This window comes from Argiope bruennichi, chromosome 1 (genome assembly GCF_947563725.1).
Source record: "Argiope bruennichi chromosome 1, qqArgBrue1.1, whole genome shotgun sequence".
Classification (NCBI taxonomy): domain Eukaryota; kingdom Metazoa; phylum Arthropoda; class Arachnida; order Araneae; family Araneidae; genus Argiope; species Argiope bruennichi.
Genome location: NC_079151.1, coordinates 10,505,592 through 10,793,949, shown reverse-complemented (window position 1 = coordinate 10,793,949; position 288,358 = coordinate 10,505,592). Strand labels below are relative to the sequence as shown.

General features: G+C 30.5%; 3 protein-coding genes across 3 annotated transcripts; 2 read left to right on the top strand and 1 right to left on the bottom strand.

Moving 5' to 3' along the window:
* Positions 1 to 4,876: 4,876 nt before the first annotated feature.
* Positions 4,877 to 30,219, top strand: LOC129962318 (protein Wnt-8a-like). Its single transcript, XM_056076067.1, has 6 exons — positions 4,877 to 4,956; positions 12,606 to 12,639; positions 23,901 to 24,039; positions 27,109 to 27,234; positions 28,718 to 28,860; positions 29,692 to 30,219. Exons 1-6 carry the CDS (start codon positions 4,937 to 4,939, stop codon positions 30,217 to 30,219), a joined length of 990 nt encoding a protein of 329 aa, XP_055932042.1. The 5' UTR covers positions 4,877 to 4,936.
* An 86,332-nt stretch (positions 30,220 to 116,551) lies between these two features.
* On the bottom strand, positions 116,552 to 245,632 carry LOC129962542 (uncharacterized). Its single transcript, XM_056076337.1, has 56 exons — positions 244,732 to 245,632; positions 222,911 to 223,052; positions 219,247 to 219,381; positions 217,774 to 217,894; positions 216,137 to 216,291; positions 212,020 to 212,133; positions 210,926 to 211,060; positions 209,935 to 210,000; positions 209,105 to 209,185; positions 204,091 to 204,254; positions 200,109 to 200,188; positions 198,203 to 198,333; positions 196,976 to 197,179; positions 196,268 to 196,341; positions 192,168 to 192,269; positions 189,670 to 189,840; positions 187,630 to 187,770; positions 187,457 to 187,538; positions 184,672 to 185,198; positions 183,172 to 183,313; positions 179,986 to 180,117; positions 177,918 to 178,038; positions 175,679 to 175,830; positions 171,707 to 171,820; positions 170,137 to 170,265; positions 167,861 to 167,923; positions 166,115 to 166,192; positions 164,816 to 164,982; positions 163,669 to 163,751; positions 162,677 to 162,801; positions 161,780 to 161,986; positions 159,464 to 159,543; positions 157,455 to 157,556; positions 156,189 to 156,359; positions 154,671 to 154,808; positions 152,879 to 152,957; positions 151,324 to 151,850; positions 148,796 to 148,937; positions 146,942 to 147,070; positions 146,440 to 146,560; positions 144,759 to 144,913; positions 142,881 to 142,997; positions 140,818 to 140,943; positions 140,323 to 140,385; positions 138,316 to 138,393; positions 136,947 to 137,119; positions 133,943 to 134,022; positions 133,726 to 133,856; positions 131,947 to 132,153; positions 128,332 to 128,402; positions 128,199 to 128,255; positions 127,012 to 127,113; positions 124,472 to 124,642; positions 120,956 to 121,096; positions 117,503 to 117,581; positions 116,552 to 116,796 (listed from the first exon to the last, which is right to left on the bottom strand). The coding sequence occupies exons 1-56, from the start codon at positions 245,340 to 245,342 to the stop codon at positions 116,653 to 116,655; spliced, it is 8,133 nt and encodes a 2,710-aa protein (XP_055932312.1). The 5' UTR covers positions 245,343 to 245,632; the 3' UTR covers positions 116,552 to 116,652.
* Positions 245,633 to 266,246: 20,614 nt separating this feature from the next.
* LOC129981446 (probable cardiolipin synthase (CMP-forming)) lies at positions 266,247 to 283,089 on the top strand. Its single transcript, XM_056092289.1, has 7 exons — positions 266,247 to 266,755; positions 270,281 to 270,418; positions 273,423 to 273,552; positions 276,294 to 276,379; positions 278,409 to 278,477; positions 280,343 to 280,434; positions 282,838 to 283,089. The coding sequence occupies exons 1-7, from the start codon at positions 266,366 to 266,368 to the stop codon at positions 282,938 to 282,940; spliced, it is 1,008 nt and encodes a 335-aa protein (XP_055948264.1). The 5' UTR covers positions 266,247 to 266,365; the 3' UTR covers positions 282,941 to 283,089.
* Positions 283,090 to 288,358: the final 5,269 nt, after the last annotated feature.

Sequence of the window (288,358 nt, the reverse complement as noted above, 5' to 3'; positions counted from 1 at the left end):
CAATGGAAATAATTCAAAAACTAAATTTTCTAGATGCATGAAATAAAGCATTTATATTTACTATTAGAATATTATATTTATTATTATATTATTATTAGAATATATAGATTTTGAATTCGAAAGATCAAAGACACCTGCCAGTCTGTTTATTTCCAAGTGTATGCCAAAATATAGAGACAAATGAAATTCGGCATTGTATTTTTTTTTAAAAATAAAGATAAAAAAAATTTTTTATTGAAAGTTATCATACTTTTATAAAAATTGAATATATCAACTGTAACATTTTCTTGAAATTGTATTCTTTTTATAGCTGCGTTTCTTCTTATTGATTTCTTATTATAAAATCTACATTACCATCTTCATCGCTTACTTCACATTCGTATTCACAAATCACTTCATGACAGATCACAATATTTTGTTACGTGTCTTCTTCATAGGACTATTTAGCTATCACAATGTCTTCATCAATGTGGGGAGAATATTAGACAACTCTTAATTTCTTCAATTCCATTCAAATTCTCTCATTTTTCGAGGAGCCGATTTGATTGATTTTATCGGAACGTCGATAAATGAGAAATCAAGAAGCATTGGAAGTAAAATCTTAGTCGAGAAAAAATTTTCAGTATAGAAATGATCTTCTTAGCATGGAAGTATAACAGTATGCAAATATTCATTATCTAGGCTCTAAAATATCGGTAGGCAGAAGTTCGTTGAATAAAGATTATATTGTATTTCCAAAATGAATAGGACCAAACTAAAATATTTAAATACACAGAGCCCCCTCAAATTTTATTATTTCGAATTTTTATGAAATTTATATTGTACTAGAGATTCATTTCCTTGTGTGACTGTAGAGAAGTTCGGTTAGTTACCAAATGACAAATATTGTGCAGTAATTAAATCATTATTGCTTCAGAGTTCAAAGTGAAATAGTATAACACAGTTGTAACCCAAATGAAGAATTCACTTTCAAGCTCAACATTGATATTATTGGGAAGGGAAAGGGGTCAAAGTTTCTTTCTAGTTGCTGTGATATCCACCTATAATGGAATAAATTCATTCCAACCTCAGAATGTGGGAAAATATCGGATGAATCGTTCATTATTCTATGCACGCCATCTTCCATCCCATTCATTTTTCTTCGCATGGCACTTTTATTTCTCCGTTTTTGTCATTCAGTCTAGTTCATAGCAACAATTTGTTATCTATTTCAAAGCACTTTGTTGGCGGATAGAGATTGAATCTTCCGAATCTAAATTCGATTCTATGTTGAATTCATTTTTATCACATACTGCAGCATGTTTTATATTATGGTGATATATCGACCTTTGATTATTAATGAAAAATATTTTCAAACGTTCAGGACTCTATTGTCTGTGTCGAATATGATGTTTGCTTACAGAAACTGAAATAGTGGTTTGAATCTGAGAATTTTTGAGATAACAATATATCGAGATATTACATTAAAAAATAGGAAACTTCATTTTTGCTTTAAAAATTTTTTAAATTCATTCTGACGATTAAGAGTTGAAAAAAAGTATCTATTATTCTTAAATGCAACTCATTTATTCCACAATTTTGCGCGCCTTCTGGTAATGGTACCTAAGATACATGCCCCTCCCTAATAACGCCACTTTCTCTGTAAATTGTTAAATAGCTCTTTTTGCTCTGTACTATTCCAATGGAAGGTATCATTATTGTTCAGTTCTCGAAATCCAAATTTTTGTAGATATTCATGCTTTTAATCCTTCAAAAAAAAAGTCACATTTTTTCTAAGAAGACGTTATCTCAACATCGGAACAACGTAGATGCATGAAATTTGGTACGCAGTCTTTGTTCAAATATTATAGGAGAAATGCCTTCGAAGATTCTCTGCACTTTAATAGGACGATTCAAATCAGCGCGAGTCCCGAAACTTTCTGCCTTATCCTCTCATAAATGTTCTTGTATATTATTCACCGCATGTCAATAGGGTTACGAAAGAACCTAATAGAGGACGATATTTGGTGATATTTTTGAGCAATCAGTCGCTGGGATGCGGTTAATACAAATGTACAGGAAAATTAAATATATTCTAGGGACGCCTTTTATTACGACCGATTAAAACAAAAATTTGAAGCAGAACTACAGTTTTAATCACAAAATCATATACCAAATTTCATATACCTAAATCATTGCATTTTTGAGTCATTGTGTTTGCATGCTTGTGAAAATGAAACAGATAGATGATCAATCTCTTGACTTCAAAATTTCACACATATTTACATTTAAATATTAAATCAGAATACAAATTTTTTCCATCTATGTTTCTGCATTTTATAGTAATCGTGTTAATATATCAGGACAGCCAGACAGATGGACTTCCTCAGAATTACTGTCAAAATTTGACAGAAATCTACAAGATTGATGTAGATATCGTATACCAAACTTCAAATGCGTCGCTCAAAGAGTTTTTTTTAGTTATTGTGTGCCTAGATATACATACATAGTACTGAAAATGTGTTTTTTCGACCAAGGAAGGCTTGAAACGTAGAGATCGGATCGGCGGATTATTATAGATATGTAGTCAATTTGAAGTCAAATTTGTCATATGACTGATTCTCAGTCTATTAATGCGTCTATGAATTCAACATCTCAGATCAAATCAAATTTGCCATATGAATATTTCTATGTCTATTAATGCATCTATGAATTCAAAAACTCAGAAGAGCAACATGAAATCAAATTTGTCATATGACGGTTTCTATGTCTATTAATGCGTCTATGAATTCAACATCTCAGAAAAGCAACATGAAATCAAATTTGTTATATGACTGATTCTCAGTCCAATAATCCGTCTATGAATTCAAAAACTCAGAAAAGAAACATGAAATCAAATTTGTCATATGACTGATTCTCAGTCCATTAATGCGTCTATGAATTCAACATCTCAGATCAAATCAAATTTGTTATATGACTGATTCTCAGTCCATTAATGCGTCTATGAATTCAACATCTCAGATCAAATCAAATTTGTTATATGACTGATTCTCAGTCCATTAATGCGTCTATGAATTCAACATCTCAGATCAAATCAAATTTGTTATATGACTGATTCTCAGTCCATTAATGCATCTATGAATTCAAAAACTCAGAAAAGCAACATGAAATCTAATTTGTCATATGACTGATTCTATGTCTATTAAGGGGTCCATGAATTCAACAACTCAGAAAAGCAACATAGTAAGGTGGCTGAATTTTAACATGTGAGTTTCACATCAGAATTGCTGATCTGAGCCTAATTTCGGGTTAAATCCTCCAAATGATAGATAATCTATTTGTTCTATATGAACACATAAGATAGATAAAACAAAATCGATTATTGCCTGGTGTTTGGCAACATCAGTGTATCATTTTTAGTAGAGAGTTCAAAATCCGTAAAATGTTCATTTCTTCCTAATTTTAGTCTGCGTCTAATTACTCTTACACATTAAATAAAAGGAAATGTCAAGATTTTTTGAAATAGAATGAATCTGAAATATGTTAACTTTGACCCAGCTAATGAAAGTCCATATTTAGACAATTTCTGTTTTTTACATTTATCTATCGAAAATTTTCCAGGTGCCAGAAAAGTCTCCGTCCACCCTCTGTTGTAATTAAATAATTTATAACAAAGTTTAAAAAAAGGATACATTCAACCATTTATTGTTTTAAAAAATTTACTCTGATAACGCGGTTTCTTTCATAATTTATAATAGTGTAATGATAATCCAAAGGAATATTAATTTATTAGTTCATGGTTTTTTTAGATCGAATTGCGGAAGGAATAGAGAATTAATTTTAATTTAATTAAAAATTAGCATCTGAAAAATTTTCTTCCACATTTTTATCAAGTTTAGATATAATCATGATTTTTCAGTGAATTGCAAATTTCCGTATTGAAATTCCTTTGTAAGTTTTTAAATTCCGCGGCTTGTCTTACACAACCATTAATGAAAATAGTAATGGTACTAGACGCTCTGAATTAGCTGGAGGGTTCTATTATCCATTTGCTGCCACTTCAAAGTATCTCCCCCCCCCGCCCTCAAGTTCCATAAAAATTTCCCACATGTATCATTCTAAAAAAATTTCTGGAATTCAACCTGCAAATATTGATAGTATTTATTCATTCTTTGAGCAGAATTCCCTTTTCTTCCCTCCCCCCTTTCAACTTACGCCCCCTTCGAAATTTGTTCCTGCTCTGGTAGCTCTCACCGACTTCATTTAGATATAGGAAGTGCTATTCCCGAGTGTGAAGGGGGCGGGCCGCCGCCGTTCATTCGCGGCAAGGCAGCGAATTGGGAGGTCTCAAGGTTGAATGACGTTACCCCCGGTAGGAGTGGTCACAGACGGTTCCAAAAGGAAACCAAGGTGTTGTAAAAGCCCTGAATACCTGACAAAATCTCCTAAACAGTGTGAATCTGTCATTAACAGAGCACTTACCGAACCCTTCAGTAGAGCCGCTCCAGAAGCCCTCATCGCTCGGATCGCTTTTTTAGAAGGGATCTTATCTCATTTCTACAGAGAAATTTTGCTTTCTTTTCTTTTGATTATTTCAATCTATATTTTTTTTAATGATTTTTCGAAAGAAATGATACTTTTTATTCTTTTAAATCAATCATTTGAATACTTTTGCCAGTTGGGAAAAATGGTTTTAATTTTAATAAAATAACCACAAGAATTGTTAAATTTATTTTGTTAAAAAGAAGAAATCGTTTTAAGAATTTGGAAAAAGAATTTCGTCTACTCTTTCATCAGGATATATTAATACAGGATTTTGTGTGCGCATATTATTCAAAGGCAGTTTAATTGTATAAATCAGGATTTTAAATTGTGTTTCGGCAGTAACTAGCAACAATTTTGTACTGAAAAAATGTGGACGAAGGTGCTTCTTGTTTTGAGCTTTTCTCTGTGCGCTATGGTGGATTCTTCAGCTTGGTAAGCATTTTTTTTCTCTTTTTCTTCTTCGTTTTTTAATTTAATTATTTTAACTTGAAACTGATTCGTGGGATATATCCTTTAATTGTGAAGCATTAAAGCGTGATCAATTATGATTTTACCAGAATAACAGCATACATTTATGATTCTAATTCATATTAATTAATTAATTTATAATTTGGGTTTTCCTAAGCTTTTCCTATTTGAGATCCCATTTCATTCTTGAACGAATCATTTCGCCCTTATTAACTTCAGCTTAAAGAAAACCCTTAAAAAAACCATTAAAGGTGAGAATTAAATATCAGTTAAGCAAACAATAATAATAATAAAAATTCATGAGATAAAAGCATTTCAATAAAGTATTTTAAACCGATAAATTAAAAAAAAAAAAATTGCAGATAAATACTAAAGAACTCCACAGAAAATCTCAATGTATGTGGGCCCCATTTAAGATAATTTTTTTCAGGAGCTTTGAATTAATTGCTATTTTCTAATTCTTTTGAAATTTACATATATTTTTTAAAAATTCTTCCTTGGTTACACTATGAAGGAAATTATGTGTTTGCTTTAAATAATTTAAATTATTTTGCAACAAAAAAGTTCTTTCTTTTCAATACAACATTGAATATTTAATTAGTTTCATCAATTGAGAAATTTGGAATTTCTATAATTCTTAAAAATGTTGGGAATCAACATTTTATAATATTTTAATCTAAAAAAAAGGCCTCTAAACGTGCATTAAATTTTTAATACGAATTTATAAATTATTAAAATGAAACCTATAGAAATTTCATGCTTGATAACTTTAACATGTTTATACAGTAATAAGTGATTTTCGGTTTATGAATGGCATAAAAATTTTCCGAATCTTTAATAAGATTGAAGATGTCAAAGATACGGATACAAGGGAATTTATTTTTCTTCTTCCAAAGTCAGAGATCGTCTTTTATTATTATTATTATTATTATTAATTAATTAATATCCTCCTGAACTATTCCTTCACATGATGTTTATTCTATTGAGGAGAAAGGTAATTTTCTCGACCGTCACTGAAGGTAAATGATAATCAGGTGCTGCATTAATATATAAGAAGCAATTGAATTATCAGCAATCTTAAATCATAATCCTAAATTATTCACAGGTGAACCAGTTAGGCTTCCTACGCACTGTCAACTTCATTTGCTACTGACCTGTGATATATTTAACTTTAATACATGAATGTTCTGGGAAGTAAGTTCATATTGGTGTCAGATGAACCGTAAACATTTTTCAATGCGATTGTCAGCTTCATTCGCCTCTCTCTTGTCTTCGGACTTCATGAAATCTGAATGAGCTTGATATTTGTATTTTTAAATAAAACTAAGTATTATTCATACAAAAAAGTTTTTAAGCCAAAACAACAATGTTCAAAACTAAATTAATTATATATTTTACGTATGTTTCAGAACTAGTACAGCGTTGGATTAATTTTGCCGCTCAGTGTTTTTTTTTAATTATTATTGAACTTCCAACGTATTCATACTTAGAAAAAAAAATATTTCCGCGAGATTTTACTCATTTTTTAAAAAAATGTGTTATGAATATCAGATACTTATTTTATGACAGCATCAATACAACAACACGTGCCTTCCGATAGCAACAACAAAATCGCATAAAGCTAGCTTATGATGTTTTTTCAACTGGTAGAATGATCTAATGATAACAAGTTTTCCAGAAATGTTAGACTATTAGCGTAGTCCTTGAAGTGATTTGAAAAATTCAAACTGCTTTAATGTGAATTTTAATTTACTAGTTCAGGAGATACTATTCCGGAAAATTTCCTTCTTTCCATTGACGGAAAACTATCAGTGTCGAGCAAAGTGATTCGAATTCTCAATAACTGATGAGGAAGCATATTCTCCCTTTGTATTTTCCACTTCAGGAAAATTTCTCACGCCTTATCAGGGTGAAGACGGTGACCGCTGCATTGTTCCGTTAAATCTTCTGAAGCATAACCGTCTGCAGAATACGAAATTTCCCTCCTGCCGATGAGTAGTCATTTAACGATTGCTTTGATTAAAATCGTAATTGCCATTGAAGGATTTAATTGTTAAAGGAACTGGTGCAGACCATTTTTAATTTGACGATCAAGATTTTCGAAAGATCGCAGAAAAGTTCAGAGAAAGATCCAATGACTTTAAAGACAGCCTTCTTTTTTGAAGTGGATATAAAGTTTCTTAAGATATTTTTAAAACTTGTATCCCCTGACTCATTTTCTATATCAAAATTAAAAATTCATAAACTAGAGAATGGGTAGTCTCAATAGGAAAAGTTATAATCTTTTGGTTATTTTGAAAAAAAGAAATCTCGATTTTTAACTTTCGGTTCAAATTATTTAATTTTATATTAAGGTTATTCTGGAAAATGAGAATTTTATTATTCTTTTATTTGAAAACATTATTTCAGGAGCTTTTACGCGGAGATCACGTCATCGTATAGAGTTTCAGTGCCATGCGCTTCGTATTTGTCATTTTTTCTTTCTGTGTATGCCTGGTGCGACAATTATAGTTTAATGTAAAGGCTGCTTTAAAAGTGAAAAATATCGGAATTTCCAATGGAAATGAATGCTTCCTATTAGAGATTTCTTTTTATGAATTCTATTTATATAGAAACAATCAAAAGGGTGAAAGCAACAATATTTCATTAAAACAATTTTACATTATTTTTCTTGGCATCGAGAGGAATTCAGTAAAATTCAGACATAGCAATTTTTGAATTTTAAAACAAAGGATATAAGATTTTTTTTGTCGCAATGAAAATTAAAAATAAATAAATAAATAATAAAAAAACGTAAAGGAAGTACAATTTAATTTTTGTGAATTGAAGATTAACTCACTGCAAACATTATTAACTAATCATTTCTTGTCAACGTAAGCTTACCTTACAAAAATACTGAGTAGCTACTTGATGCTTACTGTTCTTATATGTTTGATTTGCATCCTTTTCATAATTAAAAAAAGTTTATCCTCGCCTCTAAATTTTACTTCATGTTATTTTACTCACCAACCAACCTTGGACAGTGGCAAATTAAGTGTAAAAAATCGGAGCATTGATAATTCTTGTGACTAACACCAAAGCAGCAGCGGACTCACATAGTAATCCTTTAACAGAAACGCGTTGGAAATCCTTTCATGATTAGATACAAGCTGTAATCCCCAACAGGACAAGACACGCAAAAAAGACAGGTGGTCGACTAACTGAAAAGCCTCAAATCTCTACCCTTCCTTGGGATGACACGAGAAACTGGTTCTTGGATTTTTTCTAATTTTTCATGGAAGATTTTCTCAGTTGGCGGATTTTTTTTTTTTTTTTAATTCTTCAAAACGAGCTTTCTTTAAAATTTGTTCTCCATTTGGAACCCCTTTTCGGAATAAAATATGTGGCGGTTCCATTTCTCGATCGGATTGCGATTCGATATCGCGGCTCGATTTCTGATTTTTTTTTCTCGGTCTGTAATTGAAAAACAGTGAGAAAAATGTGAAAAAAAAATAGCAATGAATGAAACTATTTTTAAACTAATTTTTCAGTCAAAAGTCTTTAAGATATATAAAGACTTTTTTTTCCTTCAGATGAATCATTGTTGAAAAAACTAAGCGTGAAATCTTCCCAATTTTTGTGTCTGATAGTCTCTTATTTACATTTAAAAAGCTCTTCATAACCAAATTGTTCTCACCCAATGACACAAGATTCTTCATGTCAGCTTCAAAAATAAAAGAAAACTAATTTTTTTTTTTTTTTTTTTTTTTTTTTTTTTTTTTTAGTCAGGATGCATGAAATAGCGATTTTCATATTAGATAGTTCTTGAAATAAAAAGGCTTAAATTTTCAAGAGGTTTCAAGTCCGTTTTTCTTTTCCTTATTATTTTTGAATAGCAGATTTAAGAATGCGATAAGCTATCAAAATCCCCACAAACTAAGTCCCGTAATCCTTTTGTGAGAAGGGTGGGGGGGGGGGAGGTTAAATCCTTTTAACATTATTCTGGATCAGCATGGTGGAGATTAGAAGTACAGAGAAAGAAATACCAGACCAAGTACGGAATTTCCTGCTGACCAAGATTCTATAAAAGGACATTTGTAAAATAACCAATCTTAAATTCAGTACAGAATGTTGAATGAAACTAAGCGGACCTTTTTACGATGTTCAGAAAAGTATGTACTTAATTAATTTTAAAATTCAAGTTAAATGTATTTTTGATTAATTGTGAAAACGTGACGTCATTTTTTGTATTTATATGACCTTTTTATACTTATTGATAAAATACATAATATTATACCTTTGTAGGTGCAGTGCATCATGCAGTGCCGCAAAAACTAATGATTTTTTTTAGTTTTTTTTTTAGGAATCTTAATTTTACGAAAGACTTTCAACTCTGTCATCCGCTCAAATTTCATAGATTAATATTTTTGATAATAACAACCACACTATTGCTCTGAATAAACTTTAAAAAAAAAAATACTCTGTGAAGGAAAATAGTCTGGTCACTAACAGGCATCAAAATCATGAATTAAATTAAATGAAAATAGATCGAAACTAGTAAAAAAATTAAATTAGGGTATTAAGTGATTTGAAATTAAAATTTATTAAGGAAAAAAAAGAGCTAGTTATTACAACAGAAATAGCATTTTTCGGGGCGAGAGAAACTTGTCGATTCCAGCATAAGACAAATGTTCTCATTGACATGAATATCGTGTTCCGATATCTTTAACATTTTACAAATTTATTTGCCATTCTTTATCTTAAAATTTTACTTTATTTCATTTCATATTACTTTCTTTAAAAAAAAAATGTAGTTTCATAGTTGCAGCAGAAATAAGATTCGTGTCAAAATGAAACCAAATTCGATTATTTTACGATTTAAAACTGTAGATAAGAAGTTTGATTTTATACGTAAAAAGCAAAATCACTTACAAGTATACAAAAATTATCATTTTTTCAGGTTTCTGTTCATTTTGTGATTGCGCACCAGTCAATCTCTAAAAAACGTACAAAAATGTCCCTCAAGATCTTAGTATACAGAAATGTCATCATTTTTCTATCTTTCAGTTTCATTGAACAAATTATTTTAACTATTATTAAGTTTATACAAATTATATTAACTATTATTTTAACTATTTATTAAGAAATCATTAAATAATTTCTCTTTCAAAATTATTTATTCGCAAAAGCTTTCATCCCCCCCCCCCATTTTTCCTTTTAACTGTGAAAGAGTGCGGAAGAATGATCTCACCACTTCGGTCCTTTTAGGACCAATAAATTCGTTAAGGAAACAAAAATAGTTGTATTTGTTCGTATGAAATGAAATAGTTTTGTTTTTAATGATATTCTTTTCTTCTAATGTTCGTTCTTCTAAATTAATATCTCCTTTAACAGCATTCAGATTAAAATTCGCTAAATTCTTTATTTGATTCCATTGAAAGAAATAAAGAAGAGTTAAAGAAGTAATGATTGAGCAGAAATTTTATATATTTCAGTCACAATTATTTTTTAACCATAAAAATAATTTTGGATCCAGAGTCAGATTAAAGAATTCTAAAGGTCCTTAAACATTGCACATCTCGGAAACCTTTAACTCTGCAAACTTTTAGAGCCAAAAATGAGTATCTTAATTTAATCTTTATATAAGAAGTTTTCGGTAGGAAAAGAGTTAGTAAACATTGAGTAGCAAAACATTTAATTGAAGTTCACTTTCTGAAAAGTTGATTTGATTATATTGCTGATTTTTTTAAAAAATTGCACTTCTGAAATTAAAAGGTAATTTAAAGCAAAATAGAAAAAAAAAAAAAAGTGGATAACTTTTCTTATAATCTGAATGATGTTTAATGATAGGATCATGCATTTTTTAAAAAAGACTATAAAAAACTATCATTTGTTAAAATTATAAAATAGCATAACGTGCAGCTTGCGAACGGAAATTGATTAGGAATGTTACTAGAATATTGCTCGAAAATTAATTTAAACAATACTTGATTAAGCAATCGAACTTAATTATTTTTGTTTGATTAAGTTCGATTGCATGATCTTTATAATTAAATGGAAATACAAAAATAAATAACTTTCAAAATATCGCAAAACAAAACAAAACAAAAAAATTAAAGCTACCTAAAATTGTGGAACTTCTCGGCAATTACTTATTTAATAAAGCTTCCTTACACATATGGTACAGTATAGTCAGATTTGGCTCTTCTGTAAAATGCATGTATATATATAATCTCCCATCGGTTGAATAAACCAATCTATCTTTAATCTTTTGACAAATGAATTTACTTCCCTTCCTTATTTGATGGCACATTCTATTCAGGACATTCATTATTATTTTAATTCCTGCAATAATATAAAGGCATTTGAGATAAATCTCTCACTTAATTTCAGGTTTAAAATTAAAAATTCAATAATTCGAAGCACGAGTCCGACTCGTCATCATATGCGAAGGGGTTAAAAGTTAAAGTTAGTTGCTAAGACGCAACTGAGCTGTTAGACTTTCATGACTCACATCGAACAGAATATCTCTGCATCTGTCCTCCTGACACCCTAACATCTATCTTCCTTTAGCACATGGGAACATTCTGACAAAGGGAAAGGAAGATTGGCTTATTAGCAGTAATCAGACACGTGCTATTACATGCCATAAACAACCCCTTTACTGGTCACGATCTTCGAGAAAGTCGGTGAGCTCAGGTGACATGGCGCCGTTATGGCAATTCCGACGGATGTCGCAAGCATTTACGCCCCTCTCGAATGTCTGGTTGCTTAGGGAGGACATTGCACAAGGCACTTCCGTGACAAAGGGCGCTCTAAGTAAACCACTTTTATGTAAACGGAAACAGACAATGACTCAAAGTAAATGCGGTGAAATAATATCTTGTCCACACATGTGTTTTTTCCAGCACCTTCAGACGAATTTGCATGTTTTTCTTCATTTTAAAGAAAGATGCGTGAATTTCCCAAATGACGAATTGCAACAGTTGTCTTCGAGATTGCTTAGAAAAATTGTTAGTATTATTGAATGCAGTCAAATGACTTAATGATCACAAACATAGTGGTGGGTTTTATCTAACATATTAATAGCATGTTGCCTTACACTTTCCTTTTGTAAAATGCACAAAAAGAAGTACCTAGACGCATTTGAAGTATGTGAACATTCATCCACTCTATTGCAGAACAATGGGACAGATAGTTTGAAGAATAGGCTGCTTCAGCAAATACTGGGTTCGAGCGTTGTAATCTATTGGTAGAATGCAACACTAAGAAATACTTTCCAGAAGTGAAAAATAGTGACGAAAACTTTAAAAAGAATAGATTTTGCTACCTACTGGCTTAACTAAAACTAGTTGGTCAAGCAATATTGGTTAAAATTAATATTTAATCTTGTTTTTTTTTTTTTTTTTTTTTTTTTTTTTTTTTGTTATCCACTATAAAAAAAAAAGAAGGGAATTCCCCCCCCCCCCTTTTTTATGTATGCATTTTCATTCAGTACTAATTTCCCCTTACGTTAAGAAATGTAATGTTTGCTCAGGAATATCAAAACTTATAGATTCTTGCTTTATGCATGAAAGTGCCTTTTTTTTTTTTTTTGCATTAGCCTAAATTATTTTATTAATTGTTTGTTACAGGTCGCTGAGTAACATCATGCTATCTGGCTCGAAAGTAAGTTTCTTAACACATTACTATTTCTTAATCTATTACTATTTTGTTTAAAATATTTAATAGGTATTTAACAGGCGCATGTTTTGCGTTATCTCATGTTTTTCGGAATTTAGTTTTTAATATTATGAAAATGCAATTTCAAGGCATATTAAACGCTTATTTCAGTGAAAGCGCCGATTAATGTCTTCGCGGAAAAATATCTTCCGAAGTTACTTTACAACATATGCAGAAACTGACTAAACACTTCAAGGAGGCAGAAGAGCTCTAAAACAAAAGAGTTATGAGCTCAAAGGAATTATTATTAATTATTTAGTAGTAAATTTCTAAATAACTATATCAAATGCACAGAATGCCATTAAGCGATAATTTTCATTTGGAATCTCTAAGCGCTTAAAAATTGAAATAATTTCAGTTAATTTCTTTATAAAAGGAATGTATTAGTATTTCGGTTTGATTACTAACATACAAAAATATTCTTTTACAAAGTTGAAAATAATCGAGGTATGAATTTTTGTTTCAAATAAAAGTATCATGAATCCTTACAAAAAAAAGTTCAGCTTCACCCTACTGGCTCAATAATATTGACGTTAACATTGTCAATGTTTTTATTTATTTATTAATTATTATTAGTAGTAAGGGTTTTTAACTTATTGTCTAATTGATTTCAATTGATCATGGTATCTCCCAAAGAAAAATTTGTAATATATCTAAAAAAAATTTGAACTTAGAGTGCCGAAAGGATAATTTCGAGAAGATTAAATTTAAAACAATCAGTTCTGATAAGCCTGCTGTATGAATTTTTTTAAAGTAATCTATTTGCCTAATTTCACAAAGAAATATGAAAGTGAATGAGAAAATTTACTACCAATTAAAATTTTTGAAGACATCATTTCTATTCAAATGTGAATTCGAGAGGCACTTGTTGCTCAAGCATTTTTTTTAAGCATTTCAAATTTTCAAGAATTTCTTTTATAAAAGACAAAGTTAGAAATAAATTTCCACTTTAATGTAAAGAATAGATCACTAAATAACCAAACAGGTTCTCTTGGTTTTTGATTTAAAAGAGGAATGTATTTGTGAATTATGAAATTTTGCTGACTTGAAGGATTTTTGCCTAAGTATATAGGCAAAAATAAGGTAAAGTAGGTTTTTATTATAAAAGAAAGAAAATTCTATTACTATTTCATTTAAAAGAAGACCAATTCTAAAAGATATGCAAAATGAGAGTCGCATACTGGCCGTTATACTGTCATTTGAATACTGCATGCATATTATTATTATTTTCATTTTCTTAAAATGACAAAAGAAAATTAAGAAATAATGTTTTTGTTTGAAACTGCTGTTTTACCTAATAAATCGAAGAAATGATGAATATTCACTTTCATAGTCAGCACAAAGCTTTTAGAATAATCTTACTGCTTGCCCTTTAGGCCTATACTTGAGTTTTTTTCTAACTTTCTAAAACATTATTCGTGCTTTAGAAATTATTTAAATGTCTTAAGATATGTAAGATGTTTTCAGAACAAAGCCTGTAACTTAATCGATGACAGCTGTAAAGTAGTGCTGTCATTTAAAAGAATCGTTGAAAAGAAGGAAATTTAGGATGTGTTCTTAGGAGAAAGTTTGCACCAGTTACCACTTCAGAAAATCATACTTATGCTATGTTATTTCCAAGGTCGAAGTGGAAGAATTCTTTTTTCTCTGTAACCTTTATTGCTTTTTCTCAATATCTGCCAGATGTAACCCAGAATGCAGCTGAACTACTTTAGTGACTTATAAATCATTCAAATGAACAATGAACTAAGTCATTGGAATAAAGGTATGATCGATGTAAAACGTACCCTTGAATTTTCTCTGCATTGACTGCGACCGCAATTGGCCGGAAGCTTTAACTGTGGTATTGCACATGGCCGTAGGACAATCGCCTGAGAGAACTGTTTGTTCTCTCGCAGGCGAGGCAGATTTCGAGAAATCTTTATGGTTAACTAACTAAATAAATAAATGCATCGTCTGGAGTCTTCGGTATTCTTTGGTGGAGTTCAAAGAAGAAGGTTTTACAAGCCTGTGAAAAGCGAGTTGCGCAAAGTGTTTCAAGTAGTAAATGTCAATATCCTGCCCTTGCCATTGATTTAAGATATTTTTTTTCTCTATTTTAGTATGTTTAATAGTTTGGTATAGTAAGTATACTAGGTCAAAGTTTTTCGCTTCTCATATATAAAGCAATCAATATGAAATAGCTCAAAAGTTCTTTTTGGGGAATAAAATATTATTAACCCATATAAAGTGAATAAATTGATTGACAAAGTCAATCGTTTACAAACATAATGAGACTTCTTTTATTTTCTCTTTTCGTAGGCATGTTGGCTTTAATAGCATTCATTTAAATTAACTATATGCTTATTTAACAAAACTGGGACTTTCTCGATCAAGATTTCAGTTGCATATAAAGTGGATATTTTTGCAAGTGAATTCTATATTCGTTAGAAAAATTAAGACGTATAGAACGGATAATTTATTTTAATTATAAAACAATAGAAAAATGTTTGTTTTTTGAAGTAGTTGTTTTTAATAGCAAGTCGAATATGTGTTGTGAAGAGATAATTTTTAAAATCATTACAGCAAATCGGTAATCACGGAAAAATATAATCTTGAGTAAAATCCCTTCAAGATTAGCATAATATACGAGCAAATGCTTAATATTTACAGTGAATTTATTTTCATTTAAATTTACTAATAACAAAAATTAAAAAAAAAGATGAATGTCATGAAATCTAAAAATATGCATGATGTTTTGCGTGATAAATAGCCTTCTTAAGATACTATCATGTATAAATAAATAAATAAACAAATAAATAAAGATAGGTTTAACAGATGCGTACCTAATGATTGTAAATAGTATTGCATAAGGATTCATGTGATTATAATGGATAGAATATGTTTTACGTGAGTCGAAATTTGAAGAAAACATGTTCCGAGAAAGACTTCTTACTTTACTTCGAGACTTCTTACTTTTCATAATAGAAACTTACGTTAATTTCATTGTTATTAGGTAATTTTAAATTTTTGTCATTTTAAAACTGCAAGTCATACGTTTTTGTAGTCCACTATTTTATTAGACTAAATTTGAAAATTAAAATTTTTTGTAGTACAAATGCTCTCAGTTTCCTTAACAGCTTTTCAAGAAAGAGAAAGAAAACATACATTTGGAAATAAAGCGCTGGATTGGGAGGGCTCAGCGGTAATAAATTAATGCATCGAAGGTTACATCATCGCCATTTTTACAACATCGAATGTTACATCATTTTTTTTATTTAATAACTTTCATTAATTAATTAAACTTTTTTTTAATTATTTATAAAATATTTATTCCTCAGAGATAGTATTTATTACATTAAAGATATACGTATTGTTCTTCAGATTTAATGCAAAATCTTTTGAAAGCCAAAATGCTGACTTTTCAATTTTTAAAAAAATGTTGTATAACAATTATCTGATTAAATGTAAAAACTATTATCTGATTTAATGTTCATTTAAAAATTCAATGAAATTTTTATTTTAATTTGTAATGGAAAATACAAAAATGGCAGAATGATACATTTAAGTACAAGTTGATAAAATGTTTTAACTGAGCTATTAGGGCTTTCTTGAGATCCAATGAATTTTTTAGCATCCTATTGACTCTTTTAAATATTCGAGAGAGAAAACATGCTTATATTTCTTATCTCATTAAATGGTAACTATTTAAAGAAAAAAAACATTCTCACAGTTTAAAATGTTCTAACTAACAATTTTTTAAAAGCCTAAAAGGCCAATTTTAATAAGACTCTAGTATAGGCTTCACTGTCTTTTTGAAATTAGTTTAGCTAAAATACCTCCCAAGTGATTCTCATCCTGTTCAAAGAACGCTATCAATTTGTTCGTTTTCTTTGCAGAATAGATTCGAATTCGCCCGAGAGTGATAAATCGATCCATTCATACCACCTAAACCTGTTGACAGACGAAATTACAATGAACAGTCGTTTCATTCAACTGAGTAAAGGAAAAAACGAAGTGAAAGAATTTGGGGATAGTTCCCTCGCTCTTCCCAAAGAATGTAGTGTCTCGAATTTAGACGATTTTCAGTATAATCCCATACTACATCTTTTCAAAATCTAACGCCCTGGTGCACTGCTAAAGATTCACGAGGGGCTACTTGAAGTGTCCACAATGCGCCGAACCATCGTGTGAGTCCTGGAGCTTCTAACTCGCCAAATAATCCAAATAGCTGAAAAATACTCCTTTTCAATCCATAGAGTTTTCGAGTAATGTGATGCTCAATTAGAGAAATACATGCGGAATGGAATTCTGTGGAACTTCTGTAACTTCTTTGTTGGCTAAGTCTGTTAGGGCGATTTGTGACAGATTAAGTCGAACCACATTAAATGAATACAAAAGCAAATATGGCGGCAAAAATCGTGCGATACTGTAACCCACCCAGACAGAATAGTCCGTTAATGGAGTGGTTCCCCCTTTCCTGCTGGTCTGGTACGAATGCAAAGGGAGCAGATTAACAGGCAAGCCTCTTCCACGGTGGTCAGCGGACAATGGGGCTCTTCGGAATAAAATGGAAGTTTAGAGAGATCCACTTACAATGCTGTTATTAGTGTTATCGAAAAGTACAAAAGCAACGCTCTGTTCGGTAGGGTCCTGTCGGAAATTCTTCAAAAACTGCTGCGAAGAACCGCACAAGTGGTTCTGGGAAATTCAATTTGCCGAGTAAACAATCGATCTGTTGCATCTTAATTCTTACAGAAAGGTGCGAAAATAAGGAATCTATTTGATTCACTTCTGTAGCTGTCTTGCAATGCTTTGTAACGGATTGACTGTGTATAGTGAAATGAACACCTGTTGAAGAAGAGAGTTAGATAAGAGAAAAAGGATTTTAGATAAAATATCCTAAAGATTTTACCTAATTTTATAGCCGACATTGAGAGATGAAATTACTTTTTAATTTCATTTTTATTTTGAACAATGAGTGAAAGTTTTTATTAGGTATCAATAAGAGTAAAAAAAAATCAATAAATGAATAACAATAATGGTAATTAAATTAAATGATCATCAATGTGCTCGACAGAGCCTCATTTCTGGCGCTCTTATCATTTTTTACTTTCTCGCATATGAAGTACAGAGAAAGTATTGCAATCGCCAAAAAGATTCGAAACCAAGATTTTGACTCCAAGCTTTAGACAACCATTCATTTGGAAAATACATTTTTTTTTTATTACTATTATGCCTACCTGTATGGGAGACAGATGACAGGAATTTTTTTTTTGTTAGATAGATGAAGTTTGGTATATAGTCTTTAAACCAAATTTATAGATTTCTATCCATTTTTGAGCAAACTCCATTCCTAGGAAGCTATTTGTTGGGCTGTTCGTAAATAAGTTGGTACGATAAGTTCTACAAAATGAAGGGTGCCAGAAGGATAAAATTCGGTACACAGATCTAACATTTATCAAACTTTGAGTCAAATTCAGCAAAGGGTTGCTCGTCTGTACTTTCAAAACCATGAAATTTCATGAACGTAGAATTCAGAATTCGAAATAATTCAAGAACGTAGTGACTTACATATTTCAAATTGGTATGTTACTTTATGACTACGGAACAGTCGCCGTCTCATACCCCTGTATCAGTAACCATTTTGGTCACTGGACAGTTTGATGGACATGTTACGAAAATATTACTAAATACCAAAATTTAAATACTAGAATTTACAAACATATAAGAAATGATAATAAAATGAAAACGTTTACAAAGATTTTCTATTTTAAAAAATTATTTGGAATAATAATATGCATAAAGATATATATGAAAAAAAAAACATATGAATGCTGTATTCCCTTGTTATCATGACAAAGTATACGAGGATGTAATTATAAAAAAAAACAATTTGGTTAATGGTAACAAAGAAAATCTCTGTTTGAAATGCATGCAGTTGTATTTGTATTCATTTTCTCTATTTATGAATGCAAATGTATGTGAACCCCCCCCCCCCCCCAGTCTTTGTGTGTATGACATTTGCTGTTGAAAGCTAGGAAAGAAAAAAAGATCTCTATTTATGATTTCAACTGCAATTCCTTATCAATGGATGGCAGAAACACGATAGTCATTAAAAATGTTAAATTCAAGCCGAAGTTTAATATTTCGAAATTATTCTACAGTAATGTCATACATGCAAGGTGTTAATACACCAAGACGTAGAAGAAAGAAGACACTGAAGCAAGTGGTCTGTACTATAAATTTTATTGATCAAAAATCACTATTTATATTAAACATTCAAACAGAAGCGCCATCTGGCTCTGACTCAACAAGGTAGAAATAGGGGCGCAAACACAAGGTATTCTATGCCTTACCTGAGGTCCAAATTTTTTGAGGAAGTGGCGAATAACACCTTTATTAGAGAGAATGTGAGAAGATATCTGGTAGACCTCTTCCCCTGCTTACTTCCGATTTTAACAGGCCAAATCTTTAGCAGCAAAATGACGGAGAAGTGATTTGCTGTTTGAAACGCGTTGAAAGCTATTTCTCCATTGCGAGATTAGATGATTTATGCGATACTCTTGCTCAACATTTCATCAAAAGTAGAACAGAAATTGGAAATATACGAGCTCTACTCAATTGCAATCAAAATACTTAAGGCCATTAATCGCTTCGAAGACATTTTGCTCCTAAACGTGCATCCAAAAAAAAGGAATTAAAAGTCGGGCTTGTGTATCTATTAAATTAATACTAACGGAATGTGCATGAGGAATTTAGTCGGTATGAAATATACTTTCATTTCTTAAAATGCTCGCTGTCATCAGTGAACCTTGCGATTCGGACCATTTATCTAATTAGATAATTCTTTCTTTGCTATCTGTTCGATGTAATTAATATCTAATTAGATCATAGGTATTTGAGCTAATTGGATAATAAGTGTGAATGACATGAGAACCACGCCACAGCTAACATGTTAAAAATATATTCACGGTATAAAGGTATAAAAGAAAAAAAATAATAATTGGAATATTTGCGTCTTCTGCTTAATGATAAACTTATCATTATTTGTCCCCCAATTTGCAATATTGTTACATACTTCGTTAACCTGCGGCAAAGGCGTTAAGTTTGGGTTGTTTTAGTTAGTACTATTTTATCCTTTTTTCTCCATCTAATATTCTATCAATTTTAAATAACTTGATAAATGGACTCAATAAACTTCTCCTGCAATTTTCCCAAAACACTGCTATGCTTTTCATTTTGCAGGATGTTTCTAATAATTCTGCTCGCTGTTAATAATCAAATTTTATATCGGTGCATTTGCTAAATGGTAATGAAACAAATGTTAAAAGAATTTTCCATAAATAGCTTACGAAGAACAAATATTTAGACTCTTTTAGAGTGAAAATAACCTCCCCCCCCCTCCCCTCCCTTTGCGTCCCTCCTTACATACATATAAGAAATATTTCTTGTAATAAAAGACAATTTTTTAAAATAAAAATCATTTGACTCATTTGGATGTAAGCCACTAAATGTTTGGTTTTAACTTCATAATACAGTATATTTAAATGAATTATAAATTAATAGAATACTTGAAATCATTTTAGTCAAAATAAGAGTCATCTAACAGAATAATAATAAATGAAATGGATTTTATGCTGTGTATTTATTTATTCCTGCCTGCATTTCATTTGTTTCAAAGGACAAACATATCTTACTAAATACGTTTTTAGGAAGTTATTTAATTGTAAACAGTCCTCAGTAAGTTTTTAGCTGTTAAAATCAAAAATTTTAAAACTCGGCCTTATTTGTATTTCTTTCTCTGACAGTTCTTAGAAAATGAGTTATCAATTTTTAAAAAATAATTTCTTCTGTTTTTTGGTGATTTGTAATTTGAGAATATAAAAGAAACATTAATAGACATTTCGCATTGAGCACTACACTTGTTTTCCTCTTTTTCACTCTAACTGTTTGATATTCATAAATAAAAATACGTCGTTGCATTTTATTGCTGAATCTAACATATCTTAAAATTGCATGTCAACATCTTTGAATACGCTCCACATGAAATATGAAAAGTTTGACAAATCATTTTTAAATATTATGCATTATTTTATTAAAATATTTATTTTTCAAATTTGATACAATTCTAGGGCATTATCACTTACTTATTATATATCTAAAACTCATATCTTTCAAATTAAAGTTCGCCATTGTATTACGAAATCACAATTAAATTTTCAAAGCAGTTTGGAATATAAATATTTTTAATGGCAAAAGAAAATTGCTGATCTCATCATTTTACAAGTAAATGAAAAACATCCTCCGTATAACAGTGAAAAGAAGTTTTGATTTTAGAAGCCTTCAAGGAACTTTCCCACAACGAAATCAAATCTGTAGAACATTACGATTTCAATTAAATTTTCTCTACAATAATTTTTGCGTAAAGAGGTGTTAGGATGCAGCGCCATTTCTTTCTTTCTTTTTCAAATTGAAATTTCAATTTTTAACGCAATCCATTCCCATTGGTAGATTGAAAATCTCATTTTCGTTCTCAGAAAATAAGATTATGAATAAAGCATGTAGGAGAAGTGCGTGTGAAAATTCGAATCGAATCCGCGCTACACCAGCTTCCTCACCCTCGTCAAAGAAAACCACGAGTTTTGAAGAGGTGGGAAAAAGAAAAAACGCAACCCCAAAATACAGCCTTTTAGAATGTCCGACACCTTTTTCCTACACCTTGAAGAGGCCGCCATCGCTGCCAGAACCACAATATTAAAAAAAAAGCAAAGAAAAGGAAAGGAAGAAAAAAAAAGATCCGCGGGTTCTTCTACCGCTAATAGAGATAATTTGATTCCATAAACGCCAATAGTGCTGTCCTATAATGAATAACACACGTGAGGTCTCTAATTTCCTAGCTAGGCTTTTATTTTCTACGTCTGTCTGTCTTAGCCATCCAGCTCCTTGAGATCTGTTCTCCCCAAACCTGTTGCTGCCTCGACGTTGGAGGTCTTTATAAGCCCCTGCATCCTGTTTTTTTCCTGGTACATAGTTAATTAAAAAAAGAGAAGTTTTTCCGTGATAGCAATGTCTGGTCTATGGACACTCACACTATATATTTATGTACTTTCGGTGGTGATCCCCCCCCCCTCCCTTTCGGTTTGCTGGGAGGAAGGAAAGGGGGTCGGTACCAAGTGATCTCCTCCCCGGTAATTGCGTCAATGCGAAGCATTATATTTTTCAAATGATGTTCTACTGTCGGCGTTCCAAAATGTGATGTCTTAATTCAATCAAACACTTCTAATGATGGCGATTTGTTGTGGTGGCGCGTTTTCGGAAGAAATGATTGATTGTTTCACGGGCGAGATATTTTGTCAGTTTGTAGTGACTCAATTTGGAAATGGAAAATATGCTGGAGCGAAATATTTTTTAGAATTTTTCGGTAAAATATAATAACACCTCTGCAAAAATGTTTTTAATTTTATTTGAGAATTCTCATTTTAAAGAAAGGGGAAAAGATTGCCTTCTGTCTTAAAATATGGTTTGCACTTTAAAAGGAACCATTCAAACGATGTATTATTTTAATGTTTTATTTATTTTATAATTTTTTGTAAAAATTTTAATTATTAAACGTACTTTTAGTGTCATAAAAAGATGTAAATTAATTTTTTGGGGAAATTCAACTTAAAACAATGATACATTTATTTTTTAGAGCCTTAAAAAGTCCTTTTATTTTATGAATAATTATGCCTCGAATTTCTTTTCCGAGCGCAGAGGGTTAGTTATGCATCCTTTTTGTATCTTTTATGATTGTTTTCACAATCATAGAAAATCAGACGACAGTAAAAAAAAAATGGTTTCATTACATTAAATAAAATATTTTGAAAAAGAAAAAATTATAACATTTTATAGAAAATGAAATGAAGTCCGATATGAAGTGAGAGATTTTACCGAAGCCAGCATTCGTTTACAAAATAAGAATAATTATTCGAATTATTAACTGAAATTCATAGAAGATATATCATACTATTGTTAGCATAAAACTTCGTTTCGAAGAACGGTTGCTGGCGTATTTGGCACCTTCTCAAACAGCTTTAGACAAGTTCAAACAAGACTTCGTGTGAAATCAGATTGTTTTATATGACGCTTCTAGATACCGTTTTGTAAATTTCACTTGATTTAACCTAAAAATGCCATTATTTGTAAATTCATTTAATACATGCCATATTTTCGGAATTAGAGAATATTTGATATAGTGACGAGACATTAGTGATGATGTAAACTGTATTTATTGTGTAAAATTATATTGTAATGATTTTAAAATTCGCAAATAATTGGAAATTCTTAATTTATATTAATAATTCAGTTATAAGAAATGATAATAATTCTTAATAATTGGAATATTCTTAATATTTCTTATATCTTAAGTGTAATAAATATTAGGTAGAATAAATTTAGAAATTTCTTTAAGGCTTATTTTGAAATTTTAATTTCCATTAGTTAACTGGTTCTCTAGAAACAAAAATATGGGCGAATTATAAAAACTTATTTCATCGTAAAAAGATATGAATAAGAAATTTCATTGCATTTATGAATAAAAGAAATAATTTTAAAATTTGGAGAATTACAAAGAGAAAACATTTTTAAATATCCATTTAATTAAAAAAGAAAGGAAAAAAAAAAAGGGAAGAAAGGGGGGGGGGGGAAGAAAGAAGGACTGGAATTTTTCTGAAGTTGATATTATGGTTATGAAATAAGAAATTCATATTGGGATTGCTGCAACTTCCTCAAATAACAATAATTAATCTGAAATAGAACTCACTTAAGTAAATGTGGGAATTTGATGTTAGCTTTGGAGATGCCAAATTTTTAAAAATTAATTTTATCAAGAGTTTTCCTTTATAATGGTGTATCAAGAAGAAAGCATGTAGAGCAGCAGACATAAAACCGGTGTCAGAGTTCTAGTGCTATGTTATTCTTTCCAGAAATTGAAACTGTTGAAAATGAAAGTTGTTATAAATATTTTCTTATGGAGAAAAGGCGATATATGTTGCCATATAAGCTTGTATATGCGAATCGACATTCGCAATAAGTAATAAATATCGATGTAGATGTGTTATGGATAAGTAATAAATACTGATATACGATTTATTGATAACTAACAAATAAATCGTCGATGAAGTAGGAGTAATAAATGATAAATGATAAAATGATAAATGATAAATGATAAAATGTTTTATTTCCAGGCCAACGATGTCTTCACCGAAAGTGTGCTAATCGGCGCCGAGCGAGGCATGGAGGAGTGCAAGCATCAATTCCAGTGGGACCGCTGGGGATGTCCTCGGTCGAGTTTCAATATGTTTTCGAAATCAAGCAAGCAGCCAGGTACGATAACTCGTTTAAAAATTACAAATAGATAATTAAAATTTTATGCATCCTCTTGCAATTACCAATAAATACTCGAAGCGGCTATCGCTCATTATGCAATTCAAATAATAAGATATTATCTTGAATATCTATAGACAGCTACTACCCATTAAGCGATTCAAATATTAAGATATTGTCTTGAATAACCATAGACAGCTACTCCGACTCCCCCGAAAGCACAAGCTTTAATGATCGGACATCGTAATAGTATTTGCTGGAACTAAGTTTGAGTTCTGAGGGCCATCACCGGCCAAGGGGCAACCCCTCCCGTAGGGGGGTCCCGTTATGGTAAGAGGAGCTCACTCCATTCTATTTCCACCAGGGTGGTATGAATCAACCACCATATCGGAAGTTTTCCATCCCCATATCTGAGGTACTCTGAGGGAGAGACTGTCTTGAATAAAGATTCATTCAAAAATTTCACTCTGAAATTTTTGAAAACTGAAATGAGTTTTTTCATATTCTTAATGATCTACCATTATAAACAAAAATGTTTTTTAAGATTCAGAGGTATCGACAAGAATCACTGATAGTTTATTTTTTTTTCTGCTCATTAAAATTAAATAAAAAAAGCAAAGTATATGCATTATATTTTTATTCTAGAATGTACAATTTCGTGTCCGAACAACATTACTATGCAATACGTTGAATAGATGGAAGGCAGATAATCCTGCTCAATTCTTGCATTTCACTTTTAGACATTCGAACAAAAAGTGAACGCGTTCGAGAGAGAAATTATACCGATACGAATGCGTCAGTCAGAAATACATTACGTGCGCATCAAACATTAACTGATGAATCAAGTCTCTTGTTATGTTTAAGTGAAATAACAGTAAGAAATTTTATAATAGAAGAAAAAATAACACATGCCATATCAGTAAATTCATAATAAATAAAAGTTTACTTTTCGTTTTGGATTCTTTCCTATGAAAAATGCCAGACGAATCATTTTTTTAATCCAACCGTTTATTCGCAATTTTATTTTTGATGTATGGAATTATCTGAAAGAAGTTTTGATTTGTATTTAGGCAGAAATACTATCAATATTATTTTTGTAAGTTAAGGCATAAATCCTGTTATCAATATCATTATTTAAATATGAAATTATTAGTTTAAAATTTTATTTCTGGCCCTGAATATAAAATAAAAAGAACAAGTGTACAGAATTTTCCACTTTTTTTTTTTTTTTTCCCCTGTTGCGAGACCAAATGATTTTCTAGTAAACATATTATGTTGGAGTCTTATACAATGAGCTTGGGTGGAGAAGCTATCGGCGGAATAACACGCTTTTAATGACGGTGAAAACATTTTAAAGTTCAGGTGACAAAAGCTCTCAAATGCCCTTCATACCTTTCTTGACCTATTTTACCTCCAGTTTTCTACAATTCCACCCTTGCTAGAAAGTTGTCATTAAATCCATTGTGCGAATTAGCACGTTGTACTGGCAACATGGCGAACAAAGAGGCCCTCACAGAGAAAGAATGGGGCATAAATGTGTAATCATCTGATTCTGGGATGGGACATTTGAAAAAGTGAGAAGCTTGCAGCACATTTTGGCAAAGAAAAAGATTTTATGAATTGCCTTTCCTAGCGAAGCTTCTGACATCATCAGAGTAAATAATGATAAATTTCAAGGACCACGGCCATGTAATCATCTTTTTATGCATGAAACGATAAAACAGATGGTACAGAAATCGCTCTTACACTGTCGAATGTTAAATATAAATAAATCGGTACACCCAAGTTTCAGATTTCTTCAATGAACGTTTCAACAGCTGCACTTCATTCAATATTTTGCTAATTAGCGTAGCTGAACAATATTTTTAAGATGTGGTGTGGATAAAACTTAACAGAAGCGCTTCACTCAGAGGAAAGAAGATGCAAAAGAAATCAAGAAATAAGCTTGAACCAAATAGGAAATCCCTAGTGACTCAAAGTATTCAAATGCGGATTTGCCAATGTTAAGATTTAAAAAAAATAATAACTTTCTTTGTATTCTAATTGCAAAGTAGGATTTTCACTTTTGCTGTTATCTAGCAATATATACATTTTTTTATGGTGCATGCCTTATAATTTATTTAAACTTATTCTATTAAATTCGTATTTTTCGTTTTTTGGTCATATCTAATTACAAGGTGAAATTTTTTTAAAAAAATGCATTCTACATTAATATTTAACAGCCCCAAAAGTCAGTAATCAGGGCGAATACACTCGTCTCAAAAAAGGCGGCTGGTTGGATAATACATAACTAAATAAAAAATTGCAGCGGAAAAATCTTAAAATTTATTTTTAAAGAATTTAAAAGTCTTTATTTCTTAGCAATGGAATATCACGAATAATACTGCTAAAGAAGAAATTCTACAATAAGCGAGAAAGTTTCGTCATACTAATTTAATAATAGAGGAAAACTTGTCTTTGAAATGCTCTGAATGATATACCGGAAGGGTAAATTGGATGATTTCATGCTAGTGTTACCATCAAATAATACATCCAGGAGCCTGGAAAACAGTACTAGATGTATTCATATTAGAGGTGTTATGTTGTAGAAAGGTTGTAAACGATTCACAAAATGATTCATCTAAAAGATTCATTGCGTTTCACGATGATTTTATCCCATTGACGTGTTGATAATTATATAGCTAAAAAATATGGAATATATTCTTGTGATGTCGCAATTTAAAATATTTTAGATTAAAAAAATGGTTTTGTACATAATACCTTCATCAGAAATGGCAGCTAAATTGTAAATTCTTTGATTATCAATATTATTTCTGTTATCAATGTTATATCTTGGAACATTTGGTATTAAAATGTTTGAATGATGAAAGTACTTACTTCTTAGCTGTAGAAGATGTGATGCAATTTCATCTTTCTTTGCATCAGCTGTGAATGCTAGCATGTATTAGATTTAATGTATTTATTTTTTGAATTATTAAACTATGTGGGTTTCAAATTAAAACATTTTTTTTTAGAATTAATTGATATTCTTACAAAAACGTTTAGCAACCATGTCTTCTTTCTTTTCAGCTACGAAAGAGATGGCTTTTCTGCACGCCATGATCAGTTCCTCCATTGTTATCACCGTGACCAAGAACTGCAGCTTGGGCCATTTCAAATCTTGTGGATGCGACGAATCCAAAAAGGGTGGGTTCGGTAAGTGTTTAAAAATGAGTTACAATAAGAGAACCGACAACGAAATTGCCTATTTATATAAAACGTTAACGCACGTTGGCACAAAAATCTCTCTTATTTCTTATTGCCGAATTGCAATGTAAGCAAACCATGATACGAATTTCAGATGGCTTCTTTAAATGTTTTTATGTAGGATTGTTTTGAAGAGACTTCGCTGTGTCAAAAAAACATTCAATCAGAAAAAAGAAAATATAAATGAAATCTAGACAATTCAGCAGAAAGTTTCCTCGTTCTTGAAAATACGATTAACCGTCACCAGACGAGTAATCGCTTTAAGATGACAATGTGGGTTGATGACCGTATAATCCAAAACAATTATGTTACAAAAATTGTATTAAATTAAGAATCAAAAATTACTTTCATAATATCTATTGTATTTTAGGATAATTTTTTGTCTTAATTTCAGAATTTTTAGTTTAATTTGATATAATATTTTTTGAAATGCGATGATGGAATTCACATCCATCAAAACATTTAATTACGTACTTCCTCCAATTATTAGTTCCATGGTAGGAATTTAACTTACGCTTTAATTTCTTAATATCTGCTCTTTTTAAATTTTCATTAACTTGATTTCATGTTTTTTTAGTTGTATAAAATGCCAAAGTGAAGTTTTTTAAAAAAATTCATTCCGTATTAATAATTTAAACCTAAAACGCCATTAATCTAGGCGAGCAAGCAAACTAGTCGTTAAAGGCGATTAGTTTATAGAAAGTATTCAAAAGTGTACAACAGTTTTAATGAGAGACGTTAATTGCATTTTCCCAAGAAATTTAAAATAATTATATAAAGTCACAAAATTGATGTTTTTAAATGTACATTAATGTAATCATTTAAGAGCCTTCAAAGTCAATAATCTAAGCGAATAAGAAAACTGACGTAAAAAATCACATTTTTTGTTGATTCAAACATTAAATGTAATTCTGAAAAAAACTACAAAATCTAAATGTTACATAGTATTCCTGTTTTATAAGTCATTCAGTAAAATATTTTTTGTAAATTCGCTTTTATGCGACTAAAACCGACCGACTTACGAACTTTAAATTTTATTATTTTATTAAGGGTCACCTCCAGTAAGGGGATTGAATGGTTTTCCTTCAAAGGTGGTTATTTTAAAACGGTCTAATGTCACCTAAAGCAAAGAAATTTTTCATAGATCAATTCCGGCCGTAGAAAAATGAAATTTAAAAATAAATAGTAAAGCGTCAAAAATAGTTTACTGAGTATGATTAATAAGAATGAAAAGACTGTACAAAAATTTAAACTTCTTAATTTTTTAGAAGTACATTTATTGATTGTAGTAATTAGAAATATAATTCCTTACTTCTAATTAGTTGTTAGATTAGTTGATCATTAGAGGGGAATGATTTATGAAACTGTAGAATTAATCATTAATCAAGGTAACAAACTATTGTAGTTGTGCTAAAATAGTTCCACATTTCAGATTACAAAGGCTGGCACTGGGGTGGTTGTAGCGACCATGTGAAGATGGGAAACAAAATGGCTAAACTGTATTTGGACAACAAAGAGAACGGGAGGGACTTAAAAGCTCTCATTAACTTGCATAATTACAGAGTTGGTAGATTGGTAAGTATTTTACTTTAGTTTAGAAAATTTGAGGATAGATAATAAAACTATAAGATAGATACGAAGAAGCTTTTTGTCTCCACTGAAAATGCTGTTTCTTTTTTATGCGCTTTTGAAATCACTAATTGTCGTAACATCCTTATTTATTACATCTAGTATAATAATTAGAGTTTAAAATGGAACACTTTACTTTTATATTATTATTTTAGATGTAACAACAGTAACGGAATATTCTTTCCTTGACAATATTAAATAAACTTATCACCTCAATTTTGATTTCCAAGAAATAATAAATACATTTACTCCTTCTAGCTAGTCTTCAAACATAAGTGTAACGAAACACTTGCAATTATGGAATACTTGCCACATTACTTCATAATAACAATTTTTGTGCTATATTGTATAAGAATGCTTACTTACATATTGTGAAATAACCTTCAAGGCTCCATTTCTATAGCATGTATAAAATAGAATAAGGAAAGCCATTTCTTTGAATAGTTTAGGTTTTGATCCATAATATTGCTTTGTTTGGCATGTCATACATGTTGCCTTGTTTAATACAGCATATGAAACGGGTAGTTTCAGTTTGCTTTTAAAGGATAATGGTCGCCCGTTTTTATGCACGAATATAACAGCATCTTTTAATTGCATTCAATTAAATTGAATATTTAAAATGTTTAATTCATAATTGTTATGAAAAAGGATGTAGAAATCCAAATCGCTCAAAAGTACTATTTTAATAGTCCATTTAGAAACAGTAGTAATCGGACTTATTCTTACTGTAATACTTTATTAAAAACTAAATATTTTTGTTTTGCTCGAATATTTCAGGCAGTGAAAAGATCAATGACAAAGACGTGCAAATGCCACGGCGTCTCAGGCAGCTGCGAAATACAGACGTGCTGGATGAGGACTCGAGGAATCCGCGAGGTGGGAGACATTCTGAAAGATGCCTATCACAAAGCGCAGTTGTTTTCGACTAACATCAATGGCTTCAACTTGCCACTGAAGATCCAGAAGCGCAAAATGGACAATAGAATCCCTCACCAACAGGTGCACGAGAGATTGAAGATACCCAAACAGCAATTGGCTTACCTAGAGCATTCCCCAAATTACTGCGTCGCCAATGCATCTTTAGGAGTGCCGGGAACGAGGGGCCGAATGTGCTCCAGGATGGTTGGTAAAAATGTCACAAAAGCTGAGAGACAGAGCTGCAGGAATTTGTGTCGAGTATGCGGCTACAAAGTTCAGATGAAGACTGAAACTCGCACTGAAAGATGCTCGTGCAAGTTCACTTTCTGTTGCCAAGTAAGCTGCAAGACATGTGATATTCAGCACATACACCACATGTGTGATTGAACAGAAATCTAAGTAAAGAAACTCAAGTAATATTATCGATAGGATGAAAATCTTAATTTGATTTTTTCGACTCTTTCGGTTCTGCACTTCTTCAATGGTGCATTTCTAGATCAGATCTTCTTTTTATTGCACCATCGAAAAAGATTGGAAAATGACATCGATTTGTCAATACTAGTCAGCAAAAGTAATTTCAAAACAATCTTGCTATTTCTATGATGTTACGTTCAGAAAATGATAGTTTTGAACTCGATTTGCAAGCGGATGCCATTCCCCCCTATTTCTTTGAATACGAAGCAGATAATATCATTTATCATACATGTTTACGATGCAACTGATATTAGCCTACTATTTTTAATTAGTTTGTTAGATATTTTTACATTTCCTAGAAAGGGAAAACACTTGCCAAATCAAACTGATAGCTCTTATAAGTGAGGGAGACTTATTGATAAATATTGCCACCAACGGAATGATTTGGCGTCTTGTTCTCTGACAGGCTGTGATCCAAGTGTCCTGTCTGCGAAATGGCAATATTATTTTGACCTACTTACAAAACTGTGAACATCGAAAAAAATATTTTCTGCTTAAAAGAAATCACTAAAAAAAATCTTAAGAAGTTCTGATCTGAAAGAAAATGATGCAATTGTGTTGTGCAGTGGTATAAATGTTCCATATTTTGATAAGAAAAGACTGTATTTTTTTTTATGAAGGTCTATTTTTTATTCGAAGTGTTTCAGAAACAGCTCATTAGTGACTCTGTTACGAAACATGGTTTCTATAACGTCATTAATTCAAAGAGAACACTCGTTTACGAGATTAACTTCAATGAACTTCTTAAACGAGCAAAACTGTCTGCGATGAGAATTCAAGCGGTGTGAAATTCAACAGGGGAGAAGATAAAAGCATAAAACAATGGATTGAAATTAGTTTTTTAACATAATTTTAAGCGTTAGCTGTAGCAGTTACTCAACAATGACTTTATATTACTTAAAAACTTTACCATTAGTTGTTGAAGTGACTATTTTTAATTTTTCTTATTTAAGAAAATGATACAAAATTCTAAAGGATGAACTGAAATTGTCTTGATTTCTATTTATTGCCATTTTTATTTTTTTCCTCCCAAGAAAGTGTAGATGTTAAGAAAGAAATATGTTGAAATAGTTTGGATTTAAAATTTTAATGATTGACATTTTTTAATCAAGAAGTTAAAAACATAATTGCTCTTTTCTCAAAAACGTGCAAAAGCAATTAAACAATTATTTAACTTGGCATATTTTTGTGTGCTTAGCTTTGAATTTTGGAATCAAAAACAATATATTGAAACTGCTTGGGTTTTTAGCTTTCATTATGCAAAGTTTTCTATTAATTTGTTTTTTAAAGAAATGCTTTGATATTAATAACAATATTGCTGAAACAAAGAGATGAAAAACTACTTTTGGTTTTTAACTATACAAGGTTTCCAAAGAAAATTTCTATAATATCATTTTGCGTATGGCAAAATTAAAAAAAAATATATTTTATAATTGATATGACTTTTGTTTTATTTAGCAATATCCAATGTTCAGTTTGTAAAACACATTTCTCCAAATTTCTGATGCAAATATATATATTTTTAATTTTAAAGATATTTTTCGCTGTGTGATCAGGAAGTAAAGTAGAAAGCGAAGTCGTGATTGAGGAATTGGTGTATCGCTGGTTCGAGACCCGATTCATAGAAGTTCAAAGGCTTGAGTTATGTAGAATACATTTTCTTGACGAGTTAAATATTGTCCCCCCAGTATAATGTTTCAAGAATGTGATCTCTCTTTAGAATTAAAAATGTTTCCTCCTTTAGAATTAAAAAATAATAATTATTGTATTATTTCACAATTTTTTGTTCCTTTAACAATTTCTTTTAATATTTTCCCTTCAGAATACCTCCTTAATGCATTTGGTAATGGGAAATCAATTTTTTAAAAAATAAAACTTTAATTCCAATAGAATCGCTACACAATCCATTTTATAACCATTTACTTCAGTCGTCGCTCTGAAATAAGCTCTGGATATGATATTTTTTCTTTCCAAAATTCATATAACTTATTCTTTAACGCGTCAAGTGCAAATTTAATATTTAGCAATGATGAGGTCAGTTTTGCAGTGCTCACAAAAGACTAAGTGAAGAAACTTCACTTGATTATTCTTTATTGATTTCACATTATGCCTATTTTCTCGCTCTGCACCCAATAATCTCTGACCTACATTCGCAAACGTTTTTAATGGAAAATTGCAACACCCAAAGAATAAATCGTCATTTTCTTGAAAGGAATCCTTTAACGCATTACATCACAAGTTCAAATTTGATATTTGGTATTGATGAGATCAGTTTTGAAGTGCTTACAAACGACTCATTGGACAAATGTCACTTGATTCTCTCATACGATTGTATTTTTTTTCGTGTTAGGATTGTCTATCTCAATTGAACTACACATTGTGCCTATTCTGTAACTCTGCACGCAGCCCTACATTCTCAAAATTCTTTAAAGGAAAATTACAAACCTCAAGAATGAATCATTCTTGAATTGAAAGGAAGCCTTCACTTGCAACGAAAATTCAAATGTGGCTCATTTAATCAAGAAATTTAACTCATTATTTGGTGTTGAAAATGAAGGTATACAGCAGCGGAGAATCAAAGACCTTACAGAAGTTTCATTTTATTAAATTCCTATTTAATAGCTGTCTAAAGATATTTTTAGCTGCTTTTAGTTCTTATAGCTTCATTAAACATGTTGTATTATTGCGAAGGATATCAATTGTTGCTGTTTGTTAATGTTCGTATGTGTATAAAGTTGTTTTAAAGCTAGATTTATTTGTTTAAACTATTAATTTATTTTTGTAAGCAAAAGTCACTGTTTGCTTTTTTTAGTCACTCAGTATACGTAAAAAAACAACAACGCGAGACTGGTCTTGCTTTGTAAATAATTCATTTGAGATTTTAATTCTTTTAAATCTTGTATTGAAAAATGTTTTAGTAATCAAAATGTATGTGAAGCATTCCTTTGTTTTAATTATTTATTTCGTTCATTGTACATTATGTAGCTATAAGTGAGAATTTAATAAATTTTATTTATTTAAAAAATGGCGCATTTTTATCATGAAATAACTTCTCCTCCACATTAAAGAAACACACGAGAATAAATTGCAAACTTTTGATGCCAAACCTGTAAGTATCCCATCCACTTTTGATTGAAACTTTTGACAACGCGAACCATTTTTCTGTTTTAAATACCTGATAATTTCTAGTGCAGTAAAATTATTTATCATCAGGATGATCCATATAGATATATAAGTTCTAAACTTATTAAAAGTTATATAAGTCATGTAATTTTCATTTCTAATAAAAAAAAATAAAACACAATTTAGTAAAGCATAACATTATTGTTAAATTGATAAATAACTATTATATGACACAAAGAGCAATGATATAATGATGCGAAACTATTTTTATTATTCGTTGAAATATCAATACAAATTTTACCAAAAACGAAAAGCTATATTTTTGGCGAAATATACATAAAGCAATTCCCTTTGCTTAAATCATTATAAAGATAGTGGCGACATATTTGCATCATTTCGCCAATATCATTTCTCAGAATTTATCTGCAAATCAGAAATCTGGTATCTTTTCTGATTATCCGTTTAGCTTCATATAGATAATTTGTTTTTCTCTCCATTTGCTTATTAAATATGCGCCAGAAAACTTTAAAAAACTAAAAAGAAAATAAATATTTTGTACTTTTGCTTACAGAGAGTAGATAATATTACGGTTATGGTAAGGCTTGTAATTCATTGTTACCAACATTTCAACAACAACATTCTTCACAAATAGCAAATTAGCCACATTATTATTATTAAAGCCTAAGTTAACTAGTAATTTTAAAATTTTTATGTATATCTAAACTAATTCAATATTAAAACTCAAACATATAGAAAGAGCTTTGTTACAATTTTTTTTATATATATCAAGAATATTTGTCTTTTTAGCAATCGATAGAAAAGAACGTTCTAACTTTTTCCCCTTAACTAATTTCATTAATGGTTTGATAATTTTTGTTAGTAGTAATTTAAATAAATTATCAAAAGTGAAGATAATTTAGAAGCAGAATTAATTATAAAAGTTAGGAAATTTAAGAAATAGTTTAAATTACAAAATGAGCCTCATTATTCTTTTAAAGTCATTTGCATTTTAGTTAAATCTAAAGTCCGGTTCTTTAATAATTGCATAACAACTGAATAATAAATCACATGCTATTTAATCAATTTCCTATTAGTGGTTATGCGGTTTTTGTATGCGGAACATTCGTCATGCAAAATTATAAACTAGTGTTTCATTTTTAATTCTTAATTAGCGGCAATGCTTAAAATATTGATGTGTTTGTTAATTTTTTTAATAATTTTACCTCATATCCTTTTCCCTTTCAGATAGAAATATCAACCTACTCTAGAAAATTAAAACATAATATGATTTAAAATTAAATTACACAGAAGATGGCAGCACGTGCAACTGATTGGAAGCTAATATGAAAGGGGGATGACAAAGCTGAATTTTTCTACCTCTTTTTGCATTTCATTATTTTAATATCTTTAATTTAGATGGTTTAACGGGGTGAATTTTTAAAAAGATTTAATTACGCCACAATTTCATGAAATTTTGCAAAGGCACACTATAGTTGTTTAAACATTGCAGCAGATGGCAGCACATGTAAATGTTTGAAATGCAATGTAAATAAAATTCTTTAGAACTAGAGATTGTTGTTCTAGACTCTCAAAATTAGAGGCTTTTTACTATTTCCATGCCATGCGGGTGTCATGAAATTTATATAGAAATTTGTAACCACCCGCTGCATTTCTGTCTTTAGAAAGCCATAAGACAGGTCTTTCTTGGATTAAAATTTCATTGTCGATTTTAACTCACTCATGTTCATAGTAGATGAAAACCTATTGATGCTAAAAGAAAAATTGTGTTTCACGCAGTACGGTAAAACTCACTGTGAAAAAACAACTCTAGACATTAAAAAACGCCGTGTGTAAGCATGCATTTGATTATGTGCGCCAGTACTTCGAATGCGATAATCAAAGTACCTTTGACTCTAGTGACATCTGGCGTCTGCACAGCATCTGCCAACGACAAAGTGACCGTGCTTTTATTTTTCCGCCAAATGTGTAATCTCTAATATAATTCAATACACTGCTGTTGTTATGGCGGCGGCGATGAATTAATCGCATAGGAAAAATCCGCTGTGTGAGTTAACCAGTTAATTGTTATAGTAATAAACTCATTTTTTCCGAATGAGTAGGTAGTACTATTGCTTTGAAAGTATTTTTAATACTGAATAATTTTTAATTAGTCTTTACTTCGATTTTATTGTCTTTTTTTTAGTAATTTTAATTAAAGAATAACCTTTATTTTACACATTTATTTACATTTTTTTAAACCTTTATTACATTATAATAACCTTTATTTACATTTTTTCTTAAGGCTATTATGATTACTTTTTGTCTTCAATTTAGATAATAATTTATAGTTTGTGTTTGAAATTGAAAAACATTTGATATCTGTCAGGAAATTTTGGGAACTCTGACTCATAAAAGGGAAAACGAAGCAAAAGTATTTATGGTTCCAAATGCAAACTAAACACAAACCAGCTGTCGACGGGCAAACGAAAATTTTTATCCTTCTTTTATGATGCGAAATTTCAGCTGCTCGCAGTAACATGTTATTCTTAACTTTTTTTATACATTTACTTTTATTTGGAAAGATTTATACTTCATTTGAGTGAATGTTTTGAAATTAAAAAGGCTCCTTTGCGTCCGCTGTTTTGTTATTAATATTTGCGCTATGTGGGAGAAAATGGGGTGTTTCTGCTTACAACTGTTTGCGTTAGTAAAAGGCGTGGCAAATGGTTTTTTTGACCATCTGCCTAGTTGATCGAAGATTGTATGTTTGTATAGCATCTTCACTTCGTCATTTTTCATTAGAACATTATAGGCTATTTAAAAAAAATCGAAGCATTGTTTGTAATTTCGAGCCTCCAATTTTATAAAGCAATGAAAACAACTTGCAACAATAAATGTTGTCAGTCCCCACATTTTTCATTAAGATATATCAATTTTTCAATCAATCTTTTCCATCCATCTTTAACCTTTTATAGGGCATAATTCAGGCACATTGAAAAATAACATTTTTTGGGGGATTATATCATGATAAACTGACGATTCAAATACTAAAATATTAAAAGTTTTTCAATTTGCCATTTAATTTATTAAATAAGGGGTGGTAAATATACTTACCAGAGGTCGTTCGGGAAAAACTGAAAGTGGTAAGCATACTTACCACTGAGCGTTAAGAGTAAAAATATCATGGAATATTCATTGGTAAGTATATTTACCACTCAATTTTATTTAATTTAAAAAACATTTATACGGTTTTTATAGTTAGAAATCATGGAATTCAAATTCAGCAATGCCTTAAATATTAACCCTTTCGCGCCGACTGTCACTTATATGTGCCACAAGAAAAGCACTCATTTCCCTGCCCACCCGCTGGCTTTCCAGAGCGGTTTCTAGTTCACCCCTAGACGTCACACATTTGTGCCAGTATCCTGGAACGTTTCAAAAAATGTCCTGGAACGTCCAAACTTTCTGCTAAAAATGAGAGTAGCATGACTCGCATATCGCGGTTTTTGATTATATAAGGGAAAATAAATGTTACCGAATGGCATGCTTCATGACTCAATTTCAAATTATGAAATATAAAAGGTCTCGATACCATTTTTTTTTTAAATCTATTCAATTTATGAATCAGTTATTTCATTTTAATTCGTAGAAATCATTAAAGGACAAACAAACAACATGACACCTTCATAATTTTTATTTACACATTACAAAATAACAGATAAAATACATATGTCAATTATTTGAAAAAATATGATGAAATGGACTTTTCAATATACTCACCTATTAAAAAAAACTCAAACATTTTACCAATATTTATTTTTCTAGATACAATGAATATAAACATAGTATGAAAGGAATGTGAAAGTAAATGATGAAATCAGTTTTATTCAACAATACATCCTAGATACTAAACAACAGTTCTTTTTATCACCAATAAAAACATAACGTTGAACAATATACTTTTAAAACAGAACATTTCTGAAATGTATTTTAAAATGGTAAAATTACATTGAATGAATATCGTAAAATAAAACAAAAACATACAACAGTGTCAATTTAATAAACTAGAATTACGTCATGATATATAAGTTAAATAGGATATAAAGAGGAGTTGGAAAAACACTTATGCGTTTACAGAATTTTATGATTCAAAATCGATATATTAAAGAAAAAGAAAAAAAGGCAAAACATTCATGTAGCAATGAAGTTGGAAATAAATATATAATAAATGGAAATAATAAAATATATAAAAAATGGAAAATAAATAAATATATAAAAAAATGGAAATTGATTTTCAATGAAAAGACCTTTATTATAACAGAAATCACTGAGGTGCACAATGGTATAACATGATATTACGATAACAATCAATTTCAGTTTAAATACAATAAACTATCGACATTTCATTTTTAACAATAGAAAAGTTGTTTGATATAAATTTACTTTGAATCCATCACAAATTTGCAAATGCAATTAGAAATAATGCTTTCTGGAACCATCCATTTTGCTCTTTTGTTATTAGACATGATTACCCAGCAGTAACTGAATAACATCTTTTAGTGATCTAAAAGATAAAGAAAACTTTAAGGTTCATAATAAAAAAAGGAAAACCTCATAATGCATTTCATTATAATGCAAAAAACTGTTAACTTTTCATAAAAAAACTGTTACAGAATTAAAATACCTTTAAACTGTAGAATCTGAAATTTCAAACGAAACAGATAAAAATTCATTTGAAATTCCAGTCCTTAATTTTACAAAGAACACAATATATAATTCAATTGGATGCTTCGACAAATTTAATTTTTGAAGATCTGCTTCAGAATTAAAAAAAAAAACATATATAGAGAAAAACCTTTCTTCAGTGAAATCTGTCAATGCCCTCATTTTCATATCATTAGCAATATTTTCTGGAATGAATAGCAATAATTTCTGGAATTTCTTTCTTGCAGAATCCTGAAGTTCTTGTAGCTCGTTTTGCAAATTGCTGGGTTCATTGATTATTTCATAAAAAGTAATAGTCTGGGAAGAAGCAGAGTTCATTCCACTGAAATCAGAATTCATATAATTTTGTTTAGCAATCAATTCTGTTGCTAAACAAAATACATGACAAAAGTATATGACAAAACATGTCATATACTTAACTAAATGACATGTTTTTTCAAAACATATATATATTTCTTATAGTATTCAATTTATCAATTAAGGAGCACTTTTAATAAAATAAATCAATTATATATATATTATAACAGTCAGTAAGAAAATTGGATTTTCAATAGTTAGTAAAAGATTTACTAATTAAAAAAATCTTCAAGAAATTTATTCACTTCCTTTTAAGTTTACCATTATAGCAGTTATTTTTGCAGAGGGAGTTTGTTTACTTACATTAATTAAATTTGCAAAAAACTGATTGCAGAAGATGCAATGTAATATTCATATAAACATTTTAAAACCTTCTAAGCGTATTCAAAATTATTAGAAATTTCATCAAATGTGAATAAAGTAAATTGGAAATGCACTTACGTTTGTTTTGTTTGATTGTTGTTGTTGGCAAATCTCTTACTGAATTCTTTTCTTGCGAAGAATTTTTCTAAAAAATTACTGGACCAGCTATATTTAATAAATGGACACACACTGAATGAATTCTTCAAAATGAGCGGAGCATAGCACTTCGAAGGCTTGAAAAAATCTATACCAAAGCTATCAACCCAAGTCAGGATTGTTGAAAGGAAAATAAGAAAACATTTTATCATGATAGTCATTCTTGTGTTTCGCATTAAAGCATCCATCAGCACACCAGTATTTCCTCTTTTAACACATAATAAGAGGAAAGAAAATGACTCAAAAATTATAAGTTCAAATGTAAACAAAAAAATCCGCTTCATACTTAGCGGAGAACGTTAATGGCAGACTAATCGATGCGGATGAAACTTAAATGTCATGCGCAGAAGTTCATGACCTGCGACTTTTACGTCACATAAATTGACCCCATTGAGGATTTTACCACTAACCTATAGTACACAAGTAATTTCTTTTTATTGGTACCACATTTGTTAGGAATCCATAAAATAGTTTAGATACCACATGTCATAGTAATGACCCACTCCAGTTTCCAACTTGAGATTCTACTACTAACCTATGGTTCGTAACTAATTTTATTAAGTGTTGGTGCCTCTATTACCAGGCATCCATAAAAATAGTTTAGGTGCCATAATGGCACGGTAGGGGGACAGGGGGTCTCCGTTTCCCAGCAGAAAAATACGAGAGATGCAAAAGAATATTCGAGTTCAATTCTCCGTTAAGATACACTCTATCAATAAATAATTGGACACTTGTGATAAAAACCATTTTATTCATATTCAATTGTTGGTATAGCCTCCATCTGAAGCAATTATAGATCAACACTTTAGGATATGCTTTCCACAAATATTTGGATAGTAAGCAGGGGTATTCTTTCACTCGGATCGGAGGAGATATGCGAGCCCATTCACCGATTTTGGACGGCTTCTGCACTCCTTAATTCGGCGACCCAACTCTTCCGAGAGAATTTCTATAGGATTCAACTCTGATCTGGCTAGTCCAATTGGTTCACCTCATTATCATACCAATCCATGGTGGACCCCTCAACATAACGCCGACGTTCTAGCATAGGAGTAGCGCGACTTTCCCGTGATCTGGAGGTCCCGTTTCTGTGTTCTATCGGTGATGTGTGTGAATGTGCCTCCTTGTAAAAAAGGGGTTGTGCAAGCGAATGTGACGCATGAAGTAGCCAAGTCGTACTCTTGGAGCTACTGAAAAAACGAGACGCTCACTCTGCTTAAATCGCTTATAGATCTTTTAATGTGCCATAAGTCACAACAATATGACAAGTGACATTGTCATCCTAGAAAAAACAATGATCCCACTCTTAAAATTGCGAGGGAGCACATTGTCGTTCAGAATAGTGAAGTCGGCGCTGAGCTTACCATGAAATGGGATCAAAGGTCCTAGTTTATACCACGAGTAGTATCCCGAGATTATAATTCCCCTCCAATCTTTACTGTAAGCCCAATATTTTCTGTTGAAAGCGTTCTCCATACATATTCCAAACCCATACTGTCATTCGACTGAACTTTGGTCCATTATTCCAGAGAAACCATTTACACTAATCTAGGATACAATTCTCACTTGCCTTGCACCAGAGCTGGTTGGATTTTGTATTCGAAAGCTTATGGACAGCAACAAGCCATGGAAACCAAGCAAGTGGGCTTCCTCGCGTTTGTTGTTTATTAAATAAATAGTCGCAGATACTTATTGGAATTCATCGAGGCTGTACGCCATCGGTTTAGTACAGCCTACCTCTTCGTTGCGTGGTCTGCTGGGTTGAAGTGCATTCAGACAACCACCACTCGCCTTCCACTTCCTAACCACAAAAATTATTGACGATTTTGGAATATTTAACTCACTATATATTCCTTTCAAGGATCGACCATTTCAATGACATCCCACAATTACACCTTTCTCGAAGTCAGACAAGAGCTAAATTTCGTGGCAAATGCCATTTCTGGATTCTATACGATATTTAAGTACAGAAGATGTGACGTCGTCATGACCGCAGATAATCTCATTTACATGGGTGACCAAATACTTTTTGGTACATAGTGTATAATCTCAAGTTCTGTTGTTTGAAATTGCCTTCTGGATTGCGATTTGTGTTATTAAGTATTTGGTATTTATTTATTATTACAATTTAGTATTTAACTCATCTTTTTGTTGCTGTTATTGTTGATTTCAAAATTCTTTCTTAAATTCCAAAAAGTCACGAAGATAATAATAGAATATTATTCTATCCTGGAGTTCTTTACCAGGGCTTCAAATACTTTTTACAAATGTAGCCTCATTTGAATTCATATTATTGGCGTTCTTAAGTGTATTCATAATCAAGGAAATTGAAAACAAAAACAAATAACTAATCTGCAATAAAAGAATTTAAAAAGAAATATAGTTTATTGTGCTTATTTGTAAAACTGGAATGAAATTCTTAGAATTAAATGGAGTTATTTATCGTAACTTAATAAATAAAAAAAAATTCATATTGCTGACGAAATTGCCATAGGCTGATGAAATTTTAATAGCATAAAAAGTTTTCAAACAATCATGATTAGAACCTGTACCCATAGCTTAAGGAGTTATGCTCTAGTCTATTGATTTGAAGTGAAGTAGATTATAATTTGCAAAGATTTTTGGTATAGTGATATCTCACTTCATCTGAATCGGAGAAGGGCGCACTCGACTGCCTTAGGATTGAGACAGACTCCTGTTAATCTGAATAAGGTAATTTTTCTCGTGCTTCTATTGCAAGTTGTTTATTATATTCGGTAAACATAAATATCATTACAATGCGGATGTTTTCTGGTACTTTGCTTTAGGCTATAAATTGATAATTATAGACCACTGCCGTTCTGAATTTTTTTGCAACCTAATTTTTCTGAGAAGTCAATTTTTTCATAACCCTGTAAGTATTTTGCTTCAAATGAAAGTGAATAATGTTTGACTCTAGTTTTTAATGTTTCTGTAATTAGTTATCTATGGAATATTCATTCTCAGCCAGCGTATAATATGTATCCTCGTTTGTAAAGTTTTGTTTGTAATTTTATTGAATGCCAAGTTGGTAATTGTGAACCATTGTTCTGAAAATTAATTAAATCTCATTTTCGACACTTTTTGGACGTCTTTTGAGCATTTACTCTTCTACTCTTCTTACTTAAGCGAAATATGTTGACTAAGCTCCAATTATAACAATTGCTTTATTGTTGAAGAATTTTTAATTGAAGTTCGAATAAGAAATTTATAAATTAAAAGTTTCAACGGCCTATCCCGACAAACAACTTGCTTGTCCATTTGGGGCACAACCTTTAAGTTCAAAACCTGTATGGCTAGATCAGTGTGTGCAATATTTAGCTCGCAAATGCAAAACTGTAACTTTCTAACTGCATTTTATCCCTACGCTATGAATTCTGCAACTATAGAATTTGAAAAATTGAATTCAAACATATTCCGCCCAATTTTTTAATGAAACTTCTAATCTCACAAGTATATTTAAATTCTGTTTATTTGTTACTTTTTTTTTTTTTTTTATCTCGGCTGGTTTTCTCTTGAACTGTGAAATCTATACTTAAAAAGGAAGTGCATATATTTGTGCCGGAAGTTTACAGGACAGCCATTAAAACTATCAAATTCGGCACAGGTATACTTTATAAGATGAAAATGTTTATTTCTAAGCGATTTTATGAAACTTTAATTGCATACAAAATGAAACTTGAATTTTCTTTAATAATTTCCTGAAACATCGAAGCAAGAATTTAGTTTATGCGTCTTTTTAAAATTTAAAAAATCGTCTAAAGAAATCTTATTACCATACAATTTTTCTGAATTTTGACAATTTTTAAAATAACTTAGTTTTTCTTACATTATTGTCGTGATACTCAAACCATTTGTATTGTTTCATCAAATAGCAATCGCATGACTTCTTTCCATTTCTGAAAGCTTCAGGAAAAAATGCTTCTGCTAATCCTGGAACAAACTGTAATTGCATTACTTTAAAAGATAACTTGAAATTTGATATAGAATACTCGGAAACTTAATTTTGAGAAACTTAATAAACATTTAAACGATGTCATGGAATTATGCTTCATTAAGAGCATGCTTCAGCTGAGGAGAGAATCATGAGCGTTAATTTGTATTTACGAGATTCAACATAAAACAAAAGCAATTTTCCCAGCAAATCAATTAGTGGTTAGTCTGCAATACTCTCCAACCTGAAAGCGCATGTATTCGTCATTGAGAATTACAAGTCGCGATCCTTTGGGCATCTGAAGCTGGAATGTTGCAGATATTGTTTTAACTTTAAAAATTCGCCTAAAACTATAATGTGATCTTAGTAGCTTCTCTAATGCAAAGATTTTATATGGAAGCATAGTGTTAATCTTTGAAGATAAACGGACCAAAACAAGCCACTCTGATGTCGAAAATGAAACGTATGGTTACAAGGGAAAAATGCCGCTAACTTTGTTGATTAGTCAATTATTTATGTAGAAATTTTTTGTGGAGTTCACATTTCAAAATTATAGACGTTGCAATTATCCATTGCATTTTGTTCCTGAAAAATTTCAATCTTAAATGAAATTTCATCTAGGGAGTTGAATGGTTGGATTATGTCGCATCTAATTAGTTATGCTTTGCGTTTTGATAGGTTTTAATTTATCACGCCATTTCTCATAGCTTATTATAATCGCTAAAATTCGAACTCGAGTTTTTGATGAATTGTCGTGTTTCAGTCCTCCACGAGTTCGGAAACTGTCTTTAGAGATGTCTGTATTTGGCAGAGAACATCTATCTGAGTGCAACACAATTGCTATGAAATATAAAAAGGTAGACGCTTGATATTTGGTGCAATTTTAACATCTAAATTATCTGTGCTAAATCTTGAAACTAATCGGTCAATAGGTTGACTGTCAGTAAGTATATCTGCCTCCATGCATGTGATAGAAACTCAACATTTTAGTAAGATGAAATCTGGCATATGATTTTCGTACAAAAATTGAGTTTCTAACAATTTTAATTTCGAACGACAAAAAATCCTTACATTCTCGGTTCACTATAATATTGAAGTACAAAACGGTCATATGCGGACCTCAAATAAAAAAATTCATGGTGGTCATGGCCTTAACAATGGTTCACAATTTTAATGCTAGGGCAGGAGGATAACATCTGTATTAGGGAATTTCTTGAAGACGCTTCAGCATGTTTTGTCAAGCATTTGTTCCACATAAAAAAAAAAAAAAACTCAACTGATTATCTAGCATCAGCTCAACACCAGTATGTCTTTTAATTCTTTATTAAATGTTTCGCAAACGAAGATGAGTAACTCGTGCATCGAATTATGAATTTTGAATCGAATTATGATATGCATCGAATTATGAAATGAATATTTCATAATTGTACACCAATGCCATGAAACATGTTTTAGAGTGAGTTTTGGTGACCACTTCAACTGGTTCTTATTTGTACGGTTAAGAATATATTTTATTCTTCAGTGTTGAAATAAGTTATAAATTGTAAAGTAAGATACTTAAATTTACCGCTATTCCCAATAATTTTACTCAACTAAAGCAGTCTAGCCAATTAGCAACAGGCTGTTTCAGTCATAAACTCTACTTTAAATCGTCCTTTCAGCATTTTTCAATTTGTTCATAAAATTAAAGTTAAATGTTTCAAAACTATTAATTAAAATCCGAAATGTGTTCAAAATGGTTAATGGATCTGTTGCCATCTAGAATGTTTTTAACTGATTGAATTCAGGAGTAAATTTACGCCATCCAAGTCATTGCCGATGAAACTGCTCATGCACTCCACTACTTCAATTGCACGCAGTGACGTGCTCTTTCATTCATAGTTTTAAAATGGGTGCGGCTTATTTAATATTGGCCGCCTTTGTTGACCAGTTGGGTCGCCAGGTGTAAAACTCCCAAAATTCAGTAGACTATTAATCTGCCTTGGTCTTTTAATAGCTTAATAAAAATATTAAGCTTCAAATTTACATTTCCATAGCTCACAATATAGAAGTCTTACGACATTTTGTTCATTGTAATATCTAATTTGCTGTCATCTCCAATTTGTCGTACGATTTAAATTTGAATTTGAAATGAAAGATAACTTCAATAAATGCGAACTTTTTTACTGAAACCAGTCATTTTTAATTACAGAAAATCGAATCTTTCAGTATTGTAAGTTTACATGAATTGCAGAATATTTTATAATTCAGTATTTGGAAGAATTCAGTGAACTTCTGATTCGTCAAATTCAGTTTTGTCTTCAAAAAGATTTCAATGCGGCACGTGTTATTTCAATCAATAAATGTACTTCAGAAAATTACGAATTCTACGTTATACAGTTCTTCGATCCTGTAAATCATGGTCGGTAAAATTATCTTGCGTCTAACGGTTGTCTTCCGAGATCAAGCCTGATCTAGTTATAATGCTTTGAATATTTTAAGATTATCAACAATTGCATTATTTGAGACAATCGGCCTTGGAAAATCCGAGCCCTGAGTAGCGCATTTTCATTAAGACGATGCTTTTTTATAGAATAGGCTTTCAAATTTTCATAACTTAATACATTTTAATTGCAAAAGAGTGGAACTTTTAATAAAATAGGCTTGAGATATTAATATTTAATGACTTGTAGAATATAGGATCCGTATAAAAAATTTTTTAATGTATAAAATATCTCATTTAGACTAATTCGCGTATGTATCTAATGAAGTTGTAAAAATCAGCTGTTGGTCCCTGATTAGTCGGTTATCTCGTATTGCTTTTTTACAAAATATCGCATTTCATAGTCTATTTCATACAGACAGCAATACCTAAAAATGCTAAATCGCATTTTTAGATTAAAATTTCAGAAAGAGTTAACTCGGTCTTTTAACACTTTCGCTGCCACGACTCACACCCAATATTCGGGTCCTCTATCTAGTTAGATGACCCCTTCTTTACCATCTCTTGACTGTAGTAGAAAAGGGTTCATCTAATAACATAGATGGTTTGGTACAATTTCATATCTGTAACGCACTGGCGCGTCATGCGGCAGTTAATGTGTTAACTGGAGTTTTTGCCAGCGTAATTGCAACATAATTAGAACTTTTTTCTACGTACTTCATTTCTTTGTAAAATAAATTGTTTGAAAATAGTTAATGAATTTTAAGAAAATATTTTAAGTAGAAACTTAATTTATAAATTAACATTGGTATAATTTAAGATTTTTTTGAACTTTAAAATGATGCAAAAACCACTTGTGCTTTATTTTCGGAAGTCATAGAGGAAAGATACCGATATTTCAGTTAATTGAATTGAGATAATTCAGTTAATTGAAATTCCCACCCTCTAAAATACGTTTCTGACTAGTTTACTTGTTCTAGGTCAAACGGTTTTGTATGCAGAGCACAGATATATTAAATTAGCATGAATAGAATGACAGGGCGAGAATAAAACAGGGCGAGAAAAATCTCGCGCTATTTCATTTTCTGACGGAAGCCATGATAATTTTCAAGCCACAACCATTACGCCAATTTCATCACTTTACTTTCTCATACAAAATATTGCAATTTGCAAAAAACTCAATTAGTGATTTTTCACGAATGTTTTCTGATATCTTTAAATCCAAATCGCATTTTTGGCATATATTCCCGTTTTTCTGTGAAAATAAATTCAAAAGCTTCGAGCTAAACAGATGAATTTGGTGAGACTTAATATAAAATTAATAGTTCTGTCAAATTTCGAAAAAAAAAATCTAATCTGAGAAAGTTAGTCGAAGCTATCAGAGTAAAACGAACGCAGTAAATACAAAACTTATAGAACCAACGCATAGTTAAGTGCATAAGTTTAGCAACTAAAATGTGGATTCGGTTCAAATTTGGAATCAAATTCGTCTCCAAATTTGGCTTTTATCGATCTGTACTTTTACACGCATATAAACGCAATTTAAGATGGTATACAAAATTCATTTCAGATTACATTTATATTTGACCAATTTTTGTTTTAATCAGTGGGAGTAGTTTCACGAAGTTTTCTCGCCTGCTCTCCAATAAGTGTTATTCCAGAAAACGACAAATGTAACATGTGTAATTGTATTTTAAGCATTAAGCATGTGTTATGTATATGCAAAAACTTTACTTAGACAAGCCATTTTGAAGCACATATCGTTATGTCAATTGACACCCTTGGGGCCGGCAATGCTTTACTTGGTGAAATTCGAATTAAAATGATTTGCTTTTAACAATGTTTATTAAACATAACCTGAAAAATAACGTACGACAAATCGGTCTTTGTACCACTGAACCAAACTAATCCTAGTCAAGCTCGGAGAACGCCTTGTAAGGCATTAGTCTACTACAGATAAGAAATGCCAACTTTGACATCAGTTTGCCATTTTTATTGAATCTGTCTTTTGTTCTTTGGCGAGTTTTTTGCCGATTAATCCTTGGTTTGAGGCAAAGAGTATTTGAAAATCGAATTTGTTTATGCAATTTTTTCTACCGTTTGAAAGAAAGTCTACCCTTGTAGTCGCAATCACATGCCAAATTTGTAACACTTAAGTCAAGTTTACACGTTTCTGAAAGTATAAATCGACCAATTGTCAACCAAGTTGGATTTGGCTCAAAATTTCATAGATGTTAAATCTGTGTACCGAAGTTAATCCATTTAGATCCCTTCTCCGCGTTAACTTAAATTCGAAGACATCCACTGAACAGGTTTTGTTCAAAATTTGACTGAAATCTACAAATCTCGTGTGAAAACTGAGTTTGTTGGACATTTGAAAAAGATCCATACAGAAATTTATTTCGGATCCGAATTTTTATGGTGTCTTTGTGTTTTTCCGATTCCACGCCATAGTATCAAGTAAACTAAACGATTCGAACCCGACCTTTTTGCAAGTTTCGTTATTTGTGGTTGGCAGCAACTTCAATGTAAATTTGGCTACTGTTTAAACTCTCCTCATGTAAGTACTTTAGACGGAATATGCGAAGTGGTTTAAGCTCCTCGGTCGAGGCGGAAGTAAGTTAACTGTGAGCAACTGGTTTGTTGCTTCACCATTTTAAAACGGTTTCTTTCAGTTCGTTTAAATGTTAGACAGAAAGGATGAATGTTTCGAATCTGTTGACCAAGATCTGGTTATGTTAATTTGAACTTTGATTTTAACATTTATCGTATTTTGATTGCACAAGTAATGAGCACATTGACTTTATACTTTATAATCAATAAGTTATTTTAAGGAAATTGCTTTCAACTTTGCCTCCTCGGCATAAAATTTCACCGTCAACTTTGCTAAAATTTGGGTTAGTTTACTCAGATGAATAAGTTTTCATACGTCTAGCTTAAAGCTTTTTCAATTCTGCCATATAGATTAGAGGCTGGAAGAACACGGACGATATAATTACAAAAATGTTTAATTCGATTTCTAAAATGTGGAGACTCGTCAATATAGAGTTTGAATTTTTTGACGATTACAATACTTTATCTATACATCGTATACAAGAAAATGCCAGTTACGCCAAAGATTAATATTTAGTAAATATTTATCACCAATGCCATGCAAAATATTGGCATATTTTGCCCAAGGTTCAGTTTTATGCGAAAGTATAACGTTTATTAAATGAGTTTGGAGAAAGCCATTCCAATTTTTGTTGGATGGGAAAAAATGGGTGGTTTTTATATAGTCCAAGTGTCACCTGCTCCATGCCGCGCTTCAATTTTTAGAGCTCACAAAATATAAAATTTCGATATAGCCCCAGAATGATCCTCTGGAGTCATCTCGTCGTTTTTCTCCAATTTACGTACACATCTAACCAATAAAAATGTTGTCGGCTTAATGTTAAATGGCGTTTTCATTTAGTATAAGATTTATTTTATCGAGTTCGAAGAACTGGTCACCTAGGGTGGCTAGAGATTTCCAAAATTGCAAGCCTATTGACATGACATTTGCAATTCGAAATAACTTGAACTGTTTGGTATCTAACTCTGCATACTGTTTACAGATAAGAATCAACTGGGCGGATTCTTGCAGAAATTTTCGCGCATACTTTCTACTTAATTGTCACTTACCTTCCTTCACATATAATTGTTGAACTTGGACGAGATTGAACTCCACGGGTGCTCAACTTTATTTTCAACCCCTGTATGAGTCTTGCTCTTGATGTAGAGAATTTTTTCGATGAACCAGATATTCAGAAATATAGAATCTTTGTTCGACTGAGGCCACAATTTAGCAAAATTGTAATTTTAGTAAGATTACATAGACAAATAACATTTGATATAAATGCGACGTTTACGGCGCTACGTTTTTGAGTTATCACTTTTATATCCATAGGAAAGTATAGAACTGATAAAAACTCAATGGATTTATTTCGAAATTTTCCTTTTGTATTCTACACCTTAAATGCTAATTCTATATACCAAATTTTATCTATCTAGCCCCTTAAGTTTTGTAGTTATCCTATTCATTCGTTTTCGTATCAAATTTTGTAGAAATCTAGCGATATTTACAAGATATGTAAAGACCACATACCAAATTTCGTCCACCGAATTCAGTTTGCAAGTGTTCAAGTAAGATATAATTCCAAAAATGTTTTTCGAATGCGGAATGGCTTAAAGCGTAGATTCGTTAAAATCTAGTGTTCGAATCTTTTGACGTTCACAATATTTTCTTATAGTTCAGACATGATTAAGTAATGTTTAGTAGATTAAATTTTATCTCGTTAAACTTTATAATACTTTAATTTTTATCTCAATCCTACATGTATAGAGGTTTAAAAATGCTATTTCTTTTTAGGATTGTTGATTCTTTCATTACTGAGTGCTTATATGGATTTACTGCAATCTGCTCTCTGAAGGAGGAACCTGGCCACATACTAGCTACTTTGGGTTTTCAGGAACAACAGATCTTCAGCTTGTGTGCTCTTTCTAAACAGTTTAGAAAGTTTCTTCAGAAAATCCAGTCCCGAAGATCCCAAGTAATAGAATTTAACAAGGTAATATTTTTTGACTTAAATTATAATTAGAAATCTTTGAAGATTTTCTGGATTATTTAAGAAATCTTTATGGTATGTTATCCCAAATGAGACGTTTCTAAAGATATTAAATTTGCTTAAAATGAGCATGGGCAATTAATACTTGAAGAGCTTGACTGACCATAAATCCCAATTGTAGACTGTCTTAGCAAGTGCTCTCTAATATTTGATCAGACTTCTGTGGCAGCAGATTTTTCCGGGTCTCAACGAAATTTCAAAAATCTCACCTTGTTAGCCAAAAAAATTGTAATTTTCTTTCGCAATTGCATGCGAAAGATCTTGATACAGAAGTTCAAATGACCAATTCTCTTTTGTCCATTAGATGTTTAATTTTCAGTGTTGATCCTAAGTGGTATATGTGTAGTTCACTGCGAAGTAGTGTAGGAATATTTTCCAGTTCTGAAGGCCCATAGATATTTTTCCAGTTCAGTCTCTTGTCAAGCGGCTCCTTTTTAGAGTAAGTCGCTGGAAAGACTTTTGTGCAAAGAGACATATTTTGGAAATATTAAAGGAAGGCGGAGCATTACTTTTGTGCATCAGTTCCTGAAAAAATGAGCTATCATAGGCATTTTTAGGGTATTGAATGAATTCCTGACAAATGAACTTGGGTGTTTCAGAATTCAACTTCAGAATTCTTAAGATTGTAGGAATCGATTATTTATAGTGTTTCTGTAATAGGAAGTTGTCCCAAAAATCCTCAACATTACAATAAGAACAGTAGTAAATAGTTTTTAAGCATGAATTTCTAAATGAAGGTTGTAGTTAGAATATAAGCCATTTAATGCTTTGACATTGAGGACTTGTATTGTAACAAAATTCTGATTCTGGTGTCTCTACCAATTTCTTATCGAAACAATTCTTATGGTGTATTTGAAAGAAATATAAAAATTACGATTATGGGTACAAAATCGAACTCTGATCTATTTTCTCTGATCAAAATCGAACTCTGATCTATTTTCTCTGATCAAAATCGAACTCTGATCTATTTTCTCTGATCAAAATCGAACTCTGATCTATTTTCTCTGATCAAAATCGAACTCTGATCTATTTTCTCTGATCAAAATCGAACTCTGATCTATTTTCTCTGATCAAAATCGAACTCTGATCTATTTTCTCTGATCAAAATCGAACTCTGATCTATTTTCTCTGATCAAAATCGAACTCTGATCTATTTTCTCTGATCAAAATCGAACTCTGATCTATTTTCTCTGATCAAAATCGAACTCTGATCTATTTTCTCTGATCAAAATCGAACTCTGATCTATTTTCTCTGATCAAAATCGAACTCTGATCTATTTTCTCTGATCAAAATCGAACTCTGATCTATTTGGTGGTACATGCTTCAATGAGTCCTTTAGCCTTTATGTTGGAGAAGCTGTGCATAATTTCTATAACTGAATCTTCTAATATTAAGTCCTCATGGCTATTCAGATTCCAATCATTTGAAGCGAGAAACATCGGGAAATTAGATCTGGTACCTCACTTCATAACACTCGCTTAAAAGAAACTCTTTATATTAATCAATATAAAAAAAAATCTTTAGAAGTAATGCTCTCAATGGATTTCTCCATTTTCTATCTGGAATTCAAACATATTTAAATATTCTAGGAAACAAATTTACATTCGTCTCCCCCCCCCCCCAAGGTCTTCATTCCATTAAGGTTAGAATTCGAAACTAATCCTTCCATACGTGGCTGCTCCGAACAACAGTATCAATAAATCGCATCAATAAAACTCTATTGTCTGTGAAGAATACGATATCTTGTCTTGTGTTTTGATAGACCATGTAAATATAAAAACATAAATTTGAAACCGTTTTCAATTTTAGTTAAGTACCCACAACATACCGTTGAATAAAAGAAATTTAATCCAAGAAACTCAATACTTTGAGCACCGAACAATATTCAATATTAATTCGTCCGATTGAAAAAATTTATTTCAATACTTATGAAATTGAGAATAAAATTGGCTTCATCAAGTCATCTGACTTTTTGCCATTAAAGACTTAAGTTGTGACTCTTCAAGCAATAATTTTTAATTTCGGAGCCGAGAATGTAAATATGATGTATGTTAAAAGTTTATGCAAGTTTACACACGGTTAAACTGAATAAATGGCGACATTAATTTTGGAATTAATATTCTGAAATTTATTAACTTGAAAGCGAATATTAATAGTATTAGTAAAAATTCATAGATTGTATAATTTTCCCCTCTCGATTTCATTTTTCCCCTAGGAAAATTTGGCCTCAGAATAGGAAATGCTAAGCGTTTGTTATTAATTTTAAATTGTGAGAAAGTATCGCTGAATTACGATTCTGAAATTGGAGTTCAAAAATTAATATGGAGCCTACCACAATAATACAGAAGTAAGGACATGGAATTAAGATGGAAATATAAATTTTCCGACCACTTAACTATGTGCCTAATGCTCATCTTTCTCGATATCGAAACCTTTGAAACTTCAAACAACCAGTAATAATTCATTTAAAGAACTGAATGTAAAATGGCAGGAACACAACTCTCAATCCACTCTTGCAAAATCCTACATCAGTAGCATTATATGTGGGAAGAATGTTTCATTTACATAAAACTGCAAATACTTCAATGAAGAAATTTTCACCATTATATTTAATTCACGACCAGAATCTAATAAATTGCGCTTCATTCTATCAATGTTGTCTGCTTTCTGGATTTTTCTTCCTGTACCAGAGATTGAAATGAAAATGAATCGATTTTGTACTAACCAAACCCGTTTCCCTAACTTTTTAGTAATCGGTGTTCATAAACCCACGTCGATTCACTTAATTTTTTATCCGAAGGTCTCGATTTTAATCGCCAATCATTCTTACGCTCTCGTATATAAAGTAAAACTAAAAAAATTCGCTAAAAATTCGAACTCGAGATTGACTCCCGTTTCAGACTTACATGAATTCGAAAAACATTTTCGGGAAACTTTCATCTGTCTGTGACAACTCAAAACGTCTTTGAGCTAGGCGGTTGAAATTTGGTATGTCCTTATACGGATATATAGATTTCTATCGAAGTTTAAGAGAAATCCATTTAAAGGAAGTCTGTCCGAGCATGTTAAAACTAAAACTAAAATGAACTAGATGAGTAAAATTCAGTACAGAGATTTAACCTCTATGAAGTAGAAACCTTCCAAATGTTGAGCGAAATTGAACAATGGCTTGACCGTCTGTCTGTGCTTGTAAGTGCGATAACTCAAACGCGACGATTTAAATATCATTTGGTTTAAGATTTTAAGACTACAAGTGTGTCAAATTTTCTTTTCAATCGGCTGGAAAAATGCGCCTAAACACAAATTAGACTTTCGAATACTATTAACCTCAGGCCAGGAATGAATCACTCGCCAAGGATGACACGATAAATTCAGTAAATACTAAATTCATGCCAAAGTTAATATTCGTATCTATTGTACACAATGCCATACAAGGCGTTCTCTGGGATATCCCCTTTATTAGAGAATTTTGAGGAGGCCACTTCCGCTGGTTTCGTAAGCGGACTCAATTCGTATCGATTTGGTGAAGGTAACGTCCCCATTCGAAAATTTATCTTAAACACTATCGATCGTAACAGTTTAAGTATAGCGAATTTCATATTCATTTTACTTTGTTGAATACAAAAATTAATACTACATTGACCTTTCATTAATATTGCATTTAGAACTCCACACCATGATTGGCACAGTTTGGCCATATTTGGCTCTTGAATGAAACCATAACTTGTCGGCATACATTTCCAGTGGTGTATCTTGGCACAGATCTGAGCCTTGTCATGAAATCGAAACTCGATAACTTCTCAGCAGGTACTTGGACACCATTTCAGTTGTAGAAAGTGAAGGAGAAATTTCATTTCTTTCCCTTGTTCCAACTCTGAAGTATAAAGATGGGCTTCTTATTTTAGAAAGATTCAGATAAAAATAACGAAAGTGCACACGCACTGTTAGGGTTAGGTATTTAATAGAAAGGCTTAATTTATTTAAAATTAAATTGGGGATAAAAGGTTTAGGATAGCACCCTCCCCCCCTTTTTTCTTAAAAAAAATATAGGACGGGCTAGCTACCAGCCGGCTGGTGGGAGGGTGGGAAAATATTCTTAACTGTAAATTCAATTTCTCCCATTACCACCAAAAGAAGCTTAATTTATATTTTCAGTTTTGGTAGTGTAGTGGAAAAAAATTGAAATTTCCCGTAACGATATCGAACGATAATGTCAATCTTGCTGATGCTTAACTATAAAAGCAAGTTATCTATAACTACAAAAGCATTATAAGGACTATAAAAGAAGTTACAATAATATATAAAGCATTATAAATTAACTATAAAAGCATTGAGTTAGGATGAGGCTCATTGAGTTAGGATGAGGCTCATTGAGTTAGGATGAGGCTCATTGAGTTAGGATGAGGCTCATTGAGTTAGGATGAGGCTCATTGAGTTAGGATGAGGCTCATTGAGTTAGGATGAGGCTCATTGAGTTAGGATGAGGCTCATTGAGTTAGGATGAGGCTCATTGAGTTAGGATGAGGCTCATTGAGTTAGGATGAGGCTCATTGAGTTAGGATGAGGCTCATTGAGTTAGGATGAGGCTCATTGAGTTAGGATGAGGCTCATTGAGTTAGGATGAGGCTCATTGAGTTAGGATGAGGCTCATTGAGTTAGGATGAGGCTCATTGAGTTAGGATGAGGCTCATTGAGTTAGGATGAGGCTCATTGAGTTAGGATGAGGCTCATTGAGTTAGGATGAGGCTCATTGAGTTAGGATGAGGCTCATTGAGTTAGGATGAGGCTCATTGAGTTAGGATGAGGCTCATTGAGTTAGGATGAGGCTCATTGAGTTAGGATGAGGCTCATTGAGTTAGGATGAGGCTCATTGAGTTAGGATGAGGCTCATTGAGTTAGGATGAGGCTCATTGAGTTAGGATGAGGCTCATTGAGTTAGGATGAGGCTCATTGAGTTAGGATGAGGCTCATTGAGTTAGGATGAGGCTCATTGAGTTAGGATGAGGCTCATTGAGTTAGGATGAGGCTCATTGAGTTAGGATGAGGCTCATTGCGTTAGGATGAGGCTCATTGCGTTAGGATGAGGCTCATTGCGTTAGGATGAGGCTCATTGCGTTAGGATGAGGCTCATTGCGTTAGGATGAGGCTCATTGCGTTAGGATGAGGCTCATTGCGTTAGGATGAGGCTCATTGCGTTAGGATGAGGCTCATTGCGTTAGGATGAGGCTCATTGCGTTGTTAGGAATACACATAAAATAAAACGTCATGTTCTTCAAAGCTGAATGCGAAATGCGGAATCAAATTCCACAAATTAGTCATATAACTCCAAAAATATCAATTGAATACTTATTTGTGCAGTAAAGTCGGGTATCACTGCTCGGCTACTCTTGATAAGTCATCCAGTTATACAGTTTCTGATCAGTTCTCTAGATGGAAATAATTCATAATCCAATAGAATTTTAAATTTTGCCCAGAACCATTTCTAATTCGTTAAATATTTAACAGCGGTTCACTATTATATTCATTGTCGAAGAATGTATAGAATTCCAAAAATTGAGCCAGTCCTATTATAGATACGTTTAACTGCATATTTAACTTCTATTCAAATTTGCTCTACTCTTATTCTTGGAGGATATTGACATGCGCTTATGTTCTGTGGTATTTTAAGTCTTGAAATAAAATTTACTTCGATAGCAAACTTAATTTTTCCATTTAAAAATATTTGCACTAAAAGCGCTCTTCTAAAGAATTTAGAAAATTTTATGTATTTTAATGGATTGCGTAAAATTCCCAAATCCAGTTTGGCCCTCTGTTTGATATAAAATTTTTCCATCTTATTTTATGGATTATCTGTTAGAAATCACACATTATTAAGTACTTGTAGGTGCTCAGTTATTGAATTATTAGGAAGCTTAACTAATAAAAAAAAACCCAAGTTATTGAGGAAACACGAATTAAGAAACGCTTTCAAAATTAAAGTCGAAAAGTAAAAACATGCCGTAAGTCAATTTTAAAGATGAAAACACATAAGCTTTAAAATTCTAGCATTCGTTCGAGACGAGTGCGGCAACATTAACCATCCCAGTGCCTATGCAGCAATTCGTACAAATCGGAAGCTCTTGGCTGCAGCCTTTCATTTTTGAGGGAAACATTTCTTTTAAAATTGCAGCATGGAATTATATTGCGAAATTAGACATCGTATAACAATTTTCTTGATGTAAAAAAAAGATAGCAAATTTTACAATTTGCTTAAATCGGCAGGAAGAGTTTACTCAAATGCTAACATAGTCTCTAGTAGACTTTGGAAGTCTATATTTTATCAGGCTAAAGTAGCCTTAGTTCAACTTTTCCAATATTTTGGATCTGTGCTATTGATTGCCTACTTATTGGTGCAATAGTTGTGGTATTGGATAGCTTGAAATAATTTTTTTATAAATCAATCTTCAGTTGTACTTAAATGCATTGAAATTTCTTTCTTCATAACTATTTCCGAACAATACTACTCGTCAGAGGATATAGAACTGCAAAGAACAGAGCACTTGCTTTGGGTCATTATTTTTTAATTCTTAAATCTATAAATTGACTTGTAAAGTTCATATTGGGAATCAAAATTTTTGCCATTGATTTTGTATTCAAATATCTCGTAAAATGAATAAATATAACGATAATTTACAGATGAATGTTGGTGAAATTATCATTTTTACCCTATTTCATTCAATTTTATGTGCTTTCAACTTATGTTTATACTTTTTCATTAATACTGCATAAGCAAATATTAAGAATATATTTATATATTGTGCAATTTGAGATATGGGATAACTTTCTCGGAATTTTTAAAGTAATGCTTTTAAATGTTACTACAATACATTAATGTTACGTTTTTACTTCTTAGATAAAAACTCCTTATTATTGAATAATTAGTTGGTATGTTTAGCACAGCGAATTCGTTTAATCTTTTCTATTGAGAGATTTTTTCCAAATATTGAAGATTAAATGCTTTGATATGTATTGAAATTCTGAGGAATCTTATTATATATCTAATTTTCAATTATGCTTCTTGTATATCTAATTCTTGAGCCTTCAAATTCTTGTTCGTTTATTAATTCTTGCACCCCCCCCCCCCTTTGCATAACTTTTCTGCTGATATTGATACTGTAAAGAAATGAATCTTGCAAAGATTTTCCAATTTCTCTATTGAGTTGACCTGTAGAAATAACACATGGATTGGATTTCCACATTTGCTTGGCCATTCTGAAATGGACGAAATGAATCAAGCCATTGTAATGCTTACTGCCTGGTTTTAAATAAATCTTAAAAGTATTCTGATAGTACAGGCTGTTAATCTGCGCTCCTTGAATAGGAAATAATGAATGGAGTTGTAAGATTTAGCATATTTTTATCAAGATTTCAAGATCCTAAAATCTAGAACGAAATCTATTGCATTACATTTTCGTATACGAAGTGTTAAGAAAGAATAGTTATAGTCAAATTTCGAACTCGAAACTTTGGCGAATCTCCTCGTTTTAAACTTCCCTGAGTTTGAACCCATTTTCGGAAAATGTCAGTCTGTGACAACAAACTCTTTGAGCTAGATGGTTGAAATTTGACATAAAGTAAGGCGCACCAAATTTGCAGTCTATGAAATCATGAGCAAAATTCTTTCAAAGCCGTCTGCCTTTCTGTTCGAGTTAACATTTAAAAGAGCTAAATAGATAAAACTCGTTAAAAAAAATTTAATCTCTAAGGTACACATCTGCGGAATTTTGAGCTAAATCCAACAAAGGGATAACTGCCTGTCTGTACTTTCAGAAAAACATGCAATTGCTATAATTCAAAAACCATGATTTAAGTATATCAAATCAGTTTTAGGATTGATTACAAATGCAGTTTTGTTTCAATCGGTTGAGAAAAGTGTCTAAAGCACTAATCCAATTTTTGGAGACTATTAACACTTGCCGACGATTCATTGCCAAATAACTCGCCAAGGATGACACGATCGATTCAGTAAAGGCCAAATTCAAGCCAAAGGTTAATTTTTCGTTTCTATTGTGCATTATGTAATGCAAGGCCTTTTCTGGCATAAGTTTATTAGAGTATGTGGAAGTTTTGGAAAGACCACTCCTGCTGGTTTTATAAGCGTAATGCAAAGTTGAAATTAACTTGAAATCTTCATTCCAGTTCTGGAATATAAGGTAATTTGTCTAATCCTGAGTCTTATTTACAAAATTGCAATGTTTGTGGAAATTGGATATCCAAAATTCAAAGAATCTTAAGAAATGGAATTCATACTTTTAATCGAGTTTCTAACAATACTCTAAATGTTATTGAAGTGCAACATGTATATTCAAGCTTAAAATGACTGCGAGTCTATCATTTTTTTAATAATTATGTAATTTGACGCATCCTGAGATCCTAACAATGTATGCCTATCTAGCTTAATGATGGTAGCTGCCTTGTGTTTTATTTTGGATTGGAGTCTGAGTTTTAAAATCCAGTGTTCTTTATTTCATTAAAGGTTTTCTGGAAATTCCAATATTTAAATAATTCCCAACTTAAAATTTCGTTACAGTATTGGGAAAATCATTGTGGTTATTCAGTTGTGTGAAGATTTAGTGCTCCTCATGCTTGTCTTTTTTTTTTCTTTTTTTTTGTCCAAGTCATGGAGGCAACTTTCAACATGGAACTTTTATCTCCAATTTGGAATTTTACTATTTCACTGTTATGATGCAGTATCCTATATATTGTCTCCATTCTGTAATCTATAGTGTAGGAAACCTATATTGTCTACTTTATCGGTAGTGATGCGACTGATTTCTAGAGGTTTTGGCATGTTTAACCGTCCACTTCTTTTAGGTGAATTTCGTATTTAATACTATTGCAGAAATAGACCAGTGGATAAGTAGTATAAGTTTAGTATGCTGAGAAATAGAAGATACTTTATTCTATGAATATTTCAGGGGAACTCTGAATACAGCTAACATAGCCGAGTTGAACGCATAAGTGATACTTGTAACTAACGCTTTAGCAGAAGGCATCTCGTTCTGTAAGGAACACAACAGCACAACAATGTTCGGAGTAAAACTGAAGAGCGCGATCTGCGTTTAACTTTAAAATTAGCTTCTAAAGTTTGTATAAATTTTCTTACAAAGCTTGCAATTACCAAGGGAACACTTTTTGGATCTCCGTTCTTGAAAATTATACATCTCTATAAATTGACCTATCCCCGTTTTTTCAATCGTATAAAGCATTTCGCTGGAGTTCAGCTATTCAAAATGATCCATTTTAAAATTGACCATCGGTTAGATTTAAAAAGAGCTTCTTGGTTATATACAAATTGGAACAGTTTCAGTTTATTAAAACGCGAGTCGATTCTTTCAATAGATTTCTATAACAGAAAATTCAAGGGTAGTCTCTGAAATAAATACATTGTTCCGTTGGTAAAAGAATCGAATTACTCCCAATATACTTCAGGATCTTCGAAAATTATACCGAAATACATTACTTTACTTCAGTTAAGTAAAATCTTTATTAAATTAAATATTAGTCCAGCCCTTTAAATTTCTTTAGATTTAAGAACGAAGGATCTTAATCTGGTGAGGAATTTATAATAAGAACGCAATATGTAGAAATAACTAGGTGTCATGTTTCTTCTCCTTTCAATCGTCAAATTCTAGTGCTAAAGAATCGAAAACGTAATGAATAGTAAGGTATAAGAGGGTCGGGAAAGGGAAGGTTTAAGAGGACTTGTCGTCATCTGGCATGGATGAAAGATTAATAGGTCCGTCTTTCAATATCTCTTACGTAACATGAAAACGAGACGAATTTCACCTATCCCAGCAAGGTCTAGGATAAATTCAATGTTTAATTTCAGTTCTTTGCGATTCCTCTACGTGCATTTTTATGTTTAGGAATTGCTGAGGGTTGCAAAGAAGGAAAGATTACATTAATTTTCACTTCTGTGACATTCTCAGGATAATCTGATGTAAAAATCATATTTTTGAAAAATTAGGATATGGTAAAACAATTAAGGTTATTTAATTTTTGATTTCGTGAGATCAATATCTGTGATCAAGATATTTTGACTACACGTTTTATGTCAATACCTTCAAAATTCAAAGTGTACATCGATAGAATTGAAAATCGTATGGAGATATTGATAGCTTTTATAAGGAAAGCTATATTTAGCAGCAATGCAAATCAAAGCGAACTTTGTAGGGATGCAGTTAAATCTGATGTAGATCCCGAGAGAGAGTTTGCGGCCAATTTCCGAAACAGAAGAACCTACACAAGACAGGCTGTCATGCAGTGGTGCTCCACCAGTCTGCTCACTTCATGCTTTATAACCGTGAATTACCCGAGTGGCTGTCATCGTCACCAATAATCAAGATGCGCGATGATTCCCTGTAGTGCTTCTTATAGCATACAGTGCAGCAACGAATTTGGGCAAGGCTCTCTGCATTGCAAGACCGAGCAAGGCATCTCCTCTAAATTCTAATCTCATTTTTTCAAATTGATTGTAGGAAGATCATGAACAGTTTGGCAACTTTTGTAATAACAATTTCTCAAATATGGGCTAGAAATTGCATTTTTCATAACCTGAAATAAAACTGAATTGTTTACTTCTGTAAATTTTATTCGTTGTCAATACAATCAGAAACTCATTAGCATAACATTTCCTATTGCAACGTTACCATGTAGACTATCTTATACGATTTCTATATTTCACATCAAGGCAAGGGATAGCTAACAAAGGAAATAGCGATGCTTCTTTGCTTAACGCAATTCTCCTTTCTCTACAAAATGCTTAATTGTATTTATTCAACACAATTCAACCGGGAATTATCCACAATATCAAAGGTCTCTTGGGGAGGAGATTCCTTCTGTTAAACTAACTTAAGCGTATTACTTTGTGGTGTTAACGATTCCTAATTTCAGAACTCGTTCGAATCCTTCTCTAACTGTGAATAACCTCTTTATTGAAAGTAAAATTCTAAGTCTTTCCCCCCGAGTGTGTCTGTGTTTTCCCCCCGAGTGTGTCTGTGTTTTCCCCCCGAGTGTGTCTGTGTTTTCCCCCCGAGTGTGTCTGTGTTTTCCCCCCGAGTGTGTCTGTGTTTTCCCCCCGAGTGTGTCTGTGTTTTCCCCCCGAGTGTGTCTGTGTTTTCCCCCCGAGTGTGTCTGTGTTTTCCCCCCGAGTGTGTCTGTGTTTTCCCCCCGAGTGTGTCTGTGTTTTCCCCCCGAGTGTGTCTGTGTTTTCCCCCCGAGTGTGTCTGTGTTTTCCCCCCGAGTGTGTCTGTGTTTTCCCCCCGAGTGTCTGTGTTTTCCCCCCGAGTGTCTGTGTTTTCCCCCCGAGTGTCTGTGTTTTCCCCCCCGAGTGTCTGTGTTTTCCCCCCCGAGTGTCTGTGTTTTCCCCCCCGAGTGTCTGTGTTTTCCCCCCCCGAGTGTCTGTGTTTTCCCCCCCCGAGTGTCTGTGTTTTCCCCCCCCGAGTGTCTGTGTTTTCCCCCCCGAGTGTCTGTGTTTTCCCCCCGAGTGTCTGTGTTTTCCCCCCCCGAGTGTCTGTGTTTCCCCCCCCCGAGTGTCTGTGTTTTCCCCCCCGAGTGTCTGTGTTTTCCCCCCGAGTGTCTGTGTTTTCCCCCCCGAGTGTCTGTGTTTTCCCCCCCGAGTGTCTGTGTTTTCCCCCCCGAGTGTCTGTGTTTTCCCCCCCGAGTGTCTGTGTTTTCCCCCCCGAGTGTCTGTGTTTTCCCCCCCGAGTGTCTGTGTTTTCCCCCCCGAGTGTCTGTGTTTTCCCCCCCGAGTGTCTGTGTTTTCCCCCCCGAGTGTCTGTGTTTTCCCCCCCCGAGTGTCTGTGTTTTCCCCCCCCGAGTGTCTGGGTATTCCCCCCCCCCGAGTGTCTGGGTATTCCCCCCCCCGAGTGTCTGGGTATTCCCCCCCCCGAGTGTCTGGGTATTCCCCCCCCCGAGTGTCTGGGTATTCCCCCCCCCGAGTGTCTGGGTATTCCCCCCCCCGAGTGTCTGGGTATTCCCCCCCCCCCCGAGTGTCTGGGTATTCCCCCCCCCCCCCGAGTGTCTGGGTATTCCCCCCCCCGAGTGTCTGGGTATTCCCCCCCCCCCCCCCGAGTGTCTGGGTATTCCCCCCCCCCGAGTGTGTCTGGGTATTCCCCCCGATAAGAGCTTTCTACAGCAAGACCCGTTATTGAATAGAGCATAAGTTCGAGGTCGGTTCATGGGTTCGTTTAAGGGATTTATGAACGCATGGAGAATTAAGCATCTTGCAGAGAAAGGAAAGTTGCATTAAGCAGAAAAGTATCGTCTTCATTTTATGTTGCCATCTCTTCCATGTCTTGATATGGAATGCATAGTTTTTAAAGGTTATCTACATAGTAGCGTTGTGTTTGGAAAAGCTATATTAATGAATTTAGTGTTGTTGAAATCGATTAACAGAAATTCTGATCTTGAGGCATTTTGGTGAGCACGTTGAGGAATTGCCCGAAATGGTAATCTAGGATAACTTCTATGTTTTAGACGCTAATCTTCTTGGGATCGACAAAATTAGTCTTGCTTTTATTTTGTAGAAGAGAGTTTGGAAAACAACGTAGTAATCGTCATCTGGCCACGATGCCAGACACGTCCCTCTTAAGCTGACCTTTATTCGCAAATGTTCATAAATAGGAAACGCTACTCATCTGTAATCCATGCTATCCATCTGTAATCCCTTTTTTTGAACCTACCAAACTCAATTAAGTTCGAGCAAAAACAATTATTCTAAAATCTTTTTAAATTTTGTGCAGTCTAGTTAAAAATCGTAAACAATTCTGAAAATTAAATGTATAATAGAAAATGCAATTTGAAAATATGAACGAAGATTATAGGTAAGATAGTAAATAAAACTTTCAGATATATTTAGTTTCTATTAGATCAAACTAGACGTCAAACGGTTAATATAACCACCTTCCACCTAATGTATTCCAAAATTCCCCATTAGAAATTAAATATGCGACTGCATGATAGGTTAATTTTTCTTTGCGATATCTAAGACATTGATTTTTGTGCTTTGCTTCTTTAATTCGATATCTTTGTTTTCCTAATGGCTTCTTATTCTTACACCTTAATTTTAAGCATAAGTCTTCAAAAGCAAATTTTGAGTTTTCGGCGAGGGAAAATTCTCGTATATAATAGTTCGAAAATGCAACGAACATTTGAAGTAAAATTTTCTGTTGTGCTTAGAGTAAAATTTAATTCGTGTATCAGTTTTTATTTAATCCGATAAAGGAAATTCTCCTATTTACTGCAAAACTTAAAAATAAACAATCCGTGCTAGTTAGATGCGTGCATTCTTCAGAGAAAAAATTGGGCACTCCCTTCAGCTTATAGGAAACTGCATATCATAAAATATGAATTATAGTATTTCATGTATTTCAAAATTGATTGAAATGAGAGCAAAAAGCATTACTTGACCCATTACTCGATTGGGAATCTTGGATAACGACTTTTCTGAAAAGTGGGTTGTCGGCTATATGCTTAACACAATGCCTCCATATTCATTTCTAACTTTGTCATAGATATGACTGTCGACACATATTTAATAACAAAATGCAATTTTGAACTCAAACACAGCTGCAGTTGATTTTCAGTTGGCTGCAATATACAAAAGGGCTCTCTAAAGGGACAAATGCATGAAAATTATTCTCATTCTCAATCGCGGTTCGTAATTTGATTCTTGGTCTATGAAATGGTTCTCCTGTGCTTTTCAGACTTTCATCATTAGGTTCCGAAGATTCTCTTTGTGCAGCTATAGTTTTGTACTTTAATAGTGTATCTATCTTGGTTGTTTGTTTAAAAGCTTGTCAGCTATTTTGTTCAATCTTTATTCGATATGATTTTGTCCGTATTACCTTCATGCTGGAATGCTTCAGAAACATTGTTGTCCTAAAAGTTGCCAATTATCCTCGAAAATCCACGTTGATATGGGAAATATCTGCTCTCGGATGCAATACATAACACAAACTACAAGTTAGGTCCTGGAGTCATCTGTGTATACATGTCAATGTAAAACTGCAAAATGCCAGTCTAAAAGTGAGGTTTGTTCTTGGCCGAGGTATCTTAAGGAGTTTTCTGTCCAATTTGCGGCTTTTTATTATATAGACTTAATGTCAACAGTCTGAATCTGCAGAGGCTGGTCATTCTATTTCTCATTTCTTGATTAGTCAACCTATAAATGAAATGGCGCTATCTGTAATCTAATCGCGGATGTTTTACAAGCGCTTGAATTGCTGAATTTTCTGTATCTCTCTGCTAGGTTCAATATTATACGTGTAAGCCAAGGGGAAACCATCCGGTTTTATTTCGCCTGCCTTATGGAGACGACCCACTTGATAATCTTGTAAAAATGACTGGTTGGTTGTAGATAATGTCTCAATTGAATATTTTCCATCTATATGGACACTCGGGTGATTGATTGCTTTACATCCTGCTACTTGTAAATACATTGTTTTCTGACTGATAAAATCGAGTTTACTAAAGGATTTTATGTAGAAACTGTTTACTCATTTTCAGTAATATAGTTGGATTGAACGACTATTGGATTTTCCTTTTCAAAACGGGTTTGGTCTTGCCGAGTCGTTTACATAAGTTTGTATTGTGATCTTGACTCCAATAACCATGACTTAATCATTGCATTATGCTGCTTTGAGATAATGGTTGACTCTTTCCTTGTGTTGAAAATATGGCATATGAAGTTGGTTATTTCTGGATGGAAATGGAAAGAAATGTTAAGGGATTCTTCGTTTAATTCATTTTTGTAATTCTGTCTGGATAAAGCTTCTCCGATTGAGTATGGAATCGGTAAGTAACCAGTAATTTAAAATGGCTTCATCCGATTAACTAGGCAGTGCCGAAGGTTAAAATAAAAGATTAGCATTGAAAGTATTTCAGTTGGCTTGCATCTGAATTTTTGTTTGTTTTTCAATATCCAAGGCAGCTACTTTCCAATTGTCTGTACTATCGCAATTTTTTTTAATGTTGGATACCATATTGTCATTTGTTGTGGGAAAGTGGGAGGGAATTGCATCATTTAAAAAATATATATTCTTTCAGTACTTGCTTTTGAGTTTCTAGTTTAATATTTCAACTTTAAAAGTATACTATACTTAAATATCAAATGAAAATTCTAGAAGCCAATGGCTTGTTTGACTTCAGCAATAACAGCCATGGTTATGGGCATATATTGATCAATTCTTTGAACATATTCTGTCCTAAATATTTAGGAATTCAATTTGACTGAGCGAAAAGGACTGCGTAGTAAACTTTTACTGTCTTCTGGTAATCTACTTAATTTTGACTGATCTTCAGAAATTTATCTCGAGACTGATAAATCCCAGGCAGACAAAACAATGTTTTACTTCCTGTTAAAAAAAAAAACCCAATTTTCTAGGGAAATCTCTTAACCGATGCATCCAAGGTGCCTTTTGCGTTTTTAATAATCGTATTTAGCATCTAAATAAAAAAATTTAAATGCCATTTTGATTCAAAAATTGCCTGAAATCCAAGTCGCACGTATTCTATGGAAGTGTTTCGTCTCCAGAATTAAATTGTCTCATTGGATAGACTCAAACAGTCTGTCTCTTAGGAATCTGATTTATTCCATTTCGTAATGGAGATAAATATTGTATATTTGAAGTTCGGCAAATCCTTATAAATTATCCTTCTAAATACTTAAAGAACCCAATCTTCGATTCTTCTGACTTTCATAAGACTACAGGTGAAGAAACTGGCTTTCTCAGTCTCCATTTGCTCTCGTCCATAAGAATCTCTCGGTGAATTAGATGCCATTTCTAAGGCTCTTTATACAGATTTGTATATCGGATTAGATTTGTCCATAAGCAATTTTATAAGCCAGTTTTAAACTTGAATCTTTGCCATCTAAATACTATTTTAAATGACTTGTAATTCTTTTCTGTCTTAACCAAGTAAAAAGTTCCTTAAAAGACAATGCAACTACTGATTAACAACCAATATTAGTTGATCTCATCAAGTCTTTCTATATTTGAATAAATTGTATTTAGGCCTAAAGCATGCACGGGATTCAATGTCCTCGTAACAATACCAGTGGAATGCTAAAGATTAAATTTTTCCGCACATTTTCTCTGCGTACGCTTGTGCTGACTAGATTGTCAGATTCTCGACCACTGGAGTCCTACAATAAATTTTTGCAAATTCTGGTCAGTCTCCAATTGCGGCAAAGGTTCACTAACTTCAGTTCTATATACCATGCTTTTGTCTTGATATCTATTTGTAGCTTATCTGGTCTTCTCTGTTCGTAGAAAGCTTTTCCGATTTCTCTTTGCATTCATGCATGGAAAGCATAGTATATCGCGGTTACTTTAAACTCTTCTAAGAGTAACAGCTGAATACATAGAGGCCGGTTATCCACTACTTTAGTCTATTTCGTCATAGGTAGAATGGTGATCGCTTAAATTTCAATCTATTTTGTTTAGATTGTTTCAAATTTCAAACTTATTAGCTTTTCACATAGTCAAAGTGTAATACTGTATTTGAATTGTATATGCATATCTAAAGAAAAAGACGAATCAAATAATGTATTCAATTAGGAAATGCCCTAATCAGCCTTAAAGTAAAAAAATATCTGAACTCTCATTTCGAATTTGTATTATTCTTATGGTATGTTTCATGTGCATGTAAAGTGTCTTCAGTTCTAGTGCGTGTAAAGTGTCTTCAGTTCTAGTGCGTGTAAAGTGTCTTCAGTTCTAGTGCGTGTAAAGTGTCTTCAGTTCTAGTGCGTGTAAAGTGTCTTCAGTTCTAGTGCGTGTAAAGTGTCTTCAGTTCTAGTGCGTGTAAAGTGTCTTCAGTTCTAGTGCGTGTAAAGTGTCTTCAGTTCTAGTGCGTGTAAAGTGTCTTCAGTTCTAGTGCGTGTAAAGTGTCTTCAGTTCTAGTGCGTGTAAAGTGTCTTCAGTTCTAGTGCGTGTAAAGTGTCTTCAGTTCTAGTGCGTGTAAAGTGTCTTCAGTTCTAGTGCGTGTAAAGTGTCTTCAGTTCTAGTGCGTGTAAAGTGTCTTCAGTTCTAGTGCGTGTAAAGTGTCTTCAGTTCTAGTGCGTGTAAAGTGTCTTCAGTTCTAGTGCGTGTAAAGTGTCTTCAGTTCTAGTGCGTGTAAAGTGTCTTCAGTTCTAGTGCGTGTAAAGTGTCTTCAGTTCTAGTGCGTGTAAAGTGTTGTAAATGGCGCCATTTAAAACGAGATATCTATTAAATGTTATGAAATTGAAATTATTTTCTTGCGCATATAATGTATAAATGTAAGTGTGTGCAATCTCAGTTTTATGTATTACAATTGGCTGTATGCAATTTCTAATTATCCTTTATACTTGTATACTCCGTAAGTTTTCTAAGATAATTCTAGTGTATAGAAGACCGACTGTAAATGCATTCGACTGTGTGTAATAAAGTTGTTTTGTTCAATCAAATTTGTCATTTGTTAATTTATATTAATCGTCAGATCTCTATTCTTTGCCGGCTAAGGAAAGTCATTACGGAAACAAAGTTCGAACTAAAGATTTTAACGTGTTGACTATATATTTTAATTGCATCCTAATCTGAAATTAGTTTGTGAACCAAATTTCGCGTGTAAATTTATTTATATTCAAAATATTTAGAGGTTTTGAAGACCTATTCTTAAACTAAAAAGGTTTTGTACATAAGTATTTCGAACGAATGCAATACCCTCTACTAATCTGAACTAAAATATTTTGCAAAGACAATTACTTGGTTGATTTTTTATTCGGTCATAAATATCTCTAACCAGCAAGAGCATCAAGTTTTGAAATTATCCAATCTCCAGATACTTCTGACAATTTAACAAAATACTGATAAGTATAATCATATTCTAGGTAATAAAACTGTCAATCTCGGAAATCCCCAATTACTCAAGTGTTAAATTTAATGTGTGCACAGTTCTCAAAAAAATTATCAAAAGATTATAATTGCAAAAAAATCATTGTAAATTTGTTGCTATCGCATCTACTGAAAATTGATATCGATGGAAATGACTCAAGACAAGTTTATGGAGTTTCGGTTTTTATCATCTCCGTATTCAATGTAGGCATTAGCTTCTTAAAAAATGTCCAATTCATTACAAGCAATTAACTAGTTTTAGAAAGCATGTTTTAATTGCGTTTCCCATCGTCTTAACTATAAATCAATTGTCGAAAAACACGGTACGTAAGAAAATACAAGTGAAGCTGGAGAAGTAAAACGTTCTATATTAATCGGTTAAGTTGATGTTTAAGCGTAAACTTCACATTTAACAATACAAATGTCTTAAAATAAAAAATAACACTAACGATTCTTCAATTTTGTTGCTGCCAGTCCGCTCCAAGTTTATTTAGATCGAGAAATTCTTTCCGAGTTGATTAGAATTTCGGAATTTTTCCATTCCGAAAATCCGGCTTTTTGATCATTCGATCCAGTGTTTTTTATGTGCATCAAATTTCATTCCAAAATTCGTATTGTGAGATATAATCAATTTCGGATCTTTTCGGGTAGTTTTAAGCGATCCATTACGAGCCAAATATTAAATAAATCTGAGTGCTAAAAGCAAAATAAATGCATTAATTTTTAATTTCACTTGGATTCCAAAGAATTAACTAAACTAGAATCTGATTGATCTTTAGATCAAAACTAGTTTCCAAATTCCATTTAATATATTTTTAAAAATTTCAGGACTTCCTTACCTCAATTTTTTCAGAATCCGACAGTGGTTTATCCCTCCCAAGCTAATTTTGTCATGAAATTTTTATTGTGATTTAAATTCGATTCTAATACTTCTAAGTAAAATTTTACTTTATGAAGGAACTAATTAGTTGAATGACATTTTCAGCCAATGACTTTATTAGCGTTTAAATAAAAGTGGATTTAGAGATGCATAATCCGATTTTTTTAATAAATAATTTTACTATTATTATTTTTAAATATTTGTTCCAAATATCTGTTATTTCAATCATATTATAAATTAAAAGTTATTACTTAATATTAAATATAAAATTTATTTATTTTAATTAATAAACTTTAATTACTATTACTATAATATATTACTTAATTTACTTACGACTTCACACTTTCCAGTTAAGTCACCGCTCCGGTAAATTTCAGTGATATAGTATCGATTTTTACTTTCTATCGTGATCCAAAATCTGTAATCGAAATATCACAAGATCGTATCAAGGATTTGAATCGCACCCCTCTTTGAAAAGTATTGATCACTGGTATTTGTGACTTTTTGATATTGGTTACGTAATAACAGCTTGTAAAATATTCGTCATCCCTAGGTGGATGCCTTTAAACGCAGCCAATCATAAATTTCAGTAAGTCGCACATCAGCAGAAATTAGATTGCTATTGTCTGTTCTTTCAGCTTATAAACAAGATCTTGTTCTCGACAAGTACGTACTTGCTACTGTACAGTAGGGTGGAACAAAAAAACGAACTTTTGATTTTTAATAGCACGGAAAAGTTGCCTTTTGGTGTAGATAAAATAAATTATAAATATGAACAATATTAGAGTACGTCTTGAGGTGCCGCAAGATCGTTAAAGTGTCTAAATATAGCAAAAATTTCAATTTTATAAGTTCTTTTACGAAATAATCGGCTTTTGATTTTTAATTTGTAATAGAGTGAAAAAGATGTCTTTTGGTATAGATAAGATAAATAAAAATTATTGGTGCACATTTTGTGGTGCCACAAGGACGTTAAATTTTCATAAAAGCACACTTTTTGCAACTTTTTAAAGATTTTTGCGACTCTCGATTAGGAAATAAAAAGCTCTAAATAGGCGTTTTAATATGAATGGAAAAATAAAAACAATTTTACTCTTGCATTGATATGGCATCCAGGAAGCTGAGTCATCACTGAAGTAGATGTTATTGAGGGGAGACTGAGTTATGTCTGCGTTTGGTGATGAGATCAGAGCTGGTTGCGAGTTCAGTTGAGTTTAGGGATGACGAATATTTAATCAGCGGTTATTACGTAACCAATATCAAAAAGTCACAAATACCAATTATCAATACTTTTCAAAGAGGGGTGTGATTCAAATCCGTGGTACGATCTTACTGGCGATATTCCGATTACAGGTCTTGGATCACGATAGAAAATAACATCGATACGATCTGTCAAATGGAAGCTGTTGAACAAGAGTTCAATCATGCATAGAGAAAGTCCGTTACCCACTGAAGTGAACGGACCAATTATCATTGAATTGCATATCACTGAAACTTATCGGAGCGGTGACTTCACTGGAAAGTGTGAGGCTTCACTGCAAAGTACGAAGTCACCGCTCCACTTCATGGGAGTGATCTTGACTTTCCGATATTCGCATTTGACGATGCACTGTTCCAAAAAGATCATAAGGTTGCATATATTCTGTTTACTGCTGGCACCATCTATTCCTAGAATAGAGAACTAAAGTAAACATTTTAAAGAAATAATATATAGGGTGTTCATTAATTGTTGTCAGGGTTTCCGTACCTCATAACTTTCGAATAAAAAATATTACGCAAAAACCGATTCCGTATTCGTAAATTACAACTCAAAGAATTTTATTAATGATATTAAAGTGTAAAGCTTGCACAATTTGCACTTTGTAGGCATTCAGTTGAAGGCGATTATGTATTCGTAAATTCGTTGAACAAATTTTGACTTTTGATAATCGTGCGGGTTCTCCGAGCCCCATATTCTACAGTTATGTTTATTCAATTTTTCTGACACATGAAAAGTGGACTCGTCACTGAAGAACCATTTCCGAAGGTAATTTTTATCATCCTCAATTCGAGTCAAAATTTGTTCAACGAATTTACGAATACATAATCGCCTTCAACTGAATGCCTACAAAGTGCAAATTGTGCAAGCTTTACACTTTAATATCATTAATAAAATTCTTTGAGTTGTAATTTACGAATACGTAATCGGTTTTTGCGTAATATTTTTTATTCGAAAGTTATGAGGTACGGAAACCCCGACAACAATTAATGAACACCCTATATATATATGTAGTTCAAATTTTTCAGAAAGTGGTTTACTCTAAAAAACAAAAATTAAATAGTTTAGAAAAAATGCAAATTTAAGAAGCAAGCTGAAATAGATAAATTAATTCAATCACACTTTACTTAAATTAGTAAATTAAGTATTAATTACAATTTATAAATTTTATTTTTAATATTAATTAATAATTTTTAATTAATATGATTTGAAATAAGATATTTGGAGCTAATATTTAAAAATAACAATAGCAAAATTATTTGTTTTTCAAAAAACCGTGGAAAATGCATCTCTAAATGCATGGTTGCTTTTAGGTGGTCTAATATGGCCCAAATCAAGCATACACTGAAATTCTGCTTTTAACCGATCAGGAGCTAATCGTCTAGGCTTGGCAAAAACAGGTGGACCAGAATTTTCAATATATTGCTTTACTTTGTGTTTGTTCGAAAAGGAAGGAGGTTTAATAATTTCGGGATTGATTTTGTGATGCAATGAATAAGAAATTTGATAGGATTATCGAGGCTTATTATGGAGTTGCGACACAGACGTAAAACAGTGAAAATCTAATTGTGTACATTTTTCCCTACAATGCTTTCAAATTTAAACTAGATATTTGTCTTAAAAGAAAGGAAATTGTACGTCTTATGCTCTAAATAGTGTTCATTTTTTCTGAAATAATTTCCTAGTCAAAATTAACTTTTTATTTTGAATATAAAGACAAATTGAATATTTAGCCTCAAATGATGCAATTCGTTAATAGTTGCAAAAATATTAAATGCACACACTTTCTACTTTGTTTTTTTTTATCCAGCAGGTATGAAATTTTTAATAACTTTTCCAAAATTTGTTTTAATATTTGCTTTCAGCGTGACGTATTCAGTTTTTCTATCATTTTAAAATTTAAGCAGCTAATACAATGCGTGAGGAAAGTCTGTTTAATCATTTTTTCCACAATTCCAAATGAAAATGGCAATTGTATTTAATTCTTTCAAGCTATTACATATATATGAAAGTAATAATTAATAACGATTACCTTCAGAACAATTGCAAGTTGTGTCATTCGAATCAAACAGAACATACTTCAGAAGTCGCGAAACTATCTAAAGCAAATTCATTGCTGCTTTTTATTATTCTTTTTTCATGATATTGTTTCACTTTTGTACATTGCATTGTTATTAATATCATTTTTTTTTCACGTGCTGAGAGGCGGATACTCTTCTCCCAGCACGTTACAGGACGGATGAGAATACCTGCTTTTTCAACATGTACGCCTTGTTCATGCTACCGCTTCATAAAACTTTAAAGAAGGAAACTGATATTCTGCGATGGACTGACTGGCCTGGCCTTTGCTGTCATCGAGAATTTTAGCAAAAATTTGTAAGGATAAACTGCATCGTTTATTACTCCGCAATGAACAAACTTCGTGCTTTTTCTACACTTCTCTTGTGGATATTTTGTGAAGAATTCGTACTTTATGCACTCAATCATCTGAATTCGACACACTTGGGACTTCTAGAATATTCGCTACTCTTTTTAAAGTCCTTGTACCTATTTTTTTTCTTTGTTATCAAAACCAGATTGATTTTAATTGCATTTAAATTTTGAAAGAAAAAAAAACATTTCAATATTTTCCTGCAAAAGAAATAGGAGACATTTTGGTGGCTAATCAAAGGCTCCCGTGACCCCACATCTCTCGCATCCGGACGCCGTTTTTATGAGCCGGCATGCGACTGCTGTGCGGTTGCAATGCGAGCGCGTTCTGTGTTTGTGTTCTTTTATTCCCCATTACATACGAAAACATTCGAGTTCGCTGTTCTTTACTAGTGTGTGATGCAAGCATTTGCCGCTTTCAATTGCTCTTGCACAGCGCATCGAATATTTTTCTCCATTCAAAGGATCTCTTCCTATCAAATTCCCTTATAAAAATATTACATTTTTTTTAGCAAAGATAATTTAGAAGAAGGTTTATAAATTTAACCAAACATCTATAAATCCTTTTTTTATTGCCAGTTTAAAAGTATTTTAAGTTATTAATTTTAATATTTACCCTTTCTAGGGCCATGGGAGGTATGCTTTCCACCAAATTCATCAATCTATATAGAAAGGTATGTAGTTTGGCATAAGTTCTGATAAATTTTTCGATAAGGCAGCAACTCGGATGCTTATCTCCTTATCTCACGCAAAATTTTGTGTCTAGATTTTTTACTTCGTTATTAAATAACTAATTTAATTAATCAATCAAATTAAATTTATCTAATAAACTAAATCATTTACTTTTCATAAGCCAATCTCAAGCTTCAAAATATCTTAACATAACATGGCCTAGAAAAAAAATGTCCTATTAAACGGTTGTAAACCCTACTATTGCAAGATCAAATTTAATTGCATTTCGCATTAATGTGCAAGTTTAGTTGCCATTTATACCGTTTATAATGTACCGTGTAGCGTCGGATGCATTCATTTAAAAGGGGACTTATGATCTGAACCTCAAATTTCTTTTCCCCTTAATTGCAATCCACATTTGTGATGGGTCGAACTATAACGATCTCCTAAGTTTTTAATTCAGTTGCATTGCTGATGCTGTTAAGATTTGTCCCCTTTTAAATTATTTACATCTTTTCATTGTTTGATTTAATTGTTTAATGTCGGGATTAAATAAATTTCAAGTGTTTAATTTTTATAGGTAAACGAAAGAAGCGATTTTATTCTTAAATATAAGAATTCGAATTTAACGTATCGCGCGCATGTTTTCGACTTCACTCCCGTCGCATACAATGACGAGTCTGTCTCGTTCATGGAATCGCTGAATTTAAAAATCTTCAATGAAATGGACAGGGTAAAATAATTTAAAATGCAAAAAAAAAAAAAAAAAAAAAAAAAAAAATCACTTGTAACGCAACATATTTCAGATGTCCTTATATCGTTATACGAGTTTAAGTAAGTGTACAATTAGGATGCCGCATACGATGTGTCTGGGTCTTTTGATTATAAGGTTAAATAAGAAGCTGTTGCAAATGCATCAATCATTTAGAATTATTAGAACCTACCCTGACTGATAAAGCGTAGTATATTTTACAAACGGTTATATTTTAAATTTTTTCTTAAATTTAGAATTTGAATCACGTACATTATTTCTTGAATCCGTCAAAATACCTTTTTGCGTTCGTTCACGAACAACCGTTTGTTGAACTGCGTTACAAAACATGAAGCGTCTACCGTTTACATAACAGATCAATTTCAATGCAATATGATTGTGTTACTGTCTTTGTAGATAAAAATTCCTTAAGCAACAATGGATAATTGCCTTCCAATGAATTATTATTTGATTCGTTAGCAATCTAATAACAGATTTAAGATAAAGTATCCAATTCCTAAAAGTAACAACAAAGAATATAACAATTATTACTGATGTACGAATTTCACTCGCAGATGGAATTTGGTTTTTAAGAGATAACATAGTATGAAGAATAGTATAAGTGAATTATATGACTATCAAAATTTGAAGCTTAAAGATATTTTGCTGAAACACCTATTATAAGACCAAATGACATAAAGTATTAATTGAACATTTTTGTGAGCATTATTATTGGCGAACTGGCTGGTCGCCAAAGGCGGCTAGTATAATTATAAAATTGGGTTCAGATAATTTAAAAATTATTAAGAAATAAAAATTCCTTCAGTTATTTACTGACAAACAGCTTCTTTCGTCAAACATTTGCGTTGACATTAAGGAATATATTCTCTCTTCATTTACACCGTGCGCTGCAATGGCAACAGAATGAATAGATTTATTAGTCATAACTTTTGAACTCTAGCCATTTCTCTTCTGTGTTATTCTTCTATAAATATTCTTTTAAATATACAAACTGGTTGAATAAAATCTTATTGTTATCAATCGATGTAATATCGTAAGAAAGCAACAATATGTTCAATTTCTTATCATTTAAGAACTCGGTTGAAAAGCTTTTCTATCCCTTGATAAATTCTAGAAATATTTCCAGCAACTTAGATACTAACTCAATATACTTTTTTTCCATTGCTGATATTATCTATATACAGTAACAAGTAAAACAATTTTCTTATAAGAAATTTTCATTCCAAGTAGATTAAATACACAAATAAATATTGTGATAAATTTAAGCTTTTTAATTGTGCGATATGCAAATAAAAAATAGAATAAATCATTCAAAGCTTTTTCAAGAACATATTCTAAGCAAGTTTTTTAGCATTCGGTTGATATTTTATATTTTCTGTGAGGTTATGCTTTATTTTGGGGGAAAACTTGAAGCCCCTTAGATGGATGGCCACATGCTTGTTGTTTGTTGCCTCTTGTTAGCAGGTCTTCAGGCAATGAATGTAGGTTACACTCTTATAGCTACTCCAGCCTTTCAAGAATTTATAATTTTGCCCTGTAGATGGCGACTCTTAACCATAAATATGATATTTATTTCATTCTTTTTTTTGAATTTCGTTTGTTAATTTAAAAACAGCGTGCTAAAAGCGCCCTCTACTGAAATGAAATAATTTGTTTGAAATTTCTAATTTTGTTCTGTACATGGCGACACCCAACCATAAATGCTTTATTAATTTTATTTTTAATTATATTTCGTTTAATAGTTATAAAAAATTTTGAAAAAAACTCTCTTCTGAAATAAAATGAAGTGATTTTTTTAATTGATAATTTTTTCCTGTAGATGGCGACATCTAACCATAAATGCGTTTTTAATTTCATTCTTAATCTTATTTCGATGATTAGTTTAAAAACTGCTTGAGAAAAGCATCCTCCACTGAAATGAAATGAAATGAAATATTTTTTGTATATATAATTTTGTCCTGTAGATGGCGACACCCAACCCATAATACGTTTTTGATTTTAGTCTTTATGTTAATTCGTTTATTAGTTTAAAAGCAGCTTGTGAAAAAGACCCTCTATTCAAATAAAATGAAATAATATGCTTAAATTTATAATTTTGTCCTGTAAATGTCGACCCCCAACCATAAATACGTTGTTGATTTCATTCTCTTTGTTATTTCGTTTTTTAATTTAAAAATAGCTTGGGAAGATCCACTTCTACTGAAATGAAATGAAATAATTACTTTTAAATTTATTATTTTGTCCTGTAGATGGCGAAACCTAACCATAAATGCGTTATTGATTTTATTCTTTATGTTATTTCGTTTATTAATTTTAAAAAATCTTGCGAAAAGCGTCCTCTGCTGAAAAAAAAATTAAGTAATTTGTTTTCAATTTATGATTTTGTCCTGTAGATGGCGACACTAACGATAACTTAGTAGAAATATAGTGGAAAGGAAGTACTAGAAAAGAGAAGAATTTTAAGTTAATTTATGATGACACTTCCAGCAGTAATTTTTTTTTTGGATATTGTAACGTTTATATTACTTATTTTCTGCATCTACAAAAAGATGGGAAATTCTACAAAAGCTTTGAAACATTACTCTTAAACCATTATACGACACTCATTAGGAAGCCAAAATAGATACGGTTAAAACAGTGTATATACAGTTCGAACAAACTTGTAATGCGTTAGAAAAATTTATTAATGCAAATAATAATAGCGCGGTATTCGAAGCTAAAAGTCTATTGGATTCAATATTAGAAATGACATTTATTGTATGTTTAATAGTATGATTTATACAATGTCTTTAAAACTAGGCGATATTCAATTAATCGCTAACTCCCTTAAATATGCAAAAACTAATTCAGTAAAATTGCTTAACTCTGTGTTAGGTTACAGTAATTTTGACCATTCTTCTCGAAAAAGAATGAGAAATTTTGAAAGATTTGAAAATTTAGATGTAGAAAAACATAAACAAGTATTGCTGAAGAATTTTTCTTTATCTGATTTTATCTCTGTTTCTGATTTATTACATTTAGAAGTAAACGAAAGTAACAAAGATGATTTGTGTGAAAATATTCTTAAAGCCCTAACAAATTTAAATGAATTTCAGAACTCGCTAGATACTAGTTTTTTTATCGGAAACAGAAGAAAAACCTTTGTCTCCTCAAAAGGTTTCTGAAACCGAAAGTTCATCTAGTAATAACAGCTCTATGAGTAATACGGGTAATAATTCTTCCTTCCCCATCCCCGTAACTTCAGACGAAACATTAAAAAATAACAGTCAGACATTAATTACTGGCGCCAAAAGGGAATCACTCGAAAATGATCCCTCGAATAAACAAACGATGAATGAAATAAACCTTCAGTTTTGTTTTTTATTACGCGATCTGTGTGGTAGTTGTAGAAACTTCAGAGGAAATGATTCCTATTCGATTAAAAGTTTTTTTTGCGATGCTTGCTTCTTTAAGCGAACAACAAAAATTAATCTTTGTAAAGAGGTTAGTTTCCGGCGTAGCTAAATCTTTTTTATTCTCTCAAAGAAATCTAAATTCCTATCATGCTTTTAAAAGTGCATTAATTAATGAATTTTCCGATAAAGTAACTTCTATTGAAATACATAAACAACTAGAAAGACGTAAAATGCGCTCGAATGAAACTTTTATGCAGTATTTTATTGCCATGCGTGAAATTGCGAATCAGTCTGAACCCTTATTGATGAATGTTCTGTTATTCAATACACAATACATGGGATACAGGGTTTCCTTTCTGATAAAATTATTCTTTACGGTGCAAAATGTTATTCTGAGTTTAAAGAAAAATTACGAATTTTCGAAACTATCGTAAGTGAAATGAACGCAAATAATTCAAAGATGTCGTATTCTAGATATGCTAATGACGGCCAAAGACGTGATACAATACATAAAATCCCTGTCCAACAAAGAGAATCAAAATGGAATCTTAGTAATCCGACTAACAGTAAGATGCGTTGTTTTAATTGTAACGATTTTGGACATATCTCAAAGTTTTGTCCTAATCGTAATCGTGGTCCTAAATGTCTTTCTTGTAATCTTTTCGGACATAAATCTTCCGATTGTCACCGTACTACTCGGAATGACAGTTCTACCCCACGTGATAATGTCAACACTTTACATTTATTGCATTCTCCGTCGAATATGCATAAAGAGGTTGTTATTCTTAATAATACACTTTCCGGATTAGTCGATACTGGTAGTTTTTCGACACTTCTCAAACATTCTACATAGATTAAACTAGGATCGCCGCCGTTGACGAATAACAAGATAACACTAACTGGATTCGTTTTTTCCCAAACTAAAATAATAGGTTCCTTCGAATCTGAAATTATTATTGACGAACAAAGTTTTCCTGTTTTTATTTCTGTAGTACCTAATAATTGTACTACTTATGACCTAATAATAGGTTGCGACGTAATAAATCAGGCAAATTTGACAATTAAACCTGACGGTGTTGTATTTTCCAAAATTTCTAAATCTGATGATCCTGTTGAAACTGACAGTTTTATAATGGCTATTTCTGCCGAAACTCCCACGTTTGATATAGGTCCGGATATTTCTAAACAAACTCGCAATGAGGTTGAACAGATTTTGTTAGCCTATAAACCTAACAAAACTAAAACCACGAACATCGCACTTGATATAACGCTTACTGACGATGAGCCAATTTTCCACACTCCTCGACGTTTACCCTTTGCCGAACGTGATATAGTAAATGCGCAGATAGACGAGTGGTTAAAAAATGGAATTATAGAACCATATTCTTCACCCTATGCTAGTCAAGTTGTCGTAGTTCGTAAGAAAGATGGAAAACATAGAGTCTGTATAGATTATAGAAAATTAAATCTTAAATTAATTAAAGACCATTATCCACTACCATTAAGGGATGACATTTTAGATCGTCTTCAAAATGCTAAAATTTTCAGTACTCTCGATTTGCGTAACGGATTTTTTCATGTGCCGGTAAAAGAAAAAAGTCGTTATTACACCAGTTTCGTCACAAATACAGGTCAATTTCAATTCCGTTATATGCCATTCGGTTTAAGTTCATGTCCTCCTGTCTTTATGCGATACATAAATGCCGTTTTTCGTGATCTTATTGCAAAAGGCATTGCACTCCCATATATGGATGACATCGTCATTCCCGCAAATAATGAATCTGAGGCTCTCGAACGCCTTAACACTGTTCTAAAAGTAGCTCGCGATTATGGACTAGATATAAATTTTAAAAAATGTCAATTTTTGTATAGTCAGATTGAATTTTTGGGTCACGTAATAGAACACGGCAAATTGCTCCCTTCATCCTCCAAAACTAAAACCGTTCTTAATTATCCTGAGTTAAAAAATGCAAAAGACGTACAACGTTTTCTAGGTCTTACGGGATACTTTAGAAAATTTATCCCCTCATACTCTACTATAGCAAAACCACTTAGTGATCTTCTTCGTAAGGACAGCCAGCCCCTTTCTATTTCAAGCTCAGCAAAAAACTGCGTTTTTAAGCTTAAAACAGTTACTTTCTGATAAACCCGTTTTAACTATTTTTAATCAAGGCAGTCCCATTGAAATTCATACAGACGCGTCAATTGATGGCTTGGGGGCAGTCCTACTACAAAAATCCAAAGATGATAACAAATTCCATCCAGTGTATTATATGTCCAAGAAAACGTCTGACAGCGAAAGAAAATACACCAGCTATGAACTGGACGTACTCGCCATTGTAGAAGCTCTTAAAAAATTCCGAATTTACATCCTCGGATCACACTTTAAAATTATCACTGACTGTAATGCATTCGTCAAAACGTTAAATAAAAAAGAAATGAATTCCCGCATTTCGCGATGGGCATTATACCTTCAGGATTTTGACTACGAAATAGAGCATCGAACCGGTTCAAAGATGACTCATGTCGACGCTCTTAGCCGAAGCCCATGCTGCATGATCATTCAAGACTGTGTCAATCTTCAAATTTTCAAAGCTTAACAGACAGATGAGCATATTACAGCTATAAAAGCATTACTTCAAAATGCACCTTACGAGAACTACATAGTCAAGAACAACATTTTATATAAGAACTTAGACGGAATCGATTTATTTGTCGTACCTGATGATATGCAGGCCAATATTATTAAATCCTGTCATGAGCGAGGCCATTTTGCAGTAAAACGCACGCAGGAAATGTTAAACAAAGAATTCTTTATTCCGAACTTGAAAGAGAAAATTGAACGATGTATACGCAACTGTGTAATATGCATTCTACATAACAGAAAACGTGGCAAATTAGATGGCACTTTGCATCCACTTGACAAAGACGATACTCCCTTTCATACATACCATATTGATCATCTGGGTCCTCTTCCCAGCACTTCAAAGAAATATAAGCATATTCTGGCAATCATCGATTCCTTTACGAAGTTTGTGTGGCTTTACCCTACCAAGTCCACCGACACCGCTGAAGTTCTCAATAAGCTCGAATGCCAAAGATCAGTTTTCGGTAATCCTTCAAGGATTATTACGGACAGAGGTACCGCTTTCACATCTACATCATTCAAAGAATATTGTGAACATCAGCATATCACCCATATTGCTATTACAGCTGGACTTCCTAGATCAAACGGTCAGGTAGAAAGACTTAATTCTACTATCATATCTGTACTCTCCAAGCTATCCATAGAAAACCCTGAGAAATGGTATAGCCATGTTGCTTCCGTTCAGCAAATTATTAATTCTACATTTCAACGAAATATCAATTCTACTCCATTCGAAATTCTGTTTGGAACTAAAATGAAATCTGAGCATGATATAAAAATCCTCGAAATTGTCAACGAAGAGATCCAGTCTGCATTTCTCCAACAGCGTGATGAACTCCGTAAAGATGCAAAACAACAAATCCTCAAAATCCAAGAAGAAAATCGCCGTACCTACAATCTGCGTAGGAAACATGCTCAAAAATTTCAATTGAATGATCTCGTCGCAATCAAGTGCACTTAATTTGGCCCTGGTCTGAAATTGAAACAAAAATTTCTCGGACCATATAAAGTGATCAAAATTAAAGCAAACGACACATACGATGTTGAAAAGTGTGATTTCTTCGATGGGCCATCAAAAACTTCAACTTGTGCAGAATATATGAAACCACGGTCCAGCAATATAGAACATATCACTTGAATTGTGTTTCAAAAGAAAACAATGAATACTACTTAAAGAGAAAGATAACTATTTTCCTTCTTTTTGTGTGTGTATATTTGGACAATAAAGACTTTGATTTTTATTCTATTTATTTTGTGTTATTGTATTTTTATATGCTGAACACTAATATTATTTTTATTTTTAGTTAGTTATTCGATATTTCCAGTGCATGCTATTATATTGCTATATACTTATGCTGTCACGGATGGTATGACTATTTTGTTTGTTTTATCTTGTGAATATTTCAATTTTACATATTATTTTCCTGTATTTGCAGTTTGTTTTATATATTTACTTCAATGTACTGTATACCATAAGGCGAGGTCGCCTATCCTGTCAGGATGGCCGATGTGGGAAGCGCTGTCAGATCCCGTATCCTGTATGGCGCCATGCTGGGCATGTTGCATCACGTCATTAATCACGTGATGCTTTCCCGCCATTATTGGCAGACGAGAGTTGGGCAGTGAGACTGCAAGACGTGCAGCTCACGCTCACGTATCTTTTATGTTCTATGTAGTAATGTTTTATTTTTTCTCCTTTAATCTTAATAAATATATTTCACATATTAATGCTGGTCGTTGCCTTCCTCCACAAGATTATTAAAAAAAAAACTTAGAAAAAAGGGTTTTAAAAACTATTAATGCAACGCCTATAAATCTCTTATAAAATTCGGAGAAATTTTTTCGTTCTGTTAAATTTTTATGAAAGTATGTTTACCCTACCCTTAACAAAAATAAATTAACCAGAAAATTGCGAAATAAGTAAAGTAATTAGCTTTATTATTTATCTATTTTCGCTACATTCCTCACCTTGTCATGGAATTGACTTAATTAATTTTCTGGTACTTTTTTGGAAGAATATACTTTTGTTGCTTATTTGTTAGTTTCAGATTTTATTTCGGAAAACTCTTTCAATCAGAAATCTCTCTGCATTTCAAAAACTTACAGGTTTGTTTTTGTATATTCCAACCTACTTTTGCGTCTCAGTCTTGCACGAAATTACTTACAAATGAAGTGTACCGCTTTAAAGCGGCCCTGATCTATTTAAGTTTTTTTTTGTAAGAAAATGTTTTCATTTATTGATTAAAAGACCGTAAATTTAAATGAAAAAACCTTCAAAATATCCATACTATTTAAGCAATACGAAGCTTGTTTTTGGAGATTCACTGAACTTTTATAACACCATGCAACGGAAATCGTTCAAATCCAGTGTTTAAAAAAAAACTTGTGTTTGTTAATAATAATTACATAAAAATAAAAATATTTCATAATATTTAATTTTAAATAATTAATTTTATATCTTAAGAAAAAAATTTAAAATACTCTTAGCACCAATTTCTGGTCCAAAAAAAAATCAGCAACAGATTTAATCAAACTATTATTTGTAAACAATCCTGTAAAAAGGTCATATTTAATACTTCTTTTTATTGGTACAAAAACTTTAGCAATATGGAGAAAATGTTAATGATACTGATTAGTATTTTTTTTTTTTTTTTTTTTTACTATCATAAAAATACACAATCAAAAGATAAAAAAAGTGTTACTTGTTTCTGCTGATTTTATGAAAATTTCTCCCATGCATCTGAGTATTTCAACCTAATTTCTAAAAAGAAACACACAAAAATATCATTATAATGAACAAAGGAAGCATAAAGATTACTTAGATATAACTGGAACAGGGATAATGTAAGCACATACCGAAACTTGAATTGAAAAGGAAGAGAAAATATTAATTGTTACAAAAAATAAGTTTTAAAATAATGCAGGAAATAATTGTTCAATACAGCTTCAGGAATAGAACGCGACTAAATTAGCGATACTAAATATTTAAAATATAACTAAAAAAATTATATTAAAAAATAATATATATTTGAATAAAATAATTATTACTATAGGGAGTAATTTATTTTTTAAAAAAGAAGTTTAATTATATAAGTAATTAATTTACTAATTAGCATATAACATTAACACATAGCATTTATGGTTTGAGAATCCAAGCTTATTTGATGTAAACATCTAGTAGCTAAAAATGAAGCGGATGAAGTTCCATATGTTACAGTAGAAAGTTTGTATTCCTTAATAGTGGAATCAAGTGAATTTCTCCACTATTTTTTGCAAATTTTGATCTTCTCGATCAATTAAAATTTGTTTATACATTGGCTTTATATCGGAAGTGAAAGCAGTCTTATTTAGTCTGAATCTGACAAGAATAGTAAAAATATCTGGTTGCAATATTTGCCCTGCCCCTGAAACTGAATTCAATGAATGACAGTTAGGCGGTTTGCAGGATCCATGAAACATAACTCGAAGTTTGGTTGTAATACTGTTTTTCTTTTTGCACAGCATGATGGAGGAGAGAGTATTCGGATTTAGAAGAATCGAAATCTTTATTAGGTGATATATGTTCCAGTTCTTCATACTTACTCATAAAATCCTTGTGTTATATTTCAAATTATGAATCAAATTTAAATGACAAAAGAAACTTTTTATCCGGCAACTCTTCCATTTGCCAAAATTTTTTGCAAAACAGAATCAATGTTGCAATCATTTTCGACGGAAATCAGATGCGATACGATGAAATGGTAGAATCCCTTCGACCTGCGGACCTGAGACAACCGAACCAAATATTGTGATTTGTGCAATGGGTTGTCCTTCAGACCCGCTCATTTTTCCATTACAAAGGATTGAGAAAAAGCAATCAGGGCCTAAAATTATATCACATTCTGATGGCCTCGAAAAATCTTCATCTGACATATGGATCTCCTTCAAATAATCTAACTCTTTAATGTTAGTATTCACAAATGGGATTTGAGAAGTAACTTTATTTATAATAAAATCCTTAACTGTCAAACATTCTTCACTCCAATTTTTAAATTAACTGAGTCACGTGTGGTTCCTGCTTGAACCCCACTTATTCCACTTAAAGACACTCTAGCATTTTTTTTCTCTTTAATCCTAAAGTGCTTATTACATTTTCATTTACAAAACTGGAATCTGAACCGCTTTCTAGAGAAGCTCTGAATAAAAAAGAATCACCCTCACTATTACACAGTAAAACCTTTGCCGTGGGGAGGATTGAAATAAAATTTGGAGTTGTTGAGGTGCTAGAACTAACGGGTGCCGCTGATTTATTGCATTGCGTTTCTCACCCTTGACAGATATCGCCTTCAGATGTGTGATTTGCGGTTTCTTTATCATTAAGTTTGGGATCTGAAACACGTGTACTATTACTGTTAACATCTTCATGCAACAGTGAATTATGTTTTCCTTGACATATGGCACATTAGCATTCTTTATATTTATGCGAATTCAAACATAAGAAGCAAAGACAGTTTCGTTTTACAAAATTTTTCCGAGCATTCTAATCCATATTTCTAAATTTAATACACTTAAACAATTTATGCATTCCCGAACATTTCAGACAATTTTTATCAGTCTTATTCCTTTGGTTATTTTCACATGCGACAAAATTAGACTTAGTAAGAATTTTAGCATCAGATTCATTATAAACCATTAATTCAAGAGATGAACATCTGGTATTTAAAAATTCCAAGAATTTTCTTGGAATTTTTTTTTCTTACAATAAATAAAAAAAAAAAATGAAAGAAACTTATCGGTTTCTCTGGCATCTCGTCAGCGCCCCCCAAGCGGAAAGCGACGTACAATTAGAACATGAAAAAAAAATAAATAAATAAAAGGGTTAAATTATGCTGCCAAAAGAAATTAATTTTCGAAATATATGTTTTTTAAAATTCTTTCGAAGACATGGCATGACAATCTCTTTGAAATTAGTCTATAGGACTTTTACACAGGCATTCGTTTTAACAATGTACGAATAACATAGAAGAAAATGTATAAAAACAAGAATAATATGTCATGAACAACAAAAAAGAAAATAAAACTGGCAGAGCTAATAACGCCTCCTATGGTTTAGCGAGGTTATAGGGTTGCTGCGAAATCGACTCGTGATTTCACACTTCAGACTCCGATTGCTTTAAACATCTGCTTTTTTTATTTTTGTTATTTTGATGCGTTATTAGTTTCGCGCAGCATAGTCAAAGCAATGGTTCTTGCGCCAGAAAAATCCAAACAAATCCAAATTGATGTGATATGCTATAGTTTATTATAAGGTGTGTATCAGATAAAAACTAATTGAATTTATGAACCAAGGTATTCATTATTTATGATCATTTTTAATTCACTTCCCTTGAAATGTTGCGGCATTCGTTTAAAAATTAAGTATTTAAGTAATTGTATTGGCGCCATTCAAGGAAATTAACTACAGTTATATTAAGAAAAACATCTGCGTGATGGATTGCTTGAGCTTAATGAATTTCTGTAAACTCCCTTTTGTTATTTTAGATTTTTTCCAGATGTCTGTTTGCGGATTCCAAACGATCTAAAAATGAGGGACTGGGAAATCGCTAGAGTTGCAATAAGGGGTGGGAAAGTAATCGTTTGCGTTGTAACAGCTTGGTCTACTCGAAAGGACTAAGACCTTGATAAATGCCGGGAAACAGCTTTGCTGTGTCTAATTGTAATCGTAGCGTATAGTTTATGTCATTATTGTCGACTGCATTTTTGAATCATTTTTAGTTGGACTTTGTGCTGAATTATAATTTCATCAAAAGAGATTCTCTAGACTGTTTTTTTGCTACTAATTTTATTTTTGCTTTAATTTGATGTTAATTATTATGTGTATTTTTCCCTCGCCATGATGACTTAGACTTTTATTGCTTTTAGATAATTATCTTTACTAATTTATAATTTTTAAATTGGGGGGAAATTTAAGTACATAGAATTGTTTCGCGCCGAGATATACAATAAAAGTATTTTATAACTCATATTGTATTTTTAATATTTAAATGAATCCAAAACATAGTTCTTGTTAAGAAAACAATTTTAAAATGTTTTAAAATTTAAAAAAAATATGTAGTATATATATGATTGCGAGTTTTCTTCTTCTTTTTTTGAATTGATGACAAAAAGTGATGAAATATCAAAGATTAGCAGTGAAAATGTTTTATACAAAAATAATTCAATTTATGATTTTTTTTAAAAAATGAAATGCTTTAGTTTTAAATATTAAACAAATTAGGCAGATCGGATTACGAATTCTTTTCTAAATCACATATTTTTTGCTATGCCTCATATATTTAAGAGCAAAACTGCAAAAAGAAATAAAAAAAAAAAGAAATATTAAAAAAATTGAAAAAATACAAAAGAAAAAAAAATTAACGCACTCCCTTCAAGTGATATGAAATTTTTTGCAAATATTTTGATGTGCTTTATCAACTTTGATTTTTAAATTGTATAGTTCAGATGTGTTATATTAGAAAAAAGTGTATGCATATATATATATATATATATATATATATATATATATACATTTATTAACTTGTTAACTGGGTATAACGAAATATTTCAATGCAAAGCGAATTCAGCATAAGTTAATTACCCGGTTAACAGGTTAAAGAAAAAAAAATTGCCTGCCATAAAAATTTTCAAAATGCCCGAATATACAACATAATAAGTATTAAGTTAACTTAATTTCTAGTCAAGCAAGTTAAATAATGGCTAAAATGAAAAAAAGAGAACCGCATTTCTAACCTTGTTAAAAATTACGAATACATTGCTATAGTTGGGTAATATTTTTGTGCTGCATGTTAAAAATGTGGCTCAAATTATATTTATCAATATTATTTCATGATTATACGTTCATATGATGTTTATAGTGTTTTTAGTTTTCCTATTTTAAACTTAATTTTTTCCATTTCAAGATATAGTGATAGTACATATCAGTATATCTTGAAGGAATTAATAATTTTCAAATGTCACCACCCTTAGATTTTAGTATAATGGCAGACAATTTTTTTTTCTTTTGAAAAAAAATTTTGGAATCTTTATTTACTAATTTTTAAATATATTTATTTAAAAGTTCATTACTAAGAGAATAACGATAAATTTTAAATAAACATTCTTATTTGTTTGCATTTAAAAATTTTAAACATTTTCCCTAAACAACAAAATGGGAACAAGGTTTTCAAAGCTACTTTATATCGATAAAGATGTAATTACTTGTTACATGAAGTTGAATGAAATGGAATTTATAGGATTTCTGAGGAAAAAAATATGAAATGATTGAATTGAAAAATGATTTCTTTTATTATGAATATTATATTTAAGTGGATAAAAGAATTATTTTGTAACACTAAACTATTATTAATTTTTTTAAAATACTTATTTACTTCATAATTATAACCTATAGTTTTAAAAGTCAGAACTGACTACTTGAGCAACCTTATTCTTTTTCCAAATTAGTTTTTAATTTTTGTATATGCTCTTCATCTAATAATTGTAAACAAGGCTCATTTCCTGGAATCATGTTTTCAAAAATGCTGTAATCACAACTTTGTTTGTACTAAGATGATGGTGAGAAGTGATAATGACAGAAACCTTTCTAAAATTTGAACGATGTTTCTCATCTTTTAATTTTTTTTAAATTAACTTTGACAGTTTTTTTTTTAATGTAGAAGTATCAGGTATCCTATGCTTGTGAATTAAGATTTACAAATCATAAATATTCTCCCAATTCCTTTCGATTCCTTGCCATTTCAAATACAGTTCACTGCATGATTGATATTGTCTAAATATTTGTTCACTGCAAATCGTAAAATTGAATATTGTCTAAATATTTGTTCACTGCAAATCGTAAAATTGAATATTGTCTAAATTAAAGTATCAGCGAAAAATCGTGGAATTACAAGAAAATTTTAAAGAAATCTCATCCGATATTTTTCAGTGTTAAATGCGACGTAAAGGAAAGACAATTAGATCTAAAAGGTCTTCGCCTTTTTGTATTTTTCATATTCTATTTTTCAACATAGAAGTAATTTCATTCAAACACACCAAACTAAATTTATGTTAAAAAGTGTTAAATTTGTTTAATGAGTTTTTGCTCATTCCATTTTAAACTGTACTGTAGTAAAATTACTTATCGGTTATCGAAAAGGAGGGAGAGGAATGCCTTTCGTTGTTTTTAATTAAATATGAATCTGTTTTCGAAGAACTGGCTAGTGTCCCATTCCATACAATGATGAAATGAGCTGTGGAGTTTTCGTTTGAAAGCTCATCGGTTGCAAATTCGACATTTTGCTTTATCTATTTATAGCGCTGTATGTATTTTCTCATTCACATGGCGCACACAAAAAGAAGTGCTCTTTTGTAATTTCATCCATTTTTATATGGCGTGGGGAATTATTAACACAGCACTCCGCATAAAATATTAGTTTAATGATGGTGAATGTTGTCTTTGTATTATAAGTTTTGAAATTTATTATATGTGTTGATATTTTTTTTAGATTCCAATCCTTTGTCAGTTATCTTTAGTACATTTATAATCTCTAATTTTCATTTTATTCTTTCAATATAAAGCTTGTTCAGAGTAATTGTAGTTAACAGTTTCATGAAAGGAACTTCTGTTTATATTAATGAAAAGTATTAATTAATAAAAAATTATATTAACAATTCCATGATTCATTGGCAGATGATTCCAGATTATGGTCTTAGGTTTGAAATTTTGATTTGTTCTTATGTAAAATTTTCAGTCTGTTTCTAATTGAATTATTTATGGATATTTTTTCTTTTAAACAAATAAAATTTCATATTAAGAATTTTGTGTCTATGTTGACCAGTGATGAAATGAGACAGTCTGACAGAAAATGCTGAGTACCCTCAAATATCAATTATATTTGTGTACAGTCATTTTGACTAAGGGATAATTTTTTATAATGTGAAATTAAATTTATTTCTTTTGCATAAAGAGCGGGTTGTATACGATAGCTTTGACGCTATCATTAGGTTTCAGAAAAACTCTTGGTTTCTTCTAATGCGCTTTAAAGCTGCCTGAAATTCTTACAAAGGAATTTGAAACATCTGAGCATATCTTCTGTATGTTCTGGTCAGTGTGAACATTTATTTTAATATTCTATAACAATAATAAGATAAAATTGAGAATATATTTGAATCAGATTTAAAGATATTCCAAGTTCTTTTTCTCTTACTCTAGAATAGAACTTCCCTATTATTTTTAGAATAAGTGAGTGAATTTTACTTTAGACATATATGCAATTAAGACTACAAATGCGTTAAGGAAATTTTTTCTACTCTTAATCCTGTGTACCATGCACATTAAAAAGTATTGTTTTATCATATATAAAATGTGCAAGTTTTCATGCAGTTTTTTTTAAGGTTATTATTATTATTTTTTGCAAAGTAACGCATCGCCAAATTATTCATGTGATCGAATTTTTGAAAGATATATTTTTTTTTAATTCTACGCAACACATATGGAAGCAGCGATGAGAATAACCTTAATAATCAATCTTAAGAATAACCTTTGTAATATCCAAAAATAAAAAAGAGATGGGTGTGGCGCAATCATAAACGCATGATTTAACAGAGTAATTATTCATAATCAAAGTGTCTGATGTGGTGGTTTTGATTAAAGCGCTGCCTATTTATTTTGTCTAAATCGTGCTGTAATTATGAAAATTATTATTATATGCATTTTTGAAAGGATTGCAGATTTCTTGAATAAGAAATATAGATATCTATTTTATAGATGAGCCTTACATTATAGAGATAAAAAAATATATATTTTTTTTCTATTGAGAAAGGGTTGTATTTCTGAAACTATTGAAATAGTAAATGTTTGTTTCTCTGTAACAGAATTAGTAATGATCTGTCGGATCGCGCGCATCCGGCAACACTTCATACCATCTCCTTGTTTGCCTCAAGATTAAAATGAGAATGAAAGATTTCATTAAGTTTGAATGTTTACTACCCAATATTTTTAGGCGACTCAATTGATTTTCCAAAATGAATGAAGATTCCTAGTTAGTAAAAGACTGCATTCTTCCGCAGTTTGGCTCACAATGCAATGTAATTCATTAAGGTTGTGATAATAAAAGAAAAAGCATAATAACTTTTAGAAAAGATAAAGGCATGTCACATGGCAGTTTTATTCGCTTTGCCACAGCAAACCTAACTTTTGAGTTTTAACAAAGAAGCAACCATCTCTTCCATAATTAAGAATGAGATAAAAATAAAACTGAATTTTTATTTTATTTTAGTGGTCATAGAAATATAGAAACCTTTCCTCAAAAACCAAAATGAATGTTAATAGATACGAGATTTAAGAAAATTCCACTGCTCGAGAAGAACTGCCCATTTTTATTTCAATCCCGGGAACAGAAAGACGAGTTGCTTTGAAGCTAAATAAGTTTTGACTGCAGGATTTTATCCAACCGTTACATTTGTAACGTGAATATTTTCTGAGCTCATAAACTGTTTTACTCTTGTCCTAGAAATGAAATGGCACTCGAATAATTGGTTAAAACATAAATTCTGAAGGCGGGACTTGGTAGTTTTTGCAGCAAGAGCTCCATGAATTGGAGTAAGGCGAATTCGCTTTCAGTTTCGAAAGTGTACCGTTAGTATTTTTTTTTTTCTTTATTTCTTCTTCCCCTTCTTCATTCTTGGATATTTTTAAAAAAATGCACAAAATGTGACCAAGGAAAATATTTTGGAAGAATTTCTTATTCTCGAAGTACAATTCGCATGCATTTTGAAGCTTTAAATTTTTCCAGTGGACTAAAAATGAATGTAATAAAATCGTAAACTAATCTGAATCCATGGATGCGAACTCTTTTCAGATAATTTCCTTTTGCAAAATAACTCGCATTTATCACATCGGTTGCTGATTTTTCAATAGCTTCATTTAACGTTTCTACAAATTATACCTTTATATGCAATATTTCTAGAGCATCTTATTATTTTAAAATTAAAAGCGGAACACAGTTGCAGTTTCAATTATTTTCTCTTGTTGTTTGGCGAAAAGAACAATGGACTTCTTATTACTATTCTATTTGTTATTCATTATTATTCTATTCGGGATAAAATGGCATTTTATTGATCATATCATATTCAGACGAAAATTGTTCACTTATTTTTAGTTTTCGTTGTGTGGATTTTCTTAAACGCAAACTCCGATTAGAGTACTCCTTGGCCCAAATTTAAAGAATTCAAAAGTTGTCAACTTTAAGTCATTAGAGCATTAAAAAGGAAAAAGACATTTCAAGGAAATATTTAAACTATCAATCTCTAGAAAATGGTTTCATAAAATTCTTGTGAAAAAATGTTAGGTAAATTTAACTTTTCATTTGTAGATAGGCTGCTACTTCTGAGAGTTATGATCAATTCCTCAAAGAAATGGTTGAAAAAAACGTTTTAGAAAATTGTTTTATATATTTACTTTCATGTAAACTTGCAGCGAAGCGAGGAGGAACGATTCTGAGGCTTTCCATTCGGTGCTATTCTTTGAAATAAGCTCCATTTATCTCTACGAGTTCAGATATTATAAAGAATATTATTCATTTGGTGGAGTATAGGAGCTGATAAGATCTTTTGCAGGAACAGGTACGAAGGCTAAGTTCGGAGTTGTTAAGTTCCATACGTAGGAGGGCGTTTATGCAGATTCACTTCAATATAATCATTATCTGTCTAGTTTGATGTAGTCTCGTCATTTTACAGAAAAATTTCTTATAAAGGATACTTGCTTAGTAGAAGAATAAAAAACGAGAAAAAAAAAGACTAAAATTTATCTTTTATAAATTACTTTAATACCTATTATATATTATGAAGAAAAAATGCTATCTTTATTTGAATAATCTACTTAAAAGAAAACTTGCTTTTCATAATAATATATATATCGCACAATTGGAAAGATTGGATTGGAAAGATTGCATTTATAGCATTTTATTGAAATTGTAATCCTCCCTCATATTGTATTACTAGCCGTCTTTGGCGACCAGCCGGTTCGCCAATCTTAATGCTCGTTAAAATTTTAATAATTAAATATTTTAAGTAATTCCTACTTTAATAGCTTCTTTATTAATATATTTCAAAACTTCAAATTTTGATAGTCATATAATTCACTCATAATATTATAAAGGCCTTCAGTCATAACTTAATATGTTTCTCACTCATTTTCTATTAGCTCCCCTAGAATTTATGCTTTAAATTAAAGTGGAAATGATTAATCTGCAGTTAATATAATAATATTTTTTACTGAAACAAAGCATTTTTTTAAATAATATAATTATTGAAAACAGAGTCACTGAGCATTTAAACCTTATGGACACTAAAGAATAAATTTCTTAATATAATATCTCAAGAATTTGTCAACAGAATTTTCTCAGATCATTATGAGCAGATCGATTCATTAACAATGTTTGATTTTAAATGCATCAAACAGAATCGTTTAAATAATCGGTCAAAAACGGATTAAAAAAAACTATTTAAAAAACGATGTACTTAAAAATATAAGCATATACAAAAAATATATATAACTAACATAAATACAATTTAATTACAAAAGCATAAAACTGAGAATATTCCATTGATTAAAAAACTTTATGGAATGATATTTTGTGGAATAGAGAGCATTGGTGTACACTTTTGAGCTCCAGATACATGGTTCTTAGTTTTCTGCAGTGATATTGAAATTGGAACATATAATATAGAATTTACCACCTTCTCGAGTTTCTTTTTTCAGTTTTTAGTTTATGATTGTACATTGACTTTTATGGAGGTTTGAGAAAATCTGCAGAATCTATCTTATTTTGAAATTCAGGTGCTTTTGTTTCTATGTATCATTTATGTTCAGTTCCAAAAAATTATAAAACACTTGTAATAAATATTTCTTGCAACAGAAAGTAATTAGTGATTTAAATATGTAGATTTCTGAATGGGAGAATTTTTACCTAATCGGTTGAAATACCATTTCATGTCGCCAAGGATGCCAAAAATATCAAATACCGAAAGTAGTTGAAGTGCGACTCAACATTTGTAAAGAAATCAGCAACCAGTTTGCTAGAAAAACTAGTCTGCCTGTGTGTTCCAAGTTTCCATATTGGCATTCTCGTATTCCCGAACTCGGCATATTAAACCAGATTTCAACAATTCCATCATAAATGGTACTTTTTCTTTTAATGTATTGAATAAACTTTCCAAATCGAAAAGATTAAAATTTTCTTGGTCTATGCATAATATATCTGTCATATTTACATTTTTTAAAAAAAATTTAATTGCTTTTCGAGGAAATTAAATACTTGAAACACTTTATTGTATTCATTAAATGCGAACTGTTAAAAGATTCAAAATCAATCTTTATCCACGGATGTAAAACAAAATATTGCTAATATATTACATTTGTTTCTGAAACTCTTCTTCTGATTGATATGCAATTGCATGTCTGATTCCTTTACCTCTTAGCATTGAAAGGGTTTTCCAATTCCTATGCTCAGAAACAAACTCGTTTGAAAGTGAACCGGAAATGTTCCCTCGCACACTCGCAAAATAAATTACGCGATCGGATTTCTGTTTCTGTCACGAAGGAAATATTAATATCTCCTTTTGTAAAACAATGAAACGTTAGAAATAGGAAAAAACTCCCGAAGAGATGTATCGATTTCCTCATTAACTTGGTTCTGTATTTCTTTTATTGAAATGAATAATTTTTCATATTTATTCAGAATTATTCTTCTAGCATGAAAATAAAATAAAAAATTTGTGGGAAAAAAAAAACGTTTATCACAAAACTTGGTTTATGAAAGAAAAATCTTTTCCTGGTTTCTTCGTTTATTTTGTCGGGGCAATGTAGATTTCACTAATGGGATGTACTCTGCAGAAAGTCAGCATGTGTTCGTACAGTCTTTACTCATAACAGATGCTGTTCATTTCAGTGCATGCCGTTTTATTTGGACGCTTGGGTAAGTAATATACTTTAGAAGCACGCAGGTATTTTTTTTAAAATACTGATTGCATTATTTGATTGACGGTATCATTCTCCAACAATTCTTGCTCTTGCGATCTTCAGTTTCGTTTCATTTCTAAATGTATCATAATTTTGATATCTGTATGGGGAATGGGACAAAAGTTTAAAACTGCATCGCAGTTAGTTAGGATTCATCCACTAGATGACCAAGAAAAATGAGTGTGCAGTCTTATCGAGCCAAATGGCTCATTTCTAAATCATTAGGTGATCATTTACTTCCAATGAGTATAAAAAGTATAAAATAATATACATAATATACATAAATGGCATAAAAAGTATTTTTATAGTGTTCGAATCAGATGTTCGGCTAAAGAAAATTTTTTTTTTTTTTTTTTTTTTTTAGTCTCAGTTCGATTCGTCATATTTTGTAAAATAATCTTGTTACATAAAAACTGTTAAAAAAGAATATGTTCTTCAACCTATTTTGTGACACTCTAATATTTTAAAGAAAACGATTTCATTCACATGGTAGCCAAAGTGCTCAATTTAAGCCAAAGGTTAATATTTAGTAATTATTGTGCGGCAGTGAAAGTCGTTTTCTGGGATGATTTTATTATGAAGTAAGCGAGAGGAGACCCGTTTCTCAGGTTTAGAAAATTTCGCTCTCAATTAATTATAAAAGAAAAATGGAGTTTCTAATTTAATAGTACTTTTAACTTAATTTAACTTGAAAGATTTAATTTAAGGGGTTTATAATATTAAAAAAAGGCAACTTAAACGCCCTTTTACTCGGGTACTTCATAGCTTCTTTAAAATAAATGTACCGACTGGAATCCTTATAAAAAAGTATCCTCTAATTCCAAAAAATCAAAACTAATATAGCACATCAAAAATCCTCAATAATCATAGAAGAATTTTTCAGATACACTTGGTTTCTTCTCTAATGAATAAATGGCAGCCGGAGCAAATTAATATTGCTTTTTTAGTATTAATTTTGTTAAAAATGCTTGCTTTTTTTGCATGAAATGTAGGAACCTTTTTAAGAAATGAAATTTCATCAAAATCAGTCACCCATTTTCCTACAATATCCATGAGATTTTAAATTATATTTCTTTTGAATCTTCTAATCAATTTAAGAATAGGCCAAAGTGGTTTATTTCTCATTTGTGGGCACCGCTCCTCTAAGCGCTTCAATTTCTTCGTTCGCTTATCTTCTGGTTTGCCGCTTCTCGTACCCATGGGAAAGGTATAACTTGATGATATTTTTCAGAGAAGGGTGCGATGCAGATTTTGTGTTTGCAGGGGCGGGGAGCAGGTTATTGTATTTCAAGAAAAACCACCCATATTTGAAACTAGAAAACATGTCACATTTCAGATTTGTCTTTCGTTCCATACGATTTCTTATTTTTAATGCTCATGCTTTGCTTAAATTTTTGCAATTTTTTTTCTTGCAAATATTTACATTTATATAGCCTTATATTTATTTAAATTTTTTTGGAATTATTACTATTGTATATTGCCGTCAGCAATGATAACATTGCGTGCGCAAAATGGAAAGCTCGGAGGTGCGCCCACGTCCTTTTCAAAGAAAGGAAAATGATGGGTCAAAAAAAGAAATTTCTTTCTCGTAGTCTGTTGTAGAATTTAATAAAAATATGAAGCGTATAGATCATTTTGATCATCTTAAAAGTCTGTACAAAATAGATCTAAAAGTCGGACGTCATGGCACAGGTCCCCCCCCCTTTTTTAGATGTATATGTTATCAATGCATTTATTTTACATACGCAGCTGCCAAATTCCAGTAGAAACCTAGAAGTGAAAACATTGAAGGAGTTTATAATACAATTAATTTCAGATTTGATGTTGGTTGGGGCAGGAAACGTTAGTTTCGAAAAGGCGCAGCACCTCTTCGCTGTCAATAACAAGAAACAAACCGTCTGTGCCAGAAGAAACTAGATTCATAAATGTTCATCACGCACCCATCAAGTGTTCCCCTCGAAGATATGCTTTTTGCAGTTCAAAAAAAAAAAAAAAAAAAAGTGCACAAAACACGAACAATGCGCAAAACAAGCAATGTGCAATTGTGTGTTAGACAAAAGACGCTCCTACATATTTCTAAAGATTTCGTGCCACATAGAGTTATTCTTAATTTTTTTGCTTCCTATTTGATATTTATCAATTTAAATTTATAGCATTTAAATTTTCATATATCATATCATTATCAATTTATATATATTTAGCATTTTAGTTAGATAGTTCTTAATTCTTAATTGATATTTTGTATTAAATTGTAATGGTTACTATTTTTTATTATTTATATATATAAAAGATATAATCTAGAAATTTGTTATAAATATGTTATAAATTGCATTTTTAATATTTTAAATATAGTTGTTGTATATAAATGTTGTTCATATAATATTTTTAAATGAATTAACGTGCTCACGTGAATTGACAAGCGTATTACAATCTTTTGATAAATTGAGTTTATAATTATTTGTTATTGATACTGCTGTTACACGACATTTCTGCAATAATATGAATTTGCTTAGTAAAGAAAATTGAGGGTAAAACTATGTGGTTAGCCGTAGATGGATTAGAAAGTCCAATAGAAAGTATAGGTACTGTTAAATTTTATATAAAGTTAAATAGAAAGCATTCTATTACTTTAAAAAACGTTATGTTTTCAATTAAATTGAGACGTAATCTATTATCAGCGCCTTTATTAGAAAAAGCAAATTGTACCTTTAAATGTGCAAATGGTATGTTATGGTTTTTTTTTGCACCCAAAGGCGAAAAGTTATTCTTTGCTAAAATGTTCAATGACTTGTATTTCTTAAAATCTAGATATGATGTTAAAGATGTGTATCAGAATGTAGAAAGTTCTAATGTAAAAGAGGGAAATATGCATTATTCTGTTAATATTGTGTTGTGGCGTAATCGATTTTGTCATATGAATATTGATTTAATCCAAACTAGCAAAGTTTTGGCAGTAAATGGTTTACCTCAATTTAAAAATGAGAAATGAAAGTAAATTAGCTAAAACGAAACGTATCTCTTTTAAACCTATTGGTAGAATAAAAAGTACCAGACCCTTACAGTTGGTACACATGGACGCATGTGGTCCTTTACCAGTTGTGCATCAGTGGGTAAGGGACTTTCCCTATGCATGACTGAACTCTTGTTCGAGAGCTTCCATTGGACAGATCGAATCGATTCTTACTTTCTATCGTGATCCAAGACCTGTAATCGAAATATCACCAGTAAGATCGTATCAAGGATTTGAATCACAAATCACACCCTAATTTGAAAAGTATTGATCACTGATATTTGTGACATTTTGATATTGGTTACTTAATAACCATTCGTACAATATTCATCATCCCTATAATAATTTGGGCAGAACGGCACAGATAATAGTTTTTAAGAAATATTTTTTTAGTCTGTGAATTTTGTCGACTAACCGGCCACACTGCGGATTCATTTCAAAAGAAAAATAATGCACCAAACTTCAGATGAAAATTGGAAACGGAAAGCATGTATTATTCTTGACATAATTATCAAAATGATTATTTATTAAATATGTGCAATCACTTTTCAAATATTTTTCGTTTGCACAATGAACATCAGATCATATTATAATTGAATAAAATAGCAATTTAAAAGGAACAATTTTTTCATGTATCACACTGACCAGGGACCATAGAAAAAAAAATTATTACGGAGCAAAATTTCACAAAAATAATTTACCATTTAAAAACCTCAGAACAATGCATTCTTTAATAGCGTTTACGAGAGATAAACAGAAAATATCAGGTAAATGTATTGAAAATGATTTTTATAAAAAATAATATATATTCAATAACAGATATCAAAATCATATGCTGCTTAGAGATGCATAATCCATGATTTTTTGAATAACAAATAATTTTGCTATTATTATTTTTAAATATTCGTTCCAAATATATGTTATTCCAATCATATTATTAATTAAAAAATATCAATTATTATTAAATATAAAATTCAATAATTGTAATTAATACTTAATTTACTTCTATTTCAGCTTACTTTTTAATTTTAATTTTTTTTCAAAACTATTAATTTAATTTATTTATTGGAGTAAATCATTTTCTGAAAAATTGAATTTAAAAAAATCATTTCTTTAAAAATGTTCACTTTAGTTCCGTATTCCGCCAATAGATGGCGCCTGTAGAGTGAAAGGAATGTGTATCATTAGAGAGTCATGTCACAGGCAATTAGAAATGATTTTCATGGGATAACGCATTGTCAAATGCGAATATCGGAAAGTCAAGCGGAGCGGTGACTTCACAATTATGAGCACTTTCCTGTGCGATTTAATGATACGATAATTCTAAGAATAACCGGTCCGTTCACTTTTCAACCCATTCACAGATTGCATGATTTGAGAGCTTCCCTTGCATAGATCATATCGATTGTTACTTTCTATCATAATCCAAGACCTTTAATCAAAATATCACCAGTAAGATCATGTCAAGGATTTGAATCACACCCCTTTGTAAAAAGTATTGATCACTGGTATTTGTGACTTTTTGTTATTGGTTACGTCAGCGTTTCTCAACCTTTCAGTATTTGTGGCAAAGTTTTCAATCATAATTTTCATCGCCCCCCCCCCCCTTGCTTAAAATGAAATGTATACAACAATAATGCATATTGAGTATATTTTATTCTGATTTTTAAATTATTTTTAACTTAATGCCAAAACAAGAGTAAAAGCGAGTCAACGGTGGCGAGAAACCACATTTGGCATTTTGCCAAGCGGATGGTGCACAGAATGAAAGAGGGGAAAATTTAAATATTATATTTGATATGAAAGCCAAACAGGGAGATAACGTTAAAAGAATATAAAAGTAGACAAACTCGTTAATGATAGTTACTTTAGACGGGGTGAGGTAAATTTAGAAAACGGGAATACATTTTTTCGAATAAGAAAAGAAATAAAACAGAAGCATGACTAAACAAAAGTGAAAAAATAAGCAATGTTTGTGGAAGGGAATCCACACGACCGATTCCGTCTCGAGCAGGCGCAGAGCAAATGTTTTCACATAGAAAGAAGGAAAATGTTCGATAACGCAAGTTTCCATTCCTGCCAGTCTCATTCGAGTCGATCATTCTATCGCTATCGAATCTATCGTGAATGTGTATGTTATATGTTTTCGTTGTTCGTTGTTATTTTCATTATTAAGTATTCACTGCAGTAGATTTATGCAGACTCGTGGATAAATTTTTATGCTGAAGTAAGCGAGAATTAGACGACAGTCAAGCAGCAACAAATACACAGACGAGCGGGGTTCCGAAAATAAAACCAAGAGAATATTCTCAAGAATACTTAAATTTTGGGTTTATCAGTACTGAAGCAAATGAAGAAGAAAGGCCCATATGTATAATTTACTCAAAAATGTTGGCCGCAGACAGCATGAAACCTAATAAACTTAAACGACGACATTTGGAAACGCTTCATAGTGAGTACAACAAACCCAGATAATTCTTCGAATTAAAATTAAAATCATATAAAAAGCAAAAATTACTTTTTAAAGAAACTTTGTGAATAAAAGAGCTTTAATTGCATCTTACAAAATTTCATATAAAATAGCCAGATGTAAAAACCCTCACACCATCGGTGAAGAGCTTATTTTGCCAGCAGCAATTGAGATTGCAGAAACTATATTTGGCGATAATTTTTCAAAACAATTGCAAGTCCATACCTCTTTCAAATGATACTGTTGCTCGTCGAATTGGTGATATAACTGAAGATGAACAGTGTCAGCTTTCCTCGAAGTTGCGTGACAAATTGTTTTCAGTACAGCTTGATAAAGCAACAGATAGTAATAAAGATGCTCATTTAATTGCCTATGTTCGATTTTGTGATAATATTTCAGTAGTAGAACTACTTTTCTGTAAACCAATAGAATTCAAAAGAACAGCGCTCGCATTATTTGTTATTTTAAATGATTTTATGAATGAGGCAAAAATATAATGGAAAAATTGCGTCGGAATATGCACCGATGGTGCTCGTTCAATGTCCGGAAGATTCCAAGGTATAGAAGCACTTGTAAAACAAAAATCGAATCAGTGGGTCTGGATACATTGTATGATCCGCAGAGAACCTTTGGTTTCGAAAGAAATAAGTCCTGGTCTGAATATTGTGTTAAGTACGGTTGTAACCGTAGTAAATTATATAAAAATGAGACCCCTGAAATCGATAATCTTTTCCGCACTTTGTAAAGACATGGGTTCAGTACATTCAGCCTTACTATTTAATTGCGAGGCAAGATGGTTATCGCGTGGGAAATTTTTGCAACGTGTTTATGAATTAAGAGAGAAATTCGCCATTTTCCTAGAAAAAGAAAACAGACCGGAGGTCTAGAATTTCCGCGATGGTTTATTTGTGATGAAATTGAGCTACTTGATCGACATATTCGAGAAATTAAATAACTTGAATCTTCAACTCTAAGGAGCAGATAGACATATGTTGGATACGAGTGATAAAGTTAATGATTTTTGTAGAAAATTGGAATTGTGAAGCAGAAATTTAAAGCAAAAAAAAACCTAACAATGTTTGCAAATGTGGATGATTGTACTAAAACTTACAAGGCTGAAGAAGAACATGTAAGAGTTGTTTTTGTAACCATTGAAAATCATTTAGCCATGCTGGCAAAGAATTTTAAAAGGTATTTTCTTGTTGGCTACAAACTTGTAGCAAGTTACGAGTGGGTTAGGGATTCATTTCATAAGACTCCCGAAGGACTCTCAATTGATGAGGAAGAAAAATTCATAGACTTCACTACAAGTGTCGAAATTAAAAGACAAGTTAGTAATAAATCACTATTTGAATTTTGGGCAGGAGTAGAGGATGATTTTTCTGCACTAAAAACAAAGGCATTTCGCATTCTATTACCATTTTCAACATCCTACCTTTGTGAAACTGGATTTTATGCTGTGGCTTCTTTGAAGACAAAATACAGATATCGAAACTAAACTGAGAATATAGAAAATATCTAAATATAGAAAATATATAGAAAATATCTAAATCTAACTGAGAATATCTAAATATAGAAACAGAACTGAGATTGGCTATTTCTAATATTAAGCCTTCCTTCGAAAAGTTTTGCTCTGAAAGACAGGCCCAAGGAAGTTACTAATAATTATTAAATTTGTTTTTAATTTAGTGCGTTTTAATTAAGTAAATTTTGATTTAGTAAGTTGCTTTACTTTAACAAGTTATTAAATATGTCGAAATGTATTTTGTTTTCTATGTGTATGTGTGCTTTCCTTTCTGTCAATTGATCAATTTTTTTAAATAATATTTTATCTTGGATATTCTCACGACCCCCCTCTAGTGTGCTCGCGCCCCCTTAGGGGGGCGCGCCCCACAGGTTGAGAATCGCTGGGTTACGTGATCGCTCTTAAAATATTCGTCATCCCTACATAAAATCGTTTGGATTTTTTTCTGCGCTCATTTTTATCAAATGACATGGATATTTATTATAAGATAATTAACATTTTACGCGGGGTGATCCCCCCAAAAAAAGTTTACAAGCAGCAGTATTTGGAAAGTAGAAATTATTTATGGGAACATTGTTACCCAGAGTGGAGACAGGAGTTGTCTTAGACCGGTCGTTCGAGCAGATAGTGTTAGTACTGAGACCTGAAACAGCGACAGTAATGGCAAGACGTCTAGAGAAGTGGTCTCGCACGAAGGTGTGAACCGTGATGCAATTTCTATGGGCCAAGAATGTGTCCCCATCGGACATTCACAGACAAATCGCTGAAGTGTACGGGGGCGAAACCATGAGTAGACAACAGGTAGTGAAATGGCGTCGTTCTTTTGAAGCGGACAGAGATAGCTGGAAAGGTCTGGAACCACCTTCCATACAGCCCCGATTTGGCTCCTTGAATATTTCCTTTTCCCGGCATTGAAGAAACACTTATCCGAAACAAGGTTCATATTAGACGGTGATGTTCAAAAAGGTGCCGAGAACTGGCTCCTTAGCCAGGACCTGATTATTACCAAGATGGGTTAAATAAATTGGTCCAGCGGTGTTATAAATGCCTCAACAGGTTTGGAGATTATTTAGAGAAGGGACCGCCACATATGTCTCTTAATTACCATTTGTATCCTGAGTCTTTTGTTAATAAAGCATATTTCCTTTGCCTTGTAAACTTTTTTTAGATCACCCCTCGTAAATGCGATTTATATTTAAAAGCTGTGTTGTTCAAATTCTAAAATGAGAATATTTTACGAGAAATGTTAATTGAAATTCTAATGGAAGTTTATTGAATTTCAATGCAATTTCTCAATATGTTTTGTATTTCTTTAATAGTATAAACATCAGTACATTTAAAAATATTTTGCAGCTATTTTAATGCATAAGAGAAAAAAATGTAAAATTAATTATTTATTAAACGGATATCCAGTATGTAAGGATCGGATACAATTAGAGTTCTTAGTTCGAAACTATATAAAGTATTCAAATTATCTGGAAGACTTTGAGCAAATTATCTGATAGTCTACTAAAATAAAAATTTTTTCCCTTACATCCTTTTTAGGAAAGAATTCTTCCAAATTCTAAAGCCATTTTGGATTTTGTCGATATTTTTGTACTATAGGCGTTTTCTTCAATCTATTTTATCCAAAAATTTTAAAAATTCGTCGCGAAAATCATAATTAGGTACCTTAATTTAGTTCATCCATACGATATTTATATAGATTAGATGTAAGGATTGCTAAACACCCAATGAATAAGAAATGAAGAGCAACAACAAATATTTTTTTTAAGTCATTCATTTAGAAATTTTTCTTTCTAGAACACCAAATTATATATCCCAACACATGCAAAAATAGCCAATTCTTCTGTATTGGTTTACTGATTTATAATGAGATTTAACTGGATTCTTCCTAATATTATTCTTAATTTAACAACGTGAATTAGTCTCAACATTTCTTAGCACAGATATGTTCGGAAATTTGATATTTCTTTCCTACCTGTGTCCAATAAAACCTGCGATGCAACGTCTCTTCCCCGATTCAGTCAGATCAGATGCTTCGCCTGACCGATTCCCAAATCCTCGATAAGGGCATTAATCTGGAAGAGAGAAACAGACTCAATAAGCAAACATCTAAACAACCGGATAAGATGATTTAGCTAGTTCAGTTTCAAAAAGGACACCTTGTACAAAAAAAATTGAAAAATATAGCTATTTTAGAAAATTTTTACAAAAACAATCCCGAACATAATCGGATAATGATAATTCGATCGCATTGTTTAATGATAAAAAGTCTTTTTCTCATCGGACAAATATGAAAAATGTGAATTGAATGGAATCTGTGCACTACATATCACTCACGTATAAATTAAGAAATAGGTATTAATATAAACCAATTATTAATTATAAGCCAAAGCTATTAATAACGGACCCATGTGGTAAATCGATTACACATTTCTGCTATTTATTAAAACCGATCGATCAATAAATTAACATATGCGTATATGCTACGGAGTATATTTATATGCTACGGAACACATGCGAACATATATGCTACGGAATAAATGCGAAAGTAAAAATTTTATTCCATATAAAATCTACAAAAGTAATTTTTTAATATAGCAAAAATTCGCCTCTGAATAGCTTAATGAAATTTGAATTCGATCCTAGTAAAACACTTTGTTGGACAATATTAAATTTTAAAAATAGAATCAAAAACATTCTAAGTAAGTAAAAGTGGTAAAGTTAACCATTCGTTGCCATGAATGATGCCTATGATTCGAACCACTAATAATACGATTACTACTTTTCTATCTGTTAATAGCAGTGGCGAAGAGAATACCTAATTAAATTGTATGTGTGAATCACAGGTGAATCATACATTGAACAGCAGAATAAAACAAGGAAATAAACAGCGTATTCTACACGCATCAAATTCTTCAATGAATGAGAACTTTTGCAGCCATCTAATGTAATCACAGAAATATATAATGATGCATTAAATTATCACAGGAATTTATCGCATCCAAACTTCAAGCTTACCTACGGATTGGTGTGAGTGTGTGTCTGGGGGGGGGGATTAAAAGTAGAATCTTTTTTATCCAAAAACAACAATTACTAAAAATCCAAAATTATTTCAATCATCAATTGTTGCAGAAATTGAAATTTAGTTTCATTCAACATGAATGCTGGCTAAATTATTTTTTATTTACAATATTATCAACATTACATATAGCACGTAATTATTTATTGGTGTCATCTAACATGCGTTTTCCACACAGGTGTTTTAAGAAACTTTGTATCCTAATAATCTCGATTAGAATTTTCAAAATTAAGAACCGATTATTAATATTTTCATCTGATAAATATTTTATCTTCATTCATTTTTTCAACCAAGAATGTATTCAAGCGTTGAATCCATTCTTGTTATTTAAATGTATAGCTTTTTATAACATTGATCTCACGTGTTATTCCTTTCGTTTTTGTTTCTGAACATCTCAGATTCGGCTAATGTTATTTTCAATTAAAAATTTCTTTATTTTTCAAACCACTGGAGACTGTTCAGAGGAGAAGCATGATTTTTATGTATAGATTCCTGCAGAAGATTAAAAATGCTTATGAAATTACTTAACAGTGTTTAAAGATATTAAATTCAAATAATACAAGGTTATATTTTTTTAGACTAGTCATTAGCTTAAAACCGTTAAGTAGAGAATGAGTGCGAAATAAAAACTATTTCATTTATACTTCTGCCGATAGCATTGATGAATGCCAGCAAAATGACAAACAAAATTATCTTCAATTTGTGTAATGTTTTCGTGGCTCAGGACGGATATCCTTTCTGAGCCTCGCCTCTTCTCGATTTCATTCTTTTATGTAACTGAAATTCCTGCTGAAGTTGAGGCTCATTGTACCACAAGCCGCAAGAAATAATTTAACGTGAAAATGGTCTTTCAAGATGAGTTTTTTTTTTTCATTTATCCCATTCAGGTTTAAGAATGATTGCTTTGTTTTATTTCAACATCATATTCAAAATTATCCGAAAGTTTGTTTTAAATAGATTTAGTGTAGGAATACTATTTATTACAATAGTTCTCATGGTGTATGAATTAAATTAAAAATATTAAAATATCGTCACGAATACACAAGTGTACATAATTTCAGAACTCTTGGACACAAGGAAATGAGCGATAAAATAATTAGCAATTTTATCAATGCAATCGTATGAAAAATGATAAGGGATATTTTAATAATGTGTAATAATTCGTGTTAGTGGATTTATTAAATTGTTATTATATTTTTTTCATTATATTTTATAGTAATCTATTTCGTTACTTTTTTTATTCCAACTCATATGAGTATTTGTACTTGCTCTGGTAAACTATGAAATTTAAATCTTTAGAAAAATTATAAAGCCAAATGTTTTTATTAGATAATGTTTTTTTAATCATTATGAGTATTATATATGAACGTTTATGAGATATCACAGAAAATAATTTGCCAAATTCAACTGAAATATAAAGTCTAATGCTTTTTTTAATTTAAATTACGCGCTATTATCCTATTATCAAATCGAAATTTCTATCATTTCATAACGTAAAAGATAGCTGCTGGTAAGGAGCAACAAGGCATTCAGACATATTTTCTCAAACAACTCAAAAATTATTGTTTATTTGTTTTCGCCTACTTTAGCAAAATACTGATGTTTAAAAATACAACTTACTACAAGAACAATTTCAATTGTTAAATCAAAATTAAATGAGGGTTTATGAATAGTTCTCGCATTATTAAACAAGAAAAGAGAGAAAGCGAGTAATTATAAGTTTTCGTTTCACTCTTCACGTCACTTTAATGCAGCCATATTCAGTCCCGACAATTCAACGCATTTTGTGAATGCGAAACTGAATATATCTCAAACAACGGCGTGGTGTGTTATGGAGACGTGACATGTTAGCTGACATGCAAAGCCGGCCTTCTCTATAAACGGGCCTGGGTGCAAGAAACCATTTGGGGACCTAAATATTTGGTTAAAAAAATTACCAACACGAAAATATATATTACTATTGCATGTTTATTTAATGCATGAGTTTGTTTATGCTATTAATTACTTCAGAAAAATTATAATTTTTTACTATTTCTTTTTCGATGCTTAATATCACAAGTGCATTTAAGCATTCTGCACACATGTTTCACCGAAGACAATTCTTTATTAATTTTAATTTGTTGAAAGAGCGCTTAGCATTCTTTATTGTAACTGGAAACTAAAAAATTTTTTAACACATTTAGAAATAATTCATTCTAATTATAATTTAGTATGTATTGCAATATGTCTTGTGCGTTATTTACATTCCTTTTATTCGAAATCAAAATCCGTAGCAAACCAATTTCCTAGATTAAGTTATTATCTCCATCTTTATTATAAAACTTTACAAAGTTTTTGGAACATTTTTCTAATTTCTTTTTTTTAACGTTTTTATATCAGTGATTAATTAGAAATATTTTTAAATCTATCTTCTGTCTGCACAATAATAATATCAATAACAGTATTAAAAAAAATAACATCTAAATTCCTACCGGGTTTCCTGTAATTTCATCTTCTATTTCAGAATATTATCCTTTTTTTTTTTCTTTTTTTTTTGCTTCCATTTTACTGGAAAATATTCTGAACTATTCAAATTACTTGCTATCACTTTTGCTTCTAAAAATGTGTTAAGTTTTGTTCTTAGCTTTTGGATTTAATTTTATAGACTAAATTAACTTAAATCAATCAAGAACGATAGTTTTTGCTTGAAATAGTTTATTGATAGGGTTAATTTTAGACAAAATTGCAAACCATAGTATTAACATAAAATAAATGCATTTCTTGCATTAAATCCAATAGACTTTTAGCTTCGGATACCGCTGTACTATAGTTATTTGCATCAATAAATTCTTCTGGGGCATTAGAAGTTGTTCAAAATGTGCATATTCTGCTTTCTATTTCCAACGAGTGACAGCTTTCTCTAGTTATTATAGCCACCTATGAATCATGTAAATTGTTCCTTTCCTCTTCTTTTAGAAAAAAACTATACAACAAAAACAAAATACCGAATCTAACATTTTTGAATAAATTAATCAGCTGCGAAGCTGCGTTTCATCATTTGGCATTTTTTTTTTTGAAGTACAACGTAGTGAAAAATGGCCCATCTTCAGCATTCTTCGCAACAACTGCATTGTGTTGTACAGAACATACATTTGTTAACACAAGGCATTCTAAACTTATCAATTATAATAATCGGCAATAAACCTTGATCACTTGTACTTATTTGATCATATTTGTTATTGTCATTTTTATGGTTATTTTCTGATTGGGTCAAATTTGTATAAATATACGATTCTTCAACGAACTGAATTTCACAGTTTCTACAGTTTATTGCAAGATTGCTTAATTTGGGTAGAAGTTTCTTTTCCATTTGATCATTTCCAGAATGACTTCGCAAACAAGAAAACAGATCTACTCATGGGCTTTTGAAATTTAGTTTTTCTTCTTTTTTCTTTGCTACAAAATTTCTTTTTTGATAACCAGGGAGATATTACCTTTCCAGGGATGAGATATAACAATATTAAACATTTTATAGTATGAACTGTCAAAATACTACTTGTAATTTAACTTAGTAAGTGAGGTAAATGACCGCAAATCTTTTTACCTTATGCTTATAATATGTTACACACTTTCATTAGACTGTAATGTATCTGTAAGCTTCATATTTTTCCAAAATTGTGGATTTTTCCAGTTAAATTTCTGCCCCTCTTCCTTCCTTTCCACTATTATTATTCAGAATATTAATTTTTGATCATGCTGGGACCCCTCAATCGCGGGGCCCCGGTGCATAGCATCCGCTCCAGATGGCCGGCCCTGCTGACATGTTGACATTCTTCCACCAGTGTGGAAGAAATTGGAATATCGCGCAGAGTTTTGCCATGGTACCAGAGAGGCATTACAGAATAATTATAGAAATTTCTATAAATACAGTTTCATGGTAAATTTGATTTATTAAAATAAATTAATTACAGCGTTCAAAGGAGTGTTTTATTTTTGTCCCTTTCAATATGAGCCATCCTGTATTTTTTTAACCATAGTTGAAACACTTACAATATTAAGCTGTTTCTATGTTAGAAACATAATCATGAGGAAGTTTGAATTTTAACCTCAGATTTCACATACATAACAGCACAATGGCTTACAAAACCTTGAAAAGTTTGCTTCGTGCATCGAAACCTTTCGCGGGGGGGGGACTTCAACCTTTATGTTAATTAAATGTTAAGAAACGGCGAATTTGTCGCATTAAATAGAAGAGAAATGATTCAAATCAATTTTTCACTTCTGGCATCTCGTTAAAATCTGTCTGTGCAGTCTCCACCTTGGTTGCAAAATCACCGCTAATCAGCGGCACATTCAGGATTCGAAATGGATTTTTGATATTTCAGTGTTTTGAACCCCGAATGATTTACACTGGTAAAGCCATTGAAACTATTTTTATTGAGAGTAATGTAACTGCTCAACTCGTCCTGTCGATCGTTTTAATTATGTTTTTGTTTGGTTGTTGTGAACAATTCTGTCGATCAAATGTCTTCTTGAGCTATAAACTCTATTGTTAAAATAATATCAGGCTTATTCATTTTGAAAACTGAAATTCTTCGACGTGAAATACCGTCAGTAAATTTAATCATGACCAACGTAGGCGAAGAAATGTGTAAAAAAAAAAAAAAAAGCTTATTACTTTGAACATTTAAATCGTATCGTTATGAAATCTGTTTAGAACTTTTCAGAGGAAAAAAAAAGTATTCGGAGCTCTGGCCATTTGGAAAAAATAATACATGACTTCAATTTTTTTTGAAAGAATTCGGATTCAAATACCAAAAAGTTGCAAGAAAATTGGATGTTCTACGAGATATACTGGTGAATGAGAAAACTTTAAAATTTGAGTTTTATAATGTGCTTGCTGGTGAACAATGATCAGATCTGCAGTCTGAAGAAATGGAAGAAGAACTAGATGACATCAAGGTAAATTTACAGATTTTTCTATTAAATTGTGAAGTGATTATTAATGTCTAGCCAAAAATTTTGAGAATTTTAGAAATTTTTCATTTTAAATTACATATATAAACTTACAAAAAAACAATGGTTACACTGACACCTGGAGTTAGTTTAAAAAATAATTTAACAGTTTAACAACGAACAATCTTTTTTTAAATAATAAGCAAAATATTATTTACATTTAGATTAAAAGGTGAAGCAAAATAAATAGAAAATATTAAGTCCAAAAAGTTCAAATGACTTTTTAATGCCATTCTGATCAAAAAATTTGAGAAACTTTGGGTTTAAGCAAAAGTAAAAATTCTTAAATTTCATTGAGAATCTATGCAAATTGTGTAAAAAAAATCCCACTCGTTTATACTGTATCCTTTTTCTAAAAGCTGACTCTTATCGAGGAATGCAATATTCTTAAAAGACAATTTTGCATCAATTGGTTAGATAAGGAAAAGACTTGTCTTATAATATAAAGGATTCCTTTAATGAAAGAGACTTCGCCAAAGCAGGAAGTCTTCCCTCCACAGATCTTGAGCACGCAGCACCCACCCCCCCCCCAAACACATTTAAAATTTGAATAAACTAGCGTACGTGGTGTCCCTAAAATACTCTCTAATAAAGGTGTTATCCTAGAGAACGCTTTACATAGCGTTCGCGAACAATAGTTACGAAATATTAACCATGTGTGAATTTAACACTTTTACTGAATCTATCTTGCAATTCTTGGCGAGTTTTCTCGTGATTAATCCTTCGCATACGATTAATAGTATCCAACAGTCGAATTTGTGTTTTAGGACGTTTTGCCCAAATGATTTAAATAAAATTTTGGCACGAAACTACGTTTGCAATTTCAAAATCAATTATCAAATTCGATATATTTAAATCATTGCGTTTATATATTTCTGAAAATACGACATACTTCACCCCCTTATTCGATTGACTAAAAATTTGATGGTGTCTATTCTATAGATGTTAGATCAATGTACCAAATTTTATTTCACTAGCTCTCTTCGTTTAGTAGTTATCGTGCTAACTTATATTCGAACGGCCATACTTCTTTTCCAACAGATTTTGCACAAAATTTGATAGAAATCTACAAATTGAGGGTAGAAGCCGCATACCAAATGACATCCGCCTAGCTCAAAGACAGACATTTCCCAAAAATGAGTTTTTAGAACTCAGAAAGGCCCAAAACATGAAGATTCGTCAGTATTTCGGATTCGAATTTTTCTGGCGATTGCACTATTTTCTCTATACTACCTATGAGAGAAAGTAAAAATAACTCTTGCGATACGCCAGACAACTCATATATGTTCTTTTCGATAAACAAGGGCCGCGGTGACCTGGTGATAAGGTCCCGGCCTCGGAATCGGACGGTCTCAGGTTCGAGACTCGAAACCACCGAAGAACCGTCTTGTAAGCGGGTGTAATGCACGTCAGTTCCGTCGGGGCCAAACGACCTCCCGCTTGTGTGATGTGGAAGTTTGGATGCCAACTCAGTTGTCAGCTTTGTCATTTGACCGTGGTTCAAAATGACAAATTCCGTCCCAAAATAGCCCTAGTGTTGCTTTAAAACGGGACGTAAATATAACTAAACTTCGATAAAGAAACAAACAAACATCCAAATAGAATCGTTTTGCTTTATACAACTAGGATTAATATATATTCGTCTATTTTGAATGGATACTATTTCGAAGTGCTAGTTATAATAAATAATCGTACAGGATCCGCAGTCCACAGGTGTTTTTATTTACTGAACCCTGATCGCAGATGTAACACTTCTTGGAGTTGTATTTCTTGTCTCTTTTGAGAAATATTTAAAGCTAGATGCCTCAGTGAAGTGAGATGAAGAGATTCCGAAGTGAAATAAAATATCACTTATTTACAATATTTCAAAGATTTACGAACTTATATACATTGTAAGACACAAAACTAAATTTGTTATAAAATTTGATTAAAGCAAAAATAGTTTTTTTTTTTTGGAAATTTTTATTTTAAAGAACTCCGAAATATCTTATTTTATTATAATAAATTTTTTAAAGCATTTTTACTGCCAAAGTTGACATTTTTTAAAAAAAACTTCGCATTGTTGTTTTAGACAGTCCAGGGATTGTAGGCCATTCCTCGAAATTTGAATATTCTTAAATAAATTTCAAATTAAAATGTAATTTCCTTTAGTAAGGAATACAAATATTATATTTTTCTGTAAGATAATACACTATTAGCAATGAATTATAACCGATGTTTAAGTGATCGTTTTACGAAAAAAAAAAAATGTTTTGCTCAAAATTAATATTATTAGAAGCCTTCACATTCAGTTTTGAAGATGTAAACAAATGTGAAAAAAGCATTGTTTTGTATATGAGTAGAAAATATGATGGTGTTATTATTATTTCTTTTACTGTTTTTACGTGCTTTACTGTAGTATGCGCCTTTATATTTTTAGAACTGTATAATTTTTCTATTTTTAAATCTTTAAAAAAGTGCTGTTTTTAAATTTCATTCATTTTTGATAAGAATATTTTATTTTGTACTTAAGTTCATTTTTAATGGGAGAACGGTTCATTTCTTAACTATGTAACTTTTTGACCAACGGCAACAACCCTGATAATATTTTATGATTGCATTTCATGGCCATTGTTTTGTGTCCGAAAAGCATATTTTATTTTTTTAATTGGCTTGCATTTCTACAGTACGTGATTTTATTTTTCTTAAAATGTATAATTTTTTTAATTTCGTAATCTTTAAAAAAATATTCTTTTCCACTTTCACAATATATTTTGTATTTAAAATAAACATTTATCCATTAAAAATAATCTTTATTACACTTATTTATTTCATTTGAAATATATGGTGCGTTTTCTTAACTCCAACGCAATTTTAAAATGTTTTTTCTTTCTTTTTAATTCATATGCTTTTTTTCTTATTTTCAAATATGCTGTATTTTGAATTACTTAAAAAAATCCCGCATTTCATGGCCTTACGAAATTTTTTGTGGAATTATTATTTTTTATGTTAGTAGTAATTTTTCCATCTATAGATGTTTTTCATACAATCCCGTTTTATTCCATTTTCGTCCTTCATTTTAATTTTCCATATTTTTTTTCTGAATTTTCATTTTTTTTTTCTTTTTCATATAGCATTTAAGAATGTACCAAAATATTGATGGAATATCTGGCAATGTTTTTAATATTCAGAAATATAGCGTATTTATTTGAGTTTTGGTTATTTTTTTCGTTCAGTTTATATTAACGATAACATATAATGACGTTTTTATTTTAGGCTGTTGTCTTATAACTGAAAGAATATTGAAGGACCTTTTCCATTTTCTAAAATTTTTAATGCATTGCTCCGTAAATAAATTTATACTTCTTAATATTTGTTATTCATGTTTTACTCATTTCTGAATCACTATTTTTCGTCTCTTTTTTGAAATGTGAAATAAAATTGCATGAAAGCGTTTTTAATTTAAACTGCCAATAATACTTTTAAAAGAAGAATAGAAAATTATGTTATTCATATACATTTTTTTAAAGAAAGTTGAAATAAATTATTAACTTTTTTTTCCTTGCTCAATGTCAGATAAATTTTTTAAAAAAGATTCAATCAAACTTGAAATTATATAAAATTATACTCAAACTGATTAAAAATAGATGGTCCGAGATTTTCTGTCCACTGTACGTTTATGAGAGCTGAGACTTCGCTTTTAATGATTCAACTTCGCAAAGAGCTTATAAGCTGAGATGGACACTTTAAAAAGATAAATTTCAAGCGCTCATATTTCGCAGTCTAAAAGAAAAGAATGGCTCTCGTAATGCTCTCATAGGAATCTATTGGGAGAGTGAAGGAACAACTTCTGTAATGGTGCCCTTTGTCTGCGAACATTGACCCAAAGGTACCTTTTCAGAGACAGTAAAGAATTTTTTATTCTTTTATAGTACAGTACACTCCCGATTATCCGCGGAATTTGGTGGCGCGGCTGCCGCGGATAACAAAAATCGCGGATAATCCGAAAAAAGCTAAAAACGGGTATAGCAAAAGAGAAAACAGTCATTCCAACTTTGAAAAATCGTTTTATGTACAATGAAACGTAAAAGAAACAGCAGGAAATGTTTAACTAACGCTTAATATTTTAGTATATCACTCAAAACTAACCTAAAATGCATTTTGTTAATGAAAACAGAAAAGTGCTTTGTACTTACGAGAGGCGTCAAGGATACACAGAAAAATTAATACATCTGTACTGTTTTAATACTGTAATGTATTATGTAATTACAAAAGCATAACTGTAAAACTACACCTTTTTGAAGAAATCAGTCATTTGTGTTTGCTTCTTGCTTTGGAAGCATTTTCTCTTTGCTTGGAAGCAAAAAAAAAAAAAAAAAAAAAAAACTTAGTGCGGCAGGCGCGGATAATCGGGAGTCTACTGTAAATAAGTTTAGATGCCACCTCTTTTTCCTTCATGCTTAAATTGTTTTTCTCGTAAAGAGAATTTTCAAAAAAAAAAAAAAATTAGAATACCTCTGAAATATTTATAACAGTACTGTTCTTGAATTAAAAAATTATCCCGAAATATTAAAATTTCGAGAAAAAAAATTTGGACATCCTCATGTTTCTTTTCATCCCCCTGAGTCCCCACCCCATTAATTAAATATGTGGATTACGCAGGAAATATTTATTTTTGAAAACTGAAATAATTTGAGGTAATTTTAACCACGATGAAATTTCATTTGACTGTTTAGAATTAAAAAAATTGGCCGATATGGTATAGTGTTTTGTGTATAGCTTTGCAGTGATTCCGTTGTATTTCTAGATAAGGCTTAGATATTTAAAGCAGTAAGAAATATCATAAGAAAGAGACTAAAATGTAGAAAATAATAATTATAAAAACCTTTTGTAAAAGACGCTATTTTTAGTGCATTAAAAAGAAAAATAATTTTATCCAAATGGTAAAATTTGGGGGGGGGGAAGTAGAAGCCTGTAAGTCCACAAAGAATATTATAAGAAAAAAAAATCATTTTTTTATATTGAACTAAATATATTATAAATGTGACTATAATTTTAATTGAATTAAAATTAGTCTTCATAATTTTATAAATTTTAATTTGATTTCCGGATTTTTGATAAAATTATTTTTTTAATGCACTGCCAAAATGTGTTTAAAAAATTTTATATTTACTATTTAATTGCTACAGCTTCAAAAGATTAAAATTTTTCCTTTTTAAATCCAAAATCTATATTCAAATATTGGTGTATCAATGAAATTTTAAAAAGAATATTTTTTTTTATCTGCTTTATGCTTTGATGAGAGACATAATTTTCTTCAATAACGTATGTTCATTTTGGCGGTGAAGTGACAATTGTAAGTAAATCAAACTGCAGCTAGCATAACAACCAAGAAAAATCGAGCTAATTAGTTTTAGAACTTCATTAGGGTAGGACGAAAAAAACACTTTTTAGAAATTTCATTTTCAGTTCAGTACCGAAAAAGCCACTTGAAATTTTCCCTTTAAATAAAAAATGTTAATCAATGAGACTATTAGACAAAAAGTTATGAAATATAGGGACATAAAAGAACCTCCTCTATTTGGAGGCTCCCTTGCAGTTAAAAAATGAACAGAATATAACTTAATTTCGTATAAGACTATAAAAGACATGGAAAAATGAATTTTGAATATATATAATATTTAAAAGCCATGAGTTAGATAGGCCTTGGTGTCATCGGAAGGAAAATATGCGAGAATGAATACAAATATATATATTATCCAAAATTTTATTAATGTTCAAACAATAAAAATAATTCACATATAGAAATGAATGGCATGCAGTATGAAACTAACAGAAAATGACAAATTATTAATTAACATTAGAATCCATACACAACAATTTCATGTGCGAGTTAGATATTGATAACTTCGTGATTTTTGATACTTTCTTGGCGCAGTTCTTTCCTGTGTCTTCCATAGTCTTCATACGGAATCTGGTTCCATTCCGCTCAAAAGTTTTAGCTGAAAAGCTTCCAAACTCGGAAAGTTATTAATCCTACCCCCTTTCAGCCCCCGGTGTAAAACAAAGATGTGAAGCTTTCTCAGATTGTTTTATTGCTTTTAAATGATTTAGGTTCCGTACTGATGAAAATGATCAATAGCAAACATAATATACAATGCCTAGACAGAACGCATAAAATGGAAGTGGTTTGCAACATCCAGAGAAATGGCAGCCAAAAGTTTCAGGAAACGTGCAGTCATTTCAGGGCACTCAATTAGATAGAGAACTAACATCTCTGAAGAGACTTTTCTGTTTAGAACAAAATAAATAACATTTGAATTGAAAGAAATTTGATTCAATAATTCACTTTGTTACTGAGCATTTTCTCCTAGAAAAGAAATTCATTTTCTGAGAAAACATTAGAATGATTGAATCCTGCCCAACAGATTGTATCAGACAACATTTTGCAGAAAAATTGGAATGAATGCAACTTGCTTTAATAACTCCAATGCAATGAATTTATTAACATGCTTCCAATTTTGGCAAGTTAATTAAAAAGTCAACTCAAAAAAAAATATTCGATTTTAAAATTTTTCTCATTTAAAGTTGTTTGGATTCATTATTCTATATATATATATATATATATATATATATATATATATATATATATATATGCAACATACTTTTATATTAGTGGATTCTTAATTTTTTTAAATGAAATATTTTTACTTTGAATATCGCTACCAAGTGATAAATAAGAATTTCTTTTAGCGCACTTTTTTTTTTTTGGATCTGAATGAAATGCCATCTATTTCCTTGAGTTTCCTAATTTTTTTTTTTTTTTTTAATTTATGTTTGGAGTCAACTATTTGTATGCTTTAACTTTTAGAAAGGCAAATTAATTTTAGAAAAGCTGCCCAAGAGGTTCGGTATGGAATGCTGTCTGCTGCCTACAATGGTTGCTAATGCCTGCTAAATCTCCTATCAACTACTAAATAGTATTAAAATTCTTTTCTTTTAGGGCATATTTTTTAATTAACACCCTTTTGTAAATTGGACTTGTTTATTATTATTATTCCGCATCTCGTTTGCTGTTCTCTCGTCACAACGAGAAAACTTGTTTACTACCTTTTCAAGGTATTCAAACTACCTTTTGCAGCTTCTTAAACATTTGATCAATAAAACTTAGATAAAATATTGTGAATTATTAGTAAATTTCTGATACATTTTGAGCAGAAATGGATTCAAATTTCGGGAAGGGGGGGGGCGTTCTTTAGCCCACCCTCTCCCTACTTAAGGTTTTAAAATTTAAATGATCAGACATTTTAAGTAAATGAATACGTCAATGACTGGAAGGCTCAATAACTCTGAAAAATTTATTTTAAGGGAATTTTTTCTGTTATTAAAAAACGGTTGAGTAGTTAACAATATTCATTCCAAACTGAGCAACAGAAAATAAGCTTTAAAATCAGCAAGAAATGGTTTCTCAACAGATTTTATTAAAAAAACAACCAATGCATTAAAATTATTCTCATGAAGATATTTACTACGACATACTAATCACTGGTACTATTGTCTAACATTCCACACAAGCCACGTGTTTATTGTCTCTTCATATTTTTCCGACCACTCGACTGCATCCCGAATGTCCTGATTGCAGCCTCTCACTATGTACTCACTCACATGAGGGACTTGCTGCAGGAACAGGCTGAACTGAAAAACAGATAACAGAACACATTCAATGAATGAAATATTTATAATTGGAATGGCATAATAAGAAAGCAAAAGGTTTAATTTGCAAAATATTCAATATGGATCAAGTTAAAGATATGCAGTGGTAATTAGCATTCCGACCAGATGTAACGTCACCCGTTATCCCACACATAGTTAAGTGCATACGGACCGTCAGATGTGGATCTTTTTCAGTAGGAGAGTCATCGTGTCTGGTCATTTGTTGCTGTCCAGGTATAGGAACACAAATGCGTGTCCCGTCGTTCAAACAGATCCATCATGTTTTGAGGGAGACGAACGTTAAAACATCCAGAAGCTAAACTTTTTCCCCTTATGAACAGACTCCGCAAGTCATCAAAAAAAAAAAAACCACCGATCACCAGCCACCGCTGTCATTAAGTGTCAAAAATTTTCAATTATCAAATGAAATATTTTACTGCGTTTACTATAATTACTATAATTAATTATATTCCTGTCAAAATCAAATTTTTATAGCTTTTAAGGGATAACATTAAAATTTATTTCATTACTTAAAGACGAACTGAGAATATTAATCTGAAATTAAAAATACTGCACTAACTAATGTTTTTTTTTTTTTTTTCCTCAACAGATAAACATGCAAATAGTCAGTAATGAGAATGTCAGCGTTTTAATACTCGATTCGTAACATTTCAAATATGATACTTACGTCTTCCAGCTGTTCTTTTGTTCTGAATTTCTGACAAAATGTAGAAACCCAAAACGATGCATTATCTGTAGCGTTTAATCTGAAATATTATAACATAATTAAAGTTTGTACATGGTGAATTACTATTGTAATAAAATATTGCATGTAAAAGTTGCCAAAATATTTTATTGATGCAATACTGAATGGTTACATCTTGTCTTTAACAATTATAAGTGATTGTTGTTTCCCATAAAATGTAGTCGCCGCTATATGAAAATGTCGTATAATTGCAGTTAGAAATTTCGATATGACCTTTTGATACAATAGCAACGATGTACTTTCCCCAATGGAGTCAATCCTTTAATGGATGGCGAACGTGCCACACCAATTAAATTTAGGAAACCAAAACGCATCTTCGAGATGGAATGCAACTAAAACTAAAATGGAATGCTGTCAGGAGAACACTTATTAGTTTTATACGCAGAAGGCTTCTAGATAAATTTTTCATTTATCCAGAAAGAAGAAAAACCCAATTCAGGAAGATTTCTTATGGCTGCTTTCTAACCATTTTAAAAAAATGGAATTTCATAAAATGATTAATGAAAATATAAATAAAGTAAAAACTTATTGAATTCAGAGAAGAGTTTATTGCCTGATGCAACTGATAATTTCTATTTCCAGAATAGGTTTTGAAGATACATGCACAGATCTTAAATTCATTTTAATGCCATCATATTGCTGCGCATTAGAATAAATATTTACAAAGTTATAGTTTTTAAAAATATAATTTTATAGGAGAAAAGAGAAATATCTATCTTTTACTTTTTGGTCTATAATTTATAATTTGGTCCTATAAATATTATGTATTCTTGTAATCAAATTAAAATCAAAATTCGATAAAAATCGATTGATTCATCCTTTAGCGAGTTACATTTTTTTTTAGTAAAGTATATTCATATATTTTTTGAGTTCGAATAAAGGAAAATAATTTGGTTTATTAAGTAGCTAGTTATTGATAAACAAATAAAAACATTTCATTCTGGTAAAAAAAGCTGAAAATCTAGGTTTTATTGAAAAATTTGCCGGAAGTCGTCGTGTTAATTGTATATTACTGTCACAAAATAATAATAGTAAATTTACTAACAATTCATTTTTATTTTTACAACCACACTATGTGGACAAAGTATTTATTAATGTTGTTTATACACTTGTACCAATAAGTATTTGGACAGCTTTGCTAATGAGGACATTAAGTCACGCCTTCTGTGCTTGAATATTATATAGGAAACAGCATTAAAATGAGTCGCATGCAAGATATCACGAAATGCACAGTTGTTTGACTTTGAGAAAGCCACAATTGTCTGGCATCAGAGAAATGGCCGATTTTTAAGGACATATTTAGAGAGTTAAACATTCCAAAATCGACAGTGGGATTTGGGATTAAGAAGTGGAAGGTGAGTGATGATTGTCGGAATGTGCTTCGACCCAGCAGACTTACGAACCGAAGACAGAGAGACCGACAAGTGCTGCCAAAGAAATTCTGAAAAACCGCGAAATTGATGGTCCACATACTCGTGAAGTTCCAATAAGCACCCAAGACTGCTGTTTCGATAAATACAATTCGCAAGGAAATACATTTGCTAGGATTCCATGATAGTGCTACAGTCCATAAGCCTTTGATTAAAAATCCAGTCGCGCTGCTCGGTTGAGGTGGTGTAAGGCACGTCAAAATTAGACCGTAGATGAGAAGAAACCGGTTCTCTGGAATGATGAATTCAAGGTTCAATCTCTACCAGTCGGATGGCAGAATCTGGGTTCGGAGTATGCATGAAGAACGCCTTTTGCCAGAATACATTGCGCCTACAATAAAGTTTGGCGGAGGTGGAATTATGGTCTGGGGTTGTTTCTCGTGGTATGGATAAGATTGATCCCAATTCATGGCAAGCTCAACGCTTGTACCAAATCCACTACTTTAGATTACAATGTGCTTCCTACGCTGTGGCTATTTTACGGGTTGGATCATTGTTATTTCCAGGATTTATTTAACCCCACTTGTTATGTTGCGAGGTCCACCATGGATCGGTATGATGACAATTGGGTAAGCTGACTGGACTGTCCTCCAGAGTCCAGGAATCCTATAGAAACCTCTGGTACGAGTTGGATCGTCGAATTTAAGGGTACAGCAATCGCCCAAAGGTGGTGAAAGAACTTACATGTCTTCTCCAAGCCGAGTGGAAAAAAATACCATTGTCCATGATCCAAACACTGGTGGAAAGTATGGCCCGGAGGGCTATGGTTCTAATTGCCTCAGGTGGAGCTCTACCAACTATTGAATATGAATAAATTGTGTTTATCTTCTTTATCACAGGTGTTCAATTACTTATTGGTAAATAATGTAGTTTCCGAAAAGTATTAAGAAATAGTAACTCTAATCAAAAGCATCAAAACAACTCGAGCCTGAAAATTAAAATTTTTTTAAAAATTTATTCGTAAGTATACTTTTTGTGGCCTTTGAAATAGGTGAATGAAAACTAATTTTTGAAAATATATAAACAGTGTACTCTCCAGCAAATGTCCGAAATGTCAGAATTCAAGTATTTCAGTTCAGATAAATTGTTGTTTTGTTCTCTCCACAACACTTTGGTTCAAGTCTCTTAAGTTAAATTTTGTAAAGTATGTGGTAATGGATAGAATCTTGCGAAAAAGAGTGTTGCTTCTTCTCTGTTCCTTTGTGTAGTGAATTTTTAGGAATCTTCTGGCTGTTTCAATTGTGTCTCATTTCTCTTGCAACGTTTCAAATTGTGAATAAGTAATTTTATGTGTCGCATGCCATATCCTAATCTATTCGTTAATTACCTAAGTGGTCAGCATGTGTTTTTATTCTCTTTAAATGAATATACTTTGTTTGGTGCAGCTGCTTTTGGATTTTTTGGGTTATGAATAACTTGAAGAACGGAATAGAGCTGTCTGTCCAGTTGTTAAATGTGATAGTGATGGATTGCTTCATTAAATGCTTAGTCCTATTTGGGAATTACTTTCTGTGGACAATTAGCCCATCCATTCTTTTTATATTTTGATGTTTTTCATTTATAAAGAAAAATTCTGTTTCGCTTTCCACGTTTTTTTTAAATCTTTCAATTATCATGCCAATGAATCATATTGGAATGGATTATCGCTTCTCAAAACAAGTTAAATATTTTAAAATGTTAAAATTATATTAAAAAATCCCACATAGTCCACTAACAACTCACATATTCTAATAGGTTCTTAATTGAATTAATACGATAGTACATTTCCAGAAATGGAAAGCGACATCTAGCTAGATAATGAGAATAGAAAAAAATAATTAAGCGATTAGAGTTCAATTTAAGCTATAACAAAATGCAGTAACTTTCCTTAAATTTTTAACACAAAAGGTACTGTTTTTACCATAAAAGTTCAGTCTTATTGTTAGAGAAGAATAGACTTCAATACCTGCTCATTACAAATTCCCAATTGTTCTTTGTGTAGTTCCAAAGATGGGGCATAGCTTCAATGTTGTCGATGAGCTTCTGGAACATATACTTCGCCAATTTGGTGTCAATTTCTGGATCATTTAACATTATGTCAGTTGTCCTTAAAAACATAAGAAAATGATTACTTCTAAAATTATCACGTAATATTGGCAGCCACTGAGATTATATTAACAAATAATGAAATGATTATTTTCGAAATAAAAGATTAAAATGACTTTAACCCGTTAACTGCTTTCGACGTATATATACGTCAATCCAAATCTTCATTTGGGTGCTGTAAATTTATATACACGTCGAGTAAAATAAAAAATTACTATTCGATATAAAAACTCAAACTTTAAGTAAGATGCACCACAAATGCTACTTAGGGATACGTTTTCTTTATAATATTAGTAAACATGCTATACAGGTGTTTATACATATAAATATGCTAATTTTGCAAGTCTATAAAAGAAAATAAACGAATTACACCCTTTTTTGTTCATCTGAAATCCAAAATAACAGCTGGAAAGTTAAATCCAACATAGTTATAAATCTTCAATAAGAATCTCTAAAGAAATCAGAAGGATATCAAAGCTGTGCGCTAACTCATTCCACCAGTTTTATTTATTTATTTTTGTATGCATGGTGTAAAGTTTAGAAACGATGCAAATATGCGTGTATGGAAATTTTGATTTTTAATCTGGGGTACAATAAACAGCAAGTGTCTTTTCTCCCCCTCTTCCAATTATCTACAAAACTTACAACTGACGTCAATAAACTTAAGACATGCCTATCTGCAAGCTTTCAAAACATCACATTAGAGATGTTTAAAAAGTACGGGATGAGTTATCGTATCGTCTTCATATCTTGCAAAAGCTTAAAATTTTGTTAAATGGCTTGATGCAGAAGTTATTTGCTGCACAACAAACTGCATTTTACAAAATGAATTAATTATTTTCTGCAGTGAATCAGATATTTCCTGTACTTATAATGTGTATGGAGACTCCCCCGAATTTTATTTGTATATCGAGTATTCTTCGATAACAATGGCAATTAGATAATAAGACACGTGCACTATGAAGGTCTTTAGTAATTTTTAGTTTGGGGAATAATGCAATATTTATAAGTTTATACAAAACACATGTTTCTTAGGAAAATATTTCAACTTTATACTAGCTACACCATCAATATTTATATTATTGTCTTTGGAAATTTTTAAATTTTTAATAGTAATATCTTTTTCAAGCAATATCTTCAACAATTAATTATTTTTTTTCTACTAAAAATGAAATATTATTCGTTTTGCTATGATTTTTTTGGATAATTTATTATACAGCCATTTGTATTGTGTTCGATGTGTATACGACATCGCTTGTTTTTGAAAATATAATGAGCGAGGGACTTTAAAAAATAATTTCAGCCATTAGATGGCTACAGATAATCTTTTATTATTAAGATAATTCTAATATAAATGATCGAATTGGAACAATCAACCCACATGTCGGAGATCTAAAGTACATGATGAAACAATCGAGTATTTAAGACAAAATTCTACGTCAGAATTCGTAGAAATAGGTTCATTTCCAAATGTGGTTGGTAAAGATCTGAGAGAATATCTCATAAATATGTGAGTGCTTTCACTTCAATAATGTTCCATACAATCTTCGATGATTTGCAGCACTATCCTCTTTCTAACTAATACAGAAATGTTTGCATCATAACCCAAGACTAAACTTATTTTAATGCAAAAGTGATATTGCTATAATTGTACCCTCCTAAAAAATGTTGAATACGATTTTGAAGAACATTCTTCAGCAAATCATACAAATATATAAAATTAGAAGGGAAAATTAGAAAGGACTTTAGATATTTAGGCAGTCCGTAACTAGGTTGTGATGCAGTGCAGTTACGAGATTAGAGAAAAACTGTAAAATGTCACTAGGTTGGATGCTAATTGTTCGGCGTTAAGCTTTCTTTGGCGAATACCCTTTTCAAAGCTGCTTTTATTCACAATTTATAAAACAGCAGATCATGCATAAAAGTAATGCTTTCCAGGATTAAAATCTTCGAATGTTGAAAAAGAGTGATTCAACAAATACTTATTGGATGTACTTCAAGCTGTTATTAAAAAATGACAGAAAAACACAGAATGCACCAAAATCTATAATTTAAAAGAATAAATAAATTCCTTTCATTTAAATGACCCCCCCCCCACCCTTCAAATTCCTTTTGATCCACAGGCAAAAACAATGAACTACTACATTTTGAAACGACTATAGATAAATGATTTATTGATATCGCATCATTCAGCATTTATTGTAAAAATTATTAACTATGATATATTTTGACACATTAAAATAAATAAATTATAATTAAATGCATTCAAAGGAACCAAAGAAACGCTGCTTCTGAAATTTTCTAAAGCGTACCATTTTTACATAATGTTGCCATTAAAATTTTGCGGTCCTTTATTTTTATTTATCTAGCTTTTGAAGCTGTAAAATTTTAGAAGACTTGTATTTAAATAATTTCAAATTTAGGGGGGGGGGAAAGCATAGAAATTGTTATGTATTTAAATGTAGTAATGCAGATCATTAAAAATAGTTGGTGCTAGGATTATACATAAATTGCTTTTCAGCCCCTCATTTCTAAACACCTGCAGCTATCGAAAAAATTTAAATACAAAATTTGTAGTCTTAATGAGACATTTATCCACTAAATTTGATTTATTTTTCTATCTTCAATCGTATAGAAGTTATGAGGGAATAAAAATGTCACCCCCCCCCAAAAAAAAAAATTCTCATGCCCTTTGCGCTAAATGACCCATTTACGAACTCATTCGAAAATTTTATTCTCCTTACAACATATCCAAAGGAGGTTAAAATTCAATCAAGCTAACTAGCAGCGAACATAGAAAGATCCAAAACACCTAAATTTGCTTTGAATGATAATATTCAGATAATTATTTGATTAAAACAAAGAAAGAAGTGAAGGCGTTTTCCTTTAGCAAAATCAGTCGGTAATAAACGGCATACTAGGCTTGTATCGTTTGCAACTCCTGTCACCTGGCCCTGCATTTAGTCATCAGTACAAAAATGACTACTACTTTCGGAAAACTGCAATTCATGGAGAGCGCTCAATCCTGTACTGTACTCGCAATCCTGTATTGTACTCGCAGTCCTCTGTACTGCGAGTACATTGGACTGTTTCAGCACGCGCACCTGCGAATTTGTCATCGCATTAGTGGTTAACGACACACCGCCAGAAATCGCTTTGCTTTTTCTACTGAAATACAGTGAAACAATTTCATGTACAGTATGAAAACTTCAAAATCATGCCATGTGAGAGAGTCATTTCTAGAACCACAGTCCCATTTTCCTTTGTTTGCGATGAAAATACGTCCAAAAGTTTCAAATTTTAATCAAATATTGTAATGTTTGTAATAATATCATTCTGGAAAACGTAATTTCAAGACTCAGTTCAGAGGACTCACCTCTCGATGTAAAGCGTTGCACGAAAGCTTGTGAGCCCCTCTGCCATCAGATTCCGACGATTATGATCCGTTCCGCTCTCCTTCATCTGCGTATAGAGGAATTCCCAGAGAGACCCGTCTCCAAATCGTGGAACAGCCAGTTCGAAAATTAAATGGATATCCGACGTGATGCTATAAAGAAGAAAATTCATTACAATGATTTCATATCTTATAAATAATTTCTGTTTATCCACGTGCTTTTTTTTCTCAACTTATACAAAACCTGAAACGCTGAATAAGGCATGCATACCTCGTATTGCACGAGACAATAACAATCACTCCTCTAATTCTGCTTGGGAAATATTCTAAGGTGAAAATACTCTAATTGGGGAAAAGCATTATTTTGATTATGATATTTCTTATAATTTTTTTTTAAAGCGAAGATAAATGTTGTGTTCTCTCTTTCGAATGATAACTGCTACAAACATGAACAAAACGATGCTACGTCACAAGATTTAGTCCACAGTATAATAGGAGGAGAATCTTATAAACTCCAAAGTTAGCCATTCATTTTGGCTAAATCAAATGATTTGTTTCAAAATTTGAACTAAGAGAAAATTAAAATCTTCCGATTAATTTAATTAAATTTAGGTGAGATGCGCTGGAATCTCAAGAAAAATATGCATTTGCTCAGCAGAAATTCGTGCAAATTTTAAAAATTCATAATAAAAGAAATAATATTCGGAAAAACTTTCGGTTTGCGCGCATATAATCAGAGATATTGGGAATTTTTTTTTTGTATAAAAGAATTTCCAAAAATAGCTTGTCTCAGTATGACCGCTCACATATCGTGTTCAGACATCTTATGTATATCACGCGAATACAAACAATGGAACAAATCGCAATAACATGGCATTGGCATCCACTTTACAGTGAAAAATGTTCAACATGACCACCAGCACAAAGTATTAGACAAATGAGGTGAGTCACTACGCCTATCACTAGCCATTGATATCTTGGACGGTCCGTCAAAAACCATCTTTCAATAGTGGCTGCCGAGCCCCTTTCACACGAGACTTCCACAACCAAAACATTACCGAAGTCAGATATGGGATAGTGAGGGCCCTTTAAATGAACAACTTCGACTTATCATTCTATCTTCACCGAAAGTGCCTCGCAAGAATGTTTTAACTTCAGCAAATTGGGAGCGGGATACCATCTTGCAAGAAGAGAGCGACAGATAACTCATGTTTTTCCTACAATGTAAGCATAACATAATCCTGCATGTTCTCTGCAGTGAATGTGCAGATTTTCCACATATTCACAATAATATATATTAAAAGATAATTACATTCTGATGCTAAATATTGCATATAAAGAGATACTGTAAATATATTCAAAATCCGTCTTCCTTGTTTAGGTGAATTCGCTAAGAGTTTAAATTCAACAGCCGATCAAAAGATTAAAATCAATTTTTATAGGTTTTATTATTATTATTATTATTATTATTGAAATGGTCGGAGATTATTGAAAAGCTTTTTTTTTTTTGCCGATTATTTTATATTTTCTCATAAATATAAAGATTTTTTTTTTTAATTTGTCATTTTTCTATGTTGCATTATTTTATACTGTGTAACTTACATTACTATATGTCGAATTTTGTGCAATGTTTTACTACATTATTGGATTACAGCATAGGTCATTACGTATTATTTTATGGAACCCGGTATATAATGTTGTGTCTTATAGTTTATTTTGAGATACATCATGTCGAAGAACTACACAACATTGATATACTTTTTATGTTACGTAACTTCTCATTTGTATCAAACTGCGTTGAGTGATGCGTTACACAGAACGTACCTTTTAGGTTTCAATAATTTTACATATTGTGTAAGTTACATTATTTAAATTTGTGCTTCTGTTGATGATCATAAAATATAGAATTGTTGCTGTACATATTGTAATTGATTTCTTTTCAAACTGAATTGAAATTAATTTTATTAAAATATTTCTAAAGTATTTAGAATCCATTTTAATGAATCAGTTTTACTATAAAAAAACCCAAGTTATTCGCTATAATAATGGGCCGCTTTTTTTAAACAAATAAAGTTATTTTTTTCGTCAGACTTCCATCTCTCATAAGAAATTTTGAATTGCAATATGTTAAAATTTAATTATGTTATTAAACATGTTTATTAATTATGGAATTTATTAATTATGCAAGAATTTTTTCTTAGCAAAACTTGTTTCTTCTTATGAAGCCTGTAAATTTTTTCTTTATGCTGAAATTCATTTCCTTTATGTCAAGCATTTTAAGCTTGAAAATTGGAATGGATAATAATTGTTTTATTGTTCAACCATCATTTGTACTCTATATATTTTAGACGCTTTCTTTGATCTCCACTTTGTCAAGCACTTAACACTTTATGAAATTATCAAAAAATTATTATTGTTTATATAATATGACCTAAATATATTCAAAATATGAATTTTTTTCTTCTTTTTAATTAGGTTGTACACGAAAAATAATCATGAAGGAAATAATTTCTTATGCTTACTTTTGACCCGCCATCCACAAACGAAGTTCGTTTTGCAAAACTTGCAGGCATTTTTCATTTAAGGTGCGGCATGCCAAGTCGATGATGATAGATAAAAAGTCTCTGCGGAAATGATAAAGAAACAAACGGTAAAGTAGATGTTTGTAACAAAACTTTTTATATTCAATGCAACTTCCGAAAATATTTTCAGCATTCAAAATCAAATCCGTATGTATAAAATGCTGACGTACGCAACTGAGAAATCACTTTTATTACATATCGTCGAATGGTGAAAAGTAAACAAATTATTACAAGAAAGTTTCCGACTTCTTCATTCAACGTTTTTATAGCTACACTTCATTCAACGCTTCACTCGTTAAAGAAAACTGAAACATTTTAGAAATAAGCTCGGTAAGGATCACTAAAAACCCTATTCAGTCAGAGTAAAGAAGATATAAAAGAAATCAAGAAACAGAAATCAAACAAAAAGTTGAATCCACCGCTAAAATATTAACCATTACCAGATGACTCATCCCTGTGGCTTATCTATAAAAATGGATGGCCATACCGTCCAAAACTATTTTCCCACAAAAATTGTTTTTACATTATTTTGAAATTAAAAGATACCTTTTTAATAATATCAATTTCATTTCTGTGCAGTGTTTTCTTCAATTTTTAAATTTAACACTCACTTTACAACAGTTATTTTTTTTTTAATGAAATTCAAATTCATTCATCCAAGCATTCAACCGCGTGCTTTCTCCAATGTTGAAATTAAGATTAAAATAATGTTTAGTCTGGACGGTAATTCCGAAGAATTTTCGCTTTTATTTCGGATTATATAATTTGAACATATTGTAATTAGTTCTAATTTATTCAATTAAATGCATATTTTTCGATCTTGTCAAATAACAAAGGAATGAAAATTTTAAAAATCATATTTATTTCACGTTAATATTTAACAAACAAAAAAGTAAATTTTGGCGGAGAAACTAGTTGCCAAAGGAGGCTAGTATTGCAAAACTTCATTGCTAAGAATTAAAATGATTAATTGAAGAAAAGAACGATCAATGCGAAACTGTAAAAGAAAACCTTCAGTAGGAATAAAATGTGTCGCTTATTGATACCGCGTTTCCTATTTACTTCTACGAATTGGGGGTAATTATTTACTCGTGCAATGTATCTGAGGAAAATTTTATAAAACTTACAAATCAGGTACGGTGTAGGAACAGCTGATGATATTACTCTTCCACTTCTTGAAGGAACTGCAAAATTTTTTAAGAAATTACTAATGAGAAGTTCCGATTTATATGTAGAAATAAAATTTCGTACATGACATACCTTTTTAGTTGCTCCGTACGAGGTACTATATGTTCATCATATAACGCTGATGTTAAATCAGCAACGTAAAGCTACGAGTAAAGAAAACAATAATAAATGATTTGCAGCTTCTCATCTAGGAATTTTATAAGATATAAAGTCAAAATCTTATTATAATTCATACAAATGATATTAGCATTGTCTATTTTAACATACTAATGTTAATGAAGCTTAAGCTGTATATTGTATGCTATCAAAAACATAACTTGTAAAAAAAACCAAGTCTCGCAACTCAATTCTTCTATCGTAAAAAGTTGTGAGATCCATGTAATACCAAGTCGGTCCATTTATTGAGTCCCTACTTAAAGGTCCTTCTGTCTTAAGTTATTACGTAATTAGCTAACCTAACAACATCTTATAGTGACCATATCAATATTAAAAATCTTTTATGGTTTAAATAAATAGATTGACTTGGCCATCGCATGAAAACACAATGTATCTTTACATTAAATTAGATTACATTAACATATTATATTAGATTGTCTAGTGCGATGGCCAAGTCATTCTATTTATTTAAACCATAAAAGATTTTTAATATTTATATGGTCACTATAAGATGTTGTTAGGTTAGCTAATTACGTAATAACTTAAGACAAAAGGACCCTTAAGTAGGGACTGAATAAATGGACCGACTTGGTATTACATGGATCTCACAACTTTTTACGATAGAAGAATTGAGTTGCGAGACTTGGTTTTTTTTTACAAGTTATGTTTTTGATGACATCTCATTTCTTTTTGTAGACAGTCCTTTTCTTATTTTTGTATGTAGTCTTCCTCTTTTTCTTTTCCGGTACTACTTCTTGAGCTTCAGCTTCAGTTTTTCTCATCGACACTTCGTCTATGATAAATAACACTACTTCTTTCAAATCTGATCTCAGAATTTGGAGCACTTCATCAGAAAGTGGCTTGTACTTCGGTGTTTGCTTGTGTTCTACAGGCAGCTGCAATAGTCTATGTATAGTCAATTTATTCACATTGAATGCAGCTATTCCTGTTGGAGCACTAACTGCCACTTTTTTTGTTTCGTCTTAACCCAAACTTTCAAAGTTTTTATTAAATAGCTCTATCCAGTGTCACCAGTTCCACTCACAAAACAGCGTAAAACGTCAGCGTTATTATCAGTTGTGTCCATTTTATGTGTGATCACATAAAAGACTCTTTTTTTTATCGGTATTAAATTTTGCGATCATACTTTGAAGATCAGTTTGCTCTTCTTCTACCAGATTGATTCTCTGAAAGTCAACCATTGCATTTGCAGCTTCCACAGCTTCAAATTGAATTATTTCAAATTAGATATTGTTACAAACCAGTAATTTTGCTTCCCAGCGCGAATAGTGTCATCATAAGAAAGATCGTTTTACAGTAATCTGTATTGGATGCTGTCGGATGCCGAGCCAGTGATCCCAGAGCTTCGTGATAAACTTGGCGACGAATTTGCCGACAAAATGGATAATGCTCGAAACTTCGAGAAATTTATCGATCCGTCCATTATTACACGCATATTTTAATTTTTCCTTCATTTATACTCTAAAAACTAATTGCATGCTAAATTTGAAGCTTCTATGTCTGCTAGAAGTGCCTTAGAATTTTGATGATCGGTCGGTCAGTCAGTCAGTGACAAAATTCACAAACTTTGACTAGTTATAATTCTTAAACTACTGGTTCAAATTTAATGAAATTTGAAATATACCGTGTTTATATCATGCCTGCTTGGTTACTGAAAATTCAGGCTTCTAGTTTTATTCACAATGAAGTTATAGGGGGTCGAAAATGGCCTGAACTGCTTCGAGAAAAGGATGGTACGGCTGTGCCGCTTGTTTTTGCTCGACTTGGCACTTGGCTCGTGGGGGCACGACTGCCGTGCCCCCACATAACGAGTCATACAAATATAATTCAAAATGCTCTACAAGGCAGATATTTATAGACAGAGTTACAAAATTCGGCAGGTAACTACTTCTTGATTAATAGATAGTTTCATGGAACTTTTCTTCAAAATTTTAATAATATTTTTAATGAATTAAAAATTAATTGAAACTGTAGCTTTTTATCACAAACATTTCAAAGCCTATTATTGTACACAAAAATAATTTTTACAGCATTTTAAACAATTATTGATCTCTTGTTAAAAAGAAGAAAAATTTCTTAACAACTAACTCGATGATAGCGGCCGATATGCTTTGTTAAAAGGAAAGTGTATTCTACCCACAATTTTTTTTCCTACGTTCCTTATAGTTGTGACACATGAGAAGATTGGGAAGAATCAGACTCCAAGACAGACAGGATGTCTCTGCTTTGAAAAAATTACATTCAAAGCACAGGAAAGTTTTCCGTTTCATTACACAGTAAGAAAAAGAATCCCCTCTCTTTCGTTTTTTCAAAAGAATAGAATGATCGGCGTATCATTTATGGAAAAAAAAAGAGCTTGTTTAAGGTTGCGACAGAGCTGAACGCGAATCCAGCTCAGATAAGTGCCATACATGTCGGGAAATGGGGAGATGAACAATTCCAGACAAAAAGAAAGGTATACTTATTATTTTGATTTTTGGTCAGAAACATTGCATCAAATGAGATTCATATCACGAAGATGGCAAAAGGAGAATAGCGGAATATTTTAAATGTCGAAGTCACGATGAAAGAATCGTAAAATTTGGGTTTAAAAACGCTTGAATAAACAAATATATTTTGTTAAAAAATATTTATGTGTTCTAAACATTTAATGTTAAGTGAAATAATTATTATTATATTTTCAAAAACTCATAATGCCTTTGGAAAAAATGATTTTTAACACATAAATTAATAATCTAACTTTTGAATCGTTAATTTTAAATTGTCTTTGAACTGTTTCTAGGTTTACCATCATGATCCTTTACTTTTCTCTTAAATATTTTCATTTTAAAGAAACCATAAGAAAAATGCCATAAAAAAAGTTTCGGTAATTGTCACACAGTGGATCATTTACTCAAATAAAGTACATTGATTCATAATTACTTCGAATTTAATTTTCCCACAGAGGTATAATCCGACAGATTTATTAATTTATTTTTGCTAAGTAGAATAGGAAGGATGTCGTCATCCAAAATGAAAATCTTTTGTAAACAAAATATATTTTTAAAAAGCCTCCTTTCCTTCTTTCTGTGTATGCTATTATTTATATAAATACTATACAAATGTCCTTTTTTTATTTTATATTTGAATGCAAGTAATTTTTATAAAGTGTTAGAAAACATTTTCTGTATATTTGGTTAATTTATACGACGATAATTTTTGAAATAAAAAAATCATTACATTTGTAATAGCACTCAAGAATAACAGAAATAATTGGGGGAGGCAGTTGCACCTGTTTGCTACTATTCTCCATTCCTCTAGGAGGATTCATTGCGTGAGTTTCATAAATTCTGCTCGCAATATTCAAATATAAGTCTTGTAACCAAGAATTAGAATAATATTTCACATACATAATCATACTTTCTTTTGCAAATAGAAGTAAAATCCTTCACGCATCCTTCAGAAGAATTTTTCACCTTGAAAGTTATAAAGAGTGTTGTAACATAAAAAGAAATGTGAATTTTGCCTCACCTTCAGTAAATTAGCAGTTTCGGAGTGTGGATCCAGATGGCTCATAAAATACAAGAACTGATCTCGGAACAGATTCCAGGGCATCGCCTCTTTCTCTTGCTTCAGATATTTGGTGAATTCGAAAGGAATGTCATAAATTAGGCGATCCGTTTCGGCCAATAAAAATGCGTCATGCAGCAGACTGTAGCGGTCAGTTGCAGTGAAATCCTGTCCAGTTATATTAAAATTATAACGATTTAAAATAATTATATTGATGGGAAAAGTACAGATAATGGCTTATTTAATGCATGAGCATGTAAGAAATCGCGTTTACAGAACAGCTGTTTGTTACAGTTAAGAACAACAGTTTATAGGAAATAATACATCAAATATCAATCCGTATTTTTTTATTTTTGTTTATCATTTGTGGAACGCTATTAAATGAATAAATAATCAACACACCTGGAACTATCATGATTCAGAGTAATTTAAAAATATTTACATTTATTATATTGAGATATACATCCCCACATGATACCAGGCAAAAAGTAATTTTAACTTAAAATTCAAGAGATATTTTTGAGGTGCCTTTTCAATATATTAGTTTAAATCAGAAATTAATCGAGATCACTGTACTGTCGCGGCTGTCGTCAGTTAACAAAAAAAATTACTGGATAAAAGTCTGGATTGTAAAGAGGAGATAGAAGACATCTCTCGTAAACTGGCAATTTGCGAGTGATTTGATGAAAAGAGATATCTATACTCAATTTCCGATTTACTTCAATTTGATCGTTCATGGCAATAAAAATAAGGTTTTTCTTTTCCTTCTCTGCTTCTAATATAAGAATTGACACTCATTTTAATGTTCCAAACTGGGAATAATAACTCTTTTGAATAGTTAATTTTCTCCTACTTGCTGTCAGGCATTCTGTTCGAATGTGATGTTTTTCCTGAAGAATTAAATTCATCTTTTCACACTACATTAGCAATGGCAATTTATATGCAACTTTTTGATCGTTATTGAATGACGTATAAATTAATTAAATATAAAAAGTGGAATTTGTTTAAATGAAATCCTAAGAGGTGCGTGCATTTTTGAAAAAATCACGTATATTAATGATATTTTTGCAAAGACATTCCACCTACAAAAAGGTTGAAATATTACAAAACGCTTTCGGCCAAAAGAATTTTAAAATATTAAGCGTTTGTGAAAAATACAAATAGTTTAAAAAATAAATATAGTGAGAAGTGAATATTTCTTTGACTGACTCGATATCGTAAATCGTTAAAATTATTAATTAGATACATTAGTGCATGGGATTGCATGGAATTCGTGAATATTTACCTGAATTAAGACGGAGGTTCAAGATTTTGAAAAATATCTTTTCACGCTGTCTTTTTTTTTTCTCGTCAAGTTTGTAACTTTTTTTAATACTGAGTTTAAAATTGCCACAGTTTTTAATTTCGTAAAAATAATAATAAAAAAAATATTTAGAAAATCATGGAAAAAAATATTAAAACTCAAAACCCATTTTGAATTTTAGTATAAAAGCAATGTTGTCAGAATAGGATTGCAGCTCTACTTCTAACCCTAAAAGTGTAATAAACTTTTAGGTATATATTCAAATTTAATATTTGATAGATTCATTCTTATTATATAACAAGACGTAAATTTTTATGCATAATTATTTCCAATACAGGCATTTGTATTTTCATACAATATTAATTTCCTTAATAAATGGTATCAAAAATTAGTAACTGCTATATCAATCAGATCATGTTATCAGAGACATATTTTACCGTATGGTTGTTCAGTACTCTTTTTCCAAGCCTTGCCCAATCGTGCAAATCGTACTTGACGATGTAAAATCCAACGAATCCTGGATTGAAATGGATGACGTCATCTTTGGCGGCGTCTATCTTGAAGGTAGCTGCAAGAAATTGAATTAGTTCTTTATCTATACGAAATATGTGTACATTATCCAGAAAATATTAAATATCCAATTCTAATCCTCACCATTTTTCTCCTTCAACCACAAGGTATGTTCTTCTCCTGTCCGCAGATTTTTATAAATTAGAGGTATTTGCCAGACGAACCTGTTAAAAAAATTTATTTTCATATACTCTCTCAGATAAAATTTTTTTTGCATATTCTCTGTCGGTGAAAAAAAAAATAAATTACTATCCACTAAATAAAATAACTGGCCAGCTGACACCACTTCGTTTTAGTCAAAAGCGGTGGTACATAACGAGAAAGAAAAGCGCACCGGCATTATAATAGATAAATGAAATACGACGTGTTTCTTGGATTTTGAAGTACCCTTCGAAAAAAGAAGCTGTGTTAGCCTAGTAACCAGATGATCGAGGGTTCGAGATCCAAAACCAATGAAAATCTGCTGTAAGCAAATCCATCGATGTTCAGATGTTTCCCTGAAAGGTATCCCCTTCATTCGACCACGGCCAAAATGACAAGTTCCTACCGAAAATAACCCTCATGTAGCCTGAAAGTATAACGTTAATGTTATTTCAAGAATGTCTAAAAGAAAAAAACAAATCTCTAAACTCGAACTTTTGTTTTAAATTTAAAATTGAATTTCGCAGAACATCGGCTTTTAAAAATTCATTTCCATCCATTCAACAGTAGAATTTTAAGTTAAATTCACCAAATGTCGCAACTTGATGCTTTAAGCATGCTACTTTGCATCAATTTCATAGAAAAGTATTGCTGCAATAAATGGCACATTTACACGTCACTATTAATGCTTTGTAACGAACTAACAGAAAAGTAACACGCTGTCAAAATTATTTTAATTCATAAAAATTTAAAACAGCCGCAATGATGCAACGCCATCTTTTCTCTTACAACGAGTTACCTTTGATTATAGTTGACCAAATACGAGGTTATTCAAAAAGTATATTGGACAGATTTTTATGTATTTGATTTTTATGTATGGATCATAACGCAGGAAAGTGTAAAGCAGTCATTAGATAGTGGGGAAAAGGTATGTTAATTAAGCAGTATAGTTCCTTCTTAATGTGGTACAGTTTTCACCATGTGAATTAATGATGAAAATTAAGAAGTCTCTATGGCAATCGCTCCCATTCTTCCCTACGGCAGTACCGTTTTTCAGGTTATAGGTGTTCCGGAAATAAGAAAGCGAGTTTCAGTTGCTCTTTCAAGAACACCCTTGAGTATGGAGTTGGGTTGAAAAAATCTTACTTGTGCTGAATATCCTCCTTTTTCAAATATTCAGACGATCGCTCTGTGTTATTTTATATAAGAAGGAAATGTACCCCTGGATACGCAAACATCTTATTTTCATATTTGAAAGTAGGTACAGAGAATCGCATTCACTTCTACTCATAAAACAGATCATTTAAGTCGGCGCAAACAGCACAGAAGATGGAGCAAGATTTAGTGGAAAACTTTATTTCAGGATGAATCCAAATCAAACTTAACGTTTTTCTAAGTTGTTGCTGCTTAAGGCGTCATAGTCAAGCCCGCTGACGAAGTCAGCGATTTTAAGCCGAGTTTTAGCGTCTCTTGTTTCAGTAGCACCATCTAGGGTCAAGAGTATGTCTTAACTATTCATGTATCACAGCTCTTTTCACGGGGCGGACTTCATTCATACATTTCATTCTCAGATCGTAATTTAGACCTGAATGAGAGAACGATGACCTCTGATCCAGTACCCTCAGTGGTATTGTCTTGACTTGGTGGACTTTGCGGCTACGACAGATTTAACGTGTACCAGCCACCAACTCACAAAGAGTTTTCATCCGGAGGGGTTCGAACTCACAACCTAAGCAATGCGAATCCAACGTCCTACCAACCAGCTATCACCGCCTGTTTTTCTATGTACATTCATTTAGAGGAAGCAAAGACTTTCGAATTGTCCAAGAATATACTAGGAAAAAAAGAGATAGGGCAGCGACGGTTTATGGGTTTGTGCAGACATCATAAGCAGCGTTTCCGACGACATGTGACTTACGAATTCCTCGCCTATAGACGTCGGTTCGGAACAGAACAAATTGTCGGTACACTGAACGGACAGACGCCAAAGAACCCCAGAAAACCACAAGAGAGGGAAAGTGTACTTGTCTCCAAACGAGCCACAGGTCGCTGGAACTGAGCTATATTTGGATAAATACGCAAACTTTCATATCGCTGATAAGACATTCGTTAATGAGATGAATCCAATGTAAGCTAATTTTCATCCATAAAATAAAATGTTAGAGATATGAGTTTGGAGACCATTGTTTTCCTTTTCAGAATTGCAAATAACCCAGGTTTTATTTATTATTATTTTGAATAATAAAGTCTACACATAGGGCTTATCTGGTTGATGAACTTCTGAAAAGTCAAAATTTTAGGTTCATAGACTATGGAGTTATATCTCTAAATCTGAATCCCGTGTTGATTGATTTGAACTTTCTTGAAAGAGAAATTGCACTTCATATTCTTATTTCACAATCCTCAAAGCCTGAAAACAATATTGGAAGGGTGAGAACGACTGCCACTCAACTCTAAAACGACGATAGAGGACGGGTTTAGAGTACGTCTGTACTCTAAAACTGTCCAACATGAATTGATTTTGTGAAAGCTATAAAATAGTAAGACGAGAACAACGCAGTCCAATTAATATGTTTTTTCACCGAGGATGCCTGTTATACACGTTCTTGCGTTGATGATTTATATACAGGATTATTGAGTGAAGAATAATCGTCGAAGTGCATTTTTACATAATTTATGTATATACGAAATTTCATTAAAATCTGTCCAATACTTTTGGAGATAATCGACTTAATATAAAAATTCTTTTAATTAGGAACACCAGTATATTCAAATCTATTTTGATGTATTATTGATTTTATTTTACATCTTGAAGGATTGATAAAGATGATATAAATTGATAAAGATATAAGTTTACCATGAGCTTATAATGATAACTATTTAAAATAGCTATATGTAGTTATGAGTGCACTAAAATTCATGAACTCAAGAAGAAACAATGTCTCACCCAAATGGACTATAGTTTGGTTTGGCAGCAATGAGTTCGGCCACTGTATCGTTCACATCTCTGACGAACCAGCGCTGGGTGGCCGCCAGCGAGTCTCCATCTCTCTTGAGCTCAATGTAAGGAAAGCCCATCTGGTCGATCCAGGTGCTCATGATTTCGGACACATTTATTTTCTGAAAAAAAAGGAGGAAAAATTCAAACATAACGTGTTTAGGCATGTTTTCTTCCTTAAAAATCTCTCATACGGAGATTATATATAATCTTTTCGATTTTTTTTCCATCCGCCTGTAGTCTATAACTTCCTAAAGAAGAACAAATTCATATAAAAATGATTTATTGTTTTCAGCATTTTGGTTATAGACGCTACTTCTCAGAATGCAAATGCATTTTTCATTCCAAATCTACTAGAAATCTTCATATTAATGATACTGAGAAAATGTATTTGTATTAATGTTTTTCCAAACAGCTGAACCTACCTGCATATAGCATAGAAGCTAACACTGAATTCGCATTCAGTACTGACAATGCCACAAACATGCGCACTTTTAGGTAAGAATCTTTTCTTGTCCAGCACATTTTGTTTTCACTTTTTTCTTTTCGCCAAAATACTTGCGATTGCCTCAAAAGTCAAAATCAGAAATCGTTTTCACCAAGTTTTGTAATCAATTACGAATTCTAAACCTTTAGAGAACGATCGATTATTTGCAAAAATTTGCTAGAATAATGAAGATTGTTTCGGAAACTTTTTATGGGGCGAGCTATCAACATCTAAGCTGACATTCCTTGTCAAAACTCCACATCATCAAGCATGGCAGATCAACAAATGAAATAAGTTTCAAGCCATGAATTTGCATTCTAAAACTACAATGCTAGCAGAATCAATTTAAGACGGAACATTATTTTCATGGCAACATTATTGAAGAACAACTATTGCCATCTACAAAAGACGAACAGTTGTTCGGCAGAACGAATTTCTTTATGGGAAACAAGTATAGAGACCTAAACGAATTTCTAAGAAAAAGGAGAATACAAGTTAGTGTATTGGCATTGTACAGAACAAACCATAATAATAATAAAAAAAGATAATGCTTCATAAAACCTAGTCGGAAACTTTTAGCTACTTCGGAATCTTCTAAACGTTATAAAAATCTTCTACACCACCCACACCCTGTGTATATTATATATATATATATGTGAGAGAGATTTATATTATCATAAAGAGAAAGAATGTTTGATTATTTTATCATTTATTAATTTTTTGTGTGTGTTACAATGAAGAAAATTGTAAAAAAAGACTTTTAGCTCCATACACATATATGCATATATAAAATAACGGATGAGAAATGGTGGTATATTCTGCAATACATACTTCGGTTGATGCTTCAGAAAGTTCTCGCCAGAGGTCTTCAGTTTCTGCATTCCTATAGGCATACCTCTTCAGGTAGTTCTGGAGAATAAGTATATATACAATATATAAATTATTTACTATTAATGCCTCATTTAGTTTTTATTAATTTTATATGCATTGAATTCTTATTTTGCCCTAACTGATTATCCAGCGGTACTAGAGATGATTTTTTTTTCAAATTATTACTAATAAAAAAAACCTCTTTAAATAATTGGCCACCAAAGTTTCATTAAAACCTATGAATTCAATGAGCAAAATTCGATGTATAATAAACATTTATAGCACAAGTTAAAATTCTCAAAATTTCTAATATACAGTGGACGAAAAAGAGGTCATCCAGCTTTTTTTAGGTGTTATTCATCGTATAATCTTTAAAAGGTATCCTTCGAAAATTATTAACGTATTCTTAAAGATTTTTGAATTAAAATTTCATAAGGAACCGTCTACATATAAAAATAGGAACAAATTTAGAAATTTCCCGTAATAAAATCCATTTTCCTGAACAAATGACAGTTTTCATAAAAAAAAATGTTAATGTTTTATTTTGGATATTTTTTAAAGGCCAACTGCTATGGTGCAACTGTTATGGTGCAGTTGTTTGAAATCCAAATTTTGCAGAAAATAAAATTGAAATATATAAGGTTGCATTTACTTTTATAAAAAATAAACAATTCTAATACAATGCACCATAAATTGATGTCTATTATTTATGTATCTCACAAGTTTGGCGTTTATTAACTTGATGAACTCAGTGACATGGGAATTTTAGATGTAACTGAATACAAATTTTGGTTAAAATTCGGCATAAAATTCAATCTGTTTCTAAGGTGGTTTTAAGATACGCACATACAGTATGCTTTTTCAAACAATGCTTGTCAATGATTTTATTGTAAACAGCAGGCACAAATAAATTATTCTTATACTGCTGTGTGAAATTGTGTGACTGCAAATTATTTCTATGCAATAGATGAATCAGTGTGTAATATCATTGCTTTTGAAAAAATTAAAATGGCTCCCATGTATATTAAAAAGGCATCTATATTGCGGTTTTATAGGGTCACTTTTAGTAATAAATGGGTCAGCATATGCATCCTCACTATCACCAAGGATTCAGAGGATCACACAATCCTATTTACAGCTAATTTTGTATTCGCAATTGAATGAAAAAAAAAGGTTTTTAAAAATAAATATCACTAGGTGAAAATTTAATTTAGAAAGTTTGATTTAAAATTAACAAAAGCAAATTCACCAACACAGTTGCATAACTCTTTTTCGGGGATGGACTAAACAAGTTTTAATAATTGGCAAAAAAATGTATAACTATTCAATATTCAGAAATAATTTGGCTGATCAACAGTTGAATCTATCTATTTATTGATGCTACAGAGTATATCGATTCCTCGATGCAGCAATAGGTAACATATTCACCAAAATGGATGCATAGTACACTGCAATGTATAAAGAATAGATTATATCCTTATATAATATTAAACTAATAGTAGTAGTAATAATAATAATAAAACTTTTTAAGCAAGTGAAGATAACACAATAAAATAAGAGGGAAATTTTTTAGAGGATTGTATGCCTGTATACCTTTTTTTTATACGACATATTTATTCCTTGATTTATTGAAATGAAATATTTCAAGGCACGAATAAAAGAAAAGTTTCTGAAAAAACTAATAAAAAGAAATTTTCGAATCTCTGAAATATTAAATATTTATAGATCTCTGAAGCTATGATAAAAGCGATTTTTAAACTGCAGAGGCATTTCGTTAGACCAAAATATCATATTAAAATGAAATGAAATTCATGAAAACTGTATTTATTGAAGTATTGATGAAAAAATAAAACATTTTATAAGCATAAGAAGAATTATGAAATTTTATGGATAGCACATATATATATTAGCGAGGCACTTTTTCCATAAATGATTTCTTTTTCTTTCTTTACGAAAACTTATACATACTGAAAGCCCTTTTCGGAAATCATCTTTTAGTGTGTACTGAAGCATTTTTAAAACTGCACTGCCCTGAAAAATAAAAGAATTATTTTTAAAAACTGATAATTCAAATTAAACGTGTTTAAAAAAAGCATTTAAGTATCTTTATTTCAGTTTTCAAGAAAGTAATTAAAATGCTTTATTAATAATTGTGTGAGCACATTGCTCCCTCGTTATCAAAGAAACATTATGTAAAAAACAGATATCCATTTCAAATTAAAATTTTACATTCTTTCACGAAATGTTATTTATTTTTCTTAATAAATTAACGAAAGCTTACTAATTTATAGCTTTACTTTCAAGATTTAATTTAATTACATTTTTATGTTATTCAGTTTTGATCGTTTTTAAAGCATAGTAATTTTTAATAAACAAAACTAACAATGAAATTTATTAACATCATTTCCATACTATTTATTGAATTTTATCTGATAAAATTTGCAGAAATACTTTATACTTTACTTTCTCGTAAGAGATGGCATCGAAGGCATTAGCTATTTCATCTGGAGTGGTGACTCTACGCACCACCGGATGAGAATCCGTATTCGAATCCACACACATTACTCTAGAGATCTTCCTGACGTCCACCTGTGAAAGAAAAATATTTATTCATAAAAAGGAAAATCAAAATTGAACACATGAGAGAACTAAAAGGAGAATAAATACAGAGTTAAATTCCTCCTCTCCTCTAAAAAATGGACGAGCGTTCATTTCTTTAAATTTTTCTCTTAGAGAGGGACATCTTGCTATAAAGTTTCATTAAATAATATAAGCAGTTCTATGAGTACTGCTTAAATTCAGTAAAAATTAATAAAAATTTCAAAAGCTAAATTTCTTTTACTGAAATGCCAACTTAGAATAAAAATGCAAATTAATAAAATATTTCTTATGCATTTATGAAAATATATACATTTTCATGCAAATCTATAAAATTTACAGAAATATTAAAGTCATAATCACTTTGACCACTTTTTCAAACATCTGGTTGATGTTTGAAAGTTGAAGTGTTCAGTCGATACAATGTCTGAAATAATTTGAAAACTTGTGAAAAAAAATAATTTTGTGGCCTAGAAGTTGCATTCATTTAACAATACAGAGAAGACACGACAAATTAATTATAGTTACATGCAATATAAATAATCAATAATACCCTTAAAACGTTTCTACTACAGAAATATGTTATTTTTTTTTTAGGAATGCTTACTATCATTCAATTAATTGAGATTTATGAACTTTTTTCTTTTTCAGAGTTGCAGTAACTCTCAGATATACTTTAAACATTCGATTTCTTTAGTTTCTCTTTACTTTTTAAATAAGAAGCAATGATAACTGACTAGTAATTAAAGTAAACCAGAGAACACGCGAGTAACAAATTTCTTTCAAGCCAAAATGATTGAATGATGTATTACTAAACAAGTAGTTACTAGTAGATATAAATTCGCATTTCTCAAAAAATATCTCCACACATTTTGCAGATAAAAGCGGTGAAATTTTCTACATGCTTAAGAGAAAGATTTTACTTACTGACATTTTTAACGATGATTCATACATTTGCCCACCTCATTAAATTTTAGAGAAATAAGTATTTATTTCACTCTTTTGGGACATACACACGCATATACATAATATAAAAAAAGCATAACTCTCATAAAAAAGAATGAATGCAGAGCAAAAAACTAGTATTTGGAATATAGTACTAAATAATTTAAAGAATTAAATAAAAAAAAGTAAATTCCGAGGAATAAAAAAAAACCTAATAATTATAAAGCACGTAAAGATAATAAAAAAATTACTATTCAAAATAAAATAAATCAACTGAAATGTTTTATGTGACACAGTAAAATTACTCTAAACAAACAAGCAATATATTTAATACTCCGTAACTCCTAAAAAAGTATGTACTAAAAAGAAGAGTTCAGAAAGGGAAAATTTGAGACCAAATAATAGTAAACCATAGCAATATCTTAAATAAAATAAAATTTACTCCGAGTTAATTGGAATTCCATTCACTCTTAGAACACATATTTCTTTTAATGAATGTTTAGAAATTTTTTTTCTAATATTCAACATGATTTTATTTCCTTATCGAATTTTTTTCAGAGCCTCATGTTTGTAAGGTTTTAGTTTTGACTTCCAGCTTAGCTTGAATTAGGTCACTTTTTAGTACACTGATTACAGCGTGTTTTTATTTTTCTCATTTTATTAAAAATCATTTCTAACATTTTCATCTTTAATGAATTTTTATTATAATTACTAGGAAAGCTTATAATCTTTAAAGCATTTACCAGAATGTTCTTCTCGGGGGAAAGCAAAATTTAATTCAAATTAATCTACTGATCAATAATTAATTCTTTAAATAATGAATTTTCTTCAAATATCAGAAACACATTACTGTAAAATATTTCGGAATTCTAGTATCAAAAATAAATAATTATAATTATTTTCACTAAAGAAAAAGAATAAATGTACGCAAAAAAATCTTATCAAAAAATAATGAATTAATATTTCTGCTTGAATTGTCTCACCCCGTCGATGGCTGCAGCGTAGTACTGTTTGAGAGGAATGTACATGATGAGAGTGGACAAGCCTTCGTTCAACCAGAGATCGTTCCACCAGTTCATCGTCACCAAATTTCCGAACCACTGAAGGAAAAAAAAGGGAATAATTTCAAGAGACTGGGAAGATACATGGATTAAAATAAAATTCAAAATAAAATAATCAATAAGACATTAAATAAACTTTAAAAAATCAAGAATATTAATATTTGTTTTCATACTGGAAATCCTGTGACGGTATCATAGGTTTGATCATGAAAAAGATTACGCTTATAAATATGAATGGGTAATTTATATGAACTGAAGAATTCTTTAAATATAGTCTCTTTATTCAGAAAGGGAATCCCATGATTATACTTGCTTCTTTTGCCTATAGTATTTATCATTGGATAAGAAAAAAAAATGATTTATTAGAGACATTAAATTTGCTTTAGCAAAAACTATCTTTCGTGAAATCTTATTCAGACGAGGTAGAATCATTTTGCTTCTTCTCAACATATCCTTTCTCACTTGACAAGACATTTCATGGACATCTTTTTGTTGTTTTTAAAGACCATCAAATTGTATCCCCTTATTTAAATTCCTATTTGCATTTTCCCTTTTACATTACGCATTTTTAACTGATTTACGTTGACAGGATTTTACTTCTCGCTTGGAGCAGTAAACGTCAATACGATGGCTCTTGCGCCAGAAAAATCCAATCCAATCCTCTGTACATAGAGAAAGGGTTAATGAGAACATTTCATGAAAATTCTTGATTACAATAGTATTTACTTTGCACAAACAGGACAAAAAAGTACCTAAAATAATTTTAAAATGCTAATATTGGAATTCTTTATGGTAGCCAAGTCACAAAACTCATAAATAATCTCCATTTTATGGATTCTAGGACAGAAAGCATTGGCCTCGCTTATTTTTACTTTCTAGATACGATAAAATTGAAAACTTTTTTTATTTAGTTCACAATTTCAGAAATTATGGATGTACTTATGAGCATATTCATAATACTCATAATTATTTAAATAATTTTCCTGAAAGTCTTATTGTTAGTAGTGAATGATTATGAATGTATAAAGATAATGATAAAAGACATAAAGACACATTATCAGAACAAATAAGATATACATATGATGGCAATTTACCATTGGGATCTAAAAATTCTCACTCAAAATGGGAAGAACTCCTCATTTCAATTTTGAAAGAATTGAATAATTTGAATTTATCAACTGTACATATACAGAAGCGTAGTTTTATTTCTTTTCACCAGTTCAACTGTTTTATATAATGTATTAAGGAAAAGAATTTTCAACTGAACGTCTATACTCTAAGCATCATTTAATACGTTCGCTTTAAAAAAAGCCACTTCCATATTTTTCAAACACGTGCTGATGAGGAAAAAAAAAGCAAAAATCAATTTGCTTCATACATATCAAATATAAACAAAATGTTAAAAAATTCTCATCATCAAAATGTATGCTAATCAGTTAAGCGTATCTGAAATTGACTGTACCCTTTCATTTTTGTGTAATTATTTTTTAATATTATTATGTATTAAATATCAATCAGAAGCGTAATGAGATAAAATAGGCAATTTAAAAACTTCATTTTGAAAAGAGTTTAAGAAAGCTTACAAAAAGTTTTTGCATGTTTTAACAAAATATTTATATTTGAGCTAAATCAATTAGAAACAAAAAATGGTTCTCCCTGGAATCTTTGCTTTATTGCTCAAGCATTTTTACAGGTGCCACTAACTCGAAAAAATATCATATCAACACATAATAATAGATGTTTTCCTTCGTATTCATTTTTGAAGGTTTTAGTTTTAAGTTCTTAATTTCAGAAACATACCTGGTGAACGAGTTCATGGGCAATCACACGATCTATTTCAACAATTCTCCGGTATTCGCTCAGGTTTTCATCGACGAGGAATCTCTTGTCATTGTACGAAATGACACCCCAGTGTTCCATGGCCGGCACTGAATAATTGACAATTACAACAGAATCTGAAAACAGAAAGTTGTATATAACGTAATTTTTGTCAACATACTGGAAAACAAAAGGGCATTCCCCCCCCCCCCTGTAGACAAAAGCACTTTTGTGCCATTTTTAAACATAATTCTCTTTCATCAAGATATTCTTACACTGGATGCAATATCTACCCATTAAAATTGCAGAAAATTAATATTTAATAATTTTTGGTATTTGAATAAGCTCTGAAAGGATTAAGGATATTCTGTCATTAGTTATGAACAGGCATACCGATTTTGATATCGCAGAAACTTAAGATTTTTGTCGTCGGTTATTCTGCCTGTTGTGATTCAAGGGAGAAAAACATTGAATTGATTGAAAATATCTCAAAAGCATCTAAATTATTTCATCAAAACACGAAGAGACTAAGAAGTTTATTTGACACATTATTATATCGTCGTCGTTATTATTCTTTCTACACACCAATCAACACTTACGAACTGACATTAAGTTTCTTGCTCTTGCAACTGGCTTATATTTAAATACAGTACACTCCCAAGTATGCAACCAAATTTAGCGAACGGGTAGGCCGGAACTCTAGGAATTCATTGCTTTTCTCACAGTACCAATAGAATATGAAGTTTTTTATACCAAAACTCACTGTTATAATACTTACTTTTTCACTTCTTATTGAGTAATAAGCCCTTCATTCATCTCAAGCCACGTAGAATGTAAACGCGGCTGTTGCCGGTAGCGTGTCGAATTAAAATAGAAGGCTCTGTACTGGTAGTTTATATACTGCACTGCACGTTTTAAGAGTTGATTGGTGAAAAAGTTAGTTAAAGGATGTATATTGTTCACATCTTAACATAAATTCTGCAGTGTCTAACTTAAATGCAGGAAACATAAACAAAAATAAACGCAAATTGTATTCCGAATTCTTAAGAAAATTGACTCGAACTGATTTTATTTTTCACTGATAAAAAGGTAACCCTAAGATGGAAATCAAAACTTAATGTTTTTGGTTTTTGAAAAATTCTTAACAGAAGGATTGCTTTTGAATTTTAGAACGCTTCCGATGCCTTGGCAATATAACGCCTTGCCTTCATCATTTAATTATGATAAAAACTAGGCTGAATAGTACGGAAGCCGGACAATCGCGAACCGGATACTCGTAAATGTACTGTAATAATATTGACAAAATTTCGATTTTGAGACGTACAGGTGCAAGGAAATATAGTACTTTGAGTTTTGCCAATAATCTAACGACAAATCTGTTTTGCATCCCTAGTGAGGAGGAATAGGGCTGTAAGGTGAAAGCAGCGGCAAAAATTTTAGACTTATGAAATTTAAAATCCGCTGAGAAAGGTGAAAACACATAAGTACAGGAAGTTCTTATAGATTGCAACACCGATGAGGAAATAAAGAATCTAATTATGGAAATTTAAAATAATCGAGTATTGCTTTCCCTGGTTAAATATTATGATGGAAACTCAAAATCTACGATCACGTTATTCTAAGATAATTCTGTATAAATATGATAATTAAAATCGGCACTTACCGAGCTTAGGAAGAGAGTAAGGAACATCGAAGTATTCTTCGAAGTTTTTCAAAAGATTCATCGTCAGATTCAATCCATGGTAGGTTTCATGTAAGCGATCAGCAGGAGCAAACACTCTAACCTGCAAAATATTGAAGAAAGAAATTATGTCCACTATTGCCTTACCTACAGTTTTGAAAATAATGATGAAAAATCCATTTCCTATCGAGCGACAATAATGTTATTTATAAGCTGAAACAAACCTGTTATTACCCGTCTGTCCGAGGGATGAAACTGTAATAGATTGTAATAAAGCAAATGGAACAAGGAAATATGAGCATTAAATGTATTGGAGTGAGTATCAGAAAAATAAATGTAATTGATATCCAACATTTGTGAACAACAACGTCATAAATTATTAATTTATCACTGATTAACAAATTATTAAACAATTGCTGATATGCAATGAAAAAATTTGAAAATTTATAGATCATCATAAAATGAAAAAATAAAGGGATCTTACTAATGTCTGCTTGTGAAACGCCTCGGTTGATTCAAGATCGGACACAGCGAAGAAAAGAATGTACGTAGACATGGTAGCAGATTCCATAAATACTGTTTTGACTAAGTTACTTTCTACTGGCTCCCGCTTCTGAAAAGGGCAAAAAAGAAAGTGTAAATGAATCGTGGTTTGCACAACTGCATTATGGAGTCAATTTATGTCTCGTTATATCCACGTAATTCTGCATGTTAACTAACGGCTCGTTGTGCTGTGTTTCGTTTATGCTGTGCTTCGTTTATCCTCCAATAAGGGTAACATTTGAACATATCCCAAACAGTCATTTGATTCTTTTATTGTAAAACTGCATTTTCGCGTCTTCATGGGGAGAATGAAAATAAGTTTATAAGCCAATTATCAATGTGTGAACAGTATCATTTTTTCAGTTATTTAACTACTTAACTGTTTTATTTTCTTTACTACCTAATAAGATGACACCTATTTTGGGAATACTTTCTTATTTTGATTCAAATGGAAATTTATTGAATACTTGATTTATCTATTTATACGAAATAATTTTAATATTGAATTATAATCGTTATGAATGGTTTATTTTTTGATTACAACTATCAAAATTCGATAAATCGATGCACGTATGGCACTCGGGCGAAACAGTTAAGCGGTTAAAGAAAGCCGTTTTCTGCGACCAGCTTAGTCGCATACAGCTTATATTGAGTTTCAAAATTCTATTAAATTTGTCAGTTAATGGAAAGAATGTTCTTAATTTTTTTTCTTCGAATGGCAAGCAGGTGAAAGTTTGTCTTGAAAAAGAGGAAGTATATTTGGTGGTTGTGCCACCCTGCTCATTTCAGCATATTCCCACATAAAACGGTGTCAAACATAATAAAATCGTAAACCTAGATAAACAAGATTTTAATAAAATTCCATAAATCTTCAGAAGCATTAGAAGACAACGATAATAAAAAGATTTTAAAGACTTTGAAATTCTTAAAGAATTTATTTAAATAATCTAACATATACTAGGTTTAAAATTTCTCACATAATATGCAATCCGCAGTGATCTCTGAAGTGAAAATAAATTTAAAATATCAATTTGGAAACTTAAAATATAACAGGATTAAATATTAATCAAACGAACTGTAGATGGATACGAGATCCATTAGTATAAACAATAACAAAAAATCCGAAACCGGATCTGCGTTGATAATTTTGATAAATAATATCTGCTGTGCCTGATTTGTTGAATTTTCATAGATATTAAAATAATGAAAGTCATGGACATTCCAGGAAAGAATCTGTTAGGTGGATTTGATTATAATTTCAGATTATAAATGTTCTTTTATCTTTTGAACTTATTTTAAGTTTTTAATAGAATATTTTTCATTCTCAGTAATAAAGTATCAATACAACCAGCCATCTTGCAATTTATAGAATAAAATAACTTATATTCTATATATATTTAATTATTGTATTAAAAAAATTTTGATATGTTCCTCTTAATATTTAAAAAGTGACATAAACTTATTAACGTTTTATCTCTAAACCATCCCTCCTGCTGCCCCCTCTCAGCACTTCCTTCTCGTTACACCACTACCCGTTTTCCTGAAGATGACTGCACATATGTGACTAGATGCACCGTATTCCTTTTCCTGCTGTTCAAATATTTTCTCATTGATGTAAATTCGAAGAACAGTTTGTTGCCTCAACTGCATTGTCTGTCCGCGCTTAGGAATTACAAGATTCGAAATTTCCTAAATAGTCTTCACATGTCAAAGCAGAATATTGATTTAACAGATCCAATCAAGCAAGCAGTAAAATGATAAAATTCTACACATATGTATCATAATCTATGCGTACCTCTTCTGGCATATTCGATACTGCACTTTGAGCGAGATCGTGGATGATACTAAGTCTGAATTTCGCTTTCATCGCAGGTTCATCAAAGCAGGGGAACACTTTTCTCGCGTATGTCGCTTCGAATTGAGTGGCCAAGAGATACCTGTAATATATATTTACTAAATATAGATGAAAAATTATACCATGAATGAATAACTCAGGTGATAACTTGCAGTTAAATAAACTGGAGAAATGGAACCATGTTGATATCATTATTATTGCCTTTCTCCGCTTACTTGGCTTTAAAAAGTGAAATAAATACACTAACCGGAATTACACCATATATTAGTGTAATAATGAAAAAAATCTAAATAAGTAGCAATCGAAAGAGCAAAATAAAACATGTTTTTCTGACGCATAAATTATTTACCCTCGTTTCTTCGTTATTTAGATATAAATTCTTAAAGTTTTCTCATTTATTTATTCACTTGCTTTAAGCAATAAAAATTAAAAAAAAACGTGATTCTAATTTAGAAATTTTAATAATAAGATAAATATTAAAAAAAATCATAGATATAGCAATACAAAAATGAAATAAACCTGCCAAAAATATATGCTACTGACAAATATGACAGTGAACAAAACAATGATTGTTGAATGAACAATGAAAATTGTGGCACAAAGAACATTTCATGAACTTATATCTAGTTCAAAAACTGCAATAGTTAACTTCCTGTGAAGAACAAAATTGCGAAGGTATTTCAAATGGAGGTAGCCGAATTTGCAATAACCCAGACTTGTACCAAGTATAGGAAATCATGTTGGAATATTGCTGTGCGTTAAACTGGAAATGAACAAGTGACTGAAGTTTGATTATGTTATTGCTTTGAAAAACATCAACACCTCCTTCCATTACTGCTCTGTCGGATATACGCCAGGATTGAAATAATTCAACATCCAAAAGTTGAACTTTGGTAGTACCACCTTGGTGGAATTTTCTTTAAATGAAAAATCGCAGCTTCAGAGACCCTTCATTTACTCTGATGTCGTCGCAGTATTGCGCTTGGATATCCGGTGGAACCGCTAATTTACCCAAAGGACTTCTAACATATAAGAAGGGAAGCTAATACTGCTTTACAAACTAAACTTCGATCTAATCAAAAGGCACCAAACTTGGAGATTTTTACGATGTCGTCAAACTGTAAGATCTTGATAACGAAGAGACGAGGGCAAACGGTTTATGTATTAAAAATGTTTCACTATGCTATTTCTATTGTTATTTATTTAAATTTTTTCATTATTACGCTATTCATGTAGCTCCCTGGTGAGATTTCTTTAGAGTGCCACTTAAGATTGTTGTTCGGGTCATTTATAACCTCGACTGCCTCTTCTTTAGAGTACAATAATATATATATTCTAATATATATACTATTGCACAACACAATCTTAAATAGGTCATGGAGATATCTGTAGTTTTATATTTACGAACATTTTCTATCAATGTATTAGAAGCAGCATCAATGAAAATTTAATTAATAAAAGATTAAATAAAATCTAAGGTCTAAAAATTCCAGTCATTTTCCTTCCACTGCAGGTATTTTAGCATTAAAAATCTTTTAGTGAAATTATGTGTGAATGTTAAAAACATTTTGCTAATCTCGAAAGCATTATAATACCGATCCTCCTCGAATTGTGATAGAGTAGAGTACATCAAGTTTATCAAATTTCAGCGCTGCTTTCATTCAAGCAGATCTGAAATATTGCATATAAAGCACAAAGATACTATCTATGTACTTATAGCTACTCCACATAATGTGAAAAGAGATACTATGCTCTAAGAATTTTAAACAAAAGTAAAATTCCTTGAAAAGTAACCATATGTATATACTTCAAGCAAATATAAAACTTTCACTTTTGAAATTTGAGTGCGTGTTCCTATGGTAACATAATTTTTAAAAAATATATTCCGAACTTAATTATCGATAAAAAAAACAATTCAATTTATTTCTGAATTAATAGAACAGGTATATTCTGGCAGAGAATTTCAGAAAAACTTACTATACACTTATTATAATAATGAATAGTAAAAAATGATTAAAAAGCAGAAATTAATAAAAATAAAGTTTTTAAAAAGTACATTTTTATATAAGTTCTGAATGCAAATTAATTTTATTATCTGAAGTCTGGAGGTTATATACCAAAGATTTTAAAAGCGTAAAGCTCTGAAAACAATACGATAAATAATTAAACCTGAATGAATGTGAAGAGAAGAAAAATAGGACATTATTAACTATTTAAGCGCATGATAGACAGTAGAATTTATTCTGAACTCAGTTCTAGTTCACTTGTGATTGTTCACCGGTTGAGACTTTCACGATTTTGTTTTTCTTTTTAGCTCCAGTGCAACTTACTCAGAATTTTTATCTACAATTTATTTTTGCATCTAATAAAAGTTAAAATGATTTTAAAACATTCTCTTTTTAAAATTTTTCAGGTAAAAGTTCACAGTTAAATATCTGTTCCGTGTGATGTAAAATGAAAAGAATTACCTTATCTCCTTTGTTTCTCGGTGAATATATTGGTATCTTCCAACACCTTTCCCATCGGAAGAAAATTTACCGGAAAATACCAACTTCAATGAATAAGATCCTTTTGGTATCGTGTTTTTAAACCGAATGACAAAAACTTCGTTTCTTTTGTATGGGAATACTTCATCAATGGACAAGTCTTTGCCCTTATCCAGACTTTTCACAACTGCTTCAGTGACATTCAGTCCACTTTCGTGCACAACTATGTAATCGGTGTCTTCAGTCAGATTGAACTCGATGGTTTCCTCACCGACAAATGTTAGCTTGGTCAAGTTTGGATGCAATGTTATATCGTATCTGATGGGAAATGTGAAATTTGGCAATCTGACATTCCTCCAGGGCATGTAGACGTTGTCATCGAACCATTTTTTGACGTAGTCTCGATTGTTCTTTATCCACTTGATGTTGCTGTTAATCTGCTCGATTGCTAAGATTCGGGACTTGGAACCTTCTTTACTTCTATCATTTTTTTGATAAAATGACCGCACCTGAAAGAAAGTATTAAATAAATTCACAGTTATCCTCTTTCATTTTCAATTCATAAAATTGCTATAAATAAGCTTGTGACATTATTAAAATATTGCCTCAAAGCTTTTTTTTGTTTTGTGCACCATCCTTGAATGTCTTGAAAAATTTAAAATGAATTATCAGACGTTTAAATCATGATGTCAGAGTTATTACTTTTTTTGAAGACTTTTGCTATTTATTCATTCCCCATCATATTGGTCATAATCATTCAGACAAAAATGGAAATTTGCAATTATTGTATTATTATATTTTCCATTTATTTTATGGTAAAGTTATGTTATAAAATAAATCAAATAAATATTATTGAAATTTAAAAAAAAAAGAAAGATTTAAACCAATGACTCAATAAAAGGACTTTTCAGATGCACCACTAACTTTAAAAGAAAAGCCAAACGCATTGAACTTGAAAATGAATAATGGAAATTTAACACATCCATCAATCAACAAAAATAAACGAAATTTTCAACTACTGATTCTTCAATTCGTATTATGATATGAGTCGGTTGCTAACTTATATCTTATGTTGACTGAGCTACCACTGTTTGCAATGATCCAATGTCACTTATCAAATAGTAAATTTGAAACTCCTAGAAAATTGCCGGAAAACTTTTTAAATAACATTAATAATAAACATTAATTTACATTTTCCCTGCTATTTAATGCGTATTTTTATTAGAATAACAATAATGTGTATCTCAGAGCCTCGTTGGAATATTTTAAATTTTAAACACTTAAAAGATATCAAATTCATATATTCTGATTTTCTATTCACTGCGATGTTTATGAGAAATTTAATGAAAGCACATTCCCGCATAAGACAGAAACAGACAGAAAAATGTCAGCTCATGATGGTTTAATTAGCTCTTGACATGATAAAAGACTTTGTGTACAAATTTTTATACTCACATATTACCAGTTCCATTATTACTTGTTGATGGAAAGAAAGGGGCAAATTGCTAATTCTAAATTAAGACTAATTCTTACAAACCTGTTCCAAATGCCTGACGCTTGTATACTTGGAGAAAACGTTACTTGCGAAAAACGAAGCATCAAGAGCACCGTAGGTCCTGAGATCAAAAATATAATTTCATATTATTCCACAAATTAAAATACCAAGAATATACTTTTCTGTGATAATTAAAGGATAAGAAATAAATGAATGAATCTATAACTCAGCTTTAAAATGCATAAGATCAGAAGCTAAAATAGAAGGAGTCTGTTACAAATAGGTTAGTACTGGAAAGTGAATATATTTAAAAAAATATTCACACTTATTACATGTTTCCAACTATTAAAATATTTATTATTTAAGTTATTTGTTTACTAGTTATAGCTTCACTTAAAGGGAATTTCGCATTGCAAGCTACTGAAAGAAAATGAAAAAAAATAAAAATAATTAATCTTATTTCAATTCCTGCGATTATTTAAGTTTGAATGGCAAGTTCGTGAAATAGGCATTTAAATTCAACAATTGTTTTTTTTTTCATGCATCATTTCATAACTTTGCTAAGACAATTTATAAAGTCCTTTTTCTCTCTCCTCTTTTAGTTTGGGTTTGGAAGAGACAAACATTGACCTCTTCATGAGACAGTAAAAGTGACAATTTACTCAAAAATAGCAAATATAAGACATTTGAAAAAATCAGTGATTTAAGCAGTACAAATTTTCATAGATTAATTACTTACTCTAAAAAACTCTTTAAAAGTTTTTAAAATCTATCGAATTTATTTATATCGGCACTTACTTGATTAAAACTGTTTTATTATGAAACTTGAGAACACCATGCATTTGTTTTTATTGCTTAAGAAATGAATGGATAAAATGAAAATTAATACAGCATATCATTGAAGCTCTCATGTTGGATTGCATTATATATTTGCTTTCTACTTTTCAAAAATATTACAGAAATTTTACTGAATAGACCATTATATTCTGAATATTTCTGCCATACGTTTCGCCTATCTTTGTACAACTTTTTGCTCATTGATTCATTTTTAGACATCTTCTAATGAATTCATTCATACTTTTTCAAATAGGAGTCAATCCATGTTATATCAGATTCACATCTCACACGTAACCTCGTATGCCCTCTAACATCCCACTGTAGTTTGTTTGGCGGCAAAGAATACAAACTCCCGGCCAAAGGCCTTTTCAACCCAATAGACATAACAGTAAGTGACAAAATTTATAATAAAAATTGCGTAACTTGATTTTAAAATTTCCTAATTAAATATAATTATTAAAAGCATTCACCAATTTCACCAATGATTGATTATTAATCGCGTTATTCATCGGGGTATTTTCTCCAACAATAGGGAGCAAAAATTTAGGAGCCGATAGTAAAGTAATACCCACCTCACCATTAATATTTTGTTGTTGGTGTAGAATGTGTCCATGTTTAGTAAACAATTTTTCACATCTGGTAAAGAAGTAAGTCACTTATAAGATCCGGAATGACTGACACTCCTATCGAATCAGTAATGAAAGTAATCACTGCAATCTATATATCCCTCGAAGTAGGAAACATAGTAGTAAAAAAATACTATCAATAAAAAAAAGGCAAAGTTACGACTGTCCTGCTGGTATCATCATTCGAAACTGGCAACCTTGTTTTCTGCTGCTGTGAGGCGTCTTATTATTCTCCCCCCCCCCTATTGAAAGTCGTGCTAAATTCTACATACATATAGTTTCGGCGCACTTAACTGATCACATGAGTTGAGATCTTTTTTTCAATCAATAATAGCCGGAAAGAGTTTTATTGAAAAAAAAGGGACGCTTACGTGACGAGATGAGTCCAGTTATTATATATAAGGCGAGTGATCAACGCAAAACCTTTCGGATTCTGGGCAATTGATTCCATCACAGATAAGTAATCATGTTTTCGGACTTGGCTTTCATTCTTAGCTTCGTTCATCAATCTAAAAATATTCAGAGAAAGTCAATGACTTAATACAACATAATGATTTATATTACAGGTTTTTCGTGAATACATAACAAACGAATGATTAAATACAAATTTTTACGAATAGATTTATTTTTAAAAAAATCATTACATTTCTATGATTTCGCATCATTGCCAACTCAAGTTAAAATAAGTCACTCACCACGAAGTAATCTAAACATTTATTCATTTGTTACACAATATAGTGACATTTTATTTTACTGCATTGTAAATTTGGTTTCTGCACTTTTGTAATGTAATGTTGAAACCTCTCTGTCTAAAGCTGAAGAATAAAGTGTGTTAAGAAAAGTTACTGAAAATAAATTTACATATTTTTGAGTGAATAATACACCTAAAAAATGTAATTAATTTGTATAATCAAAGTCGTGTTCAAAATTTGAATTTCAAATTTTGTAGAAGCATCTGCTTAATTTGATTTTCAGAGTTGGAGTTTAGAAAGAATAATATAAAAGTAATATATAAAATTTAGCAATTATTTTTAGATTAAAAAATAAAATCTAATTTAATAAAATAAGTAATTACATTGTGTGAAATCAATTAATCAAAAATAAATCAAAGAAGTTTCTTAAATACATATGAGCATTTAAAGTATTTGGTATTATATAGGACTATGGAGTAAATCGCCGGAGTTTTCTGCATTTTCGAAACGAGATTGTAATAATCCAGGAATGCCTAAAGAAATATACCGTTTAAAAATAATACTAAAATTAAATATAAATATAAATGAATATCAAAATCGAGATAAATGTGACTGTATAAAATATGTAAAAGAAAAATGCAGAAAAAAAAAAAAAGAATCTGAGCTACAGAAATTGAAAATACTCAATAGATTTCCTAAAATTTTTCTCATAAATGTCCTGAAGCATCATGAAGGTCTTAGCGATGACTTTTTGCAGAAATTTTCAGTTTCTAATTGCTCGAGAAGCTTTAGGAGTTAAAATTATTTTGTGATACTTTTATTTAAAAGTACACGGTAAGCGGATTTTATGTAGTATAGTATTTTACGCAAAACAATCCAATATATAAATAATATCATATAATATTCAAAAATTATTTTTAGCAAATGCATTTTTACTTCCTTACGTCACCTGCATTACATAACTATTAATGGCCGAATGATAAAATAATTTTGTTATGCTATAAATGCTTGAATATTGTAAAAAACTAAATTCAATTGTTAATTTTTATTAATAATATATATAAATATATTTTAATTCCTAATAATACAAAATATATAAGCTGGTAATAAATAAAATAAAGATATTAAAGACAAGAAATATTTTAAATAAATTATGATAAAATTGTGTTGATATTTTAAACTATTAAAATTCTATACCTTTCCAAATGAGTCGTGTTTGCTGTAGTTGTCAGAGCGTACAAAATACATTTTTTCTCATAGAGATCGCTTTCTCCCAAGTATCTCTGCCACATAAATTTCCAAGCTTCCTCATTATTACGGACACGAAATCCAAATACAAAAACCATTTCTTTAATTTCAGAACTAAGACTAGAAAAATATAAATATAGCTTATATATATATACATATACATTGTAAAATCAGCATTGCAGCATAAACAATATTCAAAAAGTCGTTAATATATTTAGATTTTTTTAAAAGTTTGATAATAATTTATTGAAGCGTATCCTCACCTCAATGACTATGAAAATAAAATATTCATTTTTAATGTATAATTTTAAAAGATCTTGGTGTAGACCAGGGTGGGCATTAAGTCGATCGCGATCGGCTGGTGGACCGCCAAGATATTTTGATTAAGACACGCATACCTTTAATAAGACCTAAGATACGCATACTAAAAGAAACTGTTACATTCATGTATTTATCTATTTGGCAATGTTAATGAGGAAGAAATAATTAAAAATATAAATTATATATAGCTTTATCTCTTAAGAAAAACAAAGTTTTTCTTCAAAATTACAATTTTAAAAGAACGTAGTTCAGAAACCAAGAATAACTTTTGGAATTGAATGGACGAAGTAAAATACCTAATTTGAAAAAAGTTGCACATCTTTTAACATCTTTCTTTGTCTCTACTTACCTGTGTGAATCTGCATTTTCAACGATGTATATAATTAAGGCAACGTATCGTTCCCGTCTCACAAACGACCATTTAGAATCCAGTGTAAGACCAGCAGTTAATGATTATATACCGAGATATTCAAAATTGGCTGACAGTATACAAATCTTCTAATAACTATAACGACTAGAATTAATTTTAGATGAAAACGATTTATTTTTTAAAAGGATTTTGAATGTTTGATATTAAATGAATCATTTGATATTATTATTATATTTGTGGCTATTATTACTATGTTATGTAGCTAAGTACATATTTCTTAGTTATTATCAAGTTGTAATAAACATTGTAGATCATTTTTTTAACTCACCATTGGATGAACCGCACATATTGAAAAAATTAGAAGTAGCCCGTACCCTAGAAAAATCTGCCCACCCCTGGATTAGACAGTAGCGGACATAAAAATGCTATTTTCGAATCACATCAAAAAATGAAATATTTTATGAGATGCATTTAAAAATATTTTATAGTAACAACATATAAATAATTAAAAAGACTTGACTTACTTGGCTCCTTTCATCCACTCGCCAAACAGTCGATTTGCAGTTTGCAAGCAGTCTTGATTTTCACTTGCACAAGCAGCCTTGATCAAAATTTTCCTCAGTTTCCTGCAAAAATCCTCATAATCAACGGACTACAGTGACAACAGCAGTGATGAAAGATAAAACGTTAGCCAAGATTCAATATTTGCTAGAAAAAAATTGCTGGAAATTCGAAAATAATGCGAAGAAAATTCACATTGACCATTCCTGTAAACGATGGCGGTGAATTACCGAATTCGTAACCAAAAAGAGGTTATAATTTGAGTTCTATTAAGTATTTAGACCGAAAAAGTGAATTATGTTGAAATTGTATTCATATTACGGTAAATGTAATAAACCAATGCTAATGTATAATTACCAGTGATTATTTATAATCACCTCTAAACTTATTAGTGATTATGAATAATCACTGGTAATTACACATAATCCCTAGAATAATCACATTTACCATAACAAATATATGATACATGAAATCACTTTTAAGATAAAGAGTGGCACAGTCACAGCGAGAGAGCGATTGTATTTAAGTGTCGTTCATATAAATATTTTGACAATCGACTAATAATAGCCTTTCAAATGAGCGTAAAAATATCTTATTATAAGGTAAGAAAAGAAATTCCTTCGGCTGCAATTTTCTGTAATAATTTTATAAAATAATTGAAAATTAAGACCTGAAGATATTATTTTGGTCTAAAATTAAGATGAGGAAATATTATGTTGGCTTAAAATTTATTTAGAATGGACAACAAATTATTACTATCATATTCCTTATCAATTTAATTTGTCGAATATTTTCTAACTTATTTAAATCTGAGGGGAGCAGAGGGAGGCATTTTAAAACTAGAATATTTCGAAAACCAAATGAATTATGTACTTATAACCATATTATTCTATTTAAAAATTAAAGAAATATTTATAGCCATATCGATATACTTTAAAAAATTCGACAAAATACAGCTTCAAATCTTGTTTGTGTATAGCACAGGCAAATAAATTTAGGACGTTTGTTCACCGTTTAAAATGACAATATCGTTTAAATGGTAAAAGATATCATTAATCATTTGGGAGGGGGGTAATTACTCGTATTTCGAGCGCGGGGGGGGAGGGGGAGTACTTTTTCCAAACAGATAAAACTTAGATACCCGTGGGAATAATTGTTCCCCTTCTCAAGACACCACGATACAAATGAAGACGTGATAGATTTCGTCGTCTTGCCCTTCTTTATGATAAAAACGATGGAAACTTTTAGTCCAATTACATTGAAATCTCTTCTATCGGTTAAAATTTTTTTCTTCTTTCAGAAGCTCAATACTTATTCTTTTGCAAAGAGAAACCTCTGAATCATATGATGACGCTTGAGAAGCTGTTTGAGTCTTAATTTCAATCGTTTTACATTTTTTTAATTAACTTTTTTTAAAATTTGAAACTCAAACTAATTTTTTAGCATTTTTTGGAGATGGTAGATACATGCTAAATAATCAAACCTTTATCAATTATAGCTAAAGCAATTCTTTCTTTATCATATTGATTCAAAAGCTTGCTAATAGCTTAACAGTTAAAATTTTGTTTTCAATCTTTAATTAAAAAAACTTTCAGTTATAAAAATTTTCTCTTACTAAATTTCTTCTTTGCTAAAATTTTTTTCTCCATTTTTCGAAAGAATTAAGCGGATTTAATTTTAATTTTATTCAATTATAATCATAAGCAATTAGATAAAAAATTTCTACTTCATAATTCTAACTTTACAAAATTCAATCTTGTGAAGGATCCGTGGGACATGATATTTATTACAATCATTTTAAGAAATCAAAGAATAATTTATTTATACATTCTGAAAAAAAAATGTATTATAAAAAGGTAATAAGAATTCGAAATTCATTTTTAGGAAAAATAATCATAATTCGGCCTATTTCATACTTTATTACAGATGAGGTTATTCAATAGACTGTATTTTTACGAATAGTTACCAATACCTGTCTGAATAGTCATCAGAATCTTTTTCATTCCAGGTATATTTTTTGTAAAGATCTTTGCTTAGTGTTCTCACATATTCCTGGGAAAAAAATAAGAACACTTTATCAATAAAATATCTTTTAAATTTGTTAAAAAGAAACTGTTATTAATTAGAATACAGTTTTAAAGTGCGAAGAACATTTTCTGCACAAACTAAGGAAAAGAAAGTTGTAGTTGTTGTGCCCTTTGACAAGATGACATTTTCTTCAAAAAGAATGCAAACAATTTTAGCTGATTTTACCCATGAATATATTCACTTACAATATCCAGTCAAGCGTGGGATTATTGTCTGTCATCCAAACAGCAAGAATTCATTGAACAAGTTTGCGAGTTTTCAACAAAATATTTTTCTCTCTTTTCCTCCTACAACTGAAACGCTAGAGAAGGAATTGTTGGTGATAAGTGGACCACTGATATTTCACTTTTGATCAAAGTTCACAATTTTATATCAGGAATCGGATGTTTTCTTTGCTGTTACGTTAAAATACTTGAGCATGGTTCTAATTATATTTTATAGATATGCCATTTTCTGTTAAAAAACAATATTGTTTATTTAAATGTAAGAATAATAGATAGAACACTTTCGCAACGCGTTGGAGCAAAATCGTTTCAATGCTTCCTTTGTTCATCGGCAGCTTTTATTATTTTGAAATAAAAATCCATCTATGTAAATTTCTTTTTTCAATATGTTGAAATTGTGAAGAATTTGATTTCATTTATTTCACTGTCATGCTCCAAAATATTCATTTATTCTTTCAATATATCAATATTCAATCCATTTCAATCAAGTTTACAGTATTAAGCAGTTTAAGAACAAAATTCTCGAAAGCATATTTTTTATAAGAGAGGTTAGTACTTCCTTACTTCCCTTTTACTAAAATATAAATTCTAAATAGAATTGTTTTAATTTGAAATCTCTTAAAATGGTTCCAATTTCAGCGACGTGAATTTTCTAACAACAGTGCAAATTATCTGTTAATGTGAGAGCTAGATCGAAAGAAAAATGAAAAAAACTATAACTAAAGTCAATAAAATATAGAAATTCTGGAAATGAAGAAACTTTTTTGATCTTCGTCATTAAAATATAAATGTGTCATTATTTTACAATTTTATTTGTTCTGTTTTATTTTATTTATATTGCTATGCCATTTATTAGTGACACAATTATATCTTCGAGACGAACTTCGTCATTTTGAACCATGGCCAGATGAGGAGGGTGGCACCAGTTCCGGCACACACTCTTCAAACTTTCCTGCTATATCATATGAGGGCATACAGTCAGTATGTGGGAGATTCAATTGACTTGGCGGAACTTAAGGAGAATCGTGTTTCGAACCTGACAGCATCTGATTTCGAAGCCAAAACTTTAACACAAGTCATTTCAGTCAGTTTAGTTTCTGTCCTGAGATTATTTGGAAAATTAATACTGGAAGTTCGATTCAGAATTGTTGGTATATTACTAGACAAATAACTTTACATAAAAATAATTTTCGTATCAAATGAGGGAAGACAAAAAATTTAATTTTTTATCAATATTTTACTAAACAGTCATTGCAAGAAGCTGTCATTCGAATCACAAGTTTAAATATAGTTTTTTAAAAACACGCTTTAAATACTAATTTTTTCCCGCAGATCCGTGGGAAAAAGGAGAACTGTAAAAGTATAAGGAGCTGACAGGAATGTTTTAAACAAGTCAAAATTTTAATGACATTTATGATGTATGCCAATTTCTAAAGAAAAGTTAGCAATTGTATTTCTTTTGATACTCATTGAACTTGAATTCCCTTATCTTATTTTTTTCAGTACTTAAAGCTTTTATGATTGTTTTAACCTTCATCTTTTTTATATTAAAAGAAAGATGAACACATGTATTAACGCATGAAAATGTATTTTAATTTTTCCTTTATTTCTTTTAGATTTAAAGTATCAAACACAATTCCATATCATAAATATTATGGAACCTTGAAATAAATTTTTTTACCAAATATATCAACCTATTGATATAGAATGAGCATTGATTTTAATAAGTCCATTGATTTGTAATGAAATACTAAAATATTATATTGCCATCACAAACATCCAAGTGAAGAAAAGGGTCTGAATTCAAGTGCATTAAAAGTAAATAAAAAAATCAGATCTAACATTTTATCTTAACAAATACGATATAAATCGAAAATGAATGCAAATGACATTTTAAAAGACACAAAGAAATAGATTGTTACGAAAATAAAGAATATTTCCTCATGTTTCTCGTTTTCAATTTGTAACAAACTAACTAGCAATATTTTCTCAGTTTCCTTGTCTCCCCTGAAAAGCCACTTGATGTGCCTGAGTTCCTCCAGTGCTGTTTTCCAAACGGCGTGATAATTTTCCTTCTTCAAGTAGCGACTCATGTTCAGCGGCATTTCATACCCCAGGTATCCGGCAGACGCCAGTGTGAAGGCGTCGAACAACAGATTAAGCCGGTCGGATGGACTGAAAACCTTAAGAGCAAGAGAAAATTTTGATAAATTGATATACGTGTTATATTCATTAATGTAATACATTTGCTAAACCTTTTTTTTATTTATTTCTAGACAAGAGTGTATATTTTTAGATGCTGTTTATAACCAAAATATATTATTATTATTTTTAATTTTCTAATTATGTTATACTTAATACTCTTATTTTACGCTTATTAAAAAGAAAATATTATTCACTGAAATTATTAAATCTTTACTGAAATATATGGTAATTTCGGTTGATTTCATATTAGTTATTTTCTTTCTTAGTAATTCTAGTAAAAGATATTTTTAGTATATATTTTTTTATTAGTTTAGTAGATCATGAATTTGAAGATTCTAGTATCACAAACTGTTAAAAACAAATCCTTTAAGAAATAATTTTTTTTACACTATTTCATAACAAAAGTTACTCATTACTTCTATATACACTAAATTTTCCATCAAGCATAAAATTTTACTTTTGAAAATCCCATTTACATATCATTTCAGATTACCCGATTTTTTTCCTAAAAGTCCCCCAAAACATACTTTTTTTTCCCATTAGGAAGATTTAACAACAAAATAGTTTATTCTTAATGATTTGTTGCTTTATAATATCTAAAATTCTGTGAGATACCCTCAAATCTTTTAGAAATGGGATTGATAATCACACAAATTTTAGCACATTACCCTGTGATTATTTCTCAGTTCATCAATGAAGATCTGCCAGCCTTTCTTGTCATAATCGACTAAATAGTATCCAGTGAAATTGGTGTTGAATTTTATCCACTTTGCTGGTGGAGCACTGAAAGTAACTACAAAAAACGAAATATAAATAATTTTTTAAATAATATATATAACAAATATTCATCTTTCACATAATAAGGCGAAACAATTGGGAATTTTAGAATATAACTCGAGTGTGAAAATCCTAGTATAAACTGGATGGTATATCAAATCAAAATTCAGAAACTGTAAATTTTAAATGCAGATAAATAATTTCTAGTTTCTGTCCTATTACTCGAATATCATGATTCCAAAAGCGGCATTTTATTTCGGATATTTGAAAAGTGCAAATTTATCACAATATTATAAAATTGGTATAATTATATTGGCATTGGTATAAAAAGTATTGGGATAATCAAGATGAAATTCCTTGATCATCCCAATACTTTTTCTTTGTAGAATTCGCATAAAATAAGAGAAATTAAAAGTGAATTTTCAAAAAATTTCGCTTGCAGTTGGGAGACAATGATAATTTTATTAAATTGGGCTTTATTATTGTAGTAAGTACTTATAAATAGAAATTGAGCATTTGGAAGTCAGCTTTTATTTGAGCTATAAATTAAAGCTTTTTATATAATGTTGTTGCGGTAACTTATTTTAATTAAACACAAATATTACATTATATTTTGCTAATGTAATGGCAATCTCAGACAGCTTAAAATAATAATATTTTCATAAGCGTGAGCATATTTCATAAAATCTCAATATTTGGTTGATATCTTAGAAAAAGTTTGAATTTCAACTGTGAAAATTACTTTTAATAATGAAAACTACTTTTAAAACGCCAATAAGAGTAAACATTATTAATGCAGTAATTAAGTGTCACGCAATATTCAGTTAAGGAGTTTATTTCCAATATTATTCAGAATATTTATAACAAATGGCCAATGTTTTACCTTTATCAGATGAATTCAGAAACATGTGAGAAATTTCATGGCTTTCAGAAGTATGGTACGTTAGAGGGATCTGCCAAACATAACTGAAAGGTAAAATATGCTAAAATTATTAGAGCACTTTAAGGTTTTCATAACAAATTCAAATATGTGTTTAATTATCTGTGAATTTTTTTACATTTTTTCAATGCATTTTTTAGAAATCTGAAATAAAATTTATTTATAAATCAAAGGTATTTTAACTATAATTATCCAAATTATGTGACTTCTGCATCTTTCCTCATTTATCTAAGTAAATTTGTAGTAATAAAACATATTTTTACTTCGAAATGTATTTAATGTAAGTGAAGAATACCATACAGCAGGGAAATAAATCCGGTATAATTTGTTTATTGCTTTCCCAGAGAAAAATGATTTTCTAATCTCCAGAGAAATGTTATTCGTAAATTTTCAATTAGTAGAAGAGTGACAAAAATCCTTGCATCAGTGGAGCAAAAAGCCAAGTACAAAAACTGATAAAAAATGAAATCATTATATAAACGACTCATAAGGTCTTTCCTGAGATGTCCCCGTATGAAAGATGTCAGATGAGAGACTTAAGATGAGGAATGTCTTTCTTCCGATTTGTCATAAAAGCACCTGTAAATTTATAATGACTGCTAGTTTTTATTGAATTTCAACTGAACTAGACCAAATTAATACATTCAGCTTAAAGGAGGGTCAAGTCAATGGTAGAGCATGTTTGTTTCTTTCGTGCGAATGGAAAAGTTCCTTTTTCATCACATTAAATGAACAGACACCTAATGTGACTGCTTGCATAGCAAGTTGAAGCAATCTGTTGCGACCTTTTTTCAAAATGACATCACAACCTATTTTTTAATGTACCAAGGTTTTCAATGCCTAGATGCAACCTTTTTTTTCTTTTTTTTTTTTCTTTTTTCTTTTTTTTCCAGACTGAAATTTAGAATATACTATAAACTATATGTATGAACGCGTGCGTCTGTGCAGAAGTTTATGCACTATTTATTATATTCGAAATTATAAACTTGTGATGAAATTTTTTTTCTAACTTTCATTCTATAATGGTTAATATTATTTTTATGATAAAAAATTCACTAATAAATGAAATATTATGTTTTAAGGCACACACTTAAATGGTGAATCTGTCTTCGCAAACACCTCAGTCGTAGGGTTGATGAGAAACCGACGCTGTTGGATAGTGAATTGGTTACTGCTGTTGTCTTTCCTTTCGAATGTCAGAAAAGGATGATTCATCTGCTTTGTCCATGTGTCCATTAATGCGGCAACATTCAAGTTCTGAAAAATATAAATTGCAGAAAACCCACATCAAAATTTGCCCATGTAAATATTAAATCAATACACCGACAGACATTTAGTTGCAGTGTCATTATTTAAGCAATCATTAACAAAAGAACTTCCTCTCGAAACAAAATATGCGAATTTTTTAAAAATGTTTGTAAAAATAATTAATATAAAGAGATATACTGCTTCATATTTCCTTTTTTTTAGGTTAAACTTTTGTATATGTAATAATAGTAGTATATGTAATAATGAGAAATTTAATCCTTTTTAAATTTTCTTTTTATCTGACAGATGACAGATTTTCCTTTTTAAATTTAGGCGAAAGGATAAAACATGGAAATATATACTTATTAATATTTTATAAAAATAAGATTTAAAAGGCGTCTATTTAAAATGTGCTGCATGACTACGTCTACCGACATTAACACAACAGTTACAAGAAATCTGTAGTTGTGCATGCCATCATTACTGTCTTAAGCTGTGCAAAATGACATGACAACATATCTATCATGGGATGGTGATTCAAACCTTGTTTGGCCTATCTTTTACCTAATCAATCCAAGACTCTCTGTTGGTCGAAGCAAACCAGAGTGACTCAGACAAGAGTTCAGAATTTTGTTCTAATATATAAAAGTGAGTTAAGATAAAACTGCTCAACGTCGGTGGTTAGATTGGAGAAAGGTCCCCAGCAAACTAGTCAAACCCCAAAAAGCAATTCCTTGCTAAAACGCATTCCGGTCTATCAGTTTTTAAATAACAATTGCTAGTAGATGAAACCAGAAAACAGAACCCATTACGTTTTTCAATTATTGCTTACTTTAACACGTTTATTGCGACAATTACTGCCTGATAATCAGACCATCTATCTAATTAAATGACCCCTTCTTTATTATCTCTTAATTTTAGTAAAGAAAGAGTCATCTAATTAAATAGATAGTTCGATACTATTAAATACGCGAGTGTCACAGGTGATTCACGCGGCAGTCAACGTGTTATATATTAGGCCACACATGAGCACATCTCATGCACATTATGCTAAATTAGAAATGAAAAAAAGACAACACTATAGCCGTAATTATAGATGTGTATGAACGGTGCTGGGGAATTTGAAGGCGAACACAACTACCTGTTTCGATGCTGCTGATAGTTCGTCCCATAAATCTTTTGTTACAGTATTCTTGAACGAATACTTCTTCAAGTATGTCTGAAATAAAATAAATTACTTTAAGATAGAAAAATATTTTTAAATGAATTTTCTTTTAATTAATATATTTATTTCAAAATACACAATATATTTGTACAATCGCATTAGATAAAAAAGTACAATATCATAACAAAATATTGAACGTAAGATTAGTGCTAAATGTGCAAGTTCTGTTCTAAATGAATGGATAGAAAAACCGAAAATAACACAGTAAAAGCATCTGAGATTCAAATTTCGAAAACTACGTCGTAGAATTTTAAACTATATTCTCTACAAGATTGCAGTGAACCTCAATGCTATTTTATGTAGACAATTTTTGTCAAATGCAAAAAACGGAAAGTTTATGTGGTAAGAGTTTGAATATGCAGTCTGTACTTTTTTTTTTGATAAAACTTTTTGCAAATAAATATTTACAGAATTTATATTACAGGGAAGCAATATTATTAAGAATATAAATTCTACTAAGAACAGAGTTAGTTTTTAAAAGTTCGTTTTCGCAGCTCAGTTTTTATAATGAATACATTTTGAATAACATTTCAAAGGAGTTGCTGTGTTTAACTGCAGGGAGTTTATGAATGTAGTTTAAATTTATATAAGAATTAAGAAAACATTTCGTTTTTTGTCATAAAAAATATGGTAATAATTAAATAATTTTCACAGAAAAATCCAAAGTAAATGAACTACAGATTGAAAAGATGTGTGTTTATAATAAATATTTAAAAAAATCTAAGGTTATATTTGAACAAAATATTTGGGCTTTAATGTGTAAAGTAATTCTTGTTGAAAACTGTTATATTTTTGTTTTATTTAATGGCTTCCTTATACTTAAAGCCATTTTCTAACTTGTATTCTATCCAACAGTGGAAAAACTCTTTTCGGAAAGTAGCGTTAATAGGAAAAGTGCACGTTTATATGCTTGATATTTTAAGTCATCAGAATCAAAAAATGAATTTGTGGAAGTGTTTAGAAATTTTTCTCTAATTTTGCTATTAAAATCTGTAATAGTTATGAAAGTTTAAATTTTCTTCTAATACTTATTTTTTAAAAGATGCTTCATTAAAGAACTTTGTCTTAAAACACTTGAATAGATTAGCTGACTTAGGAGATCTCATTACTGATAATATGAATTGGGATGTTATTTATTTCGAGTGTTATTGTTTTCTATAATTTGTGAAATTATCATGTGTACAAACGGTTATCTTTATTTTCCCCTTAATTCCTTTTGGAGATACAGTTGCAGGATAGATGTTTTCCAACTGTCACTGTAATTGTATATCGCAATTTTTTCAAAGACAAATGTCACAATCAAATCGCGGAACAATATTCAGCTAAATAAGAATGTATTCTATTAATTAAGAAAAATAACTGATGTTTCAATGAAGGTACCCATAAACAGTTACTCTGACAAGCCCAAAGGTATACGCATCAATCTGAATAATCGGCAACGGGAACTAAGATTGAATCCTGAAGCCGTCAATGGGCAAACCCCTCCCACAGAAGGCACATCCCCTCACCTCTATGGGGATGTTACTCCACACCATTTCTGTATTCAACAAGATGAAGAGTTCAGAACTATATCAGAATCTTCTCATTTCCAGGGTCTCCGGTGGGATGAATTAAAACAATAAATGCATTTAAAAAGAAAAAGAATGTGGTAAGTAAACTTACAGAAACGCCTTCTCTGAAATCTTCACCCATGTAACCTTCTAGCATTCTCAATACGGTAGCTCCCTTAAAAATGGAAGAAAAAAACATTTTTAATGCTTTAAATACGTACAAAAAGGTTGTTGATTAGTAAATATTGAATGGTAGTTTCTTTTAATGTATATTTTTCTACTACTGAAAGATATACACAAAGCGGAAAGTTAATAATTTTCCATTTCATTAGATATGTTGATATTTCAGCATTCGTATGTATCAAGACTTCCGTGATAGTTCAAAAATATGTGGACATATACATATAAACAGGAGTGTTTGCGATTCTTTTTCAAATATCTCGAAAACTAATATGAACTAAATATCCTACATAATTTCGAAAAATTCAGAACATTAATAATCACACAGATAAAAAGGCGTGGACACACACTTTCAAAGATTATACTAATCAAATGAAAAACATATTAAAAATCAATTTGCAGTCGTTTATTAATATAATGGAAGCACCGCAAACGAATACAAGAAAAAAGACGGAGAGCTACTTTAATATGTAATACAGCTTGGATTCGCCTGAGAATCGAATCTTACAAGTGCTGAATAGTGCTTTGAGGAAGAATGTAGCATTCTTCATGGAGATGTTGTGCAAGTTCCAAGAGAGATGACAGTGGAGAATGTTGATTCCGGAATGAACGCTGTAACATAGATCATAGCTGTACGATTATATTTTGTGAGGGCCAAGGTAGATATTTCACTTCATTCTCGTATTCATCAAACCCCAATTGGACAAATCCCGCTGCATGAATAAAAAGTATTATCATCCTGGAAAATTTCAATTCCTGCAGGAAACAATATTTGCATCATAGGATGGACCTGGCCAGCTAAAAGTTTTCTATACTTCTCCCCAGCGGTCCTTCCTTTCAGGATTACGCTTGAGCCAGCAGAAAACCACGATACGGTTGTCCATACCATGACAAACCCATCTCCATGCCGGACATTTGGAAGGAGACAATCACGTTTGTGCAGGTGTCCTTTTAAAATATACCCGTCTTGTTGTGAGGGAAAACGTGAAAAATGATTTTCCTGGCCGTATAACTCTCTCTCACTTTTCAATCGACCAGGTTTAGAGCTTATGGCACCACTTTAGATGACATTATCTTTTGTGAGGATGGTTTGGGAATTGCTGTTTCGCCTTAAATATACTGTTTATAAAGATGCCTCCTAACTGAAATTACTGACGCTGGAGAACTCAGGTGCTGATTAAGATTTGAAATCAGTTTAGCTGCTGTTGTTTTCTTTTTAAATATTACAATGCGCTTCAATATCCGTCGGTCCCGTTCACTCAGTTTCTCCTTCCGTCCACTATTGTGCTTTCTTGAGTTTGTATATATATTATTATTTTAGATACCGTGTCTCTAGAAACGTCTAAAAGTTGGGATATTTCGGTTAGAGTTGCTTCAGATAGTCTGGCTCTTTGAAATCGGGCTTCTTTGAAAGTCTCCGAGATATGTGACATTTTACACTTTCGACAAAAATCCAAGGCATTTACAGCTTCACTATATACTATCAGGATATATACTTTTAAATTTAAAAAAAAAACTAATAGCTAGGGATATAATTTAATGTCAAAGAAGCGCATTCTTAAATATCACTTTTATTCACTGGTGCTTCCATTATTTTGATAAAACGCTATATCTATAATTTTTCTAAAAAAAAGTCGCTTTTTTTTGGGGGGGGGGGGAGTTGTTTTCGAAATTTTTAAATATCACCTTTCAACTGCCTGAATTTTTAAGATTGTTTTTTTTTAATTCAGTAGGAAGTTTTAGGAATGCAAATTTTGGATATTTTCGTAGTTTACCGTCGAAGGATCATTGCGATAAGTGTAATAATTTTATGTAAACTAAAGCTTTTTATTCAAATTCTTAGGTATTAGATAAACCACATCTTAATAAGTACTGGAGAAAAGAAATAATTAACATGAAAAATATTTCCTTAAATTGTAACAATTGGATTATTTCTCTAAATAATTGACAATTTATCCTAAAATATTTGATTATAAAGATTTTCTTATTCATGAAGCTCGTTTATTAATATTCAATGCATTAACATTATTTCATAGTATGTGTAGCATACATTTATCTCAATCCGAATAGTGAATAAAATTCCCACAGAAAAACTTTTTATCTTTCAATAAAAGGTCAGTGTTGTACTTTCATTACTAATATAAATAGTTGGTAATGTAGAAATTATCTGAAGACTTATGAATGAATACAAGAATTGAAAATGCTCACCTTGTCGTAAGTGACGGAATCGAATATTTCTGAATTAGGTTGTATGACCATCTGGACGATGGGGTGAGAGTTGATGGTTTGGTCTTGTTTCATGGCTGACAACAGGAATGAAGCGGGGATCTCGCCTTCCTGTATGAATTGTAGTGATTAGTGCATGTTTAACTGAATATAAAACATATTGAACGTGAATGATATTTACTGTTTATTAATACTGAAACCAGTGTAATTCGTTTCCCCAAAACTTTCTCGTATATTCTCTAATAAAGTTATCTACTTCAATCCGCATAAAATTTTGGTCATTGAATAAGCTTGCGAATACTTTGTATCATTGTAGAACAAATATTTATCTTTGAGGAGAAAGCATTTGTGCTCAATCTTTGTGATTCTTGAAGATTAAGTTTTGGCATGTGATTAACAATACCGAAAAATCGAATTTGTGCTTTGGATCCATTTTTCTTTAGTGACTGAAAGAAAAATTTGACCCAGAACTACATTTGTAGCCAAAAGTTATACCAAATTTAATAATTTAAGTCATTGCACTTTTAAGTTATTGTTTTTACATGCTTCTGTAAGATGATATAGAAAGACGATCACCCCTAGTTTTATCTGGCTCAAAATTAAATAAACGTCTACACTATAGAAGTCAAATCTGTGCACCTAATTTTATATATCCAGCTCTCTTTGTTTTGTAGTTGTTGTAATATCTTCCATTTATATCAGTCATATATGAGAGCAACAATTTCACATTCGACTGATGTTTAGTGGAATTAGATTTCGAATTCGGAGTCCACCGGCTCCAGAGCCGAGAGCTTAACCCATAGACCCCCATGACCTCCATTTGAAACATCAACAAAAAATGAAATTTGGAACATAAAGAACTAGATAGATGAAATTTGATATATGATTAACTATAAACAGTGAAATTTAATAGATATAGATTAAAACGAAAAGTAAATACTTTTTATTTTATCTACAGGCAGTGCAGAGAAAGTACGGTAATCATCAAAAATTTGAACTCCAGATTTTGAAGAAACTCACGTTTTAGACTTGACTGAGTTCGGAAAACACATTTTTGGCTTGATGTCAGTGACAAAGATTACTCAAAACCGCTTTGAGCTAGATGGATGAAATTTTTAAGTGGTCTTTACACCAATTTTTTTTAATTGAGCAATAATCTATTCAGAGGAAATTACGGGGGAATAAAGGGAGCTAGATAAAATTCAGCACATAGATTTAGCATCTATCATGTAAACATCAATCATATTTTGAACCAAATCCAACAAGTGGGTTGACTATCTGTGGATATTTACTTTCAGAAACATGTAAAACGCAGTGCCTTAAATATATCAATTTGGTATGTGATTTTATGACTGTAACTGTAGTTCTCTGTCAAATTTTGGTTTCAATCGGTTGGGAAAAAACGTTTCTGAAACGCCACTTCACCGAGAAAGTTTTGGGAACCCTCGTTTTATACGACATGCCTTAACGAACACTTTAAGGAATTATCATCATCATATCCTACATTACGAAGTGCAAATAATTTCTGTTTGCTTATGTAATCAATGCGTACCTTATCACGTTCAGAATCTACGTATTTCATTCCCTTTGTGGACATGTAGGTAGCGAACCCTTCATTCAGCCAGAGATCGCTCCACCACTTCATGGTGACGAGGTCGCCAAACCACTGAAAAGGAACAAAACCCTATGCAGTCATTTGAAAGAATCCACTCGAACCAGTTTCTCTCAAATATTCAAGGGGCAGTAACAAAGGAGCGATTATGTAAACAAATTATAAAATGAAATGCCAATTTGCATCTTTGACAAAACGCAAAAGTGAAAACAAAATTTACCTACTTATTTTAAACTAAAAAAAAAAAGGATTTTTTTGCAATAATAATATTAAACATTTTTAGAAAAAAATAACCATTTTAAGGACGTTTTTATTACTATATTAAAATGTAAAATTTAGCTTGCTACATACGTGACTTCAATTTATATAACTCACGCTTACAAGAGACTTAATAATTTGCCCTTCATTTGATAAGTTTTCGTAATTTGTTTTTTATTATAAGCCTTTGGCCGCCAGAAATATTGGTATATTTAAATTGAGTTGAATCCTTTAGACATAACTTCGTGCCCACGATCTGTAAAATTATGAGATATTAAAACGAATTAGTTAAGTATTTTCAATAATATCCCGCTAATAACTTATTAGTATTAAATATAAAATAATTTTAAAACATGGCTACTTTATGGAAGACTGGTTGTCTTTCACCTCGCTAGAAATATTCGTTGGGCTTCATTAAATCTCTTATGCCTAAATAGACGTTCAGGATCTTTCAACAATGTATCTTAAAACATCAAATTCTAATAGCCATGTTATTTTAGTAACATTACACTCATTCTATCGACTGTGTAAATAAACTTTACAAATGCAGGCAAGTCTACAGACACAATAATATCCTTAAAAATATAACTATTCGTCTTCTAATTGCGCGTTTTCTATCGCGGTACTGCAACTAACCAAATGCGGCGACTTGCTAAAAAAATGTGAATGCACTATTCCTCGATTATGCAAAGAAAATATATTTGTACTGTCACTTTACAACAAAATGCGGTGACAAGGGTATACATGGTAACAATCAGAAACTGAGAAAGAATTCTAATTTTAATTATATGTTGTACATCAACTTAAACAATGTTGCAATTTTAATACTTATGGAAAGGATCTGAATAATGTAATATTATTTAGACATCACCAAAATAATAATTTACTTAAATTTAAATCATGTACTTAATTATAAATATGCGCAGTCATTTAGCAACTTTTTCACTTTCATTTTACAGCTTCAATTTAAACACATTCGAAAAATATTATTCAAAGTATCTGTTCAAGATCGAAGCTTTAGCAATTTGGAAAATCCTTCATCATCAATTTTTTTAAAAGGCAATTAAAATTCAACTCACTGCAAAGCTGAGTTATTATATTTACTGAACTGAATCTTAAAGGAAAATGTTAGTACATTAACCTACCGTTAATTTACTATCATTTGATATTTTTGAAATTATTTTGATATCATCTGCTCTGTACTTCAAAATCAACCGTTTAATCAACCTTTCAGCCCCCCCCCACCCACCCATCGGAAAACCGCAACAGACTGCGCACAGCAAACAAATTCTTTGATGCGAATTGCAAATCATCATCAGCTTTCTGTGAAACGCTAAGAGACAAAACAATTATCTTCCTCAACTTCTAGTCGTCTTCTAAATGCCCTTGAGATCAGAACTTCAATATAAAATGTGAGTTCAAGCATGATCTACGCATAATCAAAGTTCAAGGGCAGTTTATTCCTTCTTTGGAAGACAGGTAAAAAAACGAATAAATCCGAAATCATTCGGATTTGTAATTTAGAGCATTTTTAAATGTCAAATTTTGACAAGCATTCGTCCGTATTATTTTAGAAGCTGTTCTCTGTTCATTGAGTCATACATCTATCCAGTTCTCTTTTTCTATTTTTATCAGAAACGGGAAATAATCAAACTTCACTTAAACCAGTAGCTTTCTTGTTGAATTGAAACCCTCTCATAAAATATATAAGCCTTCATGGTTTATATATAAGCATAAAATATATAATATACAATAATATCTATAATATACATAAAATGTATAATATACAATAAAATATATAATTTATAAAAAATAAAATAATATACAAGCAAATATATAAGCATAAAATATATAAAATTCATAAGTATATATAGATCTTTCAGCTGTAGATAGTAGTTTTTTTTTATCAATACAAATATTAAGAAAAAATCGTCATTATTCCTTTCAAGAATTTCTGATTTACCTAAAAAATTATTGTGTAAGAAAAAGAAGGTGTAGTATCAAATTTGAAGAAAAAAATATGATTATATATTTTTTAAATCTATTTATAGGAATTATCAGAAGTGTTTAAGAATATGCAAATGGAAAACATTTAGAAAATTGTGGGAATTACCGACAAAAACTTCAAAACTAAAAAGTAGTATAAGTTTAAGGCCTACCTTCAAAGGAAATTATACAATATGCTTAAAGAATTTTTTTATATTGGTATCAATAAAGGAAGAAAACCCAGAATAAAATATCTGTCATAACAATGAAAACAATTTAAATTTTACAATAATATGGAATCAATCATAAATCGACATATGGAGCTAACCATTTCATTTTCATTTTCAATTTCATTTGAAATTCAAGATGATAAAAGTGGGTACTTACTCTACAAAGTATTTAGTAATCATTAACCGAAGCAAAATAACTTTGGGAAAAGAACTGATAAGAATGTACAATTAAAATAAAATCCAGAAATCAATAAAATACTAATACTATTTTGGCTAACAGCAATTTTTTTTGTTTTATTTAATCTTATTTTAAATAATGTGTGGCTATTTTAGAGCGGCTAACGAAACTGTGAATAATAAAGCACCCCCACTCTCCATGTTCCAAAGCAGCATCAGCAAAGCACTTAATTTAACATTTGAAATTTCCTGTACAATTATTTGTATATGTGTATCTTGATTTGTGATCTTGATATATTTCCTGTAGGAAATATTTGTATATGTATCTTGAATTTGTGATCAAAATAAACTTTATCTTCCGCTTTATAATGGGAGAACGTTCGTTTCTTAAATATGGGACATGTTATACATATTTGTACAATCAATATTGTACATTTATTAGTATCAAACCTCTAAAAATCGCCTTGGATCTGTAGCATTCAATACTATTCTTCTGCAGAATACATTAAGTTTTCAATGAATTTATAAAGTTTTAATGCAAAAATTTTTGTTGCATTTTAAAAAATTATCATATGTAGTGTGATAAAAAATGTCATTAAATGTTTGAAGCTTCATTAAAAAAAAAAAAAAAAAAACCTCTGTTGACCAATAGTAACCAAATGTAGCCTACATACAATTCCAACCACAATATTTTACTTTAGACAAAAGCATTTTTTCAATTTTCGACATCAAATGCAATATGCAGCTGTATATGCAGATGGTTTAATCTGTTAGTCGAACGAATAAGAGAAAACACTATTTCCTCTATAAATTTTATTTGGCAAATAGCTCACAAATGTCCCAAAATGCATTAAACTCTATAAATATTATTTGGTTTAATGAACTGTTTCGAAAAGTATATTAATGGGATCGCATGTTCTACCGCAGAAAGTAGCAGCTTACTATTGTATACCCCCAAAATGAAAAGCGTCTATGCATCACTGCTCTGATTGTAAGCAGAGTAAATTCATCGAATCACATTTATCAACGAAGCCAACATAAAAGCTATAGCAGAAAATGTGAATTCTGCCATTATTTTTGCCAAATGATTTGAGTTGCTTCATAAACAGTGTTATAATGTAGCGTTAAAGAAAATTGTAACATTTATGGATAAATCAAAATCTCATGGTGTATTAACTCAACTTGGTTGCATTCAGCTGAAATCGAACTTCAAACACTTTACCTTATTTCATCGCAATGATAGGAACGAGAAACTACTTACCATGTGAGCTAGCTCATGAGATATGATACCTATGATGTGCGTCACTGAGTCGTCCGATGAATCCTTCTCGCAAATGAGACTCTCTTCTGAGTAAGTGACCAAACCCCAATTCTCCATGCCGTTGCTACCGAAATCTGGGACGGCTATCATATCTTTAAAATGACACAATAATTATTATTGTATCACGCTCCTTTTTATGAACAATAGATAAATATCATTATTTATTAAATAGAAATTTTTTAAAAAGTGAAAAATGGAATTTCATTCCTTTTTATACTTTCGCCTATATAGGAAGTAGTGCAAAAGTTGAAAAATATTCTCGAATTTTCATGAATCTAAGCGTTTTCATAAAACAAAACAAAACAAAAACTCCCACATTCTTGGAATTTTGCCTGTGTATCGGTCCATCTACTCAGGTACATCGCACAAATAGAAAGAGTTATAAGGTTAGTGAGTTTAAAAATCATTTTGTTAGGTGACTTTTTTTTTATTAAAAAAGCATTAAATCTAATTAAAGAAAAAAAATGTTAATTTTTCTAACTATGCATAGTTGCTTTTTTTCACTATTTTAAAAACCGTGAATCATATTTACAAAGTTTATTTATTACAAAATCATTGTTGTTCACATCGGAGAAAATTCTCAGGAAACAAAAACTGAAACCTTCATTTTTTTTGTTATAACTGTAATAGAAATCCAAACAAGTATACAAATTTTTTCTTATAAATATAGCGATACATAAAGAAGATTATAGGTAAGGAAAAAGAATTAATTCATTTAAAGTTAAATATTTCCATTGCACATGCGCAGTAATGTACAAGATAAAAAAATAATGACATCCGAGATTTGTTTCGAAAAACTGAATATAGCCAAGAATAGGAAGGAGAGATATAACATTTCTTTTACCTTCTGGCTATCGAAAAATATCGATTTAATTAAAAACAATTTTTGATGTTATTTGAAAATTTATTCAAAACTCTGATACTTTGGTGTCGAAATAAATTTAAATTCGTCACACAGAAGAGTTGCCTTCCTATTCGATGTTATCAACATTTTACCACTCGTTAAATTATGCATTAATCTTGAATTTATTTATAATAACTAGTAAAATATTAGTTTTATTAGGGTTTTAAAAGCATTTTGAGGCAGTCTGAATTTTCAAAAAGCTATGAAATTTAAGATTTCATATTGGGATTCTATTCAGAACTAAAAAGAAACATATTATTTTATTTTCACCCAATGATGTTTATACACGTAGATTTCAATAGCAGATTTGATATTTGAAAATTTAAATTATTATAAATATTAGTTAAAATGTTAACTAAAAAATGTTAAAAGTTAACTAAAAAAATTAAAATGTTAACTAGTTTAAACCTCTTACATTTAGGTTAACAAATTGCGTACCGGTCTGGAGATTTCTCGTTTTTAGCAGGCCGAAAGTTGCAGCCGGTTCACGAGATATCTCATTTTCAAGTTTTTCTGGCTAAATCGATGCATAACTAACCAGAGGAAAATATTTAACACATTAAAGACTGCAAAGAAATCTGTAAGACATACGCCTGGGACAGCACAATTTTGAGCAAATTTGCACGTTCTATAATTATCAAAACTTTGTTATTTATGAAGCAATAACAGATGGGGCACGCAACTGAAGAAAACTCGTGAGAGATCCGTAACAGATGGGACACGAAACAAGAGAAAATTCGTGAGAGGTCCGCAACAGATGGGATGCGAAACACGAAAAAAACTCGTGAGAGGTCCATAATAGAATAGATGCGAAACGAGAAAACTCGTGAGAGGCCTGTAACAGGTGGGATGCGAAACACGAGAAAACTCGTGAGAGGTCCGTAACAGACGGGATGCGAAACACGAGAAAAATCCTGAGCAGTCTTAAAACAAGATACTGCTGCAAATCGTGTCGAACACCATTGCACATGGGACCACATGCTTTACCAAATACCATGCTCTAAAAGCATTATTCAAGTCTGTGAAATAAATAATAGTTAAAATGTAAAAAAAAATTATATAATAAATACATCTATAAAATATATAATAATATTTAAAAAATACTTTATGTAAATATAATACCAATTGCAAATTAAAAAAGTATATATATGCATCCTATTGCTTGCCAAGTATGCTTCTAGAGTGTTCAATAATGTGCGGGCCCTGGGAGCGCTGAAAATGTGTTAAATTGATATAAGAATTGAAAGAATGCTTTAAAAGGAGATGGATACTTGCCAATCTTTTTGAGTGGAAAGGGGACATCAAAGTACTTTTCATACCACGAGAGAACTTTGCTGGCCACTTCTAGGGAGAAGTTGGTCTTCTCGATGTAATGAGGAGCAGTATAAACTCTGAGCTTCGAAGCAGAAAAATAATAATTAATAGCTAAAAATAAATGTATAAATATAAATAAATAAAAGTAAAGCCTATTTATTAAAAAAAAAGCTATAAATAAAGAGGGGGCTATAATAAAGCTATTTATATTCAATTGCTTACCAAGATATATATGTAAGATAAATTTGCAGATTAGTGACTGAAAAGAAGACACATTTGGGATTAACTGGAATTAAATTTTTCCACAGGAGGGTGTGGTTTGTATACTGGGAAGATCGGCAATCTATTTATGTCCGGACACAAGATAAAAGTATGCGAAATTTTCCCCTTAATACTTATACGAAGAGATTCTTATAGAGAGGTTTCGGCACACTCCGGTTTAAGAAAGAGAATCTTAGGAACCTTGGAAACAAATGCATGGATGTTAGGAATTTTTATTCCTTTATTTGGGGTGTGAGAATTAAAGTGTCTGAAATTTTTTCAAGCACATATAAATAATTAAATAAAGAGGGAGATTCGAATTCGGAAATAGTAGAACATTTTAGATTGAAGCAACTTGGCTAATTTAAGATTTAAAAAATATATAATTAATTAGAATACTAATTTGATTAAAAAGATATCTTTACATACATTTGTGCATATTTTTTATCATCATTGTAACTATATTTATTCAAAATATTATTCTTTGTTTTCTTTATGTAGTGAAATGCTAATCCACTTTTTGAAAAAAATTGTCTCGTTATTTAATTTGCTTTTGGATTTTAGCAGTAATAGCTTCAAAATGCTGTCAATTCAACTACACTCTCATTTTCTTTCTGGAATCCATTGCGTATCTTGCTTAAAAGAAAAAGAGTGTCACATTATTTTACACTTGATATGCGCATTGACAATTCACTTGTGAATTTGTATTAGAATGGATGCGGCAATGTTTTAAAGAAATTACTGAAAAATACAAGAAGTAAATACAAAAGCTGTTTTATAAGAAGCAGGAACAGAAAAGTTTAATTCACAGCTAAAATGGTCTTTCTTCGGGGGGAAAAACATCGAGTGAAGTTTCCCCAAAACTTTTTCATATGCTCTTTAACAAATGTGTTATTTCCCACCACCAGCAAAAAAATTGCGGACCTTGAGTGAGACAAAGAACACTTTACATGATATTGGTGCCCAATAGCTACGAAATATTAACCTTTGAGATGAAATTGTTAAATCTATCGAATGATCCTTGGCGACTTTTTTGGCGATCCATATTTGGCAGTGTCTGGATTCTTACTTTTTTCATGGGTTGTATTTAATAAATACAACCACTGTTAAAATTCCCAAAGAGTTATTGGCTGCCTGTGAAGCGGGTCAAGCAAAAATCTTTTTTTCTTCGATTTCTCACCCATCTTGCAGTTGCTCTCCAGACTGAAATAATCAGTGTAAAATACAAATTGTAACATATTCTTTACATGGTCAAAGGACAGTTTATTCAGAATTCCTGAAGGTTTTTGAAAAAATGTATAAATTCGAAAATGTACTGATATTTTTGATCCAATAATGTCATTCTTTGAGAGTAACGATAGAATGAATCTATACTCACGTGACATCAATACATTTGCCTAGCTATGTTTTGGAATTCGTTGAACATCTTGCAAGAAGAAAAAATGATAAGAACATGGCCCAATATCACAAATAAAGCAGAAATACAATCTCTAGTTAGAAGGAAGGGCATTTAAGCTTCTCATGTGACCATGAAACTGACTGCTTTAACTTACCCACTTCAAACATTTTCTTTAATATTATGATATAAAAAAACACCTTTAAAAAATTAATGCAATCATTTCATTTCTTATTATCGTTCATTATTTTATTTTTATTGTCATTTTAGGGGGAAAATGAGTTTATAAAATATGAATCTCATCAAATCAGTTAAAAATTATTTGATACATTTATCATTTGTGTATCCAATTGCAAACATTTTGATGCTTACTTTCACCCCATTGTCCGTAACCGTTTCTTTGAATTTGAAGTCACACACGACGATGCACAGCAGATATGTTACCATTGGAACTGTTTTCTCAAATTTCGTCAAAAGAAGACCATTGCCTATTTCACTCGTATTCTGAAAAAGAAAAAAAAATGTATAAGAAATGAAATGAATAAAAATTTTATGCAATTCCATTTTATACAATACGAAATTTACATCGTGCCTGTGATCACGTCGTAATTTTCGCATTTTACGGTCGATTTAACCTTTTAAAGGGACATTTTTTTCTAGCCATATTATGTTAAAATATTTTTAGGCTTGAAATTAGAATGAGAAAAGGAATTCATTTAGCTTATTAGGTAAATTTAATTTGATTCATTAATTAATTTGGTTAATTAATTATTAAGTGACAAACCAAGGCACATCATTTTGTGTGAGATAAAGAACTGAAGCATCTAAGTTTCTGTCTCTCTAAAAAAATGTGTCAGAACTTATGCCCACCTACATCATTTCATACAAACATTGATCAATTTGGTGGGAAGCATACTTCCCACGGCCTAAGAAGGGGTTAAAATTAATAAAATCTGAGCCATTTCTTGCTACAGAATTATATTGAAATCAAAATAATATTACTGGTGTAGTGCCATTCATAAAAAAAAATAAAAAAGAGCCATAAATATTTGCATATTTCAGTTAATTTTTAAAATTAATTTCAAGTTTTTAAAAAGTGTTAAAAAGCTTATATTTTAAACATTCTATATACGTTTGATACTTCTGCCACACAAGCAAGTGCATTCTTCGTTTATCCATATGCTGTGGATAAGCGATCAGTAATCAAATAGATCTGTGAGATACAAAATCGGATATAATAACTTTCTTTAGGAATCAAGGTGATCCTAATTTTTCCCCATTCTTCAGGGAAATAACTCCCCAAATGCACAAATTGATCATTTTGGCAAAGCAGTGCTTGTTAGTATAGAAAATGTCATGTTCATTTCAAGGGATTACTTATATTTATCTGGAGTTTTACTTCTTTTCATGTCATTAAAAGAAAAATTTAGAATATTATTGCTTTGACATTCTCTTAAATCGCTCATTTTTTGGGGCCAAAGCTATTGTTTTATTTAGCCAGCGGGACTGGTTTACATGAACATATTTCACATTTCCACTTTAGGTCTTATCACCTTCCCCCAGAATAAGATTATGAACATTGAGTAAGGCTGCAATTACCTTGCATCGCATTAGTGAACAAGAGTTAAGAAATATATATCTTTGATGAGAATCTAACATTGTTACTGTATTTATCGTGCGAAGATGTATTTCGAACGCCTTTTTGCCAAACGAATGAAATCAAAATTTTGCTATTGTAATCACAAAATAATAAGCTGAATTTCATTGATTTAGGTCATTCCGCTTATGAGTTATTGCGTTTGCATGCATACGGAAGTACAGACCGACAAACGGTAAACCCTTTGGCACATTTGATTCAAAATGAAATAAAAACGATATTTTGGATACTAGTGTATTAAAATTTGTCTGTCTAGCTCTTTGCGTTTTAGAATTATCCAGTTCATTTGTAATCGAACAGATAGACAGACTTTCTTACGAATGTATTTGCAAAATTTGATAAGCAAGCAAAATTTGATAAAATAATTATATATTGATATATGAATTAAATTTGAACCATAAACCAGATTCTATCCGCCTTGTTGAAATCTTGTTTGGGTATTTATGTTCATAGACAGACAGACGATAAATGACAAAAATTTATTTTCCGAACTCAGGCGTGGATATTCGCCCAAATCTCGAATTCTTTGACGATTACTAAAAAAGTCTACATTACTTTTTCGATCTTCCCTATTATTCTGACAATTCTGATTTTTTTTAAATCTATACAAAACTATTGTTTTGCTCGAATTCGTCTGATAATTCTTCAAAGCTATTCATTTTTGCCAATAGAAAGAATAACATGGAACTTATTCCTTCTTTTATTGAACCTATCATCGGTAGCTTTTCTTCTGCTTTAGTAGTATCATTACTTTATTGCTCCGATTCAGCCTTTGAAACTTTCAAGATTTTGAATATAATAAAATGGCGAATTTCTTTCCTGATATTTGTTTTTGCATGTATTCCCATAAAAAACTGGACAATACCTTATCTTTGTTCCTTCGAGTAAATGACAGCTTATTATATAAAAGTGTAATCAAAAGAGGCTACTTCGACCTACTCAATGGCATATGGAAAAATTTAAATAAATGAACGCCGTGACATCATAGGTGGCATCCCTGCATTAGAAGGAGGTAGCCAACCTCACACCATTTCTGTACTCATCAGAGTAGCGAGATGAATCATAATTCCGGAAGCTTCTCATCCCAGGTCTGAACTATCCCCAGAGGGCGGAGGGGGCATATAAAAATTAAAAATAAATAAGATCCATGAGTTCTTGCACAGTAAAGAAGAATAGTAAACTAGTAGGAAGATAATGTAGAGATACAATTCACTCAGAGTGCTGAAATCAAACTTATGGACTTTAACTATAATGAAAGGAAACTGAAAAGTCCTGGATAAAGCCATTTAATCTATTGAGTTTAAAGAGGCGTCCAAAGCCATGATAATAGCAAAAACGCTGCTGACGTAACAATCATGTTAAGTGTGTAAAAGTGCACATGAAAGAGATGCGTTGGAGTCTGGAATCTTTTAGGTTTCTCTGAGCATGAATCCACTGGTTTTCTATGTGGGTATACACCAAAAATGATGGATGAAAGAAAATGGTACAACAGAGGAGCGAATCATTTGAATTGAATAGATATTCAGGAGCCAATTTAACAGAAAGCCTCAGAAACGAAATATTTGTATATTTACGCCTCATTTTAAAGAAAAATAGGATTGGGGAGTGGAGAAATAATATCCCTCTACTACTATCATTTACCAATACTAAGTCATTGATAGCAAATGGGACTGAAAGAATCGTATTCACCGGGAGCCAATTATCTTGATACCTAAGAAGCGGGGGTGGGTGCACGGGACATTTGTCGGTTTTCAATTTATAAATGAAGGATATATTAATGTTCCAAAACCAAGGAAATGAGAAGCTTTTCTGTATAATAAAAGAATGCATACACCTGGACGAATGCCCTTTCTCTTATCTACCCGAATGATTTGCAGATACATCTCAAAGAAAATACTTACCTCAGCCTTTGTATTCGAAAGAGCGAAGTAGTCGGTGTCGTGTATGACGCTAACAGTGAAGGTGCTTCTGAAAGCCGGCTCATCGAAACAAGGGAAAGCCTTCCTTGCATGAACAGCTTCAAACTGCGTACTGGCCAGGTACCTAAGAATAGCAAAATACTATTCATCAATCATTAGAAATATATATGTTATATGGATTACACTATAGATTTATGTCAAATGTGACTCGTCAAATTCATATTCAGTATCCACTGTGCATCTTACTGTAGGAACAGTAGCGGATTTCTGAATAGGCAGACGCCTCGGACTGGGGTTTTAAGGTGGGGAAACACATGCGCAATCATTAAAAGTTGTAATGAGTCATTAAAAAAATGTAAATTAGAAAAAAATTAAATTCCGAAAAACAAATTAAATAAATTCCCATTTATAAGCTGCAAATACAGATCATTTTAAGATCTTTACATCAGGCTAGTACGTATCAGAACTAACCCTCTTTCTTGTACGCCATTATGAGAAATAATTCACAATGAAATAAATATCAGTTGAATAAATGAGTATTAGCATATTTCAAAACGATTTCATTACTGCAATGCGTAGTTTGAAAAGAAAAACGCAAACTTTAGGTGACTCATGATGGTAAAACAAGGAAAAGGTCGCCACTTAGTTACAAGAATGAGGAATAAGATCCTAAATGATCTGACTAAAAATTACTATAATTAGATTTGTGATGTAATTGCTGAAAATTTAAAGGCAATGGTAAGTAATGGGGTACAGCATCCAAAGGGTGGCTAGGAACAGCAGTAACACCATGCTCAATCCACTGTTCCCGACAGCGTGAGCATTTTATTAGCAGTGAAATTTCGTTAAACGGCCTTGGAGTATTTGAAAACCACAGATTGGACTTCATGCATTTTACAAGAATTTTATACATTTACTAGAGAAAATGATTTTTTTTAAACAGGCTGCGATTTTATTGATCTAAATGATTTGATACATTTTTGGAGATATTTTTGTTCGTTTAAATAATATAATATAATTTTGTATTGTAAGGAAAAAATTTAAAAAATGAATCCCACAGTATTACTTTTTCAGAAGTCTCCACATTAGCCAAAATTTTAACTATTACTGCAATTGCTCTATCATTTTTTTTATTCATAAAGGATATCCGACAAGCGAGTGATAAGTTGCATCCGTGATTGTGTGCATGCTCATAAGCAGCATCCTAAAATGGAAACACAATAGTGGCTGTTTGCTGTACACTAATACACGTACAAATAAAATCTGCCGCTGCTTTGATGATTTAATGTCTGCAACACAGAGATATCCAAATACGCTGGCATATTCGACAATCGTTTGAGATCATGCCTTTCAAGGTACAAAGTCATTGTTTTAATATATACTTCCATCTTTTAAAATTCCACAGTCTTTTTTAAAACGTCCTACACATTTTTTACTAAGTACAACAACATAAGACAATGCATTTAGAAATATTTAACTTACCTTCTTTCACCTGTGTTAGGATTAACATATGAACTCTTATACAGTCCCTCCAAAGACAATATAAATGGGCCCTGGAATTCGAAATGCAGTTTGTACTTTCCCACAGGTAATTTCCTTTTCACTTTCAAGACCAAAAAGTTGTTTTCTTTGTACTCGAATACATCTTCCAAATCCACCATTTCGGAATTCTCTTCACATATAATTTTTGTCTGGCTGATGTTCAATTTTTCCGAATGTACCAAGAAATATTCACTGGGCTTTCTCAATGCTACCGTGATGGTCACAGTTCCATTAAATATGTCTTTGTCTAACATAGGATAGAGAGTCAGATCGTAATGTTCTGGAATGATATAGTTCGGAAGACGATAATAGCGCCAAGGAGAAGGGATTTCAGTGAGCAACCAATCGCCAACTTCACTTGCGTGAGTTTTGATCCAGTGAATGTTATATTGCACAGTCTCCAGCGCCTGAAGACGCCCTCTTCTACCAGCCCCAGCATCAGGATACTTAGCGAAGAATTCTTGCATCTATTATAAAAATTAAAATGAATTATTTTTTTATTTTAAATAAATCACAATAATAGAAAGTTTATTAACAAAAAAATCGAAATAAATTAAGAATGATTTAAACATATTCGGGTTTTCCAAGAATTTTCATGCGACAGTTTAGTGGAAATAATTGAAAATAAATAAATGGTAACAAAATCAATCATTATATATCACCGCAAATCGTTTTGTAAACTGCCCGAAAAGAAATTTGAAAAAAAAAAAAAAAAAAAAAAAGGGTTGGGGGGGGGTCTAAAAGTTTGGTGAATTATTTTAAATGCACAAGGGTGAAACAATAATTCAAAACATTTTTCCGAGCAATGATTCCTTATGGCACAGCGACGGTGTAAGCGTGTAGTAGTTCGATTTATTAGCAAAATATTTAACAAACTACGAGTTGGGAACAGCAAATGAAGAAGTTAAAGATAGTTTTACTTAATTAGATATATCCTGAAGAAAACGTTTCAACAGTTAACAGGGAAAAAAATGAAAGGGGTGATTTAAGAAATGAAGTTTTCAGGATATTCAACATCCAAATTTCTGACATACGGTCATCATGTTATGAACAAGATTTTCTTTATTTTCAGATATGATATTCCCAAGAAATTTAGTACAAACTTGACTATACTAACTTCCTTTTGAACCGTACTTGTTATTCATCATAGTCCAACAAGTTTTCAAATTTTGTATCTTTGAAAATATTCCTAATCTCAGCGTCCACAAAAATTCCCTCTTTAATTTTTGCTTCACAAGTCTGGGAACTTTTTCACTTAAATAAGTGAAAGCTAGTTTCCTTACTTAAACCATTGTTTCCTATTTTATATGTAGAGAAAGTCAAATGATTTTCTTTGGAGAAACAAGCTGTGTGCAATTTTTACGAGTATCACATACATCTGGGAGGTTACAGGTTAATATTTCTGGATATAGAGGATATATTATTCATTTAATCGAGAATTAATTTTCATAACAATGTTTCAACAATTTTGATATTTCAACTTTAAACTCTTTATATCATTTCAATTCTATACCTCCGTAACAAAAGAAAAACTAGATTTTTTTATTATGATATTTGTATTTCGTACATCGAATTCATTAAGAAATTCAGATATTTTTAGTTCCGATGAATGAACTAGCAAAAATTTGTTGTCCAGAGTTACTACTAGCACTAATATCATAATTTCTATTGTCTTTCATGGATTACTAAACTAACTTATGGAGTATATCTGGGTATAGATGTGAAAAATAATGGTGCAAATAAGCCAGAACCGATAAATGACATCTCACTCTAAAACAAAGATATTGAACTTCAGTAGAAATATTTAAGGCCAATTGAATGTCTTTACACACATCCGCTAAAAGGGAAAGAGATCTCTTTTCGAAGCGGAGAAGTTAAAGAAATTTTCTATTTAGGAAAGTAAAATAAAAATATATATATTTGCTTGATTTTTCTGAGTAAGAAATTTTTAGAGTGCCTTTTGGAATTTTCATTCAGACATAATATTTTCAATAATAATAATAATAAAATTTCAATGAAAAATAGGTCTTTATTGTATGTTTGATTATCTGATATTTAGTTACAAAAAAAATCTTTTTTTTTTTTTTCAGTATATTGTATCCTTTTTTTAGTGAGGGAGTGGGGGCTAATATTTCTAGACCATATTCTTAAAGAAAAAAAAATTGATCGAGACTCAGAAATCTGCAATTTTTTTAAATGAAGCAATCAATAATTAAAACAAATTAAATTAAAATTGTTATTTTATAAGAATTAATGAAATAAACTGTTTATATCAAAATGATTTTCTTGGATGTATTTTTTTCAAATATTGAAAGTAGAATACAATGGGAAAGATTTCATGACACCACTGATATCCTATGCAATCCTTTAATCCTGATTTCTGAAATTAAACGTGGGGTCGCGGTGGCCTGGTGGGAAGGTCTCGATTTCGGAACTGGAGGGCTTCAGGGTCGAGACCCGATTCCATGAACAATCGTCGTGTAAGCAGGTCTAATGTACGTTCATTCCTTCGGGGTCAAATGTCCTCCCTCTGGTGTGCTGTGGAAGCTTGGAGAGGGGGGTGCTAGCTCAGATGTAGTTCCCGTCATCTGATCGGGGTTCGAAATGACGAGGTACGACCCAAAATAGCCCTAATGTTGCTTAAAAAATGGGACGTTGATATAATTGAAAAACCAAACTGAGATTAAATGTTAATTTTAGTAAATGACATGAAAACTTAACTCACCTCCTGCAATTCTCTCTCTGTGGTGAATGTACTGCATATCCGATTTACAAAATTTCCTAAATATCGACTGTTCAGAGTGAAACTAAAAGCACAACAAGTTGTTCATTAGCAAATTATTTTGGTACCTGCAAATGAACCATAACATATAGACAGAATGTGACCAGAATAATTACCGCTCCACTAATGCAGGCCATTTCTCTCTGACGAAGTTCCACACAATCGGTCTTCCGACTGGATTTTCCATCTCGGAGTTCAAAACGGTGAAGAAATCTTGACGGCGGACTTTGGTTTCGTCCATTGCATATTCCAGATACCTATAAAGCAAAAACAATTCAAAATATTCAATATATGATTATATTTTATAATAATCATATATTGAATGAAAAATAATTTGAAAAATATTTTTCGCACTTCCTTCTAGCTTAACTTAAAGTTTCTGAAATTTTATATGCTTCCATATCTTCGAGGATAACACCATTTTTTGATATTGAAGGGTCTTCATTACCATTTAAACCATTCATTTCATTTCATTTTGATTCTGAATGAATAGCATACCATTTGATAGTGGATATCAAAAATCATCAAATCTTTTATACGTCACTTGATCTTGGGGCCAAACGGTTTTGAAGTTCAAAGCCTGATAAATAATCCGCACTGTTACAAACGCCTTAAAAATATTTCAGTTCATTATATTATGAGTCACAATCATTTTCTGTTAAAAATTTGAACTGTAATGGAATGGAAGAATGAAATGTAGAATCATGTAGCATTGAATGTTTTGTGTACACAGTACACTCCCGATTATCCGCGGAATTGGGTGGACAAAAATCGCGGATAATCCGAAAAAAGCTAAAACCGGGTATAGCAAAAAAGAAAACAGTCATTCCAACTTTGAAAAATCGTTTTATGTACAATAAAACGTAAAATAAACAGCAGGAAATGTTTAACTAACGCTTAATATTTTAGTATATCACTCAAAACGAACCTAAAATGCATTTTGTTAATGAAGACAGAAAAGTGCTTTGTACTTACGAGAGGCGTCAAGGATACACAGAAAAATGAATACATATGTACTGTTTTAATACTGTAATGTATTATGTAATTACAAAAGCATAACTGTAAAACTATGCCTTTTTGAAAAAATCAGTCATTTGTGTTTGCTTCTTGCTTTGGAAGCATTTTCTCTTTGCTTGGAAGCAATGAAAAAAACTTAGTGCGGCAGGCGCGAATAATCGGGAGTCTACTGTACTACTAAATATGCTTCATAATTTTTGCAATATTGTAGTGAATTAAATCATAGAAATTCCATTCATCCAAAGCAAACTCGGTTTATTAAAATAAGGAAGCATTTTTTAAACTAAAAGAATGATAATATTTTTTATACATATAAATGTATTACGTTTAAAAACCAAATTATATGAAAGGACTCAGTAAAAAAAAAAAAAATGTATGTATTCGAATTTAAGTCTTAACTGCAGGTACAACAAAATTTATTAAAAACATGGTTCAAACAGAAATCTATTCAATATCGAAAAATCAATCGAATTTTCGTACTTAGATCATCAATAATGGAAGAAAAATATCCGGGAAGAAATGTATGCAAGAACAACGGAAACTGTATTATTGTGGAATATTAAAAATCACATTTTTAAAAAATATTTTAAAACACACAAAACATTTTAAAAGAAATAAACTGACTTATTTGAAAAGATAATTTTCTGAATTTTAAAATTGATTAAAAGATGACTCCGTACATTCATATTTTCGGAAGTTATGTCGGAAAACGTCAAAATTTAATTTAATTTTTAATTCATTAAAATTTTAAAACGCTCGTTTGAAGATTCCGCCAAGTTTTCACTCTAAAATATATAACCGTGTTAAATTTGATAACTCAACATCTAGTGGTCTGTCTAGTAGAACGCCATTCTCCTTTATTTTTGATAGAGAGAGAATTTAATTCATAATTTGATATCTCTAAAAAATGCAACTGAAATGAAAAATATCCTTTATGGTGTATACTAATCATTTATATTTCTGAAAATTGCTTTAATAAATTATACTTAGAAACTGCTTTATTTCTGCTGCTGTATATTTTTAGAAACTGTTTTAATAAATTTATTTTTTCATCCCTTTTTCTTTTCTCTTTTAAAAGAAGGATATTTAATTGAAAGCATGTAAATTTCGAATCTTTCTAACAGTTATAAACCTCTTACCTTGTGATAAGATGAGGTATTTTGACGTTTCCAAGGTTTGTCAAATAGGCCTTCTTCTGAGTCGGCGACTGCTCTGTTAAGTACTTGTTCCACATGTAATTCCAGTTCTCCTCGACGCTTGTGGAAGAAATTCCGTACTTGAAGACGACATTTTTCAAAGGCACCGAAATCCTGAAAGGAAATATCACTTCTAAATCCAGACATTTAAATAAACGAAAGGTATTAAAAAATTCTGTTGTTTAAAGTTTAATATAAAGGAGAGAAATGTGAAAGTTTTTATTCATAAGTTTTATTACTTATTTAATCATTAACTCTTTCTTTGAAGTAGGTACTAGTACAGATACTGTATATCCAACCTTTAATTGTCACTGAGAAACTTATTTTGCTTTAAATACTCTGTAGGCAGTTTTATTCTCTGTCCTACTGTATAGATTAGTACTGTATTTATATCCTACAGAAATTTGCATTTAATCCTTGTCCAATTATATTCTATTTTCAGCTAACAATAGGAGGCAACTCAATGGTTGGGGGAATAGAGCATATGCCGCATTTTCCCCGATATGGAAAGAAAACAGTTTCTTGGCCAAAATTACATTTTAAAAGATTGTCTTTAAATCCCATCTCTAGTGGTCTAAAGAATATATACAAAGTAGTCAAAATTAAACTGATGGTATTCAGAGACTCGGAGATCAGTTTCTTTTGAATGTGCCAGAATGCAACTTCGTATATTTGTTACTTAGACCATAGGACTGAGGTTTCCGTCAGAAAATAATAGTTTAAAATTCTGACAACAAATGGTGCTGAAACTAATAAAAAAAAATAACAGTTCAAAAGAAAAAGAATAAAAAGAACATTTTTATGGAAGGTTCATCAGGGAAGTCAACTTGAATCATGTTCTTTAAACGTCTTGCTGTATAAGTAGTTGGACAGTTTTGCATTAACAAAGTGGTGGCCAAACAATCTCTTTGCCTTAACTTCGAGCCAACATAATACTACAGGAATCTGCTGAATCAGTCAACGGAACTATGAGTCTCTGAATATCGTCAATTTAATTTAATCCCCCCCCCCCATTTGTATGAGGCTTTGAGAATCAGAAGTGGCCAAGCCCATAATGTCCGCTAAACTGAGCTAGCTATATTGCAAAAGGAAAAACAAATTCTTCCAAACATAATTTATTGAAAGAATTTTGGTTGTCCTACAATGAATAGCAACCCTTTGGAAATTAGTAATTATATAAAGGTACAATTTCGTGTAATATAATACAAGGAATGTCTTGCATATATGCAAAATAAAATATGCAAGATTTCGTTTTATTCAAAAGAAAGAAAAAGGCATACAAGAAAAACCTTGATAATAATTACCGTTTTGCGAAACAAAATCTAATCTAACAAAACTTTTCAATAGCTATCCTGCAGTTTCAAACTGGGGCGCCAGACTAAGTTGAGCTAATTACGTTGAATTGAGCCTTCCAAGGCGAAATAGGCCTGTACGTTCGATTTTCAGTCGGAAGGTTTGTTTTAATAGAGTTCAAGCATGTTCTTTTTTTTTTTTTTTTTGAATTTGGTTGATAAAGACCACAAAGAAATACCTACATTTTTGTGTCTCGTTTGCTATAAGTGTTAAAGAATTTTGATGTAAATGTATTGTTATGAACAAAAAACATAAACGAGCTATGAAAAAAGTAAACGAAACAGGGATTATGCGCAGGCTCAATACGTTCCGATGTATGCACTGAAAGAGCATAAGCTGTATGCACTACGCTCTCTAAAATTCGGCCTTCTCACTCGGAAGTAATAAAGAAGCAATTAATGTCAATTCGAATTTGTTCTATGTAAAGTTAGAAGCATGAATGATTCTGACATAATCCACGTTATGGATTAATTTTCTCTTTTGTTTCGATTATAATGATAACTAATTTGTTAATTGATTTAGAAAAATAATCCTTGGTAAATTGTTCATTCACTCATGCTAAATTCATGCTATATTTTCTACCGCTAACTTTAGTTAAAAAAAATATTTCTGTTTAAGTATTTGCATTATAAAACATATTAAAAATAGATTTAATCAGAAGTTAAAAACTGCAACTCCTGATTAAATCCGATCGCTCAATTGAAAAGATCACGTCCTTTTTCAATGACTTAAGATGAATGAATCCAGAATCTGGAACAGTGAAAGAAAATGAAAGTAGTTATTTTTTTAATAATAAGATGAAATATATAAAAAATAATTTTAAATAATTAGAAATGTAAATAGTTTAAAATAAGTTAATATCATGTGACAAAAATCGCGTTTAAACGTTCCCGACCGTTAGGTCGTATTTGGATTTAAAAAGTAGATCTCATAGAATGGTCACCTATAATATAAGACATCTCTTAATACTTCAATAACATTTAAAATGCCTTTCTGAAATTTGCATAATATAGAAGGTTGCTTCATATTGAAGTGGCAAGTAAATATTTCTTTCTTTTCGTTAATGAAATGTTTTGAAATCGACTTACTCATTCCCTTTCATCCATTCATTGAAACGCTCGGAAGCTTGGGCCAGACAATCTTCATGACCGGCACTGCAAGCAAGACTCATGACGGTTGTTCTCAGCAAGCTGAAAAACACAAATAGGCTTTTTTGGCACCGATCATTCACTTAAACTTACACGCAGGGTCTTTTTATGAACGCATTCAATATCCTTGAAACAGCGAGAAGGGTCTCCTCACATCTTTCTCGCATACTCTCAAATAAAGGTGTTATTCCAAAGAACATCTTGCATGACAATGGCATACAAAGATTATGAAATTTTAACCTCTGGCCTGAATTTAGCATTTTTATTGAATCTATAATGGGGTCCCAGACCAATTTTTTAGCGAGTCATCTCTGACATATGGTAAATAGTATCTAGAAATCACATTTGTGTCTTATGTAGATTTTTCCCAACCGACTGAAACCAGGGTTTGGCATAGAAATACAATTGCAGTCACAAAATCACATACGAATTTTGATATATTAAAGTCATGGCTTTTTTTTAGTTATTGCGTTTACGTGTATCTTAGAGTACAGATTGACAGATGGTCAACACCAAGTTGGATTTCGCTTCTATTTTTAGAAGTGTCTACACCATAAATGCTAAATCTGTATACCGAGTGATATTCATCAAGTTCTCTTCCTTTTGTCATTATCGTGTTAATTATATTCGAACAGCAGGGCAGACAGACTTCCTTTGAACGGATTTACAAATTTCCATAAATTTGTACATTTCACATTGAACTTGAGTAATCTATAAATTTGGCATACACACCAAATTGCCAAATTTCATACGTCTTGCTCAAAGCACTTTTGGGTTATATTTTGTCTCAGACAGACATAATGCTAAAAATGTATTTTTCGCTATCGGGGAGGTTTGGAAAATGGAGATTCGGCAACATCCAGAATTCGAATTTTTTGATGATTACACTATTTTCTCTATATTTAGAATACCAGAGAGTAAAAACTGTTTTACTTCAGTGGCATACTGCACATAGATAAGCAAGTGGTCTTTTCTAAAATCTAAACTCACTCCATCCAGTGGAAGATTATCCCACTGTTTGAGTACAAGTGAACTCGATAAGTACAAAAAGTAAAGAGTTGTTGAGATAAAATGTGGTGCGTCAATATAACATCTAAATGGTAGATATCAAAATGTGAACAAAGTCCGTGAAAGAGTCCGATCTGCACACTCACATGTCTATGAATGGAATGACCTAATCATGGAATTCGGTTTGTTACTTTGTGACTACAACTACAATTCCGTGTAAGATTTTCGTTACAGTCGATCGGAGAAAAGGCGTCATAAATTTATATTCGAAAGATAACATCACTAAGAATTCTATATTCGTACTAAAAATTATATTTTTTAATTTATTGTTTGCCAATGACATGCAAGGCATTCGCAGACTTATAAAAAGTTCAAACTTTTATGCGAAGGAAGAAGGAGAAGACCTATATTGGAGAGTCTGTAAGAAAGTTTTGGGGAAATCATTCCCATTGATTATATTTAAATATAATACAAAATTGAAAGTAAAAAAAAAACAGTACATGATAAGAAGTAATTATTTAATGTAGAAGTGACGTGATTTCCGATTAATAAAATGATATTCATCTAAGCTTTCATTGCAGATTCATTTCTGTCAAATTTTCTCTTAAATTAAAACAAGAACTTGCATAACTAAATAATGATTTATTTCTAACTAATTGTGTTTGAAAGGAAGAAATATCTTATTGTCGAAATGAAAATTTAAAAAAAAATCATTTAAAATAATGCGAATTTTTAACGCTCGGAAACCTCCCCCTGTTATATCAGAAGACATTTTTTTTTTTTCGTTTTTTAAAATTAAAATTCTTGTGTACATTATATGATGTAGTTAGAAACGAATTTAGATCAATAATAAATTATTTCATTGTTTCAAAAAATATAAAAAATAAGAAATTCTATATACAATTTCTATCATTTGTTCTTACCTTTTCCATATTTTTATAATTTTACATATTATAAGAAAATATCAGAATCTTCAAGAAAATTTGACTAAGAAATTTTGTATAGATTTAGAATAGTAGGCTTCCTTCAATACAAAAACAAGCATTTTCGGAATTATATCTGCTATTAGTGTATTTGTGAATAAAATGACTAAAAAATGCAGTGAGGTAAACGCATAAAATTTGTCACATCCAAACTATCAAATTTTGGGTCAAATTTCTAAATTTACCAAGCATACATTTTTGGTTTTATATTATAAAAATTACACAAACAGAACAACAATATTTAAATGTGCGTTGCCACTCTTATCAAATAAAACTTCTTATAGTTATTGAGAGTATTTGGGCAGCAGTGACATTTTGAAAAAGCTGGCTAGAAAGTTCCAATTTTGAAACCCAATTTCACTGAAGAAGCGTTGTGTATTTGAGGCCTGTGAAACTTAAAATGACGACGAAGTTTGGAGTGGTATCAGTTTTCAGGTTCCAGTACCATCCTCGTCATCAAACCTCTGCTCAAAACAACAAGATCCCTTTCAAACTAGCTGTCACGTTGCTTCAAAACAAGACATATGTGTAACTAAATTAAACTGTATTTATTTACAGATACATAAGCACTTTATATATATATATATATATATGTGTGTGTGTGTGTGTGTGAAATAATGGAAATTACCTTAGCAAGGATTAAATATAAATCAGAAGAAAGCAGAGAAATTCAAGTATTTAACAGTATTCTGGCTGTAGAAACAAACAAATAAATTCATGTCATGTCTGGTTGAAGATTAATATTAACCAGAGAGAACATTAATCAAAAGTGCGAACATCGAATTATCCCTGAAAATCCAGGAATGGTGTTAAATGATGCAGCAACATAAAAGATATCTGACTCGCGACTCAGCAAATATGTCAGTAGGTGGCGAAATCTTTAGACTATTTCGCAAATTACTTTTTAAAATAAGCAGTTGCGCACAGTGAAATAATAAGCCACTACCTTCACCGATGATGAATCGAGTTATGCATGTCAAAGTGTTGTGTTGAGATCATTGATGAGTTCGGAATCATTTCTGTTCAGATTTGGAAACATAATTCAAAGAAATCGGAACGTCTGAATTTTACAAACAATTATCATTCTAGTTTCATAATACTCAGATATTGGACATTATTTCGCTGTTTTGAATTACTTGTTAATGCTAGAAATTATGTTCTCCTTTTAAAAGATATAAGTCTCCTGTCAGATCGAGAATTTCTAACATTCACCTTGGATCAGTTTTAAAAGTAATCACTATGTACACTTCGAAATAGGAAAGAGGATGACAGAAAGCACAAGGGAGAATGCGTTAGCTCACCATTGTTGTATTGTTGTATACTGTGGTTTCGAAATAAATCTTCGTTTTTTTCAAAATTGGAATTTTTTTATTTTTTTATTTTTATTGGGGACTATATAAAAGACCATGTTATATGACCCATGTTAGCTTTTAAGTATATACCCTTTTTTTGGCATTTGTTGTTCTAGGTATTTCAAAAAATAAATTAAAAAAAATAGAACAATAATTATTTTAGAACAAATTAAAATAATATTACTCGAACTATAATTTTTTTTCTAAACTCAAAAACATTTATTTCAAAGAATTGCTTATAAATAATTGTATGTGGAAAGTAATTATTTCAAAGTATAGCGAATAATTACAGATATTTTTTCAATTTATAATCAAGGAATGTTTATATAATGGGACAGATTTTCATGTGTGTAGTACTTTTAATTATTAAATAATGTTTTCACAATAACTTCTTATAAATCAACAAAAATACAAAAATAAATAATTTCCACAAGTTTTTGAATTTAGAATGCCATTTTTTACTTGTTCCGTATATTTCTGTATTTTGAAACATCTGTTTTTGTATTTTTGACTATTTATTTTTGTATTAATGACTGTGTGCCATTTGTATGTTTACACGAAGTACACAACAAAGGCAAGAAAGGAATATCACCGATTTATTTCTTTATGTTAAAACTGAATCTGAAAAAGACGAATATTGAAAATAAGCGGTTTAAAATATTTGATTGACTGAGTTTTAATATCTAAAAGCACTCACTTTTCTGTATGACCGTTCGATGAATTCCATCCCAGAGTCTTGTATACATCATCTACAAGTCCACTCACATAACTCTGCCATAAACAAAATATTCACTGTATAACACAAAATATATCGATGTTTTATGTAAAAATAATTCTTCAACCTTTAAGACAGTTAGATTTCTTATTACAATTGAATGAAAATAATCATCCGTTTTATGCAATACTAGAAGGGAAAGAATCAACATTTAGTCATCAAACATGAAGATTATTGACGACTATAATAACTATCAAATAAAGGGACACTGTTTCCAAGCTAAAAGCACGATGGATTGGTTACCTGTAAAGTCACGGGAAAGTGGAGATTCGCAATTATTTTAACACTAATTTTTTATTTCATCGCATATTAATAATGCATAGAACCATACCATGAAATTCTTTTCGAGATATACGAAAACAATTAACCTTAAATCTGATTCACTTACTAGGGTTAATATAAAAAATAACTGCAAGAAACCACTTAGAATTTTCCGATAGCATCAGGTACAACCAAGTCTTGCTACCAAGAATTCGGTAACTACTAACTACTAACAAAAATAATCTTAAAAATAATTGATTAAAGAATCAAAAAATGTTTGGAATTGATTTTAGAGGCAGTTAACTTTCATTGATTAAGCGTAATTTCATCGAAGTAATAGTAATCGCCAGAAAATTTTGTGTGGCTTACTTTGAAGAGCAGATCAGCTTCAGTATTCTTCAAAAGTTCCGCCATGCTTCCGAAACAGGTTGATGCGGTCTGCCAGGGAGTGAGATTCATTTCCCGCTTCAAGTAAGTGCTCATGGACAGGAAAACATCCAACCCGATGTGGCCTGCTTGCGCAAGCATGAAGGAATCAAATAGTAAATTGGATCTATCTGAAGGAGTCAAAACCTAAATAAGGAAACAGAAGAAATGAAGTCATTTAAACTGTAATTGGGAATTTTATATTAGCTTCGCCAAGACATTTCATGGTCAAGAAATAAGATGGCAATTGAAGTATTCGTGCAGTTAATGGTATGATTTGGCGAAGATAGTAAGCTGATTTTGTCTACCTAACTATGAATTGAATTTCATCGAACGGTCTATCGCATCACTTGAAGGACAGCAGTATATTTTGCAAATTTCAATAGAATTGAGCTATTTGTCACATGAGATAATTTCTGTTTTGCAATACTGAAAAATGGTTATTATGCTTCGGGTTTGATTTGTCTGTCATATCTTCATCAAGCTAGTTTTTAACAATTATTTCAAACAATATGAAATAATATTACCAATATATGAATTACAGGAAAATGTCAGACTAAAAACAATTACAAACAGTGCCAAGCTAAATAACACTCGTAGTTTTTTTTTTTTTTTTTTGAAATATGTTAAAGCACCCCGAAAATATTGAGAAAAACATAAAAATTTCAATTATTATAAATTAATTAAAAATCTAATGGAGGTTTTAAATAAAAGTCTGTTCTGCAGAATTTTGTGAGAGAGTTTTGCATCATGTGTGATGCAATTTATAGCTGATCTTCTACCTATGTTGTTGTTGTTTCTAATGGCACTTATCATAGACTAGCCCACTGACTTTAGAAGTCAGTGATTTTAAGCCATGGTTGCATCTCTATACCTATAAATATGCTAAAATATTTTTCATTGTTATTTCGAGATTTTCCTAAAATTCTATCTTTCAAAGTTTCTTAACTAAGAGGAGAAAACTAACATTTTTGAAATTATGTCTGTGTGTTTTCTGTTTTCTTGTCTGAGGGCATATTTTATGTACATTTTTCTTCTGCATACCTCCTATTATGAGTTAAAAATTAAATAAAGAATTTGTACAATGGAATACTCTTTCTTAAGAGCACCCTTATATCTTCCTAAAAGTAATTGCAAACTACCAAAATGAGTAAAAAACACCAAAAGTACCTCGGGATTGGTCAGTAGTTGTTCAATTAGCATTTTCCAGTCATGAGATTCGTAATTAACTAAATAGTATCCGGTCTGGTTCACATTGAACTTGACCCACTCCGAATTCGTGATGGGCAGGTCAAATTTCGCTGGAAAAGAAAGAAAATACTATAATAGAAAATTTACTAAATGCGTTCAACAACGAAGAATTTTAAAAATATAGCATCCATTAAGCATTAATGTGAGTTTTCATCTTAAATGATGGATCAATATTTAAAAGTCTTTATAAAATTCAATGTCAAAATTGTTTTGTGAAGAACATAAATTCAGGTCATTTTTAAATTGAAATGAATTCATCATAAAAAGAGAAATGACCTCAGTTTCATATCGAATACTCTTTCAATACTTAAAGACTACTGTAGAAATTATTTCAGTCACTATTTTTTTCCAAAAAAAAAGAAAACCTCTTTATTGGGATTTGAATTCAAATCATAATAATTTCAAAAATCCATAATCTAACTTAATCCATTGCACCAAAGTCCATTACTTTGAAGATTTTTATTCTTTTATCGAGAAACTGCTTCGACTTAACCAGGTTTCCGTCCATTATTCGGATAGTTGTACGGTCAATGCTCTTAATCAGTATTATTCAGTTAAAAAAAAATCGGGGCGTATTTCGCTTATTGCAGGGGCTAAGATATTTGAGAGCCCTCTGAATATAACACACAATTGCATCTTTATATTTCGACTAGTTCAGTCATCATGTGTTGAAATTTTATTATTTCCAATGCTTCTAATCTAGATATTACTTTTATTAAAGTTAACAACATATAAAATTATTAATTTTTTAAAAATTTTTAAACAAATATAATTAGCTTTTTTTATAATTATTTCTTATTCAATGGCCATAAGTTTATGTCTGAGATGCGGACATATATTTGTTTCCTTAAGTATTATTGAAAGTGTTTGTGACTTCTTTGCATAAAGAAGATGAAACTGGATTCCTATCAAATAATTGTTGAATCATTATTGAATAGATGCTATGGTCATCACAGATAACTGCTATTTCAACTCAACATTCAATAAGCCACAAAGTAAAAAAGTATTGAAAATTGTTAAAAAAATGTTCAAGATGAATGATCGAAATTATTTATAACATAGTTATAAATATTTTCGATTGGTCCATAAATTGTAAGTCTAACTAAGAATACTAGAAACATTTGGTAAGAATTATTGCTTTATCCTCTCTATTAGCCTGTGTCCTCCATTTGCCTTCTATCTATACAGATTTCAGAGAGATGCCCAGTTTTTATATTTGTATTTCCATTTTGATTACTAAGATGTTTCAAAACAATCGGAATTTTGGATCCAGATTGTTGCTTGCCAAATGGATGAATGCAGTAGCTTCTAGTGGGAAATAGTACTTTGATTAAATATTTGTTTCATTTCAGAAACTAACATAAAAATAACCAAACAGAGAAAAGGGTTATCAAATTTATAAATCCAATATTAACGAATCTGAGAGAACCACTCGAACAACAATAGACTATTATGCGAATTTCCGGAAAAGTCCAAATAAAGTGTTCGAAATTATTAAAATTAACATTCAAAACGATCAAAAATTGTCATACACTTTAGTGATTCAATATCGATAACACCATGCAGCTTCGTAATTTAATCTATAAATTTGGTTTGGAATTGGACACTGAGCGTGATATTGGAGGGTGGCGAATTTGAGACCCGATTCGCCAAACGTCCTCCCACTACAGTATATTTTGAATGCGAAAAATATAATTGTTATGTGTATAAGGTGCAAAATGAGGAAATCCTTGCTAAAATAATCCTAATGTAGCCTTGAAAGGAAATGTTGAATTACTAAACTTTGAAATTGCTAGTTGATTATAGAAAGCACAAGTGTTCTTACTTTCTGTTTCTTCATGAATCCAGACAATTCCACTTTTTCCGTTACTCGTCATGTAACTCAGAGGAATACTCCACACATACCTATATTTGATTAAAAAAAATTGTCAATGAAAAAAACAACTGCACGGATCAAATAAGAAAGGCTATTTCTTAAATTTTTAAATTATTATTAACATTTCAAAAGCTTAAAAATCTATGAAAAAATTAGAATTGATACTCACAACATCACAATGACAAAAGCAACAGCGCATGCAATCTACCATTTATATGCATGTTGTGCACCTACGTTATGTCGTTTTTTCTTCTTGTACTTTTACGGTGTATCACATAAGCATTTAATCATATGTTATTTACATTTTGTAGGGGGAAAAAATTCAAAATTCTTTGTCTTAGTTAAATAGCATTAAAGATTTCAATAAAGAAAAACTGCATTTCAAAAAAATGCAGAATAATAGCATCTGTTTTTACGAAATCAAGATTTAATATGAATGAAAAAAATTATATGGGATCGAGTTCAGTATTAGGATATGATTTTTTTTAACAGTCGTATAATTATAAATGTAGTGGTTTATTAACTCTTCAATATTCAATCGTTTAAATTTTGGGGATGGATTGCAAAATGAGATCATTTTACGTGAGGTCACAGTCACCATGCATTGTCTAACTGCACTTGGTCTTTCACTGTGTTATCCTGTCAAGTCCCCCACCCCCCTTGTCAAACAAGCAATGGAAGCCAAAACAAAACTTTTAGCAAAACACGTGGCGCGTAAATCACGTGAGCATAAAATGACCCCAGTAATAACATTATAGGAGGCCACATGGCAGTTTTTCCCATTCGTATTATTTATTTGAAAGTCATATGCAGGGGATTTGGTTTCACAGCGCTTTCTAATATGTTACTATTTCTATTTTTAATGTTAAAAATAGCGATATTTTCCTAGAGTTTCACATTTAAATTAATTTTGTTGTAGTATCCGAGAATATTTTAAATAATATTCCATTATTATAAATGTAGTTTAAAAAATACATTGGATTAAGAAGCTCATAATTTTGCCTATTAAATGAAATTAAATACTCATTAGTTAATTCAAAAATATTTTAGGAATAGTTAACATTTTAAAAAATTCCCGTCAAACCTTCCTTCTAAACCCTTCATTTTCTAAATAAACAGTCCCCAGCTTTGTTTCCCCTTCCCTGTACTTTTTGATTAGTCTTCCCTTTTTAAATGCCAGCCGACAAATTTCCAAGCAAAGATTCTTAGATTAGCTTAAACATCAAGTGATTCGAATCGGTTTAATAACGTTTGTAACCTTTATTTCTGATTTAACCCTTTCGCATACAGTAACAAGTCTGACTCATGCATCGAATGAATGAATTTTTAATTTTAAATCTACAATTAAGTGAAAAGTATTAAATAATTTAAAATGCAAAAATCACTTAAAAATGCATCATTATCTTAAATACCCTTATAAGAATTAAAATAATAATAATTGTCCCAAGTAGGATGTGTCATCTAATGACGAAGTTTGATAAGTTCGTATGTGAAGGGTTTAATATTTTATTTCTATTTATTTCAACGCCAAAACAAGCAAAAATAGCATTGAAATAAACTTGCATTAACTTATGATGAAAGCTAACCATGAATTTATCACGATAGCCAACTATTCAAAAGGAAATTAACTTTGATTCCGTCCTTAGTTTTGATTCCCCCAAGCTGAGTTTTATGAAATTAGATTCAAATGAAGATAGAAATAATCTCTCTGCATCGGATTTACTACGAGATTTATTATGTATTAATAATTAAAAAGAATGTCAGTATGTGTTGGTGCTCTACGACCAGTCCGTTCAATCTAAAGCTAGCAAATTTAGCATAAATATACTTTGAAGGGTGGGAATATAAGTGCCAAGGCGAATTTTTTAACATTTTAATTAGAATTTTTATTAATTAAAGGCTAAATGAGATTTTAATGTTATATTTTTGGGGCACTTCCAGAAATATAATCATATAGAATTACCTTTGCCATCATTTTAAAATTCAAAAAGTTATCTTTTCATTGATATCAATTTAATTTAGGTGCACATTTGTGTTAAAATGAATATTTTAAAATAAATTCTTTGTTGCATTATTTTTAACAAAACAACGACATGTTACAAAGAAATCGAAATGAATTATTCTGTTCTTTTGCGAACTATTTCAAATTATTGAAAGCTGAAGTAGAAAATTTGTTTATTATCAGTGTAGTTTATAAGAAGAATAAAAGTGAAATGACACTTCCAGGGAAGACATGAGATTAAAAGAGAGATACCCGGACAGTTCGTTTTCCATGGCTATATGATATCAGGAAATTTAGCTTTATTAAGAAGGTTCATGTACACAATAAACAAAACAGGTATAAGACTAAATAACACATAGAATCCAACACTGATGTTTAAAAATACTTCTTCGAGGGAGTCATAAACATCAAGTGTTCATTAAAAGTTTTAATTCAAATCAATCGCAATTAATATTCTTAATGAATTAATTGCTCACTAAAGAAAATTACTGATCCATAAATCCTGGTTCAGAAAACGGTAGAACATGTTTTAATGCTTTTATATTTTGTTATCTGTTTTTCACTGCTACTTAGTAATCAATCATATTTCGGAAGGGTTTTTTTTTACAAAATTTTTTATGTACAATGAATAACTATTAGGTATAGTCAATAGATAACTCAACAGTAATTATTTATAGTAAATATTTAAAGAAATGCAAAAACAGTACTCGAAATTCATTAGGATTTTATCCCATTGTGACACTAGTCTCAGAATGCCTTGCAAGACAGCTTGCCGCCCTAGAAATCTTTTGGCTGTTGTTTCAGCCAATTGAGTACACAATTTTTAATTTTTTAGAGCATTATGATCCTATGTCTCTAGCAATACTTTTTGAACTCACCGAAATAACGAAATTCACATGAGAGCGAATCAGTTCATGGGCGATCTTTGGATTTTTTATCTTGAATTACAGAAAATGTTTCTTTCTTTTTTTGCATTTTATTTTGTTCTTTTGTGGTCTAGCAATATCGTGTAACAGGATCCAAGTTCAAATATAGTTTATCAGAATGTTTTGATTTGATTGCTTTCCTAAGCTTCTTTAAAGCCTTGTTCCTATGGTGCAGCAGATTTTGCCAAAACTATATCATACGTTCCTTCGTGAGAACTCAAAGATCTGCTACTATGTCAGGTTACCTGCGTGTGTTCATTCTTTCCCGTGAATTATCGGTAAATTCTGAGGTATTGAAGGCCAACGATTTCATAGATACGGACCATGCACCATGGAAATGTGAGCTGCTGGTTAGATTTCAACCGACAAATGCCAAGTCACTAGATCTGGGAACAAAGATTTACCTCGCCAGCACCAATCACGAGCTTCGTTTGTGGGGAGTATTTGTGGGGTTCCAGTGAAGATTTTGCTGTTATAACCCTGGCATAATCATTTGCGGTGGAATGACATACAACACACGTCAGCAGGCAAATGTCACAGAAGTAAAAATGATGTTCGCTACCCGTCATTTGCGGAACACAATTTATGGGAGCACAGTATAGGATCGAAAATTAATTCATTTAGAAGATATGATTTAAATAAATCTCTTTCCGATTTCTATAAGTTATCGGATACTTTGTGTGGCTTCGTTGCGAGTTCAATGGACTATTCTGGAGTGCGTACTTGTCAGTTTCTTGCCACCGCAAGTTGTTAAAGTGATGGCACCAATTTCCATCACTTGTAACAGTTGTTGGGAAGAGATCATATACGCTACAGTTGTAAGGTTACTACAATCCGTACCTCCTTATTTATTGACTGTAGTAAGTGTAAAAGAGAAGAGACAATCTTATTAGATAATAAATGTGTATCATATGCTTCAGAGATACACAACGTCTTAGAGATTCAAATGAGTCAAAATTTCTCGGAGTATAGTGCTCAAAGGAAACACGCCACCATTTCTTACTTGTGAATGGACTCGACTCGTTCCGGCTGGATGGCGGCGTTCTTCAGATATGGCTTCTGTTTGGCGATGAAAACAGTGGAATTTGGGCGTCTTGTTATCGTAATATACGGGAAGCCCATCTGCTCTGTCCACGTTTTCATGATACTGGAAATGCTGCGATTACCCTGTAAAATGAAATATGGCTTTACTTTTACTAATTAATATTGTAACAAACATTATAATAAGATAAATTGTAAATAAGAGTATTCACTTTCTGCATACTTTCTAATAAACAAAAACTATACACTACAGATTTCACATTAACCCCTTAACTGTTTTATTTTCTTTACTATCTAATAAGATGACACCTTCTATTTTGGGAATATTTTCTTATTTTGATTCAAATGGAAATCCATTGAATACTTGACTTATCTAAGTATTCGAAGTCTTTTAATATTGAATTTTAATCGTTATGAATGATTTATTTTTTGCTTACAACTATCAAAATTCGATAAATCGATGCACGTATGGTACTCGGGCAAAATAGTTAGGCGGTTAAACAAAACAAATTTGTGTTTTAGACTCCTTTTTTCCCAAGATATGACACAGAACTACAATTGCAGTCACAAAATCACATACCAATTTTGACGGATTTAATTCATTGCATATTTGAGTTATCGATTTTACATGCTTCTGAAAGTACAAACCGAAAGACATTCAACCTCTTTTTGGATTTGGCTCAAAATTCGATATGTGTGTACAATATGGATTCGAAATATCTGCACCGAATTTTATCTATCTATCTAGCTCTATTCGTTTTGTCACAGTGTATTCAAACAACTGGGCAGACAAACTTCCTCAGAATATATTTTTCTCATATTTTCATAGAAATCTACAAATTTGGTGTAAAGACCATATACCAAATTTCATCCGTCTAGTTCAAAACCAAACATGAGAGACAGACATTTTTAAGTTATCTTTGTCACAGACATTTATCAAAAATTGTTTTTCGAACTCAATGAGATTTAAAGCGAGGAGATGTGTCATCTCAAATTAGAATCTTCTGTCGATTACAATGCTTTCTTAATATTTTGTTTGTGAGAAGGTAAAAAAAAACTGTTAAGGTGAGAAAACAAAAACCACTATTTCTATTTTTGTAATGATCTCGCTCACACAAATACACTGATGCAATTTGACTCACGTCAGTGACTCACATCTATTATTTGATAAAATGCCTTCATTCATTCATTCATATATATATATATATATATATATATATATATATATATATATATATATATATATATATATATATATATATATATAGTGACATTAGCGTAATCTAATTAAATAGAAGGTGTCAATCACATCGCAGTGGACGAGCTCATTACATTGTCTGTAACATTTAACTTCAGTGCTCTTAAGAGAAATTTCTTAAAAATAGTAGCGCCACTCATTGTTTTTTTATGATGCTGATTATAACCAATGCAGAAATTCAGTCCAATCGAACACATATATGAAAGTGAGATGCTAAAGACTCCTAAAATGATAATATAGTAATTTCCAAATAACACAGTAGATTTTATGATATTTCAATTTCAGATCAAAGAAAATTTTAATTAATAACACTTTATCTTAAACCAGTCCAAATATTAAAAATTAAATCTTTAAGGACATTTCAAGTTAAAAACTGTTTTTTCTCGTTCGTGTTTAGCTCCCAGTTTATTTTAACACGATTTTTTTAAAATAAATTGGATATTTACTGTAAAGTTCCAAAAGTTTCAAATGAGCCAAATTTTACGGTTTTATATTTTTTTTGATTTTAATAAACATCTTTAAAAACTGTTAAACAAAACTATGGTACATTATTTTTAAATAATGTTTCTTTTCTTATGAAAGATACTTTCTTTTTGACAAATTATTCATGAATATTTTTTTTTACATTATCTCGATTTCTAAGGCAAACATTTCGTAAAAACAACAACAATGAATTAGATTGAATGTTTTTAATTGAGATTTCTTTGTAATTTCATTATATGAAACTTAACAGTTTCGAAGCTCTCTTCTTAAATTTCTTTCTGAGATAAATGCTTTATATATAGCTATAGAAATATAGTTAAGAAACACAGATATAAGGATTGGACCCTTTGTTTTCATGGAGCAAAGTCTGACTTTTTTATTATTACTTCCTCATATACGAACTACACTAAGAAAAAGTATTGTAATCAAAAAATTCCAATCCTAGATTTTAACGAATGTTCACTTATTTTTGAAATTATGTACAACTCAAAAACGCTTTCAGGTAGTCAGAAAAATTTTGATATAAGGTGTTTTTTCCTCCAAATGCCGCTTTCTATCGAATTTTGAACCAAATCGTTACAGAAAACATCTGTCTGTCAGCTTCCGAATAAAGGTGAACAGAAAAACAATATATATATACTGGATTGACAGACATTTAAAATATACGTCAAGCATCTAAAACGTAGATCCATATCAAATTTTGAACGAAATCCATCAAGGGGTTGATCGTCTGTCTTTCTGTATTTTCGTGTGCCAGTAAAAGCAATAACTCAGAAACTCAAATTTAAATAAATGAAATTTGGTATATGACATTGCGATTAGAGTTCTGTATTAAATCTTAATTCCGATCGGTGAGAAGAACTGCATCCAAAATACATTTTTCGGTTTTCAGGTACTTGTGTATTAAATACAGGTCAGCGACTCATCGCCAAAAACAGTAATCAAAGATCTCGCACTAAATACAGAGGAAACGCCAAATTCACACCAAAGAATATATTTTAATTTCTGTTCGTCAATTTATACACAAGCGCCGATTTTCTTTAATCTTAATATATATAAATTACGTGTCACGTTGTTTGTCCGCGATGGACTCCTAAACCACTTAACCGATTTTAATCAAATTTGCACACCGTGTGCAGTTTGATCTAACTTAAAAGATAGGATAACCCTTTTTTTTGAATTTTTAATCAGAATTTTAATTATTAATTAAAATCTAACTTTCCCGCCAAAAAAAAATCTTTTCATTTTCCCCACCGCCAAATGAGTACGGCTTCAGTTTTTTTCCCCAACAGTCATGAGGCTAGGCTTAAGATTTTTCGGCTGATTATTTGAAACGATTCTATTTATTTTCTTAATGTTAGACGCATTTAAAATTAAACATTGTTAATGAATCGATCTTTCAGATTCATTCTTAAGTACTTTTGAATTAAAATAAAACAGAATAAAAGAAATTAAAAATTTCTAATCTGCATAGCGTTACCCCAACTGGCGTAGAAAAATTCACGCATTTGCGTTACCGTAACTGGCGTTGAAAATTCACGCATGCGCATTGTGTTCTGATTGTTGACATGACAACCATTATCAACAGATGATTTAAATTATTTTTAGGTTAGTTGCATGTTTTTGTAATTAAATTGCATTTATGTCAGTTATATATTTTTTGTATACGCTTATAGTTTTAAGTACATCATTTTTTTATTTTTTTAACCTGTTTTCAACCGATTATTTTAAACGATTCGTTTTATTTTCTTAGTGTTTGATGCATTTAAAATTAAACATTGTTAATTAATCGATCTGGTCATAATGAATCTGAGAATATTTTGTTGACAAATTCTTGAAATATTACATAAATTAGGAAAGATATTCTTTATGGTTCATAAAGTTTAAACGCTCAGTGACTGTTTTCAGTATAATCATATTACAAAAAAAAATACTTTGTTTGAGTAAAAAATATTATTATATTAATTGCAGATTAATCCTTTCCATTTTAATTTATAGTATAAATTCTACAGGAACTAACAGAAAATTAGAGAGATACATATTGCGTTATGACTGAAGGCGTTTATAATATTATGAGAGAATTATATGACTATCAAAATTTGAAGTTTTAAAATATTTTGATGAAGAAGCTATTAAAGTAGGAATTGCATAAAATATTTAATTATTAAAATTTTAACGAACATTAAGATTGGCGAACCGGCTGGTCGCCAAAGGCGGCTAGTATACTACATAATAAAGCTGTGAAATAAAAATGTGTACCCTCTAAGCCTTGCCTAAAGTGTACAATTTTGTGCGAGGGTTGGAAGGGAAATAATATTTTTACTAGAGGAATTATAAAGAGTTTTTCTGTTTTATTGCTGTCTGAATTTTTTTGATATTTTGCAGATACCACTTCTAAATGCACTTTATTTTTATTTTTACTTTTCAAAACTTTCACTACAAAACTTTATTTATATTAAAAAGTTGGAAAATTTCCATTATTAAATAATTGAGAAAAAGCAGAAATCGGCTATTGGTATTTTTATGGGATGACTGCATTCTAGTCACGTGACTCATACCATTAATATTCTTTCTGAAACTATATTGTTTATATTTAAAACAATCAATGAAAAGTTAATTTCCTTTAAGCTTCCTCTTTGTGACTGGTCTCACTGACATCTCATTTTACTTTCATTTTGTTGAATATTTAAAATGAACAGAGATTCTTAATTTTAAGCCTTAATACTCGGATGTCTCAGCTAAGATATTGTTTTACACAGAGCAACATTTTGGCATTTCTTCACTTTGATAGCTAAAAAAAATAATAACGGAAATATGAAATCAATTTTCATGGGAAAAATGAACTTATGCAATCGTCTTTTACTACCGGAAACAAGAAAATGGGTCATTATATTCAAAATATTATCATCCATCTCGTTCGTTTTTCGAATACAAAGAGTGTCATTTCAACAGGTATAATAAAGAAAATCAAATAACAGTCATTGGAATATAAAATTTTGAATCTTTCAAAATTATAGTTAAGCAAATAAATTGATATGAACCTATAGATCATCGCTTATTTTTAATTGGAAAAACTACTAAAATATAATGAAAAATTTTAATTTGCCTATTTTTAATAAAAATGAAGGTTTTTTTCTTTATTAAAATATGTAGATATGAATTATAAATAAAAGTGATATTTCATATGAACTTAAATGAAATAAATCCCATTACAAGAAGGAATTTTTCTGATTACCTGATACCCGCAAGCATTCGAGAGCTCCTCCCATAAATCGGAAGTTTTGGCATTTTTATACTCGTGCTTTTTCAAAAAGTTCTAAATGGAAGAAAGCCTCATTGTAAAAACAATTGAACACAATTTTCACAAGATGCAGATTGGTTTTTACAGCTATTCAATAATAAATTATACAAAAAAAAAGAAAATGCAAGAGCACAGATAACTTATTTTACTTAGAATATCAGATCAGTTTGCTAATTCTGACGTATCAGATTAGATTAGCATAGAATGCACCAAGTTCATACAATTGTTCAGTTATCACAGCATACAGTAGATAGATTTCTGGTACCATTACATACATTACCAAGTCAGATTTTTATAAAATGCAGGTCATTCTAAAAAATATCCAAGAATGGCTCTAACAAGAATAGTAAGATGAACAATTATTACTCAAAGTAACATTCATGTTTCAACAGATGAAATTTGTAAACAAATCATAAATACCAACCATTAATTAATATTTTTCAGCTAGTTTGATTTAAGATTTTAAAATATAAAAAAGTGTATATTAAATGAGCTAAACACAAAGTAAATCTATTTTGAAAAATAACGCAGTAGACTCATTCACTAAATAGAGGCAAGCAATAGATTGTCTAAAGAAAATGGCAAATTTAATCATTTTTCTTTTGAAATTCCTTATACCGAAACTACTCTATTATACAAGATATCTTACAATAAAAAACAAAAATAAAGAACTGAAAACAATGTAAATGATGTATTGAATTTATCTTGGTTATTTGATGTTTCAATTTTCTCCTTCTCATTTCTTCTCAGATTCAAATACATACTGAAATTCCTGTTCTGAAATTCTTTTCACCAACGAAAAATTCCAGCATTCGAAGAATAGATGCTCCCTGTTAAAAAAATAAAAGTACTCATTAATGGTTTTTAAGAGTAATATAAAATGTCAACTTCCAAATCAAAAGTCATATTACGTTCAAGTAAACATCCACAAAAATTAAACGCATAGATTTTTTTTAAAAAAAAATAAAGATAAATTGAGTTTTGAAAATCCATGTTGAATGGATAATAACTAATATTTAAAATTTTAGGTGGAATACCAGACCACATTGTGGCAATGATTCATTTTCAACATATGTGAGGAGCGTTCCTCGAAATAACAAAATGATTATGAAGGAAACACAGGCAAAATAGGAGACTTTTGCACAGGAACAAAAGTCATCATCCGGTAAATGAAAATAGTGATGCAAGATTTGTAGAACTGCATCTTCATAATATCTATCGAGTTCATCGGAGGCAAGACGAAATGGATCCAAAGGATTGCCAGGAGTATCAGGGAATTGACCAGATTAGCAAATGAGAACGATACAGAAAGCAAAATCGAAAGTGCCTGAAGTGAATTTTCATACTTCTGTGAACAATTAGCAGACGAGATTTTGTCACTTTTATTCATGAATTTTTTGTACTCTAAACACAATAAACATCAAAAAAAGGTTTTCCAAGATTAGTTCTCAAGAAAATATCTATCTGCACACAATGATGTTTTCGAATAGTCCTCTCATCACCGCAATTCAGCTTTCTTGTCACTTGTAGAATTTGTTCTTGAAGTCAACGTCTTGAAGAATGTCAACCATCTTCTGTTATCTGTATCCTATGCCTCGTCGCCTTCTAGTAATATAGTTCGAATGATTCGAGTGATGTATTTTAACGAATCTAATGAGTTAATCAATCCCTGTTGAGATGATTATGAATAACTATTTCTGAGCTAAATGTATTTTTGCATAAATGAATACACAGAATTTTTTAAAGAGAACTTACTTTCGCGTATGAAATTCTGTCAAATATTTCTGTAATTTCGTCAGGATGCCCAACATGCTGCACGATGGGATGGGAATTGATCGATGAATCGGCAATCATTACTGGTTGCAAATCAGTAGTGATGATTTTTGTCGTCTGAAAAGACAATAATTGTTATTGCTCGATTTTTTTATCATTATCACAAGAACATTGTAAATATTATAATACATTTGCAATAATAAAATCATTGATAATTCGAAATTTACCATTTCGACAGCTGCAGCATCAATTTGATTTTTTTTATTTCAATTGTTAAAAAATACCAACACAATTATAAGAAGACGCAAATAATTTTTTTTTAAATCAGTTTATAAATTTATCATTTTTTTTCCAAAGAAACATAGTGATTTCTGATATTCAGTGAATTGATATGCATCCAATTTCTTTTCCGATAGCAAGGACTAAAATTAATTAAATATTAAGATCATTAGTTTTCAAAAGGGATTTTAAAACATCAAATTAAAGCATCTTCTAAAACCCTGATGAGAATATAGAATTTTGAAGAAAAAAATTGTAGATATTTTGTATCAAGAATTAGAATACAAACAACCTTAACAATAATGTTTCTCAAAACATCAAATGAGCAAATTTGAGAGAGATTCAAAGGCAACACCAGAGTTACAAGATCACCAATTTAAAATTTAAAAAAATATTGAACACAAATAAAAGGGCATAGTAAAAAAACATTTACTAAGAAAATTATTTTAGAAATGTTTTGATAGTGATTATAAAATTATTAATCAATAAAAATGTGCAAAAATTAAAATAATAGAAGCCCGTTTTTTGATTTTATAGTGAGAATATAATTCCTAATATTCTTTCTAATATGTCCTAGACATAGTTTATTTTACCTTAGTGGAATAGATAGCAATTTATATACTCAATTTTGAATCTCAAGTGTAATAATTTTGAAAAGTAAAAACCATGCCTGAGTCGCCAACTAGCTTTCATGAGTTTTATTTCACTGCGGAAGTGCAGAGATGAAATATAAGACATTGAAGTAGGAAAATACTGAAAGCTGAAAATCGATACCATAACTATAAATGAATTATTACCGGATTCCACTCAGGATGCTGATGCTCGACTCCTTTATATTCCATGTAGCTGGCGAATCCTTCGTTGAGCCAGAGGTCATCCCACCACTCCATCGTCATCAGATTACCGAACCACTGAAAAGAAATCGGCTCGCCATGACATAGTTCTGATAAGCATATTATCATCTCCAAGATGCACGACATGGTATTAAGAACTCGTGAAATAAATTTTAACAAAAGGAATGATTAAGCCTGAATTGTCTGAACAGTTTTTTACCGATATCATCTAAGGCTTACAGGATATCGTACTCTCGGTTTTTCCGGTGTTTCCACTTCCGCCAGCTGTGACTCTTTACCTATTTAAACCTCTTTCTCAGAAAATTTCCTCATTTTAAGTGATTTTACTAATTGACATGTCAAACAAATTACTCTAATTAGTCTAGTTTTGGGTCTCTTCATTTGCTTTTGTTTTAAATATACGTTTAATTTTGCTTCACTGACAAATAATACTTTTCAACACTTTTTGTATCACAAAATATTTCGTTGTATTCGACACAGCTTTTTTTTTGTTTGTTTTGTGTGTGGTAAGGATTGATGTTATTGTAATTCTTGAAAGGATAGTTTTTTTATTGATCATCTTACTTTTATTAAAAAGTTCTCCGCCATGACTCACGCATGATCATGAATCATTATATCTAATTAGATGACATCTTCTCTGCTATTTCTTTAGTAATACACATTGATCTTATCCGAGAACGATAAAGCGTCATCTAATTAGATACATGTGAATCAGCAGCATGAACAATATGGTAACAAAAGAGACAAATGAGTAAGCAAACATTCGAACATGGCAGATTAATGCTCGAGTGATATGGGTGAGAACACACAATTTCGGATATTAAAATGAGCATGAAAAGCGCTTCTCGAGTGCATGATTACTAATAAGATATCAAAATTTTTAAGATTATTGGAATATTAATTCAAATTACGATATAATTTTATAAATTTTCTGAAAAACAAAGTAGTATTTCAAAACAGGACAACATTTACATCTGGATATATTTGACAGCGTCTATTACCGATATATTTGACAGTGATTACAGACAGCGTCCACATCCAAGAAAGTTAACCTCTCGATATTCACAATCATTCGTTAGACTCAAGATTGCGATATAGTTTCGTCGCAAAACATTCGCCAAGCATTAAAATGCTCGCCAATTAGACGCCAAAATGAATAACGCAAAAAGAAATAAAACTTCACTTGATTGAACTGTACTTGGAAAACATGGAAACATGGGAAAAATACATGAACTTGAACATGAATACATGAATACTTGAACATGATACATGATACATGAACTTGAACATGAATACTTGAACATGATACATGATACATGAACTTGAACATGAATACTTGAACATGATACATGAACTTGAACATGAATACATGAATACTTGAACATGATACATGATACATGAACTTGAACATGAATACTTGAACATGATACATGATACATGAACTTGAACATGAATACATGAATACTTGAACATGATACATGAACTTGATACATGAATACTTGAATACTTGAACATGATACATGAATACTTGAATACTTGAACATGATACATGAACTTGATACATGAATACTTGAATACTTGAACATGATACATGAACTTGATACATGAATACTTGAACATGGGAAAGATATATGATTGCAAATTTATTGTTTTAAGTTGTTAGGTTTAAATACCTAAATCTGGCTTCTATCTTTGTTTCCAGTCAAAGGGAAGAGGGAGGGGATTAAAAAATGGAAAACGAACTTTTCATGTTTAAATATAAAATTGCGAATTTTAGAAGAAAACTTTAAACTAAAAAATTATAGACATTAAAAAATACAATACAGTGACTCGTTTTACATTTAGATAGCTTTTCTTAGTTAGATTATAATTCTTATAAAAAGTAAATATTTTGAAAAATGTTCTTAATTTTGTTTATTAGAGCGAAATATTTCGAATTCTACTTAAATATGTGTTTCACAAAAAGAAAAAACCAGTTAAATTTCAAATAAGAATCTGCATTAATTTTCAAAAAATTCCATTTTATCGAAACAATAGGATCGTCGAAAAATGCTTCTAATTACTTGTTTGTCTGTTTGAATCGGCGAATTGAAAAAAACTCAAATTGTAAAAGAGCTGTACTCTGACTTCAAATGGTATTAAATTGGTAGATTTTTTAGGATTGGAAAATGGAAGCAATTAAGTTTGAATTTAACATTCTATTCCACCCCCACCCCCTCTTTCTCTCTCTCTCTCTCTCTTTCTGTGTGTGTGTGTGTGTGTAAACTTATTTTTTAGAAATTGAGTGGCCAAATAAAAAAAACTTTTGAAAAGTTTTTACTTCGTTTTTTTTCCCATTACTGGAGGGTGTATAAGAAGTGATGATGAAACTGACGTCCGTTCACATCGCGATACAAGAGCAAAGGAACCAAACATTTCCCCTCTGTGATTTTATAATGAAATTTTGATAGGGATTTTTTTTTTGACACGTGTTGATTTAGATTAGGGAAATATAGGTATCTTTAAAAGAATGTGGTAAACATTGAAGATTTTTATCCCTTCACTCGCAGCGTGAGAAACGCTGAGACAGAAGTTTTATAGAGCAGAATAAATTAAATAAAAAAGTGGGAATTGTATCTGGAAATAAGAGAACATTTTAGAAGGAAGTTAATCTGGGTTAAATGATGATAAAAATTTGGAAATTAATTAGGATTTAAATTAAATTTTTAAATATCATTACACACACACACACACACACACACACACACACACATATATATATATATGTAGCACAAGGGTAGCAAATAGCAAATGAAATCCCAACACCAAGAATAAACTAATTTAAAGGAAAGAAATTTAGGCAAAGCGTTTGTCTACTGAAATTACAAACATCTTTGTAGCACTTCTTTTGTTAAAATGTCAGCCTCACATGTAAAGTATACGCGAGAAAAGTCATTTTAAACTTAAAATGGTAGTATATTCTTAATAGTTTTGTCGTTTCGATGTTGAATTTACATTTATGCATTACGTTATGAAAACGTTTATGCATTGGCTTGCAGAGGTGGCATGAGCATTTCGTGGAATGGAGTTCCATGCCTGTTGCAGGCGTTCAGTCATATCATCATGGGTTCGTGATGGTTGTGTATAAAGTTGGATGCGTTATCCAATAATGTATCGTACATGCTTGATAGGAGAAAGAACAGCTGATGTTGTAAGTAAAGAGCAAATCTCGACACTCTATAAAACAAGATGTATAAAAGCAGTGGTATATTACATGGCGTATAGCTCAGAACTATCCCTCAAGTAAATCGATTCATCATTGTTTTCGGAGTATTACAAGTAGTATGAACTACTGAGTATGATGAACTTCAGCCATGCAACGAATATAATAGTCTTCGCTTCAATAATGACTTTGAGGGTCAAACCCTTCAGTGATAGTTTCTTCCCATTACTGTCGATAATCATGTACAGTAAATATATTCATATCAAGACTTACTGCAGTATTGCGGAAAGAAATCACTTAGCCTATTACAAATCCTCGTTCAATCACAGCAAGCTTCTGATACTGCCTTCTTCGTTTCTTTAAAGGCATTCTGGACTCGATTCGAACTCACAATACCTAACTCAAGAAGATAAGTAACGCTCACGAAATGAACACTGCATATTCAAACAAACGTCATTTATAGGCTCATAGTAGCTTTACTATTGTCGATTCTCGAATTGAAGATGGTAAACTCAGATTATTCGCGAAATTAGGAGGAGTAATAACGGCTTATCTTTCTCTTACTATCTCTTGGAGAAGTGCAAGCGTCGAAAAGGGGTAGTCTCGGGATTCAGAAACAAACAGCAAGTCCACTCTTATTCGTCAAGCACGAAATTTGAATAGCTGTCATTTGTAAGAGGTGTAAACATGCCTGCCAATTATTCATATAGCACAGCTCCTTTTTGGAACACGGATTTTATTTTCCGCCAATGCATCTGCCATACATGGGTTGCTTCAAAAATTTTACTATAGCAATGAAGGGTAAAAAGAATGCCTTACTTTCATAATTGTTGATTATTTATGATGGTTGAAACTTACCATGTGCGTCATTTCATGAGCAATGATATCTGCGATTCTTTGCTTATTTTGAGGACTGGACTTCTCGGCATCGTAAAGCAAATTTGTCTCCCGGTATGTGATGAGACCCCAGTGCTCCATGGCGCCGGACGAAAAATCGGGAATAGCAATCATGTCTTAAGAAAAGAGAATTTACATCCATTTCTTAATAGTTATCTTTTATGCAAAATAATTCATGTTTGTAAGCATGAATCAAGTTGTATCATTTTCAATAAACTATAAAATAAAATCCATGATAAATTTCATCCACAAAAAATGAATGTTCTGTTATATAAATAAGTTTGAATGCTGAAACATAGATTTGCGAGTATTGAGTACATCTGAGTATTTAATTGTGGTTATGATATTCATATTAACTTAAAAATAAAATCTCAAACTATGATTTCAAGACAAGAATTCCAAAATAGAAAGGGTCTATTCTTTCTATCAATATTCAAGTGACGGAGAAAAAAATCTTTCGTCTTTTTTCGCAAGTCCGCTAGTTTCATTGCTTTATTCTTCAGCAGTATCTCTAACCATGAAGCATGCATTGATATAAACCCGAGTATGAATTTTATGAAATTTCCTATAAGATGATTAAGAAAAAGATCAATTATTTAATAGAATAAAGTGAATTTTAATACTTTATTCCCCATTAATACAGAGGCAGTCCTGGGATGTTATGAAACAGCGTGAAGCTATCGAAATCACTTAACCTTTTGAAGAGTGAAAATGATATTGAAACAGTGACTTATGTTATGTTTCAAATGGAACAATGGCTGATTCCAATTAAGATGAACCGCATTCATTTCTCATTACTAGTTGATTATACACACGTGTCCACCATTTATGTATATTTGTTGTAATTTTTCAAAAAGTAAATCAATAAAAACATTGCAACGATACATTATTTGTTACGTCTATAAAAAAAATGTTACATTTTATTAGGGAGTTACAAAGTGAAGTGACAAAAAACAACGGGGAGTTGTTTTCAATATTATTTGATGTGTAAATCACTATAAGCAATGTTAACATTAAACATTAAATGACGATTAGACAAAATTTTAAATATATCTATATATATATAGATGTTTTTACTCCATATAATCTTTTCTTTATTCTGTGCGTTAGCACAATGCTTGAATTATGAATTTATTTATCCTCCTCATTGGATTATGTATCTTATTTGGGGAGTTTAAGGTTATTTCAATCGATATAAAATATTAATTCTTGTCCAATTCATTTTGTGATTTATATTCATTGATATTATAATTTAATGAAAGATTTCAAAATCGGAAAATCTGCAATTTCACCCATGAGTAAAGACACGTCTTTGTACACGAAGTGGTTAATATAGCCAAGCATAACACTTTTTAGTCTTTCAATATCGCTCAAGTGTCAATGAATGTTAAATGGGTGCATTTCCAGCCTCAACTTTCTATCACAGTTTCTTTTGTCACAGCCTGTTTAACCAATTCAGAATGTTTATACAGAAATTCTTGATGCATGTTTAAAACCTTCCCCTTCTTATTCCAAAAATATTAGTGAGATTATCAGAAAAGGAAAATAATCCATGTCTGTCTTCGCCAACCTTTTTTTTTAAGATTATCAAAACTTACCCATTTTTGGTAAAGGATAAGCTATTTTGAAATACTCTTCAAAGTAATCCAGCACTCGGGAACCCACTTCCAAGGCATAATCAGTTGTGTTCACTAGATCAGGGGCAGAATAAACACGAAACTGCAAAACAAAATAGATATCCAGTATTAATACTCATGTTTAAATTGAAAACTTTTGCAGTAGTACAGTAATAAAATAATTATCGTGACTTAAGATACTTTATAATAACTTAAAATACTTTATACTACGATTTAAAATCTTATTAAATTATACCATGACTTAAAATATTTTATAAATTAATTTTCATAAAATACTTCATAAATAATGGAAATCAATTTAAACTGGATTCCATTTTAATTATCACTGATTATCGCATTTATTTCTTAACTTTCCCCCAATTTTTTAAATCGCAGGAAATTTTCTTGCAGAAAATAGGACGCAGGAAAATTTATTTTACCTTTTTTGCATTTTGAAAATAAAAATGTCAAGAGGATATAGTTTAGTTAGAATAGAATCTGTCAACAATTGCTAAATCTACGATACGAAATGCGATGTCAGTATTTTAACAGTAAAGCAAAGTGGTCATAAACGTATGAATGGTTTTACATGTGAAATTATTACATGTGTTATTTTATTGAAATTATGACTGTTGCCGGTTATTAAGCTTCTAAATTTCATTCCGATAACTATAAGAATCGTATAAATATAATTACATAAGTTACACTGCTTAGTACTTGAATCGTATAAAATTTCACTATACCTACGAATTACGTTTTAACTAGCAATGAACAAAGAATTTCCACACAAAAATCAATCTGAAAGGGAGTTTGTTTATTTTAACATAAATCGATAGAAACAGCATTCGTCGTAGAAATATTGAATCTTTTCTTAATGCCTTAACTTATCATCATGAGCAAGTTAATGTAAAATAAGGCTTCTAAAATTTTTCGTGCACTCAAAATCCTTTTTTGATTGCAAAAAGGTTTCTCGTTTATTTTTTATGCCATTTGTCTAGAAAGAAAAAGAATAAATAGATATATTCCAAGGAAAACAAAAGATATAGAATAAAAACTGTATTTACTATGATGTTGACTCTACTTTTCTACATAATCATCATTACTATTGAGACTTTTATCATAAACCACATTAAGTTTTTCATAATAAATTAGAATCCATCAATGGAAAGTCTAAAAAATTAGTATACATATGAGCATTATAATTCAAAAATAATAATTTAAATCAATGAAATTTGTTGTATGACTTTATGAACCGAATTATATTTATGTATCAAATTTTGGATCACATTTTCCAATCATTAACTGCCTATCGATATAAAAAAGATAATTCAAAAAATTTAAAGGAGACTCAAACTTATAATTCATTTTGACCACAGAATAATAAAGTTTTAAATTTGATTCGTCTTCTTTTTTCTATTTATTTGAAATTGAAGAGAAAATTTTTGTTTTACTCACCGGTTTTCCTGAAGAGGTAGTAGTTTCTTTGTACTTAAAATCACAGATGATGAAGCATGACAGGTATGTCACCATGGGAACTGATTTTTGAAAATGAGTCACGTATAATTCTGTATTCGGAATAGCTTCTGTGACCTGCAGTAAAAATGGATATAGTTTTAAAAGTATACCATTTGAGAATTTTGTAAGATTTACACACTAATGAAATATATGTGTCATTATCTATCAGGATATACTGATCCTATAAAAATATTACGTGTACAAGTTTTTGCCTATTACCTGCTAAGCCTATTTTCCTCAGGGTAATGAATGCGAAGTAATGACTACAATGGCTGAAATGAGTCGAATAGCAAATCAATATAAAATGTAATACACGAATTTTTATCGAAGAAAATGTGGTTCAAGATCGAAGTCAAAAAAATTACAGGGAGTTTCATGAAGGACACTTAATTTTGAAATTAAATAACCCAGGAATGGTGATAATAGAAGCATGAAACAAGTTATAAAATGTGGTTGTCACTCGTGAGTGAAAATGCAAAGGCAATTGCTGCAGTTATTGAGATCATAAAAGTGTCCACAGACATTTAGTTAAATACAGAATAATGTTATTCCAACAAGTGCAGTAGATTGTAGAAAATATTACACATGTTTCCGTTTAAGATTCAATGCCGGCAGGTCACCAATTCAAGATTAACGACATGAGAGGATTTTGCTAACGAAATGATTGGCATGATTGATGGTCCTGATTCCAATGTTTGCCGAATACAGAAGAGGCGTATTTTCTTCTGGATGGTGCTGTCAACATACACAATAGGCAATTTTGGGATATCGAAATCCCACATTTGTCTCAGACTCGACCATTCCATCCGTTTAAGCTGCACTCTCCTGTAAAGGCATCATTGGGCCTTTTTTTCTGGTTTTTGAAAAAAAATGCTGCCTGATGCGAAATAATAAAAATGTCAATGGTTTCATTGCATGGAGATGACACTTAAATATAGCCTTTTTGCGAGTCTTTAGAATTTGTTTACAAATTTTATTCAGCATTTTTGTTTTCAAATTGTTGAACAAGTGGTTTTTGCATTCAAGTGATTCGAGTGGCCCGTTTATTCAAATGGAGAAAGAAACTACTTGGTTTCCTTAAATAAGCATATAAATACATTTTAGAATATTATATTTTGGTTTAATAATATAATTGAGCAAAAATGGGCCAGAAATTTGGGTAAAATGTGATTGTCAATCTAGAGTTTTTGCCTTTTTCTCAAACTCTTGAATATTTTTTTGTCTGTGTTTTCCATCTATACTGATTAATTATTTCAGATGCCAAGGCATATTAGGACCCAGTTGGGAAGCTGCAAGTATCAAAATTGTGATGATATTATCTTGCAATTTGTTCCCTTTATTGCGTTAATAAGGAAATAACCAAGAGAGGAGCATTTTAAAATTGTAATATCTCTTGGAGAATCTTTGAAAAATGTTTGTATTCAAAGAAGTCGAGATACAAGATATTATTGAGCAACGATGAGGATTGCTTGTGAAAACTGGGAAATGGCTCTTAATACTCTTTGTCATAAAGCAAAGTTTCGCTTTTCCCATAGTAACTTTGCAAATGCAGATATTTATTTATTTTTCTAACTTATAAATATTTACTTAAATTATCATGGCTTTATAGAATGTAAAACTTGTAATCGAGATTGAGGATTATAGAGGTTTTATAAATAATTTTATGCATTTCCTAATTTACAAAGTAGTTGAAAGGAAATATCAAGGATGTCCTAGTTCACAGTACTAATAAGGGAAAGTTGACGAAAATTTTGTTAACAGCACAAGTGTACGATGAAACAACAAATGGCGTTTTTTTATGGTTTTTCTTTAATGTTGATTTCAAAACAAAATTATTTTAAAAATTCCATCACATACAGTTTTATCACAAATCGTAATCTATTTTTTCATGAATTTAAAATATTGTGGTCCAAGAACACATTATTTATATGAGTTCAATAAATGTATTTATGAATTTAAAATAGTAAATTGGTAGATTAAACGGCTATACAAGGGAGAAGAAACTATTTCAATCCAGAGTATTCTTTTGAATCGGTAAATTATCCATTCCAGCCTGTGAGTTATAGATCATTACACTTTTACTATTATGTATTAATGGTGTAACTCATGTATTAATTGGTGTATTAAGATCAATGGTTTTCAGATGATATATTAATTCACCAAATTGTTTCTGCTATATTTGCGATAATTATACAGTAAAAAAAACAGCAAAGAAGCATTTCGAATTTCGTAAAGAAAACTATTATGTTTATTTTGTTATGAAATCAAAGGATCAAGATAAGCCTTGGCTTCATGCAAAATGTGGATAAAGGCAATGGGTTCAAAGTAAAAAACAATTTTTGCGGTTTGGTATATCACTGGTTTGGAGAGAATCAAAAAATCATACCGATGGTTGTTATGTTTATACTTGTAATGGGAAAGGTTTCAATTTAAAGATCTAAAAGCAGATATCTTATCATAAAGTTCTCTATGCAAATATCTGACCATAATATTATCATAACATTTGTTGTATCCTTGTAATATTGTTACCAATTATTCTTTATGTTATTTTTTTTTTAATTGTTCCTTCTGTAGTATTCTGTACACCTTTCAGGAGTATTTTCTCTTCTTCAGAACAATTAGGGAAATTGGAAACATCTGTACCTTCAAAAAATTGATTTTTTAATTTTAGTATAATAAAATAGGGAACATTTCACTGATTACCGAAATTTATAATTTATATAGAAAAATTTGAAAAATTGAAGTTTATAATGAATTTTTTAACAATGAATTTAACAGGAGCTCTTATGATAGAAAAAGTTTTTCTGCCTTTTTCTGAAAACATGGTTTTTTTCCAGTGTCGGTAAGCGTAGAACGCATTTTATTAATTACAGTCGTATGAAATATTAAATAATGATATTTACAAAAATTAGGCAACTTAAACATTTATCATACAAAATATCATATATTTTTTTAGATTTTGCAAGTTAAATAACATTTATTATTTCTTTGAAATTTTTATTTTTACTATATTTAAATGAAAATAATTTTCCTTAAATATTATTTTTATTATTACTTATTAAACACTTGTTCATGTGTGACGCTAATTTTTGAGAGACTTTTACTCAGAAATATTTTTTCTGAGCGTGCCTATTTGTAGTCATGAACTTGAAAACTATCGTGTCAAAACACATTCGATTCGCCCTTTAAAACACTAAGATGGAAATATCTTTAACTGTTTTATAATATAAATAAATCATTATGTCTACATGTTTTAAATTTTCTGTCAGACATTAAATTTTTCTTGCGGAAAATCCCCTTTATTTAAGACTGAAATTTCGGAATTTTTCACTGTCAAGAATGTCCTGGTTCTTTTAACTCTCTGTACGACTGTAATTAATAAAACCAAAAGGCAGATCTGGGTGGCTTTCTTGGATGTTGAAGGAATGAAGGCATTGCGCAAAAAGAATTTTCATAAACGACCTTGCAAGACAATAGATTTATGGAGACACAGACACAACGTGCACAATTCCTTTACGAAAAGTTCTTGAGCAACCTACACTAAATCTCAAAGTTTATGTCATGATTTTAGAACCATTCCATATTGTCTTTAGACATCTCTTACCTCAGCAGGCATATTTGAGAGAGCCAGGTATTTCTTCTGATGCACCAAAGAGACAGAAAACGTGGATTTGAAGCTCGGCTCGTCGAAGCATGGAAAAGCTTGCCTGGCGTAGGTGGGCTGGAATTTCGAAGTGGCCAGATACCTGAAATATAAAGCAACAGTTGCTTACAAATAGCAAATACAAATAAGAGTAAATAAAACTGTTGAGGATAGGATTATCCACATGGTAGACTCAACATCTCCATTTGATTGTCTTGTATACTATTACGAAATTTCAAGGGAGTGACTAAGATAAAAAGTTGATTTTTTGCAAAAATGTAAAATAATTTTTTTATTCAATGTTCCTGATTTTGGAATACTTCCCTAAAAAAATCACTTGAATTTTGCTTTTAAGTTGATTCTTTGTGAAGTTGCATTGATTTTTATAATTGCATAATATATGTTTTAATGTTAGTTTACATCTTCAAGTGCTGTTTTCTCAGATTCAAATTTTGACAGAATTTTCTCATGGTAAACATTGAAAATAAAATCGGTTCACATTTAATATACCCATTTCTCAATGTGTTCTGCAGTTCTTTAACTGAAGAATTATTAATCAGTTCATTTAAATGTATTCTAAAGTTGTTTTAATTCTTTACAATGCGAAAAAATTGAAAATTTCATGTCATTTATCAGTCAAACGTCAATTTTTAAAGATTGAAGAAAAAATCGTTTTTCTTTTAATTCAAGAATTAGAAAATGTATTTATTAAGCTATTTGCAAAATTTTGTACAAATCATTTAATTAAACTTTTAAACTAGAATGTTTTTGGTTTGTACCTGAATTTTGGCGAAATATCCATATTTTTTTCCAGTTTCTTTTTTTTTTTAACTTTTGTTGTTCATGTAGTATATTTCCCTTTCAAGGTGGTTTTTCAATCTATTTTATGTAAAATTTCAAAAAACATAACTCTTTTAGAGGGTTTTTTTTTCCGAAAAATTCATCCCGAAGTTAGTACTATACCTCAATCTTGCTTCCCAGCTCAATTAGTTTCATGCTTAAAAAGAGAATTTTACAATTACTTCAATGATGAAATGAAAGTCAAATCAACGATTCTTCAACCTCGGCGACAAAAAAAATGAATCTAGGTGGTATGGCCAATAAGACTCGAGTTCCAAGTTTTCTAACACAATCAATGCTCTATCACAAAAGCTATAAAAGCTATGGCTCTCAGACGAGAGTGGTTAGTCGGGCGAATTTTCTCTCTAGTCTGTTGATTTCCAGTGAGTTCTTTCTGCACGCTTCGTGTCATTGCAATTATTTAATAGTGATTTATTGCTTGTGTGTTACTGTTTTCTGAAAAGATTATTTTGTGCACATTTGGTGTGTTTTCTTACTAACGTTTTGTGTGGAATAAAGATTTGTTGTCTTCTATTGAGCCAATTGCACTTTTCATTGTAACCCACCAAAAGGATTTTCTCAAAACAATACTTAAACAGTAGAACATGTTTTCTGTAGCAAACCGAAGATTACTTTATGAATTTGCTCATTTTCCTTTTGATTGTTTTTTCCCAAGTCTAAAACATATTTACAATTCTGATGCCAACGCCATATACCAAATTCTGTTTATTTAATTTGTTTCTGAGTTATCACTTTCATTTACACACGACTAAGCAGACCGACAGACAGTAAATTCTTTGATGGATTTATAGACATATGAATTCGATGGATTATTTACGATTCTGGAGAGTGAACTATACTCAAATTTCATTCATGTACTTGATGAGTTCTTGATTTCTCACATTCACATACACGCCGACTGACGGACAGACTCCCTTTCGACCCATTTCATCCAAAACTGAGCAGCGATGTATAATTTTGGAGTAAAAACCATGTATAAAATGTCTTCTTTTTAATGAGTTTCGTTTTCTAATTTCCTTATTCATAGACAGATAATCCAATGTAATCCCAAAGTCTATCCTCCCCCGGAGAAGTTTAAATGATATAACTCATCAAAATCTGAAAATGGATTTTTTTTTACTATTTGACTACTTTATTTTTCTAACCATCAGACATGAGATTTTAAACTAGCAAGATTTGTCTTCCCTTGACATTCTCTTATAGAGCAGAAAACAGCATATAAAATTTCGTAAAATTTTATATAAAGTTGCAGTGTTACTGACTCGACCCTATGCCGAATTGTTACTTGTCTAAATCCTCATGTTTTCGAATAATGGCGTTCACATACTCGCAAACTGATAGGCCGGCGTACACTAGCCCTTTAAAGTATTTGATCCAACATTTGATAAACATCTCCAATATTAATGATAAATGAATATACTCGAATTCAGCCTTCTAACTATTTCCATTTACGAATTATTGTACTGCAAACAGAGAGACATAATTCAATAACAATAACAATGAGATCTGAAACTTGAAATATTGAAGTTATTTGACTAGTTCATTATACACATTTCCAAAAGGTAGTAGAAAAAATAAATCCCAAAAACACTTTGATATCTGAAGTGGATATTAGGTAATATTTTTTTAAAGTTATTAATAAGCAGAGGGATTTATTGCAAAAAATAATTCTATTTTATTTTTTGTTTTAATTTTAGTACTCTCTCATTAATTTCTTTCAATTAATTTCAACTTTTAAGATTTGAATAAAAAGTCCCGGACTGCCGCTCTTTTTTTTTACTTACAAGTAAAATATTAATATTGAAATAATAAAAAAATAATAATAAACTGAATGGAAAGATTAGTTTATGATCATTTTTCTTCTCATCGTTTACAATACAAAAAGTATGATAACCGTATTTCAGTAGTCTTTCAATTGTAATAAATCGACGGAATATTCCAAAATACGTTGTCAGTTCATTCATACCAATGTAAATAATCTGAGCGATTCTAGCTTTTGGATTTTTGTGCGGGATTTATTCGTTCTTTTCAATAACTAGAACAATACAGACCGAAGTGAAACAAATCTGAACGCCTCAGTTACAAAACACAGCTAAAATCCATCCCTTATGTATGAGATATCAGTAAGTTAAGTACCTGATTGACTGAATTCGTACTGAGTTTTCATCACGGTACAACCGTGGAAGTACTGCTCATAGAAGCGGCAATTTTTATCTTCTATGAGCCACCTTTTGTCACATTAGAAACAAAAATCAATCACCGCGCGAAAGTTTTCCATTCCTATATTCGAGGTGACTTCTGGTAGAAACAATTTAGAGTGTAAGGAAGAATACTGCATAATGCTGATATAAATATTCTAATTTGGAAATTTAATCACATTCATAACATATTTTGATTTGCAATGAAAGCTTCAGACTTTTCTTTCCTGATATTCATTGAAATTTAATTTCCTTATCGTGCTCTTTTCAATAACAGATCATTAATGGCGTGGTACAATTTTTGCTTTGTTCTTTATCTCAATACCGTTACAACATCCAGCATCTAAAATGTTCCATACAAATTTTTTTTTTTATGCTTTGGTTTTTTTTATATATTTAGAATTTATTAATATAGTACTTATTCAGGGCGACTCCGAAGTGCTGTAACAAAAATCGAATGGTTTTATTTTAGTTATAAAATAGGAAATAATAAGTGTACTAATATGATGAACCTCATGAATCAAAGTTTACCTTGAAATAAATTTATTCGAATCGATGACTAAAGATCATCTTTCATGCCACAGTCCATTGCGATAAGAATATTTTTTATAGATTCCTATTCGAATAATTTAGAACTTTTAAGGAAGTCTAAACATCTGTGCTGTTTAGCATTTACTTTAGCCTTTATAATCTCCGAAATTCAATAGTTTAAAGGATTTCTATTGATTGAAAATGACGGCCGAATTTCTTGTTAGGAAAACTTGGAAGATTGTCATAGAACCAATATTGTGTTTATTTGGTCCGGTGCGTAAGTGTAGAATCGTGCTGAAATATTCATTTTCTTTTGGGATAAAATATATTAATACGTGGTAATAAATGTATAACCATTGTCCAATTTGAAATATTCCACATTGATTTTGACTCCTTTATCAAGAGCAACTTTCCATCGTTTGACCGTATAGTCCAAACTATAACAGAATTCGTGTTCTGAGAGCGTTTAATGATTCACAAGTACATCCACGACGGTCACTCATCATTTTTATAGAATATGCACATCATATAAGTCACATCGTGAATTAATCTTTAGCGATAAAGCCAAGAATCTAAGTCTTCATTGATGATTGCTTACATAATTGTACAGTTCACGCTGACTCATTATTTTAATAGAATACGCCATTCAATGTAAAATAGTTCAGCATCGGAAAATCATTACATACATTTCTACTATCATACATAGCATTTCTACTATCATGTCTGCTTAGGAATTTTCCACACTTTTGTAAATGTCCAATATTTTCGGGGCAGTCACATCTTGAACTCATCTTTAGCGATAAAATCAAAAATCCAAGTCTTCATTGATGGTTTCTTGCATAACTGTACAGTTCACACTAACTTCTATAATCATTTTATTAGCAGAATAGTGAAAACGTCTTCGTATATTTTCGTGAATTCTTTTGTAAGATTTGGGTGCTGGTGTAAGATGGAACGAGATAAAAGCATTTAATAATCGATTTATAATTCATAAATAAATATCCAATTCAAATGGAGGCATTTTAATGACTGAAAGATTTTACCTTTATAAAATACACAATTAAAGAGCTTTACGTACAATCTCTCACACTTTATACATTATTCGTTTGGTTCCCATCTTTAAAATATTTTCATATTTAAAATAATGATATAATACTTTTGTTCAGTATAAAAAAGTCACCTGTATTAATAGAAAAGTGTTGGTGCAGATGAGTAGAAAATCCAACTGAGAAAGAAGGAAATTGGACGAGGAATGAATAAAGACTCGTTAGGAGATGTTGAGTGTATGGAGTGCTAACCGCTCCCAAACTTGCTGGCAGACTCTCTAACAAAACTGAATTTGTGTTTTAGATGCGTTTTTTCCCAAATCAATTGAAACTAAAATTTAACAAGGAATTACACTTGCAGTCACAAAAATTGATAAATTGAAGTAGTCGTGCCTTGTGTTTGCATGCTTCTAAAAGCACAGACCGACAGAAGGTCCATTCTTTGTTGGATTTGGTTCAAAATTTGATATATGTCTACACCAGAGATATGAAATCCATGAATCAAATTTTTATCCATTTCGTGCTGTAGTTATCATGTTAACATATATACAAAACCCGGGCAGGCTGATTTTCTACAACTAGATCTACTCAAAATTTAAAAGAAATCTACCATTTGGCATACCAAATTTTATCCATCTAGCCCCAAAGCGTTTTTCAGTTCTCTTTGTCAGAGACAGACAGGCATTTTCCAAAAATACGTTTTCAAAATCAAGGCGTATTCGTTTCTGCCCTTGAAAATGGTGACCTTGATTTCGAGTGAAATGCCCCTTTCATGCACGAACAAAATAAATGAAGGCATGAAATATTGTTTCATTTCATAATGAGAGACAGTACAAGGTGCATCTCCTCACATAAAAACCGTGTTCTCGTTCATCGTGGGTGTTCTCAGTTTATCTCTGACATATAAATTGTTGAGGAGGGGTTTATTGTGTTTGTCGCGCAAAAGTTGTCTTTCGCGTTGGAGAAAACGCTTCACCCTGAAGGTCACTTCAGCCTTGCGGAGATGCAAATAATGGCTTGATTACCACACTATTCCAGAGTTGAAGATAAAATTAAGATTATGATGAATTGTTTTATAGCACTTTCGACTTCTGTTCAAGCTAAGATAAAGAAAAAAGGAACACTTTATGGTTTATTTAGCAATAAAGCAATTGTATCATTTCCTGTAAAATGATAATAAAAAAAAAGGACTTGTGCTTGGTAAAACACAATGGTGCTGATTCTGTGTAATGTTTATGGATTTGAATTTACAGTTTCGTATAGGAAGAAAATATTCTAATCTTCGAAAAATTCAAACTCAAATTGTCGAATCTCTACAAGTTAGTTCACTCTAGTTCAGAAAACATATTTTTAGATTTATGTCTATCTGTCTGTTTATCTCTTCCATCCATCTGTCTGTCTGTTTGTGGAAAGATAGCGCAAAAACGCTTTCAGCTAGATGTATGAAATTTGGTATACGGTCTTTATATCAATAGTCGATTTCTATTAAATTTTGTGCAGAATTTATTTGGAGGAAATCAGTTTATTTCCTACCTACCCATTTGGGCTGTCGCCATTTGGCTGACCGTAATTCATGCATTTTTGTTTCCCTTTGTTTTATTGCTGTTGCCTGCCTGTACAACTTTAATGCATATCCATCAAATAGCTTTTGTTTTATTCCGAGTTTAGTATTTGTTGCTTATACTTTTGAGCAGGAGTGTCATTCACTCATGAAAACCTATTTTGAAAATTCTCTCCTTATTTCCAGAAAGCGTCACAAAGATCATTCTTTGCCTTTTTTAACTTGCTGTTAAACGGAAAATAACGTCATAGTCAAAAAATGGGATCCCTAATTTTGGCTGATTTTCAATTTGTTAGACTTTGAATGAGGAGAAAAGAAATATTTTTGTTTTAGTTGTGTATAAATGTGAGAAACTCGATAAAAAAAATTTATCAAAATCTGTATCAAATTTTGAATTAAAACGAAACCATTCAGTTGGTTCTAATTATGTACATCCTTTCCATTTGCAATGATGTGAATCTCAAAAAAAAAAAAAAATGTAATTCCACCGCATTTGAAAACTTTCCATCATCAGTATTCTTCTTCATGCACCCTTAAAACTCATTCGAAAACTTTCAGAAGCTTTTAGAATAGATTAAAATTGATTAACCTCTAAATTTAGCAATAAATGTCTTCTTTTTTTCTGAGAAATTTGCTGCAAACAGTATCAGCAGAATTTGCGGTTGATTCTCAGGGTCTAAGGTTGGCACTTAATAATTCCAAAATCAGCACTGATTTTCATAATGAATATTGAATTTTTTTTTATTCTTTCTTAAAGTAAGGTCCGAAACAAAGGATTTTATTTTTTGTTCCCAAAAAAGAAAGTGATTCAGCTTAAATTGAGAAGCTAAACATCAAAGACTGCTTTTGATGCTGGGAAAATCTGGGCGCTTTTTTATTTTATTTTCAGCTGTTCAATCAAGCAAAAAATGTGTATTTTTGCTCACATGTATCGCCACAAATCTTTCAAAAGCATGAATAATTTCCTTACAAGTCCATAAATATATGGCCAATCATAAAATCATAAATGGTTCTCAGTTTTTTATTTCTTAAAGAAATGCTTTTTTTATGTTATAGCGCTTAAATCAATATTAATTTTCTTTTCATCCAAATATTTTAACATATAAAAATTAATAAAAAAAAATATTAAAATTACAACTGATCAATCCATTTGACTTGCTGAATAACCCTTACCATAAGCTAAGATTGTTGCAGTTGGACATTATAATCATCTCATATATTAGATCACTCATTCTCATCCCCCCCCCCTTTTTGTCGAGGCACACTTTTAACGAATTCAAAATTTGGCGGCACACAAAGAAAAAGATAAAAGTTGTATAATTACCTATAATAGACTGTGTAAAATAGTTTATGATAATAATTTTGAATGTAAAATAAAATAATATAATATGTACTACAAAACTACAATACGTTTATTAAGGGATTAATGACAAGGTAATAAATAAGAATACTTTTAATGAGGGATTTGAATTTAATGTTTTTTGATCATTTCATTTATATTTGGTCTTAAAAATGACAACGCTACTCTCATATCGTCTTCTACATATAACAATCTCGATCTTTTTTTTTTTTTTTTTTTTTTTTTTTTTATTTTTATATTGGTTAATACTGAAAATCCAAATTCACACAAAGAAGATGTAGAAAATTGTAATAATATTTTTAAAGCTTTTTTAGCTTCATGGGCTAATTACATCTAATGTTAATCCAAAAGGAATTAATTGATTCTTCCGAATATTTTCAAATTAAATATCGATTATTAGAAGGTGAAATGAGTTCTTCCTCTTCATTCAAAGTGAATTCAAATACATAATATAAGTATTCATTATCAAATTGATTAATTCTATTCAAATACATAATATAAGTATTCGTTCTAATGGATTACGAACCAAATCAATTTTTTTTTTATCTAAATTGGGAAATAATGAATCATTCTCTCCTCTAATGTTGTCAAATGATCAATACCAATTTTATGAATAGTTTTATTAAAATCTTTTGAGACGGACCCCAACTTTTCCAGATTGCCTTTCAGAGCCTTTATTCTTCCATAACGCTATTTGTTTCTGGGATCCCACCAGCTTATAAGTTGAGTTTAATATATTTTCTTTCTCCTGTGCATATTTGAATTTATTTTATTAAAAATAACAAAAATGTCTGATAAAGAAGCTAGGTTAGCACACCCTATTTCATCTTTCGACAAATGATCAAAATCGTAATTTTTATTTTGTTCAGAAAACATTTTCATTTCGTCTTTTAATTCCAGCACACGAGATAAAACTTTTCCTTACTTCCCTATGCAATAACAAGAATTCGTACTTAGCTTCCATAGCTTGGCATAAATTACTAAATAAGCGACTTTTTAATGGTCTAGATTTTATATAATTAACCATTTTGACACTTTGTTCCAGAACTATTTTCAATTCTGATGACAATTTTTTTTCACTTCCTTTATACATAATTTGACTGTTTGACTGAGGGGTGGAGATGGGGATACTGGGAACACTTGAAATTTCTTCACGTGGGGTAAATATTTCACTTTATGAAAGGTCACAGTGATCGAAGATAAAAACTGTTTCTAGAAAACAGTTTTTAACTATTATAAAAACAACAGTTTTCTTTTACAATGTACTTTTCTTTAATTTAAACAAACTTTACTCGTAATAAAAAAAAGGATTATAATTTTTACTATATACATTTCCAAAATTTGGCGGCAGACAAAAGTACCGCGGCACAGAGGTTGAGAATCACTATATTAGATGATAAAGACGATATTTGTGTTTAGTTCAGTTATATGAATTACCCATTTTAAAGCAACACTAGGGCTATTTTGGGACGAACCTCGTCATTTCGAATCACGATCAGATGACAAGGGCGATACTTGAACTGGAACCCCCCTCTCCAAACGTTCGCACCACGCCAGTGAAAGAATGTTTGGTCCGACGGATTTAACATGCACCAGACCCTCTTACACCTCTTAATTCTTCTGTGAAATCGGGTTTCGAGCCTTAGACCTTACTACCAAGCCCTGCGGCCCAGCGATATCTCTGTTTAGAGCTCATACATTTTAAGTTTCACCCAACATCGAGATAAAATTTCACAAGCAAATTCGATGTGTACTAGCAGCAACATTTTCATGGAGAAGAACGCAAGGAGAAAGAAATGAAGTATCAAGGTGTAACTCGTTACAGACACTTTTCAACTAACAAGCATTCCAAAGAAATTTATTCTGCATACATATAATTATTGCACATAATTTTATAAGAAATATTTTGTGTACTATAGACGAAAATACAACTTAAAATAGAGTTTCATTTTGAGTTCTGAAATTTATATTGTGTCATCCTGAGTCGAAGAGAAGATATGTTACGTTTATTTCACTCTATAAATTCTATACATAAAGAGAGGCAAACGCGAAAAATAAAACTGTGTCCTGACCACCGTTATGCATAAGTAGCTTTCACAGTCTTTCTAAATCTCATTATGAAACGCCGAAACTCTGAATAAAAATTTCATTAAATAGAATTTTTTCACTTGGAAAATATTCGTTCAAGATGATATTTGGAAGCTTTAAAAATATATCGTATTACGCCAGAAAGAGAAATTACAAATAATGCTGCAGAACTTGGTTAATACGAATTCATCGGTATTTCGGATTTTTTTTTCCTGGTTAAAAGGCTGAAAGATTATATTTATTAAATCTCGTCAGCTTCGAATTAATTTTGTTCCTGCATATTTAAATTTTTTTAAGCCAAACATCAATGTGAAAAGTTATTGTTTGCATTTCCAATGAATAATTTTTTGGTTTAATATCACTTTGATATTGTTTGAATACAATGAATATTTTTTGGTTTAATATCACTTTGATATTAATTAGATTGAATTTCGATCCAAACCAAGTAAGAGATCGGTGAAAAGGATTTGCGTAGCTTCTGAGGGTAAGGCCCTCTGAACACACGAGGGCAGAAATCTCACTATAGCTCATATGAAGATGGCATTCATACACTCGCTTGCACAACCCCTTTTTATATGGGAGCTATTTCATACACCTCACAGATAGAACACAGGGTAGATAACAACTATGCCCGGACCAGGATCAGGGGAAGACGCGCTACCCCTAGGCCAGGAAGCCGGCACTTGATAAAGTTACTAATATTAAGGGCGAGAGAAGTCAGTCGTCACAATTTTTCGAAAAAGTCTTATATTTTTAATGCATTTATGATTTATTGATTACTAGCCGCCTTTGGCGATCAGCCGGTTCGCCAATCTTAATGTTCGTTTAAATTTTAATAATTAAATATTTTACGCAATTCCAACTTTAATAGATTCTTCATCAAAATATTTTAAAACTTCAAATTTTGATAGTCATATAATTCACTCATAATATTATAAAGGCCTTCAGTCATAACGTAATATGTATCTCTCTCATTTTCTGTTACCTCTCGTAGAATTTATGATTTAAATGAAAGTGGAAAGAATTAATCTACAATTAATATAATAATATTTTTTACTGAAACAAAGCATTTTTTTATAATATGATTACTGATAACAGAGTCACTGAGCGTTTAAACTTTATGGGCACTAAAGAATATCTTTCTTAATTTATGTAATATCTCAAGAATTTAACAACAAAATTTTCTCAGATTCATCATAAACAGATCAATTCATTAACAACGTTTAATTTTAAATGCATCAAACACAAGAAAAGAAAATGAATCGTTTAAAATAATCGGTCGAAAACAGGTTTAAAAAAACTACTTAAAAAAACGATGTACTTAAAACTATAAGCATATACAAAAAATATATATAATTAACATAAATACAATTTAATTACAAAAGTATGCAACTAACCTAAAAATAATTTAAATCATCCGTTGATAATGATTGTCATGTCAACAATCAGAACACAATACGCATGCGTGAATTTTCAACGCCAGTTACGATAACGCAAATGCACGAATTTTTCTACGCCAGTTGGGGTAACGCTATGCAGATTAGAAATTTTTAATTTCCTTTATTCTGTGCTATTTTAATTCAAAAGTACTTCAGAATGAATCTTAAAGATGGATTAATTAACAGCGTTTAATTTTAAATGCATAAAACTTTAAGAAAATAAACAGAATCGTTTGAAATAATCGGCCGAAAAATGTTAACCCTAGCCTCATTACTGTTGGGAAAAAAAAAACTGAAGCCTTACTCATTTGGCGGTGGGGAAAGTGGAAGATTTTTTGGCGGGAAAGTTAATTTTTAATTAATAATTAAAATTCTAATTAAAAATTCAAAAAAAAGGATCCCAGGTGCACATTCCCGACCTCTAAGGTATACATGTACCAAATTTGGTATCTGTACGTCAAATGACCTGGCCTGTAGAGCGCCAACACACACACATTGAGCTTTATTTATGAGTATAGATTATTACTTTTTTTCAAACAATTGTTCATTCATAATATGCATTAAAAACATTTAAAGATTTTGTTAATTTTTACACCAAAGGTTTTTTTTTTTTTTTTTCAAAACATACCGACTCTTACAACCTGCTCCGGGTTTGCTGCAAATTGTAACAGTAAAAACAACAATATTTAAAATTATTAACTCTTTAACATCATTTTTTAAATTAAATTACAATGTACAGTTTATAATTATTATGACTTGACTTAGTAATAATAAGTGCTATCAAGCGATTTATAGTAAAATAAAAATAAAAATTATTTAACCAATAATTATAAAAATTATTCTGCATCAGACTTGCAGTTAATATAAGCAAATTATAAACTCATTTTGAATTCACATGTTTTGCATCCACATTTTGAAAACTAAGCATTGAACCCGTTTTTCTTCCTGATAATTGCAAGCCTCGAAGGTTTTGTTCTTAATATCTTGGCTCCAGGACTGAAGTGTCCCTTGTTTAATACTGTATCTCACCGAAGTACGGTGTGTAAACGAATATGTTTAAGAGAAGAACCCACTTAAAGTGGGAGTGCCAACTTCTCATTGCCCATTTCTATGGGACATAAACTATGTTATAAACTAAACTAATAGTTCCTAATATAAGAATTATTTTAACAAAAATTCGGATTAAAATTTTAAAAAACTTCTGTGTATTACAACTTGCTCCTGCTACAAATAGCTCCGGGCTCCTTTATTCTGAATTCATTTGAATAAATCTTATATTTATTTCATTTTCATTCATTAAATGTTCAATTTATTCCTTTAAAGTTATTGTAACATTTCATTTTGGTTTTCGAAATTAATAATATAATAATAATAATAATATATTCTGTGTCTGTGTGAATTTTAGTTATAAAAAGATGTTCATTTCGTTCGATGGACATCTTTAATGCAAGGTTGGTAGTGAATACATAATTCGCTTAAATAAATGCGTTTTTTATTTCGTGACGATATAAAAGAGAAGACATTCATTAACGTTTTTTTTTAATTTCTGATATCAAAATATATAAAAAATATCATAAGCAATAAAATATTCAATCTCGAGATTTTGATGAATCCCTGCCTTTCAGACCTCCCGCTGTCCGAAACACTTTTTTTTTTTTTTTTTTTTTTTTTTTTTTGTGAAATATGATAACTTAAAAAATAAAAAAAGGCGAGAAACTGTTCCAAATTTGATAAATGGATTTTTCATTGAATTTGTAGATTTCTGTCAAACTTTGGTCGAAATCTATTTACAGTAATTTTGTTTGTTCGTCTATCTATATCCTTGAAAACACGATGGCACAGAAATATAAATGCCATATAGATGAAATTTAGCGTGAAGATTTCGGAACCAATCCATCCAACAGTTGACCATTCAATGGTCTGCGAGTTTGTGAATACAATAACTCGAAACAGCTGTTGCTCAGATAAATGGAAAACGTATATATGCAAACCTTCCATTAACGTTGTAGGTCTGCAGCGAATATTTAATTGAATCATTGGAAAAGCAAGTACCTAAAATTCATGCTCAGATTTTTTTCCCTGTCACTTTATTATGAAGCGTAAAATGCAAAAAAGGTTCGAGGAAAAAAAGGGAGAAATACTCCTGTTTGTTTCAGATGTATGCCATAGAACTTTTTTTTTATACAAAGAGCAATTTTTTGATCCCCTAATCATTCAAGTTTCTTTATGTACCTGCGAATTGGAATAAATAAATAGCTTATTATGAAAAGAATGTCCACTCGTAAGAAAAATATAACGTGATCAAGTGAAAGCATGTCTTATTTAACTTATACAAATCAATTCTACCTGAAATAATCCTTTAATTATTGAATGGTTTTTTTTATCTTATATTGATAAAGCACATCATTTAAGTATTAAATCGGTATAAAAGATTAAGACTATGAATTATTAGTATCTTTCTTCAAAGTAACACCTTAAATTGTGTTTATTTCAACTGAATTAGTTTCATAAATTTCACATTCTTGATATAACATTCATTAATAATAATGTAAATGTAATAATATTTACAGTAAAATATTTTCCGAAATATTTATTGTATATTTCGAATGTAATTAAAAAGTGGAAAATATGATAAATTCTTCTCAAATTGATTACTTAGTTATCAAAATTTTCAGAACCTAAAACATTAATATAAGTCTTTTCATTCTTAAGAAAATTCTTATGCATCTAGTTACTTTGAAAGCAAAGGAGGGTTAAAAGGTCAAGCAGCTCTTAGTAGTTTGAATTCGGGAACATGAACAATTTACTAGCCCATCTAAAGTTGCCTTAAAATTAGGAAGTAAGCCGCCATATGAACAATACAAGTATTGTTACCACTTCAGAAATTGAAAGACATCTGCAACCACTTTGGAAAAGATCTTTAAAGGGCCTTTAAGAGCATATCTTTTAATGTTCAATAAAAACTCTATTTATTCCCGCTATTTTAGGATATTTTTATTACATTACATCTTGTAAGCAAAAACAGGCCTTTTATTTACTTAAAAAAATATAAAATTACTTAACAATCGCCATACATTGGAAATATACACAAAATTATGCTACAAACATTCATTTTGACTGGGCTCAAATATTAATATCCATTATGAAATGCCACTTCCAAAATACAAAAGAGCATTTACCACTTCTGAAATTCTACGTAGGTTTCATACTCATCCGTTTCTCGAAACATGATTCCAGTCAAAACTTTGAACCTTCGCTTAACTCCAGAGAATCTTTTCAGTCATTCGTAAAGAATTTTTAAAAGAAAAATTTTATTAAATTATAATGTGTACTCATATATTACTGTCTAAGGTAAGCATCATAGCTTACTTTCGATAGTAATATTCACTTTCTCATATACGAAGCATAGAGAATTCACGCGTCAAAAAATTCGATCTCGAAATTTTAACGAAAGAGACTTTTCTGAGTTAGAAATGAATTTTTTAGACTTTCTTGAGTTCGAAAAATACATTTTCGACATATGTTTCCCAGTTTGTCTGTCTGTGACAGAGGTAATTCAAAATCGCTTTGAACTAGATGGATGGAATTTGGTATATATCTTTACACAAGTTTTCGCACACAAAATGACTAAAAATTTCGTCCTCTAATGGAAATTATCGTTAAACATGACAGAAAAGAATAATTTATTTTTTTTATGTTGCAGATAAGTTTAATTCTTAGAAACTCCGGACGTGCGTCAAGATGAGTGTTTGTTACTTCTTCAAGGCCTCGAAAAACCAGTATGATTAAGGTACAGCATTTAACTGTCAATTTAAAAACATTACCTTCTTTAGAGTCAAAAGAAACAATTTAAAATTTAAAGAGCGAATTCTGAATACTAATTGAAGCAATAATGACACAAACTCCATTACATTATTGGTGTAACCTACCCGAGGAGATTTCGGCTTTTCTAATCTAGATCCCTTCAGTTTTTTTCCCTAATTATCGAATATTTTTTAACAAACTTCTTTTATGCCCGATTTTTCCAATATAATTACTTCATGGACATGTTTTATCTTTTTTTTACACATAAAGTTATCAAGCATGATTCAACTATAACTGCATCAATAAAACCACACTGTGCAAGTGTCTCTATCTACCCATTGTTAGGTAACCATCTATCGAGTAAGTTTTAATTCATCATCTTGATATCATATGATATCTCATCATGATTATAATTTTATTTTTACTATGCATATTTGGAAAATACCATTGAATCTGTTTCTCTATGATGTAAACTTACTGATTTCAAATAATACCAATGTCGCCTTTAGTTCATTTAGACGTTGATGGGGTGATCCTATTCGTTAAATGTTTTTGTTTTATAAGAGCTTGAAATGTGATTTACTTATCTAAAAGAGGAAGCTATGCAGAATGGTTTTCAGGTATCCTTTTATTTCTATTGCTGCACACAGAAACAAAACTTTTATTTGTATTAAGATTGTTCTTGTATATTTTTCTCTTATGTTTATAATTTCAAAGAATTGCAATTTTTTATAAGTATTCAGCTGTATTGTGTATCGTACATTATTACTATTAAAAACACTTTACAGAATAGGTCCTTAAATCTACAGTACTAAATTTGTTAAGTTTTTTTTCTTCTTTCATTACAGAGAATCAACATAAAGAGTTTCAAAATTTGTATTATATTTTTAATTTTTAAAAAATTTAAAGAAATTTTGTTGCGTTACTTCAATTATCTGAGAGAACACTGCAAAGAGAACTTTCACATCACTTCTATTGTGATTATTTTATGAATAATCAATAAAAATACTTTTATAGCCAAGTATAAATATTACATTTCTTAGTTTATTAATAACTAAAACTTTAACGTATTTGAAAGCATTAAAATTTTTTATCGTTTGGTATTGTTTATGTTGATTACATGACGTAAAACTCGCCATGCACAGAATAGATGTTACATTTTTTTTTTTTTTTTTTTTTTTTTTTTTTTTACAAATGAATGCTTAATACATTTTAAAGTAGTAAAATTTTCAAACACAGTGCTTTTAAGTTTGTATTGTTTCTGTTGACTGCGTCGGGCGAAAATCACTATGCATAGAATGCAATGACTGTGCAATCAAACCAAATGAAGGCAAAACAGATGCATCAAGTTTAGAATATTATAATACTTTGAAATTTCGAATAAGAGACCTGAAATTCTTTCTTTTTATTTTAATTATTTTCTACATTTTAGCCTTTTCCTAAAATTACTTGCATGTTGTACCACTCATATAGAAGCAAAATTTAATGAAATGAATCGATTAAATGATTATTACATTCTGAAAATATTAAAATAGCTACATTTTCATTTAAAATACATAACTGTACAAAACTTTAATGCATGAAGAAGTTAGTAAAAAATCCATTACAAAATTCCATGCTTATAAACATGAGATAAGTTAAACAGTAGTTTAAAAAACAAAGAAAATAAAGTAACGAAAATTAATATTCGTTTCTTACTTTTATCTTTAAAAATAAATAATCTTTAAATACGCATTTTTAAAATTTCTTTGAATTTTGAAATGATTGAATAAAATTTTATTTAAGTAAAAATATTTTTTCAAAAGGGAAATATTAAAAAATAATTGCCATATTGACTATGTGACACTCAAAGTTAATGAGAGTAAAACATCGTTTATTTTGTTTTTTATCCCAGTGGGAACTTCAGGGCAAGACTTGCACCTGGGTGATTAGAAGACCTCCTTAAAGAAATACCTGTTGTAAAAATGACTTTTATGCTGAGTACGATTTGGCTTTGTTCCAGATTGAAAAACTAATACGACAATCTACACCAGAAATCATACATTTTCGGCTTCAGAGCGAAAGCAAGAGGTTGAAATTGAAAAACGTTTCAAGGTTTCCACAATGGCACTATTCCACAGAAGACGTTGCTTACAAAGATTTAGATTACAATATAGTTTAGTATTGCTTTGGATGAAATAATTGAGTTATTCTTTTCACAACGAAGAGGTGCTTCTCTAACACACACCAGTATAGGCTGAAATCGTCATTCTGTTCAGGTGTTTTTATAAAGAAATTTAGACTTTGAACGAAAAACAGGCATTTAAAATCATCATAAATTTTCGAAAAAATGTTGCTAAACTATCGAGATAAAGTTTTTTTTTTTTTTTTTAAATTTTCGGCATCTTCAAAATTTGAACTGAGCATTTATTGAACCCATTTTAGTTAACATATTTATTTTTGAAATTTTTGAAATCTATTGATTTCAAAATTTTAGCAGCTCAAAAATTAAAAAAAAATATATTAAATTTATGCTGAAAAATGGAAAGTTATTTAACCGCATTTCATTTGATTTTTTTTTTAAATTTTAGCAGCGTACAAGATACTTTTGTAAATTTTAGAATTATTGTGATGTTAATATTAAAAATATATATTATAAATAATTCTTCTTATAAGCATTTTGAATTAATTAAGGACTGTTGCTTTTCGAAAAGAAATTTTTTTAATTCTTATTATTAATTCTAAAAAATATTAGTGTTTGAAAATTTTCAGGAATATTATCTAGATTAAAAATTTAATTTGATACAATGCGCTACATTATAGACATAGTTAGAGCATGAAAAAATATTTTTATTTATAAAAAAATATTATCGCTTTTTTTTTTTTTTTTTTTTTTTTTTTTTTTTGCTTCTAGGAATTACTTTTACCCTATACTGCTAGAGAAAAAGTTACGCATTTTATTTATAAAGAAAAGGAGAAAAAAAGCACCAATTTCCTTCCTTCTCATGTTTATAGGCATGAAATTGCTTTAGGCTTAAGAATCATTCATTCTTTTCAAAAAGGTAAACTATGTAGTTGATCATTTTAGAAAAAGAAAAAGTAGGGATTTTAGGAGATAGATGAAATGTGAGTTAGTCCATATTTGACCATTAAAAATCTAAATATGCTCATTTTTGTAAGCGATAATACGACATTATATTATTTTTCCTAAAGAGAAAATGTTTCAAAAAATTCCACATTCATCAATTTAGAATTTAGTTTCACACTGCCATTCTACGACCAAGTTCCATTCTAATACTATTTAAAATATTTGAAAATTTTAAAACAATAATAAAAAAAGCGTAAACAAAAGTATTTCTTACATGATTCTGAAAATAAAAGTGTTGATTTTCTCTTTTTTCAAATATCTGATTCTAAAAATTTCATACATTGAAATAATTGTGGATTAAAGAAAAAATTAATAAAAAAATTAAATATTATTTTATTTTTTAATTAATTAGTATAAAAAAATGAATCAATTCTTGCAAAAAAAAATCCTAATCAATTAGTGCTTGATTCCAAATAAAAAGACGTTTCCATTCTCCAGAAAAACTCAAACTGAGTCTTGAATAAGCAATAAAGTCTCCGGTATCAATAAGTTATATTAATATATAGTATCTGTTTACACATTCAAATAATTCTGCTTGATTATTAAACAGCATTCTATCATATTAATATTTTTTAATCAAAATATTTTATAGAAATCTATTTTTAATGTTAATTTATTTCTTCATTCGATTGAATTTCAATTTTTATACATTTACAATTATGTTGTTAAATTTTTATAAGCCAGAAACAGTGATAAATTGGGTTCTTTAAAAACGTTAATTATTTCTTAAGCAGCACCACTTTCGCACAATCTTACGTTTGAGGCTTGTGGAGGGGGGGGGGGAATTGTAATAACTTCTAATTAATCAATTCTTCAAAAATATTTCTCTCATCAGTGGAATTCCGACTTCACTATAACTTTAACTGCTAAGTTATGTAGATTATTAAACTTCCCACAGAATCAAAATGCTAAGTCTGCAGATTCATTTCTAAAACTATATAAGCTCAGAATATTTTCTCATAGTCACTTTTTCCTGATTTTCATCTTCCTATTCCTTTTGCCATTGCTTGGACAAAGATGCTTCGTCAAAAACTAAAAATTGGATTATTTCATTAAAAATATGAAGAATAAAGAGTGTCGTCAAAGAGCTTAACGACTGCTTCATAAAATCATGTTTTATATATAAGTTACCATTGAACATAAGAACTTACATTTGTTACTGCCAATAAGTGGCCGTGAATATGTGTCAATTTAATCATTTAATTTGGCACAGGCTAATATCCGGTTTTGTATAAGTAGCTACTATTTTACGTTAAACTCTTTAACCTGTTATTCTCATTTATGCATTCTTCACACCGATTTTACTGAATAAAAGCAATTTTCAACAATTCATTTTCTTCAATTCTATTTGAGTTAATTTTTTGTGTTGTTGTTTCTTATGGCACTTGCCATAGACAAGTTCGCTGTTACGAAGACCGTGATTTTAAGCCGGCACGGGAGCGTCTCTTGTTTTTTTGTAGCGCCAACTAGGGTCAAGAGTACGACTTCTACTCGCACATCACATTCGCTTGCACAACCCCTTTTTACAGGGGGGCACATTCACACATCTTACAGACAGAACAGATGAAGAACAACCATGTCCGAGCCAGGACTCAAACTCAGGACGCCCAGATCTTGGAGAAGACGCGCTACCCCTATGCCAGGATGCGGGCAATTTTTTGCGTTTTGCATATGACTGATTAGTAAATGAAGCGAATTATGTTTGTATACTAGACATCTTCCCGTTTGTCCAATTGATACATCTGCAATTTCGATGTCAATACCATATACAAAAATTCACTCATCTAACTGGTTGCGGTAATTTTCTTTAAATAAAATTTACATATCACCTGGTTGAATTCCGTAAATTAAAGTGAGGCACTAAATTTCATTAATCACGCTCAAATATAATAGAAAAGATAGACAAACAAAATTTTTGTAGATTGATTTTGCTCAAAATTTGACAGAAATCTGCTATTTTTGAGTAAAGACAGACCAAATAGGAAAATTTATCCTGTGAGTCAATGGTTATACTTTCCGACATAAATTAAGCATAACTTAATTTAAAAAAAACAGGCAAAGAGAGATTTAAATCATAAAGATACATTCGATGCACTACATATCGATACATCAAAAATGTTTTAGCTTCTTTTATTTCTTAGAAGAAAGTAAACATTGTAGTATTTTATGGAGGAATCGTTGTTAAATTTATTCGTTAATCATTCACGTTTTTAAGAACGCACATCATTTACTATATGAGAAATCTTTTTTTTTCTTCTTCTTCTTCTTTCAGCATTTCAAAAATGGTTTAAAATCACAAACATCGTTTGGATGCTGTTTTTCTTAAAATGATTCCATGACAATAAATGTTACATAACATTTATATCTAAAAAAATTTGATTGAAAGAGAAATCCTGTCGCAGTTAAGATAATTATTTTAACCTATTCATAAAGCAAAATATACAATAGTGCAAAAAGAAAATGATGTAAAAACTCAAGAACTAACACAATTAAAATGAAAGATTGTAAATGAGGATCAGCAAAAGTTACAGGATAAAAAAAGAAATCTCTTCCTCTTCCCATCGTCTCATTTCCCTCTTTGAATCTTCGTCTTAATTGAATGATTCGTATTACGCAATGAATTCTTCTTTCTTTTACCCGTTTCTCTAAGGGAATCATTTTTTATTATTGTTCATTGCTAGAAAAATAGCAAACGCAAAGAATCATTAAAATTTCTTATTTGAAAAAAAAAAAATGTAATGCATTGGTCACTTTCAAGCGACAAAAATCAAAAGTTGCGAGATATTATTAAAATGATAAACAATCAAGTACGGCATGAAAACTGTGATTCAACCCTTCATTTCAATTTATTAAATCCGCATACATGAATCATATCTCAGAAAATCAAACAATTTTAGAATGCTAATAAAACTAATAATTAATGCAACTGAGTTCATTGTTCTGATTTGTAAATAAGTAATTAGTTTAAGGAGCTAAAAGGAATAATTTGAAATGGTGCGAAACTTATTGGACATAGGAAGACAACTTTTATATCTCCTCAAAATATGTAAGAAACCACCATTCTTTTGATTTCAACATTTGTGCAAGTAAGAGTCACATCATTTAAAGTAATTTTGCACACGTTTATGTCATTTAATATAGTTATCGGCTTCTTCCTTTTTAATACAAATAACTAGAGTATTTTTCAATACATAAATATTAGTTCCAAAAGAATTATATATATAGCAAAAATACAATTATAATGCATGACAATTGCTAAAATATTACTATGTATAAATTTGAAAAAGGAAGTATATGCTGAGATTGGTTAATTCACTTCATTTTTTTTAAACTTTCGACAGATATTTTAAATAAATGCTTACTCTTAAATGAAATTTGATCTATGCACAAAAAAATTATCTAGATTAGTCTTTACTTATAGCGAACCTATATTACATGATTTTTCTTTTTTTTTATTTCTCACATAAATTGAGTAAATGAATATAAATAATGCAGGGAAAATAAAATTTCTGAACCTACATTTTTCATTTAAAAATAATTGCTTAATCAAAATTTCTAAACAAAAAAGTTTTTACAGATTATAAATGAAATAAGAAAATTAATTTTAAATCATTAAAGTTTTTAAAATCAGATGACAACTACATAAATATGTATTGCTCCATACTGGTGGAGTAATATTGTGATTTTTAAAAGAGAATTTTAATTTTCAAAAAGTGCTTATCAACTAAAATTTCAAAAGAAATTTTTTAAAAACAGCAATATCTTACCTTGTTTCATTATTATTGCTTTTATACCTGCTCTTGTAAAAGCCAACGATAGAGCCATTTAAATGACCACTGAAGTCGAAATACAGTTTATATTTCCCTGCTTTCACCTCTTGTTCCATTTGTAACACATAATATTGGTTAGAATGGTAAGGAAACTGAACATCCAACTGAAGCTCCGCATCTTTTTGGATATCGTATACCTTAGCTTCTTTTATAGTCAACAGGTGAGCATGAACCATAAAATATTTTGTTTCTCGTGTGACAGTGATGCTTATATTGACAGTTCCAACGAAGATGTCGGTCGTCAAGTTCGGCTGCAATAATAAATCGTAATGATTCGGTGTGATATACTTGGGCAACCTGATTCTTTTCCACGGTGTCTCGGTCAGTTCTGTAGTTTGATCCGCTGAATCTTGCTGATCATTTGGAGATTTTGTTTCAGATTGGTGGGGGCTTGGAGGGTGAGTGAAAGCCCATTCAGGTACATCGTCATAATCAGTGAGCTGCTTACCTTTCAGAAGAACCACTAGCAAACCAACGCTTAAAACTAAGAGTATAAAAATGATGATGGAAAGTATGCATGATGTCTTTGATACAAACCTTTCGGCCATCTTAAATATCAGTATTAAACAAGCAATATCCTCTCATTAATTAATTAGCATAATGAATCAAGTTATAAGCCTTCAGTACAACTCTAGGTATTTTTACAGAGACTGTCATAACAAATCTTGTGGGATATATATTTTTTTCAATGAATGCTTCTAATTGTTGGTGACATCGTCAAAAAGGGAGAGTTTATCTGAGATCGTGGAGTGGACGGTTAGCGGATCTAGGGGTGATTTACTTTCGCTTGCTTTACTTTCTTTCGGACTAAAAAGTGGAACAGGTTTGCCGGTCAGATTTCGTGTCGCCAAGGGCAGAGGAATCCTCGCCAAATTGTCACTCTTCACCGGATGTCATCTGACGGCGTTTAAAAGTGATAAAAAGAAGTGAGCGTCCTTTCATGAGCTGATAATTGAGGCTATTTAGCGTTTTGAGTTCTCTGTTCTTTTGTTTACCTGCCTTCTGCTCGTAAATCAATGTGATGGGGAATAATTCATGGGAGACTCAGATTTGATGTTTGGAGAAACGATGAATAGTTTGTTTTGCATGCAAAAATAGATTTAACTAAGAGGAGATTAAAACCATTAAGAAAATTAAAAACCTTTTAATATCATTATTGAATCTATAAAATTCAATACAAATGCAAAATTATTTAGAGAAATAAAACGGTTTAATAAAAAGATTGAAATAAATGAAGTTAAATTGCTGATAGGAAGAATTTACGAAATAAATTAATTTTAATTTTTGAATGATTTTCCGAATACTTAGTTTTTCAAAATATTTAACTTTAAAAAATGATATTCATACAATTGTTATTCTACCATTTGGAAAAATAATTAGAAAATTCCAGATTTATTCATTAGTCCCTACAATCAAAGTAATTAAAATGATTAACAAAAAAAAATGTCCCAATTTCCTAAATGGCTTAAAAGCTTTATCATTTTTTTTAAATTTAATCTCTATATTTCTTCGGAGTGACATAAGCAAATATGGTATATAAATGGTATGCAAATTTCTAAACTAATTTTGTGATTTGTGATTTCTTAAGTTTCAGAAGAAATATTTTTTTCATTTGCACGTCCTTGATAATTAAATTTCATTTAGTAAAAAAAATAACCAGTCGTATTAGTAACCAGTATATAAAGTAACCAGTTGTAACCAGTATGTATTTTAACTTTATAAAAAATGCATTACAATTATTTAACAATTTTAATTCAAATATTTCAAATTAAGACGAATTTCATGTCTTCGAATTTAAAAATTTATGAATCACTACAATTCAACGACATCCTACCACGTAGGGTTGAATTTCATAGTGATATCTTTGGGATAAAACAAATTAAAAAAAAGAAAAAGAAAGTAGGATTTAAAAATTATTGTACGGAATATACTATTGGATTAAGTAATAATTCGTAATTTTTTTTCCAAATTGAAAAATTCATGTGAAAATAAAGCTCACAATAAGATGTTTTTCAATATTTGAAAGAGAATTTGATATTTTAAAGGATAGTATATTTTCTTTTTTTTAAAGCTTGCTTTATATTTTTTAATTCTTTTTATTTTTTATTTTTAGGTCATTAAAATGGAAAAGAACTAAACATTTGGAGCACTTTTTTTGCATTTAATCGAAGTGATAAGAAAAATAAGATTAAAAATAAGATCGAAAAATAAGATTTTTCAATCTTATTTTTATCAAGAAAATAATACAGAACTACAAATAAAGCTTCACAAACACAAATTTTGGTATATAAATACGATTTTAATTCTCATCCAGTTAGCTCGCTATCTTTCGAATTTCCATGCTATATTCACATTACAAATACACGGGCATAACGTTTTTTTCCCGAACAAGAGACACGTAAAAAGTAAATCGTCAAGGATTTTACACCACCAGATTTTGATATATATCTAATTTCGGCCCACATCCGTCAGCAGACAAATAATACATTGTAATTCACCTCGTCGGCTTGATCCATTTTTTTTTCATTCAGATATACTCAAATAGACATATCTGTAAACTTTTGTGTAGATTAGTCCAAACTTATACATAGATTTATCGAAGACATACCCGATAATTCATTCATTTAATACAGCCATTGCACCAAATTTCATTCATGTTGCTCATTACATTTCTCAATTCATTTGACTCATACGTAAGCAAAAGCACAATGAATAAAATCCCTTTGAAGGATTTTCTCCAAAATTTAACACAAATCTACACTTTTGATGCAAGGTTCCATACCAAAGTCCATCTATCAAACCCGACGAATACTTTCGTTTAGTGTTATCGTGTTCAAAGAAGATATACTACACTGTCTACTCCACTCCGCCTCATTAAAACATTAAATCTGATTGACCGAACTACCGCGACAGCAAGCGGGAACTAATATTTAGTCCTAAGGGCCATCACCGGCCACGGTACAACCCTTCCCGTAGGAGAGATGTTCCGTCACTGATAGGAAGTAGCCGACCCCCATCATCTTTGTACTCATCAGGGTAGTGAGAACCAACCACCATACCGGAAACTCCTTATCCTCATTTCTGAGGCGTCCTCCGTAGGGCTTCAAAGAAGATATAAATATTTCTTCCAAAAGGTTAAAAACATGCAGAATTCTTGAATTTTATTATCTAAATATTAAGATTACAATAGTTTATCCTTGCGGCAAGTAAACCAATCAGTGACAAAAGATCACTTTGAGATTTTTTTATAAGAAAATGAATGGGTTGTCATTTAGAATTATTTATCGAAATGAGGAATGAATGGCATCCTTATGTTATATTACATAATTAAAACCAGCGAAAAAACATCAATTATTTTCCGTCCTTTAATTCTTTAGATGTAATGAGTTTCAAACTGAACTCTATAAATAGTGCAATATATATATATTTCTCTACAATTGCTAACTGAAATCTTTGATCTTATGTAATGACAGAAGTAATCATTTTTACAAAGGGGTAAACTTTATCATTATACAATTTAAATGGATTCATAGTAATTTTTGAAAAAAAAAAAAATGCATGTTTATACTTGTCTTCGAGATTTGCAGAAAAGATGTGTGTGTGTGTGTGTGTGTGTGTGTGTGTGTGTGTGTGTGTGTGTGTGTGTGTGTGTGTGTGTGTGTGTGTGTGTGTGTGTGTGTGTGTAAATAAAATTTCAAAAATTAATTATTTTTATATTCATTGTAAATTTCAATAACAGAATCGTATGCATTAACAAAAAAACGACCCTTCTTCTATATGTTGCATTATTACATTTTAAATACAGTTATTTTTGTTTACATTTTAAATATACCATACTTTTTTTCAGTATATGTATCGACGTCCCAGAAATATCAAAATTTACAAGACTTGAATTCACGGTCCAAATCATCGTAAAATGAAAATGTTTTATGCTTGCTTCATCTGTCTTCATTCTATTTTTCTTTATTTCCACTTTATAATAGAAATCATAATGTGCATACAGAAAAAAAAAATTATTTAATCACACAATCAATCGTTAAATTGGAAGTTATTTTGTAGTAAATATTTTAGTTATTTATGAAGTTATTTTGTAGTAAATATTTTAGTTATTTATGAAGTTATTTTGTAGTAAATATTTTAGTTATTTATGAAGTTATTTTGTAGTAAATATTTTAGTTATTTTGTAGTAATTGTATTCTTTTTATTTAGGAGCTAAAAGTACAGCAAATAAGTACTCACTTAAAGACCCGAACTTTAAAAATATGTATTGAATAATATTTGACAACTTTCTTCATTACTGACTCGAATATATATATATATATATATATATATATATATATATATATATATATATATATATATATATATATATATATATATATATATTGCTTTTATAGGAAGCAAAAAAATAGTGTGTTATTTACATTAGGTGAGTTTTCACAATATTCAAACCATGTTTGATAGTTGTAGCTCGTACCGATGTGGATATTTCAAAGCATCGTACGAAAACATTTTGTGATCCAACGTTCTGGTCACAAACGTTCCAACATTTAGGGCATAAAATGTTAAGCTATTCTTTCAATGAAAAATATTTTCGTTTCCGACAATATGCCATGCTACATAATGTTTAAAAAAAAACACCAAGCAAAACAGAGCATCCCATACTCCTTACTTCTTTGCGTTGAGCAATAAGAAAGAAAATTCCTATCCCATCCACGTGAAACTCACGTGACACACTCATCTGCAAGGACTTGCTCATTACTCAGCGGTTCCGAACAAGATACATACTGCATTCATTTGAAAGAACTATTTTAATACTTCTAATCCAATAATAACTCAAATGAATTAAAATAAACTGCTGTTTTTGAAATCATTGTTAAATAAGGTTTCATCTTTCGCTTTAGTTTCAAATTCGCTAAATAAGGAATTTTGCCTTCATTTAAATCGCAAAAGAAGAAAAAACTTTTAAATTTGAAAATTTAACAAAAGGGGGTTCGTTAAATCCGGTGGCATCAACATTTTCCAAACTTTTTACCTATACTTTCAACGGTTTACAGAGAACGATTTGAACGATTTTTGTATATTGAATGTCCTATAAGGTCGTTTTAGGCGAGAATTCAGCAGATAAATATTGTCACGACGATAAAATAGTAAACTTAACTTACATAACACATCTTTTAAAGTGATAAAATCTTTCATTTTTATTATTTTTATAATTATTGGTAATCTTGTAATGGAAACAAACGTTAACTTGATTCATAAATGACTCAAATATGCAAAGTAATGACAGTTTAGCACACATAAAATCCATTCTTTTGTAAGTAAACAAAAAAATTAGCCCTTAAACCGATGCTAACAGAAATGTGAAGTAACTCTCCATTTCCAGACGGGAGATAAGTAGTTGATGGGAGTCGCATCATTCCTATGTCAAGGTCACATGTTCGCCTCTCCGTTTGTTCCTCCAACAAAGGCCACTTATTCAACCCGGCAAAAGAATAGATCCATTTACACGGAAAAACTCGCCATTGTACCGAATGAGAAACAGCTCATGGGGGAGAAATCCTTTTTTTTTTTTTTTTTTTTTTTTTTTGTTGTTGCCAAGAATAAGATCACTCTAAATTATGGTGCAGATGAAAGCGTTTCAATTTATGAATCGTGTTCATTTATTGAATTTTAGGCTGTCATGGTTGTGGTGACATTAAAATTGGCGATGTATAAAATGTGTCAAATAATGTCAATTAAATGACTAAAAAGATTCTGTTCAACAAGAAAGACTCTGATCGAAAGTGTCTCTCAATAAGAAATCGAAAGAAGAAAATTGTCACACTCTTTGAAGACCAAATTATACAAAAATTCAATTCAAACGCCATTATTGAATTGTTACATGGTGTTCTCCTAAAAATAGTAATGGTTTAAGTTAAGTGCTGTAAAAATATTACATGGAAAAGCAGAATAAAATAAAGCGAAATAAACCACAAAGTTTTCCGAACAAAATTAGAAAATAAATGAAAGTCAGATAATAATTGAGGTGAAATTTTTTGCAAATGGTCTTTTGACTTTTTTACTAGGCAATGACAAATTTGTAGTTAATATAAAGGCGTTTCCAAAAACATAAAGTTCATAGTAATTCAAGAAATCGTAATATTGAGAAGATGAAATGTTTCTTGCGTTTTTCACTTAGTGAGATATTTTGCCCAAGATTAAAACAGAGCAGCATATACAGAGCCCAACAATGTATATTTAGTTTTAATAAATTTTGCATAACAAAGCTTCGTAAGTTTAGTAACATCAAAGTTTCGTAAGTTTAGTAACATCAAAGTTTCGTAAGAAAAACAAAGGCAAATACAAATTTTACATATTTTCTACACTTGGATGGTCTGACATTCTAATTAATATATTTTTCATTTATCAAAATTATATTTTTTGAAATCAAAATTTATTATTTTTTATAAATGATGGTTCAATTAATCTTCATAATTCCAGCCATTCGGGAGATGATAGCCTTTTTTTTGACCCTGGAATATCATATAAATTTGTCAGATCTTTCTTCTTTGAAAAAAAAAATACCCTTAAACTAATGAAGCTTACCTGAATTTGCAACAGGAAAGCAATCTATAAAATGTTTAAAAATGGGAAAATTGCATATCTAAAACCGTTGCCACGAGAAGAAAGTTTTATCGTCATGGAATTCTAATGAGCAGGTAGTTAGGACGAAAAAGTAGCACTCTCAAACCAGTGAACTTCTGTTTTTTTTTTTTTTTTTTTTTTTTTTTTTTTTTACATATATGAAATATACTGTTTAATGATCAATAAAGGTAGAGCATACATTGAAACAAAAAGCACCGAAATACCAATTGTTAAGCTAAGCATCTCTTGAAATTTCATCAGCCGAATTTATCAACAGCTTTTGAACAATATTCAGAATACTGTACATGATTGGATTAATTTCGCATTTCTGTACATGTTACTTAGGCACTTCTCATAAACAAGCCAGGATATACAGCGACTTGAGCCATGTTTGTGCTATAGCTTCTGAGGATAAAGGCCCTCGAGCACCCGAGGACAGAAATCTGACCTCTAGCTCATATAAAGATGGCATTCACACAATCGCTTGCACAACCCCTTTTTACATGGGGGTTCAACCTCAACCTTGTATGACTTTTGCGTACCAGTCATAAAACTGTCAATCAGTAGTCTCGTTTACAATGCGGTTGTGTTACTGATAAAGGTCAGATCTAGAAGAGATTACAACATTTTAAACGTTATCCAAAAGTGTCATATTTGACAAGAATTAGCATGATGTTTGACACAATTTCGAATACTTAACAATACGTTCATTAATTCAATTTCATGCGTTTTAATACTATATAAATAATTTCCACTTTGCATTTTATGAAAGATGAATTGCTCTTCAATGTATTTATTCAAAAATGTATGATAACAATCATTGAGGAATGATATTTCTTCTCATATAAATAGTGTATCCACTTCGAAATAATAATCATTTCTTCTAGAATTTAGATATGAATGCATTACTTTACATAAATATAACGTTTTGCATTAAAGGAAAGAGTTTGCGTTTCATTAGCTTTTGCTTTATTTCTTTTTGATTCGTTTATTTAATTCAATAAGTTCGAACATTAAAATATATGTCATTTAAATATAGACACTTAAAAAAAAGTTGTTTCTTAAATTGAAAGTACATTTAAATGAGGTTAGTGGTATTGGAATGATTGGCAAGGAGGGGAAAGTTGCAAAAGCAATTCTTGAAATGCCATAAATAGTAAGAAAAGTTTCCAACTACGAATGTTGAGTTTAGATGCTATATCAGTTTTTAAAAAAATCAGTTTCCAAAGTAGAACGCCATTACAAATTTAAACTTTTCTGTGTATCATTGTAGATTTAATTTAAATGCTGTTACATTTTTTTTTTAAATCTGTACTCTGATAAAGATACATTATTTGTTCATTATATGACTTTGCATTTTGTATATGAAATATTGTAAGTATACGGTGCATAAAATGAGCAGCTTACTAAATCAGAAATATATTAATATTTGGCTAAGTGATCATTTGTACTGCGAAAATTTGTAGGAGATATCCGTACGCATCTGTCCCACTACCCATTCACACACCTCACAGATAGAACACAGGGGGACGAACAACCCCGTCCGAACCGGGACGCCCAGATCACGGGGAAGATGCGCTACCCCTAGGCCAAGTCGCTGGCGCATTTGTAAATTAATTTGAGAAATGAAATTAGTTTACTAGAGATTAATTTGAGAAATAAAAGAAATATGTAATAGATTAATTTCAGCAACAACTCTTATGTAAATGTGATTCTAATTATCTGACTGCTTTTCTAATGCATTCTTCTATACATTCTTTTGTGTGAAGATCTATCTCTTGCGTCATAAAAACCATCTCCAAGTGATCGCAAGCTTCTAAAATTTAGTTCAATGCAGAGATCTTTCATGCCAATCTTCATTTCGAGCATCAGCCGATCGGCCTAAACACGCTGCGGATGCCACGAGGGCGGGGCGGAGGTAAGTTTCAATGTAGCCTCTCAATGAAAATGCTTCCTGTTTAAGAATAAGGATCGGTTTCTCGATGCGAATACGTCAGTCAATCAGAGGATGTGCCACTAAATGGCGGGAGAGCGGGTAGGGTTGAATTGCGATGCGAAGGACATATCAGATGGCCAATACGAAACGCAATGCCAAAATAATGCGCAACGTGAGAATTCTGGAAATTATAACAACCAGTGTTGAAGTGGTAAATGAAAAGGATCATTAAATATCATATTTGAACGAATGATAATAATAGTTAAAGAGCAAACTTAAAAAAAAAAAAAAAAAAAAAAATTGTAGTTTGAAAATTATTTAGATTTCTTATATTCTCTGATATGGTGGAGGTTATGTGTTCTTGGTGATAATACACCATTTTAATCATTTCATATAAGAATTGTATGTTAATCAATTGATTTAAATAAAATTTAAATCCATATAACCCACTAAACACAAGGGAATCTGCGAAAAAATAATTTCGATATTCCAAAATAATGGGGGGGGGGGGTAACACTTTTTAAGAGAAAATTTTTGGAAAAACATTTCCACAGAATTTTTGCGTAGATTGCGTCATTTCTACTTTTTGTTATGGCTTCTAAAATATAAATACAAATATCGTCAATATAATCTTTAAGAAAATTATATACAATCGGTAGGCCAAAAATGCGTATCACAAATATTTATTTATTCTATATTTAAAGCTTAGAAAGAATATATAGTAAAAATTTAAATCTAAAATTACCCGCGTGTTGGAAATAACAAAATAGAAAAAAATTGAATCAGCAAGTTAGAGAAAATTTTAGAATACAATTATACGGGCTGATTTGAGACAAAAAATAATCGAAAACAAATTCGGGAATGAGAGATGCCATTACATAATATGCAATGGGGATATATACTATATCGGCGGCTCTTTCTCAATTTTCATTGAGCGAAAATTCAGGCCGCTCTTTGTTAGATTTGAACATTGTTCAAAAACCACCGAGTAGGGAAACTCAATAACAACAAAAATTCAAACCAAACTTTATTCTAAGCATGTTTATTATGTGGTTGTAATGTAAAAAAGGCATTAATTTATTTCTTTTGTTTATTTTTGAAATGATACTTATGAAATAAATGGATTGTTGTTGGTATTAATGAATTACATTATCTTCCTTAAAAAAGAAAATAAAAATTTAATACTTATTGGTAGGGCGCAATTTGAATATTTCTGCCGTGGGTGCGTGACCACTTCGATAAGAGTCTACTTTTAACTTCATCGCCAAGTTCCCATACAACCCAAGAATGGATGGTTGATAATATGAGATTTAAAGCGCAATAAGCATGCATAACTTGATGGAATCCACCTGTCCTAATGCCGAGAATTTTTGCTATAGCTTCCTTCGAACTTTGGAAGAAGAGATCTTCGGTTTGAATCCTCTTCAAAGATCTAAAGATTCAACTGCATTTCTTGCAGTTTACCAGCATATATTCAAATCTTCGAATCTTGGTTCAAATCTTCGAAATAGAATGTTAATTCCCATGCTTTCTGAGAGTCTATTTTTACACAAAAATTCGGAAGAAATTTATCTTTGAATTCGATTATATATTCGATCATACAAAAGCATACACTTCTTTTGGCTTGAATCCAAATATACAATTTCATAGATTTTTCAAAATCCTGACGTATACTACCTTGTACAAATATTTGAATAGAAAGGTCGAAGGATTAGATCATCTCATATGTTTTAGTATCTTTTCTTGGTCCAAATCTCAATAATCTTACTTATTATCAACATTTCCCTTGACTAAGGATTAAATTCCTTTTGCAAATTTTTGCAACAAGAGAACGGATTTGGATGGGATTTTTTTAATACTGGAAGAGCCATATTTGGCTGTGAATTAAATTAATTTCTTCACATCAGTAACCGTTTTTTACCACAAAGAATTTAGTATGAAAGGGGTGTTTTCCTTTAGAATTTTTTAGAGCCTTATATGGCTTGAATAATGTCTTGGTTCCTTGAAGGAAGTCTACAGTTTTTAACCTATTTGTGCTGTATTGTACTACTTCTCCTATTCCCTGCCATATCAAATCTTGTATATCTACAATGTTTAAGACATCATATTGCTTTGCTTTTTACCTCCGAACAACGACGAGGTAAGCCACTTCGTTTAATCATATTTATGGTTCAACTAGTGAAATATTCTTTGTTAAGGATTTTGTTTTCATGCATTCAAAATGGCGGAGTTTTTTTCCTTTAAAATGTTTGCAATAAATGTCTTCCCATCGAAAGATTCTATTATTGTGCCCCCCCCCCCTTTTTTTTGAGATAGTAATTTCTTGGTTAGAAAATTACTTCTTAATTTATCTGTATGGTTTCACAAATGGTAAAAATAATGGTTGCGTAAGAGACAATCCTTTTAATAGGATATTGGAAATTAATCTTGAGCATTCTTAAACAGCATTTCTGGCGTGGTTTGAGAAAATGTAGATTATCAGGCAAAAATTTATTATAACAATAAAATTGTTTCATTAAAAGCTTTTGATATGTTCGGTAAAATACGATAGGGGCTGAAATCTGGTTTTTTGAAATTTAATTGTAACGAATGAAAAAAAAAAATGTTACATTTTAAACTTTATATTTTACAGATAATTTTGAGACAAAGGGTAACGCATTTAATTTTTTGTCAATAGAAGAATAAAACGTTTTTCAGTTCTTGTAATGCAAGACATGCCTTGAATTTTATTTGCGCTTGAGATTTATTATAACTTCAAATTAAAGAATATTAATGTATTTAAAAGTTCTGTGTAAGTTCAATGTTTAGGGCAACCGCTAAATTTATATATATGTTTCGCCAAAATCATTACACGGATGACTTATGAATAAAAAGTTAGTTGGTGTCTAGGATTTGATATATTTTTAAGATGTTATTCTTAATACAGTAAAATTTCAATGCGTTGTTTAAAGGGCAACTACAATGCGTAATATCAAGTATTGGTTTAAAATGTGATAAGATTGCTTCAATCGCACGATATACTAGCATAAGCTATTTTTTAAATAGTATTTCTTAATCTTTTATGCATATAAAAGATAGCAGATAATTTTAATAAATTTTAAGTATGCTAAATCTTTCATGCATCAAATGATCTGACGTTGTGGAGGCGTAGAAATTCAGAGCTCTAGATGCTGGCTCATGTTATCGTCATTTGATAAAATTTAAAGCCCTTCTGTAGCTCAACAAACGAGCTGTTAATCAAAATATTAAATCAATATCATTAACTGAAACTTACTTTTTCAAATTAGCTGATGCCTGTTATTCGGACCTTCTAATTTAATGAGCCATTTCCTATCTTTTACCATTAGTAGAGAAAAAGTAATCTATTTAAATATGGGTTGCAGGTATGACTTAAATAATCATTTTGTTGTCAACGTGTTAAAAAGGGGATGAAAACGCGAAAAAAAATTGTTTATTTTCATCAAAAGTAGACTATGAAAGCATATTTTATGTACCCGCCCATTGAGGCTATTATTTGGTCTTTTCATTTATTGGGATGACACCATCCTTCTTGGGAATATGTTGTCTTGCTAATTCAATTAAGAACATGTAGAGTGCGTGATGTTTGTGGATTATGAGTAATTTTTGTTGATAATTAATCTCGCAATAACTTCAGCTTAAAATTTTGAGATGTGATAATTCGAAGCCTTGAAAGGGAGGATTCATGGGCATGATGATCAAGGGATTAATACATTATGCGTGTTCGATGAAAATGGATGCGACCATATGGAAAAGTTCAATATTATTCACTGGTAAACTGACGTAACTTGAAATACATCCAAAATGTCTTGCTCATGCGATAAGCCATCAAATTGGGTAGTTAGGAAAACTTGTTTTATACGCAACCTCGCCCTTTTGATCCCTCTGTCTGCATAGTTTTTTGCCACCTAATAAGGTGACACATTCTCGGATTTTTATCGTTAAATTAGCCTTATGCTGTGCATGAAACCAATGTTTGACGGTTTGAGGGAGCCAGATGTTATGGTTGTAGCTCTCGCACTGATATTTTGTCTTTCGAAATAGTTAGACCAAAAATTGAGAACAAATGATATTTCACTAGATTTATTTCACTTGTAGCAATTGCTGTCATTTCTTTAAAAATTTAGTTTTATCCGTATATACTCAGCTGCTATATTTAATCTTCGCAATTTTTTTAGGCTGTTATTCTGCAGAGAAAAGGTGATAATACAGTTGGAATCGAAACGTATCGCCATATACTCGAGTCAAATATGTGACACAATTAAGCTGACGTAATTCTTGTTAAGTGGGACGTTCTTGCAAGTTGCTGGTCCAAAATTCCGCATTGAATGCAAGTTGCCTATGGAAAGTGTAAAGCCTGTGTTTTTGAAATTCTATTTATAAGCGATGTCAAAAAAAGAAATTTTCCTCCTTACTCCCTCAATTCTTTGGGACCATACCAAGTAAGGTATCAATGTTTTCTGGAATCACTCTTTAAAACCAAATGTATGGCGAGACTTCTTTCCATAATCATTTGCACTATGGTGAAATATTAGTTATTAAATATTTTCTGAAATTAAAAGCATCTAGTTGGAACAGACAGGATTCATTCTGAAAAGATATCCGAATCATAAGAATGTCAGTGAATTTTCTTATTAAAAGTTTAGAAGAATGCATCTCGTGTGTCCTGTAATAAACTAATTACAAATACTCCAAAATGAATTTGATATAAACTTAATAACTCAATAATGTGAATTTGTTAGATGAACAAGGATGCATTAGTAAATGTTCGATTCTAAGCTTTCACTTCAGTGCAGTATAATTTCAGATAGGGATTTTTTAAATGCATGCAATTTGGATGTTCTTCTTAATGCTTAGTGTTAAATAAGAATGCTTCAATTTCTTTTAATTTTGTACTTATGCATGCCAACCCAAGTTAGAAACAGTTATTCATAAAATGTTTTGATGAATTTGATTATTTCAATAGTTTTAACCACTCTGATCCCTTTCATTGAAATAGTTAGTGTACACAATTGACTTAAAAGCATTTTCATTTTATGGCTTATTGATATTCGGATTGTCAAATAAAAGCAAAAGGATCTCTTCAAACACGAAATGAATAACAAAAAGCTAAAATAAAGAGCATAAATAAATCCGGTAATTTTTACGGTAATTTGATTTAAAAAAATCATTTTTTTAAGGAGAATAGACAGTAAATGGAACTCAAAATATTCTGAAATCCAAATGGAATTTATAACATGCTGAAGGAGACATCGTATTCCAGATGGTTAGGAGAATGACGGCAATTTAAGAAATTAAGATGAACAAGTTTTTGTAAGAGGAATGAACTTAAGATAAAACTTGTTACTTATTATCAGTATGAATGAAATGAGTAAAAATAATTATTTTAGAGGTTAGAAGAGTTTTATGCGAGAATTCTACTAGATAATTTTCGGAATGTTTAACTGTATTGAATCGACGGTTTTGTTAAAAACTTGGAGAAGGGGACTGAAAATTTAATTTTGATTCGCGTGCATTGAGCCTTAATGAGAATACACAAGTCTTCCTCACATTGATCATTGTTTTAATGTGATTTGCAAAGTGTTTTATCGTTCATTAGAAATTTAATTTTGTTAGGGACATTTAATAAATTACCGGGTACAGTTCTTGTTCCTAGTCAGTTTAGGAGTTTTTGCAGTATGTTTCCGCATGAAATAAACTCTCTGCAGAAGATGATCTTATTCACTACCAGAAGTATTTCCTTAAATATTTTTTTAAAATTTAGTTGATCGAAATTTTTTAATCTCGCTTCATTCTTATTTTAGTCTGCATTAGTTCAGCTTTTTTGTATGCTCATTACTGAATAAAATGAAATAAGGATTATGCAAAAGGTTTTATATCATCATAATTTTTTTTCTTTAGTAGAAAAGAAATAATAAATTCAAAGATTCGATGAAACACTAAGATTGGTTTGACATTTCTTACCACAAAATATTTTTAAATATTATGCTTAGAATAAAAAAGAATACGAAATTTAAGGAAAACATAACACAACAAGGAAACTGATTATTTGAAAAATAATTCTTGAAGTTTCAGGTATGTTAAAAATTGTTGTGACTGTATTTTCGGAAGTTATTCTTGTCAAACACTTAGTTTTTGCTTAATTTCAAATTACTTTTAAAAAAAATAACTCTTCTATGCGCACATTTTCAGAATATTCTACTGACACAATAATCTATCCTGTAGAACAATAAACAGTCACCTATATAACATTTTCTTTTATTATGAATACGAATTTGTTTTTGATAATCTCAGAAGAAAAACATAAGAATAACACTGGTATTTCGTGTAAGAATTCATTGCATAAAAATTGAAGCAATGGAACAACACCAAATTCATTATATAATTTGTAATTGGTTTAGTATTCAATTTTTGTTAATATTACTATATTTGTACTAATAATAAAGGTGTGTGTATTGGCCCTTTACAAGCCAAACCGTTTGACCAGACAGCTACCGAATGTGGTTCATGTATATTTTAAAGGGTAAAAATGTACTCTTCGTAGCGATTTTTTTTTTCTTTTTTTGAAATTTTAATTATTTCAAAATAAAGCTGAATTACCAAGATAACTTACAAAAATATTATTGAGCAAAAATTAATTTATATTGTTTCAAAATTTGAGAAAATGTCTTTTTAATTATACTAATTAAACGGTCACATACATTTTTCTAAATTTCTGCAATTTAAAAAGAAAATTAGCCCAATTTCCGACTATATATTGCCTTGTTTTTCTGAAATTCAAAACGTATTTGTTGCCAAAATTTTCTATCATTGTTGAAATCTAAAGGGGAATTCTGTTTAACACCTTCACTGCCGTGAGGGTCATCGGTGACCGGCGGACATATATAAGGTACATTGTAAAAAATTCAGTGCGGCATTTAATGTGTAAAATATCTGTGTATTTTGTAAGATGAATAAAAGAAAAAAAGTGTAGTTACAGTACCACGAAATTTAGAGGATGGATGAAGCTGTATTTCCCTTTTTAATAGTGCTAAAATATTGTGGGACTGGTTTCCATTAGAAAGGTCTAGTTGCACAATGACAGAACTTAAATCAGACAATTAAAATGACACGTCTCGCAGTTTGTGGAATCATGAATAGGAATTTATATCTAAACGATTCATCTGAAATTTAATATCAAAATTTCCGACAAACCAGCTAGTAGCTTGAAACGAATAGTATAAAACTAAATGCTATTTGTTTTACATACAATTCTACAGGTTTGTTCGATTTTGTTGAAATGAAGCACATATGATTTTCAAACATGAGAAAAATCATTGCCAACTTCCATAAGTAAAATAAAGTATCAATGAATTAAAAATTATTTGAAATTTTGGATTTTTTCTGAGATATTGTCTAAAAACTTTTGTGATAGATTTATTTTCGCATAGTTTAAAATTACAAAAAAAAAAAAATCTTTCTATGACATCAATTTAATTGTTGTACATAATCCCTCGTAATTTTAGCAAATGTTTTGAAATATTTTTTTTTTCTTGATTGGTGACAAAATTATCGCTGTTTTAATGGAAATCAAATTAATTTCCATATTTCCTTAAATCTTTGTAGTATATCATTTTCTTCTAACTAAGGTGAGAAAAATATCTTTTCTTTAATGTAATTATTTACATTAATTCCAAATTAGACTTTCACACTTTTTAAGTTATTATTTTTTTTCAGATCGAGGTTAGTAAAGGAAAGGATTATTATTTTTTTGTGTCGATTTTGTACTGCGAAATATTTTCTGCGATGATTTCAAATCGATAGTTTTAGGGGATATAACATGAGATGACGAATATTTTCTTTTTGTTTCTCTTTTTATTTACATATTTCTTCTTTCATTTTAGTTCTGCAATTATCTCATTTAATCATTTTTAACATTTTATTGATTCATTCATTTTTATTTTTTGGAAATACAATTTCTATTTCAGTCTGTTGCAACTTTCGCATTAGTTATTTTTTGTTGTGGTTATTCAATTTGTCCAAACACAAAAACATTTGGTTCAAAATACTTAATACAGTAGTATCTCGATTTGAAGAATTCATTGGAACCGAAAATTTTATCCTTTAAATAGAAGGTTATTTGTAATATCAGGGTCCTAAACAAAAATGGAAAATTATTGCATTTTTTAAATATTTCTAGTATGCAACTTCTCAAAAATATCCATAATTAGAAACTGTATATATTCAGAAGCTAAAAATACAATGAATAATTACGCACATTTTAATAAATATGTATTGAATACTGTCTGACAATTCCTTGAAAAAAAAATTTATGGAGAGAGGAAAATATTACATCTTTCCCATCCTGCTTGATTAGGTGGGTTTACTCAATTCCCAAACCATGTAAAGCATTAGAAAATTTAACAGTTTTAAAGGGAGTTTCATTATCGATTTCTGCATGAGAGTCACTATTCAATGGTTCCAATAAATCAAAAAATTCATTAACTTCAGCTGTGTAGATAGACAATCCGTCATCGCATGTGACATAATTGTTAAAATATTTCCCTGGAGCGACTTCTTCCCATATAATTTCTGCTCAAGAGTCAAATGGAAATGTGATTTCTTCGTCATTTTCCACTTGTAGGTCTGAAAATCCCACTTTCTGAAAGCCTTTTTCAATTGCATTTTTAGAAATTCGGTCCCAGGAATGCATTACGAAATATAGAGTTTCCAAAACAATAGTTTTGCAACTTTCCTCCGTATTTTAGTCCAATGATGCTATAATTTTTCTCATAAGTAATTTCTTGTAATTAACTTTTACAGAACGGGTGTTACCAAGGCTTAGTACCTTAAGTCTACTTGCGTAATGTGCTGGGAAAACCAACATTTTTAAATAGGAAATTAGAGGATATGTGAGACGTTGGTCAATAAACAAAAAAAAAAAATCCCTTTTGTATTTTTATAGTAAGTTATCTAAAGACCACAAAAAGTAGTTAAATATGGAAGAAATTATCCAAGATTTTTTTGCATGTTGCGTTATTTGTTGCTAAGGTCTTCCTGTTTTTAAAACATCTCGGCCTTACTGACTTTCCTATCACAAATGACTTCAACTTTTTAGTTCCATCAACATTAACCCAAAACAAAACCATTAACCTCATTTTGCTTTTTTCCCTCCAAAGCATTTTTCAATTCTATAGTAAAGCGCTTGTTTGGTTGTAAGTTATAAAGTACTTCTGTTTCATCCGCATTGTAAATTTTGGATAAGGAATATTCTTCAATCAGGTTGAGCAACTTTTATTTTCAGTCTTTTACTGCATTTTCATGTGCATTCTCGTTTGCTCTGCACATTGTCTTTTGAGTTATGTGGTATCTTTCCTAAAAACGGTCGATTTAATCTATGGATATGGAAAAGTTTCTCACGTTATGCTTTTTGACAATTTGAAGCTTGTTTCATTGATCAGAGGCATACTAATGTCTATCTCTTTGCACAAAATGTATGCTTGAAATTTCTGTTTGGTCAGATTCAAGAACAGAAAAAAAGAGGAAAAAAGAGTGACTTTCAATGATTTTCTTACCTTTTTCACTGATTTTGATGATCTGTCATGACTTACAGTGTTTCAAACTTCAATTGTTCTGCGAAATCGAAGGTCTAGTATACGTCACTTCTCTGCGTTTTGGAGTGGGGATCGATAAGAAAGAAAATTACTGTTCTACCCACGCGAAACTCACGTAACATACTGAGCTGCAAGAACTTATTCATTACTCCTCTGCACCAAGCAAGACGAATGTTGTAGCCATTTGAAAAACAAACCAATATTTATTCCAAATTAACAACATTTTTTTTTTTCCAGCTGCTGAAATAATTCGCTGATTCGGGGCTTATTATTCGTTAAATAGGGATTTTTGACTTCATTTTAATCAGAGAAAAAGAAAAATTCGTTAAATCCCGAAATTCTGTAAATAGGGGTTCGTTAAATCGAGGTCTGACTGTATTAAAACACCTCACACCTACCACATCAACAAAAAAAGGAAAAAGTAAAAAAAAAGTATAAATTTTAATTCTTATATACTTTATATTTTCAATGTTATCAAGAGCCAAAGATCAAATGCATTCCTTCTTAATTATTGAACATCCAGAGAGTAAATGATCCGAATGAATAACGTGGTCTCTAAAACGGACTCGTCAGTAGCATATTTCTACTAGCAATAAAGATTAGCGTAGTCGTATCTCTCTGTGTGTAATAGATTGTTAGACTATTACAAACGAAATGTGCAAAACGTTTCTTATGTATTTGAAAAATCAAAAAATGTGTTTTCAATCATACTAATTTTTGCAGATTTTTCCTGAAGTTGGCTGTTTTTAAAAGTATTCGTAAGCCTAATTTTACACCATAGATTACATTTTTGCACTGAAATTAAAATAATTTTGATGGTTTTATTAAATATCCATTTGTGTGATTCTTTTTCTGTTTTTGACAGCTAAAGAAGATAGATTCTGTTTAACCACTTGCTTGGAAATTCACAGACCCATATGCCAAAACAGTATATTGTAACTCGCAGCGAAGCCACATACAGTACATATATAAAAATCAGAAACATATTTATGTTTTCTAAATGAATTAATTTTCGATCTAAGATTGTGCTCCTGTAAACTGTGTTCTAGTAAACAATCTCAATCGTGGGGATAAGAACATCATTTTACTTCTGTGACAATTACCTGTTGGCGTGTATAACACGTCATTGGAGATTCTGTGGCAAATGCAACTCGATTGCGTGGCGCATCTTTCCACCACAAGCAATTACACCTTCCCTATTAGCGCCAAATGTTTAAAAATATTATTGCGATATCTTCGCGATATTGGCAGATATTTAGAATATCGAAAAACATCGTGGAGATATTGTACAATATCTTGTGCTAATAGGATTTTCTCATTCCTAGCACTGTTCAAGACTTAGCTTTTATTTATTTTCTTAAAATTTTTATTGCCAAAAGTACCTACAGAGTGGTAAGAAGATTTAGATGAATTTTTCGGGGAATTTCAATTTATAAACAATTGCATATATATTTATTTTTCGGAACAATAAACAAGTATTTGCATTAGATGAATAATTACGCATCGAATTACTTTTTCAAGTGCAAAAGTTTAAAATCTCTGCAATTTATATGAAGAATATGAAAGTGGAGTTATAATATTGCTAGAGTTAGAAATGGATAATGGCGTTTTTAAGCGTTATGTTATTGTAACGTTTATAGTTACATTATAAGCATTGTTATAGTAAAAGCATTATGTTATAGTAGATGACTCTATTAAGATAGCTCATATCTGCAATTAAGAGAACAAATGTAAGGATATTATGATATTGTTTTAATTTCTGTTACAACTTGATACCTAGAATAATTTTATGAAGTAATTATCAATATTAAGTAATGCATAAGTGATTTAATTGAAAGCAAACATAACCAATATTCTCTGTGAATCAATTGGTTGCTAAAACCGATTAGTAAAAAATACAAATAAAAACTACAATAGGCAGAATAATGGTTCATAAATCATATGAAAGCTATCCCCTCCCTCCCGCAGGCATGTAAATATATTGAAGGTTCAGGACACCGCAACAACATAAGCATGAGCTATGGTTGAGTCATAAGGACCATCATCGGTCACAGTACCACTCCTTCCGTTAAGGAGAACATCTCGTTATTGACAAGAGATAATTCGACACAACATCGTTACTATACCCACAAGGATGGCATAGAACCAAGCACTTTCTTGATCAGCAGAACTCCTAATTTCCATGTTTTAGATTGGGAGATAATGGTTCATAAAGTAAACTTCTTGATGTAAAATGGATATTAATATGTTCATACGTAATGTTATATCCTTTTCTTGAATATAGTGTAAACTGAAAAAGCAAAATGATGTGTTGTTGCAGTCTTTTTTTTTACTTCAGAATGTAGAAACATTTGTAGGAACTTTATTTTCAGAGGTTAAAAATTTCTCAAAATAACAGTGTAATTCCGATATGACAATGCGCTGGTTAAACTCTGACATAAACATTATTCAATCATAAATTTTCTTTATATCTTTCTTTTCCAATGATATGTGTAACAGGTGTATGGGATTTAAATTTTGGGGACTATTTATTTACAATCGACGCTAAAGTGTTCCATGAACAAAATTTTACGGTCTTTCAAATGTGGCAAACGGATACAAGCGAGGATAGAACCTGGGACCTTGTGTTCGCAGTCTAGTAACATGACCACGATACAAAAGCAATTGCTCGTGCAGCGTAACTGTTAACTGGCTTATAAGCTATTCACCACACAGTGTAGTCAACTGCATGATGTACAACCAGTTTCAACTATGTGAAAGTCGTAGGACATTCTTAGCAATGCCTATTGTTATTTATTGAGTTAAAATGGATGGTCGATTCCCTAAAAAAATCATTGGAGCTGTTTTGAAGCAAATGCTACTATGTGGTTTCTTCATCTTAGGAATCTTTATACTTCGTATACGAGAACGTAAAGATGAATATTTACTCACAATTTCCCCTTAATTTACTTGCATTTAAAAAAATTTCTAACATTTTAGGTCATTTCATGGATTACTATCTTCCATAATATGTGCATATATTCAGAGAAATTACAATTGTGACATTACAAATTGGCGTTAAGTTAACCGTTTTCGTCACAATTTCTTTAAAACTTACTTCAAATTTCCCTGCTCCTAAAAATATTATAAATTCATTTTCACGTTTATAATTTACAATACATTCAAAAATAATAACAGAACAGTGAAAAATCTATTTTTAAAAAAAATTACCAACATAGTCGCTCATTTTAAAGAACAGAAATCACATGCTTAAAAGGATTTACACCAGTTCAAGATTTAACTGTTTACTGTGTATCTTGTTTACAAACATTTTGTTTAATGTTTACTATGATGGAGCCAGCGTGTTAGAGAATTATAATTATTTTCACTTAGTATTTAAAATTTCTTTCTTTAAGCAATGGCTTCGTTAAATTTTTGCATCCGAAATTGCTTTTCCTTAAAAAGAAACTTTCAACAAAATTTTATTAATGTCAAAAAATTAAAAGCGTTTTTGTGTCAACCAATCACTATAAATACCGGCATTTATAATACTATGTCCATTTCATGTGGGCCTGGATGGAATTATATATTATCTTCAAAAAAAGTTCATAAATGTACAGGTATACAATATTTTAATGCCAGTTGCATGTCAAGGTGGACAAATGATAATTCAAGGAATTTAACAAATGATAATGCAAGGAAAAAACAGAGGAATATGGAAGTGCGATTTGCGGAAAATATGAAAGTGAAAATTCAATCCGCCAAGAGAGAAACTAGACGAAAAGTGCATAAAAAGATATCCGAAATAGTATGATTATTCAATAGTTGCATCATAATTTTATTCTTAAGTATTGTAATATTGCTAGAGAAGGCATGGCACATTTGACCCATTTTTAAAATAATTTCAACTGTTACTTAATGTAATTTACAGATCTAAAAGTAACAATAAATACTGTAGATTTCATTGATTTTTTTTATTGCCTTCTTGCTATTAAATCTTGTAAATGGTATCAAGGTCATATTTTTTGAACAAAAGTTTTTTTGATCTGCTGTCATTTAGCATTACTTTAACTGACATATGAATTGTTTCTTGATATTTTAACTGACATGGCTGTTTCTTGATTTTACATGAATCTTGGTTTATACTTAAATTTAAAAAATAACACCAGTTATTAAGTTTAATCTTCATAACGGAGATCTGCATAAAAATAACTGAAAAAATTTTGCTAATTTTTTCTCTGTCCAGTTTGTTCAATACTTGTTGTTGCAGAAAATATTTATTTTTGCCCCTTCAATTTAGTGATGAACAGGGTTTTATGATTTAAGTACTCAAAATGTTAAGTATGTTGTTTTAATCGTTTATATATATATTATTATTATTGCTGTCGGCTTACATATTCTTAAACTGTCTTACAGATATTCAAAGAAAGAATAAGAATGTTTATAATTTTATGGCGAATTAAATGCTGTTGCAAAAATTTGTAAGTCTTGGTTAAAAAATTTCTGTAAAAGAAAAAAAAAATCATAGGATAAACTTAGGAAACTTGGAAACTTATAATGATAAATGATGATAATGTCAACAAAAATTCAAATTTACTATTTTTCCCATATTAGTGGTGAATTACCGATGCATTATAATATACTAAATTGGATAAAGCGTGTGTTTTTTTAATGTTCTTTTAAAGACTGTGCAAAGAGTTTGTTTATGCAAATCTTCCTACAGGTTGATTAACAGTTTCTCATGATTTACATTTTAGGTACTTGAGTCTTTATCACTTTTAGTTCTCAAATGTATGTTGTATGTTAATTACATTCAAGATTTGATTCTACTCTTTCATGATATTTCAAACTAACGAGTGACAATTGTTTTAACAAATGCATTCAATTTAGTTTCTTTCTTTCTTTTTTGATATATATTCTTGAATGAAGCCTCTTTTGTTATCATTGGCTTATTTAAAAATTTGGCATGCATTCCATGTGAGGTATATTAACATGAAAAAAAAAGCATTTTTAATTCATTTCATTCTTTATTGTTATTGAATTTAAACTCCATTACTGCTTTTATTTAATGCAGTTATGATTATATATAGCTGATTACTGCTTACTATTTAATACTTGCCATCTTTCAGGAATCTCTGTTTTGCAGAAATATTGGTTAATTAATTGTAATTGTTAATTAATTTAATTTCAATTAAAGGCTTTAGGCACAATTTTATGTTAATGTTGCAATCTATTACCTATTTTTAAATATCATGTTGCTATAATCATTAAAGTTGCATTTTTAGTCTTATACTTTTACTGCCCATTGTTAAAAGAAACCATTCTTATTCAATTCTCATGGCATCATAGTGTTATTAAAAATGTAACTGTCCAGTTGAAACTTTTAACTTTTACAGTATTGTTTCTCATGCTTAATCCCCCTAAACTACTTGAATAGAATCTTTTTTCTTAAGTCATAGATGAAATATTTAATGAAACAAGAACAGAATAGAATGCTTAATAAACAAATGAAAATGGTTTTAATTTCAGTGCAGAAATAAAATCTATTCTAAATTTTGCAAAAAAAAAAAAAAAAAAAAAAAAAAAAAGTTAAAAAAAAAATTGTCTAATTTTTTAAAAAAAAAAAATCTATTATAATTGGATTGGTATTATTAAAAAGAAAATTTTGAAATGCAGAAGTTAGTTTTATGTAAAAATATTTTTGTAAATTATTACAGAAAAATTGTTGTTTTGATCTGAAAATTAAATTTTGTTTGAAAATTGTTGTTGAAATCTAAGTGTTGCTTAATATTTGATTAATTAAAATTTTGAAAGATTGACTTAACAGGCACTTTTCCATTTTCCGAAGTATAATTTTGCAAGGTTTCGTTGTTCTAAATCGAATGGTCTAGCCTGTACATTGTCAACACTTGTGCACATATTTGACTTTAATATTGGTAGGGACACTTAGGTGAGGAGAAAAGAGTATGGTGCCTGGAATTTTTTAATTGATTTTGACTTTATTTAGTATGTTAATTTTCAATATGAAAATAACTTTCCTCAATCAGATCTGCATTATAGTACTTAGTGGAGTTGAATTATAAAATTTTTAAATTTTTGGAGAACAAGTTATTTCTTAAACATCACTTTAAAAAAAAAAAGAGAAAAATATTAATATTTGTTCTCATATAGAAAGTCCTGTAATGAATAGCAAATAAAGTATCATAGCTTTATGGACGAGAAGATTAAGTTTATGATCATTCATAGATAATTTATATGGATTTAAAACTAATTAACTGAACCATTGATCAGCAAGAAAATCTTTGAAAATACCTTGTTTGTTCTAGCAGAGCTGGATACGATCTTTGGATAATAAAAAGATGACTAATCAGAGAGAATATGATTGCTGGGGAAAAGAATGCCATTCTTGAACCTTTTATCAAAAGAGGTTGTATTATTTCGCTTCAGAAGCATACAATGCTGGGATATATGAAATACTTTCATGATTTTTTCTATCAGGGTAGCCCTTGCTTTATATGAAACTTTAATAACTTCAGGGTCTTTATTTGTAATATGAGACTATTCATTCCTCTTATAGCTATTTGGAACTTTTTCCATAAAGTCTTGACAATACTAGTGAATGATTATGAGCAAGTGAAGGTAAAAGATTTCACAAAGACATAAAGACAGTGGCAGATCAGTATTAGAGCAGATGAATATACATATGATGGTAAATTTTTGTTGGAATCTGCAAAAAAGCATGTTTATAGTTCACTCAAAAATATCAAATTAAAGAAGCTGTTGGAGTGGAACAAAATGATTTTTCAGTTTTTTTTAACAAGATTTTTGTCTTTTCTACTTTTTAAGTAAATTATCATTGGTTCACAGGAATGTGGTATTTTTTTAATGAACTAAAATGTTATTATTTTTTCATAAAATTCATTAAGGGATTTCATATTCAAATTTAATGACTTAAATATAATCTTGCAGACTATTTTTCTGAATGCCTTGTTATCAGTAATGAGGAGCAAAGCAAACGACAGGACATGAAGATAATTGTAGATTAATATCAGAGCAGATGGAATGCCCGTATGATGGCAAATGACTTTAGTAATCTACAGAGAGGTTGTTTAAATATAAATATTCATTTGAAGATATCAAATAATAGAAACTGTAATAAAGGAAGAAAATAAATTTCTTGCATTTTTATTTGAGTCTTGTCATTTGTAATTTTTAATTCAGCTATTGTATATTTACAAAAGACTTGCAGTATACGATATAAAAGACTTGTAGTTTTTTGTTTAATTATTAAGCTTTGGAGTGTAATTAATGTATATATACTTTTTTTTTATAGAAAGAAAATGTTTTAACAATTCCTAATGCTCTCTGTGCTATAAGGATAGCATCAACACCTGTTATTGGATATCTTGTTCTTTCAGAGCTTTATACAGTTTCTCTTGGCCTTGTTATTTTTGCAGGTTTTACAGATGTAGTAAGTATAATTTTATTATCTGATTGTTGACTTCAGTTGATTTTTAATATTTATTATCAAAAAAAAATCCTGCCACATACAATTAATACATTTTTATTCAAACAGATAATAATGCATATTTTCCATTTTTCTTTTAACTATTGGTCCTATAAAAGTATGTTTAAACTGCAGTAATAAACAAGAATAAGATATTTTCCCACTGACATTGACACTATATTGAAGCCACTAACCCTACCTAGGCATACAGGTTCGGAGAATGACAATTATCACTACAGCATGGGAGTAAAAACTTAGGTTGAGTGATACTATTCCACCAATCATTATACTATTCCTCCTATAAAGTTACAGCCTATCTTTACAGTGGACATGGCCTGGCCTTACAACATTATTTTACTTATCAAGGAATTAAGTGTTTGTTCACTTATCTGGAAATTTCTCATTTACATACTTGAGGTGTCTATTAATAGGAGATACCACAAGTAGTAATTCATGTTAATATAACATCTATACAAGATGTGTTAATATAATATTTTAAAAATCTAAATATAGCATGCAATACTCCCTGTGGTAATGATTTGTAGGAGCTGTTAAGCAGAAACAAATCTTAAATAAAAAGAAAATGAACATGATGGTCATCCAAGTGGTCATCATGTGATTTTATTTTATGAATGCTGTACTTGAATCATTATTGTAATTTAAAATTGGTGATGTTTATCATATAATATTATATTCCTAATAGAATTCATAAACTGCTTAGAAGGACATTTGCACATTCTTAAAGCATACTTTTAACTTCATTGATTCTGATGTAGTTCTAAAAGTTTGTTATAGTATTCTATATATAATTTTATATTTTTTACAGGTTTCTGATATAGCTCTTTACAATTTTGGGCAAAATGAATTTTTCTTTTCATTAAATATGTAGATTTGCGTTCATGTTTGAAAATAGTCACATAATGATTTATTTATAAGTTTTGTGTCATGATTATTATGTACATATTAGTAAGTTTAAATTTAGTTGCTATATAGTATTCATCATAATCTGAATTGGGCCAGAAACTTACTTACATTGTAAAGTTATTTTTCAGATTTATTAAATTAACAAGTTATTATGTACTTTCTCATTAACTGATATCACTAACATATAGTTAAAAGTGGTTGAATCAAATGAGGGGAAAAAATGTATTCTTACTGCTTTAAAATGTCTCTGCAACCAAAAATTATGCATATTACTATATTGTCAGTATATAATATAAGCTCCATAAATTGTAAAAGGCATTTTTTTTTTTTTTGTTATAGAGTCAACATATTTATATATATATATATATATATATATATATATAAAAAAACAGAACACATAATTCCTTTGGGCTTCATCATTTTTAGTTGTATATATTAATAATATTTATATTTACATATAAGTTAGTATTATAAATTGTTTTCAATTTATGAAGTTATGTGACAATGAATTTTTAATAACCAGTTAAGTCCATTACGTCTCTTAGCAAATAGAATGCTAAAGTATATCATTGGAATTTATTTAACAAATAATTTATTTATTTTTTATTATACATATTATTTTTCTCAGAAACTGGTTTGTACTTTACATTAGATGTCTAAGCTTTATTCCAGATGAGTGCAATTAACTAATCCCTGGCAGGAAGCAATATTTTTAATGCTTGCTTATGTAATTTATATTATGACAACTTATTAATTAGCATATGATTACTTAATACTTCCCATTCAGTTCAGATTTTAGTTATTACCTAGGATAAATATTGGCGTAAAATCTCTCTCTTTTTTGTGGTTGTTGTTAGCAAGTCAGTCACTGGATTGTGGGCAGACCACTTAGTTATATGTAATAACCTCCTTCTTTAATATGTGTTTTCTCTTTTTCATCCTCTTATTCACATTATGTTTGTAATTAAAAAAAAAAAAAAAAAAGGGAAAAGAAAGAAAAAAAAAATCCTCTGTAATTATATACATTGCATTATTATTAACCTCCTAATTATTGGGATTTATGAATTTCTTGAATAAAGTTATAAATATTTTCTTATTCAATTGCCTTAACATTCTAAACCCAGTGAATTTGCAGGACACTGAAGGTTGTTGTATATAATATTACATGAGTATTCATTTTAGAGCTAGTTTTAAAAGAGTACTTTACTTAATTTCTTCAGACCTATTCTACTTTCTGGGGTATTATTGTAAAATTATATTTAAAAAAAAATTACATCTGATTTCTAACAATATTGATGAAGTAATCTATACTAATAGGATGAATATGTGTGTTGTTGGTGCTCTACTGGCCAGAATGAATAGCTTAGAGCTTCCAAATTTGGTACATATCTTAAGTTGGGGGATGAAAATGAGCACCTTGGAGCGATTTTTTAAATTTCTAATTAGAATTTCAATTAATTAAAAATTAAGTTGAATTTGGCGTTTTCCCATGATAATTTACAGAAATATTATCTCAAGAAAATGAAATTTAAACCATTTAAAAATTTAAAAATATATATCTTATTTAATAATACCAATTTAATAATTGTGTCAGTTAATTTCGTGAATTTTGGCAATATTTAAAATTTTTTTGTGTGCTTATTTTCAAACAATAAAATATATTCTTGCTCTGATCTTTAAACAGCTTTTGTTGTTTAATTAACTGTTTGTTCGTGTGGTTTTCTTCATTTGTTGAAAGCTAAAGAAGAAGAATTTTATTTAATATCTTTTAGTTTATGAGACAGATTTTTTAAAAAATTGAAGGTATGGTACACATGCACACACAAATGGAGTATATGCAAGACAATTAAAATAACATAGTTTTAATGCCTGATAATCTGAAAGAATCTAAATATGAAACTATATAACTGATTTCATTGCACATTTTTATTAAAAATTATTTTTCTGTGTTAGACAAATAAATTTTTATTTGTATTGTTTGATATTTAATAATTACTCTTCAATATTATTATGGATTTTTTTCCTTTAATATTTTTTCTTTCAGGTGGATGGTTTTATTGCTAGAAATTTCCAAAACCAGCAGTCTATGATTGGCAGTTTTTTGGATCCTGCAGCTGATAAACTTCTGATTGCAACACTTTTTGTTACTTTAACTATAAATGGTCTCATTCCAAGTGAGTAGATACAAAACAGATCAAGTTGTAGAGATTTACTAATATAGTTGCAAATATACTGAATTTTTATTAGATATTATGCAAAATAAATGTGTTATGGTAACAAATATATAGAACTAAAAATGAATAATTTCTGTAAGACTATTATAAATTTATATAAACATAGACTTTCAAGAATTGTTTTAATTTGTTTCGTTAGTTTCTTAGATAAATGAATGTGTCTCCATAGCATATGATTTTAGTATTTGTAACAAAATTTTTATCTTTAATTTGTAGTTTATTGAAAGATGTTAATTTGAACTACTCTTTTGTGAATTAAAATTTTTTGAAAATTACTTAAGCTAGCTTTAAGTAATCAGTTGAAACATGTTTCTCCCATTTAGATCAATTATAACTGTGCAATTTGAAAAGAATGTGGGCCAGAATAGGAAGATGTGAGAGGAGATCAAATTTTTTATTGCTTTTAAGAAAAGCATGTGAATTTTTTTAATAATGGATGTGCATAAATTTATGAGACATTAATGAGAAATAAGAGATATTAGGCTGGGGTTTTCCATTATGGTAATTCTTTTTGACATAAATGTGGGTATCATAGATATTCGAAGATAATCTGTAGAAATAAAATAAAATGGTAAACTAGTTGAGATCCTTTTGCATTGAAATCATTCTCTACTATTAAATATAGTCTGAACAATATTTAGATAAAATATTAGACCAAACAGTGTCTTCATGGATAACAATAGAGCTTTTGAGGTTGTCATTCCATTACTTTGTGGATGATAAGAAGCAAAATAGATTTTATTATTACCCGTCATATTTGTAAGCTCTCTAATTCAAAAGACTCAAACAATGTGTTAAATGAAACTTTAGTGCATTTGAATACTTTAGCTTATTGACATCTGTCATAAAAATGTACTCTGTTTTTGATGTATTTTCTCATATCTAACACACACAGAGAAAAAAAAAAATGCCTAAAAATTATATCAGTGGCTACTGATATTCCAAAATGGGGAAGAAAAAAAAAAATGCAAATTCTCAAATACTGTTTGCTTTAGATCAAGAAGTTTTGAATGACTTGCCACAATGTAAAGTATAATTTAATATGCAAATCTAGTTGTAAGTAAGATTAAAATTCATCATCATGCTGTTGAATTTCAGCAAACTTTTTGAAATCTAATGCAGGTAGTTTTGAAATTGCATTGATTTCAACTTTAGATTCTATAGTTTTGTTATCAGTTCCAATTACATAACAAACATCTACACAAAAATAAGAAATGTAATGTAGATGCATGAGTTGGCATAGGGAGCATTTTTCTAATTTGAAAACATAAGTTAAAGGTATGAATATTATAAATTTATGGACTTCAAACATGTGTTAAAACTTCTTAATTTAAGTATTCATAGTCAAAAGTTCTTTATCATTAGACCAATTTTGCTGACTTTTAGAATGTTTTAAAGATAAAAATGTTATTGGTTACCATTTTTCACTAAAAAGGTGGAAATCAAAGAGCTGCCAATGGCAAAAATTTGGTACATTGGTCTAAAAGTACTATTAGCATTTGAATATTTAAGAAAGATTGTGGTGACTAATGTTGTTTTAGCAGCAGTAAATGATTTTTCAGCTTCTTCAGTTCATTTAAGCAGGTTTTCTGTTTTTTTTTTTTGTTTTGTTTTTTTTTTCAATCAACATAAAGATTTTGTTTATTTTCATAACCTTCTAGAAATTTTATTAGGACTGCTAAAATGTGAGCTGTTTTAAGAATGAATCTATGATAAAAATTATATATTCCCAAATAGTAATATTAGTAAAATAATGAGATACCAGTAAATAGTAATTGAGGTTGAAAAATTTTAAATAACCTATACTTGATTAGGAAGAGCAAAAAAGATGGTCACTGGAAACTTGAAATCCAAGAAAATTTAAATTATATAGTTCACAAGTACATTTACAGGACTTAATTGTTAAGCCATAATAATCAAGTTTTTCAAAAAGTGCCTGCAGGTGAGCAGTGCGTTCTACAATACTTTGAGATGCAAATAGTGTTTCAACTATAAATGAATAAACACCCTTCGAATCTCGAGATATTTCATGAATAAATCTTTGAAAAGTGTTAGCTGTCTTGTACAGGTTTGCATTAGCTGTCACAAAAATTAAAAGAATTCAAAAATATTATTAAAATTATTCTTTAAATAGAAACCTGTTCTATGAGGAAGAATAAGCTGAATTGCCATACCTTAAATCACCAATTGTGTTAAGAAAAATCCAGGATGAAGTATTTGTAGCAAAAATGGAAAACACTTTAACTTCAAGAATTAAAATGATGTTGTAAAATATAATTAAAAACATCTCTCAAATTAATTAAATATGGGGAAAAAATTACAGTGCTTGTATTAGTGTCCTCAAAATGATATATTTTATTAAATTTTTAGATCATATAAAACTCACTTTTGTGCTACAATATTTTCATAATTTATGATGAGGAAACATTAAAATTCCATTTAATTTTTAATTAAATTTTAAGACGGTCATTCTAAGGATACACTTCTCTTCTTCCAAAATATATCTGTGTCAAAATTTGATACCTCTAGATCTAGTAAATGCCCTCTTCAGTACTAATACTCACAGAGGCACATATTTTCCTTTTTTATTAATATAAATATCTAATAACTGATTCTAAATAAGTTTTTATTGGCACAAAAAATTGCCTTTAAAATATTAACTTTCTTTATTTAATTTTTAGTTCCACTGACCTCCCTGATATTGTTTAGAGATGCTTGTCTGTTTGGAGCTGGATTCTACATTCGCTATGTATCCTTGCCACCTCCTGTAAGTATGTATTTATGTTCTAAAGTGCCTTGACTACAAATTTTTCTTTATATTATGACACTCTTTTTTTAATTTAAGTCTAGCCAAAAAAAAAAAAAAATCCTTTAAATAGTGGAAAAATTTCTAACAACTGTTGGTTAAATTTATTCATGAAGAATTTTTTTAATTAACAAAGAAAAATTCTTACTCTTTATAATAACTGATATAGTTACTTTTAATTTCGATTTAATTTAATGAAAAATGAATATGTTGTTACGTTTTGGATGAGTTTGTAGGTTGACTGGATTTTAGTTATGATGACACAAATATAAGTTTATTTAGAGTTACCAAATAATGCAGTTTTCAATAATCTCCGATAGTAGATTAAGGAATAATCAGAGATTATTCCTAATTCCTTATTATCAGCTTGGGATAATTCAAGATGCTTTGCAGCAAATCAGCTCAGATTTTTAGCCAGATTTGGCAATTAAATAATGATCAGGAACAACAAGAATCATTTTCCAACCTTATTTAGCGAAGACTCAACAGCTACTTTCTCATTAACGATTGCAGCCGGAATTTTTCATGCTCTCGGGATATTCTCATCTTTTTAAGAACAAAGTAGAAATTCTGGGACACTGATTTGTCGTTGAATTGATAAAAATATATCTAAATTTGGAGCTTGAAAGCTCAACTAATTTTTAATAAAATAGTGTTTTAAAATATTTTGTTGCCTTAGATATTGATTTTATTGAACATCATGCTATTTTAAAATTATTTTATGCATAATAAGTCATTAAGAATGTAGCTTTCTTAAATGGAACATCTTATGACTGATTTTTCATTTGGAACTTAAAGATTTGGTTTTATGTAATATGGTTTATTGAAAACAACTTGACTAGAATAATCTGTGGTATCTTTATATTGATCATAAAAGTAGAATATAATGAACAATAATTTAGTTCCTTTACTTCTTCTTTTAATGAAATTTGAGGTGGAGATCAATTTTTTTATTTGTCTTAATCTCTAATCTTGTTTTTACAATAAACAATGAAATGTTGATCTATGAAACATAATAACTGAATGCTTGTTTTGTTGTTGCTACCAGAAATGGAAATTATTTTTTTATACATTATAAATTATTTTCAAGTTGAATTCAATGGTTGAGTCTATACTTTTGATTGATTCATATATCATGCTTTAATGAGTTTAATTAAATTCATCTTATATTTTAAAATGCAAGTAAAAACTTTTTTTTTTAAAAAAAGTCTTCCTTTTTCTTGAACCTATTAATCTGTCACTGCACTTAAAATAAATATTTTCATAATATTGCTGAGATTTTTAGCTTGTATTTGTTTAATATGTTTAAAAATTGAATTTTAATTCCAATGATGAAAATTTTTTTGTCATTTAGTGATAGTTAAGCGACAAATAAACAAAATTTTAAAGATATTGAAGAGCAGTTTTCACTTATTTATTTTGTTCTACAGATGGATTTATATTTAATTATTTATTTACACTGAAACTTTAATGACCTTTCCATACTTCTTTATATTATATGTTAACGCAATTTTGTTTATATATTATGGTTATAAGTTCTGCATTATAAAAATTTACATTTTAGACAATATTTTTCAGATTAAATGTTTTATGGAAATTCTTAAATAGAAGTGCTTTGTTAATTGTGACAGAGTAGATAGAATTGGTTTTATAATTGTTTGGCATCTATTTACAGTATGAACAGTGGCCTAGTGTATTTATGTCACTATTTAAATTCAAATTACAAGAAGACAAAAAAAAAAAAAGTTCTTACCATAAATCAATTCATTTATTTTTCACATTTGCTGAAGCTACTGATGAGCATAAAAAATGAATAAATAGATAAATAAAGAATTAAAGGTACTGTCCATGTGCTTTTCACTCCATTATTTATTCCACTTTGTATGAATATTCTGTTAACTTGTTCCAAATTGATAGATGTTAAAATAATTACTCTTAAATTTTTTTAAGGATGTTTGCAGGTGTTTATATACTTTTTTTCTCTTAATAGAAAACTCTGAGCAGGTATTTTGATATGTCCTTAATTACTGCAAAGCTGTCTCCAACTGGTATAAGTAAGGTAAAGTGATCAAATTTGGAAATTTATGCGAATATAAAAAATATATTTTTAAATGTATTTTGCTAAGTATTCTTGTTTATTTCAATAATATTTAGTAAAAGGAAGGATTCAAGGATTTTTTAATGCTTCAATAACAGTTTTCACTTTCTTGTTCATGATTTTATCCCTAATTTTTTAAATTTATTTTTTACTATGAAAATGTTATTATAAACTTGTAATTAAAATTTGAAGTTCAAAAAATATGTAAAGGATAGCTGGATAATTGATGCAATTAATTTTACTATACAGTTATTGATATTCTAGCTTGAATACATTGATTTAGATTTTTTTTTAAAGTAAATTATTATATTCATTATATGTGGACTATTGTATTTATCTTCTATCTGTTTGATTTATTTTATGAGTTTGATATTCATGCATTGTATTACTATATTTTTTTATTGATTCAGACATGTTTGTTTATATGCAAAAATTGAATTTTCAAAACAGTGAGCTTTTTATTAAATTAGATAAAACACACACACACACACGATATTTCTCAAATGGGGGGGGGTTAATATTTGATCTTGCCCAGAAAGTCATGAGATGGGTAACAAATGACATGGTGTGAACAATATACTATAAATTTGGTCATGGGGATGTTTATAATCATTAACGGATAATTTTTGTGGATTTAAAACTGGTTCACTATTCCTTTGACGACCAGCAGAGGGATCACATGTAATATCCTAGTTTCTTGTGCCTGCACAGGCCATATTATTAAATAAGAAAAAATATGATACATTAATAAAATGAACATTAAATAAGATGATGCAATTAATTCATGGAAAAACACTACATAATTTCCTTCTATAAAGTAGAAGTTTTACCTTGGAAACTGCAACAGTATTCTGCCATTATTTTTATGTTCCAGTTACCTTGATATCTTTTAAAATTAATTTAATATCCTTATGGGATCTTTTCCCTTTGTCTTCATTAAAATAATCCATATTATCTTGAAATTTGCTCAAATAATTTTGTTGAATATATATATATATGTGCTTAGATCTGCATGCAACTTTTCAAACCTTTAATGTGTATTTTGTACTATTTCATCAGTTTTTATTTTGAGGTTATCTCAAAATTTTTATTAATGAAGATGAATACGATTAAGCAGAATACTCAATATCAATCATGGATGTTGTAAATTTTGAATCTTTTATGTGTTTATAAATTTGAAGGTCATTACTAATTTCCTACTTATAGTTTTTCATTGCTGAGCCCAAGAATAAATTTATAAATGGCTTCTTTATTCAATGCCCTAATCAATTATTTCATTAAATCGAGTTTTATGTTATTAATCAAATTATCTTATTTCTATTTATCAATGGTTACTTGATAATCTCTACTAATAATAAAGATGATTGGTACTCTACAGGCCAGGCCTTTTGACCTAGAGTTACCAAACTTAGAACACTTTGGAAGGTGGAAATGTGCACTTCAAAGTGATTTCTTTAAAATTTTGATAAAGTTTTAATTAAAAATTAATTGAAATTTTAATGTTTTTCCTCATTACTTCCGAAAATATTATAGCACAAAAATGATCTTTATGTCTTTACAAATTTTTAAAAAAAGGTTTCTTTTCAATGATACCAATGCATTGTCTACACAAAGTCTTCTTAAATTTTTTGCACTTTTTTTTTTTTTCTTTTTGCCTGATTTTCAATTATAGAATACATTATTTCTGCAAAATTCAAACCGATTTCATTATCTCATATCTGATAAAATTTCCTTGGCAATTGAATTTAGATATTATTCTTATTTGAAATATATACAATTTTCAAATGCCTTTGTAATTTTTTTTTTTTTTTTTTTTTTTTATACAGATGAACACCATGATCCAGTTAACGTTGGTTTCAGCTTCACTTGCTGCTCCTGTCTTTAACTATGTTGATCATATGTATTTGCATATTCTTTGGTAAGATGCAAGTTCACAACATCATTTACAACTCACAATTTGATCATGAATAAACTTTGGGTTAATTAATTAAGAAAATTTGTATTTGAAAAGGATTTTAATTATTTTATAATAAGTGCAAATTTTAATTCAATCATATGTTGCTAAAAATTGTTAAAAATAAACAATTATTATATAAATAATTATATTATTGCTTATCTATCATGTGCAATATTTAAAATTAATGAAATAAAAATGCAGTTAAATGACTAATTTGTTTATATGCGTTTAAATTAGTAATATTTTACTGAATGATTGTTTTAAAATGATAATGCAAATTCTAGTTGCATTTAAATAATACCCTTAAATGTAGCATTTGATCATTTTTCTTGAAAAGCTGATTGTTAATATATTTATAGCAGCAAATTATTAATATGTATATTATTTATTTGCTGCTATAAATAATATACAAATAATGTAATGAATACTTTAAAGATTATAACTCATTGCTTTTGTAATCATCAAAATGATTTGATGACTTAAAAAGTTTTTAAACATTTTTTTCTCACTGAAATATTGAAAAAATATATTGTTTTGAATTTTTGTTTTTGTCATCAAATGAAATTTGAAATATACTTTTATTAAAATTGTGCTTAAAGTGCTTAAAAGTTATTTGACTTTTCTAAATCGTATCTTTAGTATCCGAAGTTTGCTATCATGAAAACTACTTGTAAGTCACTGCTAATTTATGTATAGTTCACAATTTCTCCTTCCATAGATTTCTGTCTCTGTGAACTGTCAATAATTTTTCCATTCATAAAAACGTATGAATTCTATCTTATAGTTACTGACCAGTAGATTGGTGAAATAGATCTTCTTTTACAATGAGCCATTTTAAATTTTTTTCATATTTTTCTCATTGGAAATGATTAAACATAATATAATGCACTGAAAATTCTATTTTTATTTAATTCTCTTTATTAATTTAATGGCTTAAAAATCTGTAAATGTGCATTGGGTGCTGATGATAGTGGTTGAGAGGAACGGGTAAAACCTTCTTTGAAGATCTGTTTTAGAAATGAATTCTGTGTGCATAAAATCTTGTTGCTCAAATATTCACATGATGATTGGTGTATAAAAGTTTGGTAACACAAGTACTAAATGTTTGACCACGTTCATTATTCATTAAAAAAATTTTTGAAATTATAAAATTTTTTGAGAAATTTAAATGAATGATTGCTTTAGATTATTGGTCAAAGATCAGCTGAATTCTTTTACATGTATTCTATAGGGTTTGAAGTTTATAGAGCCTATAGAATGCAACCTCTAAATGAGATGAACAAGTGAAATAATTCTCATAGATTCACAATAGTAAATCCTTATTGAATGCTATATTTTAAAAGTGTGGTCTCAACAATGTGTTCGAAAATTAAAGTGTCCCATGGCTGATACATTTCAATCAAAAGCTTAAGAGTTCTACATTCAGGTTGCATATTTAATCAGCACTATACTCAAATGAAAAAGTTAGAGATTTAGTAATATAAATGAAAGTGCTTTTATTTTTGTATGATACATTCTTTGAAATTTTTAGAGAAATAAAGAAATAATGAAAAACAAAAATGTGTCCAATTTTCTCTGAAATTCTCTTCACAAAGGCAATTGGATTCTGTATAGATAAAGTTATGACTTTTATCTCAGATGTTATTTAGGTATTTCAAGATTACTTTGAGCAATATGAGCTGTCACTTTTTCCCTTTATACAAAGTCTTTGACTAATAAACTTAGCTAGTTATACTAGACCAAATGGAAATAGTCATAACATATTTTGAAATGTAGGCAGCCTTTGAGACAGTTTGACTTTTGCCTTTGATTCATACCTGCTATCTAATTAAATGATTCCTTCTTCAATTAAGAAATAGTATAGAAAGAGTGATCTAATTTGATGTCAGACAATGACTTATGGCAATGAATGTCTTCAAGATTGGCATATTGGAGCTAATTTGATATTCTTTTTGAATTCAAATCAAATAAATATAAAAGATAACTTGATAATAGAGTTCTTTATTGTTTAAAAATTGTTAAAAGAAACAGAGAGAATATATATAAAACATATTTTATTTAAATATTCCTACCTTAAATTTCTGCTTTACTAAATACATTTTTACTTTAATAAATTTATTTGTAAATCTAAGCATTGTGTTACTATTCTTAATATGGGCAGAAGTTTAAAGGTTTGATTGCAAATAATTATTGTACACAGATTTAATCTAATAGTGATTAAGAATTAAATTTGACATTGCAACTAGATTTTATAAGCATACTTTATAAAAATATTGAAATTTAGATTTTTTTTTAATGAATATAATTCTTCTATTCTGTATCTGATTTGTTTTGGAAAATTATTTACTACTTTGTTTCTTTTAGGTATATTACTGCAACCACAACAGTCCTCTCTGCAGCAAGTTACCTTTATTACAACAATTCAACCTACAAGCTTTTCACTGGTAGTGATAGAGATAAAGAATAAATTATTTTTCCTTTTGTAAAGGAAGAGCTATATGTTTGTTACTATAAGTTTTTATGAACTGAAAAATAGATGAATGTTACAAAAAAAAAAAAAAAAAATCATTACACTATTTTTAGAGATTAAATAAAGAAATTTTTATTTTTGTGTGATACATTTTGTTATACATATATTTTTTTTCATTTTTACATCAACAATTAAGTATCCCATTTGAAACATCTTGTTTAGAAACTTTTCAGAAAAAATTGTAAATATTTTTTATGAATGGAGGGGGATGAAAGAAGGTTCTTACTTGAAAATTTAGATACTAAATTAAACGAATACTTATAATCATATTTTTCTCACATCATCTGTATATATTTTTCTAATTTTTAATAAAAAACATTAATAAATTGATAATAATTAAATAATTATAAAATTTACTATATAGTGTGAAATGAACATAATTTTCTTACTACTAAATGATTTGTTTTCGTGTTTAGAAATGAATTTGTAAATTTGGGATTAAGGAAGTTTACTTGTGTTTTCAGCAAAATTGTTTCCTATATTTTTCGAACATATATTTTGAAAAATATAAGAAATAAAGTTTTTCTAAACTAAATCATTCACATGTGAATTGTGGGCATTACTGAATACGTTTCATAGTTTCCTTATCTTAGAGGTTATTTGTTTGCTAATTCAGTAAACAATCTACTAAAAAATATTTTTTTTTTTTTTTTCTAAAATTATACAAAATTTCAAATTAATAAAGTGTTAACTTATTTAAAAAAAATTCAAGAATGTAAGAAAGGTTCAAATCATTCATTATTGCTTGCTTCTTTAGACGACCTTAACTGTAATTACAGAAAGATGTCATATGAAAGCATATTTACAATGATATTTATTTTACTACTAATGGACGAGAATGCGTGTGTGTTCTAAAGGATAAATCATTAGTCATAAAGATAACGTATTCGATACAAATATATTTCGGTCAATGGGAAGCTGCATTTGTGAGCGATTTTCCCAACATTTTAATTAAAAATTCAGCAAAATTTTGTCATCTTCCCACCATAACTTCTGCAAGTACCGTTACACAAAAATTGTTTTTCAGTCATCTTAAAATTTAAAAAAATGACACCAGTTTAATTGGTTTACATTTTTTGATATAATTTAAATTTATTTTTAAAATTATCTTTAAGTATTTCTTATATTGAAACATAATTTTGATTATTATAAAGAAACTGAAATCATTTTCATTATTTCTACAAATACTTTATCCTTTGACGCAAAACTCGGGAATAAATAAGTTGCATTTGAGAGAAAAGTACGTTTTCATTTTGCTCATTCTCCAGATTGTTAAAAATAAAAAGGAAGATTTATTTCTCTCGATTTAATATGCCGATTTATTCATTATTCCCAAAATCTGAAAAATTTAAACTACAATTTAAGTTCTCTTTTCAATTTCATCTCTCTCTTATATATATATATATATATATATATATATATATATATATATATATATATATATATATATATATATATAAATTTATTTCGTGTATCTCGGAAACGACTCTTACAATTTGGATCAAATTATATTTAAATGCGATTTTATTTTTCAAGTTTATTTATATAGGTGTCTTTCCCGAAAAAGCGCTATTTTACACTCAAAGAAAAACACATCTTTTTTATAACTAAATATTGACATGGGGTTGTACATGACCTCTATATGATAGAGATAGTGTTGTGGTTAGGGCTTCGGAATGCCATGCAATTTTATTAGTGTTGTGGTTAGGGCTTCGGAATGCCATGCAATTTTATTAGTTTTCGGTTATCTTATACTTTAAAGAACAATTCTTGTATACATAAAACAATTATTTCATGCATCTCGAAAACGGCTTAACGATTGTGCTCGCTTTTTATATTTAGATATGGTTTTACTTTTTAAGTTTATCTATATAAGTGTCTTTCCTGAAAAAGAAAACGCGATTTTACACGCAAACACACACACAACTGTTTTTTTTTTTTTTTTTTAATAATTATTAGAGCCTTTTTCTATTTGCTCTCATGCTGACAATGTCATCTAGCGCCATCCTGTAAATTCTTGTAGTACTTGCACTGTTGCCATAGTATGATAACCTAATAGTACCTGAAAATTTTGTGAAGTGGCGCTGATGGATATAAGATGAAGTAAGATTGAAAGATATTCATATATAATTGGCATGTGATTCGTACCTACATATATTTTTCCGAAAAAAAACAAAAACACGATTTTACATGCAAACACATGCACACACACATAGAAAAAAAAAAGGGGGGGGGGAGACTCCTGAGTAAAACTCGAATTCCCAAATTATCACTTTATTAAATTTAATTATCACCTTAATCTAAATGAATCATGTACTCAGTATTTGTTGAAACTTGATTTTCTAGTTTTTTTTTATATTTAAAGTGTGAGAGGGAAAAATGATCAAAATATGGAATTTAATATAAATAAATTATTTGGGTATGTTTTTATTTACCGAACATTCTTCACTAGTAAGCAAAAAAGCTATTTATGCTTCGAAAAAGTTAATAAATTACTTAGAATTGCTCTAAATTAAATTGAATGGAAATTTCCAGACGTAGGTTTGCTAAAAACAGAAATTACAAACAATAGAAATTTTGCTACTATGAAAAAGACGTAGTTGAAATAAGTGTATGAACTGTAATGTCCTGTATAAATTGTTAGATTCGAAATTTCTTATTAAAATAAATAAATAAATAATAAAAAAATAAAGATAATGAACTTGGTTCTTCTATTTGGAATGAAAAATTATCCTTCCTATTTAAGATCCAGAGAGTTAATCACATTTTCAGAAAACTTTCTTAGATCCATTTATTAACACGTTAAGCGCCCCGTCAAACACTGGTGACTGACACTAAATTTTCTTTAGAAACCACAACAGTCGCCGATGACAGACAGTATAAAATGTGACATCAAACAAAAACAAAAAGCTTTCCGCTAATAAATGCATCGAATATTTCTTATCAAAATTTCTAAAAAGTTTCCTTAAAACGCATAAATATCTGATGTACAACAAGATTAATCTAAAGAACGCAAATAGAGGTGAACATCGCGGGCCAAACGGAATGGATGGCAATATCGGCACGGCGCTTAATGTGTTAAGATTTCTTTTCATTTAAACGAACTCATTTTTATTTGATTCTACGCAATGAAAGAAGTGACATTTTGGAAATGATTGCCCATTTTCTTCCCGATCTGCTAGAAGTTTGAAAGTTTGTACACAGAGCATTCTTGATAACAGTATTCTAGTATATTTTCAGAAATTTATTAAAAGTTAATGAATTATCTTAGTTAAATTTTGATTGTTTGTAAATGGCGCCACCTGTGAGAGTGGTTCCCCCTAAACTTTCCCGTATACTCTCTTAAAGGTGTTATCTCTCTTCTACCGAAAAACATTGTGGACCTAATATAAGACAGAGAACGACATACATGGCATTCGCATATATTTACGAAATTTTAACCTTTAATTTATTGAATAACCTAATTTTTATTGAATCTATCGTGTGATCTTTGTCAAGTTATTTTGGAAATTAATTTCAGGTATCCGGTGAATGGTATTCGAAAATCGAATTTTTTCTTTAGACACCTTTTTCCTAACTCATTGAAACCAAATTTTAACACAGAACTACACTTGTAGTCACAAAAATCACAAACCAAATTTGATATATTTAACTCGTGTTTTTAAGTGATCGCCTTTTCAGGTTTCTGAAAATACAGGCAGATATGTTGTATTTGACTCACTATGTTGTATTTGTATCAAAATGTGATAGCTGTCTATACTATAAATGTTAAATCTGCTTACCGAGTTTTATCTATGTAGTTCTCTTCGTTTTGTACTTTTCATATTTCATACTCTTCATTTTTCATACTCGGAACGGATTTTGCACAAAATTTTATAGAAATCTATAAATTTAGCACAAAGACAGTACAGCAAATTTGTTCTGCCTAGCTCAAATCGTTTTTCAGTTATCTTTTTCAGACAGATATGCGCCACAAGCGAAACATAATGCCAAAATTGTATTTTTCGAACTCAGAAAGTCTGAAATGTGGAGATTCTTCAAATTCACGAATTCGTATTTTTTGACAATTACAGTACTTTCTCCATACTTTGTATGAGAAAAAATAAAAAAATCTGTCTATGAATGAAATCTTTAATTCTGCTGCAAACCACTTAGAGATACTTTCTAAATAAATTATTTATGAATGCCTGTTCTGTGCTCCATTGCGGTATCAATTTCGTTTAATACAGTAATGCATCGTCGTTGTGGTCCCTGGGAGGGATGGAGCACTTTCACTCTTTTAATATTTCATGTAGACAGCTTTTCGAAGAAAGTGATAAACAGAAGGTCGTTGACATCAGGGGCGTGCCCAAAGGTTCCTAACGTTTTCTGTCTTGTGTATCGGTCGGAGTAAATCACACAGTTTCCCCGGGGATGAGCTGCGCAAATGAGACAGAGGTTCTCAAAAATGTATCAAAGTGATATCATCGCCATTCTCAGATTGCATTTTGAAGATTGACTATTCCACATTTCTCATCCTTACAATGATTCATTCGCTCTGAAAACCGAGGACGGCGTGATTAGAAATGATTTTGTTTCAGAAATGTACCTTTCGAATGATGTATTTGCCACGTCGTTAATTTATATTCATTTAACTTTAATATGTTGTATAAAATCTCAGATTTTTATTTCACAGGTTCCAAACATTAAAACTATAACTTTTAGAAGTTTTAGAAGATAATTCAGTCCGAAATGACCAAATTTTCGGAAATTCTATCCAAAAGCCGGTTGGTTTGTGGAAAAAATGAGACCATGAATGATATTAAAATTAATATAAGATAAACACACACGCATACAGTTACTAAAATCTGAAATATCACGTACAATAGAAATTGTAATTAATAAAAATTTTCAAAAGAAAAAAAATACAAGGAAGTGGAAGATAAAAAATAATAGAATTTTGCTACTACTTGTAACATTATTTTCTTCGGGTTCATTCATTAGCATAGGTCAAACTATGGCAAATGTACTCGAGTCTAAATAATGATTAAGAGTCAGAAATTTTTAAAAGCATACTTTTCTAATAAATAAAGCTAATCTCTAATTTAAAAACAATACAGTTTGAGAGATTTAATTCAAATTTAGTACATAGAATGAAATCAGGATTATTTAGAATATTCATTTAGAACATTTGATCATCCATATTTGTTATATTTATTGTGTGGCTAAGCTAACAAGAAATAAAATCACTTAAAAAACACGAACAAGGAAAGAAATGACGATAACTCAATTAACAAATTACTTACAAAACACTTAAGGAAATTGAGAGATTAATAGTGGATCGTTAACTTAGATATTTATTCCACTTTATGGTCG

Bases quoted from the DNA above. Each gene is read 5' to 3' on its own strand.
- LOC129962542 (XM_056076337.1), bottom strand. From the start codon at position 245,342: ATGGCCGAAAGGTTTGTATCAAAGACATCATGCATACTTTCCATCATC. The intron at 196,342-196,975 runs GTAAGCCACACA...TGTTTATGGCAG, and splicing joins AAGCTGATCTGCTCTTCAAA to AGTTATGTGAGTGGACTTGT. The intron at 161,987-162,676 runs GTAATGTGCTAA...CTTGCTCTTAAG, and splicing joins AACTGAGAAATAATCACAGG to GTTTTCAGTCCATCCGACCG.
- LOC129962318 (XM_056076067.1), top strand. From the start codon at position 4,937: ATGGTGGATTCTTCAGCTTG. The intron at 4,957-12,605 runs GTAAGCATTTTT...TGTTTGTTACAG, and splicing joins ATGGTGGATTCTTCAGCTTG to GTCGCTGAGTAACATCATGC. The intron at 12,640-23,900 runs GTAAGTTTCTTA...TTTTATTTCCAG, and splicing joins TCATGCTATCTGGCTCGAAA to GCCAACGATGTCTTCACCGA.
- LOC129981446 (XM_056092289.1), top strand. From the start codon at position 266,366: ATGGCTTCGTTAAATTTTTGCATCCGAAATTGCTTTTCCTTAAAAAGA. The intron at 270,419-273,422 runs GTAAGTATAATT...TTTTTCTTTCAG, and splicing joins TTGCAGGTTTTACAGATGTA to GTGGATGGTTTTATTGCTAG. The intron at 278,478-280,342 runs GTAAAGTGATCA...TTTTTTATACAG, and splicing joins CTCCAACTGGTATAAGTAAG to ATGAACACCATGATCCAGTT.